This window comes from Kogia breviceps, chromosome 11, assembly GCF_026419965.1.
Source record: "Kogia breviceps isolate mKogBre1 chromosome 11, mKogBre1 haplotype 1, whole genome shotgun sequence".
Taxonomy (NCBI): domain Eukaryota; kingdom Metazoa; phylum Chordata; class Mammalia; order Artiodactyla; family Physeteridae; genus Kogia; species Kogia breviceps.
The window spans coordinates 66,673,818-66,962,175 of record NC_081320.1 but is presented as its reverse complement, the minus strand read 5'-3'; the positions used below and the strand labels follow the sequence as shown (position 1 = coordinate 66,962,175).

The 288,358-nt window shown below is 47.5% G+C and overlaps 2 protein-coding genes and 2 long non-coding RNA genes across 7 annotated transcripts; 2 read left to right on the top strand and 2 right to left on the bottom strand.

Moving 5' to 3' along the window:
* Positions 1–67,285: 67,285 nt before the first annotated feature.
* SIX3 (SIX homeobox 3) lies at positions 67,286–70,146 on the top strand. Its single transcript, XM_059079420.2, has 2 exons — positions 67,286–68,094; positions 69,936–70,146. The coding sequence occupies exons 1-2, from the start codon at positions 67,286–67,288 to the stop codon at positions 70,126–70,128; spliced, it is 1,002 nt and encodes a 333-aa protein (XP_058935403.1). The 3' UTR covers positions 70,129–70,146.
* A 53,460-nt stretch (positions 70,147–123,606) lies between these two features.
* Positions 123,607–128,267, bottom strand: SIX2 (SIX homeobox 2). 2 transcript variants are annotated; one of them, XM_059079426.2, is made up of 2 exons: positions 127,053–128,267; positions 123,607–124,891 (listed from the first exon to the last, which is right to left on the bottom strand). In XM_059079426.2, the coding sequence occupies exons 1-2, from the start codon at positions 127,616–127,618 to the stop codon at positions 124,555–124,557; spliced, it is 903 nt and encodes a 300-aa protein (XP_058935409.1). In that variant the 5' UTR covers positions 127,619–128,267; the 3' UTR covers positions 123,607–124,554. The 2 variants fall into 2 exon arrangements, with proteins under 2 accessions (XP_058935409.1, XP_058935410.1); XM_059079427.2 differs by having other exon boundaries at positions 127,059–127,736.
* LOC136792159 (uncharacterized) lies at positions 127,177–182,408 on the top strand. The gene is made up of 6 exons (XR_010835551.1): positions 127,177–127,601; positions 151,818–151,923; positions 175,566–175,698; positions 176,855–177,924; positions 178,024–178,181; positions 181,529–182,408. It is a non-coding gene; the product is annotated as an uncharacterized lncRNA (long non-coding RNA).
* Positions 153,300–274,552, bottom strand: LOC136792160 (uncharacterized). Of its 3 annotated transcripts, XR_010835553.1 has the most exons (10): positions 274,380–274,552; positions 244,845–244,942; positions 237,829–237,973; positions 185,873–186,049; positions 184,968–185,080; positions 181,568–181,687; positions 177,116–177,341; positions 171,596–171,804; positions 156,117–156,295; positions 153,300–153,476 (listed from the first exon to the last, which is right to left on the bottom strand). It is a non-coding gene; the product is annotated as an uncharacterized lncRNA (long non-coding RNA). The 3 variants fall into 3 exon arrangements; XR_010835552.1 differs by having other exon boundaries at positions 184,968–186,049; XR_010835554.1 differs by lacking the exon at positions 177,116–177,341 and having other exon boundaries at positions 184,968–186,049.
* Between the last annotated feature and the right edge of the window lie 13,806 nt (positions 274,553–288,358).

Sequence of the window (288,358 nt, the reverse complement as noted above, 5' to 3'; positions counted from 1 at the left end):
GACACACACACATACACACACACACACACACAGGGAAATCATAAAGGAAAAGGCTAAAAAATGTGACATCAAAATAGAAAACTTTGGGCTTCCCTGGTGGCGCAGTGGTTGAGAATCCACCTGCCGATGCAGGGGACACGGGTTCGTGCCCTGATCCGGGAAGATTCCACGTGCCGCGGAGCGGCTGGGCCTGTGAGCCATGGCCACTGAGCCTGTGAGCCTGGAGCCTGTGCTCCGCAACAGGAGAAGCCACAACAGTGAGAGGCCCACGTACCACAAAAAAACCACAAAAAACAAAATAGAAAACTCTGTGGAATAAAAGACACCATAAACAAAATTAATAGTCAAGCAGTAGACTGGGAGGACATATTTACATCATATATAAAAATCAAAAGAACACTATTCAAGATAACTAATGAGAACCTACTGTATAACACAGGGAATTCTACTCTGCTCTGTGGTGACCTAAATGTGAAGGAAATCCAAAAAAGAGGGGATTTATGAATACGTATAGCTGATTCACTTTGCTGTACAGCAGAAACTAACATGACATTGTAAAACAACTATACTCCAATAAAAATTAATTTTAAAAAAAGAGCACTATTCAGAATAAAGAACTACAAACAACCAAGCAGAAAAATACATGAATCATGTAAGAAGAAGCCTGAATAACCTAAAGGCACATATTAAAATGTTCAGCCTCAGAATAGTCAAGGAGCACTAATTAAAATCACAATGAGAGATCATTTCACACACATAAGATTAGCAGAAAATAAATTCTGATTGTTGAAAAGGATATGGCAAATAGGAACTCTCACACAATGCTGTTGGGAATGCAAATTGGCATAAAAATTTTGAAGCTCAACTTGACAACATCTAGCAAAATGTGAAATGTGCATATCTTATGGCCCGGTAGATCCATCTTTAGTTAAATACCCTAGAAAAGCACTTGCATATGTGTTCAGGGAGATGTTACAGTAATGTTCATTCCAGCATCGTAATAACCAAAAATTGGAAACAATCCAAATGTCCATTAGTATAAAAAAAAGGAATAAATTGTGCTGTGTTTATTCAACAAACTACAATAAAGGGGTTAAAATGGACGGATTATATTTAAGTGTATCAACATGGATAGATAAGGAAAAAATGTAAGAGAGAAAAGAATTATGTAACATTACAAACCATATTATTTGTGAATAATATATGTAATAAAATATATAGTTATTTACGGATACTATGTCAGTTAGGACTTTTTGAATGAAAGTAACAGAAACCCCAGTTCAAAATGGCTTCAGTGATGAAGAGATTTACTATCTCAACAAAACAAGAAGTCTAGAAGTAGGGCATTTCCAAGCTATTTAATTCAGCAGTTTAATATGTCATTAAGGACTTGGGTTTATCTACCTTTTCATTCATCAATCTTAAACATGTTCTCCTCAGCCTAACTCCTCTCCGGAGCACCATATGGCTACCACAATCCGAGGGACCACATGTAGACACAACAGTATGCAGTGAAAGAGAAGGATCACTTCTGTCTTATGCATCTCGATTATAAAGCCAAGATCCCTTAACCAGACCACTCAGTAGACTTCCCAACTGAATATCTCCCTTGTCCAGAATTGCATCAGTGTTCTTTCCCAAAGCAATTACAACAAGGAAAATGGGATTGCCAAGACTGGCTGAGATCATTAAGTAATGTTGGGGGGAAAGGTGAACACCAGGACAAAATTGGGGCTCTGGGTAGAAGGGGGAAAGTTTAATGTGCAGGCAATTAAATCAGTCAGGATTTAGGAAATAAAATCCCTTCTAGATATTTTACACAGAGAATTAGATGTTTATGAAATCTCTAGAGCGTTGGAGGAGCAAGGCGTGGACTGAGCCTCTAAGAAGATCCCTAGAACATCGCAATCCAGTTGCTACTACCTCTAGCTCAAAAAGGAAAGCAGGACATCAGGAGGCCACCAGGGAAATATTGAGTTCAAGGGCATATTGCCATAGCTATGATTCAGGAATCAGGAAGCTTATACTGGAAACCACTGCCATAGTCACGACTGCCTAGACATTAGACATAATTCAGCTGTCACCACCTTTGCAAGTACCTTTCAATACCTCCCCCTGCTCTCCCTACCCACCCACACACAATGGATACTGGACCATGGTATCTCCACAGCTTTGCTCACCAGCAGAAAAAAACCCCAAACAACTGGAAGACGGGCTGTGCCACACTAGCTTCTAAATGTTGCATTAAGTGGATATAATTAGTAGAACCTAATATTCATCCAGAATCCTAACTGCAAGAGAGTTCTAGAAATTTAATTTTTAACTTTCCAGCCTCAGCAATACAGGCAGTTATTCTGGAAGAAGATGAGAATGAATGCTGTCTACCAATTGACTAGTCCTTCACAGCAAGAAACAGTATCTACTGCTGTCCATCCCTTTGCCTACCCACACATTCAGTATAAAAAAATGCTCCTACCCACAAAATGCATTCATCCCCCCAACACAGGAAAGAGACAACTCAAAATCTCATTCAGTTACAGCATCCAGACTCAGGTCCAGGATCTCTGAGTGATGTAAATTCTTGTCAATCAAGTCCTGATATAGTGGAACCAGGTGCCATCTCCCAGTATCCACTGGGGAAAGGAGGTGGTAGCATCTGAACTCCATCCCGTGTCCAGGTAGTTGCAACTACAGTGCAGTGACAAAGGGCTAAAGTATATCATCCATTCTCCCAAACACCCATAATACAATAAAGGAAACCTCATTCAGGAAAGGGAAAAAAGCTTCCCACACATGCACACACACAGTAATCACTGATCCACAGCCCACAGCACCTATCATAGTCTTCTGGATTCCATGTGCTGAAAATGTCGTGAGATTCTCTGTCAGCTCACCTGGCAAATCTGCTCTCTTGGAGAACCTCCTTGTTCTTTGTCCTTATGGCCACGTCTGAGGTGGGCATTAGGGGGAATAACTTTATCGTGGCTTTGCAGCTTTAAGAACACGTACTTTGGGTGTACAGTCAGGAGCTGGGCGATTACTGTGGAGGCGCAACAGTCAGTCCCAGGTTGTTGTCAGTGGTCTTGAGTGTCTTTGGCAATGCAGTTCCCTTAGTAGTTTTCCTGTCTATTTGCTTCCAGTGAGTTCCATGGGCTAACAAAGCCAAAATCCTGTCTGAGCACAATCTTTGAGTTTTTGCCTTCTAGCCATGTCCAGTCCCTGATCTTCAAGCTATTGGCTTCTGTCTTAAGCAATTCTATCCGTCTTGAGTGCAAACAGCCCAGTTTGTCAGGAGAAGACTTGGGAGAAGCAAGACACTTAGACATTCCTCTTGCTCCATCCCCATCTTTTCTCTGCTGTAGGACTGCCTTCAACCATCTAGTTCTGGTAGGACTTTACCGAAAGCAGTAAGAATTAGCTAACTCACCAAGATTCTGAATTTCTTCAGAATGTGGTCTATGTCCCAAGGAACAATGGGGGACTCTTGTTATGAATCAAGGGTCCCCAGCTTCCCAGCCTCCTCTATCCTACCACCTCCACTCAGCCAATTTCCTGTTTAGAGTTTGATACTTGAGCACCCACTTCTTGATAAAATATAAAGGGAGGACTTCCCTGGTGGCACAGTGGTTAAGAATCCGCCTGCCAATGCAGGGGACACGGGTTCGAGCCCTGGTCCAGGAAGATCCCACATGCCACAGAGCAACTAAGCCCATGTGCCACAACTACTGAGCCTGCGCTCTAGAGCCCGCGAGCCACAGCTACTGAACCCACAAACACAACTACTGAAGCCCACATGCCTAGAGCCCGTGCTCTGCAACAAGAGAAGCCACCACAATGAGAAGCCCGTGCACCGCAACGAAGAGTAGCCCCCGCTCGCCACAACTAGAGAAAGCCCGCGTGCGGCAACGAAGACCCAACACAGCCAAAAATAAATAAATAAAATAAATAAAATTTTTTTAAAAAGGGAAATAACCTTTGAATAGGTCAACAAAAACACACACACTTAAAGAGTATAAAAACATTAACTGGATACATATCGAATTCATTACAGTGGTTGCCTATGGGGAGGATGAAACTGGGGAGGGACATAGGAGAATATATTATCATAAAAGCCATCTCATTATAAAAAGATCTGAATAGATATGAGAGAGTATTTTCCTGTTTCAGATGACATGGGCATTCATTATATTATCCTCTATGCTTTTATGGTTTTTTTTTTTTTTAATTTAAGATTTCAAAAAAGGGGTGGGGTGTGGATGAACACTAAGCAAAGTGATCAGTGGAGCACAGCAGACAAGGAACCGGCAGCTAAGAAGTTCCCAAAGGGATGGTCTCTCATGGCCAAGCACAGGCCACGCTTGGGATCAGGGCACATCTGGTGCATGGTTGAGTTCTGTCTCTATCCTCTGCTCTGCCCATCGACCTTCTGGTCACCTTTCCAGGCTCTGCAGAAGTCCCTCTCCTCCAGGAAGCCTTCCCTGACTATTCTAGCTCACATTCATCTCTCCCTCTACTTAACTACCAGAACACCTGAAGCCACTGCTCACTCGTGTATCACTAGTTCTTTATTTCAGGAGTTTTAGATAATCCAAAGCAGTGAGGTCCAAAGCCCATGAGGGCTGCTGCAGAATTGACAGGGACTGCATGATAAATGTATAGTCTTGATTAGCTGGGGAACACCGAGGAGGGTCACCGCTTCTGTGTGGGCCTGACATTTTACGTACCCCCGCCAGTCACTCCCCAAACCACAAGCTCATTAATGGAAGATGGCCTCGAATGTCACTGGCTGACAGTGTGCAGCTGGCAGAAACGGGCCCATTTGCCATAATTCAGCAGATCCGGCTCTCAGCTCGGATGAGCCCTGATCCCCTCCAAACACATTTTCCTTTTGTGTGATATATGTAAAACACTCCTAATGTGAGGATCCTCAGAGAGAGAGCTCACACTGCCTGTCTAAGTGTTTTTTAAAGAATCGAGCTCTTACCTTTTAAAATTACACCAGGGTGGTATTGTTCAAATATGTAAGACTGGGTACTCCAGAAAGCGGCAACAACAGGATACAATGCACTAATTTTACCCCACTTTGACTTAGAAAATATAATCGGTACTTACAAAAATTGTAAATACTAAAGAATCAAGGGAATAGGATTATTCTAAAATAGGGCACTAATACATCAGCAAAATAGCTTTTGCTAGTCTTAACTGAGGGCCATTATCTATCAGAGAAGATATACCTCTAGCCTCGATAAAGTAAAGAAACACAAATGACTAAAGATGCTTGCCAGTATTTCTGGGAGGGGGGTGGGGTGAGAGGAAAGAGTCCACAACGAGATAGAAACTTGGAAAAGCTGAGTGATTCAACAGGGTAGATAATCAGCCTCAAGAGTGCCCACGGGGGCAAACCTTGCCTGGTTCAATGACCGTAATTTCCACGGGGGTTCTGTCCTTCTCCTCCCTGAAGTGCTGTGGCTGTCACACAACCCAGGACTGCCTTATTTACCTCTTGGTGGTTGTGTGCAATCATTGCAGGTGTCTCTCCACCTAAATGCAGCCCCCTTGGAGTAGAACCATGCCCCATATTTCTCTTCTCTGTCAGTTCACATCCTCCTACTTCCAGCCCGCAAACCCACATAGTAGCCTTGAGTTTCGAGGCCTCGCGCACTTTCTCCCCGTCTCCGTGTCCCTGCCTGTGGTAAATGGAAAGGATTGTAGACAGTCTGCCATGCAGCTCTGGTGTCTTCCTGAAAGTGTGCAGAGATTAGTAGGAGGCATTTGTTTTGGACCTAATTCCAAGATGGAAGTGTGCTATTAAGGTACATCTAAAATTTAGAGTTTAGAAGATATCCGTTTGAATGACAGGGACCAACACTGGTGGAGAGTTGAGGGACAAGTGTGGGGAAAGGGGTCCCCAATCACTTTGCCAGAAACTACAGGCTGTTTGTGATGACCAAGCAATGTGTATTATGTCCTTCCTCGTTGGTCCCCTCCCTTTTTATGGGTGCCCAGTCTTTACAGGCTCCCCTGTGGCCACCAAGTTTATCCCCCTGCCTCTAAGCATTACTGGACCTCAATAATTCCAAGAACATGCGAGGAAAGACCAATCTGAGTAGAAATCATACTTTTTGTGCTTTTTACATTTTGTGTGATTCTCAGTAGAGGGAAAAAAAATGAGTAGAGGAAGCTTTCATTTCATATTATATATATATATATTTATTAGAACATTTCTCTTATTTTTGTTCTCTATAAAAAAATCTAGATCATTTTTATTCAGGGGCATTGAATGCAGTCCTAGGGTCTATGTGTTTTCTTTTCAACGATCATATGTGAAATGTATTTATTGGCTCTTCATTCTAAAAGAAAACCTGAAAATCAAAGTCAATATTTGCTAGAGTAAATATCTTCAATATGTCATATTTTTGTCATCTGTCATTATTAAGTTTACTATTCATAAAAATATCCTATTTGAAAATATTTGAAAATAATTTGTAAATTAGATTTTGTCCCTTCCCCAAATTTCTGAGTAGGCATCATCTTGCCAGAAAACAATTGTCAATTATGACTTAAGTGAGTCACTTTTAGCCAAATAATTTTAAAAGCAAAATTTTAAAAGTATAAAAAGCATTTTGCAAAAAACATTTCCTGTGGAAAAAACACACATGTGTATTTAGTATGGGTGTGAGCAAATTTTAAAATGTTAGATATGATATGGGGTGGGAGCTCCAAATTAAGACAGCCTTTGTCCATAATGGTTTTTGGATGAGCAATGACTCCAGTTTGGTCTCTACTAAGAATTTCTGTCTTGGTTCCCATGGAAGACTTAAGTTTCCATTTGTTGTACATGTATGTGTGTGTGTTAAAATACACACACACACACACACATATATATATATGACATAAAACTTGCCATTTTAACCATTCCATTTACTTTAAAAATAAATACAACAACATCAGGACTTCCCTGGCAGTCCAGTGGTTAAGACGCTGCACTTCCACTGCAAGGGGCGCAGGTTTGATCCCTGGTCAGGGAACTAAAACCCCACATGCCACATGGTGTGGCCAAAACAAGAAACACACACAAAAAAAACCCCCCACAAATAAACCCCATAAATAAATAAATAAATACAATATAGTATTTCTAGAGCCCATATCATTATTTTGGGCACTTGATTATTCCTACTCTGGATTGTTCCTTAATTGACTTGTGTGTATCTAGTCTTTTCTCTAAGATGGTAAGCTGAGTATTTAATTGGAACTCAGTAAATACTCACCAACTGAGTGAATGAATATGTGAGTACATGACAGAAATCTTTTTTTTTTTTTTTTTTTTTTTTTGTGGTACGCGGGCCTCTCACTGCTGTGGCCTCTCCCGTTGCAGAGCACAGGCTCCGGACGTGCAGGCTCAGCGGCCATGGCTCACGGGCCCAGCCGCTCCGCGGCATGTGGGATCTTCCCGGACCGGGGCACGAACCCGTGTCCCCTGCCTGCATCGGCAGGCGGACTCTCAACCACTGTGCCACCAGGGAAGCCCCTGTAGGTGGCTTTGATAAAGGCTCCCTTTGTCGTGAGGTTGGTGCCCTTCCTGGATGGAGAGGCCTGCCTCCACTGCCAGCCCTGAATGAGAAATGGTCCAAACAGCTGAGTACGCCATTGGGCTGTCTCTTTCCTCTGGAGAAAGGCCCTCTGCACCCCACTCTTCCTGCCTCACACCAACCCCAGGGAAGATTCTGGGAGGACTCTCACAGTTCCTCCAGAGCTCACACCATGGTTCCCTGGGGTTGGACCCCCTCGCCTAACCATGGCACTGCAAGGGCCAGTGCTGGAGGGTGAGAGATTTTCTTTTCATTTCGGTGCCAGCCAGCAAAATGGCTTTTAAGAGTCTGGCAGCCCCTGGGAGAAGGAGGTAGTTAACTCACCAACATGCCACGTTTGTGTACTTCCTGACCAAGTCTTTCTCATCTCCTATAGTCATTGGATGGCGACACCCCACACTCTGTAGGGTGGGTGTTACTGGCCCCGTTTCACATGGGAGGAGATTAGGGTTATGTGACAGAAGGTGACACAAACTAGTTGAGTTGTGCCATCTCTTGGCCTCTTGCCCACAGGTTTTTCCACCTCATGGGACCCACAGATACAAAAGTAGCCCCTTTCTCATCAAAGGCACCTGTAGCAAAGTCAGGGCTGGGATTGTAAAGGGAACTCACATATAGTTCCTGCGTAAGGAAGTTGACAATCCACTGGGTGAAACAGAACACACGTATACGAAAGGATAACTGACAATTATTACTCAGCAAATCACGTTAGATGTATGGTGTGTGTGTGACCGTCTGCCCTTGAGAGCTTACGTCCTAAATGATGCAAAGAAGGCCAGGGCGGAAAGAGGGTCTGAGCTGGGCATGACCTAGAGTACCGAGAGGGCTGCGTGGGGCTGGGAGGGGTCCAGCTTCAGGAAGCAGAGCAGTTTGAACTAGCCTTTGAATAACAGCCAAGTGGAAAGAAAATTCGAGGGCGTTCCAGGCCGGGAGAAGATGAACTTGTGTGGCTCCTTTCAGCAACCAGTGTGTGGGCGAAGGGGATGGCAGTGAGGCAGTGAGGAAAGGTAATGGAGACCAGGCTGTAGAGGGCCCCGGGGGGGCAGCTGTGATGGTTGACTGTCATCCTGTGGGCAGTGAGGGTTCTTGAAATTTCCCAGCAATGGTGTGGAGTAGGTGCAGCACTCAGAAGGTGATGCAGGCAGGGAGCCCAGGTAACTGCCCACAGTCACAGGGGGGAGTTGGTGAGCTGAGGGAAAGGAGAGGACAGATGGAGAAGTGAGTTTACCGCGAGAGATGAGGAGCAGGGCTCTGGGGTCAGATGGATCTGGATGGCGACACAGGGTGTGACCCTGGGCAAATTACTTTACTGCCCTGGACCTCAGAAACAGTACTCATAGATGTAAATAATAGCGGTACCTGCCTCCTGCTGGGAAGTTTATAAGGGATAAAAAGTGCTCAGGGGAACTTTGCTGGTGGCACAGTGGTTAAGAATCCACCTGTCAATGCAGGGGACACAGGCTCGAGCCCTGGTCGGGGAAAATCCCACATGCCTTAGAGCAACTAAGCCCGTGGGCCACAACTACTGAGCCTGTGTGCCACAACTTCTGAAGCCCACGTGCCTGGAGCCCACGCGCTGCAACAAGAGAAGCCACTGCAATGAGAAGCCCGCGCACTGCAACGAAGAGTAGCCCCCACTCGCCACAACTAGAGAAAGCCCGCACGCAGCAACGAAGACCCAACGCAGCCAAAAATAAGTAAATTAATTAAAAAGATAAAAATAAAAAGCGCTCAGGGCAGTGCCTGGCATATAGGAGCTATTACATCAACAACAACTACTACTGCTATTATTACTTTTATTAGTGTAGGGCAAAGGGGAAGGAGGAGTTAATGACAGGAGACTGTGGTCTAAGAACCTGAAAGTAGGACGGCTGTGGACCAAGACCGAGGGCAGCCTCCACATGCCCTGTGTGGAGGCCACTGGGGTCGGATGCTCCACGGGCTGGAACCCGGGGGCGGGGGTGGCGCCTGCCGGCCGAGTAGAAGCCCCTCCCTGCTGCTTGAACTCTCCTTTCTTCTCTCCTGTGTCCCAGCTGCCTCCAGCTTCTAGAAATCAGACTTCATTCTCAGAAGGAAGGTGTATGAGGCTTCTTGGCGCAGACTGGAGGGCATCTAATTCTACGCGGAAAGACTTTCCCCTTTCTTACTCTGTCTCGCACACAGAAGGGCAGGGGGGCAGGCAGTGAGGGAGGGGGTCGATGGAACCCGGAAACTCAGAGCCAAGGCAGCCCCTCGCCCCGCAGCACAGAGTTCAGAGGCAGCTGGAGCGCCAGGCGAGGGCTTTCCCTGTGAGGATCAGTTTCAGATACGAGGTTGATTTTATTTCCCCCCGTTGCAATTAACGGAGAAAAATATTTCAAAGCTGTATAATTAAAGGCCGGCGTTTTATTAGGGTTTAAAATAGTCGCTATGAAATTTGCTCCTGCCACTGGTAATTACAACGTACATCTTAGTATCCCCCTGCTTGCCAGCCCCGAGATAACAGTGCTGTGTGTGCTGCATTTGGCTCTGCAGAGAAGGTACAATCCTTATCTTATCTCCATCTGCACACAACAACCAGCCTCTCTTCCAATTCAACCCTAATCTTCTTAGTAAATAATACTGATATTTTTCACCATAACAAAATGGAGCTGGTGCCAGATTCTCACTGATAACACCTCTCGTTTACACACAGTTCTCTGTCAAAATCGGCCCGATTTTTCTTAATCTCTTTAACTTATCAAAAAAATACTTTTTACATTGGGCCATAGTAAGTTTTTTTCTACCAAATAATAATATTATAAATAAATCCCTTTGCCTACAGCTGACTCACTGAAAAGATCCCCGGCCTCCTCATTTTCTTCATGAATGGGAAATTGTGCTGCTCTTCAGTTTTCCTCTAACTTTGGGGTCCACACCGAGCGAATCGTTCCCAGGCAGGCCCTGAGCCATCTTCGTATCTCACAGGGGGTCAGCTTGGTCCAGGATGTGCAAGCTCGTTCTTTATTTTCATTGTCCTGGGTGGTAGGCTTCCCCCACCCCACCGCCTCCAACTCTGTCTGTCCAGGGAAAATGCAGTGATTTCAGACAAATCCTGGCAGGCTCTTTCCCAGCCTGCAGAAACCGCCCCCCCCCCCACACACACACACGGATAGGCCTTTGCTCAGAGCCCCATCTTGGCAGCAACTGGGACCCAACTGCCTTCTCCTATCACCTTTCAATGTGAGTCTCAGAATGTCATGCAACCAGGGAAGGCAAAACCGAGAAGTGTGCATCACACAGCAGGTATTTATTGAGCACTTACTGTTTGCGCATTCCAGGCTTAGGCTAGTAGGGATTCCAGAGATAAGAAAGCAGTTTTGGCCTACCAGGAACCCACCGCATATGCAGTAGGCTCTCTCTGGGCATGAGGAAAACTTCCAACTGGGAGGAGGATTAGGGTTTAAGAAATGTAAGATGTTATAGGAAAAATAGGATTGAGGGAAGGAGGTTGAGAATGAGCCCTTGGAAGCCTTGCCAATCTTTGTGTAATCACTAAGATAAAGCAGAAGGAAGGAGATAGTGACAAAGACACTATCAATAACATTTTACATAGTGCAGATTAGTAATAATTGGCACTGTATTGGGAGATCCCAATTTCCATTTCCAATTTCCTTGTTCACTAGAAACATTCTATGATTTCCCTCTCCTGCAGTTTCCATAATATGCTTGTAAATTTGCTTTGCTTTGTTGTAGATAATGCACACCTAAGAGGGGTTTTATTTTCTTTGTCTGTCCTCCTTCCAAATGCCCAATGCTTTCTCATTCTATAATGTCCCCATCATGGGCAGCTGCCTCCTATCTCTGGGGCCTTGATTCTCTGGGGTGGGGGTCTCCTCCCTCCCCCAAGACCCTGATGAATCCAGATGCTTAGACAGCAAAGACTGGGGATGCCCTGTGTTTAGGCATTTCTCAACCCCACGTGGTCTTAAATACCCAGGATTGTGGGATGTGGGCTCTGTCCATGGTACATGTCTTGCCGAAGCATGTGACACCAGCCTCTTGCCTGCAAGTGGAGGGAGTAAGGTTCTGATCTCTGTTTGCTCTCCTTATCTTCCTTTCTCTTTTCCTAGGCAGCATTGGAAAACCCTTCTGTTTTTTATTCTCATCATCCTACCTCACATGCCATTTTTATTCCTGATACCCAGTTGCCTCATCGTCTGGGAGGCAGGAGGATATAGTTATTAAGAATCAGAATCAGACAGAGCTGGGTTTGAGTCCTAGCTCTGCTACTTGCCTGCTGTGTGACTTTGGGCAAATTACTTAACCCTTCTGGGCCTTAGTTTCCTTATCTGTAAAATGGACTTAATAACAAACCTATCTCATAGGACCAATGTAAGGTGTTGAATGTTTTATAATCTGATTTTAAAATCTATATATGTACCTGGATCAATAAATGCTCAACAAAGACTCAAGAAATGATAGTTATGGTTAATAATAATATTAGTTGGAACCCAAAGAAGAGAGGTATCAGTGTTGGCTGGGTGTCATTGGTATCATTGTCTGGGAATCTATCCAGAGTCATAGAAGTTCAGGAGAGCTGCTCACAGAAGGCCAGGCAAGTTCTTTAAAGAGGTCTCTGAGCATTTTGGTTTGGAGACATCTTCAGAAACTCAGTATTTGCTGGACCCACCGACCTCTTGGGAACATGAAGGGCACAGACAGTACAATGAACAACTTTGTGCCCTGATTAATAATAAAGACTCCAAAAATGTGCAGAATTCATTTTTCAAAGTGAAATTCTTCCTGATCATTTTGAAGGCCAATTTAATCCAAACTATGTCTACGAAACTCTCCAAATCGCAGGGTTGCTGTTTACACGGGCATAGTGAGCAATTTTTATACGAAAACAACTAGAGATGGATCTTGGTGCCAGACCTTCCCCCTTCTCTATCTTTGTCGGGCAGTCATCCTTTAGTGCAGCCACCCTGTTGCTTCCACTTCTGTAGCCTCTCCAGCTGCTTCTCTGAGATTCCCTCCTCTTCCTAGGTACGCCCATGTAGTTGAAGCAGAGGATAATCCAGTGTGTCAGTCACTCCCTAGCAGTTGTGTTTGGACTTGTATTAAGTGTTTACTGTGCACCAGGCACTATGCACAGTATGGACTCTTTATGTATGAAACTCATTTAATCTTTCAACAACGCTTTTAGGCAGGTACCCTCTGGGCCCCCTACCATCACCAAGCTTGTCCCCTCCAACTTGACTCAACCCTCCACCAGTACCCTGGAGCTTTCTCCATCTTAGAAGGCCCTGCCAGGTCCCAAGAACTGGGGAAAAGACTTTTAGACCTTTCCCTCACGGCCTCTCCCTCCTTGATCTCCAGTCACTGCAGCATTGTTATTTCATCGGAAGGTGTGTATTGTGCTTTTTTCAGCAAGATTCTGAGGGCTTTTAAGGCATAGGTCACACCACAGAATCATAAACATCTAGGGCTAGAAGTTGTGTTAGACATCTTTTCATCCAACACCTCATTTTATAGATGAGGAAACAAAAGTCTGTAGAGACAAAATATGTTTCTTTTGTATTTCCCTTGACTTCCTGAAGTGGTGGGTACATAGTAAATGCTCAATAAAAGCAAGGCCATCTGTTTGGATCCAGCATTGTGCCAGCATTTACTATGAAATCTTCAGTACAAGCCTGTCTAGCACTTGTTTTAATTGACTGTGTTCACAATATACACAACATACAGGTATCCCGCTTTAAGAAGATCTAATAGACTAACTTTCCAAACCAGATAAACTAACATGAATTATTCATTCTAAAAGGCAGGGTTCCTTTAAATAGCTACTATATTTATGACCAGGTTGGATTTTAACACTGAATTTAAACTGAAGTTTTCAGCCACATGTCAACTGCAGAGACTAAGGCCCTCTTGTGCTTTGCTTGCTTTGCAAACGGAATGGATCTCTGAAGCAGCCCATAGTCCAACAGATTATCCCCTGAGCCTGAACCTTGGTTAATGAGTCATCAGCAAACCCAGGCTGGCTGGATGAATGGGTAGATGTGGGTATGGAGATCAGGCAGCTCTAGGAAGCCAGATCTCCAGGTAAAAAGTGGGAGGTGGGAGATGGCCAAGTCAGCACCATGCCCCACTCAGCTGGGGTGCAGTCGTGCTCCTCCATCACCGGCTTTCTCAAGAGTGTACCACAGTCAAGGCCAAATGCTATCCACTGCCTTCCTTTCCTTGCCGTTGGTCATCCAAGTGTCCTCTTCCCTCCATAGTCCCTCTCTCTTTCTCTCCCCTCTCCCTCTCCCTGTCTGTGTGAATATGTATGGCAGAAGGGAAACAGCCAAGTAACAGTGTTAAAAATAGATTTTCTATTATCTGGGTGGTTCTTTAATGTTTGTATGAAAAGGACCCTGGCCCTTTAAGAAGTCAGGAAGTAAACACTGGAAGCTCTTACAACAAGGATAGAGGAATTCTGAGAAGATTAAATAGAAGTAAACTGCTGACACACGGACATTAACTGCTTCCATGAAGTCCCTGCCCTTCTCAATTATCCACCCTGGAAGACAGCCTGTTCTATTGGGCCCAGGTTACCATAAATAGACCCCACTGTTGACTTTATTGCTGGAGCCCATGAGGTAAGCATGAGGCCTGAGGAATAAATCTGCCTTCAGAGGCCTCCCTACCCTTACCAGGGACTTCAAATGACCCGGCATCCTTTAGGATCTGAAACAGAGAAGTTCCTATGTGAAATCCCCCTTCGTCGCTCACCCCCCCTTGCCCTCTGCTCACCTCCCCACTCTGTGAGCCTTTCAACACCTCAAGTTTAGTCCATACTTGAGTGTTTTGCACTCACTGCCATGTTGTTCCATGAATATTCCCTGCTGTTTCACTTGATTATATTTTCTTTACTCAATTATATCATAAGTCTAATAATAATAATAATAATAGCAAACATTTAGTAGGTGTGACTCTTATGGGCCAGACACTGTGCTTAACACTTGACATATATAATCTCATTTAATCCTCAAATGACCCCTGATGGTAAGAATTTTATTCCCATTTTACAGATGGCAACACTGAGGCTCAGAGAAGGTAAATACTGTCTGAGCACTACACGTTCATCCCTCTACAGGACATGGTCTCCGCCGGTGCCAGGTGTAAATTCTTCCCTTCCCTCCCTGTCAAGGCTCCACACATCACACTTACTTGGCAAATGCCACCAACCAGCATCTCCCCCATTCAGGGGACTTGGAGCTCAGGTTCACGAATGTTGAGATGTGTCTTTTCATGGACGTGTTGAGGAACGCAGAGTCCCTGTATTCCTCTGCCCTGCTCCTCCTCATGCGCTGTCTGGCTGCACTTCCAGTATGGTGAGGATTGTAAGGTGGTGAGACAGTGGCCCAGACATCTGGAAAGCAGGATCTGCTTGCACCCAAGAAGCCCTTTCCAGAATGTGAGGCTGAAAAGTGGCTGGAGTTGTTGGTATTTGCTCTGCGGCAGCTGTGGTAGGCCCAGATTGGGAATGCTGGTTAGGGTGTAGGAGGCTTTCAAAGTCAAGGGCAGAACCTCCCTGCCAAGTATGGACCCGCCCTGCATGTGGCAGCCTTGATTGGACCCTCGTTTATTATCGTAATGAGAATCCCTTTTTTACTGTGTTTTTTCTAGCCCTCATGTGGCTGAACTGTTATTTTTCTCACTTGACTTTTTTTTGCCTATGAAATGTTTTGGATAAATATGCAGCTGAAATGGCTTGTTACTGACTGTGTACATTTTTAGTTGAATGAAAAGTAAAAAACATACAGCATTTCACATATAAAATATTCTGTTAATGTTATATAATTTGGCTGCGGAGTATCATTTTGCTTTTATGAAAGGGTTTCATGTACCCTCAGGAATAGCAGATGGCTATAACACGCAGTAATTATTGGTTACTAAATATCACTTATATCATACTGATCTATTCATACAAGTATAACCATGTTAAGTGTACAATTTTTTTAAAGACAAAAGGTAATGTGAGTGCTTGAAACTATGGTGGCACTTAAGTAAACTGGAGGAACTGTCTAAGGTGTAAGCAACTCTAGGAGCCCTGTTGGGCAGCCGAGCCCCACCCCCCATCGCTCATTGCCCTCTGCTCTGGGTTTTCACAGGGAGCTGGGCTCTGCCAGCACACACAGCTGGTCAGGGCAGGAATGTGAGGAGGGATGTTGTGTGGAGGTCAGCACTTGAGCAGATGTTCTGAATTCTCGGCTCAGAAGCTGATGTTTAAGACCAGCCATGATTGCCATTTTCAGCATAATTTCTATTTGGCTGTGAGTCAGTGAGGATTCAGAGACCCCAGGATGGAAGCTGAGTTGGTCCAACAATGAAGCTCTCTACAGGCTATGAATCCCACACGAGGCCTCTGCTTGATGCAAAGGCCAAGGATGATTTCCATTCCCCAAACAACTCCCCCGGAAGCTCACAGACCTTCGAGGTCCCCTGCCCTTCCCTTTTGCTCTGTTCCCAGAGAATGAAGACCCAATCCAGGTAGCTCAAGTAACTGCCATATTGGGGAAGCCAAACTGCTGTATACAGCAAGTGCCTAATCAATGGTGGCTGTCTCACTGGCACAGAGAAGGCACTTCAAAGCTGAATCAATGTGGTTTCAGGTTGCCTGCTTGGTTAGGATTAGCAAAGCCTAGGGTGGCAAGTAGATTTCATCTCTTGGACCAATTCTGATCAATCAGTTGGGGCTTCTTGAAGCACCTTCCTGAAGAATCTGAAGAGTCCCCATTTGAGAAAAGGGGTGCTGTAATCACCTAGTGATGTCTGCCATGGACATGGGCATGAGGGAGGAGCAAGAGTTTGGTGTATATTTGATAATCCGGCTTGCTCTAGATTGAATGTTTCTCCCCAAACTTCATATGCTGAGACCTAATCCCCGTTGTTATGGTATTTGGAGGTGGGGCCTTTGGGAGGTGATTAGGTCGTGAGGGTGGAGCCCTCATGAATGGGATTAGTGCCCTTATAAAAGAGACCCCAGAATGATCTCTTGCCCCTTCAGCCATGTGAGGACACAGAGAAAAGACAGCCACCTTTGAACCAGGAAGCCCTCAGAAGACATCTTCTGGTAGCACCTTGATCTTGGACTTTCTAGACTCCAGAACTGTAAGAAATAAATTCATATTGTTTAGAAGCCACCCAGTCTATAGTATTTTATTATATCACCCCAAACACAGCTCTGCTTGTACTTGTCCTTAGATCTCATCTCATTGTCACCTCCTCAAGAGGTGCCCTAACTTCTCAGCAACATAGCATAGGGCTTGAGAACACAGGCCCACCATCAGGATCTGAATTCTGACCCTGCTACTTACTAGCTTTGTGATCTTGAGCAAATCTTTTAACTTCTTTATCCTGCCGTTTCCTCATCTGTAAAATGGGACCAATAGTAGCACCCACCTCAGAGGATGATTGTGAGTATTAAAGAAGCTGAGACATTGATATCACGTACGACAGTGTCAGACCCAGAGTTAAGTCCTCTGGAAGACTTTGCTAGCCATTATTATTATTTCCAGGCTAGCTCCTGTGCCACCACCTAATCGTCCTCATCCAGTTGTAGTTTACCTTTGCAGTGTGGTATTTGGTTAATGTCTGCTTCTCCCACTACTGTCTGTCCAAGAAATGGGAATGGGTGATTTCCAGGACTGGGTGACACATTCTGCAGGGGAGAAAGAACTGACGGCTCTGGGGACACCTGAGCTCTCCTCCAGATGATTTTCTCCTGCAGCTTATGGTTGTGCCACATTGTTGCAGGAGAAAGAGAGAGATGGTGGGGGAAGGCATAGGAGAAGTCAAAAAGGAGAGGTGAGAGAAAAAACTAGGCGCAAAGAGGCGGGAAAGTGGGAAATAGAGGGAGAACACCTTTTAAAAGGTGGGAAATAGGAAAAATGAGAAAGTTAAATAAGCAAGTGAGAAGAGGAGGGGGAAAGGAATGGAAAAAAGGGCCAAATGCTGAAGGAGCTGAACATTTTGAGGGATGGGGGTGTCAGTCAGGGAACAAGGCCACTGGAAGCCTCAGGCTGTCTGAGGATCCCCTGGGCCCTGGAGCAGATTCTCTGTTGCGGGGCAGGGCTGGGGGAACTGCTCCAAGGCTAACAGCGTGGCCTCTGGCCTCAGCTGCCTGAGTGTAAATCCTGGCCCTCCCCCCTTATACATACTGCCCGTAGGCAAGCCACTTATCTGAGCTCTGATTTCCTCATCTGTAAAACTGTGATAGAAAGTACCTGTTTCACAGCATCATTGTACAGTCTGCCCTCCGTATCCACGGGTCCAACCAACCACAGACCATGTACTATGGTTACAATCTGGGTTGCTTGAATCCGTGTGTGTGGAAACCGGATACAGAGGATCGGCTGACTATGGAACTTCAGCATCTGCAGATTTTGGTATCCATGGCGGATCCTGGGACCAATTCCCTGTGGATACAGAGGGTACTACAGATTCCCTATAGTACTAAAATAACTCATGTAAAATGTTTCAGGTTGTTGGCACACAGTAAGCTCTCAATGAATGCTAACAATAAGGATTGTTATTAGAAAATGCCCAGTGGACCTCAGGATCTCTAATGCATCCTCCCTGTGCTGTGGTTTTATCGAGTGCTCAAAGCTCAGGAGTACTAAGCTTGCAGCACCAGAGGTTAACTTGCTTCAGCACCCTTTTACTGAGGATTCCCGTTTCAAGCTCTGTGCTGGGCCCTGGGGATAGAGAAAAGGCCCCAGAAGTCACTTTGGGCTCTAGATAGGAACTGAAGCCCATTCTTAGGACAACCTCCTGATAATGTGCGACTTTCTCGCTCCCCGCGCAAGTCTCCGTCACCAGAGTGGTGGGAGATGCAGCCAGAAGCTGTGAACTGAGCCAGATAGAGGGAAGCCCAGGAGAAGTGGAAATAGGTGCACAATTCCAGTGCCCAGATTCTGGCTCCAGCTCTTCTGCAACCACTGTGGGACCTTGAGTCTGGCGACTTCTCTGAGACCCCGTTTTGCACATTTTTAAGTCGTGGAAAGAATGTCTGCAGTAACCTATTTGTAGGATTACAAGAAAGTGGGATCCACTCAAATGCCCAAAGTTTTTATTTTATTTTTTCAGCTTTATTGAGGTATAACTGATGAATAAAATTGTAAGATATTTAAACTGTACAATGAAATGATTTGATATACATTTGGATTCCCCCGCCTTGAGTTAATTAACACATCCATCACCCCACATATTTACCTTTTTTTTTAAGTTCTAAAGTTAAGTTCTACCCTCTTTGCAAATTTCAATTATACAATACAGTGTTAGAAACTGTAGTCACCAGGTTTTTATCATGATAATTATTTGTGCACAAAAAGATGATAAAGTTTCAAGCCAGGATAGAAAATCCTTCTGGAGGGCTTTTTCTTTTTTTAAAAAATAAAAATTAAAAAATGCTCTGACCAGTATTAGAAAAACAATGAGAAGGGGGCTCAGGTCAGCAGAGGGAATAAACTCTCAGGGGAGACGTGCTCAGGGCAAAGGGGTGGCCGGATGGCCTGTAAATGGTGGGACTGAAGTGAACCCTTGCCCCTCTCTGAACTTCCTCCTTTAAGGACTGCACAGGAAGGCAAGGTCCTGAAATACCGTAAGAATGGTGTTTCTCATTCCTCTCCAGTCCAAACAAGGAAGCCGGGAAATCTTGCAAGGGCATGTTTTAGTTCAAAGGCCTCAAGTCCAAAGAGCAGAGTAAGTTCAGCCGGAGTCAAGAACCAAGGTCTCAAATGCTCACATGGTCTGGCCCTAGGTCCCCGAATCTCCCCAGGCATCTTAGCCTCTGAGAAGGCTTTGACTGGATCTCGCCTATTGAACCTGGACCACTGATATTTTGGTTGATGTGGGGTCAGTCAAATCAGATAGTAGGGGTTGGCTGGTAAATGACTTCTGTCAACATAGAGTTATATGAATAACTGAAAAGAACTTCATTGGTTTGTTCATTCAACAACTATTTATCAATGAACGTCACACTATAGAATTCTAGAGGCTGAATGGAAATTAACATGACTGTTGGGGTCCTCTCAGAGTCTATGCTCACGTGGCCACAATGAAATCTTTTTGAAATGTGAAACCACAAATTTAAAGGGACTGTTGGGCTACCTTAAATGTATTCCATTTCCAAATTACTTTTCAGGAAGGCAATAATATCTATAATTCAGCACCACAAACAGTTTCTTCATGTACCCTCCCAGACAATACTATCCTTCCTACCACCAAAAGGTAACCTCTATCACCCCAAATTCATTTTGCCTGTTCTTGACCTTTATGTAAATGGAGTCATACATATAGTGTGTACTCTTGTGTATCTGGCTTCTTTCTTTCAACAATATGTTGTTGGGTTTATCAGTAGTTTGTTCTTTTTCCTTGCTATGTAATATTCCATTGTGTGACTATACCACCCATTCTACTGTTGATGGACATCTGAGTTATTTCCAGTTTGGGACTATTACAAATAGAGTTGCTCTGAATATTCTTTTAAATGTGTTTTTGGTATCATAAGTACTCATTTCTGTCAAGTACATACTCTCTTAATTTTAAGTTTACCAAGTTGAAATGGGTCTTTGTGGCCACTTGATTCAAGCAATGTCAATATTCCTAATTGGAAGAAAATGTCTTTGTATTCCACTAGTTTGCAGTAAGTCATGGAGCAGCCATTCCACTCAAAGACTTTCTATTCTATTCAGCATATCTGAAACCACAACAAACTCTTAGAGAGAATGGTGCCCAGCATACACTCAGAAAAAGTATTCATGATGTACAATACATCGTGCAGTCATATGCAGAATTCTAAGTCTATGTGCTACAACAGACTCAGAGCAATTTAAAAATCAGAGTAAATTTTTTTTTTTATATCAAGATTCAACTGGCCTGGAAAAACTAATTTTAGAGTGTGACCCCCAAAGTTCTAAGCAGATAAAAGGAGGTCAAATCTGAACAAATATTTACTAAATTGATGGGAATGGAGAGCCAGGGAGCAAAGGTGAAAGCTATGGAGACCTTCTATCCCCCTGGAAGCAAGACTCTTACTTCCCCTTGCAATTCTGTGCTTATCTTTTATGTTTTATCGTTATTAGTTGAACTTCTCATAGCCACTGTCCTGAACAGTTCCCCAAAGGCAGAGGGCTTACAGGTAGCTTAATGCGCCTGTATTACCTAGTCTGTGGTACCCAGCATGAGTTGATGTGAAAAATATTTAATTATTAATTTTGGACATGTCATGCTCTTCTCCCCTACTAGTGATATGAGGGAATTTGGACCATGGTTTAGGAGACAAGTAGTAATAGTGGCAGAAGCAGCTGTCATTTACTAAGTACTGGTCACTGTGCTAAGCCCCTCACATTGCTTATCTCCATTCTGTTAGCCCTATTTTACAACTGTGGAAACTAAGGTTCAGAAAGTGTAAGTAACTTGCCCAGGATTGCACTGTTAATCTGCAACATCAGCATTCAGAACCAGGAGCGCCTGGCCACAAAACCCAAGCTCTCTCCTCTACCTCATGTGGCAAGCTTGTGTTTACATGTCACTTTCCAATTTGCCAAGTGCCTCTTCATACATTTATGTCACTTAATTTTCATGACAGGCAGAGCTGGGCATGCCATTTCCACTTGCCAGGGTCACACAGCTGGTAAGGGGCAGAACCGAGATTTGAACCCAGGTTGTCTGACACCAAACCCAGTTCCCATTCCACTGTACCACAGCTACCTTGTAATGGAAGCCTTCTCCCCAAGCCCCTAGAACAAGTCTTGTTTTCAACACCTTGCAGTTGGTGGCAATTCAAGTTATCAAGAAAGTGAAGAGAGAAATTTCATGCTTTGAAAATAGAGTGCTTTTAGAAAATTCTAGGCTCTCAGCTGTGTTGAGGGGTTTGGGCAGGTGGTGGTCCCCATTTGGGCCAAGTTGCACAGAGTCGTGGCATAACCATAAGGATCAGGCCTGGGAGTAAATGAGGTGATCGACAGAATAGATTTCCCTTCCTCAAGAGAAATGTGAGACTGGTAAGAAAAAAGCCCAGGGTATGTGTACTGCTACCCACCCTCCCTACCCCAATCAAAAAGAGTTCCTCCGACATACTGTTCTGTTCTCACCCCTTAAAAGATATTATGTGTTGCTCATTGAAAGGTGTACGCTCCTCGAAAAGTACAATGCTCTGTATAAACGCAAGACGGTGGTGTCGTTATTGTTATCGTGATTATTTCTGCAGGGAAAGAAGAGGAGGGGCCACAGGGGATGGAGTTTCCTTCCCCAGCCCCGTCCGTCCTGCAGCGTCTGCTAACTGAGCGGCAGGATGCCTCTGCTAGCTAGCTAGCTCGATAGAAGAGAGTCAGACCAAAAGTATTGTGTGAGGACATCGCGAATAACGCAGGCAGAATGATTCAAAAAGAAATCAATGGTCCTAAAAATAGCAAAGAGACATTCCCAGAATAATGTCTTAATGGGAACAAAGGAGTTGAATGATGAGTTGTATTGTAAAAAGTCAAGTGTTTTTAAAATGTCTATGTAGAAAGATGAGTGATCAGTTTATAAAACTGATAAAATTTATAAAAGGGAGACGAAGGCCTGGTGACATTCAGGCTGAGAGGCCCCTGGACTCCAGCCCTGGGCAGGGCCCACTGGGAGAGGACCCACCTCCTCCTGTTAGCTGCCACTCCTTCCTAGTATCTTGGAAGAAAGAGCTTCTGATGAGACAGTCTTCTGGTAATAAAAGTCACCCAGGAAATAAGGAGCATGCAGACATGACAAAGCATTCACACACATACATGCATGCACACAAGTGTGTGCACACACACCTGCTCTAGTTTGGTTCTTGGGTTCATTGTTCTCTATCACACTGTGCTGTGTTGATTTGTGTGCATTTGGTTGAATTTGAGTGAATTGTGCTGAATTCATAATAGTCCTCAGTGTGGGTGTAAAGCATGTAGATATTCCCAGTTTCAACCAGAGGGGAGAAGTGAGTCTTCAGATAAGAATCCTGAAATACAAAGAAGCACCACCTTACAAGGACTCTTCAGAACTCTCTCTGGCCTTGCTCTCTTGGATAAGGACTCAGAACCTCAGAGAAAATGCGGATGGTGGTCCCCAACAAGAGAGCTCTCGTGAGGCTCTTAGATTCTGCTGTGCCCCTGCCCCACCATCACCACCTCCACAGTGATCCATTGCAGGATCTGGGGTCAAGCTGATTAAGGAAGTTACAGTTTTATTACTAATTGTGACCATAAAAGATAAAAGTTTATTTATTGGTCCAAGGGTTAGTTTAGCAATTCAGTACTATCATCAGGGGACCAGGCTATTTGCATTCTTTATTCCACTTGTCTTGCACTTCTTGGCTTGTGTCCTCAAGCTTATTGACTCATGGTTACAATATGGCTGCCACTGCTCCCTAACACAAGAACATGTAAGGAAAGGTGGGAAAGGGGCAAAAGAGTTTTCTCCTTGTGCTGCTCTTTTTTCATGGAGGAAAAATTTCCCCAGAAACCACAGCAGATTTCCCACCGTATCTCATAGAGAAACTGGAGAGGATAGAAGGTCTTGGGCTCTGGGCTCACACACAGGCTCTTCCACTGACTACCTGTGTGAACCTGGGAAATTTCTGTGTCTCTATTTCAACGGCCATAAAATCATCACAATAATAGTGCCTATCTCATAAGGTTGTTATGAGTATTAAAAGAGTCAATATATACAGAGGTCTTAGAACAGTGACTAGTACATAGTAAGTTTTCAATACATGTTAGCAATTATTTTTAGTAACCTTCTCATCATCCTCATCATCATTTCCTTGGCCAGATCGTGTCTTATGCACGAGAGTGTCTCTCCACTCAGAGGCTATGAAGTTAGAGTCATCAGCAAGGATTTGAGTCTTTAAAGTGTCTTATTAACAACCAAATATTACAAGTAAAGAAAACCTTAAGCCTTTGACTTCTAATACCTTAGTCCAGGAACTGCCTGCTAAATAATGTTCGTACATAGTGGCTCACTGGGAACTAGGCTGGAAGGAAAGAGATGAGAGGCGTCTGGGAGGTATAGGGACCTGAGGACAGGTGTGCTCAGAAGGCCTGTGTCACACCTGGCTAACTTTGCAGTTTTGTCCAGAGTGAAGGAAGCATTCAAAGGGCACATCATCATCTGACTATGTGACTATCCTTGGCAAAGTTACAGGACAGTACAGTTCTCACATTGACATTGATCCAGAAGATCATAGGAGGCCAGGGAGGCCCAAAGACAAGATTCCCTGGACCCTCATTAGCATACATTTTATTGTGCCAGTCAGCTTGAGTGCTACCTTTGATTTCCCATTCTTCTGCCACCCCCACAGTACCTTAAATAGTACAGACACAATATGTTTTCAATATTGACCTGTTGGTCTATGCCCATATTCTCCCAAATAACAGCAGATGTCCTGCATTTCTAAGGGAGATACCTGGTGCATTCAAGGCAGCCAGACAATGCTATCTTCCAAGTTGGTGCCCATCTTGATCCTTTGGGAATCAAGGAGGAAGAGATGGTTAAGAAACACTAATATGCCAGATACTATTCCATGTCATCCTTTGGCTGGCAAGCACAGTCATAGAACTATAAGGCTTTTCTGTAGCAGAGCCCCAGTGTCCAGCTGTGGAGCTGAGAGGCAGATGTATTAGGGGCTGCTCCCTGATTCCTAGCTCACCCATGGACGATGTGTTGTTGGACTGATTCCAGAACTGGCCTCCTGATCTTCTGCTTTCCTGATGGAGGCAGAAGCAGCAGCTCTCTGGAGGGTCAGCTCTGTGGTGTTATTCTGGAGCCAGAATAATGTTATTCTGTCATTGCTGGAGCCAGGCTAGAACCAGTTCCTGCAGCTCTTCTAATGGTTTCATAAGGACCCTGTGTTAAATACCTTTCTGCTTAAAATCTAGAAAGGGGCTTTGTCTCCTGCAGTTTAACTCTGATAAAGCTGAATGTATTATTCCCACTGAGGACAGAGCATGGAAGGGCAGAAGCTTTTCTTGGAAGCTACGTGGAATTCAGTGGGACAGAATAGTGTTTTGAAGTCAGCTGGCAGATTCTCCTTCTGGGACTAAATCGTTGAAGGTCTGGACTTTATTCCCTAAGTGCAGCTACATCCTCCTACAGAAAATAATGGCATTATGTTATACATTTTACTGTTTGAGTGGCACCTCCTGCATGCCCACATTCAATCATCACATCCTAGAGCTCTGACAGGAGTAAGAAGTAAGCTTAATATTATAATCCCCACTTTCCCAATTAAGACACCATTGTTCAGAGAGTATGATCCGAGGGACCCTGACAAACATCTCACCAAGGGTTCCAAAATGTCAGATATTTCAGTGCCTGCAATTCCACCATTAGAGACTCATTCCTCTTGGATTAAGCACTGATCTCTACAGGTTCTCCTTTTAAAATCAAATTGTCTAGGATCGAGGGCCATACACTGAGTTCCTGACATGCCACTATAAATGAGTTCTTGATCTTGTTTCTAATAAGAGGGATGCGGCATCATAGGAGCACTCCATGCCTACAGGGTGGGGAGGGGGGGTGCGTTTGAGAAGGCACTTGCCAGGAGAAGAACCAGCCTATGCCAATGTTATTTTTCTTGGACATCATAACTTTTCTAACGGCCAACCCTGCCATTGTCACACTTCTTTTCTCTTCAGAATGGGAGGAGGTCACAGATCTGCTGTTGGGATAGCCATTGCAGCCGTAGGGGAGAGGGGTGGATTTGAGAGTATGAAATTTGCAGAGGAGACAGACTCCTTTCCTTTGCCAGGAAGCTTGGCAGGATCGGGCCCCTAGAAAACCCGGTTGCGGTCCGGGCCTTGCCAGGGCCCCTGGAGCTAGAGTGGCAAAATTACCCAACTAGGTAAAGAGGCGACAGCTAGGGAGGATTTACTTTGTCAGCAGTTTACTGGATGATTTCCCCATGCTCAGACAAGGATCTCAACAGGAGCTGCCTTGCCTGTCTCCAGCAAGCCTCACCCTTCCTGCAAGCTGCAAACAGCCGGTGTTCACTGTCGGACCAACATCCTGCCCCCTACCAGGGAGGCTGACAAAGAAACCTCACAGGAGACAGCCTAGAGCCAACCAGGAGATGCTAACCCCGGAAGATGGAACCGCAGAATGCATCACCAGGTTGAAGCCAGCCGAAACTTCACTTCCCCCCTTTATGAATGTTTTCCAAAGGAGGCGCCGGACTCGGGGGTGGCTCACAAAAGGATTCGATAGGAAGATGTGACACCTCATCTTAAATTCCTTCACCGTGTTTCTGAAGTTGACGGCAGTGTCGGGAAGCGAGGCTGATAAAGTCCACTGTCCCCTCCAAGCGGACTAATCAGACGTGAAGTCTTGGCCAGAGATAACCAGGTTATAGGAGAGCCAAAATGACATCACATCAACTCCATTTCAGATCCTGTACACACCAGTGCCTATCACCACAAGAGGTATTTTCAGACCAGGACGTCTGTCCCCCCTTCCCCCTGTAGCTGTCACTCTGGGGTATGCCGGGAACCCGTTTGTCACTATGTGTAAAGCCTGACACGTTAAGGGGCCGGCCACTCTGGAGGTGAAGCCGGCTTTGTGCTGCCCTTCTCTTCTGCCCCAGCATTTGTCACAGAAAGACCTTGCCCTTGCCCTGGGCATCCGAGCCAGAGGCCAGGGGGTGTGCCTTCCTGAACCCGCCCCTAGAGAATCGGAAGTTTTCCACTGGAAGAGTTGTTCACATCCATAATGAATTCCAAATCATTTCTTCACTTCAGAAGTCAGTGGCTGGCATACAATCCTTACCACTTGTTTGCAGAGGTAATTGATTTCATGTAGTTTAAAGATGGGGAAAAGAATCAACCCAGAGCGGGTTCAGAGGCAACTGTGAATGTGAATCGGTTTAATTATAGCTCCATCTTTAGCTGACATGGGTTCTTTCCTCTTCGAATTAAAATATCCAAGCAACTTGAAATGTAGCAGTGGTGAATTTTTCCTGTTCTGCTCCCTTCCTTTCCTCCTGACTCAGGGCACCGTTACAAGCACACTCCGAGCTTTTTTCAATAGATAGTTAATGCGACACGCAAGAGTCGCCTGTGTGACACAGATAACTCAGGGGAACAGCACAAAGTAAATGAGATGCATTAGTGTCTGGATGGGAACTGAAGATAGAAGTTCTCAGAACTTCTTGTTTAATTTATAGCAATGGATTTCCCTCCTGTGCTTAACATTTCAAAATAGTAATCATATTCTGAAGAGGAGATGTTCCCTCTCCAGGTACTAATATCAATATGTAAAAGAAAATCATTAACTAGCTGTACCTCTCAGCAGCACCTATTATATGTCAACAAGCTAACTGAGGTGATAAAACAAACTGTTAGTGGAAATCTAATTACTAGCCATTGAGATTTGGGCAAAGGACTGGGGATTCTAGATTCATTTCTCTGGCACCAGAGGCTGCTGGAAGCAACCATCCACCCGGAACAAACATTTTTAATAGGTGTTTTCCTTCCCTCTAAAAAATCAGAGCACCGAAAGCCATTCGAAAACTTTCCAAATTTGGTTCTTCAGGGATGGCAAGGATGATGTGAAGCAGAGGCCTGAAAAAAAAAAAAAACAAGGAAAATGAAACGATCTGTTTCCATCCATTTTTCTGATCAACTTTGGGGATGATTGGGGCCTGTGAGGTCATTTTGCAAATGATTTCTAAACACTTAATTATGTCTGATTCCTGGCCAATGGCCACTTGAAAAGCTGGCATGATTCGTCTTTTATAATATTATAAAACAGGGGCCTGCCCTCTGTGAAGCTAGCTAAGCTGGTTTCCCTTCTCCAGACACCCCATCTGTGCCAGTCTAGCTGCCCCCAGCCGCACCCCAAAGAACCCCTTAACAGTACCTTCTCTGCAGTAACTTCATGCTCCCTCCCTGCCCATACCCACCCACTTCATTCACCCTGGGTGTGAGCCCAGCTACAGTGTCTGGGGAAAAAATGGTGTCCAATAAAAGGTTCAGTGTATGATAGATGCCAGTGTGACTCAGATGTCACCTGGGAGCCACTTGCTCCAAGGTCTAGGTGAAAAGGGCATCAAACCACACCAGTACCACCAAATGCCAAACCGTCTCACGAAATTTGTGCAAATTCCTAGGGTCCTTATCACCTCAGGGCCACTTCAGCTTCCCATGATTTCAACCCTTGAAGGAAACTTGGCCACCTTTACAGTTTTACAAGGAAAAAATTTATCCATATCAAGTACTTTTGAATTGGTGGACCCTTATGATATTAGGGGGTCATTGTACAGCCCTCTGCCTACTTGCATCTTCATCCTCTTCTCCCAACTCTGCCTTAAATTCCCCTCCTTCCCTTAAATTCCCCTCTTTCCATTATGCAAAAGAACTGAGCCAACCTGGGTTGGGGTGGGATGACTAACCTTCCCAGTTTGGCTGGGACTGAGGGGTTTCCTGGACAGCAGGACTTTTCAGTGCTAAACCTGGGACAACAAACTGGAAGGTTGGTCACCTTAGAGGAAATGACTGTCCCAGCACAGTCCCAGACGGTGCAAGCTATCGAGGAAATGACACTTTCTCCTCCTTGTTATATTAGTGTCTTCCTTCCTTGCTATTGGGGAACGGCCCCTTACAGATCACTGTTCTCAACCTTAGCTGCTCTGTACAATCATCTGCAGAGATCTGAAACATCTCAGTGTCCAGGCCACATCCCAGAACATCTGAGTCAGGATCTCTAGAGGTAGGGCTTAGGCAGCAGGGCTTTTTAAAGTTCTCCAGATGATTCCAATGTGCAACCAAGATTGAGAGCCAGTGCAGAGGAGAAGGGATTTCAAGAAGCTCTGAAGATCGAGCACGCTTTGGCTGCATCTATTCAGCAGCCTGAACTCTCAGAAGCCTCAAAAGGATTCTGTGTTTGGGTAAAATGAATGATGTCCAAATGTGGTATGTTTCTATCTGAATCTACTGACTGCAATTTTTCAGCCTCGTTAAAACAGCTCAACTGCTCTTATCACTGCCTTTCTTCTTTCTCCTTAAATAAAGTCTTAGGCTTGCAACTTTCTTGGCAGGTGGCTAGAACTGATTGACATCTCAGGCAATCCAAATGCAAATGACATGAAACCCCAAGCCCATACCACAGGGGACCTTTGTAAAAGAAAGTGATAACTGCACTAAAAATAAGTGTTTAGCTACCTAGGTGACCTTGACAAGCTCACGTAACTCTCTGGCCTGGTTATTCAGCTGCAAATCAAGCCTAAATAATCGTATCAGTCTCTTCCTGTGCAGAACTTCTGAATCATCGGTCTGTAAGGTCTCTTTAGGTAATTCCACTTAGATATGAAGATTTGAGATCCCTGACTCGGACTCTTTAACAGAGAGAAATCTCTATTTTTGCATCTGTCTCTGAAAACTTGATTGATGCTTCTGCTGCTGCTGTAGATACAGGTAGCAAGAAAATTTTCAATCAAGTCGGTGAGGTTGGGTAGAGATTGCTGGTTTCTCAAACTCTCTGCGGCTCAGTTTCCTCACCTGATACATTAGGATGCTAATAATGACCCTGCCCACATGGAGGTGGGGGGGTGAGAAGACACATTGTGATGGGGATAAAGTTGTGTCTTTCACATAGTAATTCCACAAACATCTATTGCACCTTTATACTAAGTAAGTGAATGGTCCTTGCCTTCAAGGGGCTTACCATCTAGTAGTTGTCTAGTAAGAGCAGCCAAAGGCTCTGTACAGTGGAGTGTACTCTGTAAAGTTAAGAGATTGTGATGTCATTGACAGGAAGCCTTTGGAAGCTGACATTGTCGTGTTCGGGTAGACCAGTTGAATTTAGTCCAAGTAAGGAGAATAGAGAGGCTTACTTTTTAGCTGTCTTGGTAACATTATTTAAAACAGGAAATGTTTCATATTTACTAAGTGTCTAAAGAATTCACAACCCCTTCCTGCTGTGGTTGTGTGTCTAACACTTCACAACTCTTCACTGTGGGGTCTGTAACAGTGACTGACACCACTGCTTCCATTTCACAGATGGGCAACCTGAGACCAGGAGTAAAGAAAAGTTGGTAGCTGAGAAACGAGCTCCAGAGGGAAATTCAGACTTTCCAGGGCAGCATCCCTGTGTTTCACAAGAGAACTTCCTCTTCCTCAGCCTCCTTTTTCAATCCTGAGAAACCGCAGGTCCAAACCACTGTTAATTCGCTATTAATTTGCATTTGCTCTTCCTTCATTACTTTGCCTCTCTTGACATTCACACAACTTGTTTTTGTTTTTTTGGCTGCACTGCGTGGCATGTGGGATCTTAGTTCCTCCACCAGGATTGAACCGACGCCCCCTGCAGTGGATTAACCAGTGGATTGCCAGGGAAGTCCCCTACATTCACACAACTTCTTGATATTCGGTTCTCAGCTCAGAGGTCACCTGCTCAGAGAGCTCTTTCCAGACTCAATTAGCCTTGCTGGTTCCTCTCTATCAAATCATTATATTTTATAGTCTCCATGGCACATACTACTGTCGGAAATCATCATGTTCATTTGTCTGGGTATTGTCTTCTCCTATTACATTGGAACCACCATGAGAATAGGACGTTGTCTCTTTCGCTGATGTATCCATTATGCCTAGAACAGTGACTGGTACATAGTAGGTGCTCAATAAAAATGTGTGACATTCATAAATATGTTTGCATTCTCTCCAAGATACTGATGATGGGATGGCTAGCACAAAAAGAATGGAAATGTGTGTCTCAGCTCTTAGAGCAAGGCTGATCAGCTGCCGTGTCTGTGCTTCAGCTTTCTTGCCTGTAAAATTGGCAAGCTACACCCACCAGAGTATCTAAGGAGAGAGGTGCCGTGGACCGAACGAGAAAATGGTGGCAAAAGTGCTTTGACGAGTGAAAATGTGAGCTAAGTGGGCGATGTTATTATCTTCCACCATCTGCTTTACTTTAATCTTTTTTTCCCTCAGTAAGCGGACCTATTGATTGCAGCTTTCTGGAGGAAGCTCTCACTGTCTAATTACTGCCCCAGCTCAGCCTGTCACCGTGTCCTCCGCAGTCAGCACGTCCTGACACTGACCCTTGATACCGCAGCCCTTGGCAGATCAGCTGGTTCGGGCACTCTGTGCCCAGCCCAGAAGAGGCAGGTCCCCTCAGCCGGGTCTGGGAGGGCTGCCCCAGCGAGACAGGCACCTGGGGAGAGGCAGGGACACAGGTGCTGTGTAGCCAAAGGCGGCAGGAATGTGATTCTTCCCTGGAGCCAGGGGCCTGTGGCCAGGCAGGGATGTGTTCCACCATGATACACAGTTGTGAGCACTCCCAGATTCCAGCTTCCACGACAATGTTCCCTACAATTTTTTTCTGGCCTGGGCTGATGTTAGTGGAGGTGGGGTGGGTGCAGGCGGTGGTATGAGAATAAATCATGTCTAATGCTGGGCAATAATAATTTCTTTCCCTTAAATTGTAGAAAGCTTCAAAACATCCAGCGTATTTTCATATGCATTACCTTCACTTGACCCTCACAATGTGATGAGTATTCCTATTTTTATAAGGATGGGATGTGTGGTCTTTAAAGCTGAGGGCTGTGATCTTCCCAAGCTAAACAGACAAGTAAGGATGAAGGGAATTAGAACCTAGGTTTTCTCCATCTAGACCAACGGCCTAGCCCCTCACAGGGCTGGCCCAGGCTGGAGACAAATAACTTGAGTTGAAAACAGTCCTTGAGAGAAATTCCCAGAAGGTATCAGGACTTTAAAAGTGCTCTTAAGGAAACAAATACTTTTTTGGCCTGCAGAGGAAATAAGGCTGTGCTAGAAAAGACATGTCAGCCTGTCATTCAGAAGAAAGAAAAGGGACATATAAACAAACAGCAGAAGATATTTTAAAAATAATTTCTAAATAAACTACAATTTTGTCCTGGGCTCAACACCTCAGCAAATAACTGAATCAGGTAAACCCTAGGATAGAAAAGTGTCATATAGAAGGTGCTTGGCAAATCCTTGTTGAATGACTAGGTGAATATTGATCTGGATTATAAATAGCCTGTGCTAGCTTTCTTCACTCATCTTCATGAAAAAGAATTCATTTTTTATCAGATATGGAGTCACAAAATGCTCTAATATTGCTATACTGCTTTACTTTTTAGTTTAAAAACTCTTTTTTTGTGCAATATCTCAACTGATCCTCAAATAACTCTACGAAAGAGATGATTTTATAGGTGAGGAGACTGAGGTTTGAAGAGATCAACTGTTTGCTCAGGATCAGAAAGACAGTAGGTAGCCATGCCCATTTCTTACAAGACAGGGGACTAAACACTGATCGATCTACCCAATGAAAACAACTATAAACTCTGGATAAAATTAAAAGAACACTTTTCAATGTACTAATAAATTGGAAAGAAACGAAGGCATATTCCTAGATAAAAACTAGGTAAAAGTGAAATTGCAGAGAAATAAATGGACCACTGAAGTTGGCTTTGGCCTTGAGGACATGTGACAAATCATGTAAACTGGTTTCGTTTTCACAGCCTTATAGGGCAAGAGGGCAAAGAAGAAAAAGCCTAGGACTTACCTAAGTTGGGGGAATATAGTAGAGATCCCCTATGCATAAAACTGAGACTCCAAATTACTGCCCCATCATTGTAAAGATGACTGAGAAATTACCGAGACTCTACTCCTACCAAAAGGACTATAAGGAAAATTATATATATCCAGCTTTGACTCTAAACAGAGGGGGAGAATTTTTCTGAGAATTTATAACCATGTGCCAGCTCTTCCATGAACTTACATGTCAAATGCATACTCCCCAGTGGTCCAAGAAGCCTACAGTTAAGAAGCTGAGGAAGTGAATCTAAATTAGTAGTGGTCCCAGAGACCTAGGGAATAAGATGATACCTCTCTGAAGGAACTTTAATCCAAACCTCAAATAATTCCCATAGATAAAGTTTCAAAGATATAAACTTACAATAAAAAATCACAAAACATCCAACGAACCAAAATACCATGAGCAAGAGCCAGCAAATAGCAGAATTAAACCCACAAAGAAATCAGATATTGAAATGATCAGACATACATATAAAGTACTTTGTTTAATACATTTTAAAAAGTAAAGACAAGGATTAAAAGTATGACTAGCAGTAAGAGGCTATAGAAATGCCTAAGCAGATTAGAAAAGAATTCAAATAGATCTTTAAGCAATAAAAACATATTAAATTGTTGAAATTTTAAAAATAGATGGCTTCAACGGAAGATCAGATATTCTGAAAAGAGCATGAAAAAAATTATCCAGAATAGCTCAGAAGGACAAAGAGAAGGATAACATCAGAGAAATATTTAAGAGACATGCAAGATCTGGTGAACATGTTTTACTTACATCAAGAAAATTATAGAGGAGAGGAAAGGAAGAATAGGGCAGAGGCAATATTTGAAAAGTTAGGAATTTTCCATGGATTCTGAGCAAAAAAATAAGTCAAGAAGTATAAATAAAAGATAAAATTCATGGCAGAGTAAGCCCTATGAGTCATACCTAGAACTTGTACAGATATTTGGATCCCTGACCTTTGTTCTAATCTCCTATTGCAGCTTTCCTGAGATCAAGCTGGGAGTGATTAATGGAGATTGTGTTCATGCATCAGCCTACTGGATTATACTGTACTAAACTCTGTGGTCATACAACATTGTATAAAACCAAGATTGTACCTGAGCTTGAGCTTGGAAGAGGAAGATATTTTTCCAGAACGTCTGATGTGATCCTTATTCACTTAGAACTTGCCATCTACAACAGTGTATTCCTTTATGAAAGCTGGCATCCAAAAGCTTATATCTCTGTCTCTCTCAGCTGTGTATTCTCACGCTGTCAACTTTCATCTGAATTTTTTAGATAATCAAACCTCATCTGAATTATCCAGGTCCATGTTTGAACTTTCTGTCAATCCGAACATACAACTGATATTTATCAGTATAGTTCAATACACATAACCATGTATGTGGCAATGCACATACCCACGCACATCACACTGCAATCATGGAATGCAAAAGACAGAGAGGAAAAATCTTAAAAGCAGCCAGAGAGGAAAAACATTATTTTCAAAGGAATGATAAATGGAGTAGCAGCTGGCTTCCCAACAGCAACAATGGAAGCCAGAACATAGTGGAAAAATATACCTTCAATGTGTTGAAAGAAAATACTTAGCAACCTAAAAGTCTATACTTAGAAGAAATACATTTTGAAGCGTTTTCAGACAAGTTGATTTTTTTCTACCAACAGACCCTCACTAAGGAAAATTAGAAAATACTGAAAGATAAAATAAAATTTCAATACAATACAACATTTTCCATAGCTGTGGGAAGCAGCTATGGCAGTTCTTAGAGGGAAACGCTTAACCTTAAATGAGATTAGAAATGAGGAAATAGAAGCTAAGTACTAATGAGCTAAATATCTGACTTAAGAAGGTAGGCAAAGCTGAGGGATCCAACCTCAGCCTGAAACCTTGCCACAATCTGAGATAATTATGTCAAAGTGTGAATTACCTCTCAGAGCACTTAGAAAGGTCCAAACATATGTAGTGATGAAATTATTGACAACCACACATGTCAGAAATGACACTACATTTTTATGTCCCTGGGATTTTGGTTCTGGGAATTGGGGTGGCAAGGATGGACATAAGGGGAGCTTGGAGTTAGAGGATGGGGGAGGGAGCGGGACCAGGCCTCCTTGCCCTTCCCTCAAGGTGAGATGCCGTTAGATTCTGCCTGTGTCCTGGTCTCTTTGGGTCCATGCATCTAGCTCTGGAGTGAGCAGAGGCCCATGAAAACAGAGGCAGGAAAATTCAGAAGTGTACCCATTGAAGGATACAAAAGTAATTGAGACACAGTCCCTGAAGGGTTAGATTCTATTTTTGAGATAAGGGTTGCACAGTTAGGAGACTAAACATCTCTCCACTCACTCAGGACAGCTTCAATCTCCAGTCCTCTCTATGTAAGTGTGTGACTTTGCGTCTGCCTTTTGGGTGGAATCCACACCCTGATGTGTTTCACAAAGTCTGCAGTCCAGAATTGACAGGGACTCTCTATTTCTCTAACACCGATCCCCTGGGTATCTCAGTCTTGTGTCTGATTGGCTGTGTGATCTTGAAACAAATTGTAGCACTTCCCTGAGACTCCCAAGTCTCAAGCTGGCTGATGTTGTGAGTATAATTGAGTTGGAAATGTGCTCGGGCGAGAAGGTGTAATAAAATACAAGATGTTGATTGTCACCAAAGTCTAGCTTCCTTTAGGGGCCTGGTAAAGAGCCCAAGTACTCTTTGGTTATCCTGCATGCATTCTTCCTATCAGAGCCAACAGTCTGATCCAACAATTTAGGAAAATTTAATTCTGCGTGACCTTAGATAACTCACATCTCTCTGAGTCTCTGAGTTGTCACTGTTTTGCTGATTTGTTTGTTTCTAAAATATTTGTGTATATCTGCTTGGTTTTTGTTTTTCCCCACAAAATAAAGGGTCTGATTAGAGGAATGACCCTTAACCTTGACTTTATTTAGAATCACCTGGAGAGGTATCAAAACAAACTGATGCCTGGGCCCCTCCAAGGCTGCTTGAATCAGACTCTCTGGGAGTGGGGTCCTGGCTCCAGCCTTTGAAGAGGCTCACCGAGAGACCATGAGGCACAGTGAGGGCTTGAATCCTCAGACTAGAAGGTGTCTGCAGTCCTTGCCAGCTCTCTGATTCTGTGACGCATGCCTCTATATGGCTGTAGCTTGTAGCCCCTCGGGATACAGCACAGATGAGCTGTCTGAAGCATACCACAATACTCAACAGTCCTTGACCTTGGCCAGTTCTCTTAGGGTCATTACCTCAGACTCATCCAATCTCTACAAAACTGCCCACTGGTGCCCTAAATCGGAACCAGGATCCTGGCCTATAGGCCATTCCGGTATGTGAAGGCACAGGAAACCCAGACCCACACTAATAACAGAGCGCCTACAGTGCACCAGACACATGTATACCTAATTGCTAATCCTCTTAGCCACTTTTCAATACAGGCTGCATGCTTTCCATTTTAAAAAGGAAACATACAGAGTGAAGTAAGTCAGAAAAAGAAAAACAAATATCGTGTATTAACGCATATATGTGGAACCTAGAAAAATGGTTTGCAGGGCAGAAATACAGACCCAGATGTAGAGAACAAATGTACGGACACCAAGGGGGGAAAGTGGTGGAGGGGTGGTGGTGGTGTGATGAATTGGGAGATTGGGACTGACATGTATACACTGATATGTATAAAATAGATAACTAATAAGAACCTGCTGTATAAAAATAAAATTCAAAAATTGAAAAAAAAAAGGAAACAAGGCTCAGGGAAGCAACTTGACTAAAGTGATAGCTGGTGAGTTGGTGGGGCAGAGATTCAAGCCTGAGTTTATCTGGATCCAAATCCCACATTCCGACTATTGCACCTACCTGGCCAAGGATGAGGCCATGCCCCAGGTCAGGAGAGGATAGCATTTCCTAAGGCAGAACCACTGGGATTTGTCTGGATCATTAGCTATCAGAGGTTCCGGAAGGAGACCCTCGATCAGCTGAAAGCCGAGTCTCATGTCTCCTTAGCTCCAGGCTCCCCTTGTGGGGAGACAGTGCTCTTGACTAACACACATCAGGCTGCCAGCCTCAGTTTGTATTTTTACAGTCCACTAATTAGGCCATTTTAACTAATTTGTTTGCATTTTGTATGAGCAAGTTGGGCTTTTGGATTGACTAATGTAATTGCAGCTGGTTTCTGCCAAATACAAATTACTCAGTCTAGTGTGGGCTAGAGAGAAAAGCAAATATTTAATAGACATCAATACCCTTGTAGCTTTTTAGTGGAGCCTTTTTTTCCCCAATGGAAAGTTGAAATAATTTCTCCAGCTTCTGATTGAACTTTCATGTTAGGAGATTACTTTTCAATCTTTTTTTTTTTTTTTTTTTAAATAATGAGGCAAATGCTTTAGTGGCTCTGTTGAGGTTTATCTCTGATCCATTTACCCCTAAGCTCAGGAAACTTATGGGACCTTTCAGTTTCCAGGCTGACTTTGCACAATCCCTTTCTGCTTAGGTCACTCCAGCGACCAGCAAATCATCCACATCACTGATTGTCACGGCTAGAAGGGGTCTGAGAGTTCACCTAGTCCAGTGGTTCTCAAAGTGTGGTCCCTGGACCAGAAGGATCTATATCACCTGGGCACTTGTTAGAAAGATAATTCTCAGCGGGTTTGGCCTGGGCGGTGGCGTGGAGGCGCGCGGGCCTTCTCTGGTGTCTCCTCCTCCTCTTCCTCCAGAGTCCGGGCCCCAAAGCCTCTCCTTTTGTCGCTTCTGGCCTGTTTCACGGCTTTGGGCCCCAGCTCCTCAAACAGTTCATTGAGAGGGCCGGGGGCTCCCTCAGGAGGAACTCTTTGTTCAATATCTCGCCACCTATTCCTACAGACATGGCAGTGGAAAAGAAAAGAAAGCACTCACTTACAGTGATTTATCCAATACCGCAGAGGAATCGGAAACGTTTCAGTTTCCTTGCAGATATATTACCAAAGAAGATTTTAGCTAGTAAATATCTGAAAACGCTTAAAGAGAAGAGGGAGGAAGAGGAGGAGGAGGAGGAGAATGACAACAACGATGAGAGTTATGACGATGAAGCAGAATCCTAAACCAAAAAGAAGTGCTTTGGAGATCAGCCTGGTGAGGACCCTCATAGATCAGCACCTTTGCTCTGGAGCAGGCATTAGTCTGTTCACTCTTCAGAGACTTCACGTACATTATGTTCTTTCCTGGCTGAGACCAAGCATAATGTACCTCTGCCATAAATAGCCAAAAGGAAAGGAACCCAGACAGCAGCTTCTCTTCCCCAGGCCCACACTACAGCTGGAGTGGGAGAGGAGCAAGAAAGGGCTGCGTACCGTGAGACACAGCCAGTCTGCAGCTGTAAGCTATAGAGGCAAAGACAACTTTGCTTAACTTTCTAGTTTACAGATAGATTTTGAAGAACTTCTAAATATCAGTTGTGTAAATTCACATATGTATATTTTGAAATTCATTCTTGTGAACAGCTCGATCCTGTTTTAGCTAAATGTGTAGTCTCTGGGTAGTATGTTACATTTGAATTTTCGTATTTGAAGAAAATTTCTGGCTTTGTATATGTCCAAATACTGCATTTTTTTTTAACTATAAAGAAATAAATTTTTTTTTTTTAAAGCTGTAAAAAAAAAAAACAAAAAACAAAAACGGTAATTCTCAGGCCTCCTGGATCAGGAATTCTGGGGGTAAGGCCAAGCAAGCTGGGTTTTAACAAGTCCTCCAGGTGATTTGAATGCATGCTAAACTTTGAGAACTTTGATCCAGTCCAACCGTCTCATTTTACAGATGAGAAAACTGAGGCCCAGGAAGAGCCTGTGCTTCTGGTCAACAGCAGGGACTGGATCTGTTTCACACATGGCACATTCCCCACGTTTAGCCCAGTGCTTGTGGTAAACATTCAGTGACTATCTGCTGAATGATGGAATGAAACCAAGTCTCTTCGTTCTATTTTACTCTGTCAGTGTTTTCTCTTGCTCTGAGAAAGGATGGAGAACTAGGGGCCGGACTAATTCCTGGTTCTTGTTTTGTGAGGGGTCAACAATGGGACTTGAAACATATCCTGTGGCCTGGCCCTTAGAGGGATGGCAGCCCTACTCCTACAGTCTTGGTCCCAAGCCGTGGGACAATGTGGCTCACCCATCCCTAGCCCAGTGGACTGAGCAGGCCCCAACCCCACTAGGAGTTGTTTCTGTTGCTTTCATAGGCTCTAACATTGTGTGAGGCAGAACCAGGCCCCCTGTTTTGGTGTTGATTCCCTGACCAATAACCTCAGCTCAGCTCGTGAATGGGAAGAACAAAGCTGAGATCTAAGTCGTGGAAAAGGGGGTTTCTAAGGAGGGGTTGCTAGGAAGGTGAGTCCCTCAGATTAAATTACTGGGTCCTGTGAAGCCAGAAAAAAAGTCCTGGTCCTCAAAGCTTCTGATTGTAGATCTGTGGAACCCTGACACCTCGATCTGAATGAAGTACATTCCTCTCCCTTGATCCCCCAGGCCTGGCCTGCTGACCTTCTAGGGAATGAGAAGGAAGGGAAGGCAAACAGTGCCCATAAGTTTTCAAACAGACAGTCGAGGGAGTCTCCCAGGGACGTGAGGAACAGGCTTCCAGAGAGCACACCTGGGTCCTCAATCCTCTTAAATTCTTCTATGAACTATCTAAGCAACTAAAAGTACCAAGCCGTGTGGATGGAGCTTATGTGCTTCTAACCTCAAGTTCAAATGGCTCTCATGACATGCAGTGGCCCAAATCCCTTACCTCTGTTTGTCTGCAAGCCTCACAGGGCGCTCGGAAGAGTAGTACAATCTTTTCAACCCTCATGGCATCCTCCCTACCCTCCCTTGGGCACTCAATGCCTTCATAGTTATTTCCAAACTTCTCTGTGACCTTTCCTCAGGAAAGAACTCGATAAACTCATTCACTAACAGGTGGCAGCAACTAAAAAAAGATGCCACTTGCACCCCATAGAAAATTTAATCAAAGATTCCATACCCCAGTGCTAGCTATTAGTTCCTAATATGTTGTAGACTGTGTAACCCCCAACGTTCTGAGAACAGGTCTCCATCCATGTAAGGAATCAGTCCTCTGGGTCAACTTCTGACCCCTTAGGCTAAACTCTCCCTCCAGGCATTTAGGAGTTGGCCAAAAGAGAAGTGAGTACAGTCTGCTGGTCACCTGAAGTCCTAGAATTGAGGGGGCCTTGGTCCACTATGCAAACAAAGAAGCAGAGACATCAACCAGCAGAGAGGCGTGAACTAAGCAGAAGCAAGAGTGAGTGAGGGTGAGAATGGCCACCTCTCTCCTGGTGCCTCTTCCACTTCTGGTCCCAGACCTTTCTGAGGCAACTACTCCTGCAATTTGGCTCCCTGAGATACTTTTGTATCCTTAACCGAAAGTCCCTCCTTATTTGAATGATGCCAGTTTGACTGGGTTTCTCTTGCTTGTAACCAGGACATTCATTGAGTCCCTCACAGAGCTGGGTAACACGGAGGTGTCCAACGATTCTTTGTGGAAACAAATGAGTGATGCTCAATTCACTGATTCCTGAATGCCAGTCCTCTCACCCATACCTGCTGGCTGCAAATGAATTGCCTACAGTCCTAGTTCAGCATACGAAGTCCAGACCCATCCCTGGACATTTTGATTTAGTCTATGGTTGGGCCCTGTGGATTTGTATTTTTATGATTCTCCCTAGGCCTTCCTGGCAGACAGCTGAATAGGTACCTAGTTTTCTCTGTAGACAAATTCTTACCTCATGTGTTCTTGAGTTAGAGTTCTCTCTCTTTTTTTTTTTTTTTTTTTTTTTTTTTTTTTTTTTTTTTGCGGTATGCGGGCCTCTCACCGTTGTGGCCTCTCCCGTTGCAGAGCACAGGCTCCGGACGCGCAGGCTCAGTGGCCATGGCTCACGGGCCCAGCCGCTCCGCGGCATGTGGGATCTTCCCGGATCGGGGCACGAACCCGTGTCCACTGCATTGGCAGGTGGATTCTCAACCACTGCACCACCAGGGAAGCCCAAAGAGTTCTCTTGTAAAGGCAAATTTTATTAGCAAATAATTATTGGACATCTACAAAGAGCAAGTCAATGTTTTAGATGCTAAGGATATAGTAGTGAAGAAGACAAGAGGTCCTGGCTTCCACGGGCTTACATTCTAGATCAAGGAAATGGAAAATAAACAAATTAACAAATAAATGAAGAAGATCATTTCTGAGGGTGAGACGTGCTGTGAAGACAGTAAAACAGGGTGATGTGATAGAGTGACTTCAGGAGCCAAGTTAGAGGGTTCCCCGGGGAAAGCCACTCTCAGAGGGTGCATTTGAACTGATTTCAACAGGAAGAAGCCACCAATGGAAATGTGAGGGGAAAGCATTCAGGCAGAGAAAAGAGGATACGCAAAGGTACTAAGGTGGGAGGATTGTGGATGGGGCGTGGGGGACTTGGCATGTTCAAAAAACAGACGGAAAGGGGCCTGTGTGGCTGCCATGTGCACGTCCTCGAGAAGAGCAATCTTAGTGGAGGGGTCGGGGCAGGATGCAGACCGCACAACATCCTCAGCTCTTTGGGATTATTTTATTTTTGAAGAGGAGCAGGTAAATGGGGAAGGAGCTGGAGGGGTCAGCAGATTCAAGGGAGGAATCTGATGGTGGTGACTTGGTTCATTTATCGTTACTGAAGTGTGTTGCACGTTGATGGGAACGATCAGCACAAGCTCGCATGTGAGTGCCCTGCCTGCCCCACCCCCGCCCTCTATGGAAGGGTCATGGTCGTAGTGTTTACTGCTCTCATTGCTGTGGCTCCCCCGCAGGCCCCCTCCCCCCCTCCACTGCCTAAGATGGCAGACCCTCGGGGAGACTCTGGCCACACCCCAGGCTGCACACCATCTTGAGCTGCAGTAGGTATTGGAATCATCTGGGGGCCCCGGCCTTCCACAGCGCCCTCCTCAGAGAGACTTTCACAGCTGAATCCTGTTGTGTCTACACATCCTTGCCAGCTTGGTCCTTCCCAGAAGTTCATGTCTCCCAGTTCACCCCCCAGGCTTTACCCCATGTGGCTCTGTCCGCCGTGATCTGACTCAGGCTGCTACCCACCTCTCCCCACCCTCCCAAGCCCTTCCACCGAGGCGCACTGGAAATCAGCACAGCTCCTATCTCTTCAATATCTTTCCTGGCTGTTACATTAACTGAAGCTCATTCTCCCTGAGGCCTCACTTGGCAGCCCTCTTAGGTGGAAGCTGTTTTATCTCCTACACTCCATAAACCACTGAGTTGGAGGTGAGATGGAGTCCGTCTTGTTCCCATTGCTACCTGTAGACCACTCTCTGCTCTCCTTCAATAGCCCCTGCCGCTTTGACCATTATGCTGTATCTCTTGTTTGTCCTCCCTTGTTGCCCTCCTCTTAGTCACCCTGCCAACCCCACTTAAGATTCTGTCCCTTATTCACTTCCTCTCAACGTTGTTGTCTGTCCCCAGTTTGGTTAACTGTAGGTGACCTCTCAGTATCTTGACCTCCCTGACTTAGCCTCTCACTCCCATGGCCATATTCTAGATCCTACCATCACCTCTGGAATCTGGACATCAAGCTCCCCACTCTTTGACCTCTGATCCTTCCAGCTCTCGTATTCTCCAAAAATGCTTTGACCTCATTATGACCTCCAATCCATGGATCAACACCCCACACACACACACTTCCGCATTGCCCTCCACCTTTCTCACTCCTTACCACCCCTCTCACCAATTTAGCTTCCACATCCCGCCATTATCCTTAGTCATTCCCATTGCACTGAAGTCCATTGCCCCTTTCTACGTCCATCAGACTCGCCTGGCAAAGCCCCAACCCTGATTAAACCCAACCACCGATTGACATGTATACACTGATGTGTATAAAATGGATGACTAATAATAAATAAATAAATGAACATTAAAAAAAAAAAAAAAAAAAACCAAACCAACCACCCCTGCTGGCACTGGAGCCAGTGGGCACTGCTGGAGAACACCATGCCACCGTGCTCACTGCCTTCACTTAGACTTGTGTTCACAACACTGCACAGGCATCCTAGTAAAATGTCCCCGTGAGCTTATTTCCCCACTTGCTACGATTTCCCCTTTGTCCTTAAACCTCCCTTATCCCCCAAACTTCCAGCTTGTGACCTTGCCTCACACTTAAGACAGAGCTAATAGAAGCAATTGGTGGGAACACCTTCATCACCCACCTGTCTGCATCTGTACTCACACTCTGTCTTCCTGCCTGTTTGACTGCCTGTTTCAATGGATGACGTGTCTTCACTCTGATCAAAACCCAGTCCTCCACTTGGGCTGTGGAACCTGTTGCCTGTTCCCTTCTCATGGATTTTATGATCCTTCTACCTCCTAGCTCTAGTATCATCAATTCCACTTCTTTACTGGGTCATTCTCATGCACATACAAACATCCTCTATTATCTAGAACAGGGATCAGCACACTCGTTCTGCAGAGGGCCAGATAATAAATATTTTAGGCTTTCTGGGCCATATGATCTCCATCATGACCACTCAGCTTTGCTGTTGCAGCAGGAAAGCAGCCATAGACAATATGTAAACAAACGGGTATGATGGCAAAGACAGGTGTACATGGATCTGTCCTGTTGCCATAGTTTGATCAAGAGCAACATGTAACCTCTTAGGGCGTAAGCAACAGTCTGTTCTCTCAATAAAATTGTGATGGGACTTCAGATACAAGACAGAGAGTCATGCTGGTAGGCAGGGGGCAGAAAAGAGAAAGTAAAATATGAGCCAAAGGCGACAGAGTGAAGAAGAGCCTAGAAGGTGGAGCCAGAGGAGAGGGATACAGCTGAAGAATATGTGAGATGCTATTGGGTTGGCCAAAAATTGCCTTCGGTTTTTTTTTTTTTTTTTTTGCGGTATGCGGGCCTCTCACTGTTGTGGCCTCTCCCGTTGCGGAGCACAGGCTCTGGACGCGCAGGCCTAGCGGCCATGGCTCATGGGCTTAGTTGCTCCGCGGCATGTGGGATCTTCCCGGACCAGGGCACGAACCCGTGTCTCCTGCATCGGCAGGCGGACTCTCAACCACTGCGCCACCAGGGAAGCCCTTTCGGTTTTTAAAGTGAAAATAAAAGACACATTTTTCATTTTCACCAAGAACTTTACTGAACAACGAACTTATTGGTTCCACTACCTTCTGCCATTTTCCAGGCAACTTTATAGTTCCATCTTCCCAAAACTTTTTATCTTTTTGAGCAAAGAACTATTCCAGGTACCTTTTACAGTCTTCCAGGGAATTGAAATTCTTTCCATTAAGAGAATTTTGTAAAGACCGAAATAAATGGAAATCTGAAGGTGCAATGTCTGGTGAATATGGCGGATGAATCAGAACTTCCAAGCCAAACTGTAACAGTTTTTGCCTGGTCATCAAAAAACATGTGGTCTTGTGTTATCCTGATGGGAGATTATGCGTTTTCTGTTGACTAATTCTGGACGCTTTTCATCAAGTGCCGCTTTTGGTCTAACTGGGAGCAGTACTTGTTGGAATTAATCGTTTGGTATTCCGGAAGGAGCTCATAATAGAGGACTCCCTTCCAGTGCTACCATATACACAACTTCACCTTCTTTGGATGAAGACTGGGCTTTGGTGTGGTTGGTGGTGGTTCATTTCGCTTGCCCCACAATCTCTTCCGTTCCATGTTGTTGTACAGTATCCACTTTTCATCACCCGTCACAATTTGTTTTAAAAATGGAACGTTTTCATTACGTTTCAGTGGAGAATCACATGAGGAAATATGGTCAAGAAGGTTTTTTTCGCTTAACTTACGTGGAACCCAAACATCAAAGTGATTCACATAACCAAGGTGTTGCAAATGATTTTCAGCACTTGTTTTTGGATATTTTGAGTATGTTGGCTATCTCCCACCTGGTATAATGTTGATTGTTCTCAGTTATTGTTTTGATTTGATCGCTGTCAGCTTCGACTGGTCTACCCAACCGTGGAGCTTCGTCCAGCAAGAAATCTCCAGCACGAAACTTCACAAGCCACTTCTGACGCGTTCAATCAGTCACAGCACCTTCTCCGTACACTACACAAAACTTTTTGTGCGTTTCAGTTGCGTTTTTACCTTTCTTAAAATAATAAAGCATAATATGCTGAAAATATTGCTTTTTTCTTCCATCTTCAATATTAAAATGGCTACACAAAAATTCACCAATTTTGGGCTTCCCTGGTGGCGCAGTGGTTGAGAGTCCACCTGCCAATGCAGGGGACACAGGTTCATGCCCCGGTCCAGGAAGATCCCACATGCCGCGGAGCGGCTGGGCCCGTGAGCCATGGCTGCTGAGCCTGCGCGTGCGGAGCCTGTGCTCCGCAACGGGAGAGGCCACAACAGTGAGAGGCCTGCATACCGAAAAAAAAAAAAAAAAAAAAATTCACCAATTTTGATGTCTTTTTAAAAAATGCGCGCTGATATGACAGCTGTCACATACAATCTAACAAAATTGTTTTGAATGAAGTTAAAGACAACTAAGTGCTACTAGAGCTCTCGTATGAAAAAAACTCAATGAACCTTTTGGCCCACCCAATATTTAACCCGAATCAGACGTGGGACCTAGTTGCTCACTGGGAGCATTTGTCCCCTGGGGCAGCGGTAGAAGAAGGGTGATATAGGGGAAACCGAAGAAAAGAAAAGTTAGCTGAAGAGGTCAGGAGAAAAGCACCTGGCCCGAAAGGGCCTGGAATTAGGACAAGCAGGTTCAGACTAAACTCATGTCTGTGTACTGAACACACCTGGGCTCTGCCTGTGCTCTCTGTTCCTGTCATTTTCAAGCAATTCCTCTGCACCCTTACCTGTCCTTCCGCTCAGGAAGTGTGGCAGATTTGCTTAGTAAATGCTGGCGAGTCTACTACACAACCACAGCTGAGATGTAGCCCCTGGCTGCAAGGAGCTTACCATCTGGTGGCACAAGGTTGCAGAACATTGACTAATAGGCTATAGAGGATGTTTGTATGTGGATGCAAATGATCCAGTAAAGATGAGGAATTGATAGAGGGAGGTGTTGCAGGATGTGGAGGATAAGGAAGGAATTCCTGGAGGAGACAATGCCTGAGGGAGCTTGAAGGATAAGGGGTCAGATCGGTGGGGTCAGGGGGAAATGTGTAGAAAGTTTCTGGCACAGAGAACAGCACAGCCAAAGCCCGGGAGGTGTGCAGATGTCCAAAGAAGGTATTTGACAGCCTGTCTTTGCAATTGAGGATAATAAAGCAGTCCTGGATGGAGAACGTTGACCCCGCCTTAGCCCAGGACATACCACAGGAGGTGACAAGAGGCAGCAAAGCAGGCTGCATTCACAGTGGACACGGTTTCACCTGCAGGAAACCTACCCAACCAAAGGGACTTCAGTGCACCTCTTCCTAACCTGTGCTCTGAAACGGAAGAATATCTAGAATTTATGATTGTCTGAAAAAGCAACCTTGTATTAATTATCACATGCAGACTGTAATTATGGGTTGAAATGAAGGTTTGTTTTATTTGTCAGGTGAGAAAACTGGACGCCAGGCATCCTTACAGTTTCTCAGGTTCTGAAAAGTGCCCCCCCTCACCTCTACTCTCACCCTTCCAGAGGCCACCTCCACACATGCACACACATTCACACACACACACACACACACACACACACACACACACACTTATCTCAGGGTACCCAGTAGTCACATATACCATCTGAGGTCAAACACCCAACCCAGGTGTTGTTTTCATCATCAAATGAGAGACAATGGAATTGCCACTGATTTTAGAAAGGACTACTCAAGGATTTCTTTCTTTCTTTCTGTTTTGTTGTTGTTGTTGTTGTTGTTTTTCTTAGAAATAATGCAACAACTGAATAGCCAACAGCCAACAATGAAAATAGGATGTGGCTGTCTCCTATCTTTCGCCCTTTATATCCAAAACAGCTTACAGAAATGCACCAAATAGCCATGCAAATAAAGACTTAACCATTGCCTCCAAAAATCACCCCCAACCCTGTGCTTGCTTTTTAGTGGTTTCCAAAACTACAACATATTTCCCCCCTCAGCTCTCTGGTTTGATGTCTGCCCTGCTCAACTTACAGGGACAACTGACACACCCTCTCTTCTGGGATATGTCCTGGCCTGCTAAGAGTCATGGATCTGGGTGTATGTACCAGGGCCTGAGTCAGTCTGATATCCATGCCATCCCCAGGCAGTTACGGGAGATCCTCTGCCCTCGCTGGGCAGGCATTCAGCAGGTATCTACACTCTTTGTGCCCTACCATGCCTGGCCACTGGGGGCACAATTGATTTCCCTTCCTTATCCTAAGGTGTGAGAAATGGCAAAATTCTTAGCCTAGTTCTGGCACAACTAGAAGATTTCGAAAACTGAAAACTGAGGCACAATAAACACAGAAATGTAGAAATGGAGGCGTTTACAGATTTTAGATTGTGAGACTATTAGACTGTTGAGCCTTTATGAGACAAAAGACCTGTACTTGCTGGAGGGGTCCCTGAGGTCTAGGAGGCAGACAGGACAGCTACTCACCTAAGAGACAGGGAACCAAGCCTAAGGGAAAAGAAAAGCCGAGGATTATGGTAGGGAAAAAACTGGAGATCCCAGGAGGTGTCCAAACCAAGGGGTCTAGAAGCAGATGCTAAGATTAGAGCCTGGGTGAGACTTAAAGGGCCAGGAGGAAAACCAAAACACCCCAGCCTGTAGCATCTGGCCAAAGATGAACTTGCTGGCACAGTTTTGAGTTGCACTGATTCTTTCCCTTGGCTTTAGGTTACACCCTTTCCCAACTTCACTGACCTTCAAACATTGATTGTAAAATCAATATTAATTGATAATGGTTCTCTCATTGGAACACATCTCAAACTTATGCAAATTAGCAAATTCTTCCCTGACCACAGTGGACAAGGCCTGATTCCACATCGGAGCACACTCCAAAGAATAGAGACCCCTTGAGCAGGTAGAGTCTGACTGAGCAAGCCTTGTTCAGGGGTGAGCGAGTGCCCGTAGGCTGCTCCCCTGAGAGCAGCATGGTGGTGATGAACAGACATGCAGACAGGGGACAAAAAGGGCAGGCCTTTTAGGCAGTGATGTGAAACTCTCAGCCGTCTGGAAGGATGGTCTGAAAAGAGATGGCTAGGAAGTCGGGACAAAGGACTCTTCTAGCCAGATATTTTAGATACCTCTGAACTACCCCATTATGGTCAACATTTAGGGGCCAGGATTTATGATTCAGAATCAGGTATTTGGTGGGGGAGGGCGAGAGGTCCTTGTGATTTTGAGTCTCGGAGAAGAGTGAAGGTATTGTGGAGAAGGCTGAGTGTACAACTAGATTACAAACCTGCATGGGGCGGGGTATGGGGGCTGTCACCCACTTAGAGTAACAGATTACTCACACCTGGCATATTCTCTGAGTAAGAAGGGAAGTAGCAAAAACGGAATGAGAATAACAATAAAAACGAATTAGCTGATATCAGGTGTTTTCTCCATGGTTTCTGCTTGCCCAGGTCTGACTGGTGTAGATTATAATTAGTCTCTGCTTGCAGATGTGTGGTTCCAAAGACTTGTGGATTAAGGAGAAACTCTAGAATTTCTCAGTACCTGACAAGTTGTAATGTGAAGAGCTACACTTAGTCCATTAAAGATTTTTCACAGTGACATTTGAGTGCAGCTTGAGAAACATGCCACCTTGCCATTTATCATTTTCAGGGCACGGGTGTCGGAAAGGAGGTTGCTATGAAGAACAAAACAAAATGGATTGCATGTGTAGAGGCGAGCTGGCGAATACTGATAAATGTACTTCACTGAATGTCAACAAATGTCACTTGAGAAGCCATTTGCAGCTACCATAACAGCCTCCCAAACCCAACAAAGAGTAGCAAAAACAAGCAAAATGAACCGGGCGTCTTGCTTCTGCATGAATAAGCAATCAACCCTCTCAGAAGTTACACCAGCAAGTTGTTAAACTTGATAGAAGAAGCTTTTTCACCCATATTGATGCAGGCTATAGATTGCTATAGAGGGTTGGAGACCTTCTGGGCGCATCAGTGCTGTGACTCAGGGGAGGATTTAATAACCCCCTCTGTCCCAGGTGGGTGCCTTCTTTCTGTGGGTGGAAGAACTTGCTGTCTCCAAGGCATGCTTTCTGGGTTCTTCCCTGCCCCCTCCTCTGGCTACTTCGGCTGAGGCTGCAGACCTCTGCCCTGCTCCTAGTCTATCCTCCCTTGCAGTGTGATCTGGCAGGGTCCTGGGTATCAGGACTGGAGGATGCAGCTCTCACTTGCCATGTCAAGAGAACACCTAGCAGACCACCCTTGAGGCAGGCTTTCCATCTGCCATTCAAGAAAAGGCTTTTCAATGTGTCCTCTGGTTAATGTGAAAATTTGAGTCACAGATGCAGCTTCTGTTTTATTCTCGGTGACCAGGCCATGACTTTGCATCCATGTGACTTAGGATTTCCAGAAGGCATGGCCAAGTTTTCTTCAGAATTCAGCTTGGGTCAAGATGGTCCACTCTTCCTCCTCAGCTCAGTGAGTCTCCACACTTGGCTGCAGACACGTAAATGGAAGGAAGATCATATGCTCAGAAAAGCTCTCCAGGGAAATGTGAGACTGATTAGAATTCCAGCCCCTCTTCATTTTCTAATCTCTGGGGGCTCCTTCTCAACACATACACACACGGTCATCCAATACTTTTTTCCTCCTTGATACCAAGAGACTGACAGAGTAGCTTGAATTCGTCTGGCCTTGTAAATACACCACACACACACACACACACACACACACACACACACACACACACACACACACACACAAGCAGGTTGCCCACACAAATTGAGGTCAGTTCAGCTTTCATTGGAGAGATGCTGTGGTGTAGGGCTCCCATACAAGAAGCCCTTTATTGAACACACGTCCCCGGCTCTGCCCCTGAATGTGCTAATGTACAGATGTCCCCTTCACACTGTTCCGCCATATGTTTAGCCTGTGTATGGTAGAAATGAACACATTTTACAACCAGGAAAAGATGGGCTCTTTGGAAAGTGAGCTTCCCTTGGATGAACTTGGCGAGACTGTACATGGCGTGGGAGGTGGGAGGCTGGCTCCTCTTCAGCTAGACTCACCGCTGAATCCTTCATACTCCTTCGTGTTTCCTCCTTTTGAATTAGGTGCTTCCCGTGGAAGGGCCTTTACTTGGGTCTCCGGAACTTAAAAGACATCTGTTTATTATTGAAATGGAATTGCCCTCAACTTGTTGACTTTCATGCTTCGTTTAGGAAGAAACAGTGGCTTGTTTAGGGGAAAAAAAAAAAAAAGAAGAAGCAGAAGAAATCCAAATTTCTGGAGCAGAGGTGGAGGTGAGGGCAGAGTAGAGAAGACCAGGCAGAAAGAATGGAGATGTAAGAGCCCCAGCCAGGTGCATAATACAGCCTAGCACTGCTATACTCGGTGAAGGTACTTTCTGAAGAGTGAATCTCTGCTGTGTCCTAATGTGGATTGTGTGTCCCAGGCACAAAACCCTACTAAAGCATAAAAACACATTCGGAAGAAAAGACTAGACGGGTGTAAATGTCCCAACTTGGCAGTATTGTTTATTTTTCTGGTGGTTGTAATTTTAAAATTTGTATATTAAAGATCAAACTAATAAGCATCTGTTTCAATGGGAGGAAAAAAAAAAACCTGTCCATAATTGATTAACATCACCCAAATCCTGCAACTGCTGGAGGCCAGAGCTATGTAAAAACCTACCTTCCTATTGTCTCACCTTTAAAGAACAAAAACAAAGTCTTGCTGCGTAGACAAGTGTAGCCAATAACTCTGTCTCTCAGGGAGGAAAAGTGAAGCTGAATTGGGGGAACCACATTATTCACCCACTAATTAGTGGCACTAACTGGTTTCCTTGTTTCTAATCCAGAGGCCATTTTCAGTGGACTCTGCTCTGTGTATAAAAACCTAAAAAGCCCCCTTTCACCGTTTTACATTTACATTTGTTTGATGTTTCAAACAAAACGTTAAATTGGTACCCTAAGAGGAAGGTTTGTTAAAAACAAAAACCAAAATTCCTTACAATTGCAGGAATCCCCTCAATTTTGCAAGAATGGAGAAGTCTCCTCTGAGTAGGAACCTTCACTCAGTGAGTGCCTGGTGCCAGTGGGCATCGTTCTGTCGGCGCTAGACATCATCAGTAACCCCAAACCGAGGTCCCTCAGCCTGAATGAGGGAAAAATACAATATTAAATGGGGAGAAATATAAGACAGCTTCAGGTTAACATAGCAGGCAGGCCATCCTAAGGAGAAATGTTGAGACGAATTTGTTATCAGGCTTCTAAATAATTTCATTCATTCATTTAAATAAGCACTTTTAAATGCCTGCCTATTTCAGAGCTGTCACTATATCTTAACTGGATACGAATTCTGTTTATAAGTCATCCTTCTCACCATCTCAAATCATACTCAACCTTCAAGGCTCAGCTCAAACCCCACCTCTTTCAGGAAGCCTTCTAAGATTTCCCCCATACTTCCCTTCTGTGTGCTCCCAGCCTGGACACCCATAAGAACAGCACTGTTCTGTGCTGTCCTGACCTATCTATGTTCCTCTCCCCCAAATGAATATTAGCTCCCTGAGAAAAGGGTCTCCATCTTATCACTGAGATGGTCTCCCCTAATATGCTCTTTGGGGTGGTATTTAAGAGAACTGAAAGCACAGTTATCTTTCACCCACATTGAGATTTAAACTACCTTAGTTTAAATATATGGGAAACAGCCTCTTTCTCTTCCTTGGCTATTGGTAGTATTCAGCATTCAATGCAGGGGAAAGATGCAGATGAGGAAGATGCAAGTGGGCAGCCCATCTAGATAATATGGGCCCTCTCTGCAGGGGAGGCAAAATCTTCTGGTAAGAGGAGCAGAATCATCCAAATAATTGCATAGATCTGGCCTTTGAGGCAAGTGTCACCCTTTTTGATACACTTGGGCATTTAAAGCAATTTCCCCCACCTCTGGATCAAATATGCTTTAGAAACTTGGGAGCTGACACTTCGTCCAGATATAATGGGATAGAAACGGAGAGAGTTTACTTTTTTTTTTTTTTTTTTTCCTGGAACTGCCAGCATTGAGGCACCTGAGCTTCCTTCTGAATACCCTGACTTTCGTTATTGCCCCCCAGGAATAGTTTGCAGTGTAGGAATCATTACGCTTTCCCTCCTTTATCGCTGCCCAAGTAATCACAGGAGAGAGAATACTTCCCTCCACCAACACAACAGAGAGAATTTTACTACTGGAAAACTAAGACTTTTCGTGAGGGTTGCAAATGTTGATGCCTTATGGCAGAGAGATTTTTTTAAACCAGGAATTCAGGAATTCCCTTCCTTCCTTCTGATACCTATTGTTTTCATATGGGCCTTTCAGGGAAACACCTTTCTTACAATTTTTCAAACTTTTAAGTGCCAGAAGTCCACCAAAGCAGGCAGAAACCATCAGGTCTGTGTCCAACGTCAGGCCAGAAGAACCTATGCATCAAGTCGCCTGGTTCAGCAAGTTCATATAACTATTATTTTCCTATTGGGCTCTTAAAAAAAAATCCCACCTAACATAATTCATAATAACCTTTCCTTATCATCTCAAACATTTCATTTCAGTGCCTGTAATATTTACTTCTTTCCCTACCCAATTAGGGGGAAAAAATCTGCCCCGATTTTAGGAAGAAAAAAGATCTTTAAAGTTTCTAAATGTAAGAATGGTTGAAAAGGGTTTTTTTCCCCCTTTCAAATCAGAATTCAGAAAAATATATTTATACATTCATTTACTTCTGGTTTGAGAACAGAGTTGCCGCTTTTGCTGAACGGAAAAGGTTTTTGAAATGACACAAATCTGTATGTGTGTGTTTCTAGAATTAATACACTTGTATTCACTGAGGTGGTGGGCTTTCCAACTAAGGGAATCCGCATTGGGAGGAGTACCCTGCCTAGGGAGCATTTAAGGAAATGTTAATATCCAAACAAAAGCAGTATTACCAGTGCTATCCACTCCCTCCCCCAGAGGAAAAACAATTAATAATTTGCATATGCTCCTGACACAAATTAAAGACAAAGGGCCCCTCACAGACTGTGGTTACTATGCAGCCCTCCGCAAGCTGCACAGCCCCAGCCCTGCACTGTTCTTGCGTCCAAATGAATAGCATTAAGCTCAGTAACTAAAAATAGTGGTTCTGGGCCCTCTGGCCCATTCCCACTGTAGAACCGTGTTTCCTCAATGAAAAACGTCTTCCAATATCTCCAGAGCTTCTAGGCAAAAAGAACGTATAGTTTCTAAGGGGAAAAAACGTATATACTTTGCCCTTTTTATTTTAATGGCCAAACATTGTAATGCTAGCTAAATGGAAATTCTTGTCTGTTAATAGGTTTCTTTAGTTTGTAATAAATAGGAATGCTAATGACTAAAATTTGGTATTTGGTATGCATTAGCTTTTGTGAGCTTTTCTTTACAGTCCTCATTGACATGCAATATGGCAAGCTTCCTTTGAAACATATTTATAAAATAACTACAGTATAATTAAACCAACAAAGCCATCTTTTAAGTAAGCTTAATAGCTCAGTTTTTTTTTCACCTGGGTAAAATTTTATTTTAAAAAGAAAAATAGTTATGCCTCAATCCCACTGTATATTTTATTCTGTGCATCTAATATTTCCTTTGCATCTACAATCTATGCATATCTAATTCTTTTTGACAACTATGATTATTAATAAAGTGCTCATGAAAGATATGCTTCATAGCTTCTTCAACAAGAATAATGGTTTTTTTGTTAATGGAAATTGTAACATATCTTGACAGATACAATATATAAGATCTGCTTTTTCTTAATGGTTAATATTTCTGGGCTGAATACTCAAGGAGCGGATCAACAGATATGGCAGGTTATAATCAGAGAGGATGCTATTTTATACAATGTAACTAAAAATATTTTAACGATATAAAAGCAATAGATAAATAAAAGCAATTTTGTTTAATTTTGCTTTCGGCGTGCGAACAAGTTTTGGTTTTTGTTGCTGCGGTGGCCGGCGTGTTTAACAGAGGTGGAAGCTCTCAGCGCAGAGTGATCGGTACACACGCGGCTCTGCCTTCTTGCAGCGGAAGGGTCCTGCAAGCGCCCTTTCTCTGCTCTCAGCGGCTTCAGCGTCCCTCCGAGGGACGCAGGGCCCGGCTGAACGCTAATTCGCAAAACACAGTGGTTCAAGTTCACCAGGTATTCCTCAATTTGGCAAACCGTTCCTCTCGCTCCATGCCTCGCAGTTTAAGACCACGCGATTTCCCAAAAGAAAAACTCAAAAGACACCAGGCGTCGGACGGGATTAGTTGGAGAGGGTCTGGTGCTCTTCGGCCTCCCGGACCCCTGCCCGTCCGGCTCTGCCCCAGGCGCCTGGCTCCCTTCTCTCCCAGACTCCGGCCTCTCCACCCCACCCCGGGCTTGCCAGGCTCCCAACTCCGCCCCGTGCCGAGAATAAACACAGTTGCCATCACTGTTATAATCTTTATTTCAAACTGTTTCCAAGGTTACAAATTATCGTGCCTCCCATGCAACAGGTTCCTCTGAAGAAGCGGTATCATTACAGATTAACTGTAATGTGTGGGATTAGAATAAAAGCACAAGGGATTAGGTAAAAGGGGGGACGCTCGAGAAATAACGCCCGAGCGCACCTCGACTGAGAGGCAGCGGGTGGAAGCCTCGTAGACACTGCTGCCCGGGCGCCGCGGCTCCTCCGTGAGCTGGACCCGGCTCCTCCGCTCTCGGCCCCGGAGCGGCCATGGCCGGAGGGGCCCGAAGGGCTGGCGGGGCCAAAGGCTGGACGCCGGAGACGAGGGACGCGGCCCCCAGGCTCGGGAAGGCGAAGGGCCGGGAAGCCGCAGCGGCGTTGGGGTCGGGCGGGCCAGTGGCCCGGCTGGGGGCCGCGGGTAGCACCGCGCCCGGGACACTGTTCCCGCGCCGTACGCGGCCCCCGGAACGCGGCCAAGGAGACAGCACAGCCACAAGGGGTCACCGGGTCTCGGGTGTTGCAGACACCGCATTCAAGGTCCAAGCCTAGGGAGCCCGTCCTCGTGTAGCTCCCGCGCCGGCGCCACTCTCTGCGGTCTGGGATAGGGAGCCGGGGCCCGGCGGCACTGGGGTGGGCGGCGGCGCAGGCCGCCTGCGCCTTCGGAGCCCAGCATTCGGGCCTTGGCCGCCCGCCGAGGCCATGCGCCCCATTCGACCACCTCCCGGCCTGGCCGACCCCTGCCCCAGAATTCCAGAAAGGCCCCGAGCTTCTTCTCCCCTCATTCCGCGCCCTGCGGGGCTGGAGCTCGCCGCGCCAGGCCCAGCGGGACTCGGACCTGCCTTGGGCCACGGCCTCGGGCCGCTGACACCGCCCCGAGGACTCTTGGCGTGTCCCGGTGGAGGGCGCGGGGCTGGAAAAACAAACAGGGACGGCGTGCAGGATTGGGGTGCGGAACGGCCGGGGGCTGGAAGGAAGTTCGCAGTGTGGCCGCGGCGCCGAACAAAGCCCCCTCTTCGGGAGCCCCGTCACCTCGCGTTGACCCCGGGCCCTCGCCTCGGAGCAGGCCGCGCCACTCAGGGGGCGCACGCCAGGGCCCCGGGCCTCCGCCGCCGCCAGAGCCCGGGCTCTTCTTGGGTCGCGCAGGCCGAGCCCGCGGCCCGCCCCAAAGGCGCGAAGGCTAGCTCGGCCGGCGGGGCAGCCTCACCCCGCCACCAAAGCCAAAAGAGCAAGGCCGAGGGGTGACTCCACGTTGATGTCCTCCGCCAAGAAACGGGGTGACCCCGGGGCGCGCTGGGACCACAGCGCTGCCAGCAGCCCCGGAGGGGCCGAGCGGGCTCCCAAGTAGACGGAAGTGGGCGACCAACTTCGCCGAGACTCCCGCTTTCAAGAGAAGGGCCCCGGCTGAGGAGGCGGCGGGAGGCGACTGCCGCAAACAGCTGTTCCTCATACATATTTCATTACACAATCAGATAATGCGTCCCACCACCTTATCAATTATTCCCAGATAAACATTTTCAAGACGTTTTGACATCTGTCTTAGTGCCTGCTATTAATTTAGTAATCACTGTAGTTAAAAATGTATGGGATTTTTGCCTTCGGAGCACCTCCTCTCGGGCGCGCGGGCCCAGTGTTTTTGGGCTGTAGCTGGAAGCATGGGCCCTCCGGGGGTGAAGACGCCTTTGGAGGTGAGACGGCCTCTCTAGCGCATTGACACTGTTAATGGAAGGGATTAAAAGGGTGTCTGGTTATTTTTCTTGTTGAAGGTGATGGTTGCCCCCTCCCCTACCCGCATAGCCCCCCCCCTCACTTTCCCGCCCCAGCCCTGGACCGGACACCAAAGTTCAACCCCTTTGCCTTGGGCAGCGGAAATGGTTAGCTTCTATCTGGGCGGCGGTTTTCTGGTGAGGAAGACGCAGGCAACTGCAGTTGGCTCGTTTGGGGCCAAAGAGAGGGAGAAAGGGGGGTGGAGAGAGGACTCACAATCACGAAGAATTCATCACAACAAAAAACTCTAACCACACAGTGCAACCCATTCCAGAGGTCACAAACCTCCGTAGTTTTGCCCTGAGCCGGGTGGCTGGGCAGAGGTGACAAGGGCGTTTAGGAAACACAGAGAAAAATAAATTCGCTCCAGTGACTGTACACGGGGCATTTGGGGCTATGAGAAAACGAGCTGCTTTTCTGCTTGAGTGATAAATGTTGCAATGAGCTTAGCTATGTACCCGAAATTTTATAAATCAGACAAGCAGAGTTTGTAGAATTCATTGGTAGGTAATAGCCAACATCTCCAACTCTAAAATGCTGATTGTTATTTATTATTGGAAAGGGTCTAAATAAGCTATCCAAAGAGGGGAGAAAGAAAAGCCCTGAGGGAAAGGAGTTTGCCTCCATGTGTCCTGAATCTCAGCTACAGCGAATGGAAGTTACACTTCGGGTTTGGGAATAATGGTCTCCTTATTCGCTGCCCCCGCCTTCTGTCTCAGTCTCTTTCCGAGGTGCAATAGCAGGTGGACTCTTCGGACTCTTATTAGGGAATAAGGAGAAACAGACCTGGGGAAAGAAAAAGGTCTTGGAAGAAACTGCCCTTCCAAGGAACATCAATGGACTCTAAAGTGATTTTCACTGTTTATTGTTCAAACATCTACCATAACGGCTCTTGCTAAAATTTCCAGGAATTAAGTGGGGAGTGGGGGGGAGTGGGGGGAGTGGGGGAGTGGGGAGTGGGGGGAGTAGGGAGTGGGGGGAGGGGAGGGGAGGGGGGGGAGGGGAGGGGAGGGGGGGAGGGGAGGGGGAGGGGGAAGGGGGAGGGGAGGGGGAAGGGGGAGGGGAGTGGGGAGAGTGGGGGGACAGTGTTTGACCCCAAAAGGGAAGAAATTCTTCCCTACTCATACCCCTACTCTGCCCCCTACATTTCTAGGGCAACTACATCTGCTTCAACCTGTCCTCCTGCCCTGTTTACCAGGTGGTTCATCTCTTTCTCACAAGAGGAACCTTCCTCTGCCCCTTGCAGCGTGGTCATCTACTTGCTAGCCCAGAAAGTCCTCTTCCCCGCTCCACCCTATTTTTGTCTAAAAGAATCTTTCCAAACTTACCCTCTACTTTTAGAAAGAGAGTTGGGGAGGGAGATGAAGTGGACGGAAGGGCACCATCGCACCCAGGGTGCCAGCCTCTTCTGCAGGAAAACCATGATGGTGGCTACTGTCTGGAAGGTTTACCAGGCGTGGTCAGGCAAAAGGAGCTGAAACCAAAATCAAGCCTGTGCACTTGCTTGGGCCTTTTGGGAAAGCCACTCTAGGAATACCTCTTCCAAACTCCTGCAGCTTGACCAGGACAGTGGGCTCTGTTTGGAACTGAGCAGTAGGGGGTGAGAACTTCCTAATATCTCACAAAGAAAATTAGTCTAACAAACCAAATAATTCAGTTTGCTTTGGAGTGTTCTTTTGTGTACTTATTTGATATAAAAGAAACTGGGATGGAAGTGAAGGCAGGAGGATGTGCAGCTGAGCTAAGGTTCCCTGTAACGACTAAATTTTGCATAAAAAGAGAGAAAGGGGCAAAAGAAGGGCCCCCTGGCTCCTTGAATACTGGTTGGAGCTGAACGCTCCTATTAGGAATCTCCCAGCTTTGAGTAAGGGCATCTATGCTCTCCACCCTATCCTTGTTTGGAACACAATCTCCTAAACCAATAATAACAACAAATAAATAATCCAGGTCAAAATGAAACTTTCCTGGATTGCCCTCTTCTGGGTGTCTCCAGGCCAGCTTAGAAGAAAGCGAAAGGGTCGGCTTTGGGGTGAATGCGGTGCTCTTTCTAGTCTCCAGGACTTGACCTGAAACCCTTTCACCCAGTCGGCTCAACAAAGTTTCTCCCTCGGGAGCCAACGTCCCTCTAGCAGGAAGCCCTTGGCCTCGCGTCCGGCATCCTCGTTCGGGCCACTCTCCCTGTAGGTGGTTTCCTGCACATCTGCCTGTGGCTGTGGTCAGTCCGCGCGGGCACTGCGGCTTTTGTCTGCATCTGGACAACTGGATGTGCACCCGTGCATTCAAATAATTCTGTCTGTGGACACTTCTTTTTTCCTCAAATGCTGCTGTTAGTATTCCTCTAATTCTCCCGTATGTATTCGGTTACAATTGCATGTACGTTCCGTGTACAGTCAGGTGACTCAGCTTAAGCCTGAGCTCGGACGTCTGCGGCCTCCTGAGTCTGCATGGGGAGGAGAAAGTGTGCAAGTGTAAACTCGGGGCTTTAGGTGGGGTGCGAGGTTAATAAGGCTTTCCGGCCCCAGGGCCTTCTAGGCCTCTCTTACACCTTCATCTCCCCATCTTCTTCACTTTCCAGGAGGAGGGCGATCCTCTGAACGATCCTACGCCTCGCTCCTTCCGGAAGGGTTGAAACAGCCTTTGGGATCTCTCTTGGTGGATTTTGGTCAGGCCAGGCCAAATGGGAGGAGTGGAGGAGTCCACGAGGTTGCCTCGAGGCTCGCGACTACACATCTCCACTCAGGACACCAACTGGCCCAGTGCGCCCCGGGATCCTGGGGAAGTTGCAGGACCCAACAGTGGACGTCTAGGCGCCTCGGGGTGAGTGATTTACGTGTTTGGGGGCGAAACGCTCCTCCTCGGCCTCCCGGGAGCAGCTGTATTTGTAACTGGGAACTGGCCTGGACCCGCCCCCTCGGCCCCTCCTCCCGCCCCCACCTCGGCGCTCCGAGCTTAGCCGGTTGCAGGACCGCTCGCCCCGGCCATCACTAAACACCCTAGGGCCACGCTATCCCTTGGAGCCCTTGCTGAGGCCTAGGGGCCTGGAGCGGAAAGGAAGGGTACGAAGCAGGGTGGTCGGGGTCGTGCTGCGAAGGCCTTGCGATGTATCCCTCCGCCGGGAGCCGCCTTGCGGGCCCGCGAGTCTTCCAGTCTCCGAAGCCGGCGGAGCGCTGGCCTCCGGCTTGCTGGGATGGGAATTGGGGGTGGCTCGCCTGCGACTGGAGGCTGTTCTCACAGGGATCGTGCGGGGACCGGTGCGTTCCTGGAATCCTGTAGTTGTGTTTTCTCGTGAGTGTGAGAGAGAGAAAGATGCGTACTCGCGGCTAACTTCAGGTCAGTTTGTTCGTAAAAGGCCGTTGTCAGCCCGTCGTTCTGTCTCTCCTGTGCATTCGCACAAAGTGAGGCCACCTCTCCCCACCCTCCATACAGCCTCCCAGGCCCGGCTAAAGGGCCAAGGCCTGGGGGCCCTGAGGCCTGGAAAGGTGAGGCCCTTGATATGCGCTCCCGGTGTTCTGATCGTAAAGTCCACGCTGCCCAGGTGCCCACTCAGGGTCAACTAGAAAACCTACGTGGGAAAGGGGGACTCGGAGAGTTATCCCCACACCCAGTGCAGGGTGAAGTCCCAACCTCGGCGCGCTGGACCTACAGATCTGGCGTCTGACTGCCGACCCATCCGGTCACCCGGATTGGCGGCGGCGGCCGCGGGGGGCGAGGGAGGGATCGTAGAGCTGTGCTGGTACAGGTTGGAGGTGGGGATGAAAAGAGGGGAGAAAAGAAACTAGACTGGGTGGCGATGGGACGTGGGGTGGGGACGTGGGGTGGGGATGGAGTTGGGTCAGCTTTTGATAGCGCCGGCTTTTCACCCTGCTTTGGGGAGGTGCGTCGGGCTGCGCCGTTACCCCCCCCCACACACACACACACTGGAAAATAAAGCTAATGATGTAGTAATTTAGGAGGGGGTAAGGGGCTGGGCGAGAGGAGGGAGGAAGGATGGGGAACGCGCGCCCCGAGAGCGAAGGCAAACAGCTGTGGAGGCGCTGCCCGCGGCTCAGGCTTCCCAACAGGTTAGCTAGACAGGGATCCACCCGGCATTTCGCAGGAAAGGGTGGGGGTTGGGGGGGAGACTGAGCGAGAGGGGGAGAGAGCCTCGCAAGAGGACAGAGGGAGGGAGAGAGCGAGAGGAGCCAGAGCGCGCGCCGCGCGGTTTAAAAGGAGACACACTTCCTAATGAATATTTATCCGCCGCTGCTTCCTGCTCCCGGCTTCCCTTACCTTTCCTCAGGTAAGACCCTCCCTGCGCCCCAGCCCCGGGGGCCCTCCCAGCTCCCCCACTCAGTGTCGGGGCAACGTTGTCAGGGCGGAAGGGTTCTTGGCAGTCGGGGAGGCGGAGTAGGAGGGCGACTCCCTCCCGGCTGCGCTTGGGCGCGGGGGATGGAGGCCCCGCACTGCCAAGGTTGCGTGCGTGGGCTACCTGTATGGAGTAGGTGTGAGTGCTGTGTAAGGGTGTGAGTGTGAGAGGGAGAGGATGTCAGCCCGGGGGCGCGAGCGCCTGTTTCCCGCGCGCTCTGAGGACATTTTCCGACTTTTCACTCGGACGCCCAGGATTTCTTGCCTTTGCCTTTCTCTGCTTCCCCCTCCTCCGTCCTCTGCCCTCGCCACCTCTCCACCCTATCCCCAACCGCGGCTGCTGAGACGCTCTTCTGCGGGCTACTGTACAGCGGGCGCCGGGCCCCCCGGGCCGGATCCCGGCCTCTCATAAAAGAGGGTGTATAGTTGGCTTTCTGTCACAAACCCCCATACAGAGGCCGCGCGGCCGCGGTCCCCTTCCTGCCCGCTACGCTCTTGAGGCGCTGCGGTGCGTTCCCCCACCAGCACACACACCTCGGGGTACCAGGGCCCACAAAGGACCTAAGGGTGATCGGACCCCAGGGGCACAGGGTGGAGCAGTCCTGGGCTGCAGCTGGGAGCCGGAGGACCCCCAGGGAGAGAGCGCCGCTCATCCCCTCCCCCACTTTCTCCTCCCGCCTTCGGCCGCGGGAGGAGCACAGGGAATTCGGGGCAGCCAGGGGGGAAACTGGGAGGGGAGGGGGGAAACTGGGAGGGGCTGATGATATAACCAGAATTCTTAAATGGACTTACTTGGCCACCTGTTGAGAATCCATTTGGGGTCGGCCGGCTCCGGAGCTGCGCGTGGTGGACACACAAAACCAAACGGAAAAAGAAAATTCTTTCTCTGGCCATTCCCGGCGCGGCCCGTCAAGCTCTCAGCTCTGAGCTACGGTCGGGCGGATCCAGAGCCAAAAGCAACTTTGCCAGGTCCCCAGCCACCCCAACGCCTCCCTCATCCCACGCCTCCTCGGCTCCGAGGCCGGGGGCTCGGAGCGCCCGGACTCGGCGCTCAGGGCCCAGCACCGGCAGTTCTGCTTAAGCCGGGACAGGCTTTTTAAGCCCTGCTCAGAAGTCAAGAGCAGCAGCGCCACCGCCTCTGCTTGGCCTTTCAAGACGCGGTCGCTCCTAATTCTTGTGCCTCGGCCTCTCTGGTCGCCCCCGGACAAAGCCCCCGGAGCCGGCGGCTCCCTTCCCGCTAAATCCCCTTCGGTGTCAATGCGCTACCAGCACCGGGCAGCGCGCTTCTCCTGCCAGCCATGTGGCTCTTAAAGAGCGCACCCCCCCCACCTTCGCCCTGCGCTCTCCCCCGACCCCCGCCTCCCCGCCCCTCTTCTCTGGATCTAGCCCCCCACGCCGACGCCTCAGGTCCCTCCTGCCCCGACCGAAGCCCGCGGACTCCTAGCCCCCTCCTCTCACCTCCTCCCCTGAGCAGTTGGTGGGCCTCGCCTTGGGGCCACAGACCTGAGTTATACCCTCTGCCTCAGGACCACTTTCTCTCCAACAGCGTCCACTCCTCTCTTCCCCCCTCCTACCTTTGCCCTTTGCGTGGATCAAGGCCCAGGGCACTACCTTGCCCGGGTCAGAGACGATTCCTAAAATTAGACAGTTTGGGCTTGAATTAGGAGGTCGTAGGCTGGATAAGGGGCGGGGCATGCCAGTTGAGCTGGGGGAGAGAAAGAGAAGAGTAGACCAGATGGACTCAGAAAGGTCTGCTATCCCAGGGCCTACCTGGCCTTTTGGCAGATGAGGGCTGGATGGTGCTACTCATTCCTAGAGGGGGCCACCCTGGAATGGGGTCTAGAGGTTACCAACCTGGCCAGCCCATGTGTGTCTGAGGGATCGTCGCATGGGGGGGGGGGGCACCTCTAGAAGGCCCAGAGTGTCGATCTGAGAGCAAACTGCTTCCCAAGCTCAGTGTATTAATACCCCCGAAAGTAACCTTTAAAAGCCCAAGAGCTGGGTGAGCAAGGAAGGACCTTGAGTGACAACTGTCCAGGGAGAAGGGCATGGGGGGAGGGGGCAGCGAGAGGAAAAAGTCGACTCTTTCAGAGGACTGAAGCACAACTGTTAACAAGGTTCCTGACATCTGCTGGTCAGCAATGTCATCTGCCCCACCAAAAAAAAAAAAAAGGGGGAAAGTAAGATGGTGATTTGGTCCCCCTTCCTTACAGAGCCCTCCTTCTCTTTCTCTCCTTCAGGCCTGTTTTAGTCTCAGTCTCACCCTAGCAGCCAATTGGTCTTGTACAGCGTGGCCCCTTGCCGAGAGCACTTTCTTCAGGCCTCCTGAAGGCCAGGTGTGTGATCAACGAGAAACCAGAGAGGGCATGGCTGGAAGTGTGGGCAGGGACAGGGTGGGCTGTGGTACTCTGCCTTCCCTGGTGCCAACTGTCATAACATTTGACTGTGCTTGAGGTCTGTGGATAGTGTGCCCGCCCCTTCTTAAATCCGAGCCCTAGCACACCAGTTCTGGCAGTCATAGAGGATCTCTGCAAAGAAGTAGGTACCTCCTGAGCAGTGGAGACCAGAGGAAGTTGGAGCGGGAAGGAGATGGAAAGCTGACTCTCCCCTGGGCATCTCTCCTCTGCCGCCCCAACATTAGTCCAGATGCAGTTCTTTAAGGAACTGGGGTAACTAATTGATCTGAAATTGGCCCTCTTGGGAAACTTTGGCAGTGCAGTCCCTGGGCTACAATCTGAGGCCACAAACCGTCCTCTAGCCAGTATGGCTCACATCCCCCCCAAGTCTCCCACCTCTTCTCTTGGGGCTGGGTCACCACAGCCAGCTAGGCCCGGTTTGTGCCCACTCTCCTGGACGGTGGCCCAAGACTGGAGCCAAACTTCTCTTGTTTGAGGACGTGGGGGGCGGAGGGGCCTTCGGCGGGCGTTGGGGCTCATTAGGCAGAGCGGGGTGCCGAGAGGTGCGCGCCGCCGGCCCGGAGGCCGCCTTTGAGCGGTCGGGGCGGCTTCATTAAGCGGCGCTAACAAGGCATACAAATGCCGGGCCCAGCAGCTTTCTTGCAATGCCGGGGCCTTAGCAGGGCGCCAGGCTAATGAGGGTCACTCAAAGGGCCTGATCAAATATTCAAATTTCCCCGCACGCCGGGAACTTTTATGTACGGAGAAAGTTGAGGCAACTGAGCTGTGTTTACTGTCCGTGTCGACAATTGCTCGGAGCGCGGGTCCCCGGAGGCTAAGGGGGGGGGGGCGCGGGAAGGGAGCAGTTGTTGTTGTTGTTGTTGTTTTTCATTCAAAGGAAAGTAATCGGGGTCCTTGAAGGACTTCGCGGCCTCCCCGCCTGCGTGCCGCTCTCCCCTGCGCCCTCCTCTGCCGCCGGCGCCAAGGGCCTCAGTTTGTAGCTTTCAGGGAGGCCAGACCGCGGGCCACCCGGCCAGCTCCCGCCTCCCGATGTCTTGGGGGCCGGAGGGGCGTTGCCCCCCAGGATAAACTGGCCTGTGGAGCTGAGCAAGGCCGAGTGGGTGCAGCTGCCCCAGCCCTCGGGTCTTCCTCTCTCGGAGGCTTCCAGACCCCTTGGCTTTGCCGGTAACCGAAACTAGGAGAGAGTGGGACTCTCTCAGGCACCTCTTCTGGTGGAGTTGAGACTGCCTGGGTTGGGGCTGACAGTTGTAAATAAATGCCCGGTAGGTCCTGGTAAGAGAAGGACATCTTCCAGCCCAAACGCCCTTTCTCCCCCCATCACCTGTACTGCTGTCCTTCCCATCTCCTGGGCCAGGATTAAAGGAGGGACAATGGTGACAATTTTGTGACCTCGGCCTGTAAGGGGGCCAAATCCCCGGAGGCTGAGCGGCCGGAGGGCGGAGGAGACCTAGAGGCTCCGCGGGCTGACCTGTCCATCCGGATCTCCCTTCTCTGAGAGACCGAGGTGCAGGAGCCCCCTGCGCGCCACCTCCTTCAGGCGTCCCCCAGGCCCACCTCCCGCCCCTGGCTCTGCCCAGTGCTTCGGGTCCTCAGAGCAGCAGGGCAGGCGGCCTGGGCCCCAGAACCTTAGGTCTTTCGGCTCCTAACACCCCTCCCCAACGCCCAGCGTCTGGGAATTTGGGAGGGGAAGCTTTGGTGCTCCACATCTCCCCCCAGCCCCCCCCCCCCCCCCGCCAGCACCCTTAGACCGACATCCTGCGGAGCCTGTGCTCCCAGCTCGGCCGGGAGCCAGTCCAGCCATCCGCGCCGAGGACTGGCCGCCCCGCCTCCCTCCCCAGCTCTCTGGACTCTCAACTTACGTGCTCTGGCCGGCGGGGCGTGGTGCTTCGGGCCGGAGCGGAGAGGCGCTGGCAGCTGCGGGGCCGCGGGGTGGGCTCGGTGGGCGGCGCGGAGCTCGGCTCTGAGGGGAGGCTCTGACAGCCGGGGGCTGCGCGCCCGCCCCGCAGCGCCCGGCCCTGGCCCGGCGCACAAAGCTGCGCGCCTGGCTGCCTCCCTCCGCCCGACTTTGCACCCCCAAGCCGCTGGAGGGGTGCGGCGGGTCGGCAGGCTCCCCGGCTGAGGCTGGGGGCCGGGGTGCCACCGGGATGAGCCTCAGAACCACTTGCCTCAATTCTTCTTGAGTGGCGACGGTTTTCCATTTCAGCGCTTTCGGCTGAGCCCGCGGCACCTGCCCAGCCTCCCTCCGGGGCTGGTCGGGCGGCGGCCGGGAGAGGCCGGGTCGCCCCAACCCGGAGGCGGGGGTTGCGGGCACTGGGAGGGGACTGGCTGGGTTCACCCGCCCGCCCGGCGCCTTGGGTCCTCGGCTCCAGGGGATGCAGTTTCGGGGTCACGAGCTGTTTTCAGAAAGTTGAACACAATATTCGGAAACCCACCCGTAGGAATTCTCCCCCCACACGCGGCACAATACCCACTCCCCTCCCCTTTTTCATTCCTTCCTCCCCCGCTTCCTCCTCCTGCCCCTTCCCCCTCCCACCCCTCAGCCTATAATCCTTCCCCTACAAGAGAAAGGGATCGGGAAGAAAAGATGAAGTGTCTGTTTTTGTGTCCCAACCTTAGGGCTCTTTCTGGGCCCACAGTGAACGACCGCCTAGAGCTTCGCAGCTTAGCAGAAAAGGACTCACGGCTGGGAGGAAGATACAACGGAGGGGAGAGATACCCGGAGCCCCACGAAGTGGGGCTTGGCGGGTCTTCCCTGTGGGCGAATATTTTCCTGCCGCAGTCAGCGGGCTGACTGGGGCTGAGTGGCCGGTGTCGGGCCCCCTCGCCCAGCCCACAGCCTCCCTGCCGCAGTGGAGCCTCTAAAGCAGCTTGCATTTCTCACCCCGGAGGCCTGGTGCTCGGGGAGTCAAGGCCTAACGAGGGCCAGAACTAGGGGTCTAGGGGCTGGGACACTTGCAGCCCCAGTCGCGTTAGGTTTCCTATTTAAATTCTCTCACAGTCTCTCTTTCTCTCCTCCCTCTTTGAGATCTCCAAAGTGGTGTGGACTCAGCGCCTCACCCCCAGATCTCCATCGGAATGTAGAAAAGATCTTTTTTTTTTTTTCAAAAAAGTTTTGAATTCCTCAATGATTTTTCTTCTGGAAAGGCAGCTTAGGATAATTATTTCAGCTTTATTGAGGGCAGATTAGTTGAAGTCTGGACGCTGCGTTTCAATACACGTTGTACACGGGCCGACAATGTGGGCATTGTTGGCTACTGTGTGTGAACTCATTCAAAATATACACTTTTTAACACCAAACCGAGTCCTGTCTAAATATACACAGTGCTCAGGGGAAAGACGTCTCTGACCCCGACAAATCTGCGTAAATCACACTTCCATAGTTACAGAAGCCTCACAAAGGGAGGCCCGGCTCAAGATGCTGATTACATGTTCTTAAAAGCAACATACCTTAGAATAAATACCCATGCCTGGCCTGGAGGCTGCAGTGGCCAGAGAGAGGGAGGGAGGGCCCTGCCTTCCCCATGCTATGGGCCTTTTGGGGTTTGTTTTAGACTTGTGAGGTTACTTTCCTTAAAGGAATTAGACAGTTTTATAATATTTTTTCTTTTCAGTATGAGCAAACAAGCAATTTTCAGGCCTATCCATATCTTTGGGGCAGCCTCCAAAGTTTGAGTGGCCTTCTGGGGCTGCTAGGCAGACCCAGAGCCCCTTGGGGGTTGTGGGGTAGGTGGCATCTTGGGAGGGGGGCAGAGGGCTTCCAGGCATCTCAACCCAACTTCCTCCGCAGCTCCTAGGGAGGCAGCTGAAATCTGGGGGGAAACAAAGAGGCGGGTTGCTTTTTAAGATGGAAAGTGTACTGTTATTTCTACTGCTATTTAAAAATATAAGCCAATAGGGGAAATCAAGGCTCCATGACTGGGAGCAGAGTTAAAGAGAAGCCAGATCCAATGCAGAGGAAGCTGGGGTAAACGTGGCCGAGGACTGCGGACCAGGGAGGCCAGAGCGGCTTCCAGCACCCTAGGTCCTGGGCTCCAGCTCCCAGGCGCCGGGTGACCCCCAAAATCCGAGATCCTGGGGCGCAGCAGCCCGCCGGACCAGGGTCGGCGCGCGGTGGGCCCCATGATCTCATCTCTCCTTTCTTCCTCGCCACTATTAGTGCTCACATAGGCAGAAAGAGGCGGCCCGACGTGCACACCATGTGCAAACCCTGCTGGGTCCGCTGGCCCTCGGCCTCTCCTTGGGGGCTGGCCCTCGGCGTTCATGCAGAGTGGGGAGCCTCTCACCTCCCAACAAAATCCCCCCTTTAATTGCTCATCCCATTCAACAACTCTATGCCCATGGCTATTAAATTTTCTGGATCAACTTCTTTGCGGAAGAGGAAAAAAGAGGGAGCTCAGAGATAGTAAGAAAAGGAGAGAGAGAGAGAGGAAGAGAAGGGAAGTGGTGAGATTAAGAGTTGCAAAGATTTAAAAAAAATTCTCTTTCCCCCCTTCTCCCTCTTTCCCTGCTCTCCCCCTCCCCCCTACTCTGGCTAAGTGGTAAAACCGTCCTTACGTTCTCGGTATTGATTGGCAGGGCTGACAGTGATTGGCAGCGGTTGCCGTGGCAACGCCACAACGACACGCCGCAGACCAATAGAAAAGCGAAACAAAATGTTTCAATGCTGCACTCACTGTGGATTTAGGGGAGATATTATGAGGCTGTTGTCATTAGGGCGATTGCTGTGGAATCGCTGAATCTTGACTCGGCGGTGGTTGGCTCTCGCTCGCTCTCTCTCCCTCTCCCTCTGATTCTCCCTCTGCGCGCGCGCACCGGGCCGCTCTCCTTCCTCCCTCTCTATGTGGCTGCGCGGGTGTGTGTGTGTGTGGATGTGTGTGGGGTGTGGGTGTCCCTTACGCCCTTCCTCCTCCCCCTCCTCCTCCTCCTCCTCCTGCTCCCCCTTCCTTTCCTTCTCCTCCTCCCCCCTCTCCTCTCCCTCCTCCTGGTCCTCATCGCCCCTCTCCTCCTCTTCCTCCCCTCTCTCTTCCTCTCCCTGAATTTTCTCCTCTCCTCTCAGGTCAGTCCATGGTATTCCGCTCCCCCCTAGACCTCTATTCCTCCCACTTCTTGTTGCCAAACTTCGCCGATTCTCACCACCGCTCCCTACTTCTGGCGAGTAGCAGCGCCGGGAACGGCGCGGGAGGCGGCGGCGCGGGAGGCGGCGGCGGCGGCGGCGGGAACTGTGCGGGAGGCGGCGGTGCTGGCGGAGCAGGCGGCGGCGGCAGCGGCGGCGGCTCCAGGGCCCCCCCGGAAGAGTTGTCCATGTTCCAGCTGCCCACCCTCAACTTCTCGCCGGAGCAGGTGGCCAGCGTCTGCGAGACGCTGGAGGAGACGGGCGACATCGAGCGGCTGGGCCGCTTCCTCTGGTCGCTGCCCGTGGCCCCCGGGGCGTGCGAGGCCATCAACAAGCACGAGTCGATCCTGCGCGCGCGCGCCGTGGTCGCCTTCCACACGGGCAACTTCCGCGACCTCTACCACATCCTGGAGAACCACAAGTTCACCAAGGAGTCTCACGGCAAGCTGCAGGCCATGTGGCTCGAGGCGCACTACCAGGAGGCCGAGAAGCTGCGCGGCCGCCCGCTCGGCCCGGTGGACAAGTACCGCGTGCGCAAGAAGTTCCCGCTGCCGCGCACCATCTGGGACGGCGAGCAGAAGACGCATTGCTTCAAGGAGCGGACTCGGAGCCTGCTGCGGGAGTGGTACCTGCAGGACCCCTACCCCAACCCCAGCAAGAAACGTGAACTGGCGCAGGCCACCGGCCTCACTCCCACACAAGTAGGAAACTGGTTTAAGAACCGGAGGCAGCGCGACCGCGCCGCGGCGGCCAAGAACAGGTCAGTGGTCTGGCCCGCGGCCTGGCTACACGCTCCGGGGCCGGGGAGGGGGAGAGCGGTTGAAAAGAGGGTGAACGGACAGGAGGCGGGAGGCCAGCGGCTGCCGAGCAAACGGGAAGCCGAGACCTCCTGGTCAGTTGGAGAAAGTTTCCGCTTGCCCAGGAGCGTGGAAGAGGAGCGGGCGTGGGTGTATTGATTGCTTTGCCCTAAAGGGTCTCTCGTCAGGGTGGAGAGAGTGTGTGTGAGGTCCTGAGTGCCCATAACCCCTGGGTCGTGTCCCTGGGAGCCTTAGCCGTGTGCTGTACCCGTGCCAGCCTCCTCAGCCTGGGATCCAGCTCCGGGCTTCTCTGGAGCCTACAGACAGGGAAGGAAGGAAAGCTCTCCTTGCCACCTGGTTCTTATTTCCACGCATTGCAAAAACCCAGGGAGGAATCCACGAACGTCTGGGAGAGGAAACTGAACCTGGGTCCCTGGCATAAAGGGGAAAGGCCGGTAGCCACCGTGCAGCAGGCCTGTACCCAAAGCCTTGCAAGTTGCCTGACTAGGAGCAGGAGAGCCAGGCTGGGAGTGGAGACGCTGTGTGTGTGTGTGTGTGTGTCGGTGCTAGCCCTCCTGCCAAGGCAAGGAGCATCCCCTTGGTCCACTAAATTGGGAAATAGGAGCAGAAGCTGCCTTGCTGTGGCAAGTTGGCCACAAACTCACAAAGTTGCACTGGGCTTGACCTGTCAGCAGAGCTGGGCCTGGGGGAAGTAGGGAGAAAAATAAGAAAAGGAGGAAAGAGGAAAGGAGTGGAGAGGAAGAGGGGAAAGGAGGAAGTTGGGTGAAAGCCCTGATGGAAGGCCTGTGCCCCAGCCCTGCCAGGGTAGGCACTGGGCCTGATGCACTCACTGCAGGGAGCAGGGCTGCAGTTGCCGACAGCTGCCTGGGCTGGGGGCTGGGTGTGAGCTCCTGGAGGGAGTGAGTGTGTTCCGTTTTAGGTGTCCCAGGCCTAAGCCTTTGGCCCTCTCACCCTTGCCTTTGCAGCCAACTTTTCGCCCTATGGGGGCAGCGCCCAGGGCCAGGGGAAGGCCTCCTCGTGGGGAGAAGTCAGAGACACTAGGTTTACGTAGCAGCTTCCTGGTCCGGGGAAGGGGCAGCCGGAGACGGCTCTGCACTCCCCTCCTGCCTTGTGTGTCTCCCGCTTTCCCTCTCCCTCCTCTTCCCCCGCACTTTTTTGCTCCCAGCTTCCTCATTTTCTCTTCCCCCGATCCTGCGCTTTGCTCAAGGATCCAGAGAGCAAAGCCAGCCGGTCCTACCAGGAAGAGGCGGCGGGCGAGCAACCCGCAGCTCTTGATTTGGGGGAGCTGAGGCAGGAGGCATTGAGGGGACCCATCCACTCCAGAGGCAGCCGGCTGAGGCGGAAGAGTCCCAGGGTCTGGGGAAGAAGAAACATCCCGACTTCTGCCCCTTCGGGGCTCGGCGTCCTTCGCAGTGTGCGCCCGGGCCTCTCCTCCTCTGGCGGCCGGCCTCGGGTTCTACCTCGCCCCCCCCCCCATTTGGGAAGCTTTGGGAGGCTCCAGAGAACGCCGGGGAGGGGAAGACGGGAGCCCAGACCGCGCTGGGGAGGCTGCAGCGCTCAGGGAGCCGACAGAAGCCCGGAGGAGGGGTATACGCGCAGAGAGCGAAGTCGGGGGCGGCGGCGAAGGGCGCGGGGTTCGGGAGGCGGAGGGGCACGGGCGGCTTTGGAGCACCGGCGGCGGCATGCCCGGCTTCCCGGCGGCACGGGCTCAGGGAGGCGGCTTGGCGGAACCGGGTGTTGGGGCTGCCGTATCAGGGCGGGCGCCGCTCTCTGTCTCCCGCAGGCTCCAGCACCAGGCCATAGGACCGAGCGGCATGCGCTCTCTGGCCGAGCCCGGATGCCCCACGCACGGCTCGGCAGAGTCGCCGTCAACGGCGGCCAGTCCCACCACCAGCGTGTCCAGCCTGACGGAGCGCGCGGACACCGGCACCTCCATCCTCTCGGTAACCTCCAGCGACTCGGAATGTGATGTATGATACCCAAGGCCGCCCTCCTCCTCCTCCTCCCCCTCCTCCTCCCCCTCCTCCTCCTCGACCTCCTCCTCTTCCTCCTCTTCCTCCTCCATCCCCAGAACAAACCGAAATCAGGATACACAATCATACACACACCCAAGTACACACACACTTCCACTCCAGCCAAAAATATATAAAAACCAAGAAAAATAACAAATTAAACGCAAACCATCAACAATTCCCAACCACCATCTACCACCACGGCCACCCCAAAGGACCGCGACGCCAACAGACAGTCACAAACGCTGATGCTGCGGGCAGAAAACATAAAAGAGGTGACAATTGTATACTTTCTAGGACAAGCACGGCTTCTCCTTTTGGTTCCCACGGACCCGGCACCCCACCTGCATGACGATTTATTTGTATCTGGGAAAATACTCTCTCTAGTTTAAAACGATTTAAAAAGAGTCGACTATACAAAAACCGACCGCCACCACGACGACAAGACGACAAAAGCAAAACAGACAAAAAGAAAAAAAAAAACAATCCTCCAGCTCCGTTCGGAATTTGTTTAAAAAAAAGAGAACTCCTCGAGAGGGAAATAGCAAATGTTTATCGCCTTTTGTTGCGCTCTTTTTTCCCCTCTCGCTCTCTTTCTTTCTCTGTTTTTAAGTCCAAGTATTAGTCAAACAAGATGCAATCTTCTGTTTTTTGTTCAGCAGACAATCATTTTCTTGTTAAGCACCTTTTTCTCTCCACTCTGTCACTGCCTGTGTGGGTACTGGTTATAAATGTGGAAAAAGAATAGTTATGACTGTAACAGATTTTTATTTTTATTTCAAAATTTTATATGAATTATGTATATCTTAATGATCGGTCATTTTCCCAGTTTGTAATATATGTGTAGAAATTGCCTGTATATGATATTGCTTTTTCTCCTCTCCCTTTCTCTTTCTTTCTCTCCCACCCTCTTCTCCCCTCCCGCTCACCTGTCTCTTTCCTTTTTGGGGTTCCCCTCCCACTCGATGTTCCTGGCAGCGACTTGGCAGTCAAGGCGTGGCGTGGCGAGCTGGGTTAGTAAGAGGGACCCCGTCGCTAGCGAAAGCGGAGAGTGAGACCGTAGTATTCTTATGCAAAAGCTATTTCAAGTATTTCTTAGCTGCTTTGGAGATATCTCTCACTCCCCGTAGGGCGCTTTTACTGTTATCTTAACTGCGTGTTTATCTATATGTAAAAACTTTCTAAAGCAAATACAGTATTCTCCATTTTCTTATCACTCCCGGAGACTGGTGTTTTTATCCGCCCCTGTGCCGGCAGCCCCGGGGCGTGCAGCAGTCCGGCCTTCGCTTCCACTCCAGCTCTGCCGCCGGAGCTGGAGCAGAATTTTAAGACTGTGTCTGAGCTTTTTTCTGGAGAAGGGGAGCGGAGGTGGAAAGATGGGAACAGGCCCTTCGGAAAAGAACTAAAGCCAAATCCCGAGCGAAAAGGCAGAGAGGGTGCAGGGAGAGGGGATTACGGTCGGTTTCTTCAGCGCGAGATGCCAGGCCTAGATCCCCAAGAATTGCAGCCTTGACGCGGCCCTGGTGGGTCTTTGGGAGCGTGTTGGTGTCTTTTGGTTGTTACTGCCTTTTTTTTTTTTTTTTTTTTTTTTTTAAGGGGAAATACACAAGTTCGCTAAACGCAAGCATAAATCTAGACCGGAGGTAACAGGTTTTCTCTTCTTCTGGGGGTGGGGTGGAGGTCGGGGAACAACTGTAGGCCGGATAAGGAGGGTATAGTGAGAGCGAGGAGGTAGTTTTGAGTTTAGGGCCTAGAATCAGGATGGACTCCCTCCTCAACACCCGCATGTGCGTCTGTGTGACTGTATGACTTACCTTATGGCTCTCTGTCTCCTTGAAATTTCTTTTCGTCTTTTGGGATCAACTGGAGTCTCTCGAGCATTTCGGAGTTGGGTTATACTTTAAAACGACAACCCCCCCCTCCCGAAATCACTGCCTTTTGCCAACCAGGTTCCCGCTGGCCCCTGGCCTCCCCACCCCGTGCGGGGGGGTGGGTTGAGGGCCCACAGTTCCCTGTGTTGGGGTGGCTGGAAGCGCCTCCGCCGTTCTGGGCCAGGCCGGCCTGTGCCCCAGGAGGAGCCGAAGAGGTAATTTCAGAAAACTTGCCTTCACTTGAAAGTCCAATTTCCAAAGCGAGTAGGATTAAGGAGAAACGTGCCTGGAATTTCGCGCCCGTTTCCAAACTAATTTTGATTTCCGATTTCCTTTTGTCCCCAGCCCGGCAGCACCATTGGGTTTATGTAGGCCGGGTTGGGCAGAAAGGCGGTCAGGCCGGGAGGTGCCCTGGGCGCAAGTGGGGCCTTGCGCGCCCAGGGCATGCACTTGCGTGGAGAAGGTTCCCACGTGCGTACTTACTTAGAATCAGGGCATCCAGACCACCTTAAGAGCTTCCAAGTTCTGTGGCTTGGCACGCAGTGTCAAAATCTGTGCGTGTGTTCACTGCCCGGGGAAATGTTCCTCATGGAGCCACATTTCAGGCAATAGTGACCCAGGTAGTAGGAATTTGGGGAAGAGGCTGCTTGGGTTCTACTCAGCCTGGGCCTCTGTTCTGGTGCGCAGAATGATGTCTGGGGTGAGGGGCTCGTCCCCTACCCTCATTTTCAAATGGCTTGTCACATACTTGACACAGACCTTGGGCCTGGAAACCCAAGGCGTGGCTGCCTCAGACAGTGTGGAGTGTCTGGAAGGACCCTACCCAACAGACCGACCAGAGTTGATGGGTGGAAAGAAAGGCATGGTGCTGCTAGAGGGTGACCCCTGGAAGGGCCTTGACTGGTGACACTAGGGAGCAGATGCCTTTTTGTCTGGGGACAGGGGACAAGCCAGTGTTACTAAAATGCTTCCTTCTCCCAACATACCCAGCAGAGAAAGCGTTTGGGGCAACCAGTGCCCATTCCTCCTTCTCCACTTCAGCCTTGGGGGCCTAGCCCCGTTGGGTGTCACCAGCCTGCTATCTGTCTTGCTATCTCTTGTCTGCCACTCTCATCTCCTACATTTCTACTGGGTCTGTACAAATACCAATACTCCACTCTGCACTTTCTGATCTTACCTAAGTATTCCCTGCAGGAGAGGCATGAGTGCTGGTTGTGAGTGGTGTGGATGTGTGCAATTCTGAAAGCTGGCTTCCACCATGCGGTCAAGGTCTACATATAAAGGGGTGTGTATGTGTTGTGATGTTTGATATAAAAGTGTGTACGTTGAATCAGTGTGTGCCCAGTGTGTGTTTTCATGTCTGTCGCCTATAGGGTGGGTATCTGTGGGAGGCTTGGGCAGTTTATATGTCCCTAGTTCTGCAAGGAGTGGCTTAAGTACACCTACAGGATGCTGTGTGTGCAGGAGTTTTCGTGCAGTGGACATGTGTCTTGTGAGTCTTGAATCTGGTGTGGACATGTGTGGGTTCCCTTGTTCTAGTCAGTCCACAGATATGACCGCCAGGCAGCTGCCCACCCCCAACCCTCCTTCCTCTCCTTTTAAGGAATGGGGAGTCACAATGGGTCTTCTTTGATCCAGAGGGCAGAGGGGAGTTGGGCTCTTTGGCTTTCCCAGTCCACCCGTTACCCTGATACACTACGGATGTTACATTGGATTTGGCCCCTGCCCCTTTAAACATCAGAGCCAGGGGAAAGAGGCCCCTTTCTGGCCAAATCTCTCCTCTAATCGGCTGCCTGCCCATTCTCTTTCTGGGTGCCGCAAAGCCACGGCCAAAGCAGTCAATGTCCCAGGGGCCGCCAGGATAGAACTCGAGGGCAAGGCCTGGCTGAAGCCCTTCTGGGGAAAAGCCATCGCAGCCGCTAAACGTAGCCACCGTGGCCTGGGAGTATTTCGGATTCTGCCTTGGCAAGGGGAGCGGGTGTGCCCATGAGTGCTCTTGCATGGGCCTCAGCAGACTGGGTAAGCAGGCCTCAACGTTCATCCGCCCCCTCTGTCTGGGCCAGCCCGTGGGCCAGCTTCTCTCCAGGTGTGCCAGAGCCGTGGCACATGTCGCCTGGTTGCATGCCTGATTGTGCGCCGCACACTTCCTTCTGGTGCCCCAGCCAACTCACTCTGGCTCGGAACCTTCCCTGTGTGCATAGGCCTCTGGGTACCTGTATCTGGGTCGCCTACTCGAGGGTGTAAGGGGCTTGAAGAATAACAGCCAATTTGGGAATATTCTCTTCGTTCCTGCGTCTCTCAAAGAAAAGCAGTGGCGATCTGGGATTTGCACCAGAAACCTGAATGGCAGAATGGGATGTGAAACCCGGGAAAATCTGTATCAAAGGCATTGACCCCTAGAAGCTGCCTGCCCGAGGGAATATAGGTCATTCTGCCCCTTTTCCGGCCTGCTCACCTCTCCCTCCTCGGCCCCGCCCCCAGCTCTGCCCACCAGGCCCCTCTTTTGGCCCTCCTTGAATCCTGCAGAATTGACTGCCCAGCGCCAGTGCAGTTGATTATCCCTGGCGAGACATACAGCTGATTAAAATGAAATGACCTGGAAGCTGCCATGGCGTGGGGTGAGGATGCTGATCAATAGTGGGATTGGAGGCACAGGAGCCTGGCCAGTCTGGGATTGGTGTTGGAGGCCGTGGACCAGCCAGGGATGGCCGGACTTTGGATGCACGGAGGGCTCCCGTGATGGCTGGGAGGGCCAGGCCCAGGCCTAGACGAACCAAACGGGGGTGGAACGCAAACCCTAGTGTGGGCTGTGGTAGTACAGTGGCTCCCTCGGCTTCTTCTGAAAGGAGAAGGGGCCAGCCCGGGATATTCTGGACCCAGTTCATTGCTCAGGTCACTGGAGCTCACAGCCTAGTCCCGGACCCGTGACGCATTGGGTGTGCTTGGCCTCTCCAAGCAGGGGATGTCTCTGTATCTTCTCCCTCTCCCTGTCTTACTCTGCCTCCTTCCCTGCCTGGGTCTTTGTGCGGCTGTCACCTGAGGCACCGGCTGCCACCTTGGGGACCTTCCCGGGCCCTCCCCTACGCCCTCCGGGTGGAGCTGAGATGTCCAGCACACCGGGGCTGCTCGCCCCCAAGTTCTTGGGCTCAGGCCCCTCAACTTCCCATGGCCCAGGCCCCTTCCGGCCCCAGCTGAGTTGAGCCTCCTGCCCCAGTGCACTGGCCGGTGCGGGTGTCTGGCCCCAGGGAGGGCAGGAGAGAGCCAGGGAGGAGGGGAGCAGTGCTAGCCGGGGTCCGATTTCTCCGGTCAGCTGAGCACAACTTTCCATTCGAGTGTATTCATGCAGCGGCTGATTGAGCTCGGCTGTGTCAGGCGGGGCTCCGCAGGAGCAAGCAGACACAGCCAGGCTAACAGAGGCTACGCCACACACACACACACACACACACACACACACACACACACACACACACAAATGCACACATGCACACATACTCGATTATCTATACAAATATTACCCCCATGTTATGCACACATCTCAGCCCCAAGCCATGTCACCACAAACCCAGTAGAGCCCTTTCCTTTATACATCCGCCTGCCCCCAGAGCAGTTTCCCAACATCCGTAGACCTCCTTCCCAATACAACATAGGGCCTGCCTTTCTGATTTCCTCTTTACAGATTCCACATCGGTCCTCAGACACAAACACAAGAACCTTCATTCTCCTTCTCCCCTGTAGGCACACTCTCCAGGGTATGCACACTCCAAACTGCACAGATGCACACACAAACATGGCCAATCTCACAATCACATCCTCCTATTGAACTATCCAGAGCTATTCACACCGCTAAAGAGACACATCGGCATAAAACAGCCTTAGCACCAAGAATGTTTAGAGCATAGCCTGTGATACACAGTGGGCTGGGGCTCACCAAAAGTTCACATAAGAGAAAAGGAGCAGATGCGCAATAAATACAGTCAGAGAACACAACCACTACACATCCACCAAAACAAAAACAAAAAACAAACAAAACAGATGCAGAGGAAACCCTTAGATACACAACATACTATGCACCAACCCAAAGACATTACAGAAATGCCACCCAGAGACACTTCAACCCCCAAACCACACAGCCTGACTCCAGGCACTCAAATGCCACCAATTTGCCCAACCTCATGCACTCCCAGCACACACACGTGCAAACACACACACACACACACACATACCAGGCTAGGACCCCAAAGAAGATAGGCAGAGAACTACATAAACACCCTCAGAGAAACATGCGTAACCTTGGGAGTGGTCAGGTGAACAGGGGTCTCCATTCTATAATCCAGAACAGGAAAGGAAGGGAGAATAAAGAAGTGGGAGAGAAATTATAGAGAGGGGAGACAAGCAAAAGGAGGAGAAAGAGGGCTTCCCTGGTGGCGCAGTGGTTGAGAGTCCGCCTGCCGATGCAGGGGACACGGGTTCATTTCCCAGTCCGGGAAGATCCCACATGCCGCGGAGCGGCTGGGCCCGTGAGCCATGGCCGCTGAGCCTGCGCGTGCGGAGCCTATGCTCCGCAACGGGAGAGGCCACAACAGTGAGAGGCCCGCATACCGCTAAAAAAATAAAATAAAATAAAATAAAAAACAGGAGGAGAAAGAGAGAGAAGGGAGGGGGGAGTTGAGACAGAAAGTGGGGAGGAGCAGGAAGAGAAGGACCAGGGGGAAACGGGGAGCAGCTACTTCTGGGGCTCAGGCAGGGGGAGGGCCAAGCCCGGTGGCAGAGAGGGGGCCTGTACAATTCCATCTCCAGCAAAGCGCCTAGGGGAGCCCACGGACTTGTGGCCGGTTGGGCCTGGGAGGTGAGCTGAGTGCTGCCAGGGTGCAAGGTGGCCTGGGGCCCCAGACTGACCACTCCCCTGTGGTCTGGGGAATCCCGGCAGCTTCCTCTGCTCAGGAGAGGCCCACCCGGTCAGCACCCTCCTGACTCCTCTGCGTCCTCAGCAGCGTCCCCCCTCACGCTGCACACTCTCAGAGCCCCCCACCTGACTTCACTCCCACCACACACGCAGCCGTTGCCTGCACACACACAGGCACACGCACTGCCTCCCACCCCCTTGCACAGAACAGAAGCAGTCTCCACTCCCAGCAATCTCTCTCCACCTTTTACAGAGAAGCCCATGACTCTCATGGATCTATACACATTTTTTTTTCCCCCCGGAAAAGGGAAGGGCCTTAACCTGCCGGAGCCTAACCCTTCAGACACTGAGGACTTTATAGAATGTGGCGGCAAGAAAGGAAGGTGCACGGCAAGTCACGTACACTTGTATGTATGGCTTCAGGCTCTCACTGCCGGCTCGGGAGAGAGCCTCTCCGCGGGGCCGGAGTCGCTCTACAGACCCCCAAAGCTCAGGTGTTCTCCTCCCCTTGGAAAAGGTGGGCTCGGGGCCGGGGATGAGTTCTTGGACCCCTGGAGGTGAAGGAAGGGGAGTGTGTTCGGCCCAGGAACCTAAACAGAAAGGTCTGAGGGGCCAAAGCAAAGCCCAGCGGTGAGCGGAGCCCGGCGGTGTCGGGGGCAGGCAGTCCCCTGGGGTCTGGGAGGATGCCGCCTAGGCTCGGCGGGCGTGCGCTCCGCTCCCCTCGGGCCCGCTCCGCCTCCAGGCCTCCGCGGCGCTCTCTGGCGCTGGGCCTTTGTCCCAGCTTCTCTGTCTCGGACTCCGGCTTTCTTCTTTCAGGACGCTGGGAGGCGCTGTGACCCAAGCCCCGGCCTCTCGGGGCCAGACGCCCCGCTCCTCCTGTCCCGCCGCCTCTCCCCGTCCCCGCCTCTCTGGGATCCCCGCGGTGCTGGGCAGCCCCGGGCGGTGGCCCGAGTGTGCCTGGAGGCGGCCTGGAGCCCTTCCAGGCCGGCAGTAGCTTTAGTTGGTGGGATTTTGAGATGACTATTTACCGTCGTAACTAATTTGCGACCTTTGTTAAACAGAAATTCTTAGCAGGGCCCCTTGATGACCGAACGCGCTGCTAATTACGGGCGTGCGCGCCCCTGGCTCCGCAGCCCCGGACCCGCGCCGCCGCTTCCGGCCTGCCCTCGCCTGGTCCCGGACGCCCTGGCACGGCAGGGCCAGGCTGGAGTAGGGGGAAAGGAGGGACCGAGGTACACCTGCGGCCGTTCGGAAGCCAGGCCCCGGCCACCACGGCTTTTCTCTGAGGTGGAAGCGGCTCTGATTACACGGGAAGGAGAAACGGAAGCTCGGAGAGGGCCGCGACTTGGCCACTGTCACACAGCCAGCCTGTACCTTCACCCCGCCACCCTGTGCATCCGGTGCCTCCCTCTGGTTTTCCTCGCCCGTGCACTCCGGTAGCTGAGGAAATATTTTCCTAAGAGCCTTATTTGGGCGCGAAAGATTGGAAAACATGGGAGAGAAAGGAGTGGGGGAGGGCGGGGGAGCAGCGGCCCCAGGCTCTGCACGTCTGAGGGCACCTTCTCTCAACGCTCCTGAACTCGGACCTTGCAAGGAGGTAGCCCCAATCAAAAAGCTCCTCCTACAGGGCCCGGTTGGGAGAGAAGCGCCGAGCAAAAGGCTACGTGATGGCTTCCTATGAAGCCCAGTGGATGAGTGGGATTTCAGTGGGCTCCTTTCCCAGATTGGACTGGGCTCTGCTAGAACCACCAGCGCTGCCCAGTGGCATAGGACTCCATGGTGTGTGTTTGGGTGTGAAGTGTGTGTGTGTACATGTGAACCTTGATGAGTGTGCAGTGAGACTGTCCACATTCCCATGAGATGCAAGAGAAATATTTACCTCATGCCCTTGTGACACTTCTACCTGTAGATGTGCCAGAGGGGGAGGGACATTGTTGAGAGCAATGTATGCTTGTGGGTACCACTGCATCCAACTTAATCCAAAAATAAGACCTGAGTGGAGAGGGAGGGCCAAGCACAGTTAAGCCTTGCCTTCAAGTTACAATCCAGTGGACAGTCGAGTTAACCACTGAAAAACCAACAAAGAGACCCCAGGAGTTGCATACGGAGTATTTTGGGGAGGCAACTTGGAGATTAATTACAAGTTTGGGGGCAGGAACAGGAAAGGAGCAGAAGAGATGGCTTTGGCCAGAAAGAGGAATTGGATTCCATGGAAGAGATTCCAGGCAGGAACTGCAGGAGCAAAAGCATGGAGGAGGTTGCATTCTAGCACAGAGCAGTGTTCCGTGGCTGGTGCTCAGGTGCACAAGGAAGTCTGAGAGCAGGGGGAGTCTGAGTCCAGCTACAAGATCAAGTAAGTTGTGTGGGCTTGATCCCATGGGCACTGGGGAGCCAAATAAGGCTTTATGGAGAGCTTTAATGATCATACCCAGAGCTCTGCTTCAAGACTTTGAGGGAGGTGAGGCTGTAGGCTGGAAGGCAGGTTAGGAGGCTATTCCCATAGACAGGCAGGAAGTGAAGGGGACCCGAGATCAGGCTGCAGGGCTGGTTAAAGACATTCCCCAAGGAGTAATGAGGGCCAGTGGGAGACCTATAGGCTCCCTGATGATGTGATTTCAGTTCCCCTTTTCATGGATCTGTGACGTGGTCCTAGATTTCACCTTCTAACCCCAGTTCCTCCAGAAGCATCATGACCTTCAGCCTCTCAAAAGTCTCACACGTGCTCCTTAGAGGGGTCTATTGGTGGATCCCGAGCCAATCAGACCCGTGCACCTTTTCCAGAAACCCTTACCCTACCGAGGATGCTAGTGGCCAGGTCTCCTCCCATGCCCCACCACCGTCCACTTCAGTCCCACCTCGCAGCAACATTCACTCCGAGGGGGTGCTAGGGTGAGGGAGGGAGGACGGCGAAAGCTTGAGCTTTAGGGCCGAGGCCTGGCGATGCCACGGGGAGTAGTTGGTGTGACCTGAGGAGACCAGCACACTAGGTGAATGGGAGTGTGGCCTGCAAGCAGGATCCCAGAGAGTCAGGGATGGAGAAGGGGACCCAGGACTCATGCGCCTGGAGATTCTTCGTCTTAGCGCGACAGGCTCCGCGCAACATCTATGCGCGCAGCCTTCTGCAAACCGTTTCCGCGCGTTGTCCGGGTCTCGGGCTCAGGGGATCCAGACGGCCCAGCGCGGGAATTTGCCCTTTGAGCCATTGGGACACTAAAGAAAGCTTTCCAGGCTGCAGCACGCGCTTCGACGCGGAGAAGGCGTCGGCCTCAAGGCAGCTTGGCGATCTCGTTACAGATCGTTATTGGAGGAACGGGGTTTTAGCGAGCCAGAGAAAAGTTCAAGTCAAAGTCAAGTCTCTTGGCACCGAGTGCTGCGATTCTCGCGGCCTCTCTGTCTGTCCCTCTCGAGCCCGGCGCGTACGCGTGACCCGGGCGAGCCTGCGCGAGTGGGCGTCTGGTGCGTGGCCTTTGTGTGACTGCTCGCCGGCACGCGTTTACTGCGTGTGCGTGGGTGTGACAGGTCTCAGAGAGTAGGACGGGGAAGCCTCAGCTTCCAGACTCGCTCTCAGGTCCTAACCTGGACTGTGACTGGGAACGCGAAAAGATGAAGGCGGACCACGGCTCTGTTCAGCAGAAGAGCTCAGGACGTGAGCCCGCCTTCGGAGAGATCGGGGAGGAAGAAGGGATCCGTTCCCCTGGGGGTGGGATGGGGTCGGGGTGGGTGCAGAGGAGAGGAGCGGGGCAGGGCATCGAAATTCCGTGAGTCCCTCAAGAAGCTTCCAGACACCAGTTTAGGAGCTTTTCTGAGCTGGACACCCGAGGAAGGCTCGTCTTCCGCCTCCGGGACCCTGAGATCCTGGCCGTGGCGCTCAGCTTCGACCCCGCGGTAAAGAGGCGGGATGCCCTTTTGCTCCGGATGTGCGCGCCCAAGCCAAAAGCAGAACCAGGTCCGAGGTGGCAAGGCAACGTGCGCTCTGGGCCATTGGCGGGTTTGGGGTGCCACCTCGCGGCGGCGGCGCGCAGCGTCTCAGCCACCGGCGCCGCGGGCTTTGGCTCTGCAGTCGGGCTGCGGGGGGAGGGGCGGGGTGGTGGTGGGTGGTGGCTGGCCCTCAGCCCTTTGCTTTTCCGAGCACCGCTTCCCCCAGAATCGCCTTTTTCCACTCTGAAAGGGGTCTGCGATGGGCCGTGCCCTATCTTATACTGAAGTCCACAGTTCTGCGTCTATAGGACCCTCCACCTTGGCCTGTGGGATTTGGGTTCACCTTCCCAGCGCCTTCCTCTCTCTTTACTATGTGGTCCTGGAGCTGCCCGCCTGGACTTGTACTGCGTGTCTCATGCAAAGTCTTCCTTTCTCCTGCACTATTCACTTCCTCTCCCGCAGACGCCTCCGGGTCTCGTCCAGATGGCGCGCGGGCCCTGCTTCCACCATGATAGCCCATCTGGCGGGAAGCCACACTCACCTAGCACCCACTCATCTCCTCCACAACTGCTTGCTGAGCGCCTGCTGTGTGCCGGCGCTGGGTTACACCTCCGGAACAGCGCGTGGCAGCGTGGACGCTGGCCGTGCAATCATAGTTTCCCGGAAGCAGAGAAATACTCCACACAAATTGATTTCAACACCCACGTGGAAGCGTGAATAAAGAGAGATCCCAGAGGAGGGCATCTGAAGCCATTCTTAACCCTTAAGTACAAGTTTTCCAGGCTGGTGAGGAGGAAAGGACCATCGGGCCCTGGGAGGAGCTTGTCCGAAGACACTCATGGGTGCTGAGAGGGACAGATGCTTTCTTGGGGTGCTCCTTGGTCTGATGGTGCCTCCTCTGAACAGTGCAGCCAGCTTTGGCTAATGTATTTCATAGGATAATAAAATGTCAGAGGTCAAAGGAGCCTGTGGAATCACTTCCCAGTTTAAAGCGATCAGGAAACAGACTCAGGATGGCTCAAGCTCTGGCCTTAAGTACATAGTAGGGTGGCCTATAGCTCTACAGAGTCCCAGAGAGTGTGGGAGGAGGCTGGGCTCCATCGCCAGGATCTCAGGCGGGGAGGCCGGTGGTGGGAGGGGGCAGGCTCCATCGCAGGCTCTTTTCCTTTCACAAGGATAGTTTTGCTTGCCTGCTTCTCTCTTAAGCAGCGTAAATACTGATCTTCAATCTCTTCTCGACAAATCTCAAACTCAGAAAGCTCTGTTTTTGCTTGTTTGTTTGGTATGTTTGCTGCCAAAACTATTTGGCGGCAAAATCTGCTCTAAACTGAAGTGAAGCTATTTATACTCTTTATCCTACTTGGCACTGATATCAGATGTTCACTGTGGAAATATTGTGTTTGATTACAGGTACTGCTCTGTACCCCCAGGGTGGTACTGTAGAATATGTAAAACAGGCACAATTATATGTATCTTCCTGAAATCCCCCAAATTCTGAATTCCCAAACACATCTACCCCAAAGGTTTTGGGCAGGGGATTGTGGTCTATTGGATTGAGCCTGTCTTGCCTAAGGATAAGAGGTTCATGGTGAGACAGGAAGTTGGGAGAGTTAGAATTTAAATAATGTACGTGGATGAACCACAAAGGCTAAAGTACACAGGAAGGTAGGTCAGGTTGGCTGTGGGACAGGGTCACAGAGCCAACCCATCAAAGCTGGTGCCATCCTGGAGGGCCCGAGGGGCTAGGGTCTTGATTTCTACCCAAGCTGGAGAAAGCAGATAAACCCTGGTTCCTGGCATCAGGGGCAAAAGAAGGAGCCTCAGGGTCCTCTCGGAACACTGATCTTTCTGGATGTCTTCCTGCCATCCAGTTGGAGGACTGGCCCAGGCCCACGCCCTTGTCTCCAAACATCTTTTTCCTCCTTGATACATCCAGGTCCAGTGTAGGTTTCTACTGGTCATGTCATGGTTAGTTGAGCTGACTGGCTCGCAGGTCAAATTTGGTCCACAGCAAACTGACTGGCACCTTATGAAGTTCCAGGTTATCACCGAGGAGGGAGGAGGTCCAGGCTTCCTGTGGTCATCTGGGCCTTTCTGCAGCAGCAGGACTGGTCAGCATGGGGGCGGGAGCTACCCTATGTTCAGACCTGGTGAGCTGCGTGGCACTGTGTGTGGTCTTATAGGTGAACCTCCAAACAGTCTTTGGACCTCATGAGCACTGGCTCCATCCTGCCTGCTCTTCTGTGATAGAAGCCAGAGGACCTGGAGGAAGATGGACATGGAGGATCAGGCTCCTCTGCCCGGGGCTGGGGACCACCTGGGAAGCTCAGTGCTGGTGAGAGAGAGAGAGCAGGCTGGGCAGGGAGATGGGGCAGGATGAAGGCCTGGAATGGAAACGAGGCTGGGTCTTTCTTCTTCTTAGTCCGGGGACTAGGTCTGAGAACTGTCTCAGTTGAGGCCCTGTGGGGTTGTCCTCGGTGAGCTTTTTTTTTTTTTTTTTAATTGGAGTACAGTTGATTTACAATGTTGCGTTAGTTTTGGAGGTACGGCAAAGTGACTCAGTTATACACACACACACACACACACACACACACATATATATCCATTCTTTTTCAGATTCTTTTTCAGATTCTTTCCCATTATAGGTTATCACAAGGGATTGAGTAGAATTCCCTGTGCTGTACAGTAGACCTTAGTTGGTTATCTATTTTATATGCCGTAGTGTGTATCTGTTCATCCCAGACTCCTAATTTATCCCCCCCCGCTTCCTCCTCCTTGGTGAGATTTGGCCAGTGCACGCAGCCTCCCGAGCAACAACAACAAAAATGTAAAATTGCCTTTTTCATTCGAGTGAGCTCTAGAACTCTTCCTCCCAAACAGGGGTGGGGTTAGAAGGATGGAAGTGGAGGAGGAAATAATCAAGGCCTGCAAAGGTTTTATTTTTTTTAAATTGTGGTAAAATACACAAAAAGATTCCCCTCTTTAATTATTTTTAAGTGTACAGTTCATTGGCGTTTAGTACCTTCACAGTGTTGTGTAGCCTTCACCACCATCTAGTTCTAGGAGCTTTTCATCATCCCCAAAGGAAACCCCATATCCATTAAGCAGTCACTCCCCATGGTCCCCTCCCCCCTCTCTCCCCAGCCCCTGGCACCCACCAATCTACTCTCTGTCTCTCTGGATGCACCTATTCTGGACATTTCATAGAAACGAAATCATACTATATGTGGCCTTTTGTGTCTGGCTCCTTTCACTTATGATCTTTTCAAGGTTCATGCATTTCTAGCATGTATCCTACTTCATTCCTTTTTATGGCTGAAAGATACCTCATTATATGGATATGCCACATTTTGTTTATCTATTGATATTTATCAGTTGATGAAAGGGGATTTTAGCCCCTTGCCAGGGGAGGACTGAGTTAAAGGGGGAGGATCTGCCAGTGAGTGTGTTTTAGCTACGGAAGAAAAAGTCATCCAGGCTGAGTGTACTTGGCTGTTGTAGTTTTCTCGGGCCTCCTCCCCAACACACACCTTGCACAGCGTGTTATTTACCAATATATCCATTGAGAACAATTCTATCCTGACCCTGAATGAAAAGAGGAAATGGTGCTCAAAACCGCCCAGGAGAGGAGATGAAGGCATCTGAGGGCATTTGGGGCCAACGGTGGTGGTGACGGTGAAGTCCCACCTGGAGCTCAGGAAGGCTCGTGGGGCAGCCTGGGATGAGAGAGCAGGCGGCCGGGTGTCCCCAGCACCTGCTCACGCTTCTTACTGCAAAGTCAAGGGGAAGATGCAGCCTTCACCTTCACTGGAAAAAAGGGGCTTGATTCAAGAAGCTTCAAAGTTGAAAAAACAAAAAGGTTCCTTTCAAGGAAGTCTGCAATTCTGCAGAGATTAGATCTCTGACTCAGCTGCTAGGCTGACCCCTTGCTCAGGGCCAGCTCTCATTTTTAATGGCCATTCTCTCCGGAGCCGGCTCCCGAGCAGCCGGCCTTTACCCTTTCCCAGGCCCAGGGAAACACTGGATTTCACCCTCCAGGTCAGGTTGGGGACAGCCAGGGGCCCACTACTCTCAACCCTGGATGCCTCGGGGAAAAGTCCATCTCTACCATAAAGCTACGGATAAGTGCCTCAAGCTTTCAACTTTTACATGAGAGACACTATCCCAAAGGAAGGAAGAAAAGGAACATTGATTAACTGCTTCCTGGGCATCAGGCAGTGTCCTAGGTTCTTTCACCATCATATTTCTTTTAGTCCTCCCAGCATGCTGGGTGATGAGTATTTATATCCTCATTGTACAGTTGAAGAAGTTGAAGGCTGAGAGAATTGTAGGATGCTTGCTAGTTTTCTCCATCACTCCGAAGTCACCTTGCAGTCATGGGAGAACTGCTTAGAGACAGGGTGGGGATAGTCACCTGAGCTGGGAAGAGTGACTCAGGGAGACCTGAGTCATCCTGGCCTGTCCAGAAGCAGAGGCAACAGGAACTCTGCAGGTGACCCAGAGGGGGGGGCTGTGGTTTTCAAAGAGTAGGAGGAGGGACTCACCCAGGCTGTGGGGAGAAGTTTACGGAGCAGTGCAGTAAATACCAGACAAACACGGTGTCTTCACTGAGATACCCTGGCCACCAGAGAGCCCAAGACCGCACTCTACCTGACCTGACAGTGCTTTGGGTGTATGGCTCCAGTCCCCAACTAGAGTGGGGCACGGCTGTATTGAACACCCCTTTCTATTTCTCACAGCACCTAACCTAAAGCCTGGCACACATTTGTTGAATCACTGAGGGAGTGAGTGAAAAATGCCAGCTCAGGACCACAGACAAAGAAGCCAGGCATTACCAGCCTGCCGTGGGACATGCTTAGAGAAATCAACAGGTGACCCAGGTAGGACATGCTGAGTCAGAGAGATCCCTAAAAAGGAGTGGAGGTGAGGACAGCCTGGGCAGGTGGGATGGCCTGGACCAACAGGAGGATTCTCTACAGTCAAATGGAAGGGAAGGAACCAGGGAGCTTGCAAGGAGGAAGTGCTAACAGCGCAAGAGCAAGAGAAAGGGGCGGGACACTCCTGGATAGGGCTGCTAAACAAAGCTGTGTAGGTGGGGGGGAGGGGTGGGGGAGGGGGAAGGAGGGGCATCTTGGAGGTGATGTCACACTCAAGTACCTGGAATTGAGACTTAGAACTTCCTTGTCTGAGGGCACCTGGTCCGTTTGGATGGTGGTACTCAGAGCTCTTAACTGGTTCTAAATCCACCCATCTGATTTTGACCAGTTTTAGAATCTTCCCGTCTTTTCCTGTCTAGCTTCTTTATTGAATTTCAAAGTCATCCGTTTCAACACAAATCTGCATGCCTGTTTATCTTACTGTAAAAACAGGAAAAACATATGTGCTCAAATTGGCAACCCCATTTTTTCCACGTGGATGTGTGGGGTGCGCTGGCTTTGCATGGTGATTGCTGGTTAATGAGGGTGCCTGGAGTACCAGGTGAGGTCATGGATTTCAGGGCGGAAAACAAGAAAAAGAAGAACTCACTGTGTTTGGTGTGCATTAGGGCAAAACCACCACGTACCCACACACTTCGCAAGCCCCTTCCCAGCAAATGAACCGAAAACTGGAACCCGTAGTTTCTGTAGGTCAGTATCTCTCCGTGAATGGTCCCCCCACACACAAACGTGCCACAAGCCCAAGTCACCACTCGAATATGCATTTAATTTGATTCGAGGGAAAGGATAAATATATCCCTGGCTCCCTTGGGTTTGAAGCCCACGTGCAAGCACCCTTTTCAGAAAGATGTTGAACTACAGAAGTCATAAATGGTAGAGTGGGAGGCCGGGCTTTGAATCTCAGTACTTCCATGTAGTATCTCTGCAAACCTGAGCATTCGGTCTGCTTTCCTCACGTATAAAATAAGTACAAGAGCACATATCATGCCAGGGTGGATGAAACATTAATGAGATAGTGTACATTTCCAGCACCTGGTATACAGTGAGGGCTCAGTACCTGCCTGTAGAGAGGACCCAGGTGGGGTGGTGGCAACGCTGAAATGGGTGATGGCGGCTGGGTCTGAGGTCGACGCGGCGAGTGGGAAGCTGGGAGGGTCTGTGTCCAGCTCTGATTCTGGGCCACCTCTGCCCTCCTCTCCTCCATTCCATTTCAGAGCACCTGGCCAGCCCGCCTCATCCCTCCCAGTGCCGCTTCTCTGCTCCTCTGTGATACGGAGGACCAAAGTGATGGGCTTTGCACACTCATGGTGGACATGGTCCAGGTCTCCAGGATCCCCTCTCACTCCCACTTTTCAAAGTCTCTTTCGCCCTTTGGCTCCATGTTTTCTCCTACCAAGGGGAAGGGGCAGGATGTGATGTGCCCCCATGCCCACTGCACCAACTTTGCTCTTTTGTACCCCAGCACAATCGTGGCCTTCTCCCATTTCCCACTTCCTGCCGCCTTTCCTCTTCATCCATCTCTCTCCCACTTGCTGGATGGACACTGACTCATCACTGGCTGCTTCTCCACCATCCTCCTTCTCTAGGTGCCTCCCTCCATCGTGTCCTCTGCCTGCCCCGGCTTCAGCTACCAGTTTCCATATTACAGAGGATAAAGTGGAGGCAGAGAGATGGGAAATAGTCTGCCCAAGACTGAACACCAAAGCAATGTCAGGGCCAAGGCAGGCATTCTGCTGGAGGGAAGGGTGCCTGGTAAACCCAGGCGACCAAGGAAGGGGACCCAGCCTCTGGTTCCCTGCTGAAGCTTCCCAGCTGTGGCCCCGTCTTTCCCACACTTGAAGGGCCGCATTTCCCAAACTTACCTAAGGGTGCTCGAGGCTCTTGTCAGACAGTCAGCATCCTGAGTCCTTACTGAACTGGAATCGCCAGGTGCTCCAAGTGATTCTTGTGAACAAGAGATGGGAAAACACTGCTGTAGGACCTTGCCACTCAAAGTTTGCATGTGCGCGTGCGCGTGTGTGTGCACGTGTGTTGGGGGGGGGGAGATCCCGGCAGCATTGGGATCACCTGGGGACTTCTTAGGACTGCAGGGTCTTAGATCCCACCCCCGACACACATTTAACAAGCCCCCCGGCTGACTTCCCTACACAGCGCCCTCTCTGGGTTTGCAGTTCCTCAAGGAGGTGACATCGTGCAGGGGGAAAATCAGGCCTGTGACCTTAGTCATGTCATTTTACTGATCTGAGCCCTTGCCTTTCTCGTTTATAAACGGGTGGTAATCATACCTGCCAGGGGTTGTGATCATCAGATTGGATGCCAAGCTGGAAACAGTTCACAAAGTTTAGAAAGGATGACGAGTGCTATTGTCTGGCCCCTGCCCTTGCTGTTGTTCCTTTCACTCTGGCCACCACGGGACTCCCCATCCCGTCTGTCTTCTCACAGGTGCTGACCTTCCCCCGCTGCCCCAGTGCCCAGGCTGGCTGCCTGAAGGCAGGACTCCTGGGCTCCTGCAGATAAACTCCTGGAGGAGGTGGTCAGTGTCAGGTGGCTCATCCCTTGGCCACACCCACCCCCCCTCTCATCCACCCCCACCCCCTCTCGTCCACCCCCACCTCTGGCCATGGAAGCCAGATGCCTCCATCACTCAATGGACAGACTCTGCAACAGGAGAACCGGGAGAACAATGACAGACAGAGCCACGTTGCCAGAGGGACAGACCCACGGCCTCAGCCCAGAGCCACCGTGCTGGTCTCAGCAGCAGCCCACGCAGATATTGGTTTGGGTGATAGGCAGGCCTTTGGAGGATGATCGGGGCTGGAGAATGGCTGGACTGGGGTCAGCAGCTGGAACAACACAGGAGTGAGGAAAGGTGCCTGGAGCAGATGTGTGTGGAGGGAAGTACCACTGTGTCATCAAGCGAGGTATTCCTCAGTCAGCTGGACGGCTTCAGGATGGAGAAAAAGATGAGGCTGCTGCTAACCTCCCCGGAGGCCACAGCATTTCTTTGCTCCAGACAATTCCTCCTCTATTAAGATTTTTCCAACACCTCTGGCCCCAGGTGGGTCCTGGAGCCCCTCGGTCTGTGCCCTGTATTCATGATAGCTGTGTGTCTTAGATTTTCCTGTCCTTTCCCTTTCAATTTTATACTCCCTCCGGTTTGTTCCCATAAATGTCCTCCTGTGTGTCAGATCACATGTCCCCCTTTAATTTTTGTCTCAGAAAATAGGATAGTTATATTTACACGACTTCACTGAGTTTGATTTTATAGAAGGTGGAGGAAGAGCATAATTATTAGACCCTGTTTTCCAACTCATTGTAGATTTCCTATTCTGTCTCCCCAGTTGCAAACGCTATTCAATCGACAATAATCATTTCTGGAAGTCTTCGGTCAATGGCATCGAGTTACACTGCTTTAAGTGGTATCCAAACACCAGCCCAAAATTCCTTCCCGTGGGGGGGGGGCAGCCCCCAGCTTGCTGGGACACAGCCGTGCTTTCTCCCACGTGGGTGGTGCTTTAATGGGGTCACTCGTGAAAAAGGCAGACATTCTCTTCCTGGATGTGATTCAAGTAGGCCCCTTGGAGAACATTCTTCTGAACAACCCCACAAAGATCTATAAGGAGTTTTAAAAAATCATGAATCTCAATCCCCAAAGCTTAAAGTATGTGAGAACTTTAACACGGCAGGCACCTCCACAATTAGACCACCTGATCTCCAGGTAGGGATACAGAGATCCAGGGAGATCCTTACCTTACCAACCTGTACTGTTCCAAGTCTCGGGGTGACATCCCAGGTGCTCTCATTGGTTTCCTTTACACCTTAGTTCTGGGGGCCTTTGTCATGAATGGAATTTAAAGATGAGTGTCTTAGGACTGGGACGTCACTCACGAGGCTTTCTCCCCTCCTAGAGGCAAAGCTGGATTCTCCTTTCAGGGCCTGGCAAGCTCTTCCCAGGGGATTTGCTGATCCTGGCAAAATCATCCTTCCCACCCCTTCTTCCTCTTCCTCTTCCCCTTCTTCTGGCCCTCCTCTCACCTGCCTTTCTTGAGAACCCTGCCCAGGATGCCCCCCTTCTGGAGTCCCCAGTGCCAGGCCCCTGCAGGCAGGAGAAACAGCACCCCGTGCCCTCCAGCCCCCTGAGTGCGCCTGCTTCCCTGCCTGGTGCGGAGGCAGATGCAGCACCTCCTGCTTTGTTTCCCGTCCTGAAGACGAGCAGCTGCTGCACTAATTGCCACCAGCGGGGGGTCCGGGCTGCGCTGACACTCCTCCTGCCGCTTAGGAGGCGGCCCAGGGTGGGAGGTTTTCAGGAGCCCAATGAGCTAAGCCAGCGTTGAGCATTATTCCAGGAATTTTAAACACTTGTTAAAGGCTTTGCCATGTCTCACTTCAGTACACATCATGCTCCAGTTACTGGTAGGAACCACAGGGCCGTCCGCCTGGGCAGCACCTATCAATATTTTAGCACGAGAAAGGCAAATGATGTTGAAACATTGAACTATATTTCCATCTGTTCAAGCTGAAATGGGACAAGCACAGCTCAGGAAATGGAATACCTCCTCCCCAGCTGCCTTGGAAGCAGCGATACCCACTGGCCTGGTCTCTGCCCCTGCCTCAATTTTTCCTTCACCTCCCTTCTCCCTTGGACCCCAGTGTTCATAGCTTGTGGGCAAAGGTTAAGGAGCTTGATACTGACCAGATGTTGGGTTTGTCGGTAAAGAATCCGAGAGTGATCCCCCTCTTGTTACAATGTGCCTCACCCATTGATTAACAGGGAAAAGCGGGGTCCAATGTGACCTGCCCACTTTGGTGTCAGGGGACATCATCTCCATCCCCTGTGCTGGCCTGGCTCAGTGCCTGAAGAATGTCCCTCTTGCAGCAAGACCCAAGGATGGGTGGTTAGACCTGAAAAGGAATGCACAGACCATAAGCAGGTGCATAACCTCTGCATAAATACTGGACACAAATAAAGCCTTTTTTATTATATTCCCATTTTCCCTGGAATAAAACAGAATTTACCGGGCTTCCCTGGTGGTGCAGTGGTTGAGAATCCGCCTGCCGATGCAGGGGACACAGGTTCTTGCCCCGGTCCGGGAAGATCCCACATGCCGCAGAGCAGCCGGGCCCGTGAGCCATGGCCGCTGAGCCTGCGTGTTCAGAGCCTGTGCTCCGCAGTGGGAGAGGCCACAACAGTGAGAGGCCCGTGTACCACAAAAAAAAAAAAAAAAAAAAAAAAAAAAACAGAATTTACTGGCAGGAAAGAAACTTGAGAAATATTGATGTTCAGTTGTCTCAAAGGATTTGAAAAGTTCCTGGGGTGTGGAAAGCAGGAGTGGCTGTCATGGACCCTGAGACCAGACATCTCAGATGATTTAGTGCCCCCCTCGAGATAGAGCGCATGGGGTAGATCCGCCAGCTGGGCCCCCAAGAGATTCACAGCATTCAAGCAATAAGGGACCCTCACCCTTTTTGTCCCCAGCCCTAAAGCAGAAAGAGGGACTGCTTCCTTGCATCTTCCCTCAGACTATCTTTTTGCAGCTTCTTCTCTTTGAGGCTGTTCTGCTTAATTGGATTCATCTACAGAGAAGTAAGGATGGGGTGGGGAAGGGCATGTGGGTACATCCAGAGCCTGCAGCCCCCAGGACTCTGCTAAGGAGGGCACTATGGGTTGGCCTCACTCCTTAGGGCTTGCGGTATATACGTTTGTCTCAGGGTTTAATTCCCCCTGGCTCCCATGCTGGTGGCCAGGCTGGTGGTAACTTGCCTTGTAGGAAAGGGGCTTCCATTGTGGCAGCAGCGGCAGAGAATGAAGGCCCATGTCTGTCTCGGGAGATTATGGGCTGTGAGAGCCAGAGACTCACTGATTTCATCTATCCCTCTGCTTGCAGACAAGACCACTCACATCCCCAGCCAGCTGGGGGAAGAGTGGCTTCCAAAGTCTTCAGAAATGGGTCCTCTTCTTTGGTCGGGACAGGGGACAGAGGAGGAGAAATAGCTAGTAGCATTTGAACCAAATATGCAAGTGCTAAGTGACATCACAAACAGTCATCTCTGAGATCTGATGTTGAATGAATAGTCAAAGGTCAAGGCCATTACTGACAGTCCTGGAGAAGAAAGTTCTTTGCAGGCATTTGTGCCTAGGTGAGGCTGGTGGGGAGATAACAAAGTGCTCAGCCCTGCAGGAATCTGGGGAGGTTGCCCAGGCAGTGTAAAAATAAGGACCTGTTTGTCAATTTTAAAATGTAATGTGTTTACTGCTATCAAGGAGAGTGCTTTTTTTTTTTCTTTCTTTTAAGGACAGTGCTTTTTAACCTCACTATCTCTTAAGACTCAGGATTAATGTTAAAATGTTGGAAAGACACAGCCTCTTACCCCTCCCTCCCTTGATCATAGAAGATGGGGCTAGTAAGGGGGAGAGAAAAGAGGGCTCTTTGGAAGACTTGTGAAACAAGCCCAGAACAGAGTCTTGTCTAGGAGGGGTCCACCCCAGCATCCTCATAGACGTTGCCCTATTAAGGAACTAGGCAGAACTCTAAGAAGGACTGGTAAAAGAAATCAGAGGAAATCGGTCAGTGCATTGGCTATAGACAATATATGTGAGCCTGAGCTGGAAAATAGCATGAGTTAAGATTGAAGCCAGTACCCACCCCTCTCACAAGTAGCACTTGCAGATATTAGACTGAGTGCAGAAAGGGAAGGCCAGGGAAAGTGATTAAGTGAGCACTTACTCTACCCTGGGTGCTGTCCAAGGTACTTTACGTGAATTATTTCTCACAGAGCCTCAGAGATAGAAATATTATTAAACCCATTTGACTAATGAAAAAACTGAAGGTCAGAGAGACTAAGTGTCATGCCAGATGAGACACTCAAGGTCACTGAGATAGTAAGTGGCTCATTCAGAACTGGAATCCACATTTGTACACCTGCAAGGCTCATGTTCTTTTTATACCACATGTTGCATGTGACTCCAGTGTCAAGGGCTAGGGGTGAGGAAAGGGAACAGACAGAAGGCAAGATGGGGCTTCCTGGAGGCCAGAGGGAAGGGGGCATTGTGGTGTAGGAAAATTGTGCCTGCAAGTTTATTGGGAGGTGGCTAGTCCACAGCCTTGTGAGTCTGGAAGTGCAGAAGAAATGGCCAGAAACCAGAGCATTCCTGAGAGGGTGAGGACAACTGCAAAGTGAGTGCAGGTTATCCTGGCATTAGAGGTGCAAGTTCAGAGCCCAAACCAAAAGACCGCCATACAGAGCCCAGATGGGGGACCGGTGGGTGGCCCGCATTCCTGGGGTTCAGCATGAGTGTGTGTAGGCAGCACTGTCAGGGGATGAGAACACATGGCGAGGGCGGGGGAAGCAATTTCCTTACCTCATGAGACAGGCTAAGGCTGTTAGGCATCAAGCTATTGACAGTCAGGAGACAGAGCAAACGTGAAGATTCTTTAACCTGTGACTTTGCAGAGCCTCGTAACGGCTGTAGCAGAACCCATTTTTGTGTGCTCTGCCTATGGTGTGTATATCTCATGACTGAAGGATCACAGGTCAGAAGTTAAGGAGGAAGATCAGTGTCCATCCAGCAACTCTGCTGCAGAAATGACAGAGAAAATAGGAACTGGAGTTTGGAGTGAGGGTTGGTGGGTGTTTTTGGACTTAGAGAGTCATATCTCTCATCAGAAACCAGCATTCGCAGTACAGATGCATGTGGAAATGAACATGAGAAGAGTCTTGATCATGAGGCCAGGCCCCTGAGACCCCAAGGAAAGCTTCCTGGAGGGGGCCTTATGGAGGCTGGAGAGTGAGTTATTCAGAAATCAGAAGGTTGCTCAGGATTGCAGGCATCTCAGGAATCAGAGTTATATGGCTGCCACCTTAGCAGGTGGCATTGGTTTACTCTTCAGCTCCATCACTGACATCATCAGACCACTTCTTCTGTAGGCACCAGGGTCACACAGTCTAGCACCTGTGACAATGTTCCAGATCTCAGCAGATCTAATCAGCCCTGAGAAAAGGGCCAAAGGTTTAGGAACAGGGGCTCTTCAATCCTTTCCAACTCCCTGCCATTCCCCACTGTGGGGAATATGCAGCGAGGACACAATCCTAAACGTGCTGGAGCTCTCAAAATGAACCCCCTTTGACCTTCACCTCTGACCTGGGGATCAGATCCTCTGGCACACCTGCCACAGAGGTATGAACGAGGCAGACCTGTGCGCCCTCTGATGTCTGCCTGTCACTAGGAGAAAACAGCCCCTGCTCAGTTTTCTAAACACTCATCAGCTTGGAAAGTGACCCAACCACAGATGCCCAGATTGCTGCAGACACGGAGGGAGCTGCTGAAAGAATGCAGGGCAGAGGTTCTGGGCAAGGATGGAGGAGGGTCCCCGGAGAATCACTGATTCCCCACTGAAGTCTCTGGAGCTCAACTGAGGTGTGGCTGTATGCTGGGTCCTGGAGTGGTGGCTTATGGGGCCCTTGGGACACAGACAACTGGATAAATCATCATGAAGCTGTCTGCTCTGTCTCTCCCATCTTCATGTCCTCAGGAGCTAGAACAGTGCACAGTAAATGTCAACGTGGGATGCCTGTGAACTTGGGGGCACACAGATCCTCTCGGTGCCACCTGATCCTGAACCCTGCAGAGCAAAAACTCCAGCAGGGTTGGTGATTACCCTTCCTGGCTCTGGTTCAGGGGTCTCTCCATTTGCTATGGAATTCCGTGTTTTTACAAGAGATGAGCCTCAGAGGCAAGGGATCTTGATAGGTAAGAGTCAGTATTTCGAACACATCTCAGAGGCGATTCTGATGTGTGGCTCGATATGGGACCCTCATGTATACACACCTTCCTGCTTGAGACATGCTGACTGGCAGTTCCAGGTTTGTTCTGCAGGCCAGAACTCCCAGGTGGGACAGGCTGAGGGAAAAGGTGGAAAAGTGCCAGAAAATTCCCTCTGCTCCCAAAGATTCCCTTGCCTAACCTGCCAATTCTAACTTAAATCTCACCATGGAGCATTATCTTAAGTCTTTGGTTCAGTGTTGTCCTCTCCAAAAACTCCTAACAGTGCAGCTCTCGCTATAGAGTCCATCCCTCTTTCCAAAGGTTGGAAGCTGCTGGAAGCAAAAACTGTCATTTCATGTGACCCAGGACCCATCCTGCCTGTGAACTGGGCTTGCGTTTCACCTGTACCTGCCCCCTTCCAGGAGCTGAGTCTCCCCCCTTGCCCCACAGACCAGCCCAGGGCCACCAGCTCTTAGATTCTGAAGCAGTCCTTTGAGAGGGCAGGGCGGCATCTCCTCTCTTGCTTTGCCCTCCTCCCTCCGGTCTCCTCCCAGCCCAGCACTTAGGGCAAAGGCACAGGGAGCCAGGCGGTCTGCCCCCACTCAGCGCTGTTGCCAGGAAGTGTCGGGAACAGCTCTGCTGCCCTGCCCCTTGCACCAGGCACCAAGATGAAAGAAACCCCAGAATGGCAGTTTGGGATTTTCTAGTGCCCTGGGCCAGAAAGGCTCTCTGCGAGGATTAGCGGCTTCCTCTTGAAAAAGCCGCAGCTACTCTCTCAGATGATATGTCCTATTTGGGGGCTCTCTGGCCCCCCCTTTCCTAACCAAGCAGCCCAGTATACAAGGGGCTCTGAATCTGCAGAGGACAGCTTATCTTAGAACACCTCTGGTGACAGGGAACTCACCACCTCCCAAGGTAGCCCGATCCGTCTCTGGTTGTTCTAGCCAGTGCTTTCTTGTACTGACTTTGAAGCGCGGTCTCTCTGCTGTCTCTTCCATGGGTCATGGTTCAAAGGCTGCAGCTCCATCCGGGGGCAGCGGAGCACTGAATGATCCTACTATCAAGGGACAGAAAGAGTGCTTTGCTCCAAGCCCCTCCTCCACAGGCATTCTGGAGCGCCCACTGTCCACAGGATACCACCCTTCCTAATGAGGGGATACTTTCAGGATTGTTGTCCTCAGTGAGCTTCCCAGCCCTCCTCTTTCCCCATCAACACCAGGCCTGGGTCCCAGCTACCAGCCCAGCCACTGGGGGGCAATGGACCGGAGTCCATGGCAAAGGGCCAACAGGCTGTGTCTTTGGAAACAGAATCCACAGCCTTCTTCACTGAGCTTGTCTGAACCCCAGACTCCAGGGTGTGTATTTTTTTACTGTGGTAAAATACAACTAGCATGAGCTTTACCATTTTAATCACTTTTAGGTGTACAGTTCCGTGGCATTAAGTACATTCACAATGTTGTGCAACCATGGCCACCCTCCGTCTCCAGAGCTTTGTCATCTCCCCCAACTGAATCTCGGTGTCCATTAAGCAATAACTCCCCATTCCTCCTTTTGCCCATTCCTTGGCAACCGCGATTCTACTTTGTAGCTGTGTGAATTCGGATACTGTAGGTACCTCGTATAAGTGGAATCATACAGTATTTGTCCTTTTGTTACAGGCTTATTTCACTTGGCATAATGTTTTCAAGGTCATCCACATTATAACATGTATCGGAATTTAATTCCTTGTTAAGGCTGAATTACAACGTTCATTGTAATGTATACAAGGTATTCATTGCATTGTATCCATTGTATACACACATCACATTTTGTTGATCCATTCATCCACTGATGGACACTTGGTTTGTTTGCACCTTTCGGTTATTGTGAATAATGCTGTTATGAACATGGATGGACAAATATCTGTTCGAGTCCAGAGTGTGTATTTTACATGCAGCTCAAAGGGCTTCACCCTCTGCCCCTGTAACACACACTATGTTCCAATCAAACGGAGAATTCCCCCAGGGCAGGGCAGGAACCTCATTCTTCAATGACGGTACAACTTGCACTGTTTCTCTCATTATGTCAACTCTTTTTAGGGAGTTAAAAAGGCCTACTGTGTTTTTTAAAGACTATCAAGTGTAAGCCCAGTACTGGAGTGGATATACATGCTGCCTGTTCTCATATGTGGCACTTTGATGTATTGTGTTGGGATATTATTCTAGATTGGACTGGTAAATACGATGTTTGAGGTTGGGTTGTCATTTTTATAACTGTCTTGGTATTTTATCAGCATATTTATCACTTTTGATATACAAAATGAGCTGCAAGCACCTATAGAACAGTAAAAGGATATATTTAGTGTGACTTGTTTTTAACCGAATAAGAATAAATCAATAAAATGATTAAAATTAAAAAAAAACAAACCCAAACATGCAATGTGTATATCATTCCAGTACTGGGCTTATACTTGGCTTTCGTTAAAAACACAGTTGGGCTTTATTACTCCCTAAAATGTGTTGATGGAATGCAAATGCCCCCCATCCTCATCTTTCTACTTTCCACCATCAGAACCTTCATAAGGGCTCTGATGAGTCAGTGTGACACCAACTAGGGAGTCTGGCATTTTGCAAGGGACAGTGCCTTAACCCAAAGCAATGAATCTGCTATGAAGGAATTTCAGTCATTAGCTGTGGACAGAAGACAGATTTGGGGTGAAGAGTCCTTCTCAAATTATGCCTCTTATTTTGACAGACTCAGAAGCTCCAGATTAGGGGAGGTATAAGGTCGTTTACTCCATCCCCTCTTCCAGTCCCCAGCCCTCATGATCTCACCAGCCTCTGCCTGAACACTTCCAGTGCCTGAGAAACAACACTGCCACCAAAGCCAGCCCACAGCATCTCTGGACTCCCCTCGGAAGAGCTCTTCCTTCTCGAGTCAATGACTGTCTCCCTGTAGCATCCTTTATGGCTCCGTTATCTACCCCTTGAGGCTCTTTGGGACCAGTCAGCTCCCTTTTCTCCAAGTGCAGCACCCCCTTGAATGTTACAATCACTCTGAGAGTGAACATCCTGTTTCTTTTTCTTTTTTAATATATTTATTTATTTATTTTGGCTGTGCTGGGTCTTAGTTGTGGTATGCGGAATCTTTGTTGTGGCATGCATGAGGGCTCTAGTTCCCTGGCCAGGGATCCAACCTGGGCCCCCTGCATTGGGACTGTGGAGTCCTACCCACTGAGCCACTAGGGAAGTCCCAACATTCTGGGTTTTGATGTTTGTTCTAGAGCTCCACGCCCAGACCTGACTGTAGGACCTCAGCCCAGCAGCAGCCGCGGGGACCTGGTTGGTCCTGCTCCACTCCTAGTCTTGGGGGCAAAAGCAGTGCTGAGAGCAGGGTGTGGGGGAAGGAGGGAAAGGTACCAGCCGCTGTTGAGTGCCAGCTATTGTTGACCAGGCTCTGTGGTTGGCTTTGTACACATATTATCCCATCTGGTCTGTTAGACCCATTTCACAGATGGGAAAACTGAGGCTGTGTGAAGTTAAAGTTCGAGGACCCCTGACAACAGTTTGGGGTAAGCACAAGCCACTGTGATCTTACTTTTTGAATAAAAGCTGCAATAGCAGCAGCAGCAGCTCCCCTATTTCCCTAAACCAGGAGGTGAAGGGGGAGAGAGAGAAGGTGGTCCTTATATACTCAGAACTGCCTCAGGGGCTCTCTGAGAGGGGAGTGTGGGAAGGGGGAATTGCAGTGTTCCAGGGAGAAACTACTGGCTGTGGGCAGGACCCTGGCTAGTGTGGACTGAAGCAGCCCCCCAGCCCTGGTCTAACCTGTCTCCCAGGCCATCTCAGCCTGGCCCCTCAGGGATTCTGGAGCCAGCTGCCCAGGTTGCTGCCTGGCTTTCAGCTCTGTTTTCGGCATATCTGGCGCTTGTCCCTCTGACCTGGGGCCAGAAGAGCTCAGGAAAAGTCAGCACACGCGCGCACACACACACACAGAGGAAGATTCCTTTCTGGGTGTGGAGGCGGGGGTGGATGTCTGCATCTTGGGCTTGGCTATTGAACCCATTACGTTAACAGGACAAAGAGCAGAAAGAGGGGGCATGTTGAGGCTCCTGTCTGCTCCCCATCCCTCCACCTCCTCCCTACCCACCTCAGTAATGGGTCAGGGTCCTGGCAAGGACATATCATTCCCCAGCTGAGTAAGAAGACGGTCTGAATAAGCGGAACTGGGGTCAGAGTTGCCGGCTGCAGGGGGAGAGAGGCGCCCTCTGGCTCTCTCAGGCTGCTTCCTTCTTGCCCGCTTGTGGGAGGCTCAGGCAGCTCAGACCCTCTTGACCAGCTGGGGTGAGTGTGGGCCTGTAGCCTGGACCCAATGGGCCGACCACCTTGTTTCCCAGCCTGAGACTTTCTCGCTGTTGCTCGTGATTCTGCTTTTTCTTCTTCTCACAGGTGAAGCCGCTGAAGCCTGGAGTCAGTTTGGGAGGGGACAGCAAAGGGGCCATTCAGCCCATGGTGGGTGGTAGTCCTGCAGCCTCCAACTTCCCTGGAGTTAAAGGAATCTTCTGAGGAGTCCCACGGGGGTGCTCACCAGGTCCCGCAGCAGGGCTTGGGCACAGGCTGGTGGTGACTATGGGCTCATTGCCTGTCTCCTTGGATCTGCAGTTTCCTCTTTGTAAAATGAGAGCAATGATACCCACCTTGTGGGTTTGTTATGAGGATTAAATGAAGCAAAACACTGAGCAAGTTCTCAGCACTTAGTAGGTGCTCAGTAAATACTGATTATTATGATTTTTTAAAAAAATTTATTTACTTCTTCGTTGCTGCGCGAGGGCTTTTTCCAGTTGCGGCGAGCGGGGGCCACTCTTCATCGCGGTGCGCGGGCCTCTCACTGTCACGGCCTCTCTTGTTGAGAAGCACGGGCTCCGGACGCGCAGGCTCAGTAGTTGTTGCTCACGGGCTTAGTTGCTCCGCGGCACGCGGGATCCTCCCGGCCCGGGGCACGAACTCGTGTCCCCTACATCGGCAGGCGGACTCTCAACCGCTGCGCCACCAGGGAAGCCCTACAATCTCCTTTAAAGATAAAACCAACAACAAGCAAAAAGAAATTATACAGGATTAATATTGGATTTCCTTATTTGGGGGGAGAAATTAACATAATTACTCAGTCTACCATAGTACTTGCTTTTTTTGGCTATGCAACTCTGATATTTAAACTTTTTAGTTCTATCTAGTTCATGACTGTTTGAACATTAATTATAATCTTCGAATTGCTCATGGGTATACTTTTTTTCAAAATTTAGTTTTATTTTTGGCTGCGTTGGGTCTTCGTTGCTGCGTGTGGGCTTTCTCTGGTTGTGAGCGGGGGCTGCTCTTCGTTGTGGTGTTCAGGCTTCTCATTGCAGTGGCTTCTCTTGTTGTGGAGCACGGCCTCTAGGCGCATGTGCTCTAGAGTGCAGGCTCAGTAGTTGTGGCGCACAGGCTTAGTTGCTCCACAGCATGTGGGATCTTCCCGGACCAGGGCTCGAACCCGTGTCCCCTGTATTGGCAGGCAGATTCCCAACCACTGCGCCGTCAGGGAAGCCCTATTATGATTCTTATAGCTATTATTTTTGTCTTGTCTATTATTATCCTCTGGCACATTCTTCCCTCAGGAATGCCTTGGGAGGCCCTGGGTTCAGATGCTCTTGTGTTACAGTCCTCTAGCTCTAACTTCTTCTTTCTAATACCTGGCACATCTACATCCACATGGATTATTTTTTTCTCATCCTTTGTTGCAAAACCTGCTTCTCCTCCTAAATGCCCCAGTTTGGTTAGTATCACATCATCCCCCAATATGTGGAGTCACCCCCTATCCTCTCTTTCCCTCTGCCCAATGTGCAACCCACCTCCGAGCCCGGCTGCCCCACTCCCAGAAGGATCAGTCAGTGGCTTACCTGCACCTGGAGTGTTTTTACGTGAGTCCTGGACCAGTAAGCACTTAGCATAACATTTGTTTATAAGTCTGTCTCTCCTGTACTGAGGGCCTAAGGGTCACGTCTTCTGTTTCTTTTTTTTTTTTTTTTTTCCGTTTGCGGTACGTGAGCCTCTCACTGTTGCGGCCTCTCCTGTTGCGGAGCACAGGCTCCGGACGCGCAGGCGCAGCGGCCATGGCTCACGGGCCCAGCTGCTCCGCGGCATGTGGGATCTTCCCGGACTGGGGCACGAACCCGCGTCCCCTGCATCGGCAGGCGGGCTCTCAACCACTGCGCCACCAGGGAAGCCCTCTGTTTCTTTTTAAGGCAGGTATCAAAGATGCATGGACAGATGGGAAAGAGGCCATGGAAAAGCACTGTGAATCTTGGGTCTAGCAACAGGGCCATCATCCTCTCTAAACTTTAACGAATCCTCCATCGCCTCTTCTAGAGCACTCAGGAAAATGGAGCGACCATGTCTTCCCTCCATAGGATGTGCTGATCCCAGGCCCAGAAAGGATAGGGCACTTGCCTAAGGACACAGAGCACATAAAAGGATTAAAATGTAGGACATTGAGGGGATTGACATTGCCAGGGCCTCCCAGTTCTTAAACAAAGCTTCAGTGTGTTTCTCTGGAGCCAAAAAGGGTGGGTGGGTTGAGAAGGGGATGACACAGAGCTTTGGGAGCTGCTCTCAAAGCCACAGGTTTGGGAAACTTGTCTCAACACACACACAGGAGAGGGGAAGAAACAAAATCAAAGCAAGTCTAAGACAATCTTTGCCTCAGAAATATGCTGGAAAGAACTGTTCTGGGGAAGATTTCTATAGGACACTGTCTCTTTCCTCTGATGAGGCACTGATTCCTCTGTTCAGGCAGCAACGCTGGCCCCTCGAAGGAGGCATAATCAGGCCCTCTTTGGCAAAGGTGGACATAGCCGGTGAGCTGTTCACAAATGCACAGAACTGGCCATTGCAGGGAAGGAGATTTAGGAGGAGCGAGCAGGCTGGGCTAAGGTGGCAGAAGATGGAGGAGGTGTGGTGAGGCAGAAATGACGAGGACTGACAGGGGAGCAGAGGGAGGGTGATGGTGTGTGGCCACTGGAACAAGGGTAGGTGTAAATAGCCAGGATGGCCGGTGTTTGCTAAGCACCCAGCGGGTACCAACAGCCATGCAGTGTAGGTATTATACTCATTTCACAGAAGAAGAGACTGAGGTTCAGGGAGGTCAAGTAAATCACCCAAATTCACAGGGGCAGAATCAGCATGGAACCCAAGTCTAAGTGACTCCAGACTCCAGGTTCTTCCCTTGATGCCACATACAGAAGAACTTTGGGTTTGGATCTGGGGACCACAGTGACAGGACCTGTTAGCTTAGAGGAGGGATAAAGAAGGATTTCAAGACGAGGGCAAATCTCCCAACAGCCACCTCCATAAACACACACACTTAGGCCCATTCCTTCAACTGGCTGGAAAGCGCAGGATTTGGAGTCAGGAAACCAGCTTCATGTCCCCCAATTATAGAGTGAATGGCCTCCCCGTCTCTGCACATCATAAAATGATGACCACCATCATGTCTCCCAAAGAAAGTGTATCACACACGTAAGTCCTTAATAAACCATATGGCGCCTGATAGAACTTAATCATCTTTTGATGATTTACTTTATTGTTGATGTTGCCACTACTCATTCCAAACTGAGCTGGTGATGTTTTAAGAGGCCTGACCTAACCGGAGTGTGAACAGCATGGCACTAATTGACTTTTCCAGCTTTGCACTCAGCAGCATAGTGGAACAGCCTGGCCATCTTGTCCCAACCCCGCCTCTAGGCCACCTCCTCACCCACCCACCTCCTTGCCCATCCAAGCACTTGGCATCACTTCTCTCAAACTTTCCCCTGGAAGAAAGTTCTGAATTCTTTTTGAGAACGAACTTCACACCCTAATAACAAGGTTTTACTCTTTTTTGGGGTGCTATAGGCTCCGCCTCCCTTCCCCCCTCCTCCCTGGGCAGCCTGAATAACGTTTTCAAATGCATACAAGAAAATGCAGAGGCCCTAAAAGGAAAACAATCATTCTGAAATACAATGATCAAAATATTTTTTAAAGTAGTGATATAGTAATATATGTGCTTCTCCATTAATGGATTAAATAATAAGATCTACTGGCAGGACTAATAACCACTGGAGTTTTGAAGCAGTGATGTAGCAAGATGATACTTGCTACACTTGCTACACTTGCTACACTAGCTACACTGTGATAGGATTTGAAAGTATCTGTGATCACTGCTAATACTACTGTGGTTGTTTGCCTACTTTCATAACTTAAGAAAAAATGAAATTTCAGTTAGAAGTTAGTGAAGATAAAGATGTCACTTTCTCCCCAAAGTCAAGGACCCCTTGGAAGCTTACCCATTAATCTCTTGCTGGGGAGGGAGTGTGGGAGGGTATCTGGGGATTCCAAGTTTGAAACCCTTGTGTTACAGCAGTGCTTTCCACCTGGGAACCTATTAGAAATGTAAATCCCCCCAACCCCACACCCCTGAAAATTTAGTGAATCAGAAACTCATCAATCTGAGTTTGAACAAGCCTTCCGGTGGGTCTGATGTGTTTTCAAGTTTGAGAACCCCTGTCATAGAACGAGGTGGGACACAATTTCTGAAGTGGAGAGCATGGCCAAAGTGGCCCCTTACCCATGATCAATAGCCCTCTGCTTTCTCTCTCTGCTTCCTCCATACTAGTCCTTAACCTAAGGTGGACTGGTGGAGAGGCATTAAAAAACCCAAGATTCTTGTTCATGCATAACAAAATGCTACAAAGCAGCTTCTATCACAAGGGCAGAATAAAATACAGCTACAAGGACAGAGGCTAAGGTTTCGCTCCTTATGTACATACAAAATAATTGGACTCCTAATTATCTCCATAGAAGTGAGAAAATTTGCTTGGCTTATTAGCACCTTTATTAGTACTAGGAAATCATTAGACACCCTTAATAGCTTTCTTTTTATTTTATTCTATTTTTTAAACATCTTTATTGGAGTATAATTGCTTTACAATGGTATGTTAGTTTCTGCTGTATAACAAAGTGAATCAGCTATACGTATACATATATCCCCATATCCCCTCCCTCTTGTGTCTCCCTCCCACCCTCCCTATCCCACCCCTCTAGGTGGTCACAGAGCACCAAGCTGATCTCCCTGTGCCATGCGGCAGCTTCCCACTAGCTATCTATTTTACATTTGGTAGTGTATATATGTCCATGCCACTCTCTCACTTCGTCACAGCTTAGCTTACCCTTCCCCCTCCCCATATCCTCAAGTCCATGCTCTAGTAGGTCTGTGTTTTATTCCTGTCCTACCACTAATCTCTTCATGACATTTTTTTCCTTAGATTCCATATATATGTGTTAGCATACGGTATTTGTTCTTCTCCATCTGACTTACTTCACTCTGTATGACAGACTCCAGGTCTATCCACCTCATTACAAATAACTAGTTTCATTTCTTTTTATGGCTGAGTAATATTCCATTGTATATATGTGCCACATCTTCTTTATCCATTCATCTGTCAATGGACACTTACGTTGCTTCTGGGTCCTGGCTATCGTGAATAGAGCTGCAATGAACATTGTGGTACGTGACTCTGTTTGAATTATGGTTTTCTCAGGGTATATGCCCAGTAGTGGGATTGCTGGGTTGTATGGTAGTTCTATTGGTAGTTTTTTAAGGAACCTCCATACTGTTCTCCATAGTGGCTGTATCAATTTACATTCCCACCAACAGTGCAAGAGGGTTCCCTTTTCTCCACACCCTCTCTAGCATTTATTGTTTGTAGATTTTTGATGATGGCCATTCCCACTGGTGTGAGGAGATACCCTTAATAGCTTTCTAATGATCCCTAGAGGAGGGAGCCATTTTCAACACATCTGCTGGCCATTACTGGGTAATTACAAAGCCTTTTAGACCTGGTCCACACAGAATGGGGCAATGGCAAATTGATCAGTATTGGTACGGGTTTGGGATCCCGTGCTGCTGAAGGCACTCCATCTCTCACCGGCCCATGTCTCTTCCCTCAGAGCCACAGCAGCATCCTTCCCGAAAACTCTGAGAGGAGGACCCTCACCATGGTGGGCTGGCAGGGACAGCTGCCAATTTGCACCCCGGACAGCCTCGGGACACCCAACTCTCCTCTGACCTTACTTTTTTTTTTTTTTTTTTGGCGGTACACCGGCCTCTCACTGTCGTGGCCTCTCCCGTTGTGGAGCACAGGCTCCGGACGCGCAGGCTCAGCGGCCATGGCTCACGGGCCCAGCCGCTCCGCGGCATGTGGGATCCTCCCGGACCGGGGCACGAACCCGTGTCCCCTGCATCGGCAGGCGGACTCTCAACCACTGCGCCACCAGGGAAGCCCTTACCTTACTTTTTAAAAGGACATGGGCATGTTCATCCTATCCCAGTCTCCTCTGGGAAGGACTGCTAGGCTTACAGCATTTCAATTCTACAGCCCCAAGAGCACAGGCTTTGCAAAGCTGAAGGCATATTGATGAGCAGGGCTGCGGTTTCCCACCTGGCTGGGACGTGGCTCCCCTGGAGGGCTTGGGTCTCTGGGGGGCTGAGCTTTAGGGCAAGTGCAGGGAGGAACAGAACCAGCATGCAAAAGGAATCAAGCCTACATTTCTCCAGCAGGTGGCACCATAACTTAACCTTTGGTGCCTCCATCGCCAGGGAAAGCAGCTCTGAGTTTGCAAACCAGGAATGTTAAGTCGCCACCTGGGACTCCCCTTCTCAGTATTTGGGGCTTTGATAGTGCTTAGGACAGGTCACTAACCCCAACTAACCTCCTCCATACCACTGTCCTCCCAATACCTGCAATATTGCTGATTCTTTATCTGAGCTTCATAAACAAACTTGTCAGAAATACTTACTGTCTTAGATCTCCTGGAGCCCTGAGGAAGAATTTGGACAAGTCCTAACTATGCTCTCCATCACCTACAATTCTGGAGTTTTCTCCCCCAAACCCCCAGTCTCCTTGTAGAGAGATCTGCCATCCAGATGTAGAGCTTCCAAAATCTACCTGTTTCCTTGGTAGAGAGGTGAAGAGCTTGGGCTAGGAGAGTTTTGCGATTCTACAGCCCACAGTCCCTCCCTCCCAAGGTGGTCTGTTCCACCATTTGGTAGCTCTGATTTTCGGGAAACACTTTACTTATTGTCTGGTTATCCTTCGCTGCATAACAGCTACCCCCAAATTTAGTGACTTATAAAAACAATCATGTTGACCCTCCTACAGTGTTGGTGGGAATGTAAACTGGTACAGCCACTATGGAGAACAGTATGGAAGTTCCTTAAAAAACTAAAAATAGAATTACCATATGATCCAGCAATCCCACTCCTGGACATATATCCAGAGAAAACCATAATTCAAAGAGATACATGCACCCCCATGTTCATTGCAGCACTATTTACAATAGCCAAGACATGGAAGCAACCTAAATGTCCATCGACAGATGAATGGATAAAGAAGATGTGGTACATATATATACAATGGAATACTACTCAGCCATAAAAAGAATGAGATAATGCCGTTTGCAGCAACATGGATGGACCCAGAGATTATCATACTATGTGCAGTAAGCCAGAGAAAGACAAATATCATATGATATCACTTATATGTGGAATCTAAAAAAATGATACAAATGAACTTATTTACAAAACATTAACAGACTCACAGACAGAAAACAAAGTTATGGTGGGAATTCTCTGGCAGTCCAGTGGTTAGACTTGGTGATTTCACTGCCGTGGCCCAGGTTCAATCCCTGGTCAGGGAACTAAGATTCTGCAAGACACACAGCGTGACCAGAAAAAAAAGAAAGAAAACAAACTTCTGGTTACTAAAGGGGAAAGGTGGGGGGAGGGATAAAGTAGGAGTTTGGGATTAACATATACACACTGCTATATACAAAATAATCAACAAGGACCTACTGTATAGCACAGGGAACTCTACGTAATATTCTGTGATAACCTATATGGGAAAAGAATATGAAAAAGCATAGATATATGTATATGTATAACATATAACTGAATCACTTTGCTGTACACCTGAAACTCATGTGACATTGTAAATCAACTATACTCCAATATAAAATAAAACTTAAAAAAACCCCAACAACCATGTTCTTATATCTCACGACCTTGTGTGTCAGGAATTGAGAGATCACGTTCTTGGCTGATTCTTCTGTTCCATGTAACATTGACAGAGGTCCTGCAGTGGCATACTGGTCTGCAGGGTGCAGGGCAGCTTCTCTTGTATGTCTGGCTGGAAGACTGGGCTGGGCTGGGCCTGTCAGAGCCCATGTGGCCTCAGGGAAGCGGGGCTCCTGACCCCAAAGCTCAGAGCTCTGCAAGTGAGGGTTCCAGTGATGAAGGTGGAAGCCTCATGGCCTCTTACGACCCCTTGGAAGTCACACGACACCCCTTATACCATATCCTATTGGTTGAAGCAGTCAGAGGCCTGCCCAGGTTCTAGGGGAAGGGAGACAAATTCTGCCTCTTGGTGGAAGAGGTGTAAACAGATTTACCACAGTGTTTTGGGAATTCCCTGGCGGTCCAGTGGTTAGGACTCTGCATTTCCACTACCAGAGGCCTGGGAACTAAGATTCCCCCGAGCCAGGCGGTGTGACCAAAAAAAAAAATTTTTTTTTTTGCCACCGTGCTTTGAAACCACCACACTTTTTGAATCAAAATTAGATTTTCTAAATCTGCCTCTAGTTCTACACTTACTACATCTAGTCCTTCTTCTCTATTCAAACTATTCTCTCTTCAATTCACAAAATAATCCTTTGGGGTGAGACAAGAAAATAACAGAACTTTCATTCATATTTTAATTTTATCTATACAATTTAAAATGGGGCTTTACTAATATTTCATATATAAATTGAGGCTGGTACCCACCTTTAGGTCATGTTTCAGGTGGAAACATGTTACCTGCTGTATACAAGATACCCTGAGGGAAGAGTTGATGTTCCCCAAAAGGCTTGTCAGCGGGGCCCTTAATCATTTGTCTTGCATTACAGAAGTGCTTGACTGCCAGGATGAGCCTATCTAGATTTAAGGAAGCTACCCATGCCCAGATAGTTAAAGAAGCTCAAGAGGATTTTGCAAATCATCTTTAGGTTGAAAAACTAAACAATTAATGCAAAGCAGAACAATGAAAAAAAAAAGGAAACACCAGTGAGATACCACTACACACCTGTTAGAATGGCCAAAATCCAGAACAAAGGCACCACCAAATACTGATGAGGATGTGGAGAAATGGGAACTCTCATTTCTTACTGATGGGAACACAAAATGGTACAGCCACTTTGGAAGACAGTTTGGTGCTTTCTCACAGAACTAAACATATTCTTACCATTTGATTCAACAATCATGCTCTTCGGTATTTACCCAAAGGAGCTGAAAACTTATGTTCACATGGAAACCTGCACACAGATGTTTATAGCAGCTTAATTCATAATTGCCAAAACTTGGAAGCAACTAAGATGTCCTTCAATGGGTGAATGGGTAAATAAACTGTGGTACATTCAGACAATGCAATATAATACAGCATTAAAAAGAAATGTGCTATCAAGCCATGAAAAGACATGGGGTAACCTTAAGTGTATATTACTAAGTGAAAGAAGTCAATCTGAAGAGACTATATACTGCATGATTCCAGCTATGTGACTTTCTGGGAAAGGCAAAACTACAGCAAGAGTGAAAAGATCAGTGATTACCAGGGATTGGAGGAGGAGGACAGGATGAATAGGTGGAGCACAGAAGATTTTCAGGGCAGTGAAACTACCCTGTATAATACTATAATGGTGGACACGTATCATTATGCATTTGTCCAAACTCATATAAAGTACAACGTCAAAAGTGAACTCTGGGGCTTCCCTGGTGGCGCAGTGGTTGAGAGTCCGCCTGCCGATGCAGGGGACACGGGTTCGTGCCCCGGTCTGGGAAGATCCCACATGCCGCGGAGCGGCTGGGCCCGTGAGCCATGGCCGCTGAGCCTGCGCGTCCGGAGCCTGTGCTCCGCAACGGGAGAGGCCCCAGCAGTGAGAGGCCCGTGTACCGCAAAAAAACAAAGTATATATATATTCTAATGGCAAAGCAGGCACTTGTTCAGTGACACTTCACCTGATGACACTTCATCTGGTGACACTTCATTTGCCATGTTATGGAGTAAAAACAATGATATCCTAATCAGGTTAGACAAACTCAGACCAAAAAAATCCAAAAAACCAAACCAATCAAACTTATCAAGGCTATTTGAAATATGAATTTGCATCTACCATTGTTATTGATGTCCTGTTAAAAAATAAGATTTTAAAAATCTTATAAACAATTTTATACCTCATTCAGTTCAAATTATTTTTATGTTTTATAATGTACAGAATATAGTATACAATATATTTAAAATACACATATGGAACACACGCAAATGTTTTTATCTGATGTAGCATATGAACAATAAATTTTAGACCAATGAAATATATTTCCATCTTTGCATTAATTTAGCAAGCTTTTATCAAACACGTACTACATGCACATACTATACTAAATACTAAATACTAAAGATACAAAAAACATGTAAGGTCTTTGCCTTCAAGCATCTTGGAAGGGAAGGTAAGATATGTAAAAAAAATAGTTGGAGTGAAGTGACATGATGGAACTGTTTACAAAATACTGCGAGGCACTCTAGTAAGCGTAGGTCAGTTGTACCTGGGGGAGACAATCTTGTAGGTCTTCACAGAGGAAGTGACAATATGATCTGGGGTCAGAGTGAATCCCTCACCTCTGCAACCAGTGCGTGATGGCAGATACTTGCCCTCTTGCTCCACCTCTTCCTTGGCCCTCCTCTAGCTCTGTTTTGGCTTCTGGGCACAGTGATCAATTTTGCACACAATGTCCCGCAAAGAGGGAAGGAGAACATTTCCAACCCCCTTCATGGTGACATTTGGAGCTAGAGCATGCACCCCATGAGGGTAGGTCCTACATCTGGCACATGTTTGCACACTGGCACTGGGTATGATGCCTGGCACATCAGAGACTCTTTTTAAAAAAATATTTATTTATTATTTATTTTTGGCTGCATTGGGTCTTTGCTGCTGCAGGTGGGCTTTCTCTAGTTGGAGCGAGCGGGGGCTACTCTTCGTTGTGGTGCGCAGGCTTCTCATTGTGGCGGCTTCTCTTGTTGTGGAGCATGGGCTCTAGACGTGTGGGCTTCAGTAGTTGTGGCACGCGAGCTCAGTAGTTGTGGCTCACGGGTTCTAGAGCGCAGGCTCAGTAGTTGTGGTGCACGGGCTTAGCTGCTCCACGACATGTGGGATCTTCCCGGACCAGGGTTTGAACCCGTGTCCCCTGCATTGGCAAGCGGATTCCCAACCACTGTGCCACCAGGGAAGTCCCACATCAGAGACTCTTGATTAATGTTGTGCAACTGAATTGTATTGACCTTCTCAACTAGACCAGCTCATTGGTTAACGTCTTTGGAGAGTAGTTAACAATAATCCCTGTGCCTTCACCTTCAGCTCCCTAAATTTAGGTTATTATCCACCCTTAGTCTGTTATCTGCTCGCCTCACTTTACCTGTCACTGGTCTGCCCACTCATGTGCCTTTATGAGATGTTCCTGAATTTGCTTTCAACCTCTGAATCCTTCACTCTCTAGGAGAGCACGGTATCACATGCAAACCTAGAGATTTCACCATGATCCTCCAGATCATTTATAAAAATGAGGTAAATAGTTTTGGTATTGATCTTACAGTCTGGGAAGGGGATAAGGTCAACGTTCTCTGTTTTCCAATAGCTCAACACCCCACCCCCCACCGCCGCAACTGCTATTAAGGAACATTTGTGGATTTTTTAAACTCTTTGTCAGTTCCTGAACTCTTACGGAGAGTTCCAGCCTGAGAAAAGCCTGAAATAAAAGTGGGAACATATCCAGTAGCCTCCTGAGTCCAGACAAATTCATCTAGGGATAGGAGTAGCTGAAAAGTTTCTTCATTTAGGTGGCCGGGCTATGCTGAACTTATGTTTTCGCAATACCCTCTGTGGGGACAGCATGCACTGGAGAACTAGGAGTTACAACTTCTTGGTTACGCCACTTCATTGCCTTACTTCATTGCAATACTTTGAATGGAGTCATGCAAGTTTTCCGTACCTTTGTGAAATAGGCATGGTCAGACAATACAACACCTCAGAGAAATACTGAAAGAATAGAAGCAAATTACACATGTAAAAGGGCCATAAGTTTCCAGGAAGGAAGATTATACTCTTTGAATTTGAGAAGGTAGTTTTTAGTTAGAATTAGATATGACTAATGATACATGTGTCAGAAACCCAAGAGATTAGTAGCTTAAATAAAATAGGGGTTTATTTCTCTTTTATATTAATGAAGTCTGAAGTAGGAGGTCTAGAGCCAGAATATCTCCTCCAAAGTCATATTAGATTCAGGCTCCTTTTGTCTGACTGCCCCACCAACTTTAGCATGCTGCCTCATGGTCTAAGGTGGCTGTGCTAGCTCCAGCCATCACATTTACGTTCCTGTCAGCAAGAAGGAGGAAGGGAGAAGAAAGGGATCCTCTTCCTTGAAAAACACTTCCAGAAGTTTTCATACAACACTTCCAGTAATATTCATTAGCCAAAACTTAGTTATGTGGTATATCTAGCTGTAAGGGAGGCCAGAAAATGTAGCCTTTATTCTGGGCAGCATGTGGCCAGCTACAGATTGTGGGTTCTGTCATTAAGAAAGGTGTGAAGCTAAATAAAGGGAGCCAATAGCAGACTGTGCTGAGGTGGGAAGGTACAGTCCCTTACCAGAAAGACAATGAAACTAATAACCTATCAGGCATATACACAAAGTACTAAAGAGTGTGAAAAATAATTATTTCCTTATTTTTTCCCCTTGGGTCACCTAGTCAGTCTATCTTGAGCTCACCTTAGACAGTCATCAGGAAGTGTATTTGTCAGGGTTCTCTAGAGAAACTGAACCAAGGGAGGCCTTATTATACATAAAAAGATTTAGTTCCCTCTGGTAATCACTACTCTGTTCTCTGTATCTACATGTTAGTTTTTATTTGTTTTGTCTTGTTCATTTATTTTATTTTTTTGCTTCTTTTAACATTCCACATATGAGTGAAATAATATGGTATTTGTCTTTCTCCATCTGACTTATTTCACTTACCATGATACCCTCAAAGTCCATCCATGTTGTTGCAAATGGCAAGATGTTATCTTTTTAATGGCTGAATAATATTCTATTGTATACATATACCACATCTTCTTCATTCATTCACCCATTGATGGGTACCTAGGTTGCTTCCGTATCTCGGTATTGTAAATAATGCTGCGATAAACATAGGGATGCATATATCGTTTCAAATTAGTGTTTTGGGGTTTCTTTGAATAAATACTCAGAAGTGGGATCTCTGTACCATATGATAGTTCTTATTCTTTGAGGAACCTCTATGCTGTCTTCCATAGTGGCTGCACCAATTTACATTCCCACCAACAGTGCAGGAGGGTTCCCTTTTCTCCACCTCCTTGCCAACACTTGTTATTTCTTGCCTTTTTGATAACAGTCATTCTAACAAGCATGAGATGATAATTTATTGTGGTTTTGATTTGCATCAGAAATAACGTTTAATCAGATACCTGGCCATCTTGTGGCCCAGTCAAGCTTCACATAAAATTAACCATCAGAAGTGCACCTCTTGTTAACTTGGCATATACATCTCTTTAAACCATACTTAATGTGCAAATAAAGACAGTAACCAGGTCATAATTCCTAACAGGATACAACTACCCTTAGTACAATGAAAACACACTAACCCCCTCCCCAGAAGAGGAGGAAAAGTCCTTGAGCAATGTTTACTCTTCTCCTTGATATCCTGTAAACTTAAATACTATGGTGTAAAATTAATAATATGTAAATACTATAATGTAAAGTCAATTCATCTTACGCTACCTGAGAAGGAAATAAGAGAAGAAAAAACCCAAAGATATTTGCTTAATATATATGCATATATACACACAAATATAATCATAACAAAATAAGGAGGAAATAGTCTTGACAATTGCAGTCCTCATTTCTGTAACCAGTCACATAGTTGTAGCTTGTATTTATAATTGCCTTCTTCCATTACCCATTCTCTATTCCCTTTGCCTTCAGCAAGGACCTCAGCTGGTCATAGTTCTTTAACTGGTGGTGTGATTCCTGAAGGCTCTGGGCCATTAGTAGTCCTGCCTGGTCTGGGTTGTTGCAGTTTTCAGTTGACCTTAATTACGGGGCGTGGTAATAGTAAGAGATGCCCTAAGGGATCTCCTGCATCCCAGACATACTTTGCATTACCTCCATAGTGCAGTAGCAGTCCAGTTTCCCCTTGGTAGTCAGGACCAATCACCACAGCCAGCACGGTGACTCCCGTCTTTGCCTGCTGATTCAGAGGCATGGGGAGGTGGCCGTCTTAACTTTCAGCTCAATGGAATCACTGTTGTGTCTCCTGGTGGAAGCATTTCTCCTTCTGGAACTAAGACCTCTAGGCCAGCAGAGCATAATGTGGGAACAGAAAGCAGAAACTTTCCTAGTAGGTCACTAGGGGGAATAGTGAGTGGTGCCATTCCCACGTCTACCCCTTGATTCCTGGACCTGTGAATCCTGGCTATGGGAGAAATAGCAGTATATATTGGATGCTGATTCAGAGCATATACAGCTTTCCTGGGAACCTTGCCCCAGTCATGCAAGGTATTGTCACCCAGCTGGTGCTGTAACTAAGCTTCAAAAGATCATTCCACCTTTCTATCAAGCCAGCTTCTTTGGGATGGGGACACGGTAAGGCCAGTGAATCTTATGAGCATGGATCTGTTGCTGCACTTCTTTTGCTGTGGAGTGAGCTCCTTGGTCAGAAGCAATGCTGTGTGCAATACCGTGATGGTGACTAAGGCATTCTACAAGCCCATAGATGGTAGTTTTGGCAGGGAAGGTAAATCCATATCCTGAGTAAGTGTCTATTCCAATAGGAACACTGTTGGTGGGAATGTAAATTGGTGCAGCCAATATGGAAAAGAGTATGCAGGTTTCTCAAAAAACTAAAAATAGAACTACCATATGACCTAGCAATTCCACTCCTGGGTATATATCTGAAAAAAACACAAATTCAAAAAGACACATGCACCACAGCATTCCTAGCAGCATTATTTACAATAGCCAAGATATGGAAGCAACCTAAGTGTCCATGAAAAGATGAATGGATAAAGAAGATGTGGAATATATACAGTGGAATACTGCTCAGCCATAAAAAAGAATGAAATTTTGCTATTTTCAGCAACATGGATGGACTTGGAGGGCATTATGCTAAGTGAAATAAGTCAGACAGAGAAAGACAAATACTGTATGATATCATTTATATGTGGAATCTAAAAGATACAATAAACTAGTGAATGTAACAAAAATGAAGCAGACTCACAGATACAGAGAACAAACTAGTGGTTACCAGTGGGGAGAGGGAAGAGGGGAAGGGCAAAATAGGGGTAGGTGATTAAGAAGTACAAACTAGGGACTTCCCTGGTAGTCCAGTGGTTAAGACTTTGCCTTCCAATGCAAGGGATGTGGGTTTGATCCCTGGTCGGGGAGCTAAGATCCCACATGCCTCGGGGCCAAAAAACCAAAACATAAAAGAGAAGCAATATTGTAACAAACCCAATAAAGGCTTTAAAAATGGTCCACATCAAAAAATCTTTTTTAAAAAAAGTACAAACTATTAGGTATAAAATAAGATACAAGGATATATTGTACAGAACAGGGAATATAGCCAATATTTTATAATAACTATAAATGGAGTATAACCTTTAAAAATTGTGAATCACTGTATTGTACACCTGTAAGATATAATATTCTACAGCAACTATACTTCAATTTAAAAAAAAGATTCTTTGCCCTTTGACAGTTTGATTATAATACGTCTCACTGTGGCTCTCTGACTTTATCCTACGTGAAGTTTATTGAGCCTCTTGGATGTGTAAATTAATGTTTCTCATCAAATTTGGGAAGTTTTTAGCCATTATTTCTTGAAATATTCTTCCTGCCCTTTTCTCTCTCTCTCTTCCTCTGGAACTCCCAGTATGCATATATTGGTATGCTCGATGGTGACCCACAGGTCTCATAGACTTTATTCATTTTTCTTCATTCTTTGTTCTGTTCCTCAGACTGGGTAATTTCACTGGCTAATTCTTTCTTCTGTCAGCTCAAAACTGTTGTTGAGTCCCTCTGGTGAATTTTTCATTTCTGTTATTGTGATTTTAAACTCCAGAATTTCTATTTAGTTCCTTTTTATTGTTCTGATTTCTTTATTGATATTCTCTATTTGGTGAGACATTGTTCTCATGCTTTCCATTAGTTCTTTAGACATGGTTTCCTTTAGCTCTGTGAGCATATTTAAAATAGATGATTTGGGCTTCCCTGGTGGCACAGTGGTTGAGAATCCACCTGCCAATGCAGGGGACACGGGTTCGTGCCCCGGTCTGGGAAGTTCCCACATGCCGCGGAGCGGCTGGGCCCGTGAGCCATGGCCACTGAGCCTGCGCGTTCGGAGCCTTGTGCTCCACAACGGGAGAGGCCACAACAGTGAGAGGCCCGCGTACCACACACACACACACACACACACACACACACACACACACACATACACACAAATAATAAATAAATAATAAATAAAATAGATGATTTAAAGTCTTTGGTAAGTCAATGTCTAGGTTTCTTTAGGGACAACAACAAAGTAGGAGGAGATTGACGTCGCATCAATCTTAGATTGCCTACCTAGATGTTAATGTGTGAGAGAAATAATCTTCTATTATGCTTAAGCCACTCTTATTTGGGTTTTTTTTTCCATCACTTCCAGCTGAACCTTACCCTAATTAATACACTGTGCAACAGATGAGGAAATGAGGCCCAGAGATGTGAACTGACTTGTGGTCTGTAATGTAGGAGCGGTATCTCCACATGTATTCCTCACCACAGAAAAACCAAGATAAGCAAGACAAAAAACAAAGAACAGTACTCAAGTCGTAATAGTAAAAAAATAATATATAGATAGATATATAGATGCATGAAAAAGGAAAATTTACAGAATACAGATTTCTCTGTTTTAAAATCACTGAGGATTGACAAACCATACAGAATCAGTAAATCCTTTTCCTGGGATTTCCTCCATTTCCCAGTTTCCCTTGCAGTTGGGTTGGTCAAATGACTAAGTTACCTCCAATGGAATACAAGTGGAAGTGATGTGCACCGCTCCAAACCTATCCCCCACCCCACACCTCCCATGCCTGCCTTCCATGCTTCTTACCCATCTGGCGACCAAATGCAAAGGACTCTAAGGGTGGAGCTACCTGATAAGGAAGCCTTGGTCCCTGAATCACCCCATGGGAAGCCACCTGTTGTCCAGAAACACCCCACTGGACTGTTATGTGGATGAGAAACAAGCTCTAGTTTTGGGATTTATTTGTTTGCAGCCATACCTAATACAGTTTCTTTTCCTGCTCTTTGCCTCAGCTCCACCTGCTTGGAGGTTGGTCTGTGTTGGGTAGACTTTGAGCCTGAGGAAGACTTCTGTTGACACAGCTACTAGATATGGTGACATTTTCATTCTCTCCTGGTCTCAAGTTTGGTGCCCAACACAGCCCAGCTGCCATGGGGTGATGTGGCACTACCTGTTTGGGCCTCCCTGCCCCCTCTTGGTTCCTGGTCTCTAGGGAGGGAGGCATTGCCTAACCCCTGAGATTGTGTCTTGGCTCCAGCCATTCTGGACATTCATCCTTTCTCTGAAGTCATGTCTATTTAATATTCCTACTTAATATTTATCTGCCTTTAGGGTGATTGCTTAAGTTAGTTCTTTAAAGAATAATAAGTAAATGATAAAGTGACTCTTGACTTCATCTACAGCTCTGAACAGACACCAGCGTCTAGTCTTTCACAGTAAACAGAACTCTTGACTCTCTTCCCATTTTCTCCAGCTAAAACACCTACAGCCCTTTGGGGACCACCCACAAAATTCAGTATTCACCTGCTGAGGAAATCTCTGGCTCACAATCATTCGCTGGGAGCGTTAACTGACAGGTCTTGAGCCCAGTGAGAGAGCACAGTTCTAGTTCTCTTCTCTGCCCCCCTTCCCTTGGGGAAGGTATGGAAGTGGCCTGTTAGAAGAGACCCATTTCTTTCAGTGATTAGGCATTCTTTTTAGTGATTTCAGGGATGGGTTGTTCTGATTTTGAGGTACGTTTACTTTAAGTCTCTATAGCAGCATCCAGAGCTCCACGATGGCTGCCCTCTCTCTGCATCCTTCCCCCAAACCCAGGGGAACAATCTCTACTCTCTGGGCTGGTTTGGTACCTGTTATTTTCCCCAAACTCAAGAATTCACCTCAGGGGACTTCCTGGTGGCGCAATGGTTAAGAATCCGCCTGCCAGTGCAGGGGACACGGGTTTGATCCCTGGTCTGGGAAGATCCCACATGTCGCAGAGCGGCTAAGCCCGTGCGCCACAACTACTGAGCCTGCGTGCCACAACTGCCGAAGCCCAATCGCCTAGAGTCCGTGCTCTGCAACAAGAGAAGCCACCACAATGAGAAGCCCGCGCACTGCAACGAAGAGTAGCTCCCGCTCGCGGCAACTAGAGACAGCCCGCACAGCAATGAAGACCCGACACAGCCAAAAATAAATAAACAAACAAACAAACAAATAAGAAATTAAATAAACCAATAAATTAATTAATTTTAAAAAGTCACCTCCACAACAGAGTGCAGAGGAAAGAGCCTCCAATAACTCGGGCCGTCAGGAAAGTCACATAGGTCACCTTCCTTAGGCTCCCATCCTCACCTGTCAACTGGGGAGAAGAATTCCTTTCCTGCCGACCCCATACAATGGTGAATATTAAATGACAGGAGGTTTTTGAAACCACTGACACCCTGACGAGTACCATATAAACACTAGGATTACCTATATTGTTTTGCTTTTAGAAACTATTCAGCTTCACCCTTTCTGTTTCTAATCCCCTCCGTCTCCCTTCCCCCACCCCGTCAGGGTCTGGCTCTTCCCTCAGGAGGAGAAGGGAGGGGTGATTCACACCTCCTGGTTGGCCTCCTTAATTAAGCCTAGCTTCACTCTCCGACCACTCCCTCTCATCCTTCTCCTTGGACCAGGTGACCTCCCCCAATAGTTCAGGTGTCTCAGGGCGGCTTTCCAGGGTCGCCAATGGCTCTGCCTCGGGACAATAGGGTATTTCATACTCCCTATCTTGAAACTGACAGAATCACCTAGCTCCGGTGGAATCTGAGCGCTCGTACCAACTACAGCTCCGCGGGTAGAGAAGGGAAGGGGGGCTTCCAGTGGGGCCGATGCGTGTGTGTGTTGGGGGTGGCAGGAGGGAGTGGGGCGGTGATGGGCCCCGTGTGTTCCGGTCTTTGCAGAACAGCGTCTGGGCTGCCCCTCCTTTCTGACCTCCTCGCACCGCAGCAGTAAACCTGTGTTAATTGAACGATGCTTTATTTGCTGCCCACCAGACAGAGAGCCCTGTCCGCAGCACAGGATTGATGGGGCTGGGGGGGGGCGGGGGCGGACAGAGAGGAGGGCGTCCCACCCAGGACTCAGGTCTCAGCCCTCAGGATCCCCGAATCAGTCTCATCTTCCCCAGCAGAATGTAGGAGATGGGGCCGGAGTCTCAGGAGGGCGAAGACGGAGGCGGCAGCAGGGTCCCAAGGGTCCCAAGGTTCTATCTTTACTATTGAGTAACCCGCGCTGGGCGAAATCCGTTTCGTGGGACCCAACGGTGCGTCAAGACTACACCGTAGAGCGCAAATGAGGGAACGGGGTAATTACGCTGATGGTTGCGGAGATAAACGCTCTCACCCGACTTCAGCGGGTCACTGAGGCTTTGAGCTCCGCTGCCGCAGCTCGCTCCGGAGCCAGTGCTGGTCCCGAGTTTCGCATCGCCCTCGTGCTGCCTCCGATCCCCGCGGGAGACATCTGCTCCCGCCCCTTCCACCCGGGGCCCCGGGACCAGGCGCCGCTCCACTCCCGGGCACCGCCCTCGTCTGCAGCCGGTACCCTGGGAAAACGTGCGCTGAAGACTCACAGGGACCAGGTTCAAATGCAGGTCCCGCCGCTGTAAACGTGTCTGACTCTGGGCAAGTTCCCGAACGTGACTTCTCAGTTTCATGTACCAGTAATAATAGCTTCTTTGTGTGGCCGCTGTGAGAATTAAACAGATACCAGGTGTGTAAAGTGCCTGATGCGGAGTAAGCGTTCACGAAATGGCAAGTATGACCTGTTACTCTGGGGACCACGAAGTCACCATCGAGCTGTGTCTCCACGGGCCAGGGCAAGCTACCCGGATAATTCTGCCAGCAATGAGCTTTTGAACTAGTGAGAGGTCCTGGCTGGGCAGCCAACACAAACCCTTGGAAAAGCCCTGAAGGAAGGGAGTCGAGGGCCTGCAGCTCTGCGAGGCCCGCCCCCGCGGCTGCGCTTGCCTTCTGGCTGCTCTTGCCTTCCTGTCTGACCCGTCGTTCCCTTTATAGGACCTCAGGCGGCTGGTCTGACTCCAGGGCCGGGGCAACCGAGGCTACACTCCGCCCGGAGACTGCAGAGTCCCAGGCATGGGCCAGTCGGGCCTGAGTGCCCTGGACCGGCAGAGGTGAATTCAGTGCCCTGAGCCGGGATGGCTACAGAGTTGCGGACGGCTTCATCTCCCGCGGCGCGTCGCAAGCCGCTAGTTCAAGGGCCAGAGGAAGGAGGCTGCCCAGTCCCTTGGTCCCCTTGCTCCCCTGTGCTCAGGCCCCAGAGCTTCGCGTCATCTCGAGCAGCGCGCGGGTCCCTTGTCGCGGAAAGCCGGTCGCGCCGGGCCTGACATCGAGTGCGCGGCTGGGTCTGCGAAGGCCTCGGCCGCCCGGAGCAGGCGGAGCCGCAGCATTTCTCCTTGCAGCCCGCCAGAGTCCGAGCGAGGGCACGCTACTCGCTACTCAGAGAGCGAGGAAGCACTTGGTACTGCGGGGTGGCCGGGCCTCTGGTAGTTCTGGATTTATCCCTGGCAACGGCCAGGGCTGCTACCGTCCTAAGAAAGGCATCCTCCTACGTGTCCGCCCTCGTGCCAGCCTATCGGGTTTGTGGGTCCTCCAAGAAAGGGAGCCTTTGGGGGCAACTAGGGGCGCCCGTCGGGCCTCGCAAGGTGCGCTTTCTTCAGGCGCATCCTCACGGTCTTGCTTAGACTCTCACCTGGCGGGGGAGCAGTCCTGCTGCTGAGATCGAGGGGGAAACAGAGTGGAAAACTCACCCCATTGGAGGGCACCCAATCTGATTCCCTCCTCTCCGATTCCACCCCACAACCCAGGAGAAACACTTCCCGAGTTACCAGCTGTACAGGAACCCACGGAGTTTTTCGAGAAGAGACTCCTGCGAGGAGACTCTCGAGGCCTTGACCCTGACACAGGGACTCGAGACCTTTCCGGGCTCCACTGCGCGGCCCCCAGCAGCAGCGACCCAGAGACCCTCCTTTCCTCCCTGCTCACCCTGCCGGCGTCCAGCAGCAGCTCCAGGAATCAGGAATCAGGAAAAATCCGTGCAGGGTTGGGTTCCTGCGGCGCGAGAGGAGAGGCTGGTTCTCCTCCAGCCCCAGGCGCCTCCTTTACAAGCCGCATTCCGGGCTCTCCAAGTGCCCTGGTCAGCTCACTGGCTCACCCACACACCTCTGGACTCAAAAAGAGCCACGCTCTCAATGCACACGTCAGCCCCACCTATTCACACCAGCGCGGTTTTTCACCCCATTGCATGCACACACTCTCTTATGCCTTCTCACATCTCCCAGTACACCCTCGCGCACCGGGTCGCTTCCCTCTCCAGCATCCCTAGGCAGCTTCTAGCGCCCAGGGTACCCAAGCCGTACTGTTGGAATGGGGAACACGAGAAAATGAAGGGGCCCAGTCATGAGCCCAAGCCCTCCTCTGTCCTTCTCCACCCACCCCTCAATACAAAAACATTCACAAGTTTCCTGTCCGGAGGCCCGGCAGCATCCCAGCAAGAGGTGGGCACTGGTGAAATCCAGGAGGCCGAATTCCCCGTGTCCTGACTCTGGTGCCCCCACTCGGCTGGTCCCTGCTTTTCTCAGGGGCCAAAATGGTGTTAAACAGGGACTGGGTTAAACTGAGGACCAAGTAGACCGGTGTTCTCCCCAGATCTCCCTGGCTCTGTTTAACCTTTTCTTGTGTGGCAGGCCCTCACCACCTGCTCCTTAGGCCACTTCCTGGAGATGCTCTTCGCAGGAGGGACACCAGGTCCTGGCCTGCCCTGAAGCCTGGAGAGGGGTGCTGAGTGCGGGGTGAGGAAGGAGACTGCGCGGGGAGCACAGCCAGCCCTCACGCTCCCGTCTGCCTTCAGTAGCCCTTGGCTTTTACAGCCCCAAAGCAGATGAGCCGGCCAGCTGCCCTCAAGGGCTGGGTTCTACCTTCTTCATTGGGGTTTTACCTTGGAGGGTACATGCGAATGGGACCTGGCTGGGAATAAATGAAAGGTGAACATGGTCAGGGAAGCCGAGAGGGAGACTCCCGCTTCTAGCTGCTGCGTCCCTTCAGGTGGCCTGAGCAAAACTCTCGGCTTCAGTGGCTACTGGCAGAGGGGAGGGATGACAAGTCATTGGAAACACTGTTTGGTGAACACCGACGGGGAATAGCTGCATCCACCTGGCAACGTCTGTGCAAAAGTTACGTCCAGTTGGTGTGGTCGGTCTAGTGGAGCGTGGAATGGAGGACTGGCTTGTATAGATTTATACAGTGGGTGAGTAGCTGCTCGGGTTTATTTTCAGAACGTCTGCATAGTTTCCCCTTTTAAATAAATATTTTCGGAGTTAGCTTTCCAAGGGGGAGGGAAAGAGGGAAGTTGCAACAAGTAGCGCCACTAAAGCCAGAATAAAGCTCCAGGACAGGCACCCCGCCCCCTACTGGCAAGTGAGAACTCCCAGCAAACTCCATTGATTCCACCTGGACCGCTGGAGCGAGGGTGGGGTCCCTGACCATCTGCAGCCTCCGGTTAGGACCCTCTCTTTCTCTGGGCCACAGCTGCCTAGAGCCAAGGCCTTCCCGGCCAGCCGGGCTTCAAGGCTGTGTTCCGGCCCCAGCAGGTCCATGGGGTGGGACGGGCTGCTCGCTGGGGCACCGATGTGAGGGTGGGTTTGAAAGCTTCTGGGGAGAAGCAGAGGTTTGTGTTTGTGTGAGTACAAGGATGAGGGAGGGGCTCATTTGTGTAGGTATCTCCCTTACACCTGTGCAGGCGAGTGTTTCACCTGAGTGCTTGTGTTTGTGTGTCTGTAAAAATGGGTTGAGTGTCTATGTGTGTTTGTGTGTGTGTGTATGTGTGTGTGTGAACATGTGTGATGGAGTATATTTCCCCGTGTGGCCACAAGTGTGTTTCTGTGCTACCTACAGTGCCCGGCACAGTGAATCGAATGATAAATGTGTACGTGTCCCCGTGAAAGTTGGTATAGAGGCTGTTTGCCTGAGATTGTGAGTGCAGAAAATAGGAGGCAGGTAGGGGAGATGTGGGCTCCAGGGACTACTGTGTTTCCTCCCTTGGAGAAGCAAGGACCGGCCTGTCGGCTCAGCTCCGCTGACTCAAGGCAGCTTCTCGCTCCCTCGAGCCTCTCTGGACCCTCAGACAGTAGCAGGCTCTACACCCCGCCAGTCAGGGAGGGCGGGGCCACTCGGGCCCAGGAAGACCTGAGTTGTCCCCTGAGAGCACAGCCTCCAGGAGATGCCACAGGATCTGCCAGGACTGCACTTCCTCTTGGGGGTGCAGGGGCCGTGGGGCGCTTGATGCCGTCTTATGCTGCTGGGGATTCCCTTGATCCCCACGACTGCACAGAGCTTACGCTGAGGCAAAGCCTCCCTCTCCAAGTTAGCCCACCCAGCTGCCCGCGTCCCCGAGGGTCTCGACTGGGAAGGAGTCCTTGATATTTAGAAAGTCCGCGCAGAAGTGCTCTCCGCGAGCGCTGATTTCACCAGCGGAAAGTGCCGGAGAAGTCCTGGAGCTCCAGGATCACGGGGTCAGAAGAGCGCCTCCTCCCCTCCATCCCTTCCCACCCAGAGCCGGCAGGTCTGGTCGGAAGCGTCCGGGTCGCGGAGGAGTAACGTGTATCGTACCAACTGCCACCGAGACCTGAGACGGAAAAGCCTCAACTTCCTCCTCGAGGAGTCCCGCCGGCTTCGGACCTGCCTGGACCGGCTTAGACTTGTCGCTTAATGGGGAGGAGGACTGGATCCCCGAGAGGGGAGGGGGCGCCGCAGGTTAATTTACAGTCTCAGAGGCACCTACGGCGCACCACGCACGGAGGTGCCTCCTCTGCCTGACCATCCAAGCCCCGGCGTCCGCTTGTTCCCACTTAGAACACGCGCCCGGCGCGCCCGGCTCCCCGAGTCTCCCGGACTTCCCTTCTCCCCAAGCCTCTTCATCTCCACGCCAAACCAACGGATTTCTGAGCGTGGAGACCTTCGTTCCACGGCTACACGCACGACCCGGGCTTCGCGGCTGGACCAGCGGCTGCCCTTTCGGCCGGCGAATCTGCCCAGTGCGTCGTGCCTGGTTCTGGGGATGGCGACCACCGCTAAGGCGTCCGCCCTTCAGGAAACCTCCACGGCCCGACTTGTTTCCCAGCCTTGGCATGTCCAAACACACGTAACCACGTTACGTACACAGCCTCTCATTTCCTACCCCCATTCCCAGGTGAAGAAAGAGGCAGGTGAGGGCACTGCTCGGCTGCTGGGGGGAGAGGACTCCCCAGGAGGGACAGGCCCCTTCCCCGCTCCTGCAGGGAGCTTCCCGGACAAGAAAAGGGACAGAAGGCTTTGGGGCAGGAGGTTTCAAAGAGTATGCAGCCCCTTCACCTTGCGACTCATAAACGTTGTGTGTGTGGGAGGGCGCCTCCCGGTTTCTGGGACTCATGGGGCTTCGCTGCCCAGAACGGTCCACCCGGGGTGTCGAGTCCCTGTAGGGAAATCAGACACAGCTGCACTCCCGGCTCGCGGGCCTCGTGGTATATATCCATATATATATTTATGATTTCTAATTTTATTATAAAATAAAAGCAGAAATATTTCCCAAAGAACATTCACATGAGGGCATGACAGAGAGATGGCAAGTCTGTGGCTCGGAGGCACGCTCTGCCCGGGAGCACGCTGGCCACAGTCCCAGGAGGAAGAGGAGAGCGAGTGGCGGGGCCTCACCAAAGCAGAGGGGCAAGCGGCAAGGGGGCGTTCGGGGGCTTCCCTGCCGCCGCCCTTGCTCTTTCACTTAAGTTACTAGGCAGCGCTGACACCTGCAGCCCCCAGCTGACCCCGGGGGGAGGGCCTCTGGAGAAAGCCCGGGTTCAAAGGCCCTGTCTTTTCTTTGCTCTTTCCCCTCCCACTCCCACCCCAGTAAAGTGAGGAATGGGGGGAGGGCAAATAGGCCGCCAGGCACGAGGAGAAAGACCGACGGGTACAGCCCGCGAGGTGCAGGAGGCTGGCGGAGAGGAAAAACAGAAACACAGAGATAGAGTAATAGAAACCTAGAGAGAGATGGCAAGCCGGAAGTACAGAGGGAACCAGAGACAGTGAAAAGGGGGAAAGCAAGAAGAGAAAGGGAAAGGAGAAGAGAGAAGAGAGGGAAGGGGAATGAAGAGGAAGAAAGAGCAAGGCAGGCAAGGGAAGAGACAGAAGAGAGCGGAAGAGAAGGCAGGGAGAGAGAGTAGGAGAATGGTGTATAATTTATTCCCTTCCCTGGTTCAAGACCCGGTCCCAGGCCTCCAAAGGATCTCCAAAGCAACTTGTTGAAAATAAATCCCGAACAAAGACTAAACCAGAGAGCCATCCGCCCTGCCCGGGCCGGCAGTTCTGCCCGCTCAGCGCGCGGGTCTTTCAGTACCTGGTGGGGCCGCCGGCGCGGGGCGCCCTCCGGACACGGTCCTTCTCAGGTCCCGAGCGACCAGCCCAGAAGGCAAGCGCGTCGAGGCAGGCGGGGCTCTAGGAGCCCAGGTCCACGAGGTTGGCCGACATGGGGTTGAGGATGGAGTCCTGCAGGCCGTGGTGATGCTGCAGTGGGTCCGAGCCGCCTCCCCCCGGCACGGGCACGGGCACGGGCACGGCGCTGGGGCCCGGAGGGTGGCCCAAGCTGTGTAGGGACGGCAGCCCGGGTGGCGGCGGCGGGCTGAGCAGCAGCGCGGGGCTGGACGACGAGTGGTCTGGCGTCCCCGACGGCGTCTTCTCGTCCTCCGAGCTGCCTAGCACAGACTTGCCGCTGCCGTTCAGCGACGCAGCCAGCGGATTGTGGCTGTTGGAGTTGGAGTTCTCGCTGTTCTCCCTGCAAGTGCAGGAGCAAAGCGGCCGGGTCAGCGGGGAAACCAAGGCTGCTCGGCGCCGAGTCGCCCGCCCGGAGCCAGAGCCGCCGCGCGCTGCCTGCCGGTGTTTTCGGTTTCTAACGTGTTTCGCGGCCAAGCCTGGGCTCTGGCTCTTTCAGTCCCCCCAGACCCCACTTCTCTCTCTTATACCTTCTCCCTGTATCGTTTCTATCTCCCCACCTCTCCTGCTCTCAATCTCACGAATATCTTTCTGCTCTCCGTGTGTTCTGCCCTCCCTGCCTACCCGTACTGAGTGGCTAACTTTTCTTTTCCAGAGCAGAGGGGCTGGGGAGCAGGGTTCAGCGGAGTTGTAGGGGAGAGGGACAGAGAGGAAGAGAAGGCGCCTGGGTTTTCAGATCACTCTTGGCTACTCAAGCCAGGGTCTGTTGCAGAGAAGTGGGTCCAGGAGAGTCAGGGACCCTAGATTCTAGGCTGAGGGTCCACTTGAGGTTGGGGATCTCACAGGTCCTCATCTCCCTTTGCTTTTCTCTGCTTGAGGGAAAACCCTGTCTGAGGGACAGGTTCCTGGAGCTAAGGGTCTTTTCCCTCTAGTTCCAAACTGGCAGGCCTTGTTAGGGTTTTCCTTGCTTGGCCTAGGAACGAGGCCCTAAGGATGCAGGACTCCCTTTTCCTGGTGGCACAGCAGAAACTTCAGCTGGGGGCCTGAAGCTGGGGTGTGGAGGGCAGCTTCTGGGAGAAGAGAGAAGGAAGAGTGAAGGGAATTGTTAATCCTGACCTAGACTTTTCCACCATACCAGAAACTGAGGGACTGGTCAGCCCTCACCTGGGGCCTGACCTGAGAACTTATTTCTTCAGGACTCTGGATGCATGCCATCCTGGGGGGAGGGGGACCTCAGCAGGGAGAACCCACCTCCTGCCCTGTCTCTGACCAACCGACAGCCCCTGCCCAGATTTGGAGATTTGAATTCTTGGGTAGATTCTCTCTTTACTGGCTCCCCAGGGCCTTTTCTTTCTGTTTTCCTGGAAGGGAACTTCCCACAGGGCTGGCAGCTGAATCCTTACAACTGTGGATGCTCCAACCTCATGGTCTTAGAGACCAAGGTCAGCTTGAAGACCCCCACCGCCCCCTCCCCCCAGTCCCACCGCTGATTCCACTGTTCAGCACCTGCACTCTGACCCTGGCCATTCACTCCGGGCTGCACACACCCCGTACCACAGACCCCGGTGTCTCGTTTTGCTCTTACACTCAGGCTGATTCTGTTCCCACAGTCAGCTTCTCCCCCTCCAGATTTGGGGTTCTGAGGGGGCCAAAGCCACAACGGCCTCATGGTCAACTGCAAGGCTAGTTCAGCAAGTCCTGGTTTCCCTGAGGACAAGCAACTCCCAGCTCTCTGCTGCTCTCAGCTCACCCCAGACCTACCGACCTACCTGCCAAAGAGGGTAGAGCCTGAGCAGAGAGGAGCTAAGGGCTTGGCAGGCCAGGGAACGACTGCTGGGCCCAATGAGGCAGAAAGAGGGACATGTGTTTCTCTTCTCTCCTAGAGCTGACACTTCCTCCCCAAGCCTTTCACCTCTTGGTCCCTTCAATGCGCGATAAGACTTTCCCTATCAACCCTCCTATCCAGACAAGGAAAATTCTTCTAGGCCCCTCCACATCCAGGTCGTACCAGGAAAGTTCCAATCCCAGTCCTGACCCCTAATCACACGGCCTGTAGCTGAGTGAGGCAGACGGGAAGCCCTGGGAAGTGCTGGTGAATTCTCACAGGCAGAATTCTCTCCGCACCCCGCACCGCCCCATAGTCCTCGCCAAAACCCTCTGTCCTCCGACCTTCGGAGGACTAACAGGCTCTGCCTGCTGTGCGCCCCTTGCCTGGAATCCAGGCCTACCGTCTTGCCTTTGCCCCGAAGGTCGCTGCTTCTCCACTTTTGCTCACAAGCGACCAGGGAGTTAGTTGACAACTTCCCGATTGCTCTGCCCGCTTTAGACAAATTTCCGATCTCTTGGTCGCCCGCAAGCGCCGTTCGGGTCAGACCAGGCTGCAGCAGGGCCCTTGCCGGGACGAGCGGGCCCAGTTCGAGGCTCTCCAGTGGCTGAGTGGACGCCCTGGGACCCCCCCTCCCCTCCCTCGAGCCCGGGGTAGCTGGCGCCGAAGCTCTACTTACTCGTACCTTTCCTTGGCCTCAGCTGCCCGGTCGCGCTGCCGCCGGTTCTTGAACCAATTGCTGACCTGCGTGGTGGTGAGGCCCGTGGCTTCCGCCAGCTCGCGCTTCTCGCGAGGTGAGGGGTAGGGGTTGTGAGCGTACCACTCGCGCAGCACGCTTCGACTCTTTTCCTTGAAGCAGTAGCTGGTCTCCTCGCCGTCCCAGATGGAGCGCGGCAGGGGAAACTTGCGGCGCACTCGGTACTTGCCCACAGCGCCCAGGGGCCTACCGCGCAGCTTCTCCGCCTCGATGTAGTGCGCCTTGAGCCACAGCTGCTGCAGCTTGGCGTGATTGTGCGGCGAGAACTGATGACTCTCCAGGATCTTGTAGAGCTCGCGGAAGTTGCCGCGGTGGAAGGCCACCACCGCCTTGGCCTTGAGCACGCTTTCATTCTTGTGGAGGTGCTCGCAGGCGGGCAGCGACCACAGGAAGCGGCCCAGCCGCTCGATGTTGCCGCCCTGTTGCAGCACCTCGCATACGCACGCCACTTGCTCCTGCGTGAAGCCGAAGGTAGGTAGCATAGACATGGTGCCGGTTGCGCCCGGCCGCGCGCGCCCTCAGCGCACCGCGCGGTCCGGCATGGGCGCCTCCCCGCCGGACCGTCCGGGCCAAGAGGCGGGCGGGGGTGGCCCCCGGCCTGGCGCTGGCTCCCGGAGAACTCCGAGTCACTGCAGGACGTCCCCGAGCCGCCCGCGGGTGCCGCGCCGCTCCGCGCCCCCGCCGCCCGCGCACTTCTCCTGAGCCCTCGTCCAAGCCCGGGGGCCGCCCGGGGCGCCGCTCCGCATGCTCCGCGCCCTCCCGCCCGCCAGCCGCTCCCTCGTTCGCTTCTCGCTAGCTCTCCCTCCCGTCTAGCTCGCTCGCTGCTTTTTTAATAATATTATTCTAAGCGGGCATGAGGCGCGGCGGCCCGCGCCCTGATTGGTCTGGATATCTGACCCGGGGCCTGCCCGCGCCAGACAATAGTCGGAGTCAAATTATTCGCCATGGAGACGCTGTCAGTCACTGGTAACCCGAGCCCGGCGGGCCTGGCGGCTCCCCCCGGCCTGCTCCGCTGACAGATCGCCGGGCTCCGTGCAAGGCGTAGGGCAGCCCGAGACGGGAGCCGGAGGCGCTCCAAGAGCCTGGGAGGCGGAGAGGGCCGGGCAGAGGCCAGCGGCGGCGGTGATTGACGGGGCGGACGCCCAAAGAGCAAGGGAGGAGCTGGACCCGGGAGGCGGGGGGGCGGAGTGGAGACGCGCAGGGAAGAAAAGGGGAGGACCGCGGTGGGGAGGGAAGAGGGGCGAAGAGAAGGCGGAGGACTTTAAGGGGGTGCCGGGAAGAAGGGGAGGGAGTGGGGTGGAGGGAGCCACGAGGGGGAAGAAACTTTGCCCAGCTTTTCGCAAGGCCGCGCCGGCTGTCCCCCGGGTCATCGCGCCGCTCCCGGTGCTGCTGTTTGCCGGGTGGATTCTGCCCAGGAGCTGACCAGTGGGGTGGGAGAGTTTGGACGCGCTAGGACGCCCCTTAAAGATTTGGCTTTTCCTGCTGATAATGCCCCACCCCCATCCTAGGAGTTCGGGACCCGCGAGGTCCGCGAGGGAGAGGGGGAGGGAGTAAGAGAGAGAACTGAGGAAAATTTGGCAGTGGCTACAGGCGGACGCTTGAGAATCTACTTCTTGGAGGATCCCGCCTTGCCGCCTTCTCTTAACCGGGCCGGCTGCCCCGCGGCCGGTACCGCCCGGCTGAGCGCTCTTGGCTCTTCGCTGGGCGGGGACTCAGACTTAACCCCACGGGTCCCACGGCCCGAGAAGCTCCCGGCACTTCCGTGTGGCCTCCACGGAAGTTGACTCCGGTGGGCAGCGCCGGTGGTCTGACCATAGGGATGCGAGGGCAGGGGATCTAGGATGGTCTTGCTTGGCCCTTCCCCTGTGGGTGGTCGGGGAGGCAAGATCCACCACCTTCTGGCCTCTCAGCTTGGACTCGGCTCTGGTCAATTTCAACATGGGAACCGGGTCGCCGAGCTCCGGAACGAGGGGCTTAAAAAGGGGATCCTAGTTTTTGCTTCTTTGTCACGGCGCGTGTGTAAACACGTGGCGCTTGTTCTCTGGGAGAAGGGCAGGCGAGTAGGTGGGAGGGCTGGAGTGGAAGAGGGGGGGTGTTGCGGCTGTTTCTACGGTTTTGAAGAGCCCCGAGGTTAGCTCCTTCACCGACTGGTCCTTCCCACCTCCGTTTCCCGTCTTGGCTCTGAGCTGTTGCAGGCTGGAGCCTTGCTGGCTCCCAGTGCCAGGACTCAAGCCAGAACAGAGCCCCGTCTCTGCTTTCAGCTTAGGACTGTGCAATCTGTGTCTAGGCCACATTTCTTGGTTCCTACCCCTTTAAATTTATTCAGAAGTTTGTGCTAGGAGCACTGGAATGGGGGTCCAGAGCCCTGGGTTCAAGCTGTGTCTTTGCTTGGTGTTTTTGAGCAAGGCTCCTATTTGTTCCTCTAACCCTTAGTAACATTTCCCAAAGTTTCCCCCCTGCTCTAGCATTCTAGACATCCTGTGGGCGACTTGCAGTCATGAAAGAGTGGAACCCTGTGATTCTCCCTAAGACTTTTGCCTCTGGGGGCCTGTCCAGGTGTATGGAGACCACAGGGTTATCAAAGTATGTTCCAAGCCAGTGGCTGGGACAGCTCCCTGCAGAATTTCAGGTGGCATGCTCAGAGCCTGCATCAGTCTGCTGAGAGGAGCCCTGCTGTGTCCAGGCCACTTTATCCAGAGTCCCGTGTGCTGCCACACAGGGTTTGCCCCAGAGTCGGGCTTAGAGGACTCTGGAAGACATGAGGAAGTACTTACCCTTGGCTGCAGTGAGGTTCAGAGCCCACCTTACTCGTCCCAAGAAAGGGCAACCTACTCTTTCCAAGACCTCTTCCTCAGCCACGTAATTAATGACTGGCAGGCAGGTCCCACCTCTGGCCGTGGTGGTCTTACATCTTGGCAAGATCAAGTCCTAACTGTTGGGGAGCACCCTAGTCTGGTGCAGTTGAGTGGGGCTGGGCAGTAACTTCCTGGTGTGAGACTCTAGGCCAGTTTATGGTCTCCACCTCATTCTCTCTATTAGATGAGGCCTGCGTGATCTTTCAGGTCCCTGTTGCTGGAATGAGTCTAAGAATACTGACCTTGAAAAAGGAGGGAAACTGCAACCTCAGCCACAGCTTCCACTGGGACTGTGCCCCTCCCTGGACCCGTAGAGCTTCAAGATTGAACTTCCTTCGGGACTGGGTCCTGCCCACGTTCAGCTAAGGCAGATTTTCTGGAGCTTCAGACTCACTGTCGCTTCTAGTGTTGCTCTCTTTGTGGCCTCTGGGTGCTGAGCCCAAGGGTCAGACCTGCCAGGAGAACACACGTGGTACCTGCCATCTTGGATAATATAGTGTGTGCCATATGAAAAGAGTAAGCACAAAAAACCTGTAACATCATTACTCAATGCATGGGTGTGTGTCCATATGCCACTAATTCTGCCCTTCCCCCATATCTGTAGGAAACCAGTTTTAGCAGGTCTGGGCTAGAACCTTTTGCCAGCAGAGGCAGCTGAGCGCCTGCCCTAAAAAAGGCTAGGAGCTCAGCTAGGGTCTCTTTACACTCTGCAGCCCCCTCCCTGCCTAGCCCCCTTCCTGACAGCCTTTGCCACAGGACAGAGCACTTGGCAGGCATTTGGGTCCTCCAGGATTTGATAGATGCCAGCCTGACCCTAAGGCAATCTCAGCCCCAGGTTCCAGAGCAGCTGCTGGAGAGGCCTGAGGGTGCCAGACATGGTGGGTCTACCTCACCCCAATCCAAGGAATCTGTGGACTATGCAATCTATTCCTCCCGTAAGACATACTTGAAAGGCCTGCACAAATAGAAGCTCCATGGCTGGGGGAGGAGAAAACTTTTGTAGACCTGTGGAAATTGGGGCTTTATTGAAATATCTCCTTTCATCTCCAAAGCGGGCCTGGAGTCCTTTGGGATAGACTTTCTGGAAGGCAGCAGCAGGGGTGGATGGGTGAGCTTTAACGAGCCCACACTGACCCAGTGCCTTTGCCCCGACTCTTGGTCAGCGACAGCCTGAGGCTGGGCCCCCGCAGGTGGTACCCATTGTCCATCCCAGGGGCAGCACATGGCCCACTCCTGGGACTTTTGGAGAAAGGGAGAAAACAGCGGAACCAGCCTCGCAAGGGCTCCCCTGACTTTGGTTTGGAGCTTTTCGTAAAGAAGGGGTTGCTAAGGAAAAGGAGCTGCTAGCCGCCTATTTCCAGCGCCAGCAGAGAAGGGGCGGGGGTTCGGTGCCAAACCAGAGAACCAGACCTTTTCTTTTCTTTAATCTTTATTTTTCCAGCCTATAAAGTCTGCAGAAATTCCCTGGGCAGACTCCGGCCCTGGCGCCGCCCGCCTCAAGCCCTCCCCGCGGTTCTGCATCTCTGGGGCGTCCCGACCCGGGGGTGGGGAAGCAGGGCGCACCCGCCCAGAACCCGGGGTGGGCCGACCGCGGCCGCAGAGCCCTGTTCCCCCAACTCGCCCCTACCCGGCCTCCCACTTGGGCCTCGCTCGCGTTCCGCCGCCGCCCCGCCGCCCCTCCTGCCCCCTGGCATTTGCGACACCCCACACCGCACGGTTTTCTGTGTTGGCCGACTTTTGGGGACAGGTCAGGGCGCGGGAATTCCGCTCGAAGCAATTCTCCGTTTTTGAAGACGGTTCCGGTGGCGCCCGGGGATACAGGGAACTGGGCTCCGGGTGGCCGCCCTCGTGAAACGGCGCGAAACGGGGCATCGCCTGCGCCGCACGTGGCTGGCACGGTCCCGGGCGCCCAAGGGCCGGAGCAGCAGCGTCCAGCGGGGACAGCCGCTGCCCCTCTGCCCTGCGGGCCTTTTGCCCCGGACCCATGCGGCTGCCTGGGCCTCCCTCACGAGCAAACGGTTTGGAGGCCGCAGGCTCACAGGGGATCTGGTTCAAACGAAAAGAGCGAGAGCGTAGGGCTTGGGGTCGGTCTGGAGGCCGGCAAACCCGGGAATAGGCCCGGGGCGGCGCCAGGGCCGAGCAGGACTTGAGACGGGCCCCCAGGTCCCGGGCGCTGCCCGCCTGCCTACGACGCCCGTCCCGGCTCGCGGCCTTGCGTCCCCGCCCGCGGTCACGGCTCGGTCCTGGAGCCCTTCGTACCCGCTCCGTGCTCCCTCCGGGGCTGGCATGGGACGCCGGGCCCCTTTGCCTGGGAAGGGGTTGGGGACTGGGGGGTGCGGGCGCGGGCTTGGGGGGTCGGGCAGCCGGGTGAGGGGGCCAAGTTCTCGGCTTTGGGGTCAGGAAGCGGCCGAAGTCCGCCGCCGGGTTTTTTTCCGCGGAGGCGCGGAGGTCCTGGGCGCTGCGGCCCTGCCTTTGGCCGTGTCTTCCCGCGAGCGCCCCCACGCGGCAGGTCCCAGAGTCCGGGTCGGTGGGTGCATGCTCGGTTTCCCGCAGGCCTCTAACGGAGCAGGGAGAGGGCGCCGGCAGGGCCCGCAGGTTCCTCCCTGCTCACCACCCCCAGCACTAACCGGCCGGATGCACAGGCAGAGAGGACACGAGAAGTGGGGTGCGTCCGGGCAGCGCGCTCCCTCGGAGACAGACACACACCCGTTCCGAGGCGCACTAGGTTGCCCGGGTCTGATCCCACGATCCTTGGGGAATAGTCACCGGCTTTTCACCCTCGCGTGTCCCCACCCCCACCCCCGCCTGGAGACTCCGGATCTGCCTGGCAAACAGTGGAAATGTTAGAATGAATGCTTGAATGACCAGTGGGATCTGACTGACAGCAACAACTGGGAAGTACCAGGCCAATAAGAGAATGGCCCTCTTCCTCCTCTTTCCTTCTGTGCTTCACTTCCAGTCCCCTTCCTGCCCTCCTTTCTTTGCAGGGGAAGAGTCAGAGCTGTGACGGCTTTCTCCAACCAGAAATACTGGGTGCTGGAGTCTCTGTAGGGCTATGTAGAAGCTACAGACTGAACGCGCTGCTCTTAGAAATTACAGATCTAACTGCCTATAGCATTACCAGGTCCCCTTGGGCTGCAGGAAAGAAAGTTTTCCAAGTAGAGTTATTCTAGTTTTTGTGGGGCTGCTGTCTTTAGTTGCATTTCCTTAGTTACTTTACAAAAATCCTCTGTAGGTAATGCGTAGATCAGGTTTCCTGTAAGAAGTGACTTTTTTTTTTTTTTTTTCTTCTTTCCATTACCTGTGAGAAATTCTATCCGAGAGTAGGGATTCCTGGCTTGGCACTTCTCTCTCACTGCTGTATCTATTTTTATTACCATTAATTACAGTGCATCAGTCCCACTCATCAGCGACACCCCTCCCCCTGGCCGGTGACTGCTCTTGGCTCTCCTGACTTGGGTAGCACCTGGGCCAGAGGGCACTCCCACCCCGCCATTGAAGGCAGCCACACAGGGGTTTCCACCAAGTTCTGCATTTGAAAAGGGAACCTGGAAAAAGCCAAGATTGTTCTTAACTTGGAAATCCAATACTTTATTTTGTTGTCTCTGTGAATTAAGGCTAAAATCCAGTGGCTGTTTTTTATAGAAGAATGTGTACTAATTAACTTATGCACATTGCTGTGAGAATGCTTTAATAAAGTAGGTAGAAACAAGATACAGCCCTGCTGGGGAAGGCATGTAGCTCAGGGAAACCTGTGCCCGAGGCTGCTGCAGAGGATCCAGGTCAATGTCAGCCTCTAATAGATGTCCTCTGGTAGCACCGTGGCATTCTGTTTTGTGACGACAGGTTGGGGTTCGCCCTCTGGCAAATACCATCTCTGCTCCAACCATTCTAATACAGTTGCACTGTTAGTGAACGCTCACATATGGGGCAGATAGGCTGGGCGGGGCCGAGGACGTGGGCTTTGGCAGCAGACAAGCCTGGGTCCTTGGTCCAGACCCACCACTTAAGTAAGCCACTCAACCTTGGAGCCTTATTTTGCTCATGTGTAAAACGAGGATAATAACCCAGTGTTGGCACACAACAAGCATACAGCGTTTGCCTGTTGATTACAGTTGCATTGGGGATTGGAGATAAAGTTTGTGAAACATCTGGCTGACAAGAGGTGCTCAATAATTGAGGCTGTAGTTGTCATCCGGATGTGATGGGATGGTGTGTTTACACAATTGCATATGATTAGTGTGATTTCAGAAAGCACCTGACTTAAGTGTCAAAAGGCAGATTTAATTTCGAGGTGACAAATATTATGAAGCCCTTCTCGTTTCCCAGACCCGGGCTAGGCACTGTGGGAAGTGCTCAGTTGTGTGATGGGAGGTCCTGGAGTAGCTGGAAAGACAGAAGCTCGTATGTGTGAGACTCCCTTGGTGTCTGCAGTTCACCATCCGCGGCAGCCTTGGAGAGGGTGTGGGCTTTGGTGTCAGGATATCTGGGTTAAATCTTGCCCCTGCCACTTAATAACAGGGTGACCAAGGGCAAGCTACTCAATCTTATGGAATCAGTTTCCCAGTCTAGGGAGAATAAAAAGTAGGCATAACAAACACCTTTGCTCTCAGGGGTTGGGGAAGTGGAAATGAGCTAAGCATGTGAAAAGGCTGGGTCCCCATTCGGAGAGGAATAGGAGAACTTCAGGGGCCATAATGTTTTGTATCATCTTATGGTGTTTTCAGGATTTTGGTCTCATTAAGACAATTCTCAAAGCAAAAGACAGCTGCATACGGCCATGACATCGCCATGTTCCTTTAGGGTTGAGACCAAGGCTTCTCCCCCTGTTGTGTTTGCTCTCAGCGTTGAGGACAAAGCAGAACTCACGCTGAAAGCTCCATAGGCGGGTGTGGATTGTGCGTGTGACCTAGAGTAAATGGAGTGACTTCCCTCCTCTCCCTAACTCCTTCCTTCTCAGCCCCCTGTGCCTTGAGATAGAGCCACAAGTATCGGTTCAAATGCCTTCCACTCATAGAGTATCTTCTGTATACAAAGCAGTATACTAATGCAGAATGGGTACCATAATCCTATAAAGTGGGGATTATTAGCATTTACAGAGGAGGAGATAGGTTCAGAGGTTAAGCAACTTGACCAAGGTCATATGGCTGGTAAGGAGCCTCTGAAACTTCAGTTCTTAAGGCCAAAATCCATACTATCAGCCATAAGCCAGTTACTGCCTTTAGTTCCTTTGTAATAGCAAAAGTAATAATAGGAAGAATATACTGAAGGCCTATGTGCCAGGCATTGTGACATCTCACATAATCTCAAAACACCTCCACGAGCCAGGCATAATCAACTGCTCCATTTTGCAGGTGGTGACACTGAGGCTCAGAGAGGTTGAGTACAACTCCAGCAGCTATGGCAGAGCTGAGTTCTTGAATCCAGGCTGTTCGGCTGCAGAGTCTATGCTCTGACCCACTTCATTGAGAGCTTTTCTACCAAACTCTCCCCCCTCACCCCCAAGCCTTTCTTCTCTCTGAGCTCAGGTTCCCTGGGCACTTCCAGCTACCAGTGGTTAGAGTTCCCTGTAGGTGTCAGGAAGATAGGGCTAGGCTCTAGGAAGAGCCAGCTCTCCCTGCCTCAGGTTTCAGCCTCTAGGCCCTGGGGTTCGTGGCCTTCGCTCCCTGTCAGCCCCTGCAGGGCAGGAGTCCACTGTGACCAGGGCAAGCTGTACAGCGGTAGCCTCAACCCCAAGTTGATAAAGTCTGGTATGTACTCATGGCTCCCATTATGTCTGGGCTGAGCTTGTGGGACTCAGAGAATTAAAGTATCTGAGGCAAGGCACTTTGATGTGCAAGCTCAGAGGTTCACTCAGACCAACAGAAGAAACAAAAGAATGAATTTCTTATAAGGATTCAGGGCTAGCACGTGGATTCAAGGGAAGGGGACACCACTGTCCTTAACAGGGGTGGAACCAGAAACTGGAAAATAGTTAGATAACAAGGCAGGCACTTTTTCTCCCTCCGGGTGGCGGAACAGTCTCCTTGTTCTCTCTCCGAAGAGCAGCTCTCTCTGTTTCTTCTCCTTTTAATACTTCCCTAGCCTTTAGGGTGTCCCCCGCTCCGGGTACTCAGGAGGCACTCCAAAATCTCTGCCCCTGTCCCAAATTCTTGAGAGAGAGAGAATCTTATAGGCTTATCTTGGGTCGGGTGGTTCCCACTCCAATCAGTGATGCTGTGTGGGTGGGTGGGCGGGACTATATGGCGCCCCGCCCAATCCGCAGGAACTGTGAGTCCAGCCATGGGAGAGTGAGGTGATTGGGCGGCTACCGGTTTCTAGTCAGCTATGGAATGCCCAAGTCTAGGGCCTGGTACCCAGAGGCATTAAACAAATTAGTTCCTTTGCTTTCCCTTTCTCCCCACTCCCCGATGTGGTGCCTTTTCCAGTCCATCCATCACAAATCAGCCAGGGCTACCAAATTAGAGCCCAGATATTATGGTCCCACTCTCTGTTTAAATTCCTCTAATGGCACCTATTAACCTCATGATGAAATTTAGACTTCTTAGCGTGGCTTATGAGGCCCTTTATCATCGGCCTTTGCACGTACATCTAGCTTATTTCTCCACGCTGCCCACTTCTTTCTCAAGACTTTAGCCATCCAGAGTGATTTCCGTGCACTCTTCCTCTCCTGTGGTAGAAACCCATCACCACACACTTATGCCTCCCTGACCCTGGGCTTGGCTGTGTGACAGGCTTGGACCAATGAAATGTGAGTGGGTGAGCAGATGCTTCTATAGACATTGCAAGGTGCCACCAGGACTCTTTCACCTTTTGCCCTCATACCCCAGATAGGTGCTGCTCCAGCCCATGTCACAGTATGGGAATGAAGACGGAGCAGAGCCCAGCCTGAAGCAGGGTCACAGGTGGCCTGCAGCCTACCACTTTTGGTAAATTTTCAATACTCTTACAAGTTTATTTGGCCAGAATTAACGCTGCCTAGGAAGACCTTGCAGAATGGACATAGGGCTGCAGGTACAAACAGATCTTCCAGAGTCACTGCCCACCCTCCATTCTCACCATACCCCTTTTTAAAGAAAAGTCTAGTCTATCCTGTACAGCACCCCAAAGACCCTTCACCCTGTCCCAGCAGATGGATGGATAGTGAGGCCTTTATAAATCAATGGTGGATCCCCCACTAGAGCTGGCATGATCTGGGTTCTTGAAGGTGCTTTTTTGAAGTTCTTACTACACAGGACTCACTATTTCAGATTCCATAAGCTGAGTTTGCTCCATAGTTTATCTATGTTGGCCAAAGTCAGCATCTAGCCTCTGGGTGTGTTTGAAAACTCAGAGGTCATGGGATGTTGTCCGTCACACATGCACACATACACAGGCACACATGTTCATATCTGTGGAGGTGTCTAGGGACAGGAAATCACATACTGTTGAACACATATTCCCAGCCATACTGGGCACAGTCCTCCAGCATTGATCCTAGAAGTTCAGATCTTTCTGTGGGTGGGTCTGTGATGGGCTATGAACCCAGCATGTAGTCCTCTCCACCCACGGCTGTGAAACTGAAGCCTCCTCCTCCCCTGTGCTGTCAGCAACTGATTAATACTTACAGGCGCTATTGGAGCTCTTGATTCTCAGTAGATTGTACTACCAGCTGACACATTTCCTCCTCAAAGAACATACACTCTGATTTTCTACACAGAACATACAAGCAAAAATATGTACTTTCAAACAATAAGTTAATGGTAAGAGTAAACAAAAATAGTCTAATGCGGATGCAAGGTGAAGTAGGAGTGGGTGAGTGTTCTCTGTAGTCAACCGAGGCTGTAAGAAAAAGGGGAGGGCTGGAGCCAGGGCTAGGACTGGGGCAGACCCAGGAAAAAGGCACCGGATGTGAGATAAGCATAGTTAGAGAGCAGATTCAGACTGTGATGTCCATGAACATTTTATAAAATGAGATTTCCTCATGGGAGAGGCTTAAACCCGCAAAGTTTATTCAGCAATACATTTTGTAGCCTCAGCAGGACTTTAATTTAGGATCCTTGTTTAAAGGGTATATGGAGGAATTCATACACACACACACAGAATCAAGCAGGAATGTGCATGCACACATATAAATAAATGTATATATAGGCAAATACCTATACATATATTTGCCTATGTATAGGCAAATACCTATACCTATATGTCCCTGTACATACACATATGGACACACACAAGCACACATATACTTATATTCATAGGAAATGATGAATACACATTTATGCTCACATGAGGAAATAATTCTTGAAATCATGGGTACCATTTCATTCTCAATGCGCTTTATACCTCTGGGTCTCCTCCAAACCAGCCATCTGTGAGAGATGACTCATGATTCGGGGTTTTGGGGGAAGGAGACTTAGGTGGTAGGTAAGAGGGGTAGGAGTTGAAACTAGGAAATGTAATTAGATTCAGTTTACTGAGCTTCTCCCCTTCTGAATAGCAAGCATTCTTAACCGGAAAAGTTTGTACTTTCAACGCATTATATACTTTGTGGCTACTTAGCCTGTGGCCGGGGATGGTACCGTTCTTAAGGAATCTGTAGTTTCTGCTAGCGTTTTTTCTGATGCCTTCCTGACCTACCTTAGCTACACCTGGGAAGGCCTCTTCGGGTTTACGTTCATCGCCTATATCCCTCTAGCTCTCCAAAGTGAGAGAGTGAGATTTCTGGGAAAAGTAAAAATATGTCGAAATAAACAGAATCCATCAATGCACAATGGCATCATTGGGTGACAGCCATGGATGGCAAATGCAGTCTTGTTGCAGGGAGGGGGGTGGTGCTCACAGTGTAGTCTGAGAACCATGCAAAATGGGATGAAGCTAATCTGGAGAGCAGTGGCTCTCAACTTTGGGGGTCAGAAACCCCACTGGAAATGTGAGAAAAGTCCTCACTCCAGGGAAATGCTCCTAGGCACATACCCACCAAAGGTGGCATTCTCTTGCAGGAAGTCAGAGCCCTGAGCTCATGCCTGGATCTGTGGTGTGCGCAGGGGAAGGGCTGCTGGGACACAGCCAACCGCTGGAGGCCTGGTGCTTCCTTGGAGTTTCTAGCACCCCTTTGTGGTCAAGGACAAAGGTTTTGTCTCCCTTCACAGCCGCTAGCCTGACAAGCAAAAGAGTGGAAGAATCTTTGCACTCACCCACCCCATCCCACAGAACATGAGAAGGGGTCTCCCTTCTCATCAAGGGCAGGTACCATTTTTTGCCTTTAGTGAATATGGGCAGTTTCCTCAGATACCAGTCCCCCTCCACCACCAATGCCCGCCCCAGCGGTTCAAAATGAACTGGATTGAATAATTTCTCCCTTGCAGGCTTTGTCCATCCGTGGTCATGGACACAGTCCAACACCCAACATGGTGCCTTGTCCCAGAAGAAGCTCAAAAAAAGGTTTCTGTTAATTTATCAATAATAGCTATCTTTGATTGAGTGCTATGTGCAGACACTAAGCAAGGAGCTTTAGAAGCAGGATTTCATTGAATCCCCTGACTACGAGGTGGATACTATTAATAGGCCCATCTTACAGAGAAAGTGTGTACTCCTGATGCACGAAAGGTTAAATTAATGAAGTGGGGGGAGGAGGGAGTTGAACCAAGGTCTGCTTGCAGAGTCTGGGCGTGTAACCACTATCCTATGTTGCTACTCTGAGCAACATACCTGTTCAGTTAATGTTGATACACTGACCACGATTCGGCAGGAGCCAAGGGGAGGAAGGGGACTTGAAGAGCTGCCCGGATGCCAGGAGGGCTAGTTGATGCCCGCACGACCGAGCGCTGTGCGAGGCGAGGGGGGCACCCCCCCACCCCCTGCCCCTCCTCCAGGCAGGTCCCAGTGGCAACCTGAGCTGGAATGCAAGGACGAGCCAGTGCAACACCTTACTCGTATTTTATTTCGGCGATGGCCCGGGCAGGAGGGAAAGCGCCTCATTGAAATAATTGGCTCATTCTGGAATGGAGATTCATTTCCGACTGTGCGCTCCCGAGCTGGCCGATGTCAGAGGGAGGATATTTTCATAAGGATGAACTGTGCTTGATCGTTTCCTGCCGCCAAGGTCTCCCCCTCAGCGGTCACGGGGCCTGTTATCTAACACCCCCCTCTGCTTCCAAACATATTCAAATGAAAATAAAGCCCCTCTATGAAGAGCCCGAGCTTTCAGACCTAAGAGCAGGCACGGGGTGCTACCGACTCCCCGCTCGTGGTGGGAAGGCTGAGAAGTATTTGATTCAATTCAGCACAGACTTTCTTGCGTGTCTGGAGGGGGGCTGGGCATAAGTTTGGGGGTAGTAGGGTGTCAGGCTTTTGCCTAAGATCCCACCATTAAGTAGTCACTTTGTGAAAATGCGAACTAATGGGACCAGAGGACAGCATTCAAGGTGTCTGTGAACTTGGATGGGAAAAAGTGCATCCTAATTTTCACTAACCTCTAACTAAAATTTAGCAGCTCCTCCAAGAATGTAGGCATCGATCATGGCAGTACTAGGCGATACCTGTGACTTCCTCACCAGCAGAAACCACAGATATTTTCCTATCATGTTAGAGTTGGTGCAGGTACCTTGAAATACTTATGCTCATCAGTACTTTGGAATTATGGTACTGATTAGACCTACTGCTAGATCTTGCAATTTAAAATGTTAATGAAGATGCACATATGTTACTGTATCATTTTTTAAATGATTTTTATAATTTTACTTCAATATAATTTGCTTTGTAATCATGAGTATTTTATTTTATGTATTAGAAAATATTATTCTGAGAAGGGGTACGTAGGACTCACCAGATGCCCACAGACGCAAAAATTGGCCCCCTGTGAAATCGATGCATATTTAGGGATTCTTCCTTCAGTACAGGGTTGCAGCTGTTTTGAAGAAGAGTTAATTCTTCATCTTTCACCTGTTCAGAGTGGCCCTTGCCAGACATCAGGGGGAAAGAGGAACAACCTGAGGAACCTTAAGAAGTTCTGATATGTTTAGGCCTCAACTTTCCATCTATAAAATGGGGTGGCCAAGCCCGTCAACAGGAGGTGCTCTTTTCTCATTCCTGACTGGTTGGGAGGTTGGCAGAGCTGTTCATGCTCCAGGTGCCCGGATTTGACACGGCTGGACGCTGAGCCTGGCACAGTGGCTTCACAAAGTCAGCTGGTTCCCCTGCGCTTCCTGCATGCCTGGATGAAAATGGCTTTTTTTCATTTGGGATCCAAGATGCTGAGTCACTGGCCAGACCACAAGAGTAGTTTTTTTTGTAGAAACAGTCCAAGAGGCCGCTCCCCTAATCCCTGCCCAGCAAGCTGGGCCTCGACCCAGTTCTGATTCTGAGGGGATTCCTCCAGGAAAACACTGCAGGGGGTGTGGGAGTGGGTGAGGCTTAATGAAACAGGTTCTAGGGAGGAAGTCCAGGTTTCAGAGTTTCCTAGGGGTGAGCCCAAGGCAGATGCTTGTCCTGGGGTCCCCTCGCCTTTACTTTGTCGGGAGTCTATGTTCCTGAAGTCTTGTGTACCCAGTAACAGGCTCCAGTCTGTGGGGACCCTGAAGGAGAAGGCAGTTCCTGTTTGTAACGCCCTGACAATTAAGCTGGAGATGTGAGAGGCAAGCCTAGCCCAGTCGGTACAACACACCTCCCAAAAGAGCTTAGGCGTGTGCCCAGACAGGCCAGGACGAGAGGCCTGGAGGGAGCAGGGTGTGCTAAATGGGGAGGCAGAGAGTTGGCAAAGAGGCAGAAGGCACAGGGGAGGGCATCCTAGGAAGGGATGTCAGCCTGAGCACAGAAGCAGGAGGGGTTTTGACTGGTGATAGTGGGGGTGCACCGTGGTGAGATTAACCAGGATCGAAGTAAAAGGCAAATACTGGAGCAGCGTAGGCTGTGGGAAGTAGGGTGTTGATTATGAAGGACTGGATATTCGTTGAAGTTGTTTTGAGCAGGAGAGTTGATTCTGGCTGTGTTGCAGGCTTTCAAGGAAGGGCAGGACTCCAGGTTTCTGCATCCAGGCCCTAACTTATTCCTGAGTTACGGCTCTCCTCTCTTTCTAAATGTAGCAACCTTCCATCCATCCATTCACTTGTTATCCATTTAACCATCCATCCAATAATTACCCATGGATCCATTTATCCACCCACTCATTCTCTCATCCTCTGCCTTCCTCCCACTCCCATCACTAGTCCAGAGGGTGTTCTCTGCTGAATTCCGGGTTTCTAGAGTAGTTCCTGGCATATCGTAGGCCCTCAACAAATATTTTTGAACAAATTCTCTCCCTGAGCATTCACTTAGCTGTTCACATTTTGCACAGGATGCTTCTCCTGGAATCCTGAGTCCTTTTGTCCCTGCTTCTCACTGGAGCCACATCCGGTTACTGGGACACTCCACTATCCCAACAGAGCCTCAGAGAGTCCCTTTCTTCTCTAGTTTAGCCTTGAACTGCATGAAAGCACCTTGAACTGCATGAAAGAAGACCTGGGTGCTGGTCTCAGCTCTGCAGAGGCAAGATGCATGGCCTTGGGCACTATCATTCTCCTTGTTTCCTTGGCAGAGAGATGTCAAGCTTGGGCTAGGAGAGCTTTGAGATTCTCCGGACTCCAATGGGCTACGATTCTATAACCTTAACTCATTCCACTGTAGGGCAAGGGAAACCATGTTAAAAACTGCTTGAATTCAAAGGGAAGTTTCTGCAGAGTCAGTGATTTAAGGTACATTTCTTGGCCACGCAGAGATGCCCTAGCTGAATGGCTAGCCATTCCTCAGCCCTAGGAAACAATTCTCTTCTCATAGTCCCATTATGAACGCATTACCCCCTTCATCATTGGGAGGATACAGGAGTGCCCAGAAAGGGACTTAATTACTCTGAGATTACGTTATTTTCCTGATTAAGTCACTTAATAAATGACCACATCAAGTAGCCTGAAGCGAGGCATTTCCTAAGAGGGCCTAAATCACTTTTAATTTTCAGGGCTGTGTGTTTTCCTTGTGCAGCCTGGAGCGGCCATGCCCAGCTTGCCATCTGAGAAACATTTCTTCAAGGTGTCAAAAGGACGTGTCATGCATTTGGAATGAGGGCTAAATTAAAAGGCCATACAACACATCGTTATATAAATAGCGGGGCTGTTTCCAATATAAACCACCCATTTTGGCTGTCTTTTCTTGAGTGGAACAATGTGTAGCGGGACACTTGCCTGACATTGACACCCCCATAAGCACATACAAGAACAACTATACACACATGTACATACATGCATAGGCACACATGCATGCAAGCAGGAAGGGAGGTGTAGGGCCCCTGGAACATGACATTACCAATTAGCCACCAGGATTTGTTGCTGCAGAAAGGTGGAAAGATCGGGACTGCTAACTTGGCACTTCTAGCTTTCATGCCCATCCTGAGAATGGCCCCAGGACTCTGGTCTCTTGAGAGAGAGGCTTGAGCTCTGTCATGAACTCATATAACATGTTCTATTGCTTAACTCAGAGGTGAGGGGAAGCTGAGTGATTTCATCCAACTTCCTCAATTTTTTTAAAAAAAATTATTTATTTGTTTTTGGCTGTTTTGGGTCTTTGTTTCTGTGCGAGGGCTTTCTCTAGTTGCGGCGAGCGGGGGCCACTCTTCATCGCGTGTGCGGGCCTCTCACTATCGCAGCCTCTCTTGTTGCGGAGCACAGGCTCTGGATGCGCAGGCCCAGTAGTTGTGGCTCATGGGCCTAGTTGCTCCGCGGCATGTGGGATCTTCCCCGACCAGGGCTCGAACCCGTGTCCCGTGCATTAGCAGGTGGATTCTCAACCACTGCGCCACCAGGGAAGCCCAACTTCCTCAATTTGAAGATGAGGAAACCATTGCCCAGAGAGGTCTGGGGACTTGGCAGAAAACACACAGCCAGAGGGAGCCATGCCAGTAGAAGGACCCAGGTTTCTTTGTTTTTTTGTTCCACATAGCCCTACCCTCTGAGGTTTCAAGGGTATCATTTACATCAGTGAGCAAAATGGCTGTCCTTGGCATTCTGATTCTGCTCTGCCTGGAAACTGGGCTGATAGGCAATCTCCAGCCCCCATCCTACCTCCCCACCCCCGGCTCTTGTTGTGTCCCACCTCAGCCCAGCAGCACAGCAAGAATACTCTGGGAGCTATTTCTCCCCCCACCCCAGAATTCACACCCTGGTGTAGTCTGTCCAGCACTGAATCTGGGCTGCCCCTTTTAAGCATTAAAGTCAGTGGAAGCAACACTGTGTGGCTTCTGAGGCCAGGTCACAGAAAGCCTTGCAGCTTCTGCCCCGGACTTTGGAAACGCACAATCTGGAGAAAGCTGCTATGGTGTAGGAAGTCCACTGCTGAGAGACTGCCATGCTGTGAGGGAAGCCCAAGCTACCCCACAGCAAGAGCGAGTAGAGGTGTCTCCCAGCCGTTGCTACCGTCTGGGCCTGGGTGCCTGACATGTGCATGAAGAAACGCTTTCGGATTCCCATGCTGGTCAAACCTTCCCCAGACTGCAGCTCCTGCTGCCATCTGAAGGCCACTGCAGGAGAGACCCAAAGGGAGTGCTGCCCTGCTGAGCCCAGCAGCCATGAGAAATGGAGATAAATTGTTGTGTGAGGCGCCTGCATTTTGGGGGTGGTTTGTTAGGCTGCAGTAGACAAAAGGAAGGGACACAGATGTGTCATGGTTTCTCCTAGCTCTTCCTGCTGCCAGTCAGGGCCTCCTTCACCCCATCCCCTGTGTCCAGTCTCCCCCTCCCTCACCCTGAAGTTATCCCACTTCAGACAAGCCACAAAGCAGATAATTGAGAGCAGGCTGCCTTGGCTATTGATTTTAGCCCAGGGAGAAAACCAGTGCTGTTGCCAGGGAGAGGTCCCAGCTGCTCACAGCGTGTTCTGAAGCTTCGGGCTCTGGAGAAGCTGTTGGCTTTGCTTCTACCTCATGCCATTAAGAGAGCATTTCCAATACCTGACAGGACCTTTCAGATACTTTGCTGTTCCCATTTCTGCTCTTTAGCCTTGAAGGTGTTTTTTTTTTTTCATTTTCATTTTTTTTTACCAGTTAAACTCTCACTGGGTGGGATAGCCCTCAGCCAGCCCTTGCAAGACAAATGAGGGTGAAAGAACTCAGCTCTCAGCTCAGGAATAAGCAAACTTCTGGGAAGAGAAAAAACCACCAAGCACTCCTAGGCCCTTTCCCCAGACTCAGTAATATGCTCCATCCATCTCTTCCTGGCCCTATGGGGCTGAGGGACCATCTAGAGTAAATGGACCAGAGGTTGAGCTCCAGAAAGCCTGGGGTGTGTGTGGTGAGAGGGCAGGGTAGTTTTCCAGAAAACTAGACCCAAACAAAACAAACAATTTCTGGGCACCCAATGTCGTCAGGTGCTGGGCTGGGTGCTTTCTCGTTGGGTAATTTACTGAAACCTCTCTGAGATCTGAGAGCTCCTGGCCCAAGATTGACCTCAGGCTAAGCTCTGGAAGGTGCTGATCATTCATTCTTCCCATGGGGCTCCCTCACTATCTCTAGTGGCCTAGAGATCTACCTCCTGCCCCCGGGGAAACTGAGACTCAGAGAGGCCACTTGGTTGGAGACTTCAGAACTCTGAGAAGTACTTCCCCTGTTCCTGTGTACCTGTAGGGCTGCCTGATTTAGCAAATAAAAGGACAGGACAAAAAGAAAAAAAAAAAAAAAGAGACAGGAATCCAGTTAAATTTGAATTTCAGATAAATAACAAATACTTTTTAGTATAAGTATGCCCCATGCAATATTTGGGATATAACTATGTTAAACAATGATTCGGTGTTACTTGAAATTCAAATTTAACCAAGTATTCCATCTTTTATGTGGAAGTCCTAATTTATAGTGCTCTGAGTAATTCTTCATTTGAGTAAAGGGGTCTGCTGCAGAAGAAAATACGTTTACAAGTTATTGATTTAGATTAACCCACTTATTTGATTATTTTCCAAGAAAACCCGGAGAAGGACAGTGACTTTTCCAGCTCCCACAGGGAGCCAGCCGTGAGTTGGGCTGGGAGCTCACCTGGGTCAGGTCTTTGGTCCTGTGTTACCTTCTCTATGACACTGTCCTTGATCGCCCATTTAAAATGGTACACCCCCACCCCCACCCCCACCCGCTGGGGACCTTCCCTGTTGTATCTTTCTCTATATTCTCTGCTTTATCTACTTCTTTCTTTTATAGTCTCTCTCTGCCTACTAGAATGTAAGCTCCACGACGGCAGGGATCTCATTTGTGTCATTCACAACCGTATCCCCAGGTCTGTATCCCCAAGTGCCTGGCACTTGGTCGGCTTGCGGTAAACATTTGTTGGGTGGATGAACGAAGGAATCTGGGACTCACGGCTCACAGTCAGAAGCTCTCCGCTCTGAGGCCCTCTGCTTTCCCTGTCATCTCTTTGCTGCCCTGCAGCCTCCTTGGAGCCAGGGAATTTATGCAACAGCTGCTTTTGGGGGACCATGTGAGGATGCATGTTAGGGGTGGGCTTGGGGAGGGCAGCCCTTGGAGCTTTGCCCTTAAATCCCAGACACTCCTGCCGTCCTGCTGGTGTCAGCAGCTGCTGGTGTCAGGCAGGAGAGTGGGTGGAAGGACTCTCAGGAAGGGAGAATGGTGTGACTAGCGCGCAGAGGGGGCTCTCTCTGCGGCCATGAGAACTTAGAAAGAGCACAGGTGCTCCTTCCCGACAGCACTGCCTCCTGCTCCGAGCAGAGAGGCGAAGGTGTCCCGGAAAGAGCTGTGGACTAGAGTGACCCAGTGTGTCCGAGTGCCTTCCTCTGCTCTGCCGGGCACCACCTACGGAGGGGCGGAGGGTGCTGGGGAACTGCCCTTTCCATCTCAAGCTTGCAAATCACTGCTGGCCTGGAACCCTCACAAGTAGGGGCGCTGATCCCACCCCCATTACCAAAGACATATCCCAGCCCTAGTCCAACGGGAACAAATGTTGTTTTTCAGAAAAAAGAATGTCAAACACCTCTGTCGAGGCTTTGACTTTGTAAAAATAATACAAGATTCTGGAAGAGATAAGAACAGAAAATTATATATAACTGGAGCACAAGGGACCTACGAGGTCTTGTGATCAGACCCCATTTACTGATAAGGAAACTAAGTCTGGAGAGGCTGCGGTGGGCCCTGTTCCTCAAGTGACTCGGAAGAGCTGGGGGTAGGGGTGCTGAGCTAGAGCCGGGCTCCCTTCCCCCTATCTTGCCACCTACACACATCTCGAAGTTAATGCTGTTGGGTGACTCTGAAAGTGGGTCTCAAGGGGTCAGGTCTATTGTTTGGGGAGTTCAACAGCCCCGAGAGGCTTAGAGGCTCTGCAAAACAGAGACTCTAGGGTTTCTGGTACCGGTTTCTCCAGGCAAGGAATGGAGGCGGAGCCTTGTCACAAGAGTGGCTCTGGGCTGTGGGATTTACTTGCTCTTTTGCCATGACCTTGGGCAGATCTTGTTAAGGGATGAGATCCTTGGCTTCCAGAAGCTTCCATCCCTTAACTTGACGGGTGTTAGGTCTTGAGTGAGCTCCTGGCACGTGTGAGGGAGTGAGGGGTAGGGGAGCTGGCACCTCACCCCATCACAGGGGGCGGGAGGTCTGGGAGGGCCACTGGGAAGGACGGGATCCAGGAAGCTTCCTCCGCAGATGGGGCTGGGGGCTGGGGGGCTGGAGCGGGGAGGGGCTTGCCCAAGGCTTCACAGCTAGAGATGCCCCACTTCCTCTCTTGGCCTCCCCCTCCTGGACTTAGCGAACAGGACAGCAGCATCTTCCTTTTACTGAGTCCTGATGAAGGCCGGACGCAGTGCTAAGCATGTTACGTGTATTAGCTCACATACAATTCCACCAGCAGTATGAGGTCGATACAACTTACTCGCATTTAATAAATGAGGGAATGGAGATCAAGTCTCTCGTGCAGCACCACGCAGTTGGGAAGCTGCAGAGGAAGAAGGAAAAGCCCTGGCACCTAACTCTGATTTTGTGGGAAGGGCTTCACCTCACTGTGAGGTGAATGTGGAGGCCGGGAACCCCACATTTTTTTACCTCTGCTGCTTAAGGACCCAGCTGTGCCTTTGTGCGAGCTTTCCCAAATTCTAGCCTTATTGGCTTCACATGCAAACAGATGCCACTTCAGCTTTACAGCCAGGGGTCCTGATTTATTTTGCGAATGATTCTATTTATCAGTAGCTTCATTAACATGTTCTCCGAGTGTCCAGATTACGAAGTTTATAAATAATTGTTTTCTTAATTGAAACATGTCAGGAGATTACAGGTGAGAAGCAGTTAATTATCTTTCCTTTCCAAATGGAAATTGACCTTAATTGTGAAGTATTAATCCACATGTTTTATGCATTACACGAACCCCCCATTTTTGACATGGAGAGCAAAGAAGGCAGGTCTGAGGTTACATAATTGTTTTTAATGTAAGTGCATCGGTTAATTAATACTTGCAAAAAACCCAAGGTTTTTCAGGAAACTTACAATTACAATCAATTTAAATGTACAGCTACATTAATATGGTGACAAGTCCAATAATACAACTTAAGTGATTGCAGGCTAGTGCTGAACAGATGTGTGAATAGGCATGCAGGCTCTGGGTTGAGTATCACATCTTATTGGAAAGGAGAGCAGTCAAAGATCCCACTCCTGGGCCCCAGTCTCAGCCTCCAGCCCGGACTTCAGCCCCAGCCCTGTTGCATGATTGTAGAGCTGGCCCCTGATATGGGTCACAGACAGATCTGCTCTCTCTTTCTATATTTTTGTGTTTTTTTTTTTTTTTTTTTTTTGCGGTATGCGGGCCTCTCACTGTTGTGGCCTCTCCCTTTGAGGAGCACAAGCTCCGGACGCGCAGGCTCAGCGGCCATGGCTCACGGGCCCAGCCGCTCCGCAGCATGTGGGATCTTCCCAGACCGGGGCACGAACCCGTGTCCCCTGCATCATCGGCAGGCGGATTCTCAACCACTGCGCCACCAGGGAAGCCCTCTTTCTATATTTAAAAAAAAATGATTTATTTATTTATTTATGGCTGCGTTGGGTCTTCATTGCTGTGGGCGGGCTTTCTCTAGCTGCAGTGAGCAGGGCTACTCTTCGCTGCGGTGTGCGGGATTCTCACTGCGGTGGCTTCTCTTTGTTGCGGGGCTCGGGCTCTAGGAGCACGGGCTTCGGTAGTTGTGGCACGTGGGCTCAGTAGTTGTGGCTCGTGGGCTCTAGAGCACAGGCTCAGTAGTTGTGGCACATCGGCTTAGTTGCTCCGCGGCATGTGGGATCTTCCCGCACCAGGGCTCGAACCCATGTCTCCAGCATTGGCAGGGGGATTCTTAACCACTGCGCCACCAGGGAAGCCCCTGCTCTCTCTATTTCGATCAAGACACGACATGCACGTCTGGCGCTGAGGTCTGCATTTTCTTTCTTTCCTTAGCTATCAAAGAGAGTTATTTCTCAGCACTGAGAAAGTGGGCGCCTCTCAGACTGGTTAGAATCCAAAATGGTCAGAAGGGTCCAAGGAACCCACAAGAGAGAGAAGAGCCCTGGAACTGTTCCTTCCTGCCCCCCTCCTTCTTAGCCCTTCGACCACCTTCCTGTAGATAATCCATTCATGTATCACCCATCAGGTGCCAGGGAGGACAGTGACACCGGCACAGGGAGCCGGGGATGCTGCTGCCCCTTCCTGGCACCCTTGTGTCTGCTCCTGCCCCTCACCTGATGGCCAAAGCTAATTGATTCACATATACACCTGACCGTGCTGGGATAGCCTGACTTCTTTTCTCTAGGATGTAACTTCGCGCCAGCGAAGGCGAGAGGGCCCTGAAGAGAAGGGCCACAGATCCTGCTGGTCAGGCCCCCAGCTACACTGCTTCCTTCTTGGCCTGGGGGTGCAGCTCTTCACTGGATTCTGAGGGCTCTTCTAGATATCTTCCAGTAAATGCTGAGCCCTCTCCTTACCCCCTTATTTATGTGTTTATTTATTTTTAGCCAGCCACTGTTGGTGTCCGGTACCAGTGACCACAAGACACTTAATGAGGACCCAGCCACTGTTACCGTGTGGCTTCGTGGTGAGGCAGCCAAGCCTGCGTTTGTAATCTGGCCTTCCTGGCTCACCAGCTGTGTGACTCTGGGCAGATCACTTTCTCAGAATCTCCATTTTCTTATCAAAGTGAGGAAAATAAAAGATCGAATGCATACATTTATTATAAGGATTTTATGAGATAATCTATGTTTGGCATACATAATGTTCTGAAAAAATAAACAAACCTTTTAGCTGCTGTTATTATTACAATTGGAGCTTAAAGAGTTGCAAGCGGGCTGCTGGAACTCCGAGTTCCCTTTTCCCATGGTTGGTGGAGCACATAGATAACAAACACAGATGACAAAGGGGTTTACACTGATCTTTAAGTGGCCTTTTGACATTCAATGGAAGGTACTTGACCCCCGACAGCAAATTAATTTCTAGAACAGGGTCCTAGCCTCGGTGAGCATTGATGGTTATCCAGCTCTTTACATCACAAAGGGGAATCGTGTGGGCTGCTCTGCATTTTTTTTTGGGGGGGGGGGCTGTGTGAGGCACCGCAGGATCCTAGTTTCCTGACCAGGGATGGAACCCGCATTCCCTGCAGTGGAAGCGAGGAGTCTTACCCACTGGACCACCAGGGAAGTCCCTGGTCTGCGCTGTTGATTGGAGCTAAGTCTGAGATGATGAGGTCAACCTCTGAGCACAGAAGCCAGAGAAACACTCTTCCAGACCACAGGCAGCGCCTTACTTAGCCAGCCAGTACGTGCCATGGGTCATGGGCCTGGGAGAGAGTGTGGACGGCCCCATGTAACACTTCACCACTGCTGGAAACAGTTCAGAGTGTTTGACCCCAGCTCAGCATGAGGTAGGGGTTGTTAGCCAACTGGGGTATCAAAGACTGGGATATCTGGGGTGTGAGACTTGGAAAGAGTGTGAGAGAATTCTGCCTCTTGGGGTCAGATTAAACTCCAGATGGATTTAGCTCTGGAAGGAGATTCTCTAGGTGGAATGAACAGCTGGGACCAAGAGGCCATGGTCTGCCTTCGTGATTCATCCCTGGGGCTCCCCCATCCTGCTCCCCACTGCTCCTGCCTTGTTGGCCCCAGGAGCAGGGGCTGCTTTTTTAATGCCCCAGCCCAGCTGGACACAAATGCTTCTCTGAACTCTTCTTAGCTCAGCTGTGACAGCTGGAATTTCTCAGAAGGCTTCTTAAAGGAGGGCAAAGGGAAATAAACCAGAAAATAAGAGTAAAAACCTGTCCAGCTTCAAGAAATCAGGTCCCTTCAGCTCTGTCTCATTCCCAGGAGGGTCCCAAGGAGAGATTCACTCATTCATCCTCATCCCAAGGGTTGGGACACGTCCGCAGGCCCCTTGCTGGCTTTCCTTCTTAGCCAGATCCCCGTCGCCGTCCAGAAGGGCCCTCATGCATATCTTAGCCCCCACTGGTTCTGGCCAGAACTCCTCAGGCTCCCCCTTCATCTGCAAGACCTGAAGGATTCAGGAGGAAGCTCGGTTCCTCAGAGAAGGTTCTGTCTTGCACAAATAGGAAGCAGTCTGGCCCTGTGCAGGTCCACTGTTGAGGGAGCATCTACACAACATGTCTGGAGGGGTGGTTTCTCATAAAGGTTTTACCTACACACTTATTTCACAGGTGAGAAAACTGAAATTCAAACGAGGTTAAATGACATGCCCAGGGTCCCTGATTGATGCGAAGGTCAGGATTCAATTCATGTCCCCTGATGCCAAGCTGCCTTCTCTTTTTTTAATTCACACAGCCTGCTAGTTTATTATTTCGTGACTTCAGTCCCCACTCCTCTCTCCTCTCTTCCCCAGAATTCACTGTCGCATGACCAATGTCGCTGAAGTTGCTTTGATTTACCGATGGAGAAAATGTTTACAGAAGGTCAGCGGAAAAAAAAAACAAGTCAGCAGACGCGCAGTAAGTCCTGGTTGAATTACGTTGATAATCGTAGAGTTGTTGATAATCGTAGTGATAATAATGAAACTAACCGATGCATTTTAAAGGGGGAAAGAACTTTCATTGAAAGGGGATAAAAAGAGAGCAGTGCCTTAAAATCCAATGACTTTGCAGGAGCAGGGGAATTTTTCCTGGGATTACGTTTCAGCTCCGTGTGAGCTTTGGTGGGGGGATGTACCTGTTTCATAGGAGTGTGGGTGATAACATAACAATTACCATTAAATGTTTTTCTTTGAAGATTTTGCAGTCGAATAACTAGGAACAGCAAAGGTTTAGTGTGAGAAGCCAGGGAAACGTGGCCATAGGAATAACGTTCACATTTAATTGCTTTAAATGACAGCCTCAAACACAATGCAATTAAAAACATACAATAAACATGTGGTGGAATTTAGAGCATCTGGGTCTGTTTAAATTGCTCTTGTTTTTCAACATCAAGGGTATTATTGATAAAAACAAAAATCTTTGTAATCACTAAATTTAATCCAACTAACGATGATGAGAAGGCCGTTGTAAACATGAAACATAACTTGAGAACTAAAGCTTACATATTTTCCTCATTGGGAAAGGCATGTTTTGAGTCATTTGCATTGGAGAAAGCTGCAGAACCATCGAGGCAGGGCTTCTGGGCTAAGAGGCTGCCAGAGAGAGCCCCCAGCCAGCTGGCACTTCAGAAGGATACAACTGTTGGTCACAGAGAAACTGAGCAGCAGTTGTTAATACCTTTGGTCTCATACCCATAGGAGGGAGAGAAGCAAGTGTGCATTGAGGTAGGAAGACGTTGAAAATCGGTAGAAGACAAAAAAATGTCCCCGGGGAGAAACGTTGGCCTAAGTATAAAATATAAATGAACCTATTTATGTTTGGCTTTTGCAATTCAAGTTTTAGGTCTGGTTTTACATTTTTATCCCTTCTTGATTCCATGGGGAACTTTCACCATCAAAATTTCCATTGAATTAACAAATATTTATTGAGTGTGTGGTCTTGGGCACCATGGGGGCTAGAATATGACTCCTCTTCTTGTTTGTGTAAATGGAGGTGCACTCACTTGGGAACAGGCATTTCTCTGGAACCATCCAAGTTGTCTTTTCTGGGAACATGGTGACAACAACTGTTGGCTGGTCTTCTCTATTTCTGCCTCACCCCTGCCTCCTAATTCTCACACGTAGTTTTGCCCTAGTCGGTATCATTCCTTAATAAAACGTGAAAGGATTCTTGGGACTTTATAAGGACAGCAAAAGATTAATTGAGAAGACCCAAATTCACACAATGGAATAGACTAATACTTAGTTTATTAAACAGCTATCCCAAGCACATCAATAGAAACAGTAAATTACATATTACGGATATGCATGATAGGAGCCATGCTTTGATGGTTAATACCACCTCCTCCAAGTCCCATATTGGTCTAACTTTCTAAGGAGGGGCTGTCCGGGGCAGCGTTCTGTGCCGGTGTTGTGTCATCATCCAATCTGCTTCTGTGTCACGATCTGGTGTCCATACTGAAGTGCTCCTTCCTTGAATCCAAGGCAATATATTATTGCAAAACTTTCTTATTATTGATGTCACTCGTGTTCAAGCTCAGTCTTTTAAACAACATTAACTGTACTTCTACTGTGTGAGCTATCTACCTGGCCACCATGAGGATCCGTGAAGTACTTAACTGTTGGAGATGGCTCTCTGGATATACTAAACAGTTTAGAAATGTTTCCTAGCACAGACCTCTGTATACTTCTTTGAAAATGTTATGTATTCTGAGTGAGGAAAAAAAAATCCATCAACTCATTAGAAAATGGGAAAAAGACATTTACAGAAACTCACAGAGGAAATCAATCGAAGGTAAATTACAGATATTCAAATCTTATGAAAAGATGCGTCTCTTGGGCTTCCCTGGTGGTACAGTGGTTGAGAGTCCGCCTGCCGATGCAGGGGACATGGGTTCGTGCCCCGGTCCGGGAAGATCCCACATGCTGCGGAGCAGCTGGGCCCGTGAGCCATGGCTGCTGAGCCTGCGCGTCCGGAGCCTGTGCTCCGCAACTGGAGAGGCCACAACAGTGAGAGGCCCACGTACCCCCCCCCCCCAAAAAAAAAAAAAAAGAAAAACAAAAATGATAAAAAAAAAAAAAAAAAAAAAAAAGATGCGTCTCTCCAATAACATACAAGGCAAAGTAAAACAATAGCAACTTTTAAAATTTCCTATCAGAGTAGGAAAGATGACAAATACTGCTAATAAGCGCTTTGGCAAAGGTGTGGGGGAAACAGGCACTTCTATGCTGGGGATGGGAGAGTAATTGGTACAATGTCTTTTGGAGAGCAATTTGGCTTTGTCTATAACAATTAGAATGTATATATCCTTTGAATCAGAAATTCCACATATAGGAATTTATCCTATGGAAATACACAACTGTGGAAGAGATAGATATATTCATTACATTATTTATAATAGCATAAAGTTGGAAACTCCCTGTTAATCATTAGGGAATTAGTTAAATAAACTATGGTAATTCCATAATCCACACAATGGAACCCTCTGTGATTATTGAAAAAAGATGAAGTGGATCTATATGTGTCCGTCTGGGAAAAGGTTCACAATATACTCAAAAAACCAAGTTGTCCATAAGTGTGTATACTTTGACTTTTTTTTCTTGAAAGAGCTTGAATTGTGTTTTCACGTGCACAGAGTTTTCTGGAAAAAAATATGGTGTTTATCTTTAGGGAGGGAGGATTTTGGGCGTACTTTCACTTGGTACTTTATAGACTTTTGCCTTATTTGAATCCTTTTTTTAAAAACAAGGAACCTGAATATAACAAAACAGAAACAGAGAATAAACTAGTAGTTACCAGTGGGGAGAGGGATGGGGGGAGGGGGAAGATAGGGGAAGGAGATTAAGAGGTACAAATTACTAGGTATAAAATAAATAAGATACAAGGATGTAATGTACAGCACAGGGAACATAGCCAATATTTTATAATCACTTTAAGTGGAGTATAATCTATAAAAATATCAAATCACTATGTTGTACACCTGAAACTAATATAATATTGTAAATCAACCATACTTCAATTTAAAAGAATTAAAAAAAACAAAACAAGGAACCTGTTTTATTTATAAAATTAGAAAATCCACAAATAATACTTTTAAAATAGAAGTCTATAGGGGCTGCTATGAGATGAGTCTAGAGAATGTTAAATCTTGGTGGAAAGCAGTGGCTTTCAGCCTATGACCCATTATACTCTTTCCCTGTTCAGGAGCTTTGTCTCTGGGTCTCATTTACATTTCCCCTCCTTCCTCTTCCTAGCTTGACCCTCCTAGGGTCCCTGGCTGGGTCTGACAATTAAACTGACAAAGACAAACTAACAGGAAAAAAGCATACAGGTTTTATTAAATTTTATAGTACAGACCCAAAGAAGTGAACAGAGCAGGAAGCTTTTATACCTTTTAAACAAAGAAACAATAAATTTTTGAAGAATTGACAAGACAGAGGGCTTTGGGTTACAAGTAGAAAATGGTGAAGAAATAACTAGGAAGATAAGGGTTAGTTTAACAAGGTTTGTTTGTATGGGTTTCTTGGCTCCCAATTCCCTGTCTCTGTTGATAAGAATGTCTTCCTTCCTCCTGGTGCAGAGAGGGTACCTTTCACATGGGAGTTTTATGGCCTGTTTCAGTGAAGAGGCATGAGGTGGGGAGGTCAGAGTGAATTTCCTGCTTCTGCCATTTTTTTTTTTTTTCAAATTCCTTCAGCTTAAGATACACCAAGATGCCGTATTTTGGGGGTAGTGTGTCTTGAACCCCATCACAAACGTCTCCCCTCTTATGTTGACAATGTGACTTGCAATCTCAGTAGCATCCTGTCTTCCTCACCTCTCATAGCCAGTGTCGCCAAGCTCTGCAAAAGCAGCCTGCGTGATATTCTTATATCTCTCTTTTGCATCCCCAGCAAAGTTGAAGAGCCTTCCTTGAACGTCACATCCTACTGTGACCACAACTTCCCTCAAACTCCAAAGCATTGTGTTTTCTTCTCTGATGTACATATCTGTTCTAGTTTGTATGGAGTTAGTTCTGTGTGTTTCTCACCCTCCCTCCCCAACTCTATTTGGATCACAAGCTCCTTGAAGTAGAGGACCTTTCTACTCACATTTACCTTTACCTTATTTACCTTTACCTCTGCAAATCTTGCACAGGGCCTCATGTGGTAGGTACTCAAATTACTTGCTTGTTGGATTACCTTGAATCCCAGACTCCAAGTGCAGTGCATTGACTTGAGTTGAACTGGTCCCTGTTACGGCCTATGGTCTGAGGACCCCTTTAGACCTGGCACCCAATCTCCGGAGAGGCCTGAGGAACAAATGCTGCTTAGGTTCTGGTGGTTGTAAAAAACAGAGACTTATTTAAACTATCTCAGGAGAAAAGAAGATCTATCTTAAGGATGCTGATGGCCTGGACCAGAATGTGGTCTAGAGCTGAGCGAGCTGGCACAGGCGTCTCTCCGATGAGTGGCCTGGTTGTTCCACGTCACTGTATTTCTGCATCTCTTGGTATATCTGCTCCATTCTCCTTCTGATAACTCTTTGAGTCTGGCTTCTGTAACCTGTAACTCCTGTTCCCATGTAATTTTGGCTTATACTAGATTATCATGGCCTCTCTGGTTTCTTCTTACATTGCAAACCTTCTGTTTTAGCCTTATCGCTAATTATACTCTTCTCTTAGCATTTCTTGGTTCAAGTGCCATAGAAAGAGAATCCGATGGGCACAGTGTATTTTTTGGATTGGCTGCCCTTGATCCAGGTGTCTGCCCCCCGGTCCAATCAGCTCTTGCAGTGCTAGAACAGTGGGAAGAGAACGCCATTAAGGCCCAAATATGGCTACTTAGCGGCTACCCTTAACACAGGTGTCTTCTGTCACAGTAGCGTGGAGGGTGTGTCAGCCTTCTGCAGCGGGTTCTGCCCAGTTAGGGATGTCATACAGCGCTGTCTCTATAGCTGTTGCATTGGGAACCAGGAACCCAAGTGAACGAAGGAAGGGCCAAGAGAAAGAACCTCCTGGTTGGCTGGAATCTCAGTTCTCTCATAACATTGCCTCGCCTGCCCACAGCACCTTCTCACCAGACAATGAGAACGTTTCCCAACATGAGATGTATGAGGGTGAATGGGCTAGAAGGAAATCAGCAAACAAAGCAGTCCTAATACTGATGTGAGGAAATGCTGTGAATTTTACAAGTGAGAACATCGATCTTCACTAGGAAGATCACAAGGAGAGAAAAAGAAGATAAACCCAACAGAGAACTTGATACCCAGCCAACTCAGAGGATGAAATAAGCCAGGCCCTTAGGATGCTGAAATGAGAGTCTAATAAAATGGCAGTTGATGTAATCAAGAGTAACTGCAGCTTTAGACATGAGAGTGCGTTTAAAAGGATTGAGTATTGATTCTCCAACACTATTATAGGGTTGACCAACAGAGGACGCATCCTAGCCCTTCTGTTTGCAACTTCAAGGGAATTTCATAAGTTGCCAGTGGATTCGTCTTTTCTGTACTGCAGGAATTTTCTCTTGGTATGAATATGAAGATATTTTAAAAGAGACAAGAAAACTTAGTTATAGAGCAATCTTTGTTCTGTATTTCGAGGATGATTAAATCCCTTTTTCCCTCCCTCCCTCCCTTCCTTCCTTCCTTCCTTCCTTCCTTCCTTCTTTCCTTCCTTATGAACATGTCTTCTGTCTAAGACTTAGTATGCACAGTGATTTTTACTCAGCAGCATGAGAAATACAAATATATACAGTACCGAAGAAAGTCTATCATTTATCGAATGCTTACCATGTGTCAGGTACTGTTCAATGCTCTTTACACATATCAATTATTAGCCTTAAAAGGTAGGTACTACTATTATCCTTACCTGTAAAAGGAAGCAATGGAGGCACAGGTGGTTCAGTAACTTTCTCAAGATCACAGTCAGAAAGTTGCAAAACTGGACACTTGGCCTCAGTGCCAGTGGGAGTATGTGCAATGTTCGTGGACCACTCGGGCAATTGCAGGATGTGATGTGTGAAGAGGGAAGCTCGGTGAAGGAAGGATGGAGGGAGCAAGAAAAGGAAGAGTCTGCTTGTCAGCTCACAGAGGACCCATTTTCCCCAGGATGATTTTTCTGGAGAGGGGAGTCTGAGGGGAGAGAAGGACCGCAGGGGCAGTCCAGTTTACCACAGGTTCCGTCCCTGAGCCATTAAGAAACATGGAAGCAGCTGATAGGGAAATCAGTGGCACACAAGTCCTGAATTTGCACCCTGCCTTCACTGCTTCCTACCTGTGTGACCTTGGACAAGCCTTTTATCCTTTCTTTCCATAGTTATGATCAAGTGAGGGGGCATTTTTTTTTATACCGTGAAGGGCCATTCAAATATTTGATATGAAATGTCCATGGCCAGGTGGGACGTATTTGAGTAGAGCTAATTACTGTGCCAGTGGCCAGCCCTTGCTCTGTATTGTAAGTACAGGACTGGTTCCTCAGTCCTCAGTCGAAATGTATTCACTTGCGTTGACCTGTCCCTTCAGTAAAAGTGAGTCCCAACAAGAATGTGGAGTCTGGAGGAGCTGCCCTGAGGAACACTCAAGAAGAGAAAGGCCAATGGCTTTTCTTAGGAGAATTTGCTCCGGGACTATTACCATCTTTCTCAGACTAGCAACTTCTAGACCTTCATAAGGAATTACTAAGACAAGGTGGCTTGTGGCAAAATAAAAGGGAAGAGAAGCCAGACACAAACAGCCACATATTGTATGATTCTGTTTACATGAAATGCTCAGAAGAGGCAAATCTATAGAGACAGAAACCAGATTAGCAGTTGCCAGGGAATGAGAGGAGTGTGGAATGGGGGGTGCTTGCTGATGGGCAGGGGTTTCTTCTTGGGGGTGATGAAAGTGTTCTGGAAATAGATAGTGACTGTATTCCCACACTCTTGGGAACGTACTAAAAGCCGTTGAAGAGTACACTTGAAAAGGGTGGATTTTGTGGTGTGTGAATTAAATCTCAATTTAAAAAGGTACAATTAAGAGAGGAGACTCCCAGCAAGGTTCCCACTGCCATAGAAGATTTCCTCATCATGGAAGTCTCTCTGAGTGGAGGCGAAGCCATAGGTTCCCGGAGCTGCAAAGAATGCTGCCCACTGAGGGTCCCGAGTGAGGAGTAGACTCACAGGCAGATCCCCACACCCCCAAGCCCTGAACAGATGGCCTGTGGAAAGAGAGGTAGAGAGACCGCTCCCAAGACCCCCAGGCCCGTTCCTCACTGGGCAACAGAAGACCACAGCAAATCAGCTGCCACAGACGGGACCCAGGTAAAATTTCTGCCTTTGAAAGCACGCCCCGAGCACTTCAAGATGGTCCCTGGGAGAGGAAGCTCTGACCCAGACTCGGCGCATATTTTGTGGTTTGGTGGTATAGGGGGGCAGAAACTGGTGCACGTCAATGTCAGTCTAGAGCTGAAGGGTTGAAAGGCTCCCTTGACTCTTTGCTCCTTCACTTGTGGCTTACCTCAAGCCATGCACTCTCTCCACCCTCCTGGAGGAGGTCCTGGGGGAAGAATCCTTTTTTCTTTTTTTTAAGAAAATACAGTAAGCATTCACCTTGGTCTACAAATGCAGGATCATCACACACATACGCACCACTTTCTGTATTTTCTTTAAATCAACATAATTCCAGCTGTAAGCTCCCATCCTGTGGGCTAGTGGGAATTTGGTCATTGCTGGCTCCACCTACCACGTGGGCCCAAGCAGCACCAGGATCCACTTTACATGGTCCCTGGAGATGGGGAAGAGCCTTCAGCTTTAGTGAGTCAAACTCCAGGCCTGAGTGCTCCCTTGAAGTCTGGAAGCATGGGCTGGGGGTCTTGCATGGGACAGGGACCCTCTCATCTTTCCTGCTGGGATCTTACCACCTCTCCCTAGAAGCTGCCCTGAGTTGTGTGGAGGGTCCCTGCTCGTGCAGGACCCATCACAGCCTGTTTTATCCATCAGATACAAAAGCCTAGGAGCTTTTCAAGGGCTCAGAAAGAGTCTGATCGTCGGAAGAAAATCCATGGGCTCCAAAATACAAAAAAGAGAACAGCATAATAGAAATGAAGCAATGTTTAATTGTGTTTAGAAATCGAATACTGTCAACCTCATCAATTGTTAAACTTAATATTCATGAACACTGCACTCTATGTGAAAACAGTTTGTTACTTAGCTTCTCTCATTTTGCGAGAATTTCTGTATAAAATAACGTTTGCTAAGTCATTCTTTTTTTTTTTTTTCCCCCCTCCCCATATCCTCAAGTCCATGCTCAAGTAAGTCTGTGTTTTATTCCCGTCCTACCACTAATCTCTTCATGACATTTTTTTCCTTAGAGTCCATATATATGTGTTAGCATACGGTATTTGTTTTCTCCTTCTGACTTACTTCACTCTGTATGACAGACTCCAGGTCCATCCACCTCATTATAAATAACTCAGTTTCATTTCTTTTTATGGCTGAGTAATATTCCATTGTATATATGTGCCACATCTTCTTTATCCATTCATCTGTTGATGGACACTTAGGTTGCTTCCATGTCCTGGCTATTGTAAATAGAGCTGCAATGAACATTTTGGTACATGAGTCTTTCTGAATTATGGTTTTCTCAGGGTATATGCCCAGTAGTGGGATTGCTGGGTCATATGGTAGTTCTATTTGTAGTTTTTTAAGGAACCTCCATACTGTTCTCCATAGCGGCTGTATCAATTTACATTCCCACCAGCAGTGCAAGAGGGTTCCCTTTTCTCCACACCCTCTCCAGCATTTATTGTTTCTAGAGTTTTTGATGATGGCCAATCTGACCGGTGTGAGATGATATCTCATTGTAGTTTTGATTTGCATTTCTCTAATGATTAATGATGTTGAGCATTCTTTCATGTGTTTGTTAGCAATCTGTATATCTTCTTTGGAGAAATGTCTATTTAGTTCTTCTGCCCATTTTTGGATTGGGTTGTTTGTTTTTTTGTTATTGAGCTGCATGAGTTGCTTATAAATTTTGGAAATTAATCCTTTGTCAGTTGCTTCATTTGCAAATATTTTCTCCCATTCTGAGGGTTGTCTTTTGGTCTTGTTTATGGTATCCTTTGCTGTGCAAAAGCTTTTAAGTTTCATTAGGTCCCATTTGTTTATTTGTGTTTTTATTTCCATTTCTCTAGGAGATGGGTCAAAAAGGATCTTGCTGTGATTTATGTCGTATAGTGTTCTGCCTATGTTTTCCTCTAAGAGTTTGATAGTGTCTGGCCTTACATTTAGGTCTTTAACCCATTTTGAGTTTATTTTTGTGTATGGTGTTAGGGATTGTTCTAATTTCATACTTTCACATGTAGCTGTCCAGTTTTCCCAGCACCACTTATTGAAGAGGCTGTCTTTTCTCCACCGTATATCCTTCCCTCCTTTATCAAAGATAAGGTGACCATATGTGTGTGGGTTTATCTCTGGGCTCTCTATCCTGTTCCATTGATCTATATTTCTGTTTTTGTGCCAGTACCATATTGTCTTGGTTACTGTAGCCTTGTAGTAGAGTCTGAAGTCAGGGAGCCTAATTCCTCCAGCTCCATTTCTCGTTCTCAAGATTGCTTTGGCTATTCGGGGTCTTTTGTGTTTCCATACAAATTGTGAAATGTTTTGTTCTAGTTCTGTAAAAAATACCAGTGGTAATTTGATAGGGATTGCATTGAATCGGTAGATTGCTTTGGGTAGTATAGTCATTTTCACAATGTTGATTCTTCCAATCCAAGAACATGGTATATTTCTCCACCTATTTGTATCATCTTTAATTTCTTTCGTAAGTGTCTTATAGTTTTCTGCATACAAGTCTTTTGTCTCCTTAGGTAGGTTTATTCCTAGATATTTTATTCTTTTTGTTGCAATGGTAAATGGGAGTGTTTTCTTAATTTCACTCTCAGATTTATCATCATTAGTGTATAAGAATGCCAGAGATTTCTGTGCATTAATTTTGTATCCTGCAACTTTACCAAATTCATTGATTAGCTCTAGTAGTTTTCTGGTAGCATCCTTAGGATTCTCTATGTATAGTATCATGTCATCTGCAAACAGTGACAGCTTTACTTCTTCTTTTCCTATTTGGATTCCTTTTATTTCTTTTTCTTCTCTGATTGCTGTTGCTAGAACTTCCAAAACTATGTTGAATAAGAGTGGTGAGAGTGGGCAACCTTGTCTTGTTCCTGATCTTAGTGGAAATGGTTTCAGTTTTTCACCATTGAGAATGATGCTAGCTGTGGGTTTGTCATATATGGCCTTTATTATGTTGAGGAAAGTTTCCTGTATGCCTACTTTCTGCAAGGTTTTTATCATAAATGAGTGTTGAATTTTGTCAAAAGCTTTCTCTGCATCTATTGAGATGATCATATGGTTTTTCTCCTTCAGTTTGTTGATATGGTGTATCACGTTGATTGATTTGCGTATATTGAAGAATCCTTGCATTCCTGGGATAAACCCCACTTGATCATGGAGTATGATCCTTTTAATGTGCTGTTGGATTCTGTTTGCTAATATTTTGTTGAGGATTTTTGCATCTATGTTCATCAGTGATATTGGCCTGTAGTTTTCTTTCTTTGTGACGTCTTTGTCTGGTTTTGGTATCAGGGTGATGTTGGCCTCATAGAATGAGTTTGGGAGTGTTCCTCCCTCTGCTATCTGTTGGAAGAGTTTGAGAAGGATAGGTGTTAGCTCTTCTCTAAATGTTTGATAGAATTCGCCTGTGAAGCCATCTGGTCCTGGGCTTTTGTTTGCTGGAAGATTTTTAATCACAGTTTCAATTTCAGTGCTTGTGATTGGTCTGTTCAAATTTTCTATTTCTTCCTGGTTCAGTCTCGGCAGGTTGTGCATTTCTAAGAATTTGTCCATTTCTTCCAGGTTGTCCATTTTATTGGCATACAGTTGCTTGTAGTAATCTCTAATAATCTTTTGTATTTCTGCAGTGTCAGTTGTTACTTCTCCTTTTTCATTTCTAATTCTATTGATTTGAGTCTTCTCCCTTTTATTCTTGATGAGTCTGGCTAATGGTTTATCAATTTTATTTATCTTCTCAAAGAACCAGCTTTTAGTTTTATTGATCTTTGCTATTGTTTCCTTCACTTCTTTTTCATTTATTTCTGATCTGATCTTTATGATTTCTTTCCTTCTGCTAAATTTGGGGTTTTTTTGTTCTTCTTTCTCTAATTGCTTTAAGTGCAAAGTTAGGTTGTTTATTCGAGATGTTTCCTGTTTCTTAAGGTATGATTGTATTGCTATAAACTTGCCTCTTAGAACTGCTTTTGCTGTATCCCATAGGTTTTGGGTCGTCGTGTCTCCATTGTCATTTGTTTCTAAGTATTTTTTGATTTCCTCTTTGATTTCTTCAGTGATCACTTCGTTATTAAGTAGTGTATTGTTTAGCCTCCATGTGTTTGTATTTTTTACAGATCTTTTCCTATAATTGATATCTAGTCTCATAGCGTTGTGGTCGGAAAAGATACTTGATACGATTTCAATTTTCTTAAATTTGCCAAGGCTAGATTTGTGACCCAATATATGATCAATCCTGGAGAATGTTCCATGAGCACTTGAGAAAAATGTGTATTCTGTTGTTTTTTGGATGGAATGTCCTATAAATATCAATTAAGTCCATCTTGTGTAATGTATCATTTAAAGCTTGTGTTTCCTTATTTATTTTCATTTTGGATGATCTGTCCATTGGTGAAAGTGGGGTGTTAAAGTCCCCCATTATAATTGTGTTACTGTCGATTTCCCCTTTTAAGGCTGTTAGTATTTGTCTTATGTATTGAGGTGCTCCTATGTTGGGTGCATAAATATTTACAATTGTTATATCTTCTTCATGGATCGATCCCTTGATCATTATGTAGTGTCCTTCTTTGTCTCTTGTAATAGTCTTTATTTTAAAGTCTATTTTGTCTGATATGAGAATTGCTACTCCAGCTTTCTTCTGATTTCCATTTGCATGGAATATCTTTTTCCATCCCCTTACTTTCAGTCTGTATGTGTCCCTAGGTCTGAAGTGGGTCTCTTGTAGACAGCATATATATGGGTCTTGTTTTTGTATCCATTCAGCCACTCTGTGTCTTTTGGTGGGAGCATTTAATCCATTTACATTTAAGGTAATTATCGATATGTATGTTCCTATTACCATTCACTTAATTGTTTCGGGTTGTTCTTGTAGGTCTTTTCCTTCTCTTGTGTTTCTTGCCTAGAGAAGTTCCTTTAGGATTTGTTGTAGAGCTGGTTTGGTGGTGCTGAACTCTCTCAGCTTTTGCTTGTCTGTAAAGGTTTTAATTTCTCCATCAAATCTGAATGAGATCCTTGCTGGGTAGAGTAATCTTGGTTGTAGGTTTTTTTCCTTCATCACTTTAAATATGTCCTGCCACTCCCTTCTGGCTTGTAGAGTTTCTGCTGAAAGATCAGATGTTAACCTTATGGGGATTCCCTTGTGTGTTATTTGTTGTTTTTCCCTTGCTGCTTTTAATATGTTTTCTTTGTATTTAATTTTTGACAGTTTATTATGTGTCTTGGCGTGTTTCTCTTTGGGTTTATCCTGTATGGAACTCTCTGTGCTTCCTGGACTTGATTGATTATTTCCTTTCCTATATTAGGGAAGTTTTCAACTATAATCTCTTCAAATATTTTCTCAGTCCCTTTCTTTTTCTCTTCTTCTTCTGGGACCCCTATAATTCGAATGTTGGTGCGTTTAATGTTGTCCCAGAGGTCTCTGAGACTGTCCTCAGTTCTTTTCATTCTTTTTTCTTTCTTCTGCTCTGCAGTAGTTATTTCCACTATTTTATCTTCCAGGTCACTTATCCGTCCTTCTGCCTCAGTTATTCTGCTATTGATCCCATCTAGAGTATTTTTAATTTCATTTATTGTGTTGCTTATCGTTTCTTGCTTCCTCTTTATTTCTTCTAGGTCCCTGTTAACTGTTTCTTGCAAATTGTCTATTCTATTTCCAAGATTTTGCATCATCTTCACCATCATTATTCTAAATTCTCTTTCAGGTAGATTGGCTATTACCTCTTCATCTGTTAGGTCTGGTGTGTTTTTATCTTGCTCCTTCATCTGTTGTGTGTTTTTCTGTCTTCTCATTTCGCTTATCTTACTGTGTTTGGGGTCTCCTTTTTGCACGCTGCAGGTTCGTAGTTCCTGTTGTTTTTGGTGGCTGTCCCCAGTGGCTAAGGTTGGTTCAGTGGGTTGAGTAGATTCCCTGGTTGGGGGGACTAGTGCCTCTGTTCTGGTGGATGAGGCTGGATCTTGTCTTTCTGATGGGCAGGTCCTCGTCTGGTGGTGTGTTTGGGGATGTTGGTTACCTTATTATGATTTTAGGCAGCCTCTCTGCTAATGGATGGGGCTGTAGACCTGTCTTGCTCTTTGTTGGGGATAGGGTGTCCAGCACTGTTCTTTGCTGGTCCTTGAGTGAAGCTGGGTCTTGGTGTTGAGATGGAGATCTCTGGGAGATTTTCGCCGTCTGATATTACGTGGAGCTGGGAGGTCTCTTGTGGACTAGTGTCTTGAGGTTGGTTCTCCCACCTCAGGGACACCGCCCTGGTGCCTGGCTGGGGCGCCAAGAACCTTTAATCCACACGGCTCAAAATAAAAGGTAGAATAAATAGAAAGGAAAGAAAAGGAAGGAAGGAGGGAGGGAGGGAAGGAAGGAAGAAAGGAAGGAAGAAATGAAGGAAGGAAGCAAGAAAGGAAGGAAGGAAGGTGCAGAGGAAGAAAGGGAGGAAGGAAGAGAGGAAGGGAGGAAAGAAGGGGGGAAGGAAGGGAGAAAGGAGGGAAGGAGGGAAGAAAGGAAGGAAGAAAGGAAGAAAGAAAGGGAGAAGACAGAGTAGTATAAAGTATAGTTATTAAAATAAAAAATAATTATTAAGAAGAAAAATTTCCTTTAAAAAAAAAAAAAACAGAAAAATGGGTCGGTCTAACCCTAGGACAAATGGTGAAAGCAAAGTTATACAGACAAAATCTCACACAGCAGCACACACATACACACTCACAAAAAGAAAAAAAAAAGGGAAAATAATAGTATATCTTGCTCCCAAAGTCCACCTCCTCAACTTGGGATGATTCGTTGTCTATTCAGGTTTTCCACAGATGCAGGGCACTTAAAGTTGATTGTGGAGCTTTAATCCGCCGCTTCTGAGGCTGCTGGGAGGGACCTCCCCCTCTCCTCTCTGTTCGCACAGCTCCTGGGGTTCAGCTTTGGACTTGGTCCCGCCTCTGCGTGTAGGTTGTCCGAGTGCGACTGCCCTTCGCTCAGACAGGACGATGTTAAAGGAGCAGTTGATTCGGGGGCTCCAGCTCACTCAGGCTGGGGGGAGGGAGTGGCACGGGGGCGGGGCGAGTCCGCGGCGGCAGAGGCCGACGTGACGCTGCACAGGCCCAAGGCGCGCCGTGCGTTCTCCCGGGGAAGCTGTCCCTGGATCCCGGGACCCCGGCAGTGGCGGGCCGCACGGGCTCCCGGGAGGGCCGGTGTGGAGAGTGACCTGTGCTCACACACAGGCCTCTTGGTGGTGGCAGCAGCAACCTTAGCGTCCGACACCCGTCTCTACTGTCCGTTGCTCAGTCATTCTTGGTCAGGAAAAGATTAGCAGCACCAGGGAACAACTCTAGAACCCACTAACCCTTCATGCTAGGCAAGTTTTCTTAAAGCAGAACTTTGCAAAGTTTCATGTGCCTGGTGAGTCATGGGGATCTAGTTGCAGTGCAGTTCTGATTCAGTAGGCCTGGGGTGGGACTGAGATTGCGCTTTTCTAGAAAATCTCCCAGGTGGGGTAAAGATGATGCTGGTCTTCTCCAGACCACATTTTGTGTAGCAAAGCTCTAAAGCATGCTTTCATTTATTGCTTCTTGTTCAAGAACCTCCAGTACCCTCAGCTGACTTTAGGGTTAAGTCCAGAGTCCACTGGTTCCATCAAGTTTTGATACTTTGATATTGACACATCTTTCCCACTGGGGTCCCAGTGAATTTCTGTGTCCAGGCAATGCTTCTTCCAGCCCGCAGGCTTATTGCTTTGTTCAGGCTGTCTCTCTGCCTATAATGCCTTCTCTGCTGATCTCTGCCAAGTGGGACCCTGTCTACTCTTCAGCCTCCCACCCAACTACTGCTTCCTCTGTGAAACTTGTCCCAAACTTGCCTGCCAATAGCACTTCCTTCCTTCCCCAAATTCAGTTTTTGTAATCCACAGGGTGGCCCTGATTATGTACCCTCTCATGTTGTTAGCTAACTCTTTTGAAGATGTCTTCCTTCTCTGACTAGGCTGTAAGGCGCTAGCTGATGTTGCTAAGGTTTCTCACTCTTTCTGAAGTCTAGACTTGGCTCTGTCATTAGTTAGCCACATGATCTTGGAAAAATCACTTTATTTCTCTGGGTCTTGAGTTCCTCATTTGTAAAATGAGGAGTCAAACTAACTCAGAGACTGCTGAAAGCCTGTCTGCTTCTGAAATTCCCTGGTTCCATATGGTTCTGACTGCCCCACGTTGCCTAGGACATGGTTGACATCCAAGAACACACCTAGTGTATTTAATTAAATTGAAATTTTAAGCAAGGAAAGGCTATATGTCCCCAGAGAGGTCATGGATAAAGGGCCCTGGGGCAATGCAACAAATCATGGCTGTAGGAGAGATTCTTTCTTCCTGAGCCTCCCCCATGTCTGGAATTTGCCACCTTTTCTCAGTGCTAGGCTCTTCCCTCCTTCTATTCTTTTTTTTTTTTTTAAAACATCTTTATTTGAGTATAACTGTTTTACAATAGTGTGTTCGTTTCTCCTTTACAACAAAGTGAATCAGTTATACATATACATATGTTCCCATATCTCTTCCCTCTCGCGTCACCCTCCCTCCCACCCTCCCTATCCCACCCCTCTAGGTGTTCACGAAGCACAGAGGTGAACTCCCTGTGCTATGCGGCAGCTTCCCACTAGCTATCTAATTTACTTCTGGTAGTGTGTATATGTCCCTGCCACTCTCTCACATCGTCACCGCTTCCCCTTCCCCCTAGACCACAGAGAAAATAAAATGCAATGAGGGAAATGCTTAGGGGTGTGAGAGAGAAACAAGAGAGGAAAGGGGGTGGGAGAGAGAGAGTAGGGGAGGGAAAAGTAGGGGGGGTAGGAGAAGAGTGGAACATGAGGTCATAATGTGGAGGGACCAGACTTTTCAGAGATCATCTGTCACAGCAACCTAGCCACCAGAAGATGTAAATAAACGAAGACGGTAATTCCATCTCAGATTTGTGGTGCTGTGAACAGCCCGTGGAAGCTCCGCTCTCACGGTGTGTCATGTCACCCACATGCCTTGATGGAATTAGAGCCCTAATTTATTTATGGTTGGGGATATGCTATTCCTTGTGGCATTGCAATTGTCTTTATTTTATAGGCTGCTTGAAGCAATTTAATATGGTTGGATCCTGCAGAGGATGCATACCAACAAAACTCAACAAGTGAGAGTTGGCTGGCTTGTTGGCTCATGGACAGCCAGCAGTCCAGAGTCATGCGAGGCCTGCCAGAAAATGGGGCTTCAGGTTTTTCATCTTCTTCATGGGGATCTCCCTCAGGAAGCAGGGACGCTACAGTGGGAGCATCAGCAGTCAGAGTAGGGATATTCTCCTCAGAGACCTGGCCTCAGCGGTGGTGGAAACAAACCCCCAGCAGGATCAAAAAGGGCCACAGTTCAAGGGGACAGCTCCTCCGTGTTTGGAGTGGAAGCAGGACTTTGTTCAAACCACTCCACATCAGGTATGGAGGGCCTCGACCATCAAACAGTGTAGAATAGTGTCAGGATTTGGAGTCAGTATCCCTGCATGCATGTCTTGCCACTGTCTGCGTTGTCTTGGGCAAGTCACTTACCTAAACCCCAGTCCTTAAAGGTAAAGTGGAAATAATATTTTCATACTGCAGAAGGTTGTTGAGATGTAGGTAAAGTGCTTGATAATCTCTGAGTGCTGCATAGACGGTGGCTCCAGCTGGGGGAGGCAATGTGTGGCTGACCTCACCTGTGGCACAATCCCTCCTCCAGAAGCTCTTGAATCCCTAAGGGAACCAAGTCTCAGGACGATAAGGCCGCCTACTGGCATCCTTCCTCACCTGTGTTTTTACCAACCGTCCTCATGGGTCCTGAGTCCTCTCTTGCTGAAGCAACCAGACACTAGACATCTCCAGGCTACACCACTGGCAGGCTTTAGATTCTTTTTTTAAAATTAATTATTTTTATTTTTGGTTGTGTTGGGTCTTCATTGCTGCGCGTGGGCTTTCTCTAGCTGCGGCGAGCGGGGGCTACTCTTTGTTATGGTGCACAGTCTTCCCATTGCGGTGGCTTCTCTTGTTGCGGAGCACGGGCTCCAGGTGCGCCGGCTTCCCTGGTGGTGCAGTGGTTAAGAATCCGCCTGCTAATGCAGAGGACACAGTTTTGAGCTCTGGTCTGGGAAGATCCCATGTGGCGTGGAGCAACAAAGCCTATGAGCCACAACTACTGAGCTCACGTGCCACAACAACTGAAGCAGGCTTTAGATTCTAATGGGCCAGGGCATTCTACTCTCTTCTAACCGTTCCTCTCACCCCTCTTCTGCAGGAGTAATACATGCTTTGTTCGTTTGATGGTTTTGTACATTAACTTTTCTGTCCTGAGACCATGGTAGGCATTCATTATGTCCTGGAGCGACATATCTTTTCCATCTAGATTCCAAGTTTCTAGAACGTTCTGGAGTTTCACTTGAGGAAGACAGAGCTAGGCACAGACAGGAACTATAGTTGAGAACTATATAACTTACTATATCCTAATTTCTCTGGAACACAGCTGTATGTATTTAAAGAAATTGTCAAGTGCTGAAAGAAAGAAAGAGGGGACTTCCCTGGCTGTCCAGTGGTTAAGACTCTGCACTTCCAATGCAGGAGGTTCAGGTTCCATCCCTGGTCGGGGAGCTAATATCCCACGTGCTGTGTGGCACCGCCAAAAATTTTTTTAAAAAATTTAAAAAAAGAAAAAAAGAAAGGAAGAAAGAGGAAGAGAGGAAGGAAGGAAAAAAAGAAAGGAAGGAGAAAGTTTTATATAACTGTACATCTTAGTATACACTGTAATTTCTTCACCTATGAAATGAGGAGTTTTGACCAAATGTCTCTGGCAGTCACATCCAGTTAATAATATCCTATAGATCTATAGTTTATGCCATCATTGGCAAATACATTACATAGGGTTCAATGACCATAGCAGACACCATTAATTAATCACAGCACTGTTCTCCTGTGCTTCAAACAATACCTTCCCAAATCATGTTACCAAGAGATGAAACCCATTTGGCTCCTGGGTTTACTCATTCAATCACCAAACTATTACTGAATAACCTTCATTGTTTTTACTTAAAAATTTTTTATCTTCCAACCTTCCCTATTCCCTTAGCTCCCTCATGACCACTACCATGCAGGAATTTCTATGAGAAAAATGCAATGCATATGATTTTTGGCTGAAGCTAAGAGGAGCAATGTCACGGAAGAGGTGGCATTTGAAGTATTATTAAAACAACACTAATAACCACTACCGTTTAGCAGAGGGCCTGTTCTATGACTGCCATTGAGTCTACACTTGATTTTACTAATCCTAACAATACTTCGAGATACTTATTATTTTTACCATCTCACAGATGAGGAAACTGAGGCTCAAGAGGAGTTAAGTCACTTGCCCAGGGACACACAGCATATAAGTGGCAGAGCTGAGATTCACCTTTGTAGCCCATGGTGGGTAGGATGTGCATAGATTGAAATAAAAGGAAGGAGACAGAGGCAGCACCTAGTAGCACCCCCCTAAAATGTAATATTTAGGTATAAGTCTAACAAAGTACATATGTACAAGATCTATATGAGGAAAACTACAAAGCTCTGATGAAGGATATCAAAGATGTCAAGCCATGGTGAAAGCTATCTCCATCAAAAAATGGAGAGATATTCCATATTCATGGATAGGAAGACACAATATTGTCAAGAGGTTAGCTCTTCCCAACTTTATCTATAGATTCAAGGCAATCCCAATCAAAATCCCTGCAAGTTATTTTGTGGATATCAACAAACTAATTCTTAAATTTATGTGGAGAGGCATTTAGATGGTCCAGAGCACAATATTGAAAGAGAACAATGTTGGAGGCCTGATGATAAGACTTACTGTAAAGCTACAGTAATCAGGACAAGTGGTCTTGGTAAAAGAATAGACAAATAGATCAATGGGACAGAATAGAGCCCAGAAATAGACCCACACAGATACAGTCAACTGATCTCTGACAAAGGAGCAAAGGCAGTTCAGTGGAGGAAAGATAGAAAAACAAATGGTGCTGGAACTACTGGATGTGCAAAAAAAAAAAAAAAAAAAAGAATCTAGACACAGACCTTACACCCTTCATAGGTAGAAACAGAGGGGAGGGGACAGAAGAGGCCTGAGGAAAAGAAAATTGGATAATTATTTAAAACATATTGCAATTGATATGTAGATGGCCCATGTGTAATGAGATCAGTGTAAGATGAGCGCACAAGGAAAACTGGCCCTTTTGAAAGCAGACCCAGGCATCCCAGAGCAGAGAGAGCCACCCAAGGTCATTGAGCACTCACCAGGCCAAGAGGAAGGAGCAATGGATCCACTAGAAAACTTCTGCAGACTGGGGAGCCCTGTGCCTCAATTCCTGCAAACTTGCTACAGGAGGGGCCAGGCCTCAGTCCTGGGCTCGTGTGCCGTCTTCTCTGAAGAGCTCAGAGGATGGGTCATGACTGGACGGGTAGGTTCCAGGATGAGTAGAAGGGTCCTTCCGCTTCACAGTTCACTGTAGAGAATAGAGCACAGAGGGGTTGGTGGTGGTTCAGCCTTCGTAATGTTATTCTCCGATCTCTCCAGATCAGGGGGAGAAGGGTGTGTCATTCAATGGTCCTTGTAAAGTCTGGCTACCAAGAGGAGCAAGGGTGCGTTGGGGTGGCCAGGCCAGGCTGAGCCAAGTCAATGGGAGGTTTGGGTTGTATTCGGCCAAATAATTTCCTGAGGCAGCTCTAAACATCGGCTTGGCGTGAGGCACAAACGGCCGTGTGAGATTCTGAGAGGGAAATGACGGGGCAGGACAATCCCGGGATGCCTTCTTCCAATGGTCTGAGCAGGTAGTGGGTACCGTGAGGAGGGAGTAGAGGACCTGGGGGCCAGTTCCGAACTCGAAGGTAACAATTTCAGGGCCTTCCAGATGAGGGGGCAGAGTGAGGGGAAGGCTTGTGAATGGCTTGCCAATTTCAGAGAGGTTGTTGGACATGATGGCCGGTGCCCTATTCCGGGGAGGATGAGGATAAGAGACTCGAGGACATTCAGTGAACAAGGTCCTCACAGTCAGTGTGAGAACTGACTTCCCAACCCTGGGCCTCCGTTTCCTCATTTTTAAGTGAGACACTTGGAGTAGAGGGCTGCCCGGTGTGCCTTGCAATGATACATTCTGTCCTATGAGAAGACACAGGAAGCCCTTGTCTTCAGGGAACTTCGAGTCTAAATCAGGAGGCTCACAGCAGGCACAGTGTGGAGATGAGTTGTGTAGATGGTGAATGTGGAGAGGAGGGCGTGAGCCGGGGAGGCCAGAGATGCTTCAGGAAGCTCAGAGCTGGGGGCCTGGGGCCAGGACTGAGCTGAACTGAAGCCCTCAGATTGGGATGCAAGTCGGATACTGGCTGTGGTTGTGAAGCTCTTTCCCAGACCCCCGGCTGCCGGGCCTCCCCCCAACCTCACGGTGGGGCAAGGGGCCGTCTCACAGACCCTGCTCCTTGTAAGCTCAGTGGCTCTCCTGCCTCTTTGGGCCACAGAGACACTAACCTGCAGGCCCTGAGAGGCAGCTCAGCCCGCATCTTGAACTCATTTTCCAGCACGAGGGGGTCTGGTTTTATGTCGCAGTCCAAGGCACGTGTTTACTCAGCTTCTCTGCTCCCCAGCCCAAGGAAAGATAACTGAACTTGATGGATAACCACTAATTGGATCATTACCTTCATTTTGAAATGATTGCCCCTAGCCACCGGGGGCATTAGTTCCAAGCTGGGGCCCCCCAATCCGGCCCCAGGCAGGCTGTGGAGCAGAGGACGGCTCCATCTCAGACCCCAGCAGGACCGTGACCCCGCAAGGGCTCACAGCTGTGCTCCTGCCACACTATCCCCTCCAGCCAGCCGCCTCCCTGCTCCACCCAGACTACCCTGACTGACCAGCAAGTCAGGCTGCACCTTTGCTCCCTTGGATCCTCCCCCTCCCCCGTGCCCCCTTGTCCTTGTTCCCGGTGCTCCAGGGAACACAGCTCCCACCGAACCATCCTCTCTGCTTTTCTGAGCATCCCTCCCTCAGGGCACCACCTCCCTAGTTCTTCCTGCGTATGCTTTACCTCCCCAGACAGAGAACAGGGTCCTTGAAGGCAGGCCAAGCCCTCTTCTCTCGAGCTCCCTTGCGCTGCTGGCACTGGTCTGGGCACCCAGCAGTGGCTTCTTAGTTGATTGATGTTATGGGGCAGGAAGGGATGGGCCGGAAGGGAGGGCGATTGATTCCAGCTGAGGAAGGAGGGAGGCAGGCACAGGCCGAGGGGAATGGATGCCAGGCGGGTGGGGGCAGGAGGGTCAGTAGCTCTGAAGGAGTCTGCCCGCCCCCCCCCCGGTGGCTCTGACATAGGAGCTTGGGTTAAAAAAAAAAATAGTTTACAGAACTAATCCCTCTGAGAGTGATTAAATAAATTACCATAACTCCTGAGATGAAATATGACAGCCATTAAAAGTGCTTTGAAGACTACTTCATGATATATAGGGATAAAACCAAGTTACAGAATATAATGTAGAATAGATTCCATTAAAAAATGTTGTTGGAACATACATATAGGATGATGGTAGCTGACAGGTACTGGAACCTTACAGCACTGCCTGCATCGTGCTCTGGGCTTCCTATGTGTTATCTCCTGCAGGCTTCATACCAATCCTAGGAGCTACTTTCTGTTCTTATTCCCATTTTATGTATGTGGAAACTGAGGCACAGAGGTGAAGTAACTTTCCCAACTTTCTCTCTTGAAGCCTTTGCAGCTCTGAATTTCTTATGCTGCCTTGAGGGCCCTTCCACAGGGGAATTACGTCAAAACTGACCAGTCATGTTCTAGGGAGTGTGGTTGGGGGTCTGTTTTGTGGAAGGTGGACCCGTTGTGCTCCGTGTGTTCCCAGAAGAGAAGGGGGGTGGGGGTACTGGGAGGAAGCACAACTTCAGCTGCTGGGCAGGGAGGAACCCTGTGTCCCTGGAAGTGATCAAGAATCAGCTGAGGGAGCTTCCCTGGTGGTGCAGTGGTTAAGAATCTGCCTGCCAATGCAGGGGACATGGGTTCAAACCCTGGCCCGGGAAGATCTCACATGCCGTGGAGCAACTAAGCCCATGCTCCACAACTACGAAGCCTGTGCTCTAGAGCCTGCATGCCACAACTACTGAAGCCCGCGTGCCTAGAGCCCGTGCTCCACAAGAGAAGCCACTGCAGTGAGAAGCCCACGCTCCACAACAAAGAACAGCGTCCACTCACCGCAACTAGAGAGAGCCCACGCACAGCAGCGAAGACCCAACTCAGCCATAAATAAATAAATAAAAAGAAGAATTAGCTGAGAACCAGCTTCCTCGGACACTGGAGAGGGGCTTTCACACTAGGATGACCTCTGAGGACTTCTAGTCCTCACAGCCTATGAAGAATGCCAGCCTGGGAATGAGATCTAGGCTTTCCCTGCCCAGGTGCCTGTGCATAGAATCCAGGGGTTTGTGAGTTGCTGTTTCACACCTCGTATGATCTAAATGTTTGTATCCTTCCAAATTCGTATGTTAAAACCCTACCCCCTGCATCTGCTAGTATTAGGAGATGGGCCCTCTGACAGATGATTAGGATTAGATGAGGTCATGAGGTTGGGGACCTCATGAATGGGATTAGTGTCCTTACGAGGGTCACAAGAGAGCTTGCTCCTTCTCTCACCCTCTCTGCCTTATGAAGATAGAAGAAAACAGCTGTCTGCATCTCAGAGGAAGGCCCTCACAGAGAACCTCACCACAATGTCACCCTCACCTTGAACTTCTAGCCTCCAGAGCTATGAGAAATACATTTCTGTTGTTTAAGCCCCTGAGTCTCTGGTACTTTGTTATACCAAGAGCCCCCTCTGGAAGATGGGTGCCCTATCCTGGCACTCTCCAGATTTCCTTAAGAGACTATAAACCATGGCCATTCCTCCTAGCCCTCTCTGTCTCTCAAACACCCATGTGCTCCATGTGCTAAAGGCCCTGGAGCCCAAGATCAAGTTTCTCAACCTTTTCTACATAGGGGCACCTGGGCAAGTTTGGGCAGTGAAAGTGAACATTCTGGAGAAAGGTCATGCTATCCCAATAACAGTGTTGTCCTGCAGAGAAAGGCTTGGGGTAGGGAGACTGAGTGTCTTTTGTTGCCTCCTGAGATGTTGTGTAAATCTGGCCTAGCCGGGCCTGGGAGGTCTGAGACGTATGTGTGTGGTGAGGTGGGGGGACGTGTCTCCTGACTGAGATCTTCAACGTCAACTTACGGTTTTCTAGGCAACGTCCTGACCTTTGAAAAAGGACACTGGGATGAGAAATTCAAGCTGACATCCTCCCGTTATCTCACAGTGCCCACTGGTGTCAATCGTGGTGTTTGGTAATAAATCAATCAAGTTCTCTTTATTGCCTGGTAAGTGTGTATCAAGCTTTGCATGTGCTTGTGCATGTGTGTGTGTGTGTGTGTCTATGTATGTGTGGGCACACACATACATGTCTGTGTGTGTGTTTGGGGAGGTGAGGCATGAAGAGAAGGCGTGGCCCTGCTCTGGGGGTTAGACAGACCCAAGAGGAAACGGTTCATAGTAAACCCACAAAGCTGGACGCTGCTCTGTGGAGTTGGAGAAACTGGAGTGGCTTGTCAGCCTGGAGGAGCTGAGCACGAAGCAGCGCGTGCCTGCGCTCTGAAAAAGCCCCAAGTAGTCCTATGCCTTTTATATGTAGTAAAATACCTTTTACTCTGGGTTTCAAAAGAGGTCACTGAGCGCCCTCAGATGTGGAAGGAGTTGATATGAAAGCTCTGGGCAAATCGGCCGCCTCTACCAGCCAAGACCCTCCCTCTCCACTCTCCCTTCCTTCTACTTTTTCTCTCCACTCCCCTCGATTTAAACCTGTGGGGAAAATACCCCTCTTATTCTGCCCTGTCCACAGCATCGCTTTTCTTTCTGAGGGGAAGTGGGGTGGCATGTACTGGTATTGAGCACCCGGGATGAGAGGCCTTGGTACTGGGCACCGCTTCTTGGGGACAGAACGTGAGCGAGACCCAGTGTTTATCCTCCTGGAACTCAGGAGGGACACTGCAGAGCCACGAGGAGCCAGGGTGTCAAGGACGGCACGAGGCTCCAATCCCCGGGGCGGCCGTGGGTGCTGCGAGCAAAGGTGGGGAGTGTGCGTGACAGGGGAGGGGACAAGGGGTCATTTGGGGGAAGGTGGTAAGTGTGGGTCCGGCCTGACTTTTGAGGGTGAGCAAGCACCAGCCACGCTTAGGTTGAACAAGGTGGCAATAAAGGCTGCTGCCCAAGCCCCGCAGAATGCTTGACCTTTCTCACTGACCCTGGCACATCTGGCCGGGCAGGGATGCAGCCTGACATCTGACTTAGTCTCTGCTCTTCCTTGCCCCACCTTCCCAGAAATCTGACCTCCTCCCCTGGACCTGTCTAGTTATTTTCTACTGGGCTCCATGGGAAGCATCCAGAATGCCTGTGTACTCAGGATGTCTGCCCAGGCTGCGCTGAGGGCAGAGCCAGGCTCCGGGGCCTGGCCTGGCAGTGGTCCTCTCTCTTTCCCAGGTGTGAGGAGGACCCTCTGGAATGCCCCCACCTGCCTGGGACTGATTCTGATGGCTCCTCTGACCTGGTAGATGTGCCCTGGTTCTAGGCAGCACCAGCTTCCTCATCTCCCCCGACAGGGCCTGTCTTCCTTGGACCCCAGGTTTTCTCCCCTGTGCTGACATGGTGCTCCTTTCCTCAGGAGCCTCGGCTCCAGGAGGAGATGTTAACTTCTCGGTGGTCCCCGTGGACTTGGCCAGTGCCTCCTCTGAATTCACTGACCTGTTTTAGCTGCAGGAAACCAGTCAGTTCCACATTCTGCACTCTCCTTCAGGCAGCTCAGCCCACTCTTTTAAATGGTCCCTCTATGTCACTCTGTGGGGCTGGTTCTAATTCTTGGCCATGACTCTAATCTGCTGACCACATGGCGGCTGCCATCTTGTGTCTTTCCCACGACGGGCAGTGTCTTTAGCTCTCCCCGCCCCCTCCGTCTCTTTCTAGTATCCATCTGGAGAAGGGAGAGACAAACAATGAGCTGAGTGTTTTACTTTTTTTTTTTTTTTCCTCATTTAAGCCTCTCAACATCTCTCCTACATGGTGTTAGGCTTTTTCCCATAGAGAAGGAATCTGAGGCTCAGAAAGTTATTTCAGTTGCCCAAGGTCTCACCAGTGGTGAGGCTGAGCTGGGTTAAAAACTAGTCTCTCTGGCTCCAGGGCCCCTGCTCAGTTTTTGTTATGGGTTGAATATGTCTCTCAAAAAGAAGTCTTGAAGTCCTAACCCCTGGTACCTGTGAGTGTGACCTTATTTGGAAATAGGGTCTTTGCAGATATAATCAAGTTAAGATGAGCTCATAGTGGATTAGGGTGAGTCCTAATGCAATTGCTGGTGTGCTTATAAGAGAAGAAAATTTAGACAGAGCCACAGGGAGAGCACCATGTGAAGACGGAGGTGGAGATCGGTATGATACCTCTACAAGCCAAGGAACCCCAAGGCTATTGGGGGAGAGGCATGGAGCAGATTCTCCTTCAGAACACCCGCATGGATCCAACCCTGTGGATACCTTGATTTTGGACTTCTAGCCTCCTGAACTGTGAGAGAATAAATTTCTGTTATTTTAAGCCACCCAGTCTGTGGTCATTTGCTGTGGCAGCCCTCGGAAAATAATACCGTTTCTTATACTTAACTCCAGGGATGCCAAGAATGCCTCTTTTTCCTGCCCTAACGCCAGTGGACTCCTTCAGAACCCACTCTCAGAATCCTTCTCTCTGTGGTTGACTCAGATCTGATTAAGAGCCTATTGCGTGAGTTCACCTGGGAGCTGCCCCAGGAAGTGACAGAGGACAACGAGTAAGTAAGCAGATTCTTCTTGCAGCCATCAGGGAAGGCTTTGCGGTGGCAGAAGCGTGGTAGAGAACAGAAATTGGAGATGAGGATGAAGAGCTAATCTGAGTGGGAAAGGAGAGCAGTGAATGTAAAAGCACCTGGCATGATAAGGCATGGTGTTTATTACATAGTAGGTGGTCAATTAATGTCAGTAAAAGAACCTGAAAAAATGTGAGATGTCTTGAAAGCAGCTGGAACCAGGTATGAACCACTGTAAGTTTGCTGGATACAGGTTTTAGGCAAGGGTATTGTTAACTAAATTTGAGTGAATTGTCAAAGGTGTACCTCTAGTACAATGGGGAAAACCCAGTCTCAGGCCTCAAGAGTTGTGAATTCTGGCTTTGACTCTGCTGCTCCCTAATTTTTGTGACCTTGGACAAGTCATTTCATCTCTCTGAGCCTCAGTTCCCTCAACGGTAGAATGGAGATAATAAATGTCTCTTACTTTACAGAGTTGTAAAGATGGAATGGCAAAGAATTTGAAGGTGCTTTGTAAACTGCAAAGCCCAATTTGAACATAAAGTACTATTATTTATATTATTAATGACAGGTCAGGCTCTTTGCTGTCCTGCAAATGCCCCATACACATTGAGTCTCTATGTCTTTGCTTATGATCTCTTTACCCACTTGGAAGTCCATCTTTGTTAGTTAGGATTAGATTTGGATGCAAGTAACAGAAACCCAAGACAACAGTGGTATGTTTCTCTCCTGTAATAGTCTGGAGGCACTTCAGGGCTGGTATGGGTGACTTAGACCTTTCCATCTCTGCTGTGCCTGGGTTGCCATTTCCAAGGCCACCTTATAGCCCAAGGTAGCTGCTGGAGCTCCAGCCATTACATCCACATTTCAGCAAGGAGGAAGAAAAGACAGAGGGCAGACTTCTGTCTTTAAGGATACTCTGTGGGAGTTGCATATGCCACCTTTTTATATATTCTATTGGCCAGAAATTAATCACATGGACACATCTACCTTCTGGAGAAACTAGCAAATGTGGTTTTTATTCTGGGTGGTCGTGTGCCAGGTTAAAAATCAGGGTTCTATTATCATTGAAGAAGGAGAGAAGAATATTTAGGGGAGAACTATGGATAGTATCTCTGCTGTTCCCTTTGTCTCATCTCTGTAGATCCATATTTCATTTTTCAAGATCGAGTCAAGTTCATCTTCAAAAAAAGGAGTTTTTGTTAGGGAGATACATAGATAGTCCCTATGACACTTCATGCCAGGCAGTGAGCTAACTGCTTTACATGGATTATCTCACTTAACCTGCGCCACAGCCCTGTGGGCTAGGTGCTATCATTGCCTCAGATTTATAGATGAGGAAATGTGGGTCAGAGCTGTGAAATGGCAGTCTAGGTTTCCTGGGAAACAAACTCCGAGTTGGAGTTTAGCAATTGGTGGGCAGGATGTGTATCAGAGAGCGCTTTGGGGGTTGCATGCCTGTGGCAGGGTGGGGATGGAAGCAGGGTGGGGCAGAGGGAGAAGCTGAGCTGTGTTGTGGTTCCAAAAAAGGTCTCAGTGGAGTTCCCAGGGAATGTGGAGCTGGGATAGCCCTGCAGAGTCGTTCCACATTGGCACTAGGAGGACAGGCCTTTAGGCCCCTATGCTGATCACTCATTTGGACACAGGCTGCCCCAGGAAGGGGCCTGACCTTGGGCTAATCACTTTTCCGCTGAGGCAGTCCCCAAGGAGGCTGACAGCTGAGGGCTTTCTGCCGGCAGCACATCCCATGGCTGCAAGTATAAGTCCTTCCTTCCTGAAGCAGAATTCTGGAGGGATCAGAGTTCCCCACATAAAGTCACGTGACTAAGCTTGCAGCAAGTAGCCAGTGACAGAGAGACAGGACTAGTACCAAGACATCTGACTCCAGAAATTAAGCTTTTCCTTCGCAAGAGGCTCGAGGCTCGGCTTGCTCAGAGTCACAGCTAGCAAGTAACGCCCACAGTCCAAGCACCCTCATTGATATTCTAAATCAATTTGCTATACTGCCTCTCTAGGGTCTCCAATGGTGGTTCCTCCTGGGAACTTTACCTCTGTGTTTCCTATGTACCAGGCTCTTTTTTCTCTCTGAACAAACTCTGGCACTTAATACTACTTTGGCTGAACTATTTCGAGTCACTCAGTCAAACCATTTTTTTGTTGATAAAGGGCTCCTAGGGGCTCAGCCCTCTGCCAGGTGGAGTTGGATTCTGAAGACAGATCCTGTCCCAGCAGAGCTGCAGGCTGCTTGGAGTGCTGAGGCTGACGCCTGCGGAGGTGTTGGCAACTGAGGCAGGACTGAGTGTCCCTATCTGCCAGTGCTCTGGGGTTCAGAGGAAGGAAAGAGTGACTGGGGCTGGATTGAAATGCTCCCGGACTCCACCCACCCATCACAGGCTCCCGGGGGCTGGGGCCAGATGTTCCCCTCTTTTGGAATCCATCAAGTGCTAGTAAATGGGAAGGGATTTTAGAATCAGAGAACTAGAGGAGGATAGTCATGTTTCTTATCTCAGAGATGGAAAACAGAGGCCCAGAAGGCAGAATGACCTGCTCAAGGTGACACAGCCGGGTGGTGGCACAGCTAGACTGAGAACCTGGGTCTTCTGACCCCCGGCCCTGTCCACCACCTGGAGTTGCCCCTGCTAAGTAAGTCCTTCCTGCAGAAGGACCAGTTGCAGACTTCAGGCTGGTCCCTGCCTTCTAACATTCTCAGCAACACATTCAGGACCATCACTGTCACCAAGAGAGAAACATAACATCGGACTGGAAATAGCAGGGCCGTGGAAACACCCCGCAGAACCCTATACCCTATACACCCTGATTTCCACCAGCCCAGTTGTCTCCTTGCTTGTTCAAGGCAGTTGCCCCAAGAAAGGGGGCTGCGGAGAAGAGAGTAGAAAAGGGGGCTTAGCACCTGGGACTGCAGACAGCGCCAAGTCGAAGGAGAAGATTTAGGAGTGATCCTGTAGGAAGCCAGAGTGTAAGAAGCTTTAGCTCAACAGTTCAATATGCGAAAAGCTTTTGCCCACCGCCTGAGAGAGGCTCCCTAATACACTGTAACCTGCATCTTCCCCCGAAACATCTTAGCTCCATGAAGCAATAAAACAGTCTGGCCTAAGTTACTGAACTTCTTTGAAGTCCTGAAGTGGCCCATAAATAAGGTGGGTACTTTGGAAGGGAGCGTTTTTTTTAGGAGGGATCCCTAAACGGCTCTTTCAGAGTCACATTGATTTGTAGCCGCCTCTAAGTCAATTTCCTGGGGTTCATAAATCTTGATCTGAGCAAAACGAAAACGTCATCAATACTTATTTGATGCATTTCTTACCCCTCCATAGGAAAGGAAGAAAAAAAAAAATGTCAGCATTCTCACTCACCACCCTGGAGCAGGCATGGGACACAGCTGTTCCTGGCTCCTGGCAGACTATTTCGTTGTGAACCATAAACTCCGGGTAACAAATGTACCATTTCATGGTCAGCAAGAGTGGTAACTGTCACTGGAGAAATAAAACTGAGTTATTGTTTCCAGTTTCAAAAGAACAGCAACAAGTATAAAAAAAGAAACAAAAAAAAAAAACTGTATGTGATCCCTGTCCTCTTCCCCTCAGACACCTGCAGCCATCTAATGTTTCACTGAATCCTGCCACATAAATGCATAGCTTCACTCACTAATCCATATGGCTCCAGAGACCACTGTTACATGAGAACTTCAACTGATGGGGCCAGGCAGCCCAGGGCAGCTTAATCTTTTTTAATTCAAATCGACTGAGTCCCATGTGGCCGGGAGATGATACCCTATATGCTGCAATCAGACTGACCTAGACTTCTCGTGCTCTAAATGATTAATGAAACTGCCTCGAGTTTGTTTCTATGGTGATTGGAAACCCGACCCGGACAGAGGAATCTGCCATTCACGGGAACAGAACCACCGAAAGGGGGGCACTGGGGACCCTGGCCGCTAGTCGGGAAGTGGGGATACACAATGCAGTGAGTTCCTCTCCCAAACCTGCCACTGGGCTCAGAAAGTGGGGTGAAGGGATAGGAAAGAAAATGGCTCTTTTAGGGAAGTTTTAACTTGACTCAACTGCAGTATTATCTCCTCCCCACCCCCAGAAAAATCTAAAAACTCTTTTAAGTGTTTCTAAAGCAAATGACCCAAGAGTTGAGGGAAGACAGTATTGAACTAACTCACTTTTGGTTTCCTAAAAGAAATCCATGAATAAATAAAATAAACTAAAACCCTGAAATCTTTTGATTCCTTCTTTAGAATGAATGCTTTTGTCCATTATGAATGTTACAAAACCTGCTGAGTACCTCACATTACTTGTTTGCTCTCTGGTCATGTGTGGTTTTATTCGTTTTTCTTCCTCATTTGAAATAAGTCCCATTCGGGCTTCACATAGCAAAAGTTTGCAGTCAGAACTGGCAGAAGAAGTAGACCGCGTGGGACTTAGGGGACATTAGATGCTGCTGACAAGGAAGCAAAGGGTATGAATAGTTCGCGCCAATGGCTACCTGCTGCCGTCTGCCTGGAGGGACAGTTGGGTCCTGCTTCAGGATAGAGTCCATCCTAGCTTTCTCGTAAGAGCCCCCAAACCCTGCTCGGGTGTCCCAGCTCCATGAAATCCTGAACCTTTAGAGAGGTCACGCCCAAAATACCAAAGGCCATACCTTGTCATTTTAAAATCCAAGGCCATTGACTGAGGAATCATGACTATAAAAGTTGGTGAGGGCATCATTCTCCTTCTTTCATTCTCCCCCATCTGCCCACCTACCTTTCTTCACAAGATCCCCGGCCACCTCCTTAAACATGGTTCCCTACCTGTAAACCTTTGATGTCTGTGTTCCCTAGAGAAGAAATTCCAGACTTTAGTAGGACCCACAAGGCCCTCCAAGCTCTCTCCCCACCTCCTGTTCCAGCTCGATCTCCCACACATCGCTGCCAACTGTTCCCTGAATGTCCTGCACGATTCTCCCATTCTCTGCCTTTGCTTGGCTGTCCCCTCTGTCTGGGATGCCCTCCCCAGTCCCCAAGACCCAGCTCAAGTGCCGTCTCAGCTGATGGGCTTCCCAGCTCCTCAGCAGAGATCCTCCTTCCTCCTCTTTCCTTCCTAATATGCCTTTTATCTTAGGGTGTCCCAGGCCTCGCATGATAGGACATCTTGGTCTCGGTCACAGGGCTTGGCACATGGTGTGTGCTCAGTCTGTCTGTTCAGTCGAATTTCTTCTTCCAACCCTGCTCCTTGGTCCCTGGCTCCACGGTTAGCTGGCAAGTTCATCTGACCACCATGTCTGTTGTCCTCCTGATGGTCACTACTAGCTGTCCCCCAGAGGAGCAAAGGCTTCAGGACTTTGTGGATCAGCAAACACCTAGGAACACTTCTGGGAAAGCAACCCGGAGCTGCTCTCGTTTGGCTCTAAGCCTCTCTTCTGACCAAGCTGGGGCTCATTGGGCCCGAGCTTTTGCAGCAGTTTCTCCAAATTGAAACCTTCCCTGTTGAGGGCCTGAGCTGGTTACAGCCAGGCTGGGTGCTGTTTAGAGCGTCTGTCTAGCCCAACCTCTCACCCCAGCCCCTGACTCGGCCCTGCAGGGGTGCAGCTGTCAGGTAGCGTCCTCCCTCTGCCTTTGGCAAGAGGAGGGGAACCTGAGTAAGAACGGGCCTCAGCCAGCCTCTCGCCCATCCAATTAGACATTTCCACAAACTACCTGCTGGTGAGCAATCCCTTGGCCTTATCTGACTCTCCCACGGCGGGGGGTATCATGTGTGCCTGTTGTGTTCTCTGAAGGCACAGGTGGCAGAGCTTCGGTGTGGAGCCCTGTTGAGGAGGGAGCGGTATGCAGATGCCCGGGAACAGATCTTTGGGTGCAGAGACAGGGTGCTCCCTGCGTCAGGGATGAGCCTGCATGCGTTACGGCCCACATGGTCCCCATTTCACCAACTTACAGACCCCACCCCAGATCTCTCACCTGGAGCTCATGGCATACGTCTCTGACATTTGTCCCGGCCTCTGCTTCACTTGTTCAGTGGACAAGGTCATAATCCCTGAGTCTGTAACGCTGTGTAAATGGTAAAGAATATCTCTCCCGTTTCTCTCTCTCTCTCTCTCTCTTTTTTTTTTTTTTGTGGTACGCAAGCCTCTCACTGCTGTGGCCTCTCCTGTTGCAGAGCACAGGCTCCGGACGCGCAGGCTCGGCGGCCATGGCTCACGGGCCCAGCCGCTCCACAGCATGTGGGATCTTCCCTGACCGGGGCACGAACCCGTGTCCCCTGCATCGGCAGGCGGACTCTCAACTACTGCGCCACCAGGGAAGCCCTCCCCTGTTTCTCTTCCCTTCCCTTCCCCACCACCCTGTCCAAGTACCAAACTGGTACTTGTCGTGGCTGTACATGTTTTTAAATCACATTTTATTTTCAGGGGTTCAGAAAAGTCCCATTGCTTTTCCATTCAGAAGGTTCTTCCCTGGATGTCGTGGGCACTCTGCCTGGGCTAGGCGGGGGTGGGGGTGTGGGGTCTGGTGGAGAAGACTTGGGGGAGTTGATTGCTGAGGTGAGGAATGTGAGATGTGGTGAGAGGGAAGTGAAGCCATGAATATTTAGATGAGGAGGAGACTGGAATTCAATCTGACCCTGATACACAGGAGGATTGGATTGATAGCAATAATCTAAAATTAGAAGCACTCAGTCATGGGAGTTTAGAGCTCAGACTCTAGAGACAGACTAGGTTAAAAACTGAATTTGAAAAAAAAAACAAAACAAAACTGAATTTGCCACTTACCAGCTGAATGACCTTGGGCAAGTTACTTAACCTCTCTGTGCCCCAGCTGCTTCATCTGTAAAGTGGAGATATTAAAGCACTTCCTCTATGGTATTGTAGTGATGATTGAGTTCCTGAAACAATACTTGACACATAGTACACACTAGCTGCAGTTACAACTAAATAAAGATCAACATCATGTACCTCCCCGAGGCTGTCAGGATCTCTCTTCTAGAGTTCCTTTTGCTGTTTTCCCAAACTCTACAACCGCCCCTGCCCACCCCCTTTTATTTGTTGTGGAGGAAAGGAGGGTCTAGCTCACTGCTGTCCAACAGAAATATAATACAAGACACATAATAAGAAATTTAAAAATTTCTAGAAGCCACACTAAAAAAATTAAAAGAAATAGGCAAAATTAATTCTACCAGTATATTTCATTTAACCCAATACATCTAAAATACTCTCCTTTCAACATGCAATCAATACAAAAAATTATAGATTAGATTCGTAGGACTGGAGCATGTCTGAGGTGGGCGTCCAGAATTTTCGGTGCTGGCTTGCGCTAGCCCCAAGTTCAAAGTTATCTCCAGAGAGAACTGAACCCACAGATTTTGGAGTGAAGCCTTGCTCCATCTTTGCCCAGCCATCTGTGAGGAGGTGGGGAAGGGAGCTGCATCCCTACTGTCTGCTCCTATAGCGGAAAACTGAGCTAAGCTCTGCCCTGAGGATGCTCTGGGTTAAGAGTTACTGATCCACAGGGAGCAAAAATGAGATGGAGCAGAGGGAATCCACCTCTGTCTTTTGGAAGTTAAACATTTCAATTAAAAGGCCAGATTATCCAGGTCTAAATCCTGCTTTGATTCTTAAGTTTTAAACTTTGCTCCTCAATTTTCCCATCTGTAAAATGGGGTAATGATAGTACTGACCTCAAACAGCTGTTTTGCGGAGCACAGGCTCCGGACGCGCAGGCTCAGCGGACACGGCTCACGGACCCAGCTGCTCCACGGCACGTGGGATCCTCCCGGACCGGGGCACGAACCCGTGTCTCCTGCATCAGCAGGTGGACTCTCAACCACTGCGCCACCAGGAAAGCTCTCAAACAGCTGTTAATGAGGATAAAATAAGCCTTGCAGAGCGCTCAGAATGGTGCCTGTCATGTAATATGTTTGTCAATTAAATGCAATATTTTAAGGAACTACCAACTATTGGATGCACTGCAGTATCTCCAGATAGAAGGAACAGTTCAAAAAGCCACTAAAGTTACTCCAGCAACAATCGATGATTGCTAACGGGTCTCCCAGGGGTGATGACGAGAGGTGATGGTGGACAGCGGAGCTTACTTTGTGAATGGGGGGCGAGGCTGGGCGTCTTCCTCTGCTCTTCACCCACTGCTCTTACTGTTTCCTACATGTGTTTAATGAGTGTTTAAGGGCTACCAGTTTCAAAAGGTGCCAGTGATGTGGTCCAGGACACCCCAAGTCTCTGTCTGACCCTGACTTCTGGCTTTGTCTATCTTTGGGTAAACTTGGGGTATGGCAAAGACTAGCTGGGTCACATTACACAAAAACTCTTTCTAGATAGTTAGATCCCAAGGAGAACAATCCAGAAACACAGGCCATTCTCCCAAGGACATGGGAGTTGACACCACGATGAACATCCTCCTCCCGCCCCACCTCCCACCCCCCGATGATGGAGAGTGGGGTAGAGTAGAGGGAAAGAGGATAAGCTCTATCTGCCATCTTCCTGTCCCACAGCTTCCCGTAACTTCCAAGGGAGTCCAAGTGGACTCTGAAATGTGCCCCCCTCCCCGGCCCTGCCCCCCTTTCTATGGTAGGGACTTAATTAAATAAGGTATCATCTGTTGATAATCAAATGAGATATAACACATTGTGTGACCCAACAACATTGAGGCCCATTAGGATGTGTCTCTAAACATTGGAAAGCCCACTAGGGCAGGTGGCACAAGAGAACTACAGGGAGATGGATGCTTGGGCTATTTTAGTCAGTCTGGGGTATTCATTTGTTTGGCTAGTAAACTAATGACACCTTAAAGGCACTGAGTAACCACGGCCCCCGGTTTCCCACCAATACTCTGATTTTATCTCATAGGGACTCTGTGGCCCAGCTCTTCACCCCTGTTCCTGCACCAGCCCTGGCCTAGCCTCTGGTGTGCATGTGGGCTGCAGTCTGCTCCCCCAGACTGTAGACACTTTGGGTTCCTGTAAGTAGCTTGGACGGGACTCAGCAGTATTCCCTGGATGAAAGCTGTTTTCTTTTAAAAAACAGATGTTGATGACAATAAAAGTCTTAAGAGGAGGCTACAATATAAGTGGATTTTTAAATCACTTCTACTTAGAGGAATTCACAGGACATGTTTTAAAAAATATAGCCCCCTACATGATTCCTATTAGTAGTTCCATTGATGAAAAGACTCAACCACATTTGGTTGAACTTACTTAATACTAAGGGGCACCTCAAAACACATTTCCAGATGAAAAACGATGTAGATTTTTTTTCTTTTCAATTAGGTCTAACTTTCTGTCAATGGCTCTCCCGTTACCTCTGTTTTTATCCTTTTAAAAAATTAAAAACAAAACAAAACAATGCAAGTAGTCTCTCTCATTTCTGAGACAATTAAAAAGGAGAAGCAAAGAAGTAAATGATTTTACTGATATTTTTAACTATTTTAAAAATAGGAAGCACATTAATATGATTGAAAATCTAAGAAGAACAAAAAGATAATCAGCAAAACCCTTCCCTCCCACCCCACTCCAGCTACCTTGTTCCCCCCTTCCCAAAGGTAACCAGCATTATCAGTTTTTTGTGTAACTTCGCAGAGGTATGTCCCTCACAAACAAGTATACACCCGCCTATTCTTTTTTCCTTTTTTACATATCATACACACATGCTGTTCTATTGTTTTTTTCAGTTAGCGATATATCCTGGAGATCATTCCTTTCCATTATATAAGACTTTTTCATTTTTTCCAGCTGTATAGTATTTCATTGTATTCATTTAGTAAGCTGGCTGCAGATAGATATTTGGATTGTTTCCAGTCTGTTGCTATTACAAAATGTCAGCAAAGAAGTGCTTTGTATACATATAATTTCTCATGTATGCTTATATATCTGTAGGATAAATTTCTAGAAATGGTAGCTTAAGGTCAAAAGATACGGGCATTTGTAACTTTGATGAACTAAACTTTCATTTAAAAGTCACCGGTAATCCCTTCTCCAGGGTGAGTCATGTTACCATTTTTTATGTATAATTTTCCAGAGTCACTCATTTCGCAAGCACTTACTAAGCCTCTAGGGGCTGAGTGTTCTGTTAGGCACTGGCCATACAACGCTGAACAAAACCGACTTTGAGACCAGAGGGGAGGTACACTGTGGGCAGAGCAAGTCCTCAGACTGCTCAGGACACTTGGGTGTGAAAGAGTTATTCCCCCCAAATCCCATCAAATCTGGCTCTCAGCGCCACCCATGCCATGGTCGGCACTAAGTTCAACATTACTTGTTGGGGTCATTTCCTTTCCCACGGATCATCCCAAAATCCTGGGGTTTTTGCGGCCAGAAAATCGGAGGCGGCTCTCGCATGCTCAGCCCACTGCCACAGTCCCTGTGGTCCTCACATTCTGCCGGCTTTGCGAACGTCGCCGGCTCCCAGCCCTTGGCCGTTCCCATCAACCCCCGTGTGGGTTCCCACCAGCCAGGACTGCTTCAGAGTTGGAGGCACAGGCTTTCCAACCTCAAAGGAAACCCTCGTCCCTACCGCCTTCTGCACCTGGGAGTTACTTAGTTTCCTGCCTTCTTTTCAAAACACCAGTTTCCATTCCTTCCTTCCCTTGCCCAATGCTAACTGCCTCCTCGGAAACCCACCAACACCTGGGAGATGAGACACTCCCCCAAACCTAGACATTAAACCACAAAGGTCAAGCTGCTTTGAGAATTGGGGGAAGGGAATCCCATTTTCCTTCTTGGGTTTTCTGTATCCATGGGACTAAAGCAAAAATGTATATGTATATGTTATGCCGTTGCATAAATACATAAATTATAAGTGCTGTTTTCTTTACTGCTGTACTCCCTGCACCTAGAATAGTGCTTGACACATAGTAGGTGCTCAATAACTATTTGTTGACTGAAAGAATGAAGAATTATGAAGAAAAAAAAAAGGGAGAATGCCTGAGAGGAAAAATTAGTTAGTGATGACTGCTTTGGACTGAGTAGTCAGAGATTCTCCAAGGAGATGACATTTCCAGTGATCCTTGAGGATCAGAAGAAGTCAGCTCCGTGAAGTGTCGGGGAGGAACTGTCCAGGCAGAGTGTGGGGAACACGAAGAGGAAGGGAACTTGCGTTGCAGCGAGCACAGGAAGAAGCCTTGGGCAGCGGTGGCACAGGGAGTTGACAGAGGAGGGCAGGGGCTGATCGGGGGCGACCTTGGAGGGTGTGTTAAGGAGTATAGACTGCATGCAAACTGTAATGCAAAAACTTTCCATAATTTTAAGCAAGGGAATAAAACTTTTTTTTTTGAATCTCTTTGCATTTTGGAAGGATCTCCCCAGCAGCTGTATAGGAGTGGATATGAGCACTGGATAGAGAAGTGGGTAAATAAGAAGATCATTGAGAGGTCATTGCAATCGTCATAGCAAGAACAGATGAGGGGTGTGGAGAGGATGGAAAAGTGCGGGAAGATTTAAGATACGTCTTGGGGACAGACTTGGCAAGACTTGATCCAATGTGGGAGATGAGAGAAAGAGGGAAATTTTCAGTCTTATTGTGAGCTGGGAATAATTGTGAGGGGAGGGGAGATTGTCGTTAAGACATGGCTGAGGGAGGCATGCTGCAGAGTTTTCATGTCTGTATCTCTGGTGTGGTGTGAAGAGTAAAGGTAAGACTCAAACTGCCCGGGTTCTGGTCCTGTCTCCCAGGTCAGCCATGGGATACTGGGCAAGTGACCCACACTTGTGCCTCAGTTTCCTCATCTGGAAGAGAATAATAATGGTTCCTTCTTACATTTTTGAGGGTCAATTGATTAATCAAATGCTTATAATAGTGTCTTTTACATAGTAAAGTACCTAATAAAATTTAGCTATTTTTATTATCTACTTCTATGTTGGCTTTTATTTAGTTATTTTTGTTTGTGTTGGGTGTTCATTGCTGCATGCGGGTTTTCTCTAGTTGAGGCGAGCGGAGGCTACTCTTCGTGGTGGTGTGTGGGCCTCTCATTGCTGTGGCTTCTCTTGTTGCGGAGCTTGGGCTCTAGGTACACGGGCTTCAGTAATTTTAGCACGCGGGCTCAGTAGTTGCAGCTCGCAGGCTCTAGAACGCAGGCTCAGTAGTTGTGGCACACGGGCTTAGTTGCTCCGCGGCATGTGGGATCTTCCCTGGCCAGGGCTTGAACCCGTGTCCCTTGCATTGGCAGGTGGATTCTTAACCACTGCACCACCAGAGAAGTCCCTACATTGACATTTAAAACAGATGGACAGCATTCCATTTTATGAATAAATTACTTATCCGAATCCCCATTTGTATTGCTTCCAATGCTGCAGCTTAGTAATAATAGGATAGCGCAGACTCAGGAGATCAACTGCTTGAGTTCAAATCCTGCCCATATATTTATTAAATCTATAATTTTGGCAAGTTACCTAACCTCTCTGTGCCTCAGTTTCTTCATCACCGAAGGTGAGGATAATGATAGCACCTGTCTTAGAAGATTCTATAAGAGTGAAATGAGTTAGTGGGTCTAGATCATTCAGAACATATTAAACACCATGTCAGCATTTGCTTTTATCATCATGTGCCAGCTTCTCTTTTAAGCATGTTACATGTCTGTCCTCACTTAACATTTATAACATCCCTATGAGTAGGTACTACTCTTTTCCTGATGTTACAGACCAGAAAACTGAGATATAGACACGATTTGAAACTAGACTCCACAGCCCCTGGTTCTAACAACTACTATCAATGGCACATCACTTTATATGTATCTTTGCTCATCTGTACAACTATTTCTTTAGGATACATTCCAAGAAATGGAATTGCATGATTTAAAAGTTCTTTTAAAGTATGACTTTTGATACATGAATACATCATCTTCCAGAGAGTTTGTAGCAGTTCACAATCCCATACAATTTACAATAGCTATGTTTTCTTGGTGAATTACTCTCTCTACTGTTGAGTAATTCTTATTAATTCACTAGATTTGGAGCAGTGGGTGAAGTCATGCCCAGTGACGTCACTGGTGGAAGTGACTCTCTCAGTGGCAGGTAATTGGGTACAGAGGCTGGCTCTCCTGGCCGTAGTTGTGGGCTGAGGTAGGCAGGCTCCTGGTGAGGCCAGGCATGTGGACAGCAGAGACTGGGAAGGGGCAGGACCACACGTTACGTTTAGTTGTCACATTCCTTAGTCTTCTCTGACCTGGAACACTTCCTCAGTCTTTCTTTTCATGATCTTGATTTTGAAGAGCATCATCCAGCAATTTGTGAAATGCCCCTCAATTTGGGATCAGACAGGGAATAACTATTTTAAATATGTTACAGAATTTATAGGAAAAGCTGGATATAATGAGTAAAGAATTATATGGGTTTTTCAGAAAAGAAATGGACATTCTAATATAAAACCCAATGAAAATTCTAGAACTGAAAAATAAATTATCTAATACCATTCCACTTGATGGGATTAAAAGCAGATAGGACATTGGGTATCACAGAACAGAGGATCCATGAACTTGAAGATGGGACAATACAAATTAATCAAACTGAAGCAAAGTGAGAAAAAAAAATTTTAAATGAACAAATTGTCAGTGACACATGGAATAATGTCAAATCGTCCAACGTATATGTAATTGGAGTCATAGAAGAGAGAGAGAGTATGACAGAAAAGTTTTCAAGAAACCATGGCCAAATATTTCTCAGATTTGATGAAAAGCATCAATACACAACCAAGAAATTTAACAAACCTCAAATGGGATAAATATTGACACCTAGACCCATCATGGTCACATTGCTCAAAAAGATAAGAAGAAAATATTAAAAGAAGGCAGAGCAAAAAAAGATTACATACAAGGTAACATGGATATGAATTACGATTTTTAAAAAATTAGAAACAGTGCAAGCTAGACCACAATGGAACAGCATCTTCAAAATGCTGAAAGAGAAAAACCTCCAAGCTTGAATCCTAGAGCTAGTGAAATGATATATTCTTCAAAAATCAAGGCAAAATAAAGACATTTTCAAGTAAGCAAAAGTTGAGAGAATTTATAGTCAGCAGACCCTCAGTACAAGAAGTGCTAAAGGAAGTTCTTCAAACTGAAGAGAAGCAATCCCAGATAGAAACACAAGTGAACAGGAAGAAATAAAGAGTTCCAGGAAATAGCAAGCATGGAGATAAGTAAAAAAGATTGTTGTCTCTTTCCTCGATTTCTTTAAAGTACAATTGACAATTTAAAGCAAAAACAATAATAATAATCTATCATGGGGTTTATGACATAAGTAAAAGTAAAATATACGACCATAATAATACAGAGCACAGAAGGAGCTAAATGGAAGTTTTTGCTGTTTAGTTTTTCACTACATGTGAAATAGCATAATACTAACAAATTGTAGTCTCTAAAAAGTTAAAGTTGCATATTGCAATCCCTAGAGTAAGAACCAAGAATAAAACAAAGAGGTATAACTAAAAATCCAATGAAGGGGATAAAATGGAATGCTAAAAAATAACCTCCAAAAAGTCAGGAAAAGTGGGAAAAGTGAACAAAAACAGAGGGACAAATAGAAAATAAATAGTAAGGTGGTAGATGTAATCTAATATGATAATTATTTATCAACAATTACATAAATGTAAACGGACTAAGCGCCTCATTTAAAACCTGAATGCTTTGGACATAGATCTGGTTCTAATAACATTATTAGCCATTCAGTTTCTAACTTCCTTTTACTGCTTTGGTTTTAACTTTCTTTTTACATTTTCTGGTACCTGTGGATTTCCTTTTCATAATTTTGAGATAGGCTAGGTATGAATTCTATTTAAATAAGAAATCCCATGTGTTTGGAAGGAGGACAGGGAATCTGGGGGCTGCTTACAGTGGTTTGGTCCATCATATTGGCAGCTTTATTTTTGAAATTTTAATAATTAATCCAACCTGAATTTATTTTGTTTTAAGGGAACAGATAAGTTTCTAACCTCATTTGATAAATTACTAGCCCATTGCCCTTATTTGTTAAATAATCTAGTCTTTCTCCACTGATCTGAGAAGCTACCTTGATTTCAAACTAAACTATTTTGTACCTTTGTGTACATTACTGAATTTCCATTCTGTTACCATGGTTGCAGACTCTGTTTTGTACTATTATTTCCGCTTTACATTATTTCAGTTTTAGTGTCTGGTGGGTGAAGGCGCCTGTCATCACCCTTATTTTAGAGCATCATAGCTATTCTATTCACATGAACTATAAAAGAGTTTTGGTAAGTCTAAACATTTTCTGTCTGGACTTTATTTTGGGATAATGTTAAAGATGTAACATAATTGAGGGGAAGAATTGGTATTGAAGTGGTATTAGATTTTTCCTCCTAGAAATGTGACATGCTTATCCACTTATTCGAGACATAAATGTCTCAGGCTTCCCTGGTGGCAGCAGTTAAGAATCCGCCTGTCAATGCAGGGGACACGGGTTCGAGTCCTGGTCCGGGAAGATCCCACATGCCTCAGAGCAACTAAGCCCGTGCGCCACAACTACTGAGCCTGTTCTCTAGAGCCCGCGAGCCACAACTATTGAGCCTGTGAGCCAGAACTACTGAAGCCCGCCCACCTAGAGCCCGTGCTCTGCAACAAGAGAAGCTACCGCAATGAGAAGACCGCGCACAGCAATGAAGGGTAGCCCCCGCTCGCCCCAACTAGAGAAAGCCCACACGCAGCAATGAAGACCCAACACAGCCTAAAAAAAAAAAAAAAAAGATATAAATGTCTCTCAGGAAAGTTTTGCGATTTTCTTTGTGTGGATTCTGTATGTTTGTCATAAGGGTATTCCTACATCCATATTTAGGAACTTGTTTTGTTATAGTAAATTAAATCTTTTTATCATATATATTTATATACACATACAGTTTTTCCTGTTCTGAATTTATATTTAATGAAATGAAGTATTACAAGAAAAGTTTTTCTTTTTAAAAGTTCATGAATGTGATATTGTATTCAAATTATTTTTCTTTCTCTTTTTTAGTCAACTATTTTTATTGAGGTATAACATGTATACAGTAAAGTATATAAATGTATTAATCTTAATTGTTCATCTTGATGAGTTTTTCCATATGTATACCTAGGTCAAGGTAAGGAATCTTTCTTTCATGCTCCTTCTCCACCTACACCAACCCCTGAGGTAACTATTGTTCATTTTTCTATCAACAGAGAAGAGTTTAGCCTCCTTGTGAATTTAATATAAATCGAATCATGTAGTATGCATTTTAGTGTCTGGATTCCTCCACTCAATATAATATCTTGAGGTTCATTCACTTTGTTGGACTTAGTAGTAGTTTGGACTTTTTCTTTGTTTTGTAGTAGACTACTACTACTACATTAATACGTAGTAGTCTATGTGTGTGTGCATATGTGTGTATGTATACATCTATGTGTGTGTACTCATACACATAAATATTTATATGCTATATACTACAATTTATCAATTTATTTACCCATTCGCCTATTGACGGGTCTTTGGGTTGTTTCCAGTTTGGGGCCATTATGATTAAAGCTATTATGAAAATTCTTGTACCTGTGTTTTTATGAATATATGTACACCTTTCAGTTGGGTGTATACTTGGGTGTAGATTTGCTGGGATATAGAGTGTGCACATGTTAGCTTTAATAGATACGATCAAATGATATTCCAAAGTGGTTATACCATCCTACACTCCCACCATCAATGTTTGAGAGGTCCAGTGGCTGCATATCCTCACAGACATTTTGTATTATCAGTCTTTAATTTTAGTCATTCTAGTGGGTTCGCAGTGGCATCTCATTAGGTTTTAATATGCAATTACTTGGTAAGTAATGTTCAACACCTTTTCATATGCTTATTGGCCATTTAGATATTCTCTTTTTTAAAGTGCCAGTTCAATATTTTTACACATTTTAAAATTGGGCTGTTTGAGTTTTCTTATTGATTTGTAGTTTTTCATAGATTTCAGGTATGAGTCCTTTGTCCTATCTGTTCAAAGATATTTTTCTGGGGCTTGCTTTTTACTCTCTTAATGATTTCTGTTGATGAACAGAAGTCTTCAATTTTAGTGAAGTTCAATTAATCAGTTATTTTTCATTTAGGGCTACTGCCTTCTTGTATCCTGTTTGAGAAATCTTTGCTTACCCCAAGATTATGAAGATAGTCTCCTACGGTTGCTTCTAGAAACCTTATTGTTTTACCTTTCATATTTAAATCTATGATTCATCTCAAATCAATTCCTGTACGTCATATGAGGTAGGGGTTCAGTTATTATTTTCCCAATATGGACATCCCAAGTTTCAGCACCAGTTGTTGGAAAGATCATTATTATTATTTTTTTTAAAAACAAATAAATTTATTTATTTATGGCTGTGTTGGGTCTTCGTTGCTGCACACGGGCTTTCTGTAGTTGTGGTGAGCAGGGGCTGCTCTTCTTTGCGGTGCACGGGCTTCTCATTGCGGTGGTTCCTCTTGTTTCAGAGCACGGGCTCTAGAGCACAGGCTCAGTAGTTGTGGCACATGGGCTTCGTTACTCCGCGGCATGTGGGATCTTCCCGGACCAGGGCTCGAACCCATTTCCCCTGATTTGGCAGGCGGATTCTTAACCACTGCGCCACCAGGGAAGCCCAAGATCATTATTTCCTCCACTGAACTGCAGTGGTATTTCCTTGTGAATCGAGTGAGCATACAAGTGGGTCTATTTCTGCACTTTATGTTATTATTCGTCGAATTATCTATCTTGTCACTAATACCACTTTGTCTTAATTACTATACCTTTTCATCTTTGTAAGACTTGAAATGTAGTAGTGTAAATTCTTCAGTTATGTTCTTCAAGATTTTCTTAGCTATTCTAGGTCCCTTGCATTTCCCTGTAAATTTTAGAATCAACTTGTCAATTTCAGCAACTGTAAACTTTCTGGGATTTTGATTGCACTAAATTTATATATCAGTTCAGGGAGAATTCATGCCTTAACAATATTGAGTCATCCAATCTGTGAGCACATGTGTGTCATTTAGCTCCTTTTAATTTCTCCCAGCAATTTGTTGTTGTGTTTTCAGTATACAAGTCTTGCATACTGACTTGTGTTTTGTTAATACTTGTAAATTTTGTTAAATTTATCACTAAATATTTCATATTTTAATGCTATTATAACGCTATAGGGTTTTTAAGTTTTCATTTTTCTAATTTTTTTGTGGCTCTTTTACAGAAATACAGTTTTATCAATTGACTTTGTATTAATTTAATTATTAGTAAAAACAGTTCATTATAGATTCTTTGGGGATTTCTACATATACCATTATGGCAGCTGCAAATAAAGAGTTTTACCTATTCCTTATCACTTTTTAAGGACTTTTATTTATTTTTCCTTCTGAAAGGACTTCCAAATAATCTCTCTGTAGACTGATGGTCCTAATTCAAGTCATGTGTAAAATGATCTATAAAAAGTGTCAGAACAGAGAAGGCTTAGTTGGAAAGACTATTGGATAATTTAATTGAAGCAACAATGGGTGAGTATGATTCCTCACTGAATGCCCCTATTGATAGGTAATGTTTACCTTCACAAAAAGATAAGGAGAAAATATTAAGAGAAGGTAGAGCAAAAAAGAAAGATTACATACATGGTAACATGGATACGACTTATGATTTTTTAAAAATTAGAAAGAGTGCAAGCCAGACAGACCACAATGGAACAGCATCTTTAAAATGCTGAAAGAAAAAAAATCTTCAACCTTGAATCTTAGAGCTGGTGAAGTGATATATTCTTCAAAAATTAAGGCGAAATAAAGACACCCACACATAATAAATATGCACATCAGCATATTTTCAAAGATGGCCACAGCCATCTCTCTCCCCCCACCACTTCTATCCCACTTCTCAGAGGTTGCCAATGGGAACAGCCAAGCAATAAAGTAGGAGAAGTGGATGTTGGACTGAATTAGACCTTTTTTAAAAGCTGAATTTGGTTTTATCAATCCATGTCTGTACATTGTATAGTTATGGTCATGGAAGAAATGCCATAATTATTGTCTAGCTTCAATGAGCTTCATTCGCCATCTGTCAGCTCTGGCAGGGAAATGAAAGAGGCCCCTCTACTCCATTTATTTTGAGGCAAGTGCTTCCACTCTCTGTCCACAACACTCCTGCCAATGTCTACCAGCCCTCCACCCCTCACACTAATAGTTTACTCACTAATCATGTTCATGTCCATCTTGGTATACAACTTCCCTAGACCCTACAATGCCAGCCCAGTGCTTTGCAAAAAGTAGGCCCTTGGAACAATATTTTCTACATGCACAAAATAAGGGAGGAAATGAGGAGAGGGGTAGACATAAAAGATGAGTTACAACTAATACTGAATGTTATATTCTGCAAGGTATAGTATACATACATTAAATTACATTGGATTACTTTCTAGTAAATATGGTTCTGGGCTTAAAGTGGTTTTTCGAGAGGCATTAGAAATTCCTACTTTAGCTTAATCACAATGTTTAGTTTTCTCTCGAAGGCACCTTATTTATTTAATGTCACAATACTAAAATCATTTCATTCTGCAATGTTCAATAAACAGAAAAAAAAAAAAACCCAACATCTCTGCTAAATTGTTACCAACAAAGTAAACATTTCTCCCCCAGTTTTTTCCGAGTTGATTAAGCACCAAGTATATTTAAAAATGTTACCCAAGCCTGAGAAACTCTCCCCTCTGAACATGCAACTATTCGGTGTAGAATGTTTTTCCTACCACTTGATTACAATTTGGCAGTAGTTTCTGAATAATTTACAAATTTAAAATTTCTGTGCCCAAAACACACATGTGTTTGCAGCTAAACAGACTTGAAAGAATATGCAAATTGCACTTTTATGTCAAAAATGAGTGAATGCAGCTCCATGCAGAGAAAAAGCTAACTGCCACCCTCATGTTTTTGTTTAGACTAATCTGTGTGCTGTCGCTCCCACATCAGACTGCATCAACATTTTCTTTGGGATATTAGACGTAAATGTTTATGGCTGCAGATAGCCTAGAAGGGATTGGCACTTATTAAGAACGACCCTGGAGTATTTTCTTTGGTTGCCACATAAATATCCCGGGGAAACGTTCAATCAAACGACGCTGCCAGGTAGAGGGAAATGAACATCGTAGCAGAGCCCTGGGGTCTCCCGGGTCCTGTGAAGTGAGGGGCCCCATCCAAGAATAGAGTAAGAAAATTGAGCCCAGAGAACTGGGCGGATCTGCCTTCTTTTCACCGTGGAAGATAAGGCAGCGGCTGACTGGAAATGTCTCTCCCCGAGGCCAGGAATCCAACCCTCTCCACAGACAAAAAATATTCACATTTAAAAGAGCCATCAGGGTTTCCCTTGTGGTGCAGTGGTTGAACGTCCGCCTGCCAATGCATGGGGACGCGGGTTCGTGTCCCGGTCCGGGAGGATCCCACGTGCCGCAGAGCGGCTGGGCCCGTGAGCCATGGCCGCTGAGCCTGCGCGTCCGGAGCCTGTGCTCCGCAACGGGAGAGGCCACAACGGTGAGAAGCCCGCGTACCGCAAAATAAATAAGTAAATAAATAAAAGAGCCATCAAAAAACGAGATACCATATGTGGATTTCATCCCATCTTCAGCTGTAGGGGCCAAGGCTGGCTATGGTATCAAGACGGGACAACCTCCCACAGAGCAGTTGGTGTCACTCAGGCAGGTGAGAGCCCATCCTATCTTCACAAATGGCAGGAACTGGTTTTCAAAGTTTAGGCCTGGAAAAGTTCATTCTTGAATCCAGAAAAAGCTGCGAAACTTATCCTAGGCTCTCAGACACTGAGGATACTTCTAGCTCTCCCTGCTTCAGCTAAAACGTATTCAAAATCCACAATGTAAAGGCCCATCAAGCTCTCCTGATAAAAATCACTTTAATGTAATCACCGTCCTCCAGCTTTTACCCTAGACTCCCTGAAATCTAGGGAATGTCATTACACTCTCAGAGGTCTTCTACCCCCTCTCATCCACTACAACAGCTAGCACCAATGTCGCAAACAGCCTCCACAAGCCCAATCAAAACGAGCAATTTTCAGTTCCCATCTTATCTTACCTCTCAATGGTACTGAACTCTTGGCCTATCCCTCCTTCTTGAAACCTCTTCTACTGGCTCAGTGACACCATAATCATTTGGTTTCCCTTTATGTCCAGCTACTTCTGTCTCCTTTGCTGGCTCCTTTCTCTCTACACAGTTTTTTTAAGTTGACAGATCAAATGCCATATGATCATTTCAAGAGGCACAGAAAAAGCATTTGACAAAATCCCAACACCCTTTCACATTAAAGACACTCAGCAGACCCGGAACAGAAGGGAACTTCCTTAACCTGATAAAATACTAATAAACTCGTTGAAAATTAATACAGATTTTGGTACCTGGAAGTAGGAGCTGCTCTAATGGATTTTTCCTGAAAATGTGAAAGAAGGAAATTGTGCTGTTTGTGACAGCATGGTTGGACCTAGAGGGTACCATGCTGAGTGAACAAGTCAGAGAGAGAAAGACAAGTACCATATGATCTCACTTATATGTGAAGTCTAGAAAACAAAACAAATGAACAAACAAACCAAAACAGAAACAGATTTGTAGACCCAGAACAAACTGGTGTTTGGGAGAGGGCAAGGAGTGAGAAGTTGGTCAAAACAGGTGAAGGGGATTAAGAAATACAAACTTCCAGTTTTAAATAAATAAGCCACGGGGATGTAATATACGGCATAAGGAATATAGTCAATAATACTGTAATATTTTGCACGGTGAAAGGTGGTTACCGGACATATTGGTGATAATTTTGTGATGTATTTGATTGTCAGATTACTATGTTGTACACCTGAAACTAACATAATATTGTATGTCAACTATACTTCAATTAAAAAAGTCTTTTAAATTAAAAAAACCCAACATATCTGAAAATGCAGAACTGGCTTTGGAATTGGGCAATGGGCAAAGGCTGGAAGAATTCTGCAGAACATGACAGAGACTCAGACTGCCTTGAACAAACTGTTAGTAGAAATATAGATGGTAATAAATCTGCCAGTTAGCACTCAGAAGGCAATGAGAAGCACAGTAGAGAAGATATCACTTGCCTTAGGTAATACCTACATCATCACCAACAGGCTGTTAGTAGAAATGTGGGTGTTAAAGGTGGTGCTCTGAAAGCTCAGAAGGGAACGAGGAACACGTTACTGGAAACTGGAGGAAAGGGGATTCTGTTAGATATGGCAGAAAGCTTAGCAGAATTTTGTCCTACAGTTATGTGGAAAGCAGAACTGGTAAATGATAGCTTTCGACATTTAGCTGAAATTTCCAAGCAAAGTGTTGAAGGTGTGACCTAGTTTTCTTGCTGCTCATAGTACAATGCAAGAGAGAAGAGACAAATTGAAGCAAGAACCATTTTTTTAAAAGAAGGATCTGGGATTTCATGATTTGGGAAATTCTCAGCTTAACCAGGTTGCAAAAGATGCTAAGATTAAGAGATTCCTTGTCAGGGAAGAGTATTACTGGAAAAAATTTAAGAGTGTAGCTGGGCTCTTCGTCGGGAGGTGTATGGGTTGATATTGCATTATCAAGCTTTAAAAAATAAAAGAGGGGGAAATGTGGCGAGCATTGCCCTCTGAGGAAGGCACCATTAAGACCCTCATAAGCCTCAGGGCCCCGATTGTACTCTCCTTGGTATGCATCCTGGACTTTATGGTATGAACATAAAAAAGGAGATGGCCTTTGGCCAAATCGCTCCAGGGACCTGCTCAGTTACTGGGAGTCCCTGGTTGTTCCCTAAAGCTAGGAAAAGCAACCCTGGAGGGGAAATTGGTGCCTTTGAGGGAGAAGCCGAGAAGCCAATCAACCAGCTGATGCCGATAAGGCGTGACTAAGCCGAGAAGCCAATCAACTAGCTGATGCCGATAAGGCATGACTAAGCAAATTCCCTGCTTTAGGGGTATATAGATGGCTATGCTTTGTTCTTAAACTTGCCTTGCAACCATCAGTTGCTTGTGCCCTTCTGATCCCATACCTTGGTGCGTTCAGTTCCCTACCCCCTCTCGTCGATCGTTGCTGCACTTTGAGGACCCGCCGCGGCTGGCGGCAGTAAATTTGCTAAAATTTAATACAACCCCCCTATGGTGTAATAATACAAAGAAACTCTGTTTACCAAAAAAAAAAAAAAAAAAAAAAAGAGTGTAGCTGGGCAAACTCTTGCTAATACCTCAGAAAAACAAAAATGTTAGGATACTCAGTTACACAAAAGGCTCTTAGAGAGTAAGTGTATAACACATAGATCCCCTCTGCCATCTCAGCAGAAGACAAAAATAGAGGTGGGATTATTTAGGGAGAATCTGGGGAGGGACTTCTTGTCTAAAGGGAGAGAGACAGAGTCTTAAGAACTTTATACCAGCAGAAACACTGCCAGCTTGGGCCAATAGGGACAGAGGGCAAAATAAAAGAAGGGTCTTGGACCCCCAAAATTCTGCAGGCAGGAAACAGGCTGATAAAAATACTCGGCGGCAAACACATGTTGTCATTCATGTAAAAAGGAAGGATGACTCAGAATATGGAGCCGCAGGTCCAGGGGTAGAGCCATGGATCCAGAGGTTGGAACTGAGAGCCCCAGAACATTATTTCCAGACCTTGTAACCCAGTGGAGTTGGCCTGGCTGGATTTCTACATTTCGGGGGACCGGTGACTCTTTTTCCTTTTCCTTTTCTCCCTTTTTGAATCAGAATGTCTGTGCCTTTCTTACCTTTGTATTTTGGGGGTATATAACTTGTTTCTTTACTTTCACTTGTCCACATGGAGAGGAACTCGGCTCCAGGACAGATTATACTGAATCTCGCTCATACCTACATTGATGATTTAGGTGATGGTATTTGGAACTTTTGAACTAAAGAGATATAGGTGAAGTTTTGGATTTGTTGATGCTGTAATGGGTTGAGAATTTAGGGGATCTTGGGATGGGGTAAAAGTATTTTGCCTATGGGACAGACATAAATCTTTGGGGCCAGAGAATGGAATATGGTGGGCAGAATAATGCCCCCCTAAAGATATCCACATCCTAATCCCTGGAATCTGTGAATATGTTACTTTACGTGGGAAAAGGGACTTTGCAGATGTGACTAACGTTATAGACATTGAGACGGAACCAGTATAATCACTTGAATCCTTAAAATTGCGAACATTTCCTGCTGTATTCAGCCAGAGGAAGATTTTCTTCACTGTGGAAGAAAAATGAGAGAGATGCCACATTGCTAGCTTTGAAAATGGATAAAGGGGTCCACGAGCCAAGGAATGTGAGTGACCTTTATAAGCTGGAAAAGGCAAAGAAGATTCCCCTAGAGTCTACAGAAAGGAAAACAGCCCACCTGGCACCTTGCTTTTAGCTCGGTGAAGCCCATGTTGGACTTGTAAAATATATAGCTGGGAGATAATACATTTGTATTGTTTTAAGCCATTGAGTTTGTCACAATTAGTTACAGCAGCAAAACAAATACAGTTGTCTGTGAAAAAGCCATAGATAACACCAACTTAATGATGAAAGACAAGGATCAAGAACGAAGACAAAGATCAAGAACACGACAAGTGGGACTTCCCTGGTGGCGCAGTGGTTAAGAATCCGCCTGCCAATGCAGGGGACATGGGTTTGGGCTCTGGTTGGGGAAGATCCCACATGCCGCGGAGCAACTAAGCCCATGCACCACAACTACTGAGCCTGCGCTCTAGAGTTCGCGACATACAGCTACTGAGCCCATGTGCCACAACTACTGAAGCCTGCGCACCTAGAGCCCGTGCACTGCAACAATAGAAGCCATTGCAATGAGAAGCCCATGCACCACAACGAAGAGTTGCCCCTGCTCACCACAACTGGAGAAAGCCCACATGCAGCAACGAAGACCCAATGCAGCCAAAAATAAATAAATAAATTTATATAAAAAAATTACTCTCAAAAAAAAGAATAAGACAAGCTTGTTCATTCTTGCCACTTCTATTCAATATTGTACTGGAGGTTCTAGCCAGGGCAGCTAGGCAGGAAAAAGAAATAAAAGGCATCAAGACTGGAATGGGGAAAGCAAAACTAGCTATGTTTACACATGAAATGATCTTATATGCAGAAAATCCTAAGGAATCCATTTAAAAAACTATTAGGACAAATAAATGAGTTCTGCATGGTTGCAGGATATAAGATCAATATGCAAAAATCAATTACATTTCTATAACACTGCCAGTGAACAATCAGAAAATAAAATTAAGAAAATAATTTCTGGGGGCTTCCCTGGTGGTGCAGTGGTTAAGAATCCACCTGCCAATGCAGGAGACACGGGTTCGACCCCTGGTCTGGAAAAAACCCACGTGCCACGCAGCAACTAAGCCTGTGCACCACAACTACTGAGCCTGCGCTCTAGAGCCTGTGAGCCACAACTACTGAGCCTGTGAGCCACAACTACTGAAGCCCGTGTGCCACAACAACTGAAGCCCACCCGCCTAGAGCCTGTGCTCCTAACGAAAGAATCCACCGCAATGAGAAGATGGAGCACAGCAATGAAGAGTAGCTCCCACTTGCCGCAACTAGAGAAAAGCCCACGGGCAGCAACAAAGACACAATGCAGCCAAAAATAAATAGATAAATAAATAAATTTTTTAAAAAAGAAAGAAAATAATTTCCAATAGCATCAAAAAGAATAAAACACTTAGGAACAAATTTAACAAAACAAGTTCAAGACAAGCACTGAAGATTACAAAATGTCACCAAAGACTTAAGAAGACTTAAAAAAATGGAAAGACATCTCATTCTCATGGATTGTAAGACTTTACATTGTTAAGAGTGCAAGCTCCCCAAATTGATCTTCAGGGTCAATGCAATCCCTATAAAAATCTCAGCTGGCTTCTTTGAGAATATTAACAAGCTTATTTTAAAATTCATGTGGAAATTCAAGGGACCTGGAATAGCCAAAACAATCTTGAAAAAGAACAAACTTAGAGGACTCACACTTCCTCATTTCAAAACTTACTACAGGAGACGGCTTAAAGATGGCGGAAGAGTAAGACGCGGAGATCACCTTCCTCCTCACAGAGACATCAGAAATACATCTACATGTGGAACTTCTCCTATAGAACACCCACCGAACGCTGGCAGAAGACCTCAGACCTCCCAAAAGGCAAGAAACTCCCCCACGTACCTGGGTAGGGCAAAAGAAAAAAGAATAAACAGAGACAAAGAATAGGGACGGGACCTGCACCAGTGGGAGGGAGCCGTGAAGGAGGAAAGACTCCCCCACACTAGAAGCCCCTTCGCGGGCGGAGACTGCGGGTGGCGGAGGGGGAAGCTCCGGAGCCGCGGAGGAGAGCGCAGCCACAGGGTGCGGAGGGCAAAGCAGAGAGATTCCCGCAGAGGATCTGTACCGACCGGCACTCACCTGCCCGAGAGGCTTGTCTGCTGCCCCGCCGGCGCGGGCGGGGCCGGGAGCTGAGGCTCGGGCTTCAGTCGGATGGCAGGGAAAGGTCTGGAGTTGGCAGAGTGAAAACAGCCTGAAGGGGTTAGTGCGCCACGGCTGGCCGGGAGGGAGTCCGGTTGAAGTCCGGAGCTGCCGAAGAGGCAAGAGACCTCTTCTTCCCTCTTTGCTTCCTGGGCGCGAGGAGAGGGGATTAAGCGCGCCGCTTAAAGGAGCCGCAGAAACGGGCGCGGAGCTGCCGAAGAGACAAGAGACTTTTTCTTGCCTCTTTGCTTCCTCGGGCGCGAGGAGAGGGGATTAAGAGCACCGCGTAAAGGAGCTCCAGAAACAGGCGCGAGCCGCGGCTGTCGGCACAGACAGTAGAGACGGGTGTGGGACGCTAAGGTTGCTGCTGCCACCACCAAGAGGCCTGTGTGCGAGCACAGGTCACTCTCCACACCGCCCCTCCCGGGAGCCTGTGCAGCCCGCCACTGCCGGGGTCCCGGGATCCAGGGACAGCTTCCCCGAGAGAACGCACACCGCGCCTCGGGCCTGTGCAGCATCACGCCGCCCTCTGCCTCCGCGGACTTGCCCCGCCCCCGTGCCACTCCCTCCCCTCAGCCTGAGTGAGCCGGAGCCCCCCAATCAGCTGCTCCTTTAACCCCGTCCTGTCTGAGCAAAGGGCAGAGGCCCTCGGACGACCTACACGCAGAGGCGGGACCAAGTCCAAAGCTGAACCCCAGGAGCTGTGTGAACAGAGAGGACAGGGGGAGGTCTCTCCCAGCAGCGTCAGAAGCCAGGGATTAAAGCTCCACAATTAACTTGAAGTGCCCTGCATCTGTGGAAAACCTGAATAGACAACTAATCATCCCAAGTTGAGGAGGTGGACTTTGGGAGCAAGATATACTATTATTTTCCCCTTTTTTTCTTTTTGTGAGTGTGTATGCTGCTGTGTGAGATTTTGTCTGTATAGCTTTGCTTTCACCATTTGTTCTAGGGTTAGACCGACTCGTTTTTCTGTTTTTTTTTTTTAATATAAATTTTTCTTCTTAATAATTATTTTTTATTTTAATAACTATACTTTATTCTACTTTGTCTTCTCCCTTTCTTTCTTCCTTTCTTCCTTCCTTTCTTCCCTCCTTCCCTCCCTTCTTCGTTCCCCCTTCTTTCCTCCCTTCCTTCCTCCCCTCCTCTCTTCCTTCCTCCCTTTCCTCCTCTCCACCTTCCTTCCTTCCTTTCTTGCTTTCTTCCTTCATTCATTTCTTCCTTCCTTCCCTCCCTCCCTCCTTCCTTCCTTCTCTTTCCTTTCTATTTTTTCTCCCTTTTATTTTGAGCCGTGTGGATTAAAGGCTCTTGGTGCCCCATCCAGGCACCAGGCCTGTGTCTCTGAGGTGGGAGAACCAACCTCAAGACACTAGTCCACAAGAGACCTCCCAGCTCCACGTAATATCGGACGGCGAAAATCTCCCAGAGATCTCCATCTCAACACCAAGACCCAGCTTCACTCAAGGACCAGCAACGAACAGGGCTGGACACCCTATTCCCAACAAAGAGCAAGACAGGTCTACACCCCATCCATTAGCAGAGAGGCTGCCTAAAATCATAATAAGGCTACCAACATCCCCAAACACACCACCAGACGTGGACCTGCCCACCAGAAAGACAAGATCCAGCCTCATCCACCAGAACAGAGGCACTAGACCCCCAACCAGGGAACCTACTCAACCCACTGAACCAACCTTAGCCACTGGGGACAGCCACCAAAAACAATGGGAACTACGAACCTGCAGCGTGCAAAAAGGAGACCCCAAACCCAGTAAGATAATCGAAATGAGAAGACAGAAAAACACACAACAGATGAAGGAGCAAGATGAAAAGACACCAGACCTAACAAATGAAGAGGAAATAGGCAGTCTACCTGAAAAAGAATTCAGAATAATGATAGTAAAGATGATTCAAAATCTTGGAAATAGAATAGACAAATTGCAAGAAACAGTTGACAAGGACCTAGAAGAAATAAAGAGGAAGCAAGTAACGATGAGCAACACAATAAATGAAATGAAAAATACTCTAGATGGGATCAATAGCAGAATAACTGAGGCAGAAGGATGGATAAGTGACCTGGAAGATAAAATAGTGGAAATAACTACTGCAGAGCAGAAGAAAGAAAAAAGAATGAAAAGAACTGAGGACAGTCTCAGAGACCTCTGGGACAACATGAAACACACCAACATTCGAATTATAGGGGTCCCAGAAGAAGAAGAGAAAAAGAAAGGGACTGAGAAAATATTTGAAGAGATTATAGTTGAAAACTTCCCTAATATAGGAAAGGAAATAGTCAATCAAGTTCAGGAAGCACAGAGAGTCCCATACAGGATAAACCCAAAGAGAAACACGCCAAGACACATAATAATCAAACTGTCAAAAATTAAATACAAAGAAAACATATTAAAAGCAGCAAGGGAAAAACAACAAATAACACACAAGGGAATCCCCATAAGGTTAACAGCTGATCTTTCAGCAGAAACTCTACAAGCCAGAAGGGAGTGGCAGGACATATTTAAAGTGATGAAGAAAAAAAACCTACAACCAAGATTACTCTACCCAGCAAGGATCTCATTCAGATTTGATGGAGAAATTAAAACCTTTACAGACAAGCAAAAGCTGAGAGAGTTCAGCTCCACCAAATCAGCTCTACAACAAATCCTAAAGGAACTTCTCTAGGCAAGAAACACAAGAGAAGGAAAAGACCTACAAGAACAACCCGAAACAATTAAGTAAATGGTAATAGGAACATACATATCGATAATTACCTTAAATGTAAATGGATTAAATGCTCCCACCAAAAGACACAGACTGGCTGAATGGATACAAAAACAAGACCCATATATATGCTGTCTACAAGAGACCCACTTCAAACCTAGGGACACATACAGACTGAAAGTAAGGGGATGGAAAAAGATATTCCATGCAAATGGAAATCAAAAGAAAGCTGGAGTAGCAATTCTCATATCCGACAAAATAGACTTTAAAATAAAGACTATTACAAGAGACAAAGAAGGACACTACATAATGATCAAGGGATCAATCCAAGAAGAAGATATAACAATTGTAAATATTTATGCACCCAACATAGGAGCACCTCAATACATAAGACAAATACTAACAGCCTTAAAAGGGGAAATCGACAGTAACACAATTATAGTAGGGGACTTTAACACCCCACTTTCACCAATGGACAGATCATCCAAAATGAAAATAAATAAGGAAACACAAGCTTTAAATGATACATTACACAAGATTGACTTAATTGATATTTATAGGACATTCCATCCAAAAACAACAGAATACACATTTTTCTCAAGTGCTCATGGAACATTCTCCAGGATCGATCATATATTGGGGTCACAAATCTAGCCTTGGCAAATTTAAGAAAATTGAAATTGTATCAAGTATCTTTTCCGACCACAATGCTATGAGACTAGATATCAATTACAGGAAAAGATCTGTAAAAAATACAAACACATGGAGGCTAAACAATACACTACTTAATAACGAAGTGATCACTGAAGAAATCAAAGAGGAAATCAAAAAATACTTAGAAACAAATGACAATGGAGACACGACGACCCAAAACCTATGGGATACAGCAAAAGCAGTTCTAAGAGGCAAGTTTATAGCAATACAATCATACCTTAAGAAACAGGAAACATCTCGAATAAACAACCTAACTTTGCACTTAAAGCAATTAGAGAAAGAAGAACAAAAAAAACCCAAATTTAGCAGAAGGAAAGAAATCATAAAGATCAGATCAGAAATAAATGAAAAAGAAGTGAAGGAAACAATAGCAAAGATCAATAAAACTAAAAGCTGGTTCTTTGAGAAGATAAATAAAATTGATAAACCATTAGCCAGACTCATCAAGAAAAAAAGGGAGAAGACTCAAATCTATAGAATTAGAAATGAAAAAGGAGATGTAACAACTGACACTGCAGAAATACAAAAGATTATTAGAGATTACTACAAGCAACTGTATGGCAATAAAATGGACAACCTGGAAGAAATGGACAAATTCTTAGAAGTGCACAACCTGCCGAGACTGAACCAGGAAGAAAGAGAAAATATGAACAGACCAATCACAAGCACTGAAATTGAAACTGTGATTAAAAATCTTCCAACAAACAAAAGCCCAGGACCAGATGTCTTCACAGGCAAATTCTATCAAACATTTAGAGAAGAGCTAACACCTATCCTTCTCAAACTCTTCCAAAAGATAGCAGAGGGAGGAACACTCCCAAACTCATTCTATGAGGCCACCATCACCCTGATACCAAAACCAGACAAAGACGTCACAAAGAAAGAAAACTACAGGCCAATATCACTGATGAACATAGACGCAAAAATCCTCAACAAAATATTAGCAAACAGAATCCAACAGCACATTAAAAGGATCATACTCCATGATCAAGTGGGGTTTATCCCAGGAATGCAAGGATTCTTCAATATACGCAAATCAATCAATGTGATACACCATATGAACAAACTGAAAGAGAAAAACCATATGATCATCTCAATAGATGCAGAGAAAGCTTTTGACAAAATTCAACACTCATTTATGATAAAAACCCTGCAGAAAGTAGGCATACAGGGAACTTTCCTCAACATAATAAAGGCCATATATGACAAACCCACAGCCAGCATCGTTCTCAATGGTGAAAAACCGAAACCATTTCCACTAAGATCAGGAACAAGACAAGGTTGCCCACTCTCACCACTCTTATTCAACATAGTTTTGGAAGTTCTAGCCACAGCAATCAGAGAAGAAAAAGAAATAAAAGGAATCCAAATCGGAAAAGAAGAAGTAAAGCTGTCACTGTTTGCAGATGACATGATACTATACATAGAGAATCCTAAGGATGCTACCAGAAAACTACTAGAGCTAATCAATGAATTTGGTAAAGTTGCAGGATACAAAATTAATGCACAGAAATCTCTGGCATTCTTATACACTAATAATGAAAAATCTGAGAGTGAAATTAAGAAAACACTCCCATTTACCATTGCAACAAAAAGAATAAAATATCTAGGAATAAACCTACCTAAGGAGACAAAAGACTTGTATGCAGAAAACTATAAGACACTGATGAAAGAAATTAAAGATGATACAAATAGGTGGAGAAATATACCATGTTCTTGGATTGGAAGAATCAACATTGTGAAAATGACTCTATTACCCAAAGCAATCTACAGATTCAATGCAATCCCTATCAAATTACCACTGGCATTTTTTACAGAACTAGAACAAAACATTTCACAATTTGTATGGAAACACAAAAGACCCCGAATAGCCAAAGCAATCTTGAGAACGAGAAATGGAGCTGGAGGAATTAGGCTCCCTGACTTCAGACTCTACTACAAGGCTACAGTAATCAAGACAGTATGGTACTGGCACAAAAACAGAAATATAGATCAATGGAACAGGATAGAAAGCCCAGAGATAAACCCACACACATATGGTCACCTTATCTTTGACAAAGGAGGGAAGGATATACAGTGGAGAAAAGACAGCCTCTTCAATAAGTGGTGCTGGGAAAACTGAACAGCTACATGTAAAAGTATGAAATTAGAACACTCCCTAACACCACACACAAAAATAAACTCAAAATGGGTTAAAGACCTAAATGTAAGGCCAGACACTATCAAACTCTTAGAGGAAAACATAGGCAGAACACTCTACGACATAAATCACAGCAAGATCCTTTTTGACCCATCTCCTAGAGAAATGGAAATCAAAACAAAAATAAACAAATGGGACCTAATAAAATTTAAAAGCTTTTGCACAGCAAAAGATACTATAAACAAGACCAAAAGACAACCCTCAGAATGGGAGAAAATATTTGCAAATGAAGCAACTGACAAAGGATTAATATCCAAAATTTATAAGCAACTCATGCAGCTCAATAACAAAAAAACAAACAACCCAATCCAAAAATGGGCAGAAGAACTAAATAGACATTTCTCCAAAGAAGATATACAGATTGCTAACAAACACATGAAAGAATGCTCAACCTCATTAATCATTAGAGAAATGCAAATCAAAACTACAATGAGATATCATCTCACACCGGTCAGATTGGCCATCATCAAAAACTCTAGAAACAATAAATGCTGGAGAGGGTGTGGAGAAAAGGGAACCCTCTTGCACTGCTGGTGGGAATGTAAGTTGATACAGCCACTATGGAGAACAGTATGGAGGTTCCTTAAAAAACTACAAATAGAACTACCATTTGACCCAGCAATCCCACTACTGGGCATATACACTGAGAAAACCATAATTCAAAAAGACTCATGTACCAAAATGTTCATTGCAGCTCTATTTACAATAGCCAGGACATGGAAACAACCTAAGTGTCCATCAACAGATGAATGGATAACGAAGATGTGGCACATATATACAATGGAATATTACTCAGCCATAAAAAGAAATGAAACTGAGTTATTTATAATGAGGTGGATGGACCTGGAGTCTGTCATACAGAGTGAAGTAAGTCAGAAGGAGAAAAACAAATACCGTATGCTAACACATATATATGGACTCTAAGGGGAAAAAATGTCATGAAGAGATTAGTGTTAGGACAGGAATAAAACACAGACTTACTAGAGCATGGACTTGAGGATATGGGGAGGGGGAAGGGTGGGCTGTGATGAAGTGGGAGAGTGGCAGGGACATATATACACTACCAAATGTAAATTAGATAGCTAGTGGGAAGCTGCCACATAGCACAGGGAGATCACCTCTGTGCTTTGTGACCACCTAGAGGGGTGGGATAGGGAGGGTGGGAGAGAGGATGGTGCAAGAGGGAAGAGATATGGGAACATATGTATATGTATAACTGATTCACTTTGTTGTAAAGGAAAAACTAACACACTATTGTAAAACAGTTATACTCCAATAAAGATGTTTAAAAAAATAAATAAATAAAAATAAAAAAACACTTTCCTAATGATAAAGTTGGGAAAACAAGAAAAAAAAAAAAACTTACTACACAGCTACAATGACTGTAGTATCAGCATAAAGATAGACATGTAGATCAATGGAATAGAATTGAGAATCCAGAAATAAACCTTTATGGTTTTGGTCAACTGATTCTTGACACAAGGGTGTCAAGACAATTCATGGGGAAATAATAGTCTTTTCAACAAATGGTGCTGAAACAAGACAAGGTTGTATGTGAGGGATACTTGTATGTGAAGGATATTCACATACAGAGGAATGAATTTGGATCCCTACCTCCAAAACATATACAAAAGTTAACTAAAAAGGATCAGAGATCTAAAAGTGAGAGCTAAAACTATAAAACCTTTAGAAAAAAATGTAAGTTTAAATCTTTGTGATCTCAGATTAGGCAATGGTTTCTTATATATGACACCAAAACCACAAATGATAAAAGGAAAAACAGGTAAGGTGAAGTTCATCAAAATTAAAAACTTTTGTGCTTCAAAGAACACTGTCAATGAAGTGAAAAGGCAAACCACACAGAATGGAAGAAATTTTTTGCAAATCATATATCTGATGAGAGACTTGTATCCAGAAGAAAAAAACTTGTACACTCAGTAATAAAAATTTAAAAAAATTTTTTTACATGGGTAAAAGATTTGAATAGACATTTCTCCAAAGAAGATATACAAATGGTATACATATACCATATGTAGAAGATATACAAAAAAGATATGCAAAAGCATATGAAAGAATGTTCAACACCTTTAGAGAAATGAGAATCAAAACCACAATGAAGGGGGACTTCCCTGGTGGTCCAGTGGTTAAGACTACAGACTCCCAATGCAGGGGGCCAGGGTTCGATACCTGGTTGGGGAGCTAGATCCTGCATGCAGGCCACAACTAAGAGTGCGCATGCTGCAGCTAAAGATCTCGCATGCCACAACAAAGGATCCTGCGTGCCACAACGAAGATCCTGTGTCCTGCAACTAAGACCCAGTGCAGCCAAAATAAACAAATAAATATTTTTAAAAAACACCCACAGTGAGATGTCACTTCACACCTACAAGGATGACTATAATAAAAAGATGAACAATAACTAGTGCTGATGAGGATGTGGAGAAATTAACTCTCATACATTGTGGTGGGAATGTAAAATGATGCAGCTGATTTGTGAAAATGGTTTGGCCTGTTCCTCAAAAAGTTAAGCATAGAGTTACTTTATGACCCAGCAATTTTATTTCTAGGTATATAAGGGAATTTAAAACATGTTCACACAAAAACTTGTTCATAGCAGACTTATTCATAAGAGCCAAAAAGTGGAAACAACCCACATGTCCATCAATTAATAAATGGATAAACAAAATGGATATATATATATACACACACACCATGGGATATTATTCAGCCGTAGTAAAGGAAAAAAATACAGCTAAATGCTACAACATGGACAAACCTCAAAATCATCATGCTAAGTGAAAGAAGTGAGACACAAATAAAACGTTCAGAATAGCAAATTCATAGATACACAAAGCAGACTAGTGGCCGCCAGAGGCTGGGGGTGGAAATGGAGAGTGGCTGCTAATAGGTACAGGGCTACTGTTTGAGGTGACAAAAACATTCTGGAATTAGATAACTGTGGTGTTTGCACAACTCCGGGAATATATTAAAATATTGAACTGTATATTTTAAAAGGTTGCATTTTAGGTATGTGAATCATACCTCAATAAAGCTGTTACATATTTATTTCCTTAAAAAAAAACAGTTTATGAACTTCAAGTTTGGTCCTAAATCCTATTCTCTTCTATACTCTCTCTAGGCAATTCCTTCAAGAACCATAGCTCCAACTGAAATTGATTTACCTGTTAACCTCAAGTGTATATCACAGGTGTCTCCTCTGAGTTCCTCTGAATTTCCGGCTGGAAGTTTCAAAAGCACCTCTAATTCACGATGACCAAGACTAAATTTTGCTTTCCCACTTGCCACCAAAGCCTGGCCTTCCTTCAGTGCTACCTATTCAGCAAATGGCATCGACATCCACTGAGTTGGAAATAGAAACGGCACTGCCTTTTCCTTAATGCCTTGTTAGTATTGAGGAAGTCCGATAAATGACAGTCCTTTTCTGCTCAAGTTGATATTCTATGATGTCAGGTGGACATGGACAAATATTTCAGTCGGTTTCATGACTGACAAAGCCAACACTGGAAAATGTAGTTTGGTTGCATAGTGCCTGGTGATTTCTCAACACTGAACCACGGATGCAGGCAGACTGAACACCCATTCATTAGCAGAACCAATTACTGCAGCCTCCCATACAGGGCCCTGCCTCTGCAAAACTCAGGCTCTCAGTAGAAAATACACTTGCCTACTATGCACATTTCTTACTAAAGAAAGGTAGGTAATAAAATGTATTCAACTTGGAGCTGAACTTGAATGAGTTTTCCTTCCAAGAAGCACCATGGAGATTATTCTGCCATGGCTGTTGAACTTCCTGGAAGATTCTGAAAACCCACACTGCAAATGGGAAGGCCCTTCATGCTTCATGAGTGTTAGGTGAATGACACTGAGTATTTGACAGTGGAGAGGTCTGTGCTTTCTTCTAAAAAGATTTTATGGCGTTGACAGTGGGATGAGAGCATTTCTCACATGTGGCAGAGCAGAGGCCACCTCGTGCAGCTCTCCCACGCTTGCAGCAGTAAACCTTTTATGGCAGTCCTGCTATCTTGCACACCACATATACCTGCTTGTGCTAATTTTGGTCTTAATTTGCTCTCCCTAAAGGAGGGATACAAATGGTATCTGATCTCACAACTGTGCATGTAGCCATAAGACTTTTGATCCTAAGCCCTCTTGAGTTTTGAGGTTTTCTTTTTCTTTTATTTATTCATTCATTCATTCATTTTTGGCTGCATTGGGTTTTCGTTGCTGAGCGTGGGCTTTCTCTAGTTGCGGTGAGCAGGGGCTACTCTTTGTTGCGGTGCGCGGGCTTCTCATTGTGGTGGCTTCTCTTGCTGCAGAGCATGGGCTCTAGGTGCGGGGGCTCAGTAGATGTGGCTTGAGGGCTCTAGAGCAGAGGCTCAGTAGTTGTGGGCTTAGTTGCTCCGCGCGCTTTGTTGCTCCACAGCATGTGGGATCTTTCCGGACCAGGGCTCGAACCCATATCCCCTGCACTGGCAGGCGGATTCTTAACCACTGCGCCACCAGGGAAGCCCGAGTTTTGAGGTTTTCCTCCTCCACTTGTAGGGGCCAGATTTAACTTACGTGACTAGTTACCTATTGGCTGTGTGTTAGGCTCCTACGTGGACCACGTCTGGGTTACCCTATCTGTACCCACTATTGGGTGGTGATGGACACTTGGACTTGGTCAGCCTCAACCACGTGAGCTGTAACATGCCTCTGCTCATTATTAGGATTAAACCTAATGGCAGTATAAGCTACCCTGTGTATTTGCTGAAAAGCATAACATACTGAGCCCTGCAGGGACACTAAAAGGTATGCTGCCAGACTCACAATTCTGCCCCTTCTTTCCAAAGCTTTGCTGGAGAAGCCTTAGACCAGGAGTAGAGAGGGAGAGGTGTAGAGGAATGCATTTTGGAGAAGGTGCATTTTATCCTCTCTTCTGCTGACAAGAATTGTTGGGTGTTCAGTTGCGCGTGTTGCATCCTGACCTTGACCCTTGCCCTTTCCTGCTCTTTCAGAGCCCAGTTGTCCTACAGTGGCTGACCACATACTGCCTAAGCTCCAAGCCTTTTATGTGGTCCAGCTCACACTGTTGGTGACCAATAAACACAAGCTTAGCAGGTAAGAACACAGGCTTAGGGGGTCAGACAGCCTTGAGTTTGACTACTGTGTGACCTTGGGTAAGTTACTTTACCTTTCTGAATCCCTGTTTCCTCATTTGGAAAACTGAGCTAATAATACCAACTCCCGCTTTGTGACCACCTAGAGGGGTGGGATAGGGAGGGTGGGAGAGAGGGTGATGCAAGAGGGAAGAGATATGGGAACATATGTATATGTATAACTGATTCACTTTGTTGTAAAGGAAAAACTAACACACTATTGTAAAACAATTATACTCCAATAAAGACGTTTAAAAAAATAAAAAATAATACCAACTCCCTCATGAGGTAGGGAGAAGAAGAAATGAGCTAATGGAGGTAAAGCAGAGTGCCTGGGACATGCAGGGCTCCAATAAACGTTAGCTGTCACCACCACTGTGATCATCATTCATTTTCATCATCAAGATTGTATTCATCAGTTTTAGCTGCAAGTGACAGAAGTCCATCTCAAATGAATTTAAGCAAAAAGGAAAATATTTTGGCTTAGTTAATTGAAAATTCCAGGCACAGGCTGAATCCAGAGTTTCAACAATGTCATCTGTGCTCAATCTCTCTCTGTCCAAATCACTCCACTTTCCTCTGTGTTGACTTCATCCTCCAGCGGGTGACTAAAACGCAGCTGGGGGAGAGGCCAGCTGCCTTTTAGTCACAGAGGCCTGCAGAGGCCATTTGCCTTGTCTTCCCACCAAAGGCTTGTGTAAATGCATGTGGAAACGCCAGCCCACATGTCCAAGCTGCATCCACAAACCCACCTCCCAGCGAACAGACTCCCTTGGCCACCCCTCCTCCTCTGAAAGACAGACCTGGGGAAGAAGCCTCCACAGGCTCTGGAAACAGATTCAGGGCTGTTTGGGCAGGGAAAGTCTGGGGTCCTGGTATCAGGAACGTGGCCTGTAAATGGGAGTAGAAAGGATGCAGACTCCAGGTGGGCGTGTTCACGTGGTCCCACAGAATCGTCACCCCAGGAGGAAGGGCAGGGCTGGATGATGGCTGAGCAGGGCCTTCTAACACGCAGGGGCTCTGGTTGCCAGGTCTAAGAGAGCTATTTACTTTTTATATAGTACATGTTTCGTATGGCGATTGTTGTGGAACAGTCTAAAAGCAATTCAAGACAGGAGACCATTCAGTGTTGTGGAGTAAGAAAGAATGGATTCCTTGAGAAGGAGGCCTTGGAGGATGGGAAGATGGGGGTAGACCAGGACATACAGAAGGGCACTCCAGGTGAGGAGAGCGATGTGAAAAAAGGCCATGAGGTCAGATGGGGTCTACTGTGTTGGGTCAATGGGGAGCTGAGTCTAGGAAGACAGAAGGTGTCTGCTGGGAGAAACAGATGATGGCCCGTGGGGCCTACTGGTAGAAGCTTTTTAGAAAAGCTCTAAAGGGGAGTCCAGGTCCAAACCTGTTATAATAAGAACTGGGGAGACTTGGAAGGTTTGTGAATAGAGGATGCTGGTTGAAAGTGGTGTTTGGGAAGTTGGACCTGGCGAGCGCCATGTTGGTGGACCAAGGGGCCCACGCAGAGCTGAGATTTGGGGGAGTGGAGGAGGAACCAGACAAGGACTGCTGTGAGGATGATGAGTGGGGGCGGGGGAGAAGTGGGGGGAGGAAGAGAGCTCTTACGCATGGTCGATGGAAGAGGGTAAGATGGCAAAGGGACCAAATCCAGAGCTGATGTCACCAGGAAAACCAAATGCCTAGCCCCGAGTGAGCTGTGTACAAATTCTTCCCAAGTTGAGCTGTCAGGACAGATGGGATGGACACATGTCCGGTCTTATTTGTGGTTAAGGTGACCAACTTAACTGCACCAGGTGTTTGCTTTTCATTTTTGTTCCAGTCCCCTGATGGGCAAATGAAATTCAGTGAGTCCATGCGACCTGACCTGGCCATGGTTACTGCGTCTGTGTGTCCTGTGGGCAGAGCTGGCGCCTCAGGCTCAGGCCGACGCGCTGGTGAAGTTCCTGTGGGCAGAACTGAGGGCTTTTCCCTGGCTGCTTTTGCTGGGTGGTTTGTAGGGCCTTGTCTGTTGACTGGGGGTGAATGCAAACTGGAATGTGTTTGTAAAGGGGGCTTCCAGGTCTGGCCTGTACCCACCGGCTTCTCATCTGAGCAAGGGGAACCGCAGGCGTCTGGCCAGCCACGAGACTGTAGCTGTGGGCCAATAGGTCCAGGCAGGCCCCTGCAGAGCTGTGGCTCCTAGAGCATGAAGCACTCAGAGGGACCAAGGGTATTCCTGGGTGAGAAAATAATCATGCAGGGCCATGTGATTTCCCCCAAGCCTTTAAGCCAGGCAATTTGTAATTATGCGGTATCCAGCAACCCACAATTATTTATTTATTCCCTTTTCTGTGTCTGCATTGTTGGTACCACATGAGAAGCAGAAGAAATCCAAATGACTTCTGAAGAGTCTAGGAGTTTAAGTATGAGGACTTGGGTTCAAGTCCAGCTCTACCCTGTACCACATAAATGGACATTAACAAGTCCTTTAACTTCTCTTGTCCTCAGTTTCCTTATCTGTAAAATGGGCACAGAAACACAATCTATTTAACAATGTTGATGTGAGAGATACATGAGGTTGATAATATATAATAAGCAGGCAGGTGTTTATTCTAATCTAATAAATGGAGATTAATGTAGTTTCTAATTTCACAATATTTGTTAAAATAATAAAATTTGTTCTGAAAGTCAGTGAGTTCTGTGAAACTCTTCCTTGCTCTTAAAAAACAAGTAAACTGATTAGGGAACTAAAACTAACACATGTGTAACAGGAATGAATATAAGAGAAAGAAAATATACCATATTTTGTGAAACAGAGGATCAGAGCCACTTGACATTTTCTCAATATTGGGCTAAATAAATTTGGTCATTTTCTTCCTTTCTTACCGCCACCTACCTCTTTGGAAGCATCTGGCTTCCCCCTAAGTTCCTAAAGGTGGAAAATATCTACAGTCAGAAGCTACTGTCCTCTCAGCCCCTGTTTACAGATGGGACAACCAAGGCCCGGGAAGGGGAGGAGTCTTGTACTGCAAAGATTGCACCTTTAGTGGAGAAATATACCATGTTCTTGGATTGGAAGAATCAACATTGTGAAAATGACTATACTACCCAAAGCAATCTACCGATTCAATGCAATCCCTATCAAATTACCACTGGCATTTTTTACAGAACTAGAACAAAAAATTTCACAATTTGTATGGAAACACAAAAGACCCCGAATAGCCAAAGCAATCTTGAGAACGAGAAATGGAGCTGGAGGAATTAGGCTCCCTGACTTCAGACTCTACTACAAGGCTACAGTAATCAAGACAATATGGTACTGGCACAAAAACAGAAATATAGATCAATGGATCAGGATAGAGAGCCCAGAGATAAACCCACACACATATGGTCACCTTATCTTTGATAAAGGAGGGAAGGATATACGGTGGAGAAAAGACAGCCTCTTCAATAAGTGGTGCTGGGAAAACTGGACAGCTACATGTAAAAGTATGAAATTAGAACAATCCCTAATACCACACACAAAAATAAACTCAAAATGGGTTAAAGACCTAAATGTAAGGCCAGACACTATCAAACTCTTAGAGGAAAACATAGGCAGAACACTCTACGACATAAATCACAGCAAGATCCTTTTTGACCCATCTCCTAGAGAAATGGAAATCAAAACACAAATAAACAAATGGGACCTAATGAAACTTAAAAGCTTTTGCACAGCAAAGGATACCATAAACAAGACCAAAAGACAACCCTCAGAATGGGAGAAAATATTTGCAAATGAAGCAACTGACAAAGGATTAATTTCCAAAATTTATAAGCAACTCATGCAGCTCAATAACAAAAAAACAAACAACCCAATCCAAAAATGGGCAGAAGAACTAAATAGACATTTCTCCAAAGAAGATATACAGATTGCTAACAAACACATGAAAGAATGCTCAACCTCATTAATCATTAGAGAAATGCAAATCAAAACTACAATGAGATATCATCTCACACCGGTCAGATTGGCCATCATCAAAAACTCTAGAAACAATAAATGCTGGAGAGGGTGTGGAGAAAAGGGAACCCTCTTGCACTGCTGGTGGGAATGTAAACTGATACAGCCGCTATGGAGAACAGTATGGAGGTTCCTTAAAAAACTACAAATAGAACTACCATACGACCCAGCAATCCCACTACTGGGCATATACCCTGAGAAAACCATAATTCAGAAAGACTCATGTACCAAAATATTCATTGCAGCTCTATTTACAATAGCCAGGACATGGAAGCAACCTAAGTGTCCATCAACAGATGAATGGATAAAGAAGATGTGGCACATATATACAATGGAATATTACTCAGCCATAAAAAGAAATGAAACTGAGTTATTTATAATGAGGTGGATGGACCTGGAGTCTGTCATACAGAGTGAAGTAAGTCAGAAGGAGAAAAACAAATACCGTATGCTAACACATATATATGGACTCTAAGGGAAAAAAATGTCATGAAGAGATTAGTGGTAGGACGGGAATAAAACACAGACTTACTCGAGCATGGACTTGAGGATATGGGGAGGGGGAAGGGTGGGCTGAGACGAAGTGAGAGAGTGGCAGGGACATATACACACTATCAAATGTAAATTAGATAGCTAGTGGGAAGCTGCTGCATAGCACAGGGAGATCACCTCTGTGCTTTGTGACCACCTAGAGGGGTGGGATAGGGAGGGTGGGAGAGAGGGTGATGCAAGAGGGAAGAGATATGGGAACATATGTATATGTATAACTGATTCAGTTTGTTGTAAAGGAAAAACTAACACTATTGTAAAACAATTATACTCCAATAAAGATGTTAAAAAAAAAAAAAAAAGATTGCACCTTTAGGAAGTGGTAGGGCTGGGACTTGACCACAGGACTTCTGGCTCTTCCCATCCACTCTGTTGCCCTCTGACCTGGAAGTCATCTTCCAGTGTAAGATCTGGGTCATTGAAGGGGGGACCACTGGCTCCTTACCCACTTCATTGCAGGCCATGCCTTGCTTTCCTTCCCTGGGTGAGTCCCTCACAAATGACCACAGGGGCAGAAATCACTGTCTTTGAAAATACTACTTTTGGAGTTAAAAAAAAAAACCCAAACAACAAAACAGAGCAATGGGGATTTTCAAATGGCAATGAGGTAGAGAGACAGGTAAAACCCCCTGTAGGGCTTCTCTCCCCAAGCAGGGGCCTGTCCACTCTGACCTTAGACCTTCCCGGTCCACACAACCCACAGCCCATAGCTGTGGCTGCTCTCTGAGCAATCTCCAACCAGAAGAAATCTTGCAGAAATGCCTGACTGACCTGTGGCTGGGAAGGATGAGGAGGGTGGGGCTGTCAGGGTAGCTACAGCAATAAGGATGTCCCTTCAGGTGCTTTGGTGGTGGTAGTGGGGCTCCCAGGTGGAGGGTAGCGGCCACCAGCCTCCCACCGAGCTGAGCGCTGGAACTGGGGCAGCCAAGAACTCTGCTTGGTTTTGCCATTTCCCTATCCGGCAGGAGTTGCTAATCCTTCATTACTAAAAATAACTTCTTTATCCAGGACCCAATCAGCATGAAACCTCATATCATTCGGATGCTATTTCTTCCAATCCTGTATGGTTACTGATTTTCCTAATGATGTCCCTGAGGCCCTGCAACACCCTGGAATGCTTTCTGAATCACTGAGGGAGAATGCAGCTGTGTTCAGTCTAGTTTTAATGTGATGTGATTCTTACTTGTTTTTCCAAAGCATCGAATAAAAGGCAACTCTCATGGGAACTACCCAAATGTTGTAGAGAAACAAGACACCTGTCTATGGAATGACAGTACATCTGGTCATTTCAGCCACTTCCGGGCACCTGCACGTCCATGTCAGTCCATGAGTATCTGCTCAGCTCTGGTTAGAGCTGTGAGGTTGGGTGTTTGTGGAAGTGGTGTGAGGCCTGCATTTTTTGTGTATCCTGCTTCCCTTGTTTGACTGCGAAGTTCTCAAGGGTGAGGAACATTTCTCATCCTTTGTCTTCCAAACATGTTCTGCCAGTGACTGTGGTCACTCCAGGAGCCGAGTCCCTGGGGCTGCTGAGCTCACTGCAGGGCCCACTCTGGCAGGATAACTGCCCATTCCTTGCAGACTCGTGTCACCTGCATAAATGTAAACCTGCCTCCCTAAGGTGGCAGATCTTGGCCCTTTCCCTGGAACTGTCTGCCAGCGCTTCTCTCAAGGACAGCTATCCACTCCCTAGTTTCTGCCTGCCCTCCTCACAGGCTGCCTTAATTACACTATCTGCCTCCAGGGACCAGACGTGGTGAACGGATGAGGGGAACTGGCTGGCAGGGCAGAGGCGACAGGAAGCATTGGTAGTGAGACGGTAGGAAGCACAGATGGGCGTTGCCCTCTTTCCACGAAGTGGCCCCTGCAACACAAGGCCCTTCAGGGCAAGGATCTTCCATGCCCAGTTAGCCTTTATATTAGCAGCGCTGAGGAAAGTGCTCTGCTTATGCTCAATAAATATTTGCGGAAGGAATAGGACTTGGGGTCCCAAGTCAGCTCAGACATTCATGAGCTCTGTGCATCATTCACTGTCCTCATCTCTAAACTGAGGGGGCTACTTTTGTAGTTCATTTACTGTATTATAGTTCATTGTCTAAATCTCAGAAACATAATGTTGAGTAGGAAATAAAAGTAAGTAGTAGACAATGACATGCAATATTATCATTTTCCAAAGCTCAGAAGACAAGCAAAATAAAATGATATGGTCTTTAGAGAAAGACTGTATATCATCAGCCATTGCCACGATAATGCTGCATAACAAACTAGCCCAAAACTCAGCGGCTTACAGCATTCATGTGTTCTCACTCGGGCATCTATGGATTGGCTGGGAGTTGGCTGATCTAGTCTGGACTCAGTTGGGTTTGGCTCTGACTTCAGCTTGGGTCACTCCACATGTGACCCAAGCTTGGGTCTGCTCCACATGTCTCTCATCCTCCTTGGACCAGCAGGTAAGCTCTGGAGCATGTTCTTCTCATAGCAGAGGCAGGAATACAAGAGAAAGTGGAAACATGTGATGCCTCTTGAGACCTAGGCTCAGAATTGGCATCCGTCAATGCCTACAACAATCTACTGGCCAAAGCAAACCTAAATCATTGGGCAGGGAAACGTATTCCACCTCTAACGGGAGGAACTGCAAAGTCATATGCCAAAGGGTATCTAAAGGACTTGGAGCAATAATGTAAACTACCTCGCAAACGTCGCTGGCAAAATTATAAAAATAATCAAGGGAACGATAAATAACAAGATTCAAGATAGTGGTTATTTCTATGGAGGAGGTGTGAGAAAGGAATGGGAGGAGACTTAATTGTAATGGTCTAGTTCTAAGAGGCCGTGGTGGGTTCACAGGTTTTATGATTACTATGTGTTCGGCTGCACCCCACAGGCCTGCAAGCCTTATAGTTGCCCAGTTGCGAGATTGAAGAAAAAGGCCAGAGGCAGTGACAGAGATGTCAGTGGATTGTTGGATAGGGAATCTTACAAGTCTGAAGCAAAAGTTCTGGAGCAACACCCCACTGTGTACAGCAGACAGCAAGAAGGGCAGGGTAGCAGCCTTTCCTACCGGAGGGAGGTGACGAGGAGAAGGAGGCTACCAGTTAAAGGGGGAAGTGACTGTCAGGTTGGCTCATCAGTTACCAGGGAAACCAGCAGCTGGGGCAGAGGGCAAGCATGTAGGCGGTTACTGATTAAGTCCTATAATTAAGAGGATCGACAATCATGTGAGTAGGGTGTAGGGGAAACAGAGACTGGTCTAACAGATGTACAGAGAGAGCAAGAGAACAGCCATCTTGAATGCCCTGACCAAAAACTATGGTTTGTAATTTATGTAGACATTATTCTGTCCATGTCAAATCTTACCTAATAAAAACAGTAAGTTTAAATAAATACTGGATGCGATACACTGATAGGAGAAGTTCTTTCCAGTGCTGACATTGTTTGTCCTACAATTCTAAGGTAAACAGGAGCTGAGAGCTCTCCTTTGACGATGGAAAGCCTCTGAATATTCAGCAATAGTCCTGGCTACCCAGCACCCAGAAATCAACCCGTGCTGGTTCTGTCTCAGGCCCAGGGGGGAAAATGAGAAGATATGTTCTCTGCACTTAGGGCTACGGGAAGTCTCTAGAAAACAGTTTGGATGGCAGCTGAGATAGTACTGAGATCCCTGGCTTTGATTCCAATCTCACTGGCCTTAACTCTTAACTGAGACACTCACCAGCTGTGCAGCCTTGGGAATATTACATAGCCTTTTGGAGTCTATTTCCTTACATGAGACAACGGTACCTTGGAGGGTCGCTATGGATCCTTGAATAAGTGAGTTTCTATTTGCTTTCTGATGTTGAGCAGAGAGGCCATCTTAGTTAGTTAGTTAGACAGTGAGTTGCAAAGTCTGATACCTGTGTTTGACTCTGACCTGTGCTGCTTATAAGGATGGGTCCTCAGGCTGTGATTTAACTTTTCCAAATCTCCACTGCCTTCTGTAATGTGGTGATGTTAATATTTTTCTTTAAAAGGCATGTTGGGTTTAAATTAGGTAGCGTGTACCATGAATCTGACGCATGTAGGGGCATTCGGTAAATGTTAATCCCTTTCCCCTCCGGCTTCCAGCTTCTACACAGCTTCTTCCTGGCTGTGGCTCAGAGAGGATGGGGGGAGAAGGTCAAGTTCACAGCCAGGTGTCTTAAGAAGAATCCCAGTCCCCTTGGCTCCTTGGTAGGGGTGTCTCAGGTGTGGGTACTGGGAGGGGGGTTGGACCCGGGGAGGGATTATGTTTTCCATTACCCAAGCATCTCCAATTTCAGCCTCCAATTTGGGGAAGCAAAATCATTTTGGGTCTCCACACAGTATCTGTCTCTGGAACTGATTATCTGCTTTGTTAAGTTCAGAGGCATTCTGATAAGGGTAATTGAATTAGGCTTCTCGGGATGGGAGAGGGGCTCCTACAAGCAGGCCTGCTGCCACAGTAGGGGGTCTCTCTGTCCAGGCCCTGCAGGCAGGCTCTCCCTCCACACTTCTCTATGGAACACGCCCTCCTGGGGTGCTCAGCCCCTTGGGCTTTGCCTTTGAAGATCTTTGCAGAGAAGCCTCTCACACTCTCCACACTTGCAAGGCCATCGTGCTTCCCTGGAGTCCTGCCCTGAATCTGTTCCCAGCCCAGTTTGGAGGCATGGGGTATGGGGGGAAGGGAGGAGAGAGGAGTCTTCCCTTGAGGCAGAGGAATTTCTGGAGGTCAAGGAAATGTCTTTCCTGGGGACAAAGGAGCAGGAGGTCAAGGTTCAAATGACATTGACCTAAATTTTTCCCAATTCCAGAGAGTTTCTCTCTCAGGAGACCTTGCCTCCACTCTCCCAACTATCTTGGCAGGACTCTGCCCACCTGAAATGACAGAAGCCCGGTCATTTGGGGATATGACTGTGACAGCAGCCACTAAAGTTTTCAAAAATCAGCAGGCTGCAAGAAAAGTTGTTTCATCCCCCAAATGTGTGCAGACTCAGCCGCCATTTCTCACACCTCATTATGGTCTCTACATCCCCCCCCCTCCCCGTTTCATGACCAGCGCTGAGAAAATCACAGAGTTGTCTATTGCTGCATACCTCTGAGGGGTTGTTTCTTCTTCCTCCCACCAAACCAGGGTCCCATGGAAACTCAGCACAAAAAGGGTGACAGAGCAAAGTGACTGCCCAGCGCGCCCCTCAGGGCTCTCGGTTCCATGATCTGTAGGTGCCACGCTAATTCTCTAACTTCTGCCCCACCAACCACCCTGTCTATCCACCTCCGGAGGAGCCACTGAGCTCCCATCGTTATTATAAACAAAAGTGATGCAGTTTTAGAGACCACTAGAAGAGATGTGGGTTCGAATCCTGACTCTGGAACTTACTACTTGTGTGATCTTTGGCAAGTTAGTAACTTGGGAGGATTGGCAATAAAACAGAGGTTCTCAAGCTTTCTCAGTTTATGGTGTCCTCAGTATGTCAGTCATTTTTTCACAGTGTCTCTAGGCCTTAAGAAACACATAAGAGTCTCATTTACTAAAAGTTAGAATCAAATAGGAACCCTCTTACACTGTTGGTGGGAATGTAAATTGGTGCAGCCATTACGGAGAACAGTATGGCGGTTCCTTAAAAAACTAAAAATAGAGCTGCCATATGATCCTGAAATCCCACTCCTAGGCATATATCTGGAGAAAAACGTAATTTGAAAAGATACATGCCCCCCAATGTTCATAGATGCACTATTTAAAATAGCCAAGACACGGAGCAACCTAAGTGTTCATTGAGAGATGAATGGATAAAGAAGATGTGGCATATATATATATATATATAATGGAATATTACTCAGTCATAAAAAAGAATGAAATAATGCTGTCTGCAGCAACATGGATGGACCTAGAAATTACCATACTGAGTGAAATAAGTTAGACACAGAAAGACAAATCTCATATGATGCCACTTATATGTGGAATCTAAAAAAAACATACAAAAGAACTTATTTGCAAAACAAAAGTAGAGTCACGGATGTAGAAAACAAACTTATGGTTACCAGGGGATAAAGGTGGGGGAGGGATAAACTGGGAGACTGAGATTGACATATACACACTACTATATATAAAATACATAACTAATAAGAACCTGCTGTGTAGCACAGGAAACTGTACTCAATATTGTATAATAACCTATAATGGAAGAGAATGTAAAAAAAAGAATATCTATATATCTATATATCTATATCTGAATCACTCTGCTGTACACCTGAAACTAACACAACATTGTAAATCAACTACATCTCAATGAAAATTTTTAAAAAATTAGGACCAAACAACTTAAGTATCTATGTCTTGACAAAATAATAAATATATTTTAAAAGAAAAAAGTAGTAGTTTTATTTCATTCTTAAGTTAACAACAATTACGTATTAATGAGATGCATGCACCTCTTGCAACTTCTCAGACCTTGCAATCTGATGGGACCCTGCTGCCCTCATCCCTTGTTCCATGCTGATCTTCATATGGTTCTTGTTTATTTATTGCAGCTGCCACCAGACAGCCAACTCCACAAGATATGACATCATGGAAAGGAATGTAGTGTGATCTCACGTTAAAACTGTGAACTACCTTGAGCTAGTAGTTTGTACAGTGTCTAACAGATATTGAGTATCATATGTTTCCTTCAAAATCTAAAATAACTCCCGGTTCCCCCATGAGTTTGCTGCAGCACCCCAGAGTGGGGAATATAACACTAATGTTTGAGAAATGCCTAACATATTATAGGTGCTTAAAAAAAGGTAGCTATTATTATTTCTCTTTAAACTTTTAAAGTCACCGTTGGTTGACTTATGACTGCAATGCCATGCCACCAGGCTAGACTACAATCTCATTGAAGGCTATCTTATCCAGCTAAGATAGTCTTCAATGAGACTGGCACTTAGTAAGTGTTCAATAAATGTTTCTAGAATGGATGGATGGATGGATGCCTTTTGGACCATCCATCTGTTGGCTCATTCATACTAATATCCATCTGTCCATCCATCCATCCATCCATGCATGTATCCAATCAACAGTAGAAAGTTGACTCTGCTGTCAGCTAGAACTGCCTTCCATCCTCTGCCCCCCTCTAGTGGATGATGTTGGCTTCTCCTTGCCTTCTTGTCCTACCTCATGTTGCCTTGAGGAACCATCATTCTTTGGGCTCCAGCTCTGGAATTGTTCTTTCATGTGTGGAACTTTTTTTCTCAAAGGTCTCTGCAAATTCCTCAAGGATAGAAACAGGTCTAATTCACTGAATCCCCATACTTTTTCCAACATGGAACGTTCCTTACAGGACTGAACATAAAGTAGGTGCTCAGTAAGTACTTGCTAAGTGAATTATTTGATTTATGCTATGACTCTATGCAACAAACCAATGTCAACATTTTGATCAATTTGTCTAGTGACTCAATTACAAAAATTGGGCTGGTAGTGACCATCTCATACATAGAAGGAAGGAGGAATTAGGATGACTTCAGCAGTCAGTGAGGGCTTTGCTGAGAAGGAGACCAGAACTGGGTGGGGCAGGATTCAGAGGTGCTGAGAAATGAGGCAGGCATGCAGGATCAGGATAGTGGACACAGCACAAGAAATGGCCTGAAGGAGGAAATGGGCTTGGTGTGAAACAAAAGGCTTAACTGGATAGAGAAGGAATGAGATGGCATCACGTGGAATAACGTTGGATTAGCAATTTCTAAGATATTGAAAGCTAGGGAGAAGTTATTTAAAAACGTCAACATTAGTAGTTAAGTGGAAGGTATACCATAGAGTTGATTGTGTAAAGGTGGTTGCACCATATTGAATCACTTTACCTAAAGAAGAGGGACAAGGGGTGGAGGGGAAATGAAAATAATATGCCCTGTTGCAGGAGAAGTCCAAATGAAAACATTTTGCCGGGGTCTAACTGGCCATAGGTCTGATGGTTTTCTATCCACCGCACGAGTAAATAGCTCAAGGGCAGGCTGCCGGCCAGCGTAAAACTTTGTGTGGAAAATACTGCCAGTGTGGCTATGGAAAATGCCCTCTTGCTGACCATAATTATACAGAATGTGTGCAAATAAAAGCTGAAGGAAAACACTTTTGCAGAGGTGTATTTTTTCTGTTCTTATTTTGACAGAGTGGAAGACAAATTCCCAGACGTTTTTCTCAGTCTCCCCGTCGGGGCAGAATAAGCTCATGCAGCAAGGCTGGGCTGGGGGTTGGGTTTCAGAGAGAGACCCCAAACTAGCTTCTACACAGAGACCTACATTTATGGGTCTTTCAGACCTGAGGTAGCCTCGAGGCAGCAGGGGGAGTGTTGAGGAGGAGCCCGAAGAGGCATTGCCTTGTTTAGCTCTGCCTAACCAACAAGGTTTGGTCTTATTCAGCCAAAGGGAAATGGGAGAGGTTGGGATGTTCAAACTATGATACCCACGTTTCAAGGTTAACTTCATGAAGGTGATTTATCTCCGTCTTCATCTGTTTCCTGGGTTTCCCATCAGAGACAACGTCTAACTCTGAAGAAGCCCACAGCACAACAAAGGCCTCCAAGAAAGCCCTCTCCAAGTGGCAAGATGGCAGATTCGGTTCCTTCAAATTTTACATCTGCCCTTCCAGAAAATTCTCCTTTCTCCTCTTTTCTTTGATGTTTTTAGGAATACTTGAGTGAAAAATCCTCAGGTGAAAACCCTGTATTTTCTAGTCTGGCTGTGATACATTCACAGATTACCTGGACCCTTCCGGGCTGGGCTCCAAAGTGCCAAGGGGCAAAGGACCATCAAAGAAGAGGCACAACAAAGGTCCCTGCAGTTGTAGAAGGTTTGCTTCAGGAGCATGTGCTCTGGAGCTGGAAATGGATCAGGAACGGGAAAGCTAGAAGGAACAATGGCGGCCCTAGAGACCAGCCCTCTCTGCCAACATTTCTTGTTCTTGTTCTATCTGCCTGTCTGTCACATTCTCTTCTCTGCTCACTCATGGTTTGTTATTTCACCTTGCATATGGCCCATCATGACTGCTTGCTCCCTTCACTTGTGGCAACTCTCTAGACAACTTTTGGTCTCTCTTTCCAAAGCTAACTGGCTGTTTCTCTGTGTCTTAAGAGAAATATAACTGGCCCAACTGCTCTCGATCATTTTTGGGGGGGCAGGGCCTAGTGCCCTGGTCAGCCTGCGGCTTGACTGCCCTGTGTTGGGCGCCCACCCAGAGTGCAGTCAGCTGAGGGGTGGGCAACATGCCACTTAGGAGGAGAGACTGTGAATTGGGGTGTGGATAAAGCAGGCAATGATTGCCATCTCGAATGCAACAGTCATTCTGAACAGCACTGGCGGACAAGGTTATGGCAGGGACTACAGACACATGTAGTTTTTATCAGTTTAGCTAACATTTGTTTTACATGTGAAAAATATTTTTATAGGAATAAAAAACCTGGCTTTGAATACCATGTGACTGTGATATAGTCTAAGACACATAGGTGTGTTTATACCCAATAATATGCAAATAACTTGGCAAAGAATAGAAACTCTTTAGTATCATGTTGGGAAAAAAAAAAGAACACAGTCCGTCAAAAACAAAGAAAAATGATTTGACAGACTGAAATTTTTTTTTTTTTTTTTTTTTTGCGGTACGCGGGCCTCTCGCTGCTGTGGCCTCTCCCGCTGCGGAGCACAGGCTCCGGACGCGCAGGCCCAGCGGCCACGGCTCACGGGCCCAGCCGCTCCGCGGCACGTGGGATCCTCCCGGACCGGGGCACGAACCGGCGTCCCCTGCATCGGCAGGTAGACTCTCAACCACTGCGCCACCAGGGAAGCCCTGACAGACTGAAATTTTAAAAATGTGCTTTTTAAACAAAATTTCTTCTCCCCAAGGTAGAGAGAGGAGAAATAGTGATGTTTAGGTTACAATCTCCATTTCTTTTTCAACTTAACTTCCTGGGAGGACAACCCTCCTTTGTTCCAACCCATCCTTTGGGATACGTAAATGCGACCAGGACCTGTGCACATGCATTCAGCATACTCTGGACCCTGTGTTAGGTCCCCTCAGTTACAGCAGATATTGTACTCAGGCATAGCAGAGGGATACACAAAAGGGCGGGCATGTCATTTAGGATTAGGTTTGGCTACTTGTAACTAACATCCAAAATAGCAGTGGATTAGACAAAGAAGTTCGTTTCTCTCTCAAGTAAAAGTTCAGGACAATGGAGTGGCTTTACTTCACAAAACCCTCAGGAACCCAGATTCATTCTGGGTTCTCCCCGTTTGGGGGCTCTCCAGTTCACAGGCTGGTCCTCCTGCTGTGGTCGAGAATGGCGTGCCCCCTGCCACGTCTCTGTTACAAGCAGCAGGGAAGAGGAAGAGGGGAAGAGGTAGCAGAGGGCAGGCACCAGCTATCTTTTAAGGAAGGTCCTTAGAATCCGCCACACAAACTCCTACTTGCATCCCATAAGTCACATGGCCACACCAAGCTACCGGAGAGGCTGGGAAATGTAGTCTTTATTCCAGATGGCCATTTGCCAGCTAAAATTTCTACTACTATGTATATTAGTCAGAGTTCTCCAGAGAAACACAACCAATAGGATGCATTGATATGTAAAAAGAGATTTGTTATAAGGAACTGGCTCATGTGAGCATGGAGGCTGGCAAGTCCAGACTCCTCAGGGTGGGCTGGCAGGCTGGAAAGCCAGAAGAGCTGAGGCTGGAGTTCCAGTTTGAAGACCAGCAGGCTGGAGAATTCTTTCTTGCTGCCAATCTTTGTGTGCTATTCAGGCCTTCAGCTGATGGCATGAGGCTCACCCACATTATGGAGGGCAATCTGCTTTATTCAAAGTCCTCTGATTTAAATGTTAATCTCATTCAAAAACATCCTTACGGAAACAACCAGAATAACGTTTGATCAAATACCTAAGCACCATGGCCCAGCCAAGTTGACACATAATGTGTCAACATCACCTATGTGATGACACCTATGTGTCATTTATGTGTCAACATCAATGATGGCTATTGGGGTACAACAGCAGACCCTGTCACACTGGAGATCAGCAACTTCTACTCTGAGCAAGAATGTTAAAAATCCCTGAGGGCAATGACTGTGTTTGTATTGGCACCACTGTATTTCAGTGATTTTCATAATACTTTGCACAATAATGGTGACTATTATTTGTTGAGTGAATATTGTTTGTTTAATAAGGAACAAAATGAATGTATAGACAGGATTAAAATGAGTTGGAACCACAGAAGAGAACAGGATCAGCAAACTCTATAAAAGGCCAGAGGATAAATATTTTCAGTTTTGCGGGCCATATGGTCTCTGCCCAAATCCTCAACTCTGCGACTGCAGGGGAGAGCAGTGCAGACAATATGTAAATGAATGGGCATGAGGAGATCTGACCCACAGACAGTAGTCTGTCAACACCTGGACTAGAATATCAGAGCTGGGAAGGACCTAACCTCTCATTTTATAGGAAACTGGAGTTAATTGGCTTGGTCAGGGTTACACGTGGGTAAGTGGCAGCAGAACTGGGAACAGATGATAGGTCTCCTAACTCCTTGCTCAGAGCTTGAGCCCTATCATTCAAAAATTAATTTTTGAGGGTCGACAACGTAGAATGGACAGCTCCTGCTCCTCACTCAGTGTCATAGACCTTGGGAGAACACGATGTGTGTGTGTGTCTATGTGTGTGGCTTGTGTGAAGGGTATGTGTGTGAGTGGTATGTATGTATGGTGTGTGTGTCTATGTGTGTATGGTATGTATGTGTGAATGTGTGTGGTGTCTGTGTGGATTGTGTGTGATGTGTGAGGCGTGTGTGTGTGTGTGTGCTTGGGGGGATTGTGTGTGTGTGTATGTGGTGTGGTATGGGGGCGCTTGTGTGGTTTGTGTACATGTTGACAGTCATGCGGAAGGATTATTATCCTTCTGTGAGTCTGAGAGGGTACTGGTGTGCCCTGACATATGTCAACTCCTTTGTCAGAGGAGACAAGAGCGTAGCATGACAAATCCATACCCACTTACTGAAGTTATTCATGCCTTAATGGGCAGTTCATAGACTGAGGCCTTGTCCTCTTGGTAAGCTGTCATACTGAGCAGGATAACAAGTGGAAAGAAGATGCCAGGTGGGAAATGACGGGAAAGAGAAAGCCTGACCCCCTTCCCAGAGTCTGAAACTATAAAAGCCAAGCTTCGGCCACTGTGGCTGCCATTTTTACTTTATGGCTGAGCTATCCAACACGGTAGCCACTAGCCATGAGAGGCTGCTAAGCACTTGAAACGTCGACTGAAGAACTGAGTTTTAAATATATTTACATTTAGTTCATTTAAATTTAAATTTAAAAACTAATACTTAAGTTATTAGAAAACTTTTAAGTCTGTTTGGAACAACCTGCTTATGTGAATCTACGTGTTTTGGGTTTTTTTTTTTGATTTTTCTTTTTTTGAATCTACTTTTTCAACTGGATATTTAACGTAATTTAAATACAGATCTAGTTTTTCTAATAAAAATTCAGGATACGAAGAGAGAATTAAACTACACATGGGTGGTGAGGGTTTCAAAGGTATATGGGTATGTCCAAATCATCATATTGTATACGTTAAACATGTGCAGTTTTTTACATCAGTCATACCTCAATAAAGCTGTTAAAAAAATAAAAGTAGACTACAGATGAGAATCTCAAAGCTTGAATGCAAAACAAAAGAATTTAAAACATCTCATTAATAATTGTGTATATTGATTATATGTTGAATTGGGCTATTGTATGTTAAATATATTACTAAAATTAATTTCAACTGTTTCTTTTTACTTTTTGTAGTGTGGCTACTAGACAATGTAAAATGACATACATCGCGCATGTTGCATTACTGTGGGACAGTACTGTTGAAAAGACACCAGCCCTACACGCCCCCAGGATGACCTGATCTATGCTCTCATTTTCCCTCTCAGCTCCTACAGCAAAATTTGTCCTAACCAGGGCTCGACAGCTTCTCTGCTAGTCTCTGATTGTTTCATAAAACCATCTTTCTGTCCTCCCTGGTTGGGTGGAAGTGGAAAGAAGGCTTCGGCACTCTCAACAGAGCCCAACATACAATAGGGACGGGCTAAGGCCTGAGTGGAATGATTCCTGGGCTGGAAATCTGAAGGCTGGGACTTGGCTCTGACCTTACAGTAAACACAGTGGTGATTTTTGCAAGCCACCCCACTGCCCTGCGCTTCACATTCCTCACCTCTGAAGTGATTCCTTGCGCTCTTCTCAGGACCGTTTTAAACATGAGCATTAATATCTGAGGAGAGCTGGAGAACATGGAAATGCTATTCTAACGGTAAATAATTTGCATTACAAAGTGGAGGAATTCTGCTCTGGCCAGCCCTCCCTTCCCTCTCCTTCTATCCATTTAGCAAATACTAAGTGCTAAATGACTGCTTCTTCGGGCCAGGGCTGCACTGGGCTTACTGCACTGTCACAGGCCATCTTCCTTACCTGGCTGTACTCCACCCCTTTCCTGCCAGGGGAATCCTGGTTGTCTAAGCGTCTCTCGCCTTCTCACCTCCTGTAATCACCTGAAGTTCACAGACACACCCTTGGGGCCAACAGTAGTTTACCCAATTTCATCTTCATCATGAACCCTGCGTGAAGCCCTGAGGAAGAAATCAGCTCACACACTGCGTTCCAGGCCCCCCGTTACCCCCGCATGATGAAATGTACACAGAGACCCTCAAAATTGGTGTTAAAAGCACATAAACCTCTTGGGTTGTTGAGATTCTAGCCCAAGCAGGGTGTGTGTGTAATATCACTAAAAGCAGGTATGATGGATAAAAATGAATGATGGCCCCTTCTCAGCGTAAACCAAGCTGCTCATCCCTCAGGGTTGTTTATAAATAGAGGGGAGTCCATTTGTTCACGATCCCGGGGACAGGCCGGCACTCAATTTAGATAACGACCACATTTTGTGCCCAGCCATCACTCTCCAGCTTGCAAGGTGGTGATTAATCAAACAGTGTTTTGGTTTCTCCTGATATACATCTAGTTCTTCCGGTTTAGAGTGAGCTGAAGATGGCTTCAACAGTTTACAGAACAGCCCGGGGGCCGTACATTAGGAGGCCGTGAGAATGAACGCCTCGGAGGGCCTACTGGGCTGGACACTGCAGTCGAAATTACAAGTTGAGAGCAGCTGCATGAATATGGATTCCAGAAGTTTAGTCCAGTGGAGGCCTGGCCTTCTGGGGGCATCACTGACTTATTATGCTCAGTCTGAGAGAGCTAATAACACTTGTCATTAAGATAGAGACACATAGAGTGGAAGGAACACCCAAACTGGACTAATCAGAAGGCATATATTTTTCTGATAAGGTACTCAGATACAGACCAAGGGTAATACAGTCTTCCCCCAGCCTCCTCAACTCCATCAGCAGCGATGAGCAGGGGCCCCGGATTCCACCTGCTCTTACGAGACACTCCCACCCCAACACTCACAGCCTCAGGATCATGATCTGCCTTGCAGACCTTCATGCTCTTTACCCCTGTTTACGTCAATCACGCAAGGAGCCCAGGACCCCCAGACCATCCTTCACCCCTGAACTCTCCCCTCCAGACAGCTCCACAAAGCCCACAGTCTTAGCTTGTCTCCCACTCCCCCAGTTCCCCAAGCTCTCTGGGTCTCGTGGTCCATTGTATCCCCTCCATCCTGTGCTTCTCTCTGATGCTCTCTCCATGCTCTTGCTCTAACCAGAAGCTGGCTTTCCACCCAGGACACAGCTTCCTCTGCATCCCTCAAGTGGGGGCTGTTTCCTCTCCTCCATCTCTCATGCTGCTGGGTCTGGAGCTGGAGGGGTAGCCCTCTCTGGTCCTCAGTGCTGCTTGGGCATCCCTGTTCCTCCCTCCTCAATAAAACGCCTGCCTTGAAGCACATGCCATCAGCCTACAGACCCTGTGAGTGTCTCTTGTTGCAGTCATCCGCGGAGCCCCCGCTCACTGTGCTGTGTTCCACACTCTGCAGTTATAAGTTTTGGTGATTTCATCGTCCATGAAGGGGATCCTCCCCAAATCCAGACTTCTCAGGTCCTTGACAACCTCCTCTCCAATACCTTGTCTGCCGCCCTATCACAGACACTCACACCTTATAACCTTCCCATTACTAATGACCGCCACCCTCTCACAATCTCAATTTCACCCTCCCGCCTCTAGGATCACCACCTGCTGCCTTGTAGTACACATCCCTCTAGTACTTGATTCTAACAATCCTTTGAGCTGGGGCTGCCGTACACAGTTGTGCATTTGGGGTACTGCACAGAAGTCCTTGGCCAAGGGGACAAGTGGGCCTTGAAATCCAGCCCAAGCTCCAGAAATGACACTGTACACCCTGAATCATGGCTTTAGCCACCCAGGGGAAGAGGCACTTTTCCTGTGCACAGTTGTGGGACCATATCACATAGAGGGGATGTGTTTATCTAATTCATTGAAGACACTCCGTAGACTAGCACCAGCTCTGATTTCGCCCCACTGGGACCTAGAACTTATTGCTCTCACTACTGTTTCAATGCCCCTCAAGCCCTTCCCTCCTTTGCCACCTTTGATTCCATGTTCTGTGATTATAATCCCTTCTCTCAACTCCCGGGCCAACTTTCTCCCTTCACTGTATTCCTGGCAAAGGCCCAATCCTTTACAAATGGAAACTTCCATGCCTGCACCCGTGTAGCTGAATATGGCTGCAGAGAAACATACGTGGGTTCACATTCACATCCATGAGCCTGAACTTCAAGCAGATCCTTAGTTCTGCCTGGTACTCCTAGGCTAGTCACTCTCCCACATCCTCAGAAATCGATCTGTTGTCTACACCCAGTGAGAGCCTGCCCCCCATTTCTGTGAGATCACAATCAGCAGAGCCTTCCACATGCTCCTGACACGACATCCACCCACGTGTCTGCATCTGTTCCCCATACTCTGCCTTCCCTCCCACCCGGTGAGTGAACTGTCCCTGCTCTTATCCAAAAGCAGCCCCTCCCCTAGTACCTCAGATACATCCCTTTTGCCTATACAAGGGCTTTCTGTAATCATCCTCTCTCCTCTCTCTTGTGTCATCACATTTTTTTCTACTACTGGATCCTTTGTATGAGTATATTAATGTGTTGTTATATCTCCCATATTTTAAAAAACTCTCTCTTTACCCTACAACCTCCTCCAGCTGCTACACCATTTCTCTGCGCCCCATAGCAAAAATTTTCTCAAGAGTGGGCTGTACCCGCTGCCTGTTCCCCATTCCCGCTCCAATTCAATCCAGTCAGGCTTCTGCCCTCACCACTCCACTGAAATCTTTCTTGTCAAGGTTCCCAATGACCACCATGTTACAAATCTCTTGGTGAATTCTCAGTCCTCATCTTACTTTGACCTACAGCAGCTTTGACACATCTGATCACCCTATCCTTCCTGAAACTCTTTTCTTGGCTTCCAGGACTCTACTCTGCTGGGTCTCCTTTTATGATTGGCCGCTGCTTTTCAGACTTCTTTGCTGGTTCCTTCTTCTTTGTTCCTTCCTGCTCTAAGCTGGTTCTTTCTCATCTCCTCAAACTCTGAGCACTGACATGGCCTCGAATGTCCTTGGGCTTTGTCTCTATCTACAGACACCCCCTTGGTGATTTCGTCCTTTCTTGTGGCTTTAATTATTGTCTGTGTGCTGATGACTCCCACATTTCCATGTCCAGCCCCCCGAACTCTAGATTCACATATACAGCTGCAAGCACAATATCTCCGCTTCAATATGGGACTCAGACTTAACATGCATGAAGAAGAGCTTCTGATTCTACCATCCACCCCAACCTGCACATCCTCGTTTTCCCATCTTAGTAAATGGCAACTCCAACCTTCCAGTGCCTGGGATGCCATCCTTGACCTATCTCTCTTTCTCAGCTCTCTCTTCAAAACTGATCCAGAAACCAGTCACTTTTTGTCATCTCCGCTACCACCACCAAGGTCCAAGTCACCTTATCTTTCGCCTGATTTATTACAGAAGCCTCAGTCGGGGACTTCAGCTGGGGCTGTGGTCAGATCATGTCCATAGTGGCCTGAGCTTCCTTACAGCATAATGGCTGGGTCTAGGGACAAGTGTTGAGAGAGAGAGAGAGAGAGAGAGAGAGAGAGAGAGAGAGAGAGAGAGAGAGAGAGAGAGAGAGAGAAGCTGTGTTGCCTTTTCTCTCCTAGCCTTACTAAGGGAAAGGTATTACATTAAGCACTGAAGGCATAAAGATGAATAATAAGTAGTTTTGAGTTTCCAGACTGGAAGGGTACTAGGGAACTTCACATGTTAGAACCTAATGTTCCAAGTGCTGTCACAGGATCAAGCAGGGGGTACTGTGGGAAGTGAGATGATGGCGGTAAATCAGAATGGGGGGTTTGAGTTCAGTCTGAAGGCTAAGGAGGAACTACAGTGTGGAGGAGGAGAAAAGGGCTTCTATGTAATGCTCACATGCTAGAAAAAGAGGTTAAAAAGGGACTTACGGAGTTAACAGCTGAGAGACCTTGGGGTGAATCAGATAGACTTCTTGCATTTACTAGTTAAACTTGGAGAAATTATATAATCTCTCTGAACCTGTTTTCTCATTTACGGAATGGGAATTATTCTTTAGACTTGAGAAAACTCCTCTCATAACGTATGACACTTAATAGGCCTTCACAAAATAATGATTTTCCAAAATGAGTTGGTTCAAATTGCCCAATGTAGGTTTTCTGAAGTTTTTTCTTTCACCAGTCCTATTCCAACAGGCCCAAAGAGTCTCCAGCATTTCAACATAAGAAATAAATGAAGAAATTTGGGGAGCAGAAAAGCAGAAAGGTTCATTTCCCCCCAGTCTCAGTGGAATCAAGGCCACATAGGCTGACTTACTGTATCTTCTCGTTCACATTCTCAATGCAGAAAGTCCTCGCAGCAGGCCATGGATTTGGTTCTGGGGCCTGATTTGGGGTTGCTGTCCCAGGATCTGGACTGGCCAGTGAGGTAGATTTCCAAGTCACGTTCCTCATTACATCAGCTGGGGCGGGCAGAGAGTGAAGAGAAAATAAAAAGAAAATAGAAGGTTTCCTTTTAATTCAAGTTTTTAAAGTCTGTACTGTAGAGGATAGAGCACACAACAGCTGGTCCCTGCCTTCTAGACGCTTACAACGTATTTGAAGGGACCAGACACAAACATATGAATCCGGGAGTAGATGTCATAGGATATATCATGTGTTCCAAATGTCAGGACAGAAGGTACAGACCCTGGGGGCAGGGGAAGCTGGGTGGGAAGCTTCTGTCTTGTAGAAGTTGTGGTGGTCAGAGGTGTCCACAGCCTGCCTGTCCAAGTCTGACTCTGCTGGGGCACATGCTGTCTCTGCACCTACTTTCTTTTTCAGCGGTTCCTTCTAAGACTGCGACTTTCTGGAAAGGAAGTGCCAGCCGGACCCTAAAGCCATTAGGCCAGATGCATCAAAGGGCCTGCCCCACATGCTTTGAGGATTAGAGTCGGTCTTATTTAACAATCTAATTAATGTTTTGATAATTTAACAATTTTGTATGCTTTCTGGAGGGCTTTCGAGGGGAGCGACCTTGGCAAATAAAGCCACGTTTCCTTTCATTCTTAGAGATGCCTTTTCTGATCCTATTAATGAGAAACATCCTTTCTATCTGGGCTGGGCCAAGAGAGTGAGAACAGGCTTTCCTGCTATTGGGATGCGGTGGGGAAGCCCCAGCAGTGTGGCCAGCGAGGGATGAGGGAGGAGGGGGCAGAACTGCAGCTGTCCTCTCAGCACTCAGCCACCCCAGTGTGAGGGCCAGCCCCTGTTCACGTTCTACTGTTGTCCTCAGAGAGTGCAGCACTGCGAAAGGAGCCCTGACAGTGTGCTGTGCTGCAAGCACCAGGCTCTTCCACCCCCTGGGACTTCGTTTCTTCCTATTTCAAACGGACGTGGCAATCCTTACCTGACCTGCGTCAGGGGGTGCTGAGCCAGGCCACCTGTAGCAGCGTAGGAATCACTGGGGAAGTTTACATTACAGCCTGAAGCCCAAGGACAAGGAGTGTGGTGAGGCTGCACAGGCTCTTAGTAGGCTGAGGTGCCCTCCAGGGAAAGGCACAGCTACCTTCCTCCTTCCAAATCAAGGCCCTGTGGAGCGGTGGTGAGCAGCGCAGGCTGTGTGCACGGATGCGGGTGCCGATTCCTGCTCCATCATTGCCTCGCCGTGTGCCCACGGGTGCACATTGCTTGGCCTCTCTCAGCCTTTTCATCTATTAGTGGGTGCAACAATAGCCTCATCCTTTGTAAAGCTACCGTGAGAGTCAAATGAGGTGATGTACAGGCAGTGCTCACTTTGCAGAGTTCAACTAAAGTATGAATTTCAGCTATCACGGTTTAGCTCAATAACACCAGTCCCAAAACATGGTTCCAATTTCAGTTACCATGTGTATTAACTGTGAGTAATTGCATGAAGAACAAACTTCTCTGCTAGCTCTCGGACCCATAAATCTCTAGGTAAATGACAGAGGCACGGCATGACCAGTGACCGATTGCATCACTTCTTTCAAAGCCTGTCGGTGACTGGTCCCGGCGCATCTGTTACTCAGTTCACACACAGGCAGCAAAGCATGTAGCTGTGCTGCCTCCTTGTGTCCCAGTGATAAACCCATGTGCTAATCACAGGAGGGAGCTGGCCAAGAAAAACAAAAGTGCAGCAAAGAAATAAAAGTGATAATGCTGGAGGTGAAATTCAAACTCAACATAAATGGGATCATAGAAGAAAGAGCTGACCATGGGAATATTGATGATGCCACTCTTTGAGAGACTCTTGTACGCAGTGGGAGGAGCGAATGAAGGCAAACTTAGTGGCATAAATGCGGAGAATGGTTGTGATGAAAAGGGTGAAGATGTCCCAGAGGAAGTGACACCAGCAAAAATCTTGACCGGAAAGGAAATCTCAGAAATACTCCACAACAATGAAAGTACAAATAATGTGTTAGAAGCTGATCCAGACTTGGAAAGGAGTATGACAATTTGCCAAGGCATAGAAAAGATGCTTGCTCTGTGTCATATGTTCTACAGTGAGAAGAAGGCAAGGACTATTCAAATTTTCTTGATAGACTTCTTACAAAGAAACGATACATGTTAGTTCTTAACGTTTCTAATGTTTTCAGTTTCAGTATACTAAGTAAATGTCGGTTTTACTATTGTATTTCATTTCAATAAACATTTAAAACTGACAGTAGAGTTCCTAATGTTTTGACAAAAATTTTAAAGTTCACAGAACAATTAACATTTTTTCCCACGACTATTAAGATGGCTTTTCAGGGTTTCAGCACATATGGTTACTTTATAGTCCCTTACTGTCAAGCAAAGTGAAGGCTCCCTGCATATACAGATAAATGCTGATAGACGGTAGCTGCCCTTATTATTACTCTATTGACCCAAGGAATCCAAAGGAGTGAGTTGCATTGACTCTTCCATCGCCCTTTCTACTCATCTATCAGGTCAGAACCCACTGGCTGAGGAAACCCTGGGGTAATGAGAGGTTATAATAACCAAGAGGAGGATGGGTCCTACGTTGGCAAGCCTTATCCAAGAAATTTTCTCTTGGAACGAGTAAGAGACTGATCTTCAACCACAGGCAACAAGGTCTGTGGAGATTTGCAAATGCTTCCTAGCATCTTCGAGGTGCTTCTAAGATACTCCACATTTGGTGGAATCTTCAAATTCCACATTTAACTGAGCTGACATTAGAATGGATAGAAACTTTCTCGGTGGGTTCAAGCACCTGAAGACCAGCCCTCCCTCAACCAACTCAAGAGAAGAGCTCTGTAGAGAGGGCCCAAAAGCTCAAGGCACAGATTGGTTCTGAATTTCCAACTCTCTCTCATTTCTCTAGTGAACCAGTCAGTCTAAATAAAGTACTTATTTTATGCTCAGGTGGAAGGAAGGTGTGTGAGATGGGGAGGCAAGGGTTGTAGATAATTTGGGAGATGAGCTCTGTGGCAAACTGCCAGGGTTCAAACCTTGGCTCTAGAACCTTGTATCTGAGGGACTGTGGGCAAGTTATTTACCCTCTCCATGCCTCAGTTTCCTCATTTGTAAATTAAATACGAGTATCTTAGTCAGTTCAGGCTGCTATAACAAAAATACCATAGACTGGGTAGCCTAAACAACAAACGTTTATTTCTCATAGTCCTGGAGCCTGAGAAATCTAGGATCGAGGTGCTGGCAGATTCAGTGTCTGCCAAGGGCCTGCTTCCTGGTTCACAGACAGCCATTTTCTTGCCGTGTTCTCACGTGACAGAATGGTGTGAGAGGGCACTAATCCCATTCATGAGGGTTCTACCCTCATGACCTAATCACTCCTCAAATATCCCACCTTCTAATACCTCCACACTGGGGACTGGGCTTCAGTGAACTCTGAAAGGGCACACACATTCCGTGCATAACAAATAGTATCCATGGGGTTGGCCAAAAAGTTCGTTCGCGTTTTGCATACCATCACGTGGAAAAACCCGAACGAACTTTTTGGCCAACCCCGTACTTATACAGATGAGAGGTCTACAAGTGATCACCTATACTAAGCCCTTTGCCTAGTCTCTGGTATGTAGTGACTGCTCTATAAATGTTTGTTTTATTACAAAGTAATTAGTGAAAGGAAAAAAAAAAAAAGATTCACATTCACACAGAAAGTTCCAGAAGATCAGATTTTTACCATTATCCAAATAAATTAACTCTATCCTAGATCATGTGGTACAGAGAATTTGTGCTGCCGGTATAAAGAAGCATTATTGGGAAGCAGACCTCCGTGATCCGGTAGAAGCTTCACAGCATCACCCATCTTATGGGCTCTCACTTCCTCTTAACCAAAATTAACTGTTCTCCTCTGAATGAGATGCTACTGGGTTAATTATTTATAAAAAGAAGGAGCTTCCTTTCATCTGTCTGCACCAGTAGGGACCATGGTGGCAGTTGTTTTATTTCCTAGAGGTGGGGGCATTCAGATCCTCTCCCAGTGCTCTTTCCACCTCCACCTTGTTATCAGTGGCATCCTTTTCTGAGAGAGTGGGCTAGGGTTAGGGGTTGGGCTGTGGGAAGAGATGGAGATAAGGTAAGAGCATGACCTTGTCCATGAAGTTCTGGCCATTCCAGCCCATGCCAAGCTCTTCCTTCTCTGATCTCTTTATTACCACTGGTCCTTGGCACTCAGCATATCCCATACGTTTGTCAGGTGTCACCCAGCGAGGTAGATATTACCGCCCTTGATGCTAAGATGCCATCTTACCTCTCACACGGAGAGCCCTCGACAGCCATAAGCAGTAAGTACATGCTGACTGACCAAGAGGAGGGACCTCTCGGGGAAGTGGGGTGGAAGCTCTTGGGCTGGGAAGAGCGTGGTGGGAGGGTGAGGGTTGGACAGCCAGAGCCTGCTTCTGTCTCATTTTTCTCCCCATAACTGGCAGTCCAGACAGTTTCCCGCCTCCCACCGTGCTGGCCTGGGAGTGTGCCTTGGGTCATTTTACAGGTCTGTGAAAATGAAAGTTGGAAATGGGGGAGCTGCCCTTTCTGGAGAAAGTGGGAGGGAAGGGCCCCATCCCCCATGTGGCAAATAGGACAGGCAGCATAATTTGAGAAGCCCCGTGCAAAATGAAAATGCGAGGCTCCGTGCCCAAAAACTGTTGATAATTTTAAGACCGTGACAGCAGGGCATTAAACCAAGTGTGGGCCCATGGAAGCACCTGGAGTGCTTTCTGTGGACGGTCCCGAGAGTTCAGTGTTTACACGGAGCATGGTGATATCCAAAAGAAAACTGCTTTGTATTACAGCTCAGTTCCTTGAACTATGTAAAATGCGTATCAATAAGTGCATTTACTCCAACAAAAAAAAAAAAAAAAAAAAAAGGGCAGGGCTCTGCACTGCACAGGCCTTGAACCCATGAAGCCTGCCCTGCAGCAAATCCAGGAGCTCTGCCTGGCTTGGGCACGGCACATTAACTCAACACCCGCAGCTCCGAGCCCTCAGTGGGCTGGGGATGGTTGTGTAAGGGAGGAAGTACATAGCGTCCAGCTCCTTCCTCGCTGGCTGAGAGGAGGGATGGGAAAAAAGGAATGCTGGCAGGGCTAGAGCGTTGTGCCCTCAGAAGAGGCCCCAGCGGCCCCACGGACGGAAATGTTAAACACAGAGTCTCTGTGTTTATCTCACCCCATCGTCATGCAGCGTGACTAAGGCCTGCCTGCAATTCTACCCTGGGTGTGCTCGGGAGGAATCATAGCCTCTCCACAACAATATTTACTCCGCTGTTGCCCGGGGGAGCTCTAAATTCAGAGAATGGTGGTGGTTTTTTCGAGCTCTCCACCCTCATGCGCAGCTGCTTCTGCTCGCTGAGAGTGTTCTGGTTTGGTCAAGAGTAGGATGCAAGTCATCTCTGGGAGAAAACCCAGGGAGAGCCAAGACCTTCAAACTCTTACTATGGCTACCGACACAGTTCAATTTGCCCACCATATTTGGCTCATGAGTGGTTTTGTTTTCTCTGAGCTCTTTGGGATGAGGACGGTGGCCAGGCCTTCTCTTTCAACCCTGCCCCCTCCGTACCTGAGGACCTATATGGAGGTGCCATTCACAGCATGGCAGGAGGAAGGAAGGGATGGGGGCCAGGAGACCTCTCTGGTGGGCTAAGTGTGTTGGGCGTCATGAGTTGGCTAGAGGTGGTGTGGGAAGGAGGGCTGAGGAGGATCTATCTGCTCCTCCCGCGGGAGCCATCTCCGTTCTCAGCTGCTCAAGGCAGCCCCAGCTGACTGGAATTCAGGTGTTGACTTTACCAAATACTTTAAGAGCAATGAACGCTTAACAGCTTTGTGAAGCTCCCCACAGAGGCACCAAGGTTTTCCGAAGGATTTAGCCTGTCGTGAGTGTGTAACGCCTAAGAAAACTCTGCTTTCAAGAGTGATGTCCCAGAAAAGCCACGTAATACAGGGAGATGAGCCTCCTGTCTGCAGGAGTCTAGCAAATATAACGTCCTTTTGCTTCACATGGATACTCCTGTTCTATTTGCATTGGTGGCGGTACATTTCCTCTGGCATTGCTTTCTATATGTCAAACCTATCAACCTACATTATTGTGAATGGTTGCACAGGTTTTTGTCTTTTATCTTAATAACATAAGCTGATATATCTAATGTAAAGGAGAAATAAGAGGAAAGTAATTTGTTATAAGTTGAAGTGTTACTATTTTAATCTATGTAATGTATATGCTATATATATTGTTATATATGTTGTATGTTACATGTTAATGTTACATATATTTTGTCAATTTCAGTTACTTAGAGGTAATTTAGGACTCCTTCCTCCAGACTACCGAATACCCAGATCCTTCTGTCTTAATTAACCTGGATACTTAATGTTGTTGCATGCATACATTGAAGAGAGAGGCTAATTCTTTCAGCTGGTGGCTTCATTAGACCGCTAGCCATTCTCTCTATCATGTGGCACAATTACATCACACCATATGTCAGCAAATTGTCATTTGCTCTGTATCTTTTCAAATAACTTACTATTACACATTTCATTTGCAAGCAAGATTGGCTGCAAAACTACGTCATGCTTCTATGAAGTTGAGCCTTGATAATGGAACACATATGTATAGCAGTCAGTATGTCAAGGGTGACCATGATGATTGCAGCCTTTTCCAATTGTTTTAGCCAATTTACAGAACTGAGCAGTAAACAGAACTTGCTACAGGGCTAACTTGATACTCTACTGTTTTCTGTAGTGTCTTTACTTACAAGTTTTCAAGCCTGGAGGGGCTGGGGAATTTTCTTCAAACTAGGTCCTTAGTATCCATAATTCCCAACTTATTTCCCCACCACACAACTTCTGAAGCTTTTTTCCCCCCACTGTTGCCACTCACCTCACACTAGAGACATCCTTTGCACACAAAGTGACAGACTCTTGGTGGCTTCTCCGGTAGCAACTCTCTACTGCTTTCCGGTTACCAGTGGTGATCTCCTGAAATAGAGTTCAAAATGGCTGCCGAGGTCTGGTCATGTGACTCAGTCCTGATCAGTGGGGCCTGAGAGGACGTTGACCTGAGGCTTCTGGGAACTATTTTCCTCCTCAAGAGAAGAGCAAAGAGAAATGGCATTTCCGGCATTTGGGTGTGGAGTGTGGCAAGTAAGAGAATCCACACGCGGAAGACGATGGAGCAGAAAAATGGAGAGAACCTGGGTCCTAATGTCATGACCGAGTCTCTTCATTGACCAATCCTGCTCCTGCCCAGCCTTTCAACTTCTTGCTATGCGAGCTGATAAATTCCCGTTTTTTTTTAGCCGCTTTTGTTTTGCACTTTGTTATGAGCTGCTGAGAGCATCCCTTCCAACTAACAGCATTCACTAATTAATGGTACACGTAGTAGATGCAGAACTCTATCAGGTATTAATGAAAAATTCAAAAGTAAGAGAAAATGGGTTTGTTTCCTTGAGTGAAATTATAATCTAGTTGACAGAAATAAAATACACCTACAAGTACAAATTAAGAATTTCTGCCCAGTACCTCAGGTTCATGTGCAAAGTACTACAGTATAAGCTAAATACAAATTGCAAAAATTTCTGCAAGATTTGTTTATATTATCAGTTTTCAACAAGGTGTTTTCACAGTGTAAAGAGAGGACCAAAGAAAAATTAAATATAAAACGTGGCTCCCTCCCTTTTCTTTTGTGAATCTGCTTGGAAGCTGGCATTGCTGTCTTTAAAAGCCACATACTCTGATGTTGTTTTGGAAAGCACTGGGACAGAAAATACTTCTCAGAAATGGGAACTCACCTTTAGAGGCTGCGGAATGCATACACTGCCGCTTATGTCTGATTTGCAATATGCAAGCAATTTGCCCCTTTAAGAGTTTATTACCATCAGGTTAATAATCTTCACCTGACATCTGGAGAGTAACGCATAGGCGCCTTCATGTTCTTTTAAACTCTATCTGCGGCTGAGCAGTTAGCCAATGTTAGTACAAATGCCAATGTGAAGGTCAGAAATAATAATTTTGTGCCTCTCAGTCTTCCTGGAAGCCACTTCCGTTAGGCGTGTTCTGAAGATGGTAACAGAGTGCACTTGTAAGTTTGTGTTACACGGCGTTAATTGTGGGGGCAGCTCTGACTCAAACTTTCAAAGTTTGGTGAAATAAGCCTCGTTTGGAAGATAAACTGGTCAGTGGGGCTTCGCATGTCTTCCCAGAAATACCATGAAATAAGACCACGATCTAAATTCCCTTAGAGGAGTCACAGGGGGTCCGGCAGCTGGGGAGCATCAGGACCTGATAGGACCACTGTCCTGATAGGAGGAAGTAAGGGTGAAGAGAGGCGGTTTATGGATGCTGGTATTTCTGTTGTGCTGCAGTACAGGGACACAAATGTAGAGTACAAGACCTGCGTAAACTCCAGATCCTTCTACAGAAGCCTTCCGTGCTACCTCAAGTTCAAGCTCCTCAACTGTCCAGCTCCTTTGCCCCACCGTTGGTCCCTTTCGTCTCCTTGCCCTCCTCTGAAGTATGTTCATTCTGGTGTCCCTGCCTTTGCTCATGGAATGCCCACTGCCTGGAATGCCTCTCTTCTTCCCATTTTTCTTCTACATCCCTACTCCCTGCCTGTTCTTCACTGCCTAGTTCAAGTCCCATCTCTTACAGGACTATCCTGGTCCTCAGCGAGCTCCCTCTTCTTATGATAATAGTAATAACAATGTATTAAGCATGCAGGGTGTGCCACATAATTCACATTCACTACTGTTCATCCTTGAAACACCCCTTGCAGATAGATTATTTGAAGAAATTGAGGTCCCGAGAAGTTTTAAGGGACTTGCAAGAAACTACACAAGTAAAACGTGGCTGAGTCTGGATTCCCGTCAGTTCTATCTAGCTCTGGCTGTTCCAACTCTTCGACCGTGCCTAATTGCCTCAGCTTTGGCGCTGGGTTTTTCCTACTCTCCATACACTGTTTCCATCCATCCCCACCTTGGGACCTGCTATGCACAGTGAAAAGGGCATTTGGTAATGCAACTCAAGAAATTTGATCATCAGAGCTCTTAGCAAAATGACGCTTAGATTTTCTTGCAAAGGTTCCACCTCTAGGAGCTAAAGGCCCCAACCTGCTCAGAATGGAATGAGATATATGTTTTTAGTTGCCTTGTATATTCTACGTTTCAGGAAAAATTGTCCCACTCTTGGAAATGGACAAGAGTGTGTTTTCCTGGGTTGCTTTAAATGGAGTCTGTTGTCTAGTGGACCCTCCAGGGATTATCTGACTCAAAGGGATGGAGCTTTGGCTCTAATGATTAGGCTAATGAACAATTCTAGGGATACAAGTAAAGTGGTAGAGGATTTACAGCTGAAAATGATTCTAATCTATAGGAACCAAAGACATTTTGTCCAGTAGTGATACAATTATTTCAACCCTACTGACAAAGTGATCCCAAATAACACACTTTGTTGTGTTATAGGCTGTTAACCAGTTTTTCAAGTAGCTAGCAAATTCATTTCAGATTTCTGATTACCTGTACATGTATGCCTGTTCTTTAAATTCTTCTTTGAATTAGTTTTAACATCTTACTGGTTCTCTCATTTAATGAGTTAAATAAAATCCTTGACACATGTTCATTCTGTATTTGGATCAAGGTCACGATTTTACCTTTTCGAAAATTATAGTTTAGTGTGGACTCAGCGTGCTTGGCTAGCTGAGGGTATTTGATAATGAATTCTGCTTCACCTTCTGCCTACTAGTGATGGCATCGTCCTGAGCTGAGCAAATAAATGTAAGAGAGGCAGGGCTGTTTATGTTTCTCTTTCAGCTGTCATACCTCAGTGACTTGTGGGAATAATCAAGGAATTCTCATAACTAGAGTACCTTCTTAAAGCATTTTTAGCTCTCCTTCCACCTTCTCAAACCATCTGTGGTAAAGAACCACAGATGTATTATTAGTAGTAGTATTAGTATTAGTATTTCCAATCCACTGCAGAATAATATTTTTGTCAAATATAATAAAAGTGAATTACTAGAAAATAACCAAGTGCTCAGATGTTGCAGCTATGTCAGATGGCTATAAAAGTTGTTGAGTGCTTACCCTGATTTCTCATACTTATCTCATGGAGGATGATTACAGTTTGAGGGCTGGCACTGGTTTGTGGTTTATACTTTGGGGAGTACTGCTTTATCTAAAGGGCAGAAAAGACTTCTATTTCCCTGGACCAACTCGTCCTACAAAATCCCACCAGATCAAATCGGCTCAGGTATACAAAGTTCTTCCTTGTGGTTGGGCAGGTTTGGTGAGTAATACAAAGTACGGGGACAAGGATTGAATCTCCAAATGGTTCAATCAGTTCCTTATTCTGAAACAAGGGCCCTTCCAGGCTGAGGCTTCTGAAAGGAAGGTCCTCCATGGACATTCCTGCACTCCTAACTTCCCTCTTCCAAATCCAGTTTCTTGTCTTTATTCCTCTTGTTCCCTGTATTAAGTCAAATACAGGTCTGGCTCCTGTAATAAAATCCAAAATAACAGTGGCTTAAACAAGATGGGAGTTTATTTTTCTCTAGCAGCCTGAGCATGAACAGTCCCTAGCTATTATGACAGCTTTACAGTGTGTGAAACTGACTCCTGTCTTGCTGCTCTGCTATCCTATCCTCAAAATAACACCTTCCCCTTTGTGGTCTAGGAGCCACTCCAGCTCTCCTGCCATCACGTTCTACAGTCTAGCCAGTGGAAAGGGGGATCAAAGGAAAAGATGAGACCATACTCCTTCCTTCTAGGGACATGACCCAGAAGTTGCACACATGACTTCTGCTCACATCCTATTGGCCAAAACCTAGTCACACAGTGCTTTGCAGCCATACCGGGGATGCTGAGAAATGTAGTCCTTATTCTGGCACCCATGTGCTCAGTTAAAATTCAGAAATCTGTTACTAAAGCAAGAAGAAGAGATGGATATTGGGGGCCAACTAGCAATCTCTGCCACCGTCTTCTTAAAGTTTCTGAGTCAGGTGCCGCTGTTTTTCCTTCAACAGTTCCTCCTTCCAACAAAAGGAAGAAATTCTGCATCTCAGTACCTTGTTCCTTACAAAACATTTTTTAAAAAAAAATAAATTTATTTATTAACTTTTTGGCTGCCTTGGGTCTTCATTGCTGTGCACGGGCTTTCTCTAGTTGCGGCGAGCGGGGGCTACTCTTGGTTGCGGTGCGTGGGCTTCTCATTGCGGTGGCTTCTCTTGTTGCGGAGCATGGGCTCTAGGTGCACAGGCTTCAGTAGTTGCAGCACGCGGGCTCAGCAGTTGTGGCTCGCCGGCTCTAGAGTGCAGGCTCAGTAGTTGTGGCGCACGGGCTTAGTTGCTCCGTGGCATGTGGGATCTTCCCGGACCAGGGCTCGAACCTGTGTCTCCTGCATTGGCAGGCAGATTCTTAACCACTGCGCCACCAGGGAGGTCCACGGCTATTTTCTTACTAGAAAGTCAACACCTAAGTAAGGCCAATACTTGAAACATTTAAAGGCACTATAGCATACACTCACATGGTGAGAAGACTATTTCTCATATTAGCATGCTTCGGCTCTGCCTGTTTGGGAACAAAAGACCTCATTATCATTGTGCTGAAGAGCCCTGGACTCTCTCCTGTCCCACCTGAGCCTGCTTGAATTACTCTCCCTTTGTTATCCAGGAGGGATGGCACCAACTCTGCATTCTATATTCCAAGAAGCCAGGGATGATCATAAACAACTAAAACTTATTGAGATTTACCAAGGGCCAGGTGCTCCCCTAACAGCTTTACTTGGTTTACTTCACTTAATGCTTATACTGACCCTTTGAGGTTGGTGGTATTAGTTTTCAATTTACAGATGAGAAAACTGAAACTTAGAAGGGGTAACTTGCCCAAGAGAATACAGAACCAAGCTCCCAAGTGGTTTAGATTCAAAAGAACATTTATATTTTTACTTGAAAATGAATAGTTACTGAGAATTTTTCTAATGATCAATTTCTATCATTTTTTTCTAATTATCAATTTGCACTGCAGCAAAGTATGAAGAGAAAAAATCGACATCACCCATCATACACTGTTTTCACAAAGAAAGATGGTGCTGTAAAGTGTTGCTGTATTTCCTTATAGCCTTTGCCTCGATCAGTCTGTGTCTCTTTATGTTTATCCCTAGTTTTACTTGAATAGCTAATAAGCTAGCTTTTCCCAGAAATGCTTCCAGCTTGTAGGCACACTACGCCCCCTCGCTGTTCGTGTGGCTTCCTCTAAACCTCCAGCTTCACTGTGACCTTCAGAAATCGCTCAGTGTGGAAGTAACTCTGCAGGATGGGGCCCTTGTCGTGTAATATCCACACAGGGAAACGCCTGGAGAGGTTTTTCAGGCAACAACAGTAATGCTCGGATATTTTAAAAATGTCATCTGTGCTCTTTAAGTCGTAACTCAAATCCTCCCTGTTGGCTGCAGCTTGAACCCCAGGGCTGCAGTGGAGACAGGACGTGTGGCTCAGTCCCAGTCTGAAGGCCTCAGCTATCAACAAGAAATTCCCTCAGAGGAGATCCCAGGCTTTTTCAGGCAGGAGCCAAGAAATTGAATCACATGATGACATTAGATAATTTTTAAAAAATGAAGTACCTCCAGAAGGATAAAATGCTAGGGACTCCGCATTCACAGGCAGTAACTTACTCCACTCTGCAATGGTATCAGGGACTATATAGACTTGGGACATGAAAGACAAAATTTTACCTGACTACAGATAGCTTTCCTTGAAGCCAATTTAAAATGGAACTGTTCACTCAAATTGTTTAGGCAGAGCAACATTAAGGATCCTGTGACTCTTCGAACGTGGGCACATTTGCCCAGACATTTTGGGGCAGGGAATATTCCCAGGATGCCAAAGAGAACAAGACGAAGTGTTCTCAAGGCTTCTTTTCTCTCTAATAGAATCTCTCAACCATTAGTTAATGCCCATCCCTCTCTCCTCCGAGTTCTTTTCAACATGTACTGATTCTTAGCAAAAGATGCCTTGTTACATAAGCCATCTTTTGAGGGCCTCAGTGGCTTATCTTCAGCACTGGATGCTGCATTCATGGTGGCCTCTCTTGCTCTCCCCGGATGTCACCCTCATGGCCAAGCAAGGTATCACAGCACACAGCAGCTGCTCAGTGTTTTATTTGTTCCTGCGCTAAGCTGCAGAGGAAAGATTTCCGAATCCAGATACGCCGAAGAGCTCCCTAGACAGGCTTCTGGGGGCCCTCCATTCCCCCATTTACTCCATCTAATCCTCGCAATTCTCTGTGAGGTACTGTCAGCCCCACTGACAAAGGAGGAAGCTGAAACTCAGAGAGGTAGAGAGGTTTGCTCACGGTCCCTCCGTGAGCAAGTGGCAAAAGCAGGGCTGCAAATGAGATTTTCTGAACCCCCGAGTCCAGCATTCTTGCCCTGATATGACAGCTGTTCTCACTTCGCCACAATTAAGCGGCTGTGGGAAAACCTGTAGCAATGTGTGTGAGGAGGGGGCAGAGTAGCTCTTCCACGGCCCCTGCACTGCTTTGTCCGCGGGCCCATTGCGCCAGGCCAGGCCTCGGGCTCCTCCTTCTTCTATGGAGATTCTTTCATTCCTTTTCCCCTGCCCCCTCACCTCCCTGCCAAACACAGAAACGACCCCAGGAATAAAATGCGAGAGCTCGACCAACACAAAGCAAAGGTTAGAAATTGAATGCCACCCCTCCCGAAGCCAGGAAATTCCAGAGACGGGGTTCTCATGGCAAGGGGACTTCAAGTTACATATTTTGCAGTCTGGCTAACCAGTTGTACTTTTCAGCGTGAGGCTTACGACAGGGTCTGCCGGTGCCACGAGGGTGCCTCCGGGGCTCTCAGACCCATATTAGATTGCACGCAGGCTGTACTGTGGATTAGCTGTGAGATTTGCAAATGTATAGTTTACAATGTGGTAAGAGCCTCGTGGCCCCGGGGAGCAAGCTCTAAGAGTGGTTACTGTGCGGGGCTGGTGTTTGGGGGGATTTGCCCTTCAAACCTCAAGGCTGCGTTAGCCTAGTTGGGGCCTAGGAGCTCCCCTGCTACAAGAAGCAGTCTACACTTCATTTAAAGTGATTTTCACGAGCCCTCCTCCTTCCCACCCCATGTGTTTCTCTGGGCAAAACCTCGAATGCTTCCCAAGTCCACATAAGCCGGATGCCCAAGGTTTTAGAATCGGAAGACTGGTCTCTGTTGGGAGTGGTTTCCTAGCCAGATGTGAGCTAAAGATGGAGGTCCCGTGGCCTACCTCCCCCTGGTCTGTGGGTCCCCAGTGAATGGGCAAAGTCCCTGTTCTAAAGGTCTTAGGCTGAGCACCTACTGCCCACTGCCCTCTGGCCCCAAGGGAGGGACTGGAGAGCTCTCCAGCCCATGGGCAAGGCACACGGAGGACCCTCACCCCAGCCTGGAGAACAGCAGTGAGGGAACCCCAAGCTTTTCTCCAAAAGTCACCCGAGACTGGAAGCTGGAGAGGCCCATGTTCCTTTCCTGAGCTGTCCGTGACCCCACAGAGCAGGTCCCGGATCTACACATCACTTCCATGGTCCGTGTTTCAGCAGTGGAAGCTGAACCCGAGTCTCAGACAAATCACTGAATTGGCTGTTTGACTTGGGCATCTTTCTGGCTTTTCTTCTGCACTCACTTCTCCCTTCAAGACCCCTCCCCTATTTCGCTATGACCTTCTTGTGCCTTGCAGGTCCCAGTCCCTTACCGGGCCAGTCTGCCTTAGACCCTATTCCCCTCTGGAGCTCTCGCCCTCCCCTCCTCTAACCCTCTTCCCCAGGCCTCGCGCCAAACTTCCTCCCAGCTACCTGTCACTCACAAAAAATCTGATAAAACTGAGTAATAACAGCTGATGTGACTGTGTTCTAGATCTGAAAAGCATGTTAAAAAATACTCTCTCTTTAATCTCACATTAGCCTGTGATGTTCTTGCTGGATGAAGGAAAGAAATATCTATCTTTCAAACAGGTTAAGTGGCCCACCCCAGATCAGGCAACTAAGAAGTGGTAGGATTTGAATCCAAGTCTTCTGGTCCCAAATACCTGATACCCTTTCCTTTAGGAGCTGCTGCTTTCTCACCACTGCCCTGCTGGGGGTTCACTGCTGCTCAAGACTTAATTTGTTACTTATCCCAGTGGGGTTTGTGTTTTAGGAGCCGGCACTTCTGCCAGAAGAGTAAGCCAGCAACAGAGCGAGGCTGGTTGGGAGTGCCCTTCTGACTCTCTTCCAAGCAGACGGCTCCCACTTGACCTGCTCAAGAGAGAAATGAGCTGTGCTCATGCAAAGAGCTTCTGAGGGTTCTCTGCTGCCAAATTCTAGCAGGCAAAGCCAGGGAGAGGAGACACTGCTGGAGGTAGCGTTTGGAGTGAGAAGCTGACACTGTGGAGCCCCCAGGCTCCCCTCCTCCTTGCCCTCCTCTCCCCTCCAGAGGGTTAATTCTTTGCTCTGAGGCAGAGAGGCCTCTCTCAGAGACTCTGGTTGTGGTTATAAAACTGTTCCTGTCGACTGGGAGGTTCATTCCTAACTGTGAGGTTGGTAACACCCCTCCCCCAGTCCCCGAGAAAGCCCTGATTCCCCTTTCCTTGCTGCCTTTCTTCCTTCCCCTCCCTTATTAAATATTTGTTGAATGAATAAATGAATGAATGAATGAATGCTGCTCTAGCTCTCTGCTCTTGGAGCCAAGTCACCCAGACAGTTCATTCTTGTAGATGGAGCCTGAGGACTTTAAGAGGTTACCTTGTGCTGGAGCAACGCTCAATTTTTAAAAAATGAATTACTAATGTAACCCGTAAGGTCCTATAGTTCTTGGCTGGAGAAGATAACTTAGCAGAAGTCACTTTAGTTTACAAGCAAATGCATTCAGATGCAAATTGACGCAGGCTCCCTTTTACATAATTGAACTAAACGGTTGCCCATTTGGTGTTAACTGGAGAGGGACTGGAATAGCTCTTCTATCCGAATGACACTCCCATCAGCCTGTCTCAGTGCCTGGGATTCCGCCATTAGAGATGCATTATTTTGCAGTTTTAAGAGCCTCTTAAACTCCTTGCAGTTGACAAGCTTTGTCAACAACTCAATATGTGGTTGGTATGACACTAAATATTCAGATACGTGCATCTCTGTGGTTGGGATTGCATAAAGATAGCATCGTTATCCTAATCAAATTAAAGAAAATCTACCCATGATGAAATTCACATGCTTCTTATTTTCTGAAACTGAAGGCACTGGGCTGACTCTGATTTTGCCGTCCCCTTTCTTCCCTTCCCCACTTTTGTCTGTCTTCTATATTAGGACACGGGCTCAGGAGCACCTTCTGCTCTCTGGGGTCTCCAGCAGGACAAAGTCATGTCCATGCATTCCAGGCCCAAAGCTTAGAAAGGGAAGGGAGGGTACAAAAGGAGTAAGTGGTGTTGGAAAGCAGAAAGATGGGGAGACAAGGAGACAAGCAAAGAAGAGTACAGGAGAGAGGAAAAGAAAGGTGCTTTCGGTGGGGACAGGAGAGAGAACTATGCCCCTATTTTGTACAGGAAGCAAAGGTTTTCCTCGTGGGGCTCAGGCTCTCATCCGTTCCCTGGACTCATCTTATTCCAGTTTGTCCCGGAGCCTGCAATCCTCCCCTTAGGGATGAGCTGCTTCATGACTCGACAGCTCTTTTGCAAACTTCACGGGCTATAGCCTGGGGTTGGTTCTCTGCACTCTGCTTGGAACCGCCCATCTGCCGTCGTCTTCCGTTCCTCTGATTGAAGGCCAGATGCTGAGGCTGGGCTGTGCAGACTGGGCCTCTCACGTTGCTGTTTCGTTCACACCTTCCTCAGCACCTTCACGACCGGAAAAAAGAAGTTCCAGAAAGAACTAAAAGTGTGGCTTGGGTCTGATCGAGTTGCTCGGTGGGACTGTCTACCCCAAGTGCAGGATGATGGAGGTGGAGATAGGAAGTTCAGCAGTGGCTGAGCGTGTACTTTCTCCTTCGCGGCATCCAGCTCACAGAGGCCTCTGTCCTCTGGGTCCTCATTCAGAGATCTGGGCGGGAGTTGGGGAGTGGGTGCTGGGGCCACGGTTATTAACTGCTTCTGGGGAACCAGACTAATGAGCAGATGTAGCTTTGCCCGTTTTCTTTTTTGAACCAGATCTGTGCATAGATATTGGGTGTTTGGAAATCATCCTTGACCCGTTGTGCTCAGATGTCAGGGCCATGCATTCATCCCCTTGGGCGGTGTTTTCTAAAGCAGTTGGCTCTCCACTGCTAATAGAGTTTCTGTCCCCATAGCATGACCTGCAGTGGGCAGAGGCTGCCTCACCCGTTGAACTTCTGCTGGGGCTTCTGGGCTACAGGCACGGGGAGAGAATTCACCACCCTTTTCGACTCTCGCTTCCAGGGCGGGTATTCATGGTTCCCAGGGGCTCTCTCCTCTCAGCCTCCCGAGCATCTCATTCTACCTCCTTTAGAGCTTTGACAATGCTCACCAAAACTCAGGAAAAGACTTCTACCTTTAGCTTCTCCTACTGAGCCAGAGGTTTATAACTTAACTCTTTTTTCCCCCCAGTACTAAGAAAAAAATAAATAAATAAACCCACTATATGTTCACATAAATAACACTTTTATGAAAAATACCCAGGGATTCAGAAACAACCACCAGGAACCTAATGAGAAGCCTAGCATTGTGTTCCATTTTTGAAAATCTTTTTTAAAGTCGGTTTGATTCTCACACATACGTCTGCATCCAGTCTGCTGCGACATCACATGTCATACGGGCTGCGACAAACTCCAATGTACAATTGTAAGAGAATGATAATGAAAAAAAAGCAAATAATATCTTCGTATTATTGTGAAAATAGTTTCAACTGATAGACCACGTTGGGAACCACTGCTTTACAACATCAGAGTTGATAGGTCTCCCAGCATCGACTGCCTTCTCTTACACAGGTACACACATGCTTGTGCACGCTTATCTGTCTAGTGTTTCTGTTTTGGTAACGTCATGATGTTCCTGGGATAATTGAAAGCCGTGCACTGGGAATCGGCATCCTGCATGGCTAGCTAGCGACAGAACAGAGGGAACGGCCCCACTTCAGAGCCACAGAGTCTCAGCTTTGGATCCTGGCTCCGTCACTGATAACACTCTGGCCTGGGGACTATTACATAATCTCTTTAAAGCCTTGGTTTCTTCTTCTGTAAAAGGGGACAAGAAGAACTTCTCTTCATAGAACTGTTGGGAGGATGAAGGACACATATATGTAAAGCAACACGTAGAGTATCTGGCAGTAGGAGAACGGGTGTTCAATCCACAGCGGTTACGATGGTTGTCATGGCTTTTATTTTTCAATAATGACGTAAGCCACACGAAGGGTGAGGACTTTGTTCACTTCCATATCTCCGGACCTCTAGTGAGTGTTCCAGAAATACGAATGCATGGTAATTTACATAGATTCAGCTTCCTTCAGAACCTCTTAGCCTGACTCAGCATATGAGAGAAGCTCAGGTGGTCCCTACCCCTGGGAGCTCTTGGTCTAATTAGAGGGGAAAAAAAGACCCACACTTGAGAAACAGTGCAGTAAGCAAAGGTGTGTCATGAAGAGTCAAAATGAGCAGAGCTGCCAGCATTTATTGCGGTGGCTCACAGATGGGAACTTCTAACACCCGGCGTGGGGATGGGTGCTGGCTCTGAGGTCTATTTGCCGGCTGCTGTTGCTGTCTTTAACCCCTCTAGCAGCTTGCCTGCACAGTCATGCAGTGGAAGGAGCCAGAACACGTTGTCCTCAAAGATGACTAGCACCAAGCCCTCCTCTGCACGTGTGCCGCCTCCCATTAAGAGGTTTATTTCATCTGGGCTGGCTTCAAGACTTACTTTGAACAATAGCATGCCGTGGAGATGGCATTCTGGAACTTCCAAATGAGGCTTCCTTAAGGCAGCTTCTGCTTCCTCCCTCTTGGAAGCCAGGGGCCATGTGAGAAGTTTGGCCATCCTAAAACCACCCTGCTGGGAGGAAGGGCCACATGGAGGAGCATCGAGGCACCAGACATATGCACGAAGCCTTCCTTGACCTGCCAGCATGGCCCATCTAGCAGCTGAATGCAGCTACATGAGTGACCCCAGCTGACATTATATGAAGCAGAATTGCCTGGCTGAATCCAGCTGAGCCACAGAGTCCTGAGAAATAATAAATTGCTGTCTTAAGCCATCATGTTTGGGAGAGGTTGGTTTCACGGCAATAGAAAACTGAAGCACGAGGGCAGGGGCTGGGCAAGAAGAGAGAAAGGTGGCAGAGCTGTGCTCATAAACCTCTGGGTCTGGTAGATGGCACCCTTCCCCTCCAGCCTCTGGGCACAGAGCAGATAAGGAGACTAGACCCACCTTTGCTAATGTGTGTCTGGATCTGAACTTCTATCCCCAAAGGAAATTTCATAAACAATTGTCAAGTAGAAAAACTGTTTAGGTAACAGACAGCAGAGCTGCCAGGATAGACGTGTCCAAGGTTCCCTGTTAATAAATGTGCTTATCCCTCCCGAGGGTAATTGCCACTATTACGGGTTTTCTCTTGAGTATTTTTATTTTGCATTCTACTTCAATTGGGACCACCTAATGCCTGCTGCCAGGCCTTTTCTCATGTTTTTCCCATTCTCTAGGCTGCCCTTTCTCTTTTTCTCTTCCAGTCGAATCCAACCATCATTCAGCATCCCACCTGGCCCATCAGCTCCATTGCAGGACTGTCCTGACTCCAGCTTGCCCTGGTCACACCCTCCCACGAAGGCCCACGGCTCCTGTCGTATGTCACATACATTTTGCCACTTAGAATCCAAGTATCACAGGTGGTTAGAGAAGACTAGACCTCAGAGGTGGATCCCAGAATAGGAACCTGGAGACCAGGGAGAGTGACTTGTCCAAGGGTTTGCAGTTAGTTAGCGGAACATGGAGCACCAATACGGCAGCTCCATGGTTTTGGGAACCCACACTGACCAAACATCTGAGTTAAAATGGAACCAAACCAGGACCACTGAGAACCGGCAAGTGCAAAATAGGTTTATCTGGAGGCAAGTGTAGGAGATGCACAGTGTCTTGAAGAACCAGAGGCAGACCCAGAAAATACGGAAGAGGAGGAGCCCTAGATGGAGACCCTGCTTGAGAAGGGAGGTCGCTGGAGAATGAAGGTGGAGGGGTCCTTTGGCCATCAGGAGATTCAGAAGCAGAGTAAGAAAACTGTCAACATGTGGGACTAGACTGAGGTGAGAAAAAGTCTGAGTTATTTGCATAAAGCCCATTCAGACTATGCAGGAAGGTCGGGTTTTTCCAGAATATTGACATTTGGGACCAAATGGTGGCCTTGGTGCCAAGAAGTGTTTCTACACCCATTGCCAAGACCTTTAAAAAGTTAAACATTCTGTGGTGGAGGAAGCTATTCCTTTATTTGTACAATGTGTTATTTTGCACCTAGGGGAAAACACGGCGATGTGAATCATCCTACATTTCCATCCCTGTTAAATCAGGTTGTGTTTGGGAGAGCCAGTAGACTTGAAAGCAGTAAGCGTGAAAAATAAGCAGCTTACTGAAGCATTTCAAAACAATTCCTTTTTCTCCAAATGGAATCAGTCGATATTAAACACAACACAACCGGCTGATGTAGGAGGGACAGGGAACAGCAGGAATATGAATGCCAGTCAGAGCTGACTGTGCTGAGGATGGTGTACTGTCCCAGGCGTTGCTTTAAGCACATTGTCTCACTGAACAATGAGGTAGTACTATTATTTACAGGTGAGGAAGTAAGGCCCAGAGCAGTTCAGGAACTTGCTTTAGGTCCCCAAAGTGCTGGGATGATAATTCAGGTCTGTCCGACCCCAGCCCAGCTGATGATGGATGGCCAGGGAAGCAACAGCATGGAGATCTGAGACGGGACCGCAGACAGGCATCAGCCTTAAACCAAGAACAGTTTTGGGGCTTCCCTGGTGGCGCAGTGGTTGAGAGTCCGCCTGCCGACGCAGGGGACACGGGTTCGTGCCCCGGTCCGGGAAGATCCCACATGCCGCGGAGCGGCTGGGCCGGTGAGCCATGGCCGCTGCGCCTGCGCGTCCGGAGCCTGTGCTCCGCAACGGGAGAAAAAAGAACAGTTTTGGTGTGCTTAACATCAAGAAAGGATGGATAATCTGCCCTTTAGTGACTGTACCACTTACTGGCTACCTGAGACTTCTTGCTTTTTTCTGTTATTTACATTTTCATGTGTTTTTATCTTGTCCCCTCAACTGGACCGACAGCTCACAAAGAAGGGGTCTGTCTAGTGGGTCTCTTGCCCCCTGCTCGGCACCTGTTATGCTCAGAAGCCCATCAGTGAAAACAAAACTGATCAGTCTTGTCAGTTTCTTGCTCTGCCCTCTTTGTACATGAATGACAGTCAGACCTGTATATTTTTAAAATGTGGTGAATACACTTGGTAAACACTTGACTGGGGGTTTTCTAAATTCTCTATCAGTAGAATGAATTTAACGCTGCCCCCAGTTTTAATGAAATTCCCTTCACGCTGCTTCAGGTTGATGTTTAGAAGTTTACACTAGACTGTCCATTTTTCTTTTGCATTTAAATTGTCATTCTAGTGAGGGGAACAAAATGAATATTCTGGCTATCAAAATACCATCTTGGGGCTATCAGACTATCGGGAAAGTTGTTTTTTGCTTTAAAGAAAAAGAGGCTCTACAGTTGCCCTTTAGATTTTTTTGTTGGAATAACCTGTTGGCATTAAAATGCTGAAAATATGGTTGGGAAGGAAAAAGAGAAAAGAAACACACACACACACACACACAGAGGTTAATGCTAATCCTCTACTACTGTGCACCTGGGAGCACAGAGCCAAACCTATCAGGGTCTAGAATAGTTGACACACTGTCAACATGTGGATGATTTTCTGATCTGATTCCATTTGTTACTCTTTCCCAGGACTGAAATGGAGAACGGGTCACACATCGTCCTACCTTTAGCAACAACTAGAACATCTTCCCAGCTGGAGAAGGGAAAGTCTCCCCCACTGGGATGCCAGCTTGCAAGGCGAGGAACTGTAAATGCCCCTGGGTTCATGTGAGTAGGGTTTAGTCTGGGCATTGTATAGTCTCAGAGAGAAAAAAAAGGTTTCCTGAGGGAGGCTTGGGCAGCAGTGGTGAATCAACTATTGTCGTATCGGACTTCAGGGAAGTCCAGCATTAGGAAGGCCCCCGTTTTGTGCAAACTGATCAAATACAGATGTTTCCAAGGAGTTGACATTATTCACCGTGACTTCACTGGAGATTGAATGGCGGACAGCCGGTCAGCAGTGGGGTGGAGGCATGTTTTGGCGAAAGGGTGTAAATGTATATACAATTGACAGGATGCGGACGACACTGGACAAACATCTCTTCTCTTGATAAATATGTGTTTTATTTCCCAAAAGTTTTATACCAAGGAGATGTAATGAAAAATAAATATGGTTTCAGGCTTTGCTAGGTGTCTCTCATGTATGTCAAACTCTGAAAGAGATGACGGGGAAAATATAGGGTTCAAACTTCCGTCTTCCTGAAATATCAGTTTTCATATAAAACTCATCAGCTGAGCTAAGTATTAGGCTTGATCAATGGCAGGAAACTAGGGGATCAAATGCTAATAAATCAGAAACAGATACCCCCTCTCGAGCAGAAAATATATCACAAAACTGAAAACGAGAAAATCATCTGATGATTTTTTAAATGCATGTACAAGGAGAAAATGAGCTTTTTTGGGGGGTGGAGGAGGGCTGCATCTTAAACAGTGACAAACAATAAGATTCTTAAACACCTTAATCAGACTTTGACATGAACATATGCAAAAGAAACAAGGAAGATCCTGATTTGGGTGAAGTCTGGATCCTGAGGCATGATGTGTTTGTGTGGGTGTGCAGATATTAAGATGGCAAAGTGAACACATTAAAATCTTACTACTAACATTTTGCTAGATATTTTAATGCATTTTCTCTCTTCCAGAATTATATCTGCAGCCCTCACCCCTCTGTCTTTTAAAAATGTATTGTCTCACAATCCCATTCCCTTACTTCTTAGTATTTTTTCTCTTAACTCATTTTCATTTTGTGAAGTAAATGTTTTATTGAAATAAAAGTATGTCCAGAAAAATGCACAAATCTTAAACTCACAAATTCCTAAACTTGATGAATTTTCATAAAGTGGACACACCTGTGTAACTAGCACCCAGCATAAGAAACAACATTATCAGCATCGCCCAGAAGCGCCTCTTGTTTTATGTGCCCATTGCAAACAGAAATCACTATTCTTACTTGGCACACTACAGATTTGTGTTGTCTGGTTTTGATCTTTATATAAATGGATTCTTGGGTGTATTCTTGCATCTGTTTTTTTGCTCAACATTATGTTTGTACGATTCATCCATGGTGGTTTGCTGCACACTTATTAATATTTTAAACTGTATTGTTTTTAACAATATACATACATTCATTTCATTAATGGAGTCTTGTAGGTACAGAAATGTCTCTATTTCAGCACATTGACCAGCATCAGTACTCAGAAGAAAGTTCAAAAGAGTAAACAATCCCCAGCAGAAATCACAAAGAATCTACTGAAAAAATTCTGAATTGACTTGATGGTAATGAAAGGCACATTATCACCAACACCTTTGAAACGTCCATCTTTGTTTTCCCTAAAAATACACATACAATTATTTTTTCTTTTACCCAACTTAAACAAGAATCCAGAGAGTGTGGTCCTGCTCCTTGAATGCAAACTGTTTGCTTCTGTGAAAACAGAGCAAAAGCTCAATTAAATTAGAAAATCCTGGTATTCAGTAGGACCAAATTTCCCTTCCTTCCTACTTTGCCGTTCCACAGTCTATCACCTAGAGTAATTAAGACCAGGGAGGTATCATCTTCACTGGATTAACCTTAACTAAATTGTGCTCATTCAACATGTGCCCTTTTGATTAGTCCGAGCAGGGCCTGCTGTCTCGGATACACCCACCTTGTAATTCTACACACTTAATTAATTTCAGATGAATAGCGGAGAGGATAAGCTAAATTCTCTGATTAATAAACTATAAGTCCTTATTGTCTGTCAGAGTAGCTCAAGATTTTCATTCTTCCCTTATTTCTTTGCCATGCGAGGGCGAATGGAGATTGAAATGTGCACGCACACACACACAACACATACCACAGCTGCAATTGTGTGAGGGCTGTAAAGGGCAGACCTTGAGAGGGAAAATACTGCAAGAATTGTTGGTAAAATAGATTATTTTTCTGCCAAGCGTAATTTTTAATGTCCTTCTTCACCTGAACCTGAGTTTTTATTTGCACATATTTTCGTATCCACGTACAGGTACAAAACGTCAATATTAATGCCACTTATTTTGTATTTTTAAATGCATTTCTCAGAAGTAAAATACTATTAATAGTCTGAGAACCTTTCTGAGAAATGGTTTGAAGTTATGTGTTGAATCATCAAATTTGACAGCTCTCAAATATATAATCAAAATTTGCCCTCCTGGGCATCTCTGACAGCAAAGAAAATTATTTCCTTACAATAAAACAGATCCCAAGGATGTTTATATGCTATAATTTATCTCATATTAAAAGATGGCTAGAAAATTATACAAGATAGATTTACAGCCTCTCCTTCAACCCAGAAAATTTGTGTCTAGTTATTAGTGACTTAAAAACTACTACTGATCTGCATAATTGTATATAAAGAGTTTCCCCAGTAGCTTTTATGTTCTATGATTCAACTTAATGAGGTCAATTATATTCAGGGAATTTAAATTACTGATACTCAGGGAACATAGCCAACATAGCTGTTAGTTTCTAGTTGGTATGCAAGGAATTCTAGTTACATAAGACAAAAATAACATATCTTAATATAGCCAATTTTATGTTTAATTAAGTAGAGACTTTTTTAAAGGCCACTAATGTATTTTATACAGAAAATTGTTCAAGAAACCATATACTCAACTCATGTCTTCAGATGCTGGAGCTGTTCCGATTTAGTCTTTGTTCCAAAATGATTAAAAAAAAAACCTTCTAGTAATTCTGTTAGTATTTTCTACTAGTTTAGAAAATTTAACTGTGAAATTCTTGCACTCCATTTTTAACCACAAATTCCCAAACTACTAAATATTCCTACAAGTTAAAATACTGCTCAATAATTTACCACTAAATGAGTGACAGGGTGTGGAAGATTTTACTGATCATTTTACTAATTGCTCATTTGTGAAAATTCTCAAACTGGTGGAGTCATTTGGTTAATTGAATGCAAATATTAAATAATTTTTGATTGATGACATGCATGCTGATAGGCACATCGTTTTCCAGGATGCACCAGCTAAATGCTTTTTCAGGTTTGTATCATCTCTTCCATCCGAGGCTGGGCACATGGGCATTTTAACTCATGTCAGGAAATCTTATTCTCTCTGCCTTCCCTAAAACCAGATCCTACATTTGACCTTTTAGAAAAACACGAAAGCAAGTAATTTAAGCCAGCCCACACCTGCACCATCTTCCAAAATATCCTCATATGAATGCTTAGCACGTCTCATTCCTGAGCAACTGAGGCGGCTGAGAAGGACAATTTATTCCCTCTAAAGAACAAAATACTGACATTGCAGTATGTCGTGTTTGAGGTTGCAGTAAAGTGTAAATATTATTCATGAAAGGGCAGCTAAGCTTGGCCCTGTGATTTAGATTTACTATACAAACCAACTACTTTTGAATGATGGAATTAGGCATTTACAAAAGGGTGCTTTAACAGTTCTTCAGCCTGGTTATGTTCTGCTGTTTATGTTACACAATCGGAACCTGTGAATGCTGTTTTGGGTGATACATTACTAAGAATTTTCACATTAGGAAAGTAACCGTATTATCCGGGGTTGTTAGCTGTAAGGAAAGTTGTTTAGCTCAGTTCTGCACCTTAAAAAATAGAAAAATTCCTTAGAAGGTCTCCGAAAAATATAGCATAGTAGTCGCATCACCTAGCGACTTAATCGCGGTGTATCTCGTACTCGTGTTGGCCTCTTTTAACAGGACTTCCATCAATAAATTCAAGATTTTGTTTTTGCTTACAATCGGCATTTCAATTAGGGCAGGTCCACAGAAAGGAGTTAAAGTTTGGATCGTTTTCGACATCATTTGCAGCTATTTATCACTCTGTATTTTAAGAACAGCTCCCCTTTCTGCACACCCATTGCTGCCGCCTCCCTCGCTCGGTAAATGAGTCTCTGCGCCAAGCAAGCTCGCTCTGGGCCAGTTCGAATTTCTGTGCCTTCACCCTCGGATTGTCGGATCCCCCTCGTCTTTTTCGTGCATATCTCTGAAGAAATTTTTTTTAAAAAAACAATTCGTGGTATTTCTACGCACGGATGGAAGGCAGAGGTTGCAGGTGCGGGCGGTCGGCGGCAAGGGCGCGGCGGGCTGGTGGCGGCGGCGCGGAGGCTCTTTCCGGCGCCGAGGGCGGCGCCCAAGGCCCGGTGCGGCGCCCGTTTGGCGCACGTGGCCTCGGCGCAGCGCAGCCGGAGCGCGGAGAGTTGGGTGTCGGCGGGTGCCTGCGGTTTCCGCCTGGAGCCCTTCGCGCTGCGTCCAGCCGGGAGGGAGGGACGCCCGGGGCCGGCCGGCGGCGCGGGTAACGCTCGCTGACCCGGGGCTCCGCCGGGCGGCGTCTGCGTTCAGTCCCGCCGAGCACGCCCCGCGGCCGAGGGATGTCCAGAGGCGCTGGGCGGAGTGTAGGCGCCGAAACATATCTCCGATTCGCCGGAGGCCGACGGGAGGGCCCGGGGCGGCTGGCTAGGCAGCGGGGCAGCTCGGTGGAGAAGGGCCTGCACCCGGCGCAGCGGCCGCCCCTCCGGACCTGCAGGTTTCCGAGGGGAGTCGCTGCCTCAGCGGCTGGGTGCGGGGGCTGCCGAGCTTGGGGCCCGAGAGGGGCAGGCACGGGGCCAGGGGACTCGGAGCGGGGGGGCGGTGTGGGGCCCGGCCTGGGCGCCTCGTCCGGCGGCGGAGGTGGGCTGCCGCCAAGTGGTTTGCAGCCCCGATTCCGCCACCTCCTGGGCCACGGGAGTGGGCCCGCGGAGACAGGCAGGGAGAGGCGAACGAGGGTTTGCTCGAACCCGCAGGGCCCGGGTCGGAGGGCAAGACCTTAGGCGAGGGTGGCCGCGCGGCCTGGGAGCCCCGAGACCGGACGGCATTAGTGGAGCCACCCCGACATAGGGGAGTTGGGGGAATGGCTGTGAATAAGTACGGAATGATCGAGGCTCCGGGTTTTTTCTCTCCTCTCTCCGCTTCCCCCGAAGCCCTTTAGAAGCGGGCGGTCTGCGGAAATGTGGCTGCCCTGCGCCTCGGGCTCCCACGCCGCATCCCGCCCCAGGGAAACGCCGCTCAAACCTGACCCCGGCTTGGGGACTTGACCCGGGCTTGACCTCTCCCTCCGCTCCGCCCGCACTCTCGGGACCTAACACTGCGGGCTGCCGGCCAGGACGTCGCCAACATCGCTCTTTAGTCTCGGCGCCCAGCTCCGGGCTCTGGCGCCGAGCTTCCAGGCTGGGGTCGGGACCACAGAACGGTGTATTCTGCGGGGTTTGGGGGTAAGCAGGGGAGAAGATCCCGGCTCTCTGGTGTCGCCAGCGGGTCAGGCCCAGAGCGCATCCTGCTCGCTCCAACCCTGCCGTGGAAGAGCGAGGCCTCCCCAGCAGACCCGGCTAGCCAGGATCGGGGTTTCCCGAGCAAGGCCGGGCATTTGGGCTCTTGGTGGCCGAGGCTTTCGCGAGGGTGGGTTATCCTCCAGCCACTTTAGGGAAGAAGCGACGAGGCCAAGTAAGTTGTGGACGACGGGGCACCCACCATTCCAGCCCTGCCCTCAAACTCGGGGGCTCCGTTCCCTCTGCGGTTACTTGCGGCGCACCCCATTCCTCCCCGACACACTGCCCGCAGCGCTCACAGCCAAAGCCCGCGGCGGTGTGCACCGGCCTGTGCGGGGTGGAGAGGCAGCCCTCCTTGGGTCTCCTGCCCGTCACATCTGCACTTATTTAAAGCTCGGCTGGTGGTCCTCGCTCTCTGGAATGCCGATTGTGGGCCTGGCTGCCTACGACATTTGCACTGATTAGCGAGCCGGTCATGGGGGAGGCCAAAGGCAGGGCGGGGGGGAGGGGGAGCTATGGGGAGACTCGAGGTTCACAGTATTCTTCTTGACCCCGTTCCGAGAGCCAGCTTGGAACTCAGCGATTCCCACCGCACCAGATAGCTGAGTGTGTCAGGAAACAGGCCTGAACTTCGAGATCGTTCGATGTGTGTAGGAAGTGGCCATTGCACTTTAGCATGTATGTTGTGGTCCGCGTGCACGCACAACCCGAAATCTGAAGGCTCCAGCGCTGAATCGGGCACAGTGGGTGGACAAGTGCTGTGGCCCCACGTCACCCCAGGCCCTACAGGTGTTCAGGCAGCGTCTGAGATTTGCAGCTTCCTCAACGCGCGACTCTTAAGAAATATCTGCTGGTGCAAGTCCACAAAAGGAGATTGACCTGCTGCTGGGGCAAGTTCGTTGGTGAAAAACAAGATGTGTTCCACCCTAAGGCGAGTCCCACAGGCGTAGGGTCCGGAGAGAGGCAGTTTTCATTCTATAAACCTAGGAGAGCTCAGTCTGATTTTGCATTTGCCTCTGGACTTGGTATAATTACGGGTGAAAATAAGGCCCCCTCTGTATTTCTATTCTCCTTTGCTGTCTGTGAAGCCTGTACCCCAGAGGAAAGTTGTTTTAGTAATCTGGAAAAGAGAAACCATGTGCTGACTCAGCAAAAATCATGCACCAGGCCAGTTCAGTTCAGTAACACAGCTGTGTGTTATGTACACGCTCTCTAGGCCTTGTGGAGATAATGAAAAATATATTGGAATTTTCATGGCATAGAAATGCCCACAAAGCCCGTTGGCAGTTGACAGCCATATTAAATTCTGTGTCTTCTAATACAAGAATTCTGTTCTGAACATATCTTCTAACAAGCATTAGACCAACTCCATTTAATACGAGAGAGGACAAGACAAATGCAATTCTCCAAACAACCCAAAATATATTTTTTTCAAATGGTTGTTCTGCAGAATGTTTAAACATTCCTTTCTGCTTGTGTTCTTGTGACAGATGTTCAAGGTGGCTCCAGTGGATGCAATCTGATTTTTCATTTTGAATTATTAAAAGCATTTCTCGAAAATCCATCTTTAAAAGGTCTGAAGAGTCTCCTTGCAAATCCTGTTAGAACCTTAATAACCCATCGGTGGTCCCGCCTTCTCCTTTATGTGCAAGGAATAAATGTATTCACAGAGAGCCACTTGGAAGGCAACTCACTTCTTAAGCTGTTAAGCAACTATTCTGGAGAATGATTTCTTATCTTTTTTTTTTTTTTTTTTTTTTTCGGTACGCCGGCCTCTCACTGTTGTGGCCTCTCCCGTTGCGGAGCACAGGCTCCGGATGCGCAGGCTCATAGGCCATGGCTCACGGGCCCAGCCGCTCTGCAGCATGTGGGATCTTCCCGAACCGGGGCACGAACCCGCGTCCCCTGCATTGGCAGGCGGACTCTCAACTACTGCGCCACCAGGGAAGCCCCTTATCTTTTAACTGTACAAGTCTTATCCAGATTTGCAGAACTGGAGCATTTCAACTTTGGAACTACAGCCCAGATCATTGCATTTTTAGTGACAGTATTTCTGGGAATACTTCTTCATAATTCTTTTAATCTCTTAGTTGGAAAATGTGTGGCTTTTTTCTAACACTAGCATATTGTGTAAAAAACCAGCCAAAAGTTTGCTTCTATTTCATTCATCTTTCCTATCTTAAAACTTAAATTAGTACAACTTTTATGCTTTTACTCTTTGAATTCTTAAAGATACAGCTCACTTTTTTAGGTTGTTTCAGCATAATGCAAAAACATCTGGATGTAAAATGAAAAATTTAGTCTGTCACCGAGGTTCCAGATGTTTGGTGCTGTGTAGACAAAACATCAGGATAAGTGACTGAAATTTTTCTCTCCAAGCCAGATGGTTTAGTGCCTGGTGCTTCTATAAGGAAGCATATTTTCCTTTCTCTAAACATCACATCCTACTGTATCCCACGTAAGGCATGATTTATGCTCTTTCATCGACAAAAATGCTGGGCCATTTGGAGTGTAGCAAAGCAATCCGTAAATGAAACTCTCAGTATATGTTTTGGAAAATGTAGTCCAAGTACAAGTGTTCGTGTGTACTTAGGAGGGAGTGGTGGTGGAGGAGCCAGAAATGGGAAGGTAAGAAAGAGAGAGCCTTGTTCAGTGGGAATGACTTGACTAAAAGGACAGCCTTCGGGCTTCCCTGGGTGGCGCAGTGGTTGAGAGTCCGCCTGCCGATGCCGGGGACGCAGGTTCGTGCCCCGGTCCGGGAGGATCCCACGTGCCGCGGAGCGGCTGGGCCCCGTGAGCCGTGGCCGCTGAGCCTGCGCGTCCGGAGCCTGTGCTCCGCAACGGGAGAGGCCGCAGCAGTGAGAGGCCCGCGTACTGAAAAAAAAAAAAGGACATCCTTCTAAGAATCCATTTGTGGCATCCCATAATCTTAAATAGGCTAAAGGTAGCATTCAGCAGCAGCTTGGACAGGGCTGCCTTTTGCCTGAGATGCAACTGGGCTGTGAAATATGGTTGTGTCCCTCTGAGGCCCTCTTTCCCCTTTATTCCTTCTTGAAACATTGTAAAATAAAACAAGTAAATGTAATGTAACATTAAAACATGATTACTGGGGCTTCCCTGGTGGCGCAGTGGTTGAGAGTCCGCCTGCCGATGCAGGGGATACGGGTTCGTGCCCCCGTCCGGGAGGATCCCACATGCCGCGGAGCGGCTGGGCCCGTGAGCCATGGCCGCTGAGCCTGAGCGTCCGGAGCCTGTGCTCCGCAACGGGAGAGGCCACAACAGTGAGAGGCCCGCATATCACAAAAAAAAAAAAAAAAAAAAAAAAAAAAAATCATAAAACATGATTACTTATGAGCATTACACAGGTGGGGAAATTCCATATTTGAAAAGTAAGGAAACAACATGGTGAATATTTAATCAGTCAAAAAATACAGTGCCAGTGAATAGATTTCTCTTCATGTGAAATGTCACCACACTTTACAGTTGTTAAACTGGGGGATGAAGAGAGAGCAACATTTCTTCCTTCCCCAGAATCACAGAGATTAAGGTCATGAGCAGAGTCTGAGCTTTTCCAAGTCACTTTGCCTTAGTCATGTTGAGAAAGAAGGAACAAATACAAGAGAGGCCTTCCATTAGAATCAGCAGATGAAATCAAACCCAGAATGAATTCCATTCTACTTATTACCTCACACACTCACTGGGTTTTAGAAGAGTGTTTAGACAATGGATGGCAGTGAATGTTAAAACATCATAAAATTTGACCACGTTAACAATTGCTGCAAGAAAAACATACCATTTTGAATAGACCTTCTTATAACTCAGTATCTGAGACTCAGATAATAAGACCCAGGATTTCAGTACTGGCCCCAAGTCAATTTTTGAAAATAGTTAATAGGGATCTAGTAGAGTTTCAGGGGTACACATATTGAGTCATCAAGAGTCTTGAAAGTCAAAAAGGAATCTTTAACACCATATAAAACAGAATCACAGTTATTTTTCTTGATTGCTATAATGGGGATGTTTTCGTGACTTTTTGGTGATGCATTTATTAGGATAATAAAATGAGGGGGCTGGAAGGGACTTATTCAGGCCTCCTCTCTCCTTTTATAGATGAGTAAATTGGGCACCAAAACCATTAAAGGACCTACCCAAGGTCACACATTGAAAAAGTAGAAAAGTCAGAACTAGAACCGCTGAGTTCCGGTTGTGACAGAGTCCAGAGCTCGTACCATGGCAGCTTGCCATCATTACCACTCTGCTCAGTCACAGATTCCCGAGTAGTGTCCAAGAAACTGACACCCGTCACTACAGGCTGGAGACAGCTCAAAACCATTCATTTGTGTTAACACATCTAAGAACTATAATACAAAGCCAGCACAAAGGCAGAGTTCCCCCATTTGTCTCCATAGTAAGAGGGACTCTTGCAGAACAGAACTAAGAAAATTCCGGCAACTTCAACAATTTGGCTAGTGGTCCTGATGACAACAAACGACAGCTTAGCTTTTTATAGGGAACTTGCAGCACCTTGGAGGAATGCCATGCACACAAACTGCTACAGTCCCTTTTCTTTGAAAACAACACATTCAAACATTCAAAGTGGGCTTCCCTGGTGGCGCAGTGGTTGAGAGTCCGCCTGCCGATGCAGGGGACACGGGTTCTTGCCCCTGTCTGGGAAGATCCCACATGCCGCGGAGCGGCTGGGCCCGTGAGCCATGGCCACTGAGCCTGTGCGTCTGGAGCCTGTGCTCCGCAGCGGGAGAGGCCACAACAGTGAGAGGCCCGCATACCGTAAAAAAAAAAAAAAAAAAAAATCAAAGTAAGTGACTTTAATGGGTTTAATGGGGAGGAGGAGGTGGCTGTAGCCATGTCAACACGATTCTTTACAGAAGAAGACAAAGTGTCCCACCTGACTCACAACCATCTTAACTTCCTGTTCCAGTGGCTTGTATGATGAAATGGAAGGTTAGGATACATTGGGTAGGTGGAGGGTGGGGGCCGGAGGATCAAAGAGAAACACGCTGCTTAAGGATATTTAGATAGATAGCAACATGAAGCATACATACGGCCCCAATTTTTAGGATCTAGGACCTCACTGGTTCTTCACGGCATGAGCCAAGGAATCGGTCTCATACATGATGTTACCAAACCTCTTCCGTTTTATGTGTTAGTTAACATCAAATGAGAACACAGAGGCATTGCTTCTAAGAAAGGAAGACAACTCTTCCTCATGAGTGTTTCGGTCCAAGAAACGCAAGTAAGAATAGCGATTAAGAGACATGGGGGAGGGAGGAGTGAGTGAAATCAAGACTCAGTGTTTGGAGTTGTGAGGGAAGAGGCAGTCATGTTTCCACTGGCCTGGAGAAATAACAGATCCTGTTAAGGCCTTCTCTTCAAGCTAATCCAAGGTCAGTGCCTCCTGAGAAGGAGGAGCTGGCCAGAATTTGAGTTGAGGGATGGGAGAGGTAGCAATGCTGGGAAAAGAGGTCTGACAACCTATATTCTTCTTTTGAAATGCTTAGGGGAGCAACTAAACCAGCCATAGTTAAACCAAATAAAACCAGCATGCCCGCTTACCTCTAATTTACTCTCCCAAACAGATCATCATTTGGGCTATTCCCCTTAAGTCAAGCATGAAATCTATTTAGCCCGAGAGCTACCCATTTCCTCTGACCTGCAGAAGAGATGCCCTGTTCTCTAAGAATCCCTGGAATGCCAGAATCCAGAGAAAACTGGAGCCACATGCCTGGGCCCCTTGAGATCCTCCCATTCCTACCCCCATGCCAAAGAAACATGTTAACAAAGAAGGAGCAGACTTTCAGCACTACCTGACCCAGAAGCACAGCTGCTGATTCATCAGTGTAGGTCACTGCATGGCTTTAAAGTTGCTGTGGATTTAAGAGTGTCTCTTATCAACTGGAGTATTTCAATCTTTTTTGTGCCTGGGACCTTTTGGGCAGTTTTGTAAAACCTGTAGACTCCTCCTCAGAAAAATGCTCTTACATGCACAAATGATATTGGAATAAAGTTATCAGAATATTTTTAAGAAACAAATTTGTGAGACAGTATTATATCTGCTTCCTTATTAACCCATTACATGTAAAAATCTACTGGTGGGTCTAATAACTTACGTAATATTGAAATAGGGATAAGTGTGAGTGATAATTCAAACTATCGTCAACAACTATAATGTGATACAAAGGTATCTGTGATTTCTGTTGGTGACAAAGTCACAGGGACAGCCAATGCTGTCTATGTTCATAATGAAAAGGAATGCTAATTTTCAAATAGAGGTTCGTAGAAATGAAGATGTAATTTTTTCACATCCAAGTTTATGAACTTCTGCTTTTATTTGATTACATTTCCAAATCACTTCACTTCCAGGTGAAGGACCCCTTAGCAGGAAGAGGAACAGTTCTAGTAGTACTTTAGACATATGCAGTGGTCATAGCCATTTGAATCTATTTTGATTGGATTATACTGAGTCCAAATTTGGAAGTTAAACATTGAGCCTGTGATATTAGACTTGGTCTGAAGTGAAAAGTAACTTTATATTGTAATCCAGTGGAGTAGAGATCTTGAGAAGTGTTCCCTTGCCAAGAGGACACTAAAGGGAGTGTCAAAGATCACCTGTCAAAGTGGGGTGGGGAGGGGGAAGCATAACCAGAGCCAGGAAGGACTTGATAAGGTGAGTGGGTCACCTTTGCTTGGTGCATGAGCCGGGGGTGGGGCTCAGACTGGAATGTGAAATGCAGAGGGACCTAGGGAAGGATTACTGACTGCTGATGGCAGGCAGAGAGTCTCCCAGGAGGATGACAGTTCCAGCCTCCAAAACCTGTGGCCACAGAGGAAATAAGTCCAGGCACAAGTCAGAAATGCTATAGCCTCCACCCAGGTAATCTCTAGCAAGCCAGTGGAGCAGAAGGGATCTGCAGGTTAGGACAGAACAGCCTGTAACCTGGGAACCGAGGGCAGAGAGAGAGAACCCAAAGCAGAGGGTCTGCCTGAAGGTGAAGAAACAAGTTGCTATTATGAACTTCATTCAAATTAAGAACTTCATCAAAAGACATCAATAAGAGAATGAAAAGGCAGACCACAGACTGTGAGAAAAATATTCACAACATGTATATCTGACAAAGGATTCGTATCTGAGAATATGTAAAGAATTCTTACAAATCAGTAAGAAAAATACAAACCAAAGTTTATGAATGAACAAAAGATTCAACAGCTACTTCACAAAATAGGATATCCAAATGGCCAACAAGCATATGATAAGGTACTCGATGTTATTAGGCATCAGGAAAATGCAAATTAAAACTTCCCTGGGATACACACATAACAGACAGACCAAAATTCAAAAATAAAAACAAAACATTGACAATACTAAGCATCAGAGAGGATGTGGAGCAACTGAAATTCTTACATTGTGGGTAGGAATTGGTATAAAGTGGTACAACCACTTTGGAAAACTGGCAATAGCTACTGAAACAAAGCATCTATTCATAACCTAAGGCCCAGCAACTCCATTCCTAGGTAGAGGCCCAAGATTGCATTTGCCCATGTACAAGAATATAGCTTTATATATTTTACATGTTTATAAATACAAATATTATATAAAGTTATATAAATATATGTCAACTTCATTCATTATAGCACCAACATGGAAACAACCCAAATTGCAGTCTGTTTATACAGTGGAATATCATACAGCGATGAAAAAGAACAAACTCTTGCAATACACAAAGTGGATGAATCTCACAGATATAATGTAGAGCAAAGGAAGCCAGACACAAAAGAGTACACACCGTGTGATTCCATTTACATGAAGGACAGGCAAAACACAGCCCTGGCACTAGAAGTCAGGATAGAATTTACTTTTGTAGGGGGTATTGATTGAGAAGGGACACAAGGGCACCTTCTGTGGTGCTGAATTATAAATATTATTGACTTTCTGAAAAGTGATTTGGAAATGCAGTCAAGTAAAAGCAGCTGGCCATACTGTGGATTCAGTCCTCCTGACTCTGTGGTTTTATGTTACAAGAAGATTTCACTGGGCCATATGAGCATGAAGAGAGTGCAGGGGCAAGCGACAGACTGGTAGGAGATTTTTACAGTAGATATATCTGACAAAGGGCTTGTATCCAGTTAAAAATGTGTGCAAGACTTGAAGTGCCTTTTACCAAAGAGAATAACTGAATGGCCAAGAAATAGAAGGAAAAATTGCTCAACATTATTCTTCTTCAGGGAAATGCAAATTAAAACCACAATTTGATACTAATACACGTCCACCAAAAAGACTGAAATTAAAAAGTCTGGCAACAACAAAGACGGCTGGTATCTTGAGTAACAAAACTCTCCTAAACTGCTGATGGGAGTGCAAAATGGGACAGCCACTTTGGAAACTGGCTGTATCTACTAAAGCTTAATGTGCCTAGCAGGTTAGGGCTCCCTGTGGCTGGTCTAGGAAGCAAGTTAAATAAGAACAGGAGAAGGACCAGGGATTTTGGCTAATGAAGTCCACCAAGCTCAGAGAACCATATTCCAAGAGTTTGGGTCTTCCTTCGATTTATAGCAAAGCTCCTTATGCAAAATCCCAGCACTGTATTGGTTTAAATAAAAGGAAAGAGGAATTGTCCGTGCTTAGTTCAGAATGGTAAGGGAGGTGACAGATCAGGAGCCCCAGAAAACTTTGGAGTGAGTGGGCAAGTCAGGATGGCTACAGGGTTCTCTCCTGGGCCACCAAGTGAAAAGACCAAGAAAGCCACTCACCTCTTCCCGCTGCTGTCCAGGAGATGGCCCTCTCCCTTCTTAGAACTCCTGCTACCTACGGGTGGCATGGATCACACAAATGTCCTGAGCAGAGGTGTTTCTGCAGCCCTTGCTTCTGTATTTGATGAGCCAGGGCTGTAGGAACTGAAGGGAGAGTCCACATTCATTGTGAAAATCCAGCTCTGGAGGGGAGGACAAAGAGGATGGAGGAGGGGTGTGGCAGAAGGGGAGCAAAGTGACCAACGAAGCAAGGAAGCCCAGCGCCAACAGAAGCCCGAGGCCCAGGCTTCCGGCTATGCTCACGTGAGCCCATCTATCTGCACGCACTTCTGGTCACACATCGATGCTTCCCATGAACGTTGGTGCCAGGATGGACAGGCTCCAGGGTGACTCATAACAAACAGCAAAGGGCAGAAGAATGGCTGGGGATTTGACATCTGTTCTTTGGCCCGTCAGTAAAACTCCTTTCCTCTAGACACCGAGGATGGTAGTTATAAGTACCAGCCTTTGTGTGTCACTGTCAGAGTATTTTTTCCTAGTTTGAGAATTTTCTCAGGAGATGCAACCAATGAAACAGCCACCCCAACCTTCCCGGATCACATGTCCCAGTTCAAAGTTGTCCTTATCCTAGGGCAGCTAAATCCTTGAAGAAAATATGAAGTAGAAGATCTAGCTGTCTTGCAAATGAAATGTTTTTTTAATGATACCATTAGACTTCAACCGTATTCACATTTGTTCTGTTCATTTGGCTTTGAGATTTGGGAGGCTGACTTTTCAACCTCACGTTCGTCGTTGTCACCATCTACTGACATGTATTAGGCGCCTACTGTGTGTAGAATGCTGCATTTCTCATAGAAGGGATATATTCTTTTCATAAAGTTTATCAGTAGAATGGCCTGAGGTCTTGTTCTTAAATCCTAAGATACAATTCATTCATTCATTCATTCACTCAAAGAAGGTTTATTGAGCCCCTACCATGTGCCAGGCACCATATAGTCTCTGCCCCTAAGATGTTTATAGTCCAGTGAAGGAGGGAGATTTTAATTTTTTGTTTGTTTGTTTGTTTGTTTTTTTGCGGTACGCGGGCCTCTCACTGCTGTGGTCTCTCCCGTTGCGGAGCACAGGCTCCGGACGCGCAGGCTCAGCGGCCATGGCTCACGGGCCCAGCCGCTCCGCGGCACGCGGGATCCTCCCGGACCAGGGCACGAACCGGTGTCCCCCGCATCAGCAGGCGGACTCTCAACCACTGCGCCACCAGGGAAGCCCTGGAGATTTTAATTAAAAAAAATCATGCCTCTCTGTACATTTCACCCTTTCCCCAACCCTAAACTACCTGCATAGATAGTTGTCCATCTTAGGATAATCAGGAGTACACAGTGGGAAATAAATTCACTGCACTTGAGAGGGCTACAGACTAGGGGAGAAATAAGCAAATCAGCCCAGGGGACTTGGTCATCATATGATGCAGGGGGTTGGGTTGGATGGAGGGCAGCTGTGGCATCCTCCAAACTCAGAGACACCATCCTGCAGGAAGAACCACACGTATGTTGTTGTTCTTATTTGGTTGTGTGAGGCCTACACTCCCCACACGGTTAAGAATCCCCAAAACTGACCACAAGAGAGTAGGTGGAGTCTGGGGGGAGGGGTGGGAGGTGAGGCCTCAGGACAGGCAGACCTTGACTGAGGTCAAAGGGAACACCGTTCTAGGTCTATCTCACCTTGACTCTGGGTCTCTACCGACAAACAAGAATGATGACGGTTCAGCTAATACTGCTGCACACTCGGGAAAGAGGAAAGATGATAGATTTGCAAGATGCTGTCTGGTTTTATAAGGCTCCTTCACATGTATGGTTGCATTTGTTAACAGCCTTTTGAGGTAGGCAAGGCAGGCCCTGTCACAGATGAGAGAAGGGAGGTTGCTTTCTACAGGTTAATTACTTTGCCGCATACCACACGACCAATTAGTGGCTGAGTGGGGATTTGAACCCATTCCCTCTGTTAGTCCTGTATTCTCTCCACAGGCATAAATATTATTATTTGACCTTGCAGAGCTGAGGACATGGATGAACCCCCCTCTCTCCCTCCCTCCCCACACAACCGAGGAGCCCAGAACCTCCTAAGGTGAAGGTTTACTCCTGAACTTGGCAAACACCGTTGATGATTCTGCCGGGAAGGAATCTTGCATTTGTTGGACACTTCCCAGGAGGGCTTGTCTCCCTGTGTGCTGAAGGGAAAACAGATGTCAGCAACAGGTTCTCAACCTCCAACATTAAGTCCCACTGTATGATTCTCTTCCACAGGCAGATTGAGAAAGAGATTCTTGGTTGCCTGACTGGGCCAGCTCTATGCACATGGGAAAGAAATGGCCGTTCTAGAGCAGCTCTCAGCACACTTCCTGTAAAGGGCCAGGTAGTATATGTTTTAGGCTTTCGGGACCACTTGCAAATTATGTGTCTGCCTTTGCAGCACAAAAGCAGCCGTGAACAATGTGTAAATGACGGGGTGTGGCTGTGCGTCAGGAGAACTTTTGGACTCTGAAATGAGAATGTCACATAATGTTCCCATGTCACAAAATATGACTCTTCTATTTATTTTTTTTTAACCATTAAACAATGTAGGGCTTCCCTGGTGGCGCAGTGGTAGACAGTCTGCCTGCCGATGCAGGCAGGGGACACGGGTTAGTGCCCCGGTCCGGGAAGATCCCACATGCCGCAGAGCAGCTGGGCCCGTGAGCCATGGCCGCTGAGCCTGCGCGTCCGGACCCTGTGCTCCACAACATGAGAGGCCACAACAGTGAGAGGCCCGCGTACCTCAAAAAAAAAAAAAAAAAAAAAAGTAAATACCATTCTTAGCTCATGAGTCATATAAAACAGGCGATGGGCCACCCACGGGTTGTACCTTGCCATACCCTGTTCCAGAGGACCAAAGAGAACCCTCAGTCCTAAAATATCGCCCCTACATGGACTGGGAATTCCACCATTGGTACTTCATTTCTCTCGGGGTTAAACTATACTTCTCCAGATTCTTCTTTTAAGAAGCAGGCAGGGCTTCCCTGGTGGCACAGTGGTTGAGGGTCCGCCTGCCGATGCGGGGGACGCGGGTTCGTGCCCTGGTCCGGGAGGATCCCACGTGCCGCGGAGCAACTAAGCCCGTGAGCCATGGCCGCTAGGCCTGTGCGTCTGGAGCCTGTGCTCCACAGCGGGAGGGGCCACAGCAGTGAGAGGCCCGCATACCGAAAAAAAAAAAAAAAAAAAAAAAAAAAAAAAAAAAAAAAAAAAAAGAAGCAGGCATCCTGAGAGGAGGAGCATATTAGATTCCTAACAACTTCATTTAAAAAGTTAATTAGATGAGTTAGGATGCAAGTGCCATGAGGACAGGATTTTTTGTCTGTTTTGGTCACTGCTCTGTTCATTATGTGCTAGGACAATGAACAGAGCTGTATAGATACTCAGAACAAATTCTGGTTGAGTGGATACATGAACTTTCCCCTCTGATCTGAAAGACCGAGGCCACTAGAAGGGGCAGCTGGGAGAGAACAGTGAGGGCAAGACATACCAGGTGAGCTGGGCAGAGGGGATGAAGATAAAGCTTAAAAGTTAATGGTGGGCTTCCCTGGTGGCGCAGTTGTTGGGAGTCCGCCTGCCGATGCGGGGAGCACGGGTTCGTGCCCCGGTCCGGGAGGATCCCGCGTGCCGCGGAGCGGCTGGGCCCGTGGGCCGTGGCCGCTGAGCCTGCGCGCCCGGAGCCTGTGCTCCGCAGCGGGAGAGGCCACAACAGTGGGAGGCCCGCATATCACAAAAAACAAAAAAAACAAAAGTTAATGGTGTCCCTGTGGGCACTGGGCCTGGGAGACGCTCAAGTCTGCTGATGCTCCAGGAAGCCAGTGGGCTTGGAAGAGGCGGGACGCGGGGCCTGCCAGAGCCCACGGAGCCTGGGAAGGGTGTCAGGAAAGCTCCAGTGGCTGCTCTTGGCACCGCCCGGAGAAGTGGCACCAAGTCCCGACGGCTCACCCGAGCCACTTCAGTGGAGTGGTACGGTCCCTGCCAAGGACAGCGTTAGGACTCGGCAGACTTGGAAATTCCCTGTAGCATTAAAGTTAGAAGGGTCTTTGGGAGATGGGGCACATCTGAACAGATGGGATGTCAAAACCTACTCCTGCTGCAGGGAAGAGCCGAGGAAAGGGAAGGCTGAAAGAGGGGAGACAATGAAGACCCTCCTCATCAGCCACATTTTCCTGGGTCAGACATATCATAAAATGCTGTAGGAATAAATGAATGCGACGCCTATGCTGAGCGTTACTAAAAATAACCAGGGTTCCTCACTGTGACCACAATGAAAAATATCAAGCTGGACTTTTAACGGGATGGAAAAGTTCTTGGAGATGAGCTGTCCCAGCAAAGGGGCTTGATTTCTCACCCTGAAAAAAATCTCTCCATGTGCAGAGATCAACAACCAGCCATCCCCTGGCTGCCCTCTAAACCGATCCTTATCTCTTGCTTACGGGCTCTTAGATCTGACTTGGTGATTTCCAAACTTGGTAAGGGATGGACCGAATTGTCCACTTCATCTCTGGTTACATAAGTCAAGCTGGGGCCCTGTGTGACCTTCCAGATACTGGTACAGGGGGTGAGGTTCCCACACACCTGGCCCAGGAGCCCCAGGATGGGGAGGCACCAGTAGGACAAACTCAGATCCCCACTGGAGCTGGAGTCGGTACCTGCAACAGGGAAGGTCAATATTTGGGGCCAACACAAGAATCACGAAATGTTAGGGGAGGCCCATGATGAGGTGTTGGAGACATAGGCGGCAGTCTCTTCCTTGATGCACCCAGGGCGGCATGGCGTGGGAAGTAAGAGTTCCGTAGACCTGGATTGTATCCTCAACCTTGATCTCACTAGGTTTCTGACTTGGGGTAAGTTATTTTACCTCATGGTGGCTTGGTTTTATCAGCTGTAAAGTGAGTGATATTTACCTCATTGGCTGGTGTGAGGCTTGAGTGAAATGATAGGTGTAATGCAACTAGTACAGCGCCTGACATGTAGGCAGCGTGTGATAAACAGTATTTGCTGTTGTTATTTTTGAATTGCCATCTGATGAGACCATTTCCACTTGCTGTTAATCAGCAAGGCTTCCCCTCCCCATTGTGCAGCTTCTAATGCAGAGAAGGGGACCCCGCTCCATGTCTCCTGACATCATACCACCCACTTCTCCAACTTGCCTGCCTAAGTCCCCCCGTGGAAAGGAGGGCAGGCAGGTGTCCAGCTGGGTGTGGCTCAAAGTGGCCCTTCACCTTTGTGACATTTCTTTCACATCTCAGCTTTAATTTAAGCATTTTGGCCAATTTTGTATTTTACTCCATGAAATGTGTTAATAGATTGTCTTGTAAATTTGTTCCCCCATCATCTATGAGTAACACCGAGGCTTCGAGAAGACAAGCGTTCACCCTGAACACATGAAGACTCTCAAACCAACATGATTTCTGCCTTTGGGCACATCAGTGGATCGGGGGCGGGTGGGGAGGCCCAGGTTAGACCATCATGGATGACTTCACGGAAGAGGCCTTCACAGAGGCCTGAGCTGGCCGAACAGGGCTTGGACATGAGGAAAGAGGGAAGAAGGTAACGAGCAAAGGTCTGGAGGTGGAGAATACAAATGAAACTCAAAGAACCACAAAGAAACTTTGTTCCAGAAACCAGGGTTCTTTCTTAAATGAAAATCACTAATCTTTTTTTTTTTTTTTTTTTTTGCGATACGCGGGCCTCTCACTGTTGTGGCCTCTCCCGTTGTGGAGCACAGGCTCCGCGGCCATGGCTCACGGGCCCAGCTGCTCCGCGGCATGTGGGATCTTCCCGGACCGGGGCACGAACCCGCGTCCCCTGCATCGGCAGGCGGACTCCCAACCACTGCGCCACCAGGGAAGCCCTAAAGTCACTAATCTTTGTGTCTCGTACCAGTAACACCTGACCCCACAGGAGCCAGATCTGCCGTCCCAAGGCCATCAGTCACCTTCAGCAGCCACGAGGTCTCTTCGCACTCTCTTCCCTCACTCCCTACACATTTGCCATCTGGACAGGAGGCCCCACGCAAGCATGGCTGGTGCCAGGCCTTGCTCACATGCCTCCCTCAGGACTTACAGTCATTAAGAAAGTTCTCATAATGGGCACTTTGGCCTCAAAGCACCCGGCCTTCCCTGCCCCTCTCACAGCCAGCCTTCAGGTTCCGCCCTCCCCTGCCCCAGGCCTGGCACCTTCTCTTGGTGGGAATGGTCCTGGATTCCCTCCCTCTCCCCTTCTTTCTCTGTGCAGCTTCCTTCCTGGAAGTGTTAAGGGCTGAAGGCCAAGGGGCCATGAATCATGGTGCTCAATCAGTTCTGCTACACAAAGCATGAGCTGCCTCAGCACACGGAGCTAACTTGCTTTTCATCACCAGAACACTCCCATTTTTCTCTCCAATGTTAACCAGCTTCCTCCAGCTTCAAAGGGAGACATCACAGAAGCAGAGCAAGGTACGCTCCACTGGGGGATCGAACAGTGGCCCCCTCCCACTGGCACATTTGCCACCAAGGAAGAAGGTCCAAAGAAAGCTGCCTTGGGACTCCCCGGTACAGGATGGTGCCCCTTGGAGCTCACCAGGTCCTAAGAGTTATTTCATGAGGTTTCTTCAGCATCTTGAAATGACAGTCCGTGCCTCTGGGGCCTGGCTGCAAGGAAGATGAGGCAAGTGGGCTTCTTTTCCTGTATCCAAAGCAGGCAGCTGTGTCCCTGCAGATGGGTTCTGTCTCTTCACTTGTTGAGCATATCATAGGTATCAGTGACTACTTGGGTGAAAGGTTTACTGGTTTCCAGCCAACATGTTTTTAGATGTTTGGTCCTTTTCCACACAGAAACCAACATGGGGAACATCAGCATAGGAGGACTCTTTAATCTGGAGAGACAGAAGTTGTTTTAGGGCAGCACACAATGGCATGATGGCCTTGGCAGGAGGAGGAAATCTCGAAAACAAGCTTAGGCTTTTTAAACCAAATTCGAACCCAGCTCCTCAGTTGTAAAAAGGGGATGATGCTGCCTAAATAACTGGTACACTGTGAAACAATTTGGCCAGAACGGACACTCTTTGGTCCTCAAATTCAAGCTGGTACAGTGAATCCTTTGGAAGAGAAAGACGTGTACCTTTTAGACAGTGGAAGTCAACTTCTGAAATTCATTCTTTCTAGATGTGGCTCTGATGGCAAATACAAAGAGTTCACTGGAGAACTGGGACGTATCACGAGCACTGGATGCTCTGCTTTTTGAGGCTGTGGAAGAGGCTCCTCGTGGTCCCCGTACCAAACCATGCCCGGGTGTCTCAGCAGTCACGAGATGCCAGGCTGGACAGAACCTGAGTGCTGATACCATGGAGGCCTTTCTTGGGCTCTGACTTTCTTTGTCTCACTCTGGCCTGCTCGTGGCACAGTGCCTGAGCTTAAGGTCAACAGGTGGCCAAGAGTGGCTTCAAAAGTCTCCTTAGGGCTTTGGAAAGGGACTTGGAGATGCTTGAAAGAGGTACAGCAGAGCAGACCCCATGGAATCACCGCCTTTTGTCAGTTAGGTGAGTCATGGTGGCTGGCACCAAGGTGCCTTGTGTCCCTTCCTCTGGGCTTGTCCCCTGCTTGGGGCCTTCTGACCCTGGACAGAGAGTCTCAGCTCTTCCGATCCTTTCTCCACTCAGGTCAAGGCTAGATGCTGCCCTGACAGAGAGTTAAGAGCCTCCAACCACATGGGTGTGATGACCTGACCACAGCTCCGACAGGGTTTACTTTCCCAGGCTAAACTTGAGAGCATTTGTTCAGTATCTGTTTAGCTTAGACAACCCCACTGAACTTCAAGAACAAGTCAAAAGACCAATGAAGTTTTTGCAAAACGGGTTTTGCTTGTTTGTTTTTCTTTTGTTTTACTGCTGCAATGAGAGGGCAAGAACTAAACCTCTTCAAACCTCTTTCTTTGCGAGGTTACCTTTATTTAAATCACACCTTTTTTCCAGGAAGCTAGTAAATAAACAGAATGTATCCCAGAGGTAGGCGTGGAGGAGTAATGATGTAGAGTCAAAGCGATCTGCCCGATCACACAGCACGGGCCCACCAAGGGGGAGGAGAGGCTGCTCTGGGACTTAGTTTTCTAAACCTCTAGTTTACAGTTCTCTCTGGCAGTGGTCTGTATTTTTTGTTTAAAGCTTTTCCATATTTGCTCTCCAAATTTCAGCCCAAGACAAGGCTGTACTGGTCATGGAGGTGAAGCTCAGCCATGTCAACCGAAAGGCTTCCTGCTGTCAGATTCTCCCCGGCTGGCCCCTAAGGCCCTTGCCTCTGGCTTCCCACTGCAGCTGTGGTGCCGCCATCAGCTGGACTGTCCCCAAACCACATGTTCTCTGCCCCTCTGCCCCCAGATGGCCAGGATGCCTGGAGCGCGCGTTACGGCCACGCATGTTGGACGGAGCCAGGTTTCCAGCTTCAGTTTGCTTCTCAATTGCTGCTTATGCCCTATTATTCATTACTGTTTGACTTTCTACCCCATTTCCTGCCTGCCTCCAATTTCCAAGCCATCCCACTATTACATCACCTCCATCCCCAGCCCCACTCTCAGCACATGATCTCATCGGTTCCTTCCTCAAGAGGCTGCCAGTACTCTCACCCCCACCCTTGCCTTTATCTCTGGCCCAGCACCCCTCCTTCTTGCTGCTTTCTGAAGTCAATCCCTCCACCCCCTTCTGCTCCCACCTGCCCCGATCGTGCTCCATCAGAGAGACCCCTCTCTGATATCTTTTCGCTCTCCCCCTTCTTACTAATCCCTCATTAAATATTGTTCAAGGGCCCATCACCGCCCACCCCCCCCCCAAATCTTTCCTGTCACATTATCACTGTGAAATTTCTTTAAATTCACTTTTGCTGCCTCTGCTTCTCACCCCCTTTTTACTTAGACTGTCCTCCCAGAGGTAACCATCGTCCTCTTTATTGCTTTATTGAACCCAAACAGCCCAGCATCTCCCCTGCTGGGGCCTCCTTGAAGCATCAGAAATGTGTTCCAGCTCTTCTCGAAACTCTCCTCCCTTTTCCTCTTGGCTCTTCTCCTACTGCCCCTGCTGTTCGTTGTACTGGCACCTCTCAATGTGGATGTTCCTCTCCTATTTTGGTCCATTTCTCCCTCTGCTGTGTCCCCTGGATATTGCCTCATGAAAGTCACTGCCAAGAATTCCAGCTCCGCATATCCAACTGGAACGGATGTTTTTTTTTCTCTCCCTCCCCCCAAAGCACTTCTCTCAGAGTTCTGTCTCTGTCATGGCCGTGGGCATCCTCCCAGGCACCCCGAAAATAGCAAATGACTCGCTGGTGCTTCCCTTGCTCCCACCAGCTCTCGTGGTTGACCTCTGCAGGCTCCCCAGCACCCGTTCCCCTCTCCAGGAACACCGCCAGTGTCTTGCAGCCCTCCTCCTCTCTGACCTGGGCTACTGAGATAACCTTTGGTCTCCCTGCCTCCACTGTCTTGCCTCCTCAGCCTGCTCTTTCTTATGGCTCACAGAGTCTATAATGAACACGTGGGGTCACATCACCACTCCCTCGCCCACTCACCCCCTTCTCAAGGCTCCAACATCTTTAAGAGGTGACTGTGGTTTGCAAAATAAAGCATGGCTTCTGTAGCCTGCTGACCAAAGTTCTCAATATGGCCCCAGATCAACTTCAATCCCATTTCCCACCACCCCCACCGACACCCCCCAACAGCCCACAGACACCTGTCTTATTCTCCTTTCATTTGAGACCACTTATCATTCTCTAGATACAACTTTTACTTTCATACCTCCACGTTATGCCGTGTCTTTCATGCTTATGCTGGTTCCTTACCCTGGAACATCATTCTCTCCTTTTGGAATCCTCCCCATCTTTTCAGTCCCATCTCCTCCATGAAGCTTTCTCTTCTTCCTCCTGGCACAGATCACTGCTTCCTCCCCTGAAGTCACGTAGCATTTCGTTTGTATCTCCATTACAGCACTGGACAGACCTAGCAACATGGCTTGCACACAGCGAGAATTTGCTCTTTGCTGAATGCATGAGTGAATGAATGAGTAAAGTGTTCCAGTGTTGTATGGGGTAAAAAGTATAATCACTTGAGTGGTAGAGGACAGTGCTCTCACAGTATTTATACCTTAGTTTCATCAGGATCCCAGACTCAGCCGGGGCCCACGTGAACAGCCCTCCAGCTTCACTTCCTCACTACCTGTCCACTCTTCCTTCTGGGGCATGGGCCTCTCCTCTGCACCTTTACCCTGGATTATATTAAGTCTCTACCTCTTCCATAAGTCTGCTGGCAATCCTTTCATCAAGGGACTTTCTACTTCTTCACAGGGCCACTGTGAAGGTGTCTGCTGGCTGTGACACCAGTCACCCCACTGCTTTGCCCTCACTCCTTGCAAGAGTTCCCCTCCTGCTGTTCAGGTGCTGGTAAACTTGGATGCTTTTTCTTTCACCCTCTCATGACGGGCTTTGCCGTGCCCATCATTGACATCGCAGTGAAGATCTGAGTCCTCATGTTTCCCTGCCAAAGACTTCTGCAGTGAAGCCTCTTATGAAGTGCAAGTTTTGTCCCCTATTAAAGGCAATTCGCACCTTTGGAAAGAGGCAGGGGAGCTCTGAGATGTTGAGATCCTTCCTCATGCTCCCGAAATCTGCAAGCAGCCATCTCCTCTATCTTCCACTGCGGTAAATTCAGGGAGGCCAGGACCACACAGAAGCCCTTCCCCTGAACAGTGTCCTAGCGCGCAGCAAGAGGAAGCCATGCTGGGGTGGGACAGCTTGTAATCCTGGCCTGCCCCGAGGGTGAGTCAGCATTCCTACAGGCGGGCCCTGGCTCCTCTCCCCCACGTCTGGAGGGAAGATGCCAGCAGCACACCTTGTGGGCAGCCTCTGAGCCAAAGACCCTGTGGCTCTCCATCTGTGCATGTCCCACACGGCAGCGGGCCTGGTACATCCTTCCCGGCATTTGATGAGGGGGCCTAGGAGGCTCCAGAGGAGCAGCCCCCGCCCTGGGAAGCCATCCCTCTAGTGGTCAGATGAAACACCGACCTTCCAGAGAAGGGAGAGGGCCCCGGGTCGTGAGTCCATCGCCTGTACCTGCACGGGCTGAAGGCTCCCGTCCCCAGGCGGTGGGTGTAAACGGAGCCCGCCAAGGCCACCACCGCCATCCAGGTTTCCCTGCACAAACCCTCCTACGAGCGCAAGGATGGAAGGCCACCTCCTTTGCCATGGCTTGAAATGGTTTGCACCGACGGAGTCCAGAGATGTAATAACCGTTCTCTATTTTCTATGAGAAGATTTATTCAAAAATAAATTTAGCTAAGGGGAAAAAGTTAAAAAAAAAAAAAAAAAAAAGGAAAACAGAGGGACAGATTTTCTTGTTGACCGGCTGCCAGGGATTGAAACGTTGAGGCAGCCAGTCCCTTCGGAGGAGACAGCTGTAACATTTCACGGTGTAAAGTCAGCGAATTTCCACCGGCCCGCCTGCCAGAGACCACAAAATGGTTTCAAACAACGGCTCGCTTCATGCTATTTGTGTGTGTGTGTGTGTGCGTGCGTGCGTGTGCGAGTCCGCGTGTGTCTGAGAAAAAGGCGAGGGTGGGAGCGGGGGGGGGGGGGCGCGGGCTTGGGCAGAGAGGGAGCTAAAAAGTGTCCTCCCGCAGCCGGCCGAGTGGACAGGGGCGCGGGAGCCGATTAATGAAAATGTTTCGCTGGCACGAGGGGTTAGGTTGCCCCACTGCAAAATTGCTTGCAGATTTGAAAACAGCATGTTTCATTTCAAACTCATTCTCTTGCCATACATTAGCACTTGTCAATGTAACCATTAAGCACAGGCAGTGCAGAAATTTAATTACAAAACCATTTATTTTATTGAAAGAAAAATAAACCCAAGCTACCTTAAATGCATTAGGTAGGTTCAAAACATGTTCAGCTGATAACACCCAAGGGTAGGGAGGCTGCTGCAGGAATAAATGCGTCTTTCATGTGCGGTGGGGACTCGATATTAGAAACAGCTGCCTATAGGTCGCTCTTTATTTAAGTTCAATTATGAATTAAAAAACAACTGATTTAATGAAGGGACTTTTTATATCTGACGTTACTCAGCTGGGATATGCATCCTTCTCGTCCCATTTTTGCCTCCCCTTTTGGGCGTTTGAATTAAAAATGTTAATTAGGCAAATGGAACTTTTTATTGAATGGGTCTCCCTCCTCCCCACCCCCATCTCAGGCTTGTCTTTTGTTCTAATGGTGGAAGAACTCAAGGTCTGTGGTATTAAAGGAAGTCACAAAAATGTGCTAAACACATCAAAAAGTCTCCAATCTGTGTCTTATTTATGTCTTCTTCCCCTCTCCCCCATGTGTGTCTTCTGTACTGTTGGAAAGCCGGCAGCCTACGGCTCTCTGGTGAAATAATAGATTTGGGTCAAGCCGTGGGCTGATGTCATGCTGGAGACGGCCTCTCTTAGCACTAATGAGCTGCCAATAACGCGTCTGTTTTACTATTCTGCTGCAAAGGGGAAAAAAGAGTTATAACCTTAGCGGTTTGGACTGATTTGTCAATTTAAAGTGCTTTTTTTTTTTTTTTCTCTTTCCTGTCTGAGATATCTACCCACAATTTCTTACAGACATCTCCTGAAGTCCACTCAGAGGAGGAATCTGGAAAGCGGAGATTTTTTTTTTTCTTTCCCTAGTGAGAATACTAATCTCTAAAATTTCAAGGAGGCATCATTTGTCTGGCAGGAAGTGGGGAGCAGGATGTAGATCCCACAGTGGGGGCTCTGGGACTGAAAGTTCAATTTTAGCTCTTGGAACTAAACTTTTGCACAGTAGCGGACCAGTGACACTGAGACAACGATGGGTTTACATGTGTCATTGTTTCCCAGGGTGAGACCTAAGGAGGACGTCCTGGCCTGTTTCAGAAGGGCCTCCAGACCTCCCTTGCCTCTTGCAGGACCACTGTTGATGGTCTTTGCGGGGGGGGGGTGGGAGGGGGAGATGAGCATCTTTGTCCAAACTGCACTGAAACCTGCCAGAGCAAAGCCTGAGCAGGCATGCTGTCCTGGCGTCCTGGAAATTATACCCACTCCCTCGCCTGGATGGGCACCTCTCCTCAGACCCAAATGCTCTGCTCTGTTCTTAACACGGGGCTCTCCATGCCAAATATCCAGGGAGCCTCAGGCAAGAAAAACATTCAGAAATAGAGAAACTCACCACTCCAGGTAGCAAACCTTTTACCAGTAGATTTAGATAATCACTTGTTTGGGAAGGAGGAAAGGGGGCAGAAGAAAACAGGATGAGGAAGTTGGAGGTGGGTGGGGGCAGGTGTTTGTGTCCTACTTTAATATTCTGAGAGAACTGGAATCTAAATTGAGGCCTGTAAATCAAGGAAGCCCCAGAGTAGAGTGGACCTCCATCCTGTTATCACATGTGCACCCAGCAGAGAAAATAGCAAAACACTACAAACATTCGCTGATGGGGTCAAGAAGGTGATGCCCCATTCTGACCCAGCCAAGGAGAGATGCTCATATTCCATGACTGTGTGTGAGAAAGAACAAGGAGGAAAAGGGAGATGATGGGGAGAGAGGGCTGACTGGCTAATGCACTGTTACTGAAAGAATTTCCACTGGGAATATGTGCTGCAGACATTCTGAACATCACATCACACTCAATAAAAGCACATGCCAACACCACGTGCTCCTGCTTATGTCTCTCCCTGTCCAGTGCTTGGGATGGATGAAGTTGCTTCCGTTGGCTCCCAACTCTTGTTAAGTGTGCAATTTCTAATTAAGTGATGTTTCCTGGCCTGGGTTGTAGGCAGGAGAGTTCCAAAAATGTATCCTAGTTTTAGAAACAGCAATGGTTTTTAAAATGAAGCAACTCAATGGATTCTTCAAAAATGATTTCTTTTCTCTTATTCCTGCTGTCTTTGGGAATAAGA

What these genes read in the sequence shown, in the direction of transcription:
- SIX3 (XM_059079420.2), top strand. Translation starts at nt 67,286, where the DNA reads ATGGTATTCCGCTCCCCCCTAGACCTCTATTCCTCCCACTTCTTGTTG. An exon ending in GCCGCGGCGGCCAAGAACAG is followed by an intron (nt 68,095 to 69,935) that starts GTCAGTGGTCTG and finishes TGTCTCCCGCAG; the next exon opens with GCTCCAGCACCAGGCCATAG.
- SIX2 (XM_059079426.2), bottom strand. Translation starts at nt 127,618, where the DNA reads ATGTCTATGCTACCTACCTTCGGCTTCACGCAGGAGCAAGTGGCGTGC. An exon ending in GAGGCCAAGGAAAGGTACGA is followed by an intron (nt 124,892 to 127,052) that starts GTAAGTAGAGCT and finishes CTGCACTTGCAG; the next exon opens with GGAGAACAGCGAGAACTCCA.